Source organism: Pelecanus crispus, chromosome 2 (genome assembly GCF_030463565.1).
Source record: "Pelecanus crispus isolate bPelCri1 chromosome 2, bPelCri1.pri, whole genome shotgun sequence".
Classification (NCBI taxonomy): Eukaryota; Metazoa; Chordata; class Aves; order Pelecaniformes; family Pelecanidae; genus Pelecanus; species Pelecanus crispus.
The window spans coordinates 137,039,829-137,292,529 of NC_134644.1; the positions used below are offsets into that span (position 1 = coordinate 137,039,829).

At 39.3% G+C, this 252,701-nt stretch overlaps 1 protein-coding gene across 1 annotated transcript; it reads left to right on the forward strand.

Annotated features, from left to right (window-relative positions):
• The first annotated feature begins 17,425 nt into the window (after positions 1–17,425).
• On the forward strand, positions 17,426–218,668 carry PREX2 (phosphatidylinositol-3,4,5-trisphosphate dependent Rac exchange factor 2). Its single transcript, XM_075704766.1, has 40 exons — positions 17,426–17,566; positions 71,597–71,668; positions 71,743–71,865; positions 74,065–74,169; positions 76,998–77,099; positions 78,843–79,004; positions 87,129–87,262; positions 90,848–90,951; positions 105,209–105,358; positions 108,904–109,048; positions 111,475–111,575; positions 115,583–115,686; positions 117,017–117,066; positions 117,627–117,702; positions 118,424–118,496; positions 119,655–119,797; positions 119,951–120,043; positions 121,382–121,530; positions 123,957–124,042; positions 126,284–126,420; positions 129,616–129,733; positions 130,605–130,789; positions 133,633–133,794; positions 137,654–137,876; positions 138,228–138,435; positions 144,220–144,399; positions 147,237–147,331; positions 149,318–149,400; positions 149,739–149,829; positions 151,211–151,339; positions 160,581–160,622; positions 163,306–163,523; positions 166,269–166,371; positions 168,578–168,721; positions 173,415–173,529; positions 192,141–192,207; positions 194,251–194,441; positions 207,030–207,132; positions 214,451–214,518; positions 218,623–218,668. The coding sequence occupies exons 1-40, from the start codon at positions 17,426–17,428 to the stop codon at positions 218,666–218,668; spliced, it is 4,821 nt and encodes a 1,606-aa protein (XP_075560881.1).
• Positions 218,669–252,701: the final 34,033 nt, after the last annotated feature.

Genomic DNA, 252,701 nt, shown 5'->3' on the forward strand with positions numbered 1-252,701 from the left:
TAATGACCAGAGAGAGGCACCATCACCACTGCACTTGTTTTTAGTACTTAAGATGCTATTAAATGTTATTCTGTCCTAATTACAGTTGCTACGACAATATTACAATATTGGCAGTGGATCGACTACATTTAAGACATATTTTCCAGTGGCATATCAATGAGCTCTTGTTCCTTCAGCTGTGTTCCACAAAATGACTCAACTTGTTCTGTGATTTACTCAACTGTTCCTCATGAACATTTTTCATAGTTCTTGTATATTTTTAGGTTTGTGAACTGTGCTGGTGATCATGACAACTGTTTCTGCTTCAGAGCTACTCTTTTCTCACTCTCCAGTGCCACATTAGAATCTCTGAGCTTCCGCTTTTTTCCAGACATTTTTTGTACACAAGGGAGTCATATTTAAATCTTTCAATAAGCACAAAAATAATTGTATTATCAGAAATGCTGTTTGCCAGTTAGCTGATAAATGACCGGAATATGGGGTGGGGGGGCGTGGGGAAAGGCTGTATAGTGATGGAATGGTACTCAGAGAAAATAATTCTTCTGCTGTCCACCATATGAAAACTTCTTTACCATTCCTAGTTTTTACTTTCATTGTAAATGATCCAGCCACCAATCTAGGAGGCATGCGGTTGCTACTCTACCCATAATTGGTTTAGTGGTGGACTTGGTAGTGTTAGGTTAATGGTTGGACTGGATGATCTTAAAGGTCTTTTCCAACCTAACTGATTCTAGGATTCTATGATTCTATGAGGGTGACTGAGCACTGGCACAGGTTGCCCAGAGAGGTTATGGAGTCTCCATCCTTGGAGACATTAAAAAATGGTCTGGACATGGCCCTGGGCAACTGGCTCTAGGTGGTCTTGCTTGAGCAGGGGGGTTGGACCAGATGACCTCCAAAGGTCCCTTCCAACCTCAGCCATTCTGTGATTCTATGAAAGAAAGTATATTCCCCCTCCACACGCACCCCAAATCCAAACCAAACAAAAAACTCCATCAAAATCCAAGTGAGTGTATTCAGCATAACTCTGTGATAATATAGACCACACTTTTATAACATTACAATATAGACCAATTTATATAGCTTTAAATTACATAACACTGTTCAATGTTTGAATTGAATTTTGCTTTTCCCCTAGAAATAGCCTCAGGATATGTAAATGTGGGTTACATAGGTAAAATGCATGGTCAAATGTCTGGAACCCTAAGATGACTGCAAAAATTCATTGTGATAATGCCTTAAACAACCCCAATTATTGATCTTAATAAATACAGTTATGCTCTAACAGGGTATATATTGTTATTTCTTCTGTCCTGAAGGCAGTGATTCTAAACACTTAGAGAAATGCTCAAAATTTAACTCCAGCGATGCTAACTAAACATGCGAGGATATATTTAATACTTCATGTATTTAGGAAAGTACTTACATGTATGGTGATGGGTGGATGAACGACTAACTTAAAGCACTCTTGTTGACTTCACTCTGCTTGGAAGAAGGGTTGTGTGACTGGGTCCCTATTGACTTCAGAGAATCATGTTTGGGTAGATTACACAAGTATGATTTAGAAGTTGTATGTTGCTTTCTTTAATATTATTTGAGTTATTTTTATCTTTTTTGATTAAGTATTTTAAATAAAAATTGAGATCTGGAGGATGAGCTGAGCAGTACACAGGGTAGCTGTAGTGTAGTGCATAAGGGAAAAAATCTTCATTTGACAAGTAACACATTGTTTATAAATACAAGGTACAATTACATTTTTAGAGTGGGAAATTGCTGCGATTTTTAGCAGATGTATGAGTAACAGGGGAAGCAATGATTATGAAAAAAAAGTATTTTCTAGAAGATGAAATATGGTTAAGAGCAAAGTAGAGTCTTCAGGTGAAATTGGGCTGGGAGAAAGGTGATAAAGAAATTCTCACTTCCAAAGCAAAAAAGCTCTGGGAGATGAGCAATCATGTAATGAACCTTTCAACTCAGGCAGTCTTTCCCATGTTGTTCATTACTTCAAGCTTCTACACAGTTTCTACGTTAATTGCTGTGATCTGGACTAGCGCTGTTAAGCACACACAGATTACTTAGGGCAGAATAAAAAGACAGAAGCAATTGCTTTTCAAGAAGATGTGGACCCACACATGAAAAACACATTGCAGTGGCAGCATCACTAATGTTTTGATAGTACAGGAACAAAAATACAGGTGATGACGGAGGGAGAGTCTGCAGTTGGGTCCAGTGGCCACCAGGCAGGGCCATGGTGACGGGGCCAGGCTGGGGCCAGGCCGGGACATCGGCCAGCAGCTGGGAGTCAGGATCAGGCCTGGAGAGGAGAACAAGGGTCAGACATGGCTGGGCAGTGCCATGGGGACGGGGCCAGCCTGGGACGTCAGTGCATGGGTGGGCCTGGCTCAGCGGGGCCCATGGCTGGACAGGGCTGTGGGGAGCTGGAGACCAGCCCTGCTGCTGCATCGCTGGGGCAGGGGCTGGTGGCCCCAGGGAGCTGACATGGGGTCCTGAGCTGTGGGCAGGGTGGAGGCACCCCCAGGGAGCTGACATGGGGTCCTGAGCTGTGGGCAACATGGAGGGACCCCCAGGGAGCTGACATGGGGTCCTGAGCTGTGGGCAACACGGAGGGACCCCCAGGGAGCTGACATGGGGTCCCGGGCCATGGGCAGGGTGGAGGGACCCCCAAGGAGCTGACATGGGGTCCCGGACCATGGGCAGGGTGGAGGGACCCCCAGGGAGCTGACATGGGGTCCCGGGCTGTGGGCAGGGTGGAGGGACCCCCAGGGAGCTGACATGGGTTCCTGGGCCGTGGGCAGGGTGGAGGGACCCCCAGGGAGCTGACATGGGGTCCTGAGCTGTGGGCAACATGGAGGGACCCTCAGGGAGCTGACATGGGGTCCCAGGCCATGGGCAACGTGGAGGGACCCCCAGGGAGCTGACATGGGGTCCTGAGCTGTGGGCAACATGGAGGGACCCCCAGGGAGCTGACATGGGGTCCTGAGCTGTGGGCAACACGGAGGGACCCCCAGGGAGCTGACATGGGGTCCTGAGCTGTGGGCAACACGGAGGGACCCCCAGGGAGCTGACATGGGGTCCCGGGCCATGGGCAGGGTGGAGGGACCCCCAAGGAGCTGACATGGGGTCCTGGACCATGGGCAGGGTGGAGGGACCCCCAGGGAGCTGACATGGGGTTCCTGGGCCGTGGGCAGGGTGGAGGGACCCCCAGGGAGCTGACATGGGGTCCTGAGCTGTGGGCAACATGGAGGGACCCCCAGGGAGCTGACATGGGGTCCTGAGCTGTGGGCAACACGGAGGGACCCCCAGGGAGCTGACATGGGGACCTGAGCTGTGGGCAGGGTGGGGGGAGCCCCGGGGAGGCAGGGCAAGGCTGTTATGGCTCGTAAGTGCCCTCAGGGCCCTGACAAAGTACATATGTCTCTGTGTTCATACTTGACAGAAAATGTATCTGTTTTAATACTCTTAGCCTGAAGTTGCTGCCTGTGAATTTGTTAAGATTTAAATTGCAAAGTATGGTCATCATTGTGAGTTTGTACAAAGGCAATCACACAGAATCACAGAACAGCTGAGGTGGGAGGGGACCTCTGCAGGTCCTCGGTTCCCATCCCCCTGCCTGGACAGGGCCACCCAGAGCCAGCTGCCCAGGACCGTGTCCAGACGTCAGATTCCTGGCAGAGGATTCTACACCTCTTTTCTTACCTCCAAATAAGAAAGAAAATTTGGACCGGGTTTTGTCATGCCTCAGGTATCCTGAGCCCACTAAAGTAACTAACTGGGCTGTTTTCAAGCAGTGGGACAGCCCTTTGACTGCATTTCAGACACTTCCTTATTTCAGTCACTGTCTCCTATGCACTCTCTAATTTATATAGATCAGATTATTGATTTCCTGCTGTATACATAATGTTGGGGTTTTTTTTCATAGACTAGATTATGTCCCACGTATATTTTTGTTCTTTAAATCCTCCACACAGCTGTTCTCATTATGCACATGCAATTTTAGGGGAAGACACCAGACTTTATTCTAAAGGCCGATGATTGCTTTCAGAGTAAAGTTGCTTCAGAAAAAGTTTTTTCTCTAGTTGCTTTAGATTGGGGAATTGTTCAATTAAGTGACATACTGGTAAATCACACAGCAGCTGTGTTGTATTTAGTTTTTGAGATACTCTGCCAAAACCTGAGCAGAAGCTGTAGTATTTGGGTTGCAGAAGTGTTGCAGTTAACACGGTTAAATTCTAGGTGAAAATCAAAGCAAGTATATTTAGGTTTTGGTAGTTTGCTGATGTTGTCTTATTGATTCTGCTTTCTCTTGTGAGTGATTGAGAAAACAGGGAGGATCAGGACAGTGAAGCAGTTATAATCTGGAGCAATAGCCCTGCTCCAGCTCTGCAGACCTAAATGCAGGATGGGCCACACCAGCTGACACGGCAGCACAGGGGTGAAACAAGACTGAGATAAGAAAGCAACTTTTACATACTTGAGTAACAACCTGAGACTAAATTCCACACAATGACTTAACATGAAGAAAATGTTTTCTAGAGAGACTGGTGTACTTGGTTAGCGTTTGGATTCAGAGACACTGCTGGTGGCATAGACTTGTGGTGGGTTTGTTAGTTGTTGGGATGCTGATGCTGTTTGGGTGCAGGTCGAGGGAAGTTTTGAGGGTTTGTGGGGAACATCAGGGTGAGACTCCTAAGGCTGTGAGGGTAGACGCTGCATGTGTGCCTGTGGGGAGAAGTGTCAAGGGGGGGGCTTGAGAGGTCGTAGGGTACAGCTGTGCAGGAGTCAAAGGGCAAGACAGGCTCCAGTTGGAGAATTTATTGCCAATCAACATAAACATTTAATTACTGATTTGGGTATTGAGAAAGAAGACAAACATTGAAAGACTTGGGGAGAACACCTTTCCTTCCCTTTTCCGAGGCTTACCTTCACTCCAGACACCTCTCCTTCCATCTTCCTTGTCCTCACTCCCCTTGTTATCACTGCAGGTTACTCCCAGTCCCTTTTGTGAGGTGATGGGTGGCACAGGCAGTTGTAGCAGTTTCCTTCTACTGCTCTTTACTTCTTTTCTTTTGCTGCTTCTTTCTTCTTACATTTTTCCTCTGCTCCATGCTGGTCTTATCCATGGGGCTGCAGCACATTGTTGGCTCCTGTTAATCTTGTCCATCAGAACCCCCAGATCCTTCTCTGCAAAGGTGCTTTCTAGCTGGTCGGCTGCCAGTGCATACTGATGGATGGAGTTATTCTTCCCCAGTGCAGGACTTCACATTCCTTTTCGTTGAACTTCATGGATTCTTCTTTGCCTTTTTTCTCTAGCCTGTTGAGGTCCCTCTGTGTGGCAGTACAATGATCTTGTGTATCAGCCATTCCTCCTGGTTTCATGTCATATGTGAACTCACTGAGGATGCACTCTGTCCCATCATCCAGATCATTAATGAAGTGGTTGAACAGTATTAGCCCCAGTATTAGCCCCTGGGTATACCCCTAGTAACTTGCCTCCACCCAGACTTTCTGCCAGTGATTAAAACCACCTGAGCCTGGCAGTTCAGAGAATCACAGAATGGCTGAGGTGGGAAGAGACCTCTGGAGGTCAGCTGGTCCAACCCCTCTGCTCAAGGAGGGCCATCTAGAGCTGGTTGCCCAGGACCATGTCCAGACCATTTTTCAATATCTCCAAGGATGGTGACTCCACAACCTCTCCAGGCAGCCTGTGTCAGTGCTCGGTCACCCTCACAGCAAAAAAGTGCTTCCTGATGTTCAGAGGGAACATTCTGTGTTTCAGGTTGTGCCCTTTGCCTCTGGTCCTGTCACTGGGCACCACTGAAAAGAGCGTGGGTCCCTCTTCTTTACAGCCTCCCTTCAGGTATGTGTATACATTGATGAGATCTGCCACTGCCCATAACCAGCCTTCTCTTCTCGAGGCTACAGAGTCCCAGTCTAGCCTAAACAGTCCCAGGTGTATATAGTAATATACAGTTCCTGTCATGGTTTATCAAAGAATGACACAATAAAAAGTATATTTTCTACCAAAAGGAGTGCAAGCCTTGGGTTTCGAAAATGTACATTGGAAGCGGCTGAACTTCTTTGCCCTACAAGCAACGTGACCATCCTGGGCTTATTACTCTGAATCTTATAAACATTTTCCAATATAACGATACTGCCCAGCTCCTCAAATCAAACTCTGCAATCATTCTTGTAATTTGCTGGATGAACCTCAGTTCACCAGTCCTTGCTGAAAGTCCAAATCCTGCATCAAGCATTATTAAGCGTTCATGGAGTCAAGTACCAGGGCTGTATGCCACTGTCTCACAGGGAAGCCACCTGCACTAGCAAGTGGTATGCAAATCTGTGATAGCTTGCTGGGACAGCAGATCTTACAGCTGTGCTACTGTTGTATATAAACTCCTTTGTAAAGTAAAAATAAAATCTTATGTATTGCAGTCATTTGAAAAATAATGGAGAAGATAAATATTGAGGCAACATTATTACTCTAACAGAACAAATTCTGTTGTCTGAGAAGGGAAAACCTACCAGACACTACAATTTACACTGATTTGCATAGGTGTTACTGTTTAGTCTCATATGGTGAAATTCCTGCTAGTGTAAGAGAGCTGCCCTTCACTGATACTTCTGGTTTACAACAGCAACAAATTTGTGTCTCTTTTCAGTGGGAGGTACTTTATGGAAATACCACCAGGTATTTTGACAAGATGTAAGCAAGGAAGTGTGAGTAATGAAGGCCTATGAAAACATAACAGCTTCTAAAAAAAGACTCTATTGATTTGAGGTTAGTGGTACTCAAGTGTCTAAATGGAGCTAATAGCTGCTAGGAACCCAGAGGTGCATGTAGTGGAATGACTTAATGGTGCTTACATGACAAATTAGTGATAAACTCCAGATTCAGTTCTTAGTTTACTGTTTTCTGGCCAGTGATCCATGTATCTTCATCAGTGTACTGAAACATTTTTTTAATTGTGATTTCATGTTTTCGACAGAATGTGTTTGTGTGCTGCTTAGCCGCACAAACATTTCTGCAGTTCCTTCCAACATTCATGAAACACCTGTACAGGAAACTTTCTAGATTCCAAACAATGTCACAGTGGCTGAGTGGGAATTCTTACTGTGGAAAAAAAAATGCTACTTCCACAGGAAATTCCCAATCATCCATTCCCATGGCTGCCTGACTGCGCTTATTGCTACACAGCCTGTATGGATGGTCATAAACGGTTGCTGTTCCAAACCTAACTTTTATTCAAATTACTGATTTTTCAGCACTCATAAATCAGTGTGCTGTCACTGGCAGGCACGTTTATTTCCTGCATCTAGTAAGCTTTTGTCTCAGAGCGGCCTTATACTGCTGCTGACCTTTAACACTTTTGTTAGCCATAGAATGATGCTAAACTTAGCTAATAACCAAGAGGAGATTCATATCGAGACACCACTTGGCTCTGTTTCAGGTTGCATTGCTTCTTGGCAGAACAAAAGTGTTTTAAAATCAGCATAGTCAGCAAGTCCTGCATTTCCTTCATAAGGAGACGTTATTCAGTGACAGATGCCATATTGGGCTGAATATAAGAACAACAGGGTAGCCAGCAGGTTGAGGGAAGTGATTCTTCCCCTGTGTCTGGCACTTCAGAGACTGCTGCTGGAGCACTGTACCCAGTTTTGGGCTCCCCAGTACCAGAGAGACATTGACATATTAGAATGAGACCAGCAGGGAGCCAACAGGAAACTTACAGGGCTGGACAACATGACGTATGAGGAGGGGCTGAGAGAACCAGCTGGGTTTGTTCAACCTTTAGAAGAGTAGGATAAGGGGGAACCAACTGGGTTTGTTCAACCATTAGAAGAGCAGACGGTGGTGGTGCTGCTAAATGGCAAGGTGTAGAGAGACGGAGCCAGAATCTTCTCAGAGGTGTACAGTTGAAGGATAAGGGGAACAGACACAAGTTAGAACATGGAAAATGCTGACTCCACAAGGGGAAAAAAACCTATAGAAGCAGTGAAACACTGGAGCAGGTTGCCCAGAGCAGTTCCTGAACTGCTGTATTTTGGAGATATTAAAACCTCAGCTGTGTTGCCTGCTCTAACTGTACGTGCTTTGAGCAGGATGTTTCATCTAGAAGTGCTCCAGAGGTCCCTTCCACCTATATGATTTTTTAGTTATATGTTACTGTAACAGTTCTTGTATTTCTTTCCAGACCCCTAGTACACGGACCAGACAAAAGGGTTTTAAGAGCTACAGATAAAACCATGCAGATTAGAGGAATCCTGTCTGATTTACTTGGCTGGATCCAGAACTGGTTATTATCTGGTCCCATGGTGCAGGAAAAAGAGACATAGCCTCAAAGTCTAGATTCACCTGGCCAAAGTATTTCCTAAACACTTGTATTATTAGTTGTATGTGTGAAAAAAAGAAACTTTCTCATAGTCTCAATGGGCTGCAATTAACTTGCCTGAAAATTGGGGACTATTGTTGTTTTAACCAGTTTCTGCTGAAGTGCAAGGATTGTTGCTTTGACTGTCCTTCCTCCATTAAAAAAAGCAATATTTGTGTGTTGGTACATGATTTTTTAATCCCAACCTTAACACTTAACAGCATAGGCCTTTTCCCTTAAAGGCGGGGTAAGAATAAACATGTACCAGATCCCAGTCATGTTGCTTAATGCCTGCATGGTGGTCACTTGGATCATATCACAAAGATCAGGTAAAAACCTACGTAGAAGAGGCTTCTAAAAAATAAACACAATAGTCTCAGAAGTGTGTAGTCAGTGTAGAAAACTGTGGAAAAGTAGAAAAACTTATGGTCAAAAGATACTAGTTTTGTGCATCAGTGGCTTCTGAAGGAACATCAGCCAAGGAGGAAAGCTGTGGTTATTGATAGGCTGAGGTCCTTCTACTCCCAATGTAACCTAGATTTGTAGTGTCACATATGAGCAAAATGGCAAAAAAAATCTGAAGAAACTTTGGTGTTTAGTCAGTATGACTTGACTGCAAGTTCTAGATGTGTCTGTTAAACTCAAGTAGAAGTAAGCATAATACCGAATCTTTTCACTTTCTACTATATAAAATTAGTTTTGTATCTCTAGCCTAAATCTTCACTTTTGCAAGTAAATTTTCAGTTTTTACAGTAATATATCAAAATGATTTGTGTTATGGAAACAAAATCCTGGAAGATAAGGGAGCTGAATGAAGAAGTTTGTCTTTTTTAAAAAAAAGTTGTACATCCTTGTTCAATCAGCCTGAAAGAAGTTTGTACTGGTATAGTTGACATTTTATAGCTCACTGGGGGCAAATGATGTGAATATATTGATAGTCATATATGTTATTAAGATAGGTAGAAGTGAAAGGGAAGGTTAAAAAGAAAGTGAGTGACTCAGCAAATCATCATATTTTATTTAAAGTATTCTACAAACTAATATTAACTTGTAAACCTTTTATGGTTGAAGAGCTAAGTATATTTATGAAGGAATCTGTGTGTTGTTGTTTAGTTCATAAGATTTTTTGGTAGTGATTTTCTATTTTGTTTTTAATGTTTTCTGTCCTTCCTTTACCTTCCCAGAGAAGAAAAGTATATTAGGAACACACTGTAAAAAAGCAACATTTCTGCCTCCAAATAACTACTGCAATGCCATGGTAATATGTTTGTTCTTTTCATGTACATAGTTAAAATAAATGGGTGATAGTTCAAGTAGGGCTAGACTGCTAGTCCATATTTCATTTGAGTCTTTAATGGTCAGTGAAATTATGGTGATTTATGTCAGTTGATGATCTAACCTTGTGTCATGTTGTTTCACAGTTAAAGCACATGGCTTGGACTGCGGAGTCTTGGCTTGTTCCCTGTTTGGACAAATGAACAGAGAACATCAGAACATACAAATCATAGTTTGTCTGTAAAATAACTTGCTATAAAACAGTAAGTTGCCACCGTGGTAAACATACCATTGAGATTTTTTAAAAATCCTACTTTTACAAACGGAATGGTTTCAGTTCTTCACACAAAAACCTTCTACCAAATGAATACTGTAATACTCTGCTGTACTTGGTTATGCTTTCTGGGCACGTCCAGTCTTACTCTGCTTTTCTGGTAATAATCCCTAATAGAAGAAGATTTTTAAAGGATTCATTTTGGCAGAAGCTTCATCTTCTGACAGTAATGATCCTACCTAAGGAAGAACATATTTAGACTTCTCTGTAGTAGTTATCATTCTTTCAGCTCCATAATAAAGAAAATGCATCAACCATAATAAAATTCAAATTAATTTTTCAGTTTCGTTTAAAGTTTATCTTTTCTTGATTGATAGGTCTTGCTAGAACCCCTAATTCGGAACGGTTTCAAAATATTCCTCTCTCCACTGTTGTACTCTCTGAAGGGTTGGAAATACAAAATATCTGCTTTGGGTATCATCAACATTAAATCTCTGGAGTATAATGGCAGTTTGTTCTGTACTTTCAACTTTAACCAGTGAACTCAGTATCTCAGCTGTTTTTTATTATCTATGCAAGCTGTTGCATGGCAAAAGAAACTAAGCTTAGCTGCCACGTACCTTATAGCACATCATAACTTGAATAGTCTGTATTTACTCTTGCTTTGGCAGAGGCAAAGAGATACAGTGCAAGTATCAGTTACTTAAAGCAAAATGGAAATCCTGAGACCAGTCAAATGCTGTTTGTTTTGTGCTGGTATTACCAATGTGACTTGTGTTCTGCTTACATGTATGTATAGCTTGCTTCTGGACATCTGCTTTATGTTACCCCTCCTTGCCTGCTCCCCATCCTCTCTCTCAAACACACATTTGCGAGCATAAGAATAATTTCTGGCAAAGTAGGAATTGAGGGGTTTTTTTGTTTGGGGTTGGTTTTTTTTTTTGTCTTGGGATTTCAGTTGGTTGATATTTGAGGCTCCTGTATCACTTCGGCAATTAAAGCAAGATAGAGAAATTTTTAACGTAATTAGTAGCCTTGCTTAATTTGAGTTTAAGATTTTCAGCAAATATTGACAGTACCTTACACTGCACATGCAATGACTAGAGAGATTACTGATCAATTTTACACATCGAAAAAATATGAAAAAATATCTTCTAAGTCATTGTACAAGAGTAAGAATATTAAAATATTTGAGAAAAACTCAGATTTTTTAGCAGCAAAACAAAGATTTCGTTAAAGTATTTAACGTATTAGCCTCTGAATAGCAGTAGTGAGTCTTTGCACTTCCAACGACAAAAGTTCCTTACTTAGATATCATAAAATTACCTCTTGTATCAAACGTATTTCAAGCTAAGTGAAAGAGTGCCTTTAAGTGAGTCTACATGTCATGTACTTACCAAGGTATAAAGGATGCCTGTGAAAGTCAGACAGAGATGTGTCTGTCCTATAGCTTGTACCAGCTGATGAATCTAATGTTCTTTCCACCTGCTAAATACTACAGAATAGTTGGGCGTGTTTATATAATAGTTCAACCATACTTGCTGGAAACTTATTGATTAGTTACTGTCCTCTGGTTAACTGTAAACAAACAAACGTGTTATTGTCTTTGGAGAACTCACTGTACATCAGCTAGCATTTCTCCTGAAAGCTCATAATTAGTTTCTTATTATTAGAAGATTGTTTTTCTTTTTACCCTGAAGTAAACCAAATGGAAATTCATTACGCTTTCCTTTGTATCATGTTTTGTTTTACTGTCTGTTATCCAAAAGTCAAAGAAGTGGTTGAGTTATTTTTCTGTCACTGTTTCCACATAAAGCCTTGTTCCTCAATCTCTGTTTGGCTGTTCTGCAGAGCTCCCATGACACAGAGCAGATCAAAAAAGGTGTTTTAATCAATCAGTTATGGTTTCTTTCCCATGGAGAATCCAGAGTGATATAAATCTGACTAGCAACATGAAAGACCTTCTATACTCTGAAGTTAATTTCTTTCATTTCTCACTAAGATGTGGGAGATTTTTTGAGATTACTTGGGTAAATTGTATTCAGTTTATTTCATCTTGCATGGTTTATAATATTTTTTTTCCTCAGTTTCCTCTCAGCTTTAAAAAAGGTTGTTAAATGTCTAGCGTGAAGAAGCTGTAATCAGATGTCCTCTTGAAATCGAGGTGGAGTAGTTGTCTACAGCCATCCATTCTGTCCTTCTGCTCAGATACTACGTAAGGTGAGGTTTCAGTTTAAATCACTTTCATCAAGGTACACTAAGCTGGTGTTGAACCAAGTGGAGACCATTTTTATTTTATCACACTGGCTCCATGTAAGGTCAGTTTCTTCCTGAACTAATTAGAGTTTCCTAGGAGATCTTGCCATGCATTTGTGTTAGTTCATGTTCTTTTAATACCAATTTAAATTCACAAGGTATGTGAGCTAACTGTGCTCCTGTCTTGAGGTTCTGGAGATGTGCTGGCTCATGCTTGGTATCCTTCTGAAGAAAAAGCATCTGTAGTTATCACCTGCCATTATAAGACTTATGTTAGCTCCTTGCTGCAGGATTTCTTAAAGGGACAATTGATTCTTACAGTGAAAGTCAAAATACAGTCCTTCAGGTGAATTGCTAATCACCCCGTTTCTTAAGAGTTACAATCTAAATATATCCTTTTAGGTTTATTTTTTGATAAATCAGATTTGGATTACGCAGTAGTTCTTTACATGCTAAGGAAAGCTGAATGTTAAATTTGTGTTTGCTACAGACATTTTCTGTGTTCCTTTGGCTGGTGGGAATAAAATGGTTGAAAGCCTTGCAGATAGGTATGCACCACTATTAGAGGCTTGTGGAAAAACTGTGTGGTGAAGTCCAGTGTATTAATACTTGCAAAGTAATATTGTAGCAGTTTGGGGTAAAAAAGTCTGTTGTTTTGAGGAGACCAGCTGGTATTCAGAATACTTGAAGAAATCTTTTGATTATATGAGCTCACTCTAAGCATTATGTTTATGATGATTTTACATTGCCTCCACAAACACGCGGTGCTTGGCGCCATTTAAATGTCTTTGTGGTTAAAGTACCTCTATCTTCCTTCAGAAATGCCATAAAGGAAGATTACGAAACTGATTATTTTGGTCCATTCTGTACAAATAATAACTTCTCTTTAAAACCTGTGGCTGAAAAAATGGTTTAGTGTAAACTCTGTGGTGAATGAAAAGACAGCAGCGTGTCAAAAGTGAACTCCTCCATTTGCTCACCCCGCAACAATTCATAACAGTTTACAGCTAGTGCCTTAGATATTAACCTTTTTAATGCTCAGTACAGAACCACTTCTAAGCAAACTGGTTTTATTCAGGTGAGCTTTTTTAGTGTTGCTTGTTAATCACATTTCTTGGATGGATCTCTTAAGAATTCTTGTGGGTTTTTTTTTAAATTCTGCTAGTGAAGGTTGTTAGGGGGAAATGGCTAGTTTCAGCTTTGATAGCAATTTCTGCATGAACCATTTGGGCAGGTTAGAATGGGAGAAATTGCTGCATTATCAAGATTACCTAGAGAAAGGGGAATAAAAATGGCTGGCTTGTCTCTCTCAGAAAGAGAAAAGTCTTCAGTATTGGTGAGCAGCATGCAAAGTAAACTGTCCCATCTATTGACACAGTTTCTCTGAAAAGAAGACAATTTGAAATTCCCATCTGGACTGAAGAGTCCTTTACAGTGCTGTGATACAAGATAATAAGCCCTGCAGAATGTTTGATTTCATTCACATGTGATACTGGAACTGTCTTGCACTGATAGCCATCGTTCAGTAGCAATACGGAAACAAATTCATGTGGTTTTCCCATAGAGGACACAAGTGTCATAGCAGATCTTGAAGTTTAATTACTACCATCTGTCATGCATAAGGGTTTTAGTATCTGGAGACTTGTTCCAGGTCATCAGATAGAACCACGAAGATGATTAAGGGAATGGAGGATCTTACATACGAGAAGAAGCTAAGAGAGCTGGCACTGTTCAGCCTAGAGAGGAGAAGTTTCATGGGCAATCTTATCCGTGTTTCTCAATGCTTGATGAGAGGGAATGAAGAAGAGGGAGCCAGACTCTTTTCAGGAAGAGGACAAGACAAGAGGCAATGGGCACACATTAAAAAACATGAAGTTCTGTTTGACCACAAGAGAAGACTTTTTTTTTTACTGTAGAACACTGGTCGAACACTGGCACAAGTTTCCCACAGAGGCTGTGGAGTCTCCATCTGTGGAGATACTCAGAACCTGCTAGACAACTTGTCCTGTTGTCCTGGGCAGCCTGCTATAGGTGACCGTTCTTGAGCAGGGGGGTTGGACTAGATGATCTTGAGACGTCCCATCCATCCTCAATGATTATGTGGTTTTGTGAAGAGGCCAAAAGTTGTGCAGTGGCCATATTTTTTTCAGCAGGACTCTTTAAATAGAATTCAAACTTGGGCCTCAAGTACCCTTGGACCGAAACAGTTCTTGTTGCATTCCAAAGGTGTAGTATTATCCCACAGGAACAATCTGATTTTTCAGTTTCTCCAAACCTATGGCTTTCCCCATGGAAAGCAAGAATTGCTGTCTCTGACATGCTAGCATAATCGATATACTTACATAACTTGTTTCTGTGTTTAAGACAGTGCTATCTATTAGTGAGGTTCCCTGATAAGCCTAAATCTGCTCTCTAGTTGCTTAGAACATTTTGTTTGGGCTGAAATTTTTCATCTCATGTATGTGCTATCTTTCTTTCATTTTATTATTTCTTTCCAATTTTGGTGTAGTCAAAACTACAACTGGAGCAATTCAACTTTTTCCTGAAACTAGGGGGAGAAGAATAATTTGCCCTTTAGTACTTCAAGCAGGTTGTCAGGAAAATTGGCTAAGCTTGTATGCACGTATGTTTTCTATAGATTGTGTCTGGTACTTAGAACTACGTTCCCTATCATTGCACATCTGCTGTGGGCTTTGCTGGGTTCAGTGGCCTCAAGTGAGTCATAAAAATCTCTTCAGTGTTGTCAGTTATGCTTTTGCTGCCCCAAATAGCTGGAGCTGCCTACCTGAATGAAGGAGCAAGAATCAGTTGTGTGAGGACAGTCGGAATGTAAACTGGGACAAGGATGACTTAGGCTTTAAGGTCTCCTGGCAATGAGATGACAAACCTTTGAAGGGCAGGGATTCTTACTGCTGTAGATGATGGGGAAGAAAAAGACAGTAAGCTGCTGCTCCTACCTCTTTTAGCCTTCACCTTGGTCTGTGAGTGTGCATGTGGGTTGGGAAAACTAACAGCACATGGCTGAAGCCAAGAGCAAAGGGGAATGTCCGGAATCAGAAACTGTAGCCATCTCTTACATCTGTTCTCCTAAAAGAAAGAGAGGGGACTCGCTGACAGGAAATTTAACTAGTTTGAGGCAGTTGGCTATGACTGCCTGAGAAAGGGCACCCACATGTATTTAGGAGTGGGAAAGCAGTAGCTTGGTGTTCTACCTCAGTGGTTTCGGATCCGTTTGCTGATTATCACTTGGGAAAACTTCTGCTATCATGGGGTTCAGTAGATCGCTTTTTTTTTGTCTTTCCACCATAGCATCAGCTTTCTTGGTGCTACTGCAAGCAAGTGTGAAGCACTTCATCGCCTCCGTAGGATCAGGGCAGATGCCACAGAGCTTTGGGACTTCGGTTCTGTGCCTCACTGGTGAAGCCCACCCCAGAGGGTGAAAAAGTTTCTAGCTAATCATCAGACACGTCTATTTTAGACAGGTTTCCTAAGGAAACAAGCTTCAGTGATTGAACTGTGTTGGCTTTTCTGCCCCAATCTGTTTTCAACCCATCAGTCCATTTGAACCAGATTTGGCAGGGGAGTGAGGTCCTTAAAAACATGAAGTTCTGATTTTCATGAAAATCAGTGTCTAATTTTGGAATGGACCAGTGTCCCACTGAGGAAAGAGCTACACTGAGGTCAATAGGCAAGTTTGCAGGCTAGTCTGCACACGCAGAAATGGCTGAGCAGGATACATGTAACGGAGCCAGTCCCAGCAACTGCTGCTTCTTGCCTAAGTTTTATGCGAGGGAGCTGTGTTTGGGAAGGGGGGGATGCAGGGAAGTAGGACACATTCAAAGAAACAGGCTTTTTTATTTCTGCTCTTTGAGAAACATCTTGTGAGCACTGTATTCTTTATTTCCCAGTAGACGTCTGAGGCAGACAGCTAGAGGATGTCTAGTTATCAGAACACGAATGTCTTCGCTTATTCTCTCCCAGTAAGGACTGTTCTTGCTGCCTCCGCTTGTACTGTGGCTGTAGAAGATTTTTACACCCCGGTTTCCATTTTATTCTTTCCTTTTAGGATGTTGCAGGTTGAAAAAGACACTTCGATATGGAATCTTGAAATCAAATACCTGTCTTTTCTTTCCAGTCACAAATCAAAGAGCTAGCCAGAGAACCCTTCAGCTTTCAAAAGTGGTCTCAAAATTCACATGATAGTGTCCTGACATATTTCAGTTTTCAAGACATCCGTTCCTCTTGTATAAAGTAGCTATACCCTTTTTGCTAACTGTTTGAAAAGGTTACTGAATTCTTTTTTACTCTTTTAATGTATCATGCATATCTGAACTTCCAATGCAGACAGGAAAACTGTATAACCTGGGGATTTTATAGCACCTTGTTTCATTAAACAATAAAACCTAACACTCCCCCCCCCCCCCCCCGCCCATCTTGGAGGAACTTTTCTGTACCTATTGTAGAATACACAGTTTGTACCTGCTTAGCACATCCACATGCTTAGCTGCGTGTGTTTGTTCAGAAGAGTATCAAAGCACGTATTTGTAATACATAGCAGTTGCGATATACTTTGTGATATACGTCTCGTGGGAAGGTGTGGAAGGGGAAGCTGAAACGGCTCTTTCGCTGATGATTTAGCCCAAACAAAAACAACTGCTGATTCCCTGGCCAGCCAGCTTGCTGGGACATTTTTATAGTTCTTGTGCTCTGTTGCTGGAGATCTCCAATTAGCCTCAAACTGGAGCTCGCAGCTTGTGTGTGAAACAGGCAGCTGCTGGCACGCAATCTTCCCTGAAGTTGTTTCCTTTCCTTTTTCCTGAGATTTAAAGAAGCGGGGGGGGGGGAAGGGGTTGGAGTCACATGGATACAAAGCTTTGATTAATGTCCAAGTCTGTGCCGCTGCGGAGGCTTTCCAACCTCTCAGCTAACAGGGCGAGCTGGGAACCAGTGACCGCTCGTTTCCTCCGGGCTGTGTCCCCTTCCTGACGGGAAAGGAGCGCGCACCGGGGTGGCTCCTCGCCTCCGACCTCGGGCCGCCGCTGGAACCGGGTGAGAAGGGGCCGAGGCTGCTGCGCGGCTGGCGAGCGGCCGGCGCCCGGCCCCGCGATGTAACTTGGCGGGGTCTTTTGTTGTCCTTGTCCGCAGCGCAGTGCCGGGGCGCTCAGGCAGCGCTGCCTGCAGCCGGGAAAGGCGCCGGGCTGGGAGCACCGCTCCTCCTCGCTGCACCATGACAGAGGAAAGCAAAGGGGAAGGCAAGGGGGAAAGCGGGAAGGACTTGGAGAAGCAGCTTCGCCTGCGCGTCTGCGTCCTCAACGAGCTGCTCAAGACCGAGCGGGACTACGTGGGCACGCTGGAGTTCCTAGTGTCGGTGAGCGGAGGGCGCGGAGCGAAGCGGGGGGGCCCTCGCCTCGCCCGCCGGGGCCGCGCTCGCCCCGCTCCCGGCTCCCGGGAAGGCGGCGCCGGGCGCGGGCAGCGGGGCGGGCTGCAGCCGGCCGGGGGGACTCGCAGCCGGGAGAGGGTCTCCCGCCCCGGGCTCTGCCTTTCAACGCGCTTTTGCTTGAAAGGGAGGGAGAGTAACAGGTTTTGAAACGCCCGGGGAGGGGTCGGGTGCTGCCCCCCCCGGCCGCCCTCCTCGGAGAGCCTGCGCCGGTGATCTTCGGCGCGGGTGATCGCGCCGCTCCGGGCATGGAGGCTGAGGGGGTAGCGTGTTTGGGTTCAGGTCTGCCTCGGGCGTGGGGGCTTGTCTTCGTTACAGGGCGCCGCAGTCCCAGCCCGTGAAGCGCAGGGGGGCAGGGAGGAGGGCGGAGGGGGTGCTGGTGTGCAGCAGCTGCTTGGCATTAAAGCCACATGTGGCGTTCGCTCCTGCCTTGTGATCCGGGGGTCAGCTGGGAAGGTAGCGTGTGCTGCCGAGAGCTGTGCTGCAGCCCTTCCGCCTTCCTTCTACCTCTGACTAGCACCGTTGATAGGATTATGTGTGCCAGGTAATACCCGACTCAGAAAGGCAGGAGTTTTCACCCTCTCAAAAAGGCGAAGCGGCAGATTAGCACGGACCAGATGCGGGCGGTGTTTCGTTTGCGCGTGGTCTCGGTAGCATCACTTTAGGACCCTGTCGAGATAAGTTATGTCCAAATCAGCCGCTTAAGTTTGCAAAAAGATTTCACAGTAGCCCCCTCATACTTTTCTCTCCTCCCCTGTCCCATTGAAGAGGGGAAATCCTTCAAACTGCAAACTTCCTGCTTTGCTGCCTTGAGATCTGTGAACTTTCTGCTTATTATCATGGAAGAGGAAATTCTCAACTTGGCTGTGACAGGGAGAATAAAAGCACAGACGCTGGAGTGAAATAAGATCTACAGAGTAGCTTATTTTCTCCATATGTTTATCCTCAGCAGAACCATGAAAAATGGTAAATGATCCAATGTGTTTTCTATTTAAAAAAAAAAAAAATTAACGTGTATTTGAGAAAGTGGCTGTGCGATTGCATTTTACATGTTTCCATTTAACAACCAGATTTTACCTGTTGTAAAAAATATCTATCCTAAGGGAATGAACTTCAACATTTTATCTAAAGCCCCAAATTTGGTGTATGTCAGAGTCTTGCGTCATTTCAGCAAATTTAAAGAATTTGTAATATCTTTAATTTTGGCCTCTACAGTTTAAGACATGACAGATACTGGTGTTCAAGCAGTAAGTGCTCAGCTCCTTCTAAAGAGCAGACTCTGTACATATTTCAAGTTGCATCCAAACATTGAATTCAGTAATAAGTCTTTTTGCAGTATGGATCAAGATGATCCAAATAAATCATACGGAGAAAGGGAGGAGGGCTGGAATTAAATACATGGTTCTATGTCAAGTTTTTCGTATTCATTAGTGGTTGTGAACAGGGTTCAGGTGACAGTTCAGACATGTAAATCCTCCACAGGGAAATGTCATGTGTTTTAACTGTACCTTGGTTTGAGGAAACAACTTCTGAGCTTTCCTTGGCCTACCTGCTATGACTGCTGTTGAGAGCAGCTGTGCTTATTTTGCAGCTTATTTTACATGAGCCATCAAAACCATCATTGTACTTGTTCCTGTGGTTACTTCTTGATCTCGAGGCTAGATTCTCTGGTTTAGGTATCCTAGGCTTATGGTTCCCTTATTTTAAACCATTTTCCTAGGACCAGCTCTTCTGAGATACAAACACTATCCCAGCTTGCTTTGTTTCACACCATGAGGTGGTCTTGGGGCACACGGCCTGGGTTCCTTTTGGATGGAAGCGTGCTGGAAGGTTTTCTGTAGGAGCTCGTCTGGCTGCTAATGGGTGCGCAGTTCCTGGGACTAGATAGAGCTAGTCGGAAGTGACCCTCCTGCCAGCACTGTGGGGTCCCAGCACCGACTATTTCTCTGTCCAAACCCTATCCCTTTTTGCAGGATTTCTTGTTAAAGTAGGGGCAGCCCGAGGGGTTGAAGTTCCAATCAGAGTTAAGAGTTAGGCTTCCAGGTCTCCTCAATGTCATCAGTAGAGCTCATTGTGGTGGAAACCATGTTTCATTTATGATTGAAAAGCTGTAGCCATTTATAGTCTTTCTGACAGTTTGCATGGAGTACCTGCAGTTTTCACTGAAGTTAATAGGAACAGAGTATTCACTTAGATAAATGAAAAAAACCCTGTGGTTTCAGGGTTAGAGCCTATTTCTTCTGTGGGATTACAGAATGTAATCTTTTATGATGTGTACAGTTCATACGGAAAAGTACATTAGCACTTGCGTAGTAGTGGTGGACAAGAGAGCTAACTTTTCACTCATTTGGACTGAAATTTTTATTTTGTGTACGTGCCCTGTTGAGGAGGCAGTTAAATTAAGGAACAGAAAAATTCAATCAATTTTCTTCAATCGATTGTTATTGCGTAGGAAAGGGACCGTACGTAAGTGGGATTTGTGTGGAAGCGTAACGTGCATCATACCTCACCTAACTCATTTTCCTGAGTACTTCATGAGAGCTCGTGAAGTGAATTGATAACGTCTACGACCCCTTCGGCTGAGGCAAAGTTAGGCTGTTGCAATGGGCAGTGTATAACATAAGCAGACGTGGAAGTGAAGCGTAAGCCTGATCTGTCTGAGTGGTGGGAGGAGGAGACCCCTGTTGCTGATGCAGTCATGCTGGGGAAATGGCCCTTTGCCTGGTACAGCCTGTGGCTGGCTGGAGAATGGAGAGATTATAAGGAGGAAGTGACTTTGCTGTTGTCTGTCACCATGGGAAATGCTTTGCTGGTTGCCCTACACTGGAAACATGTCTATTTTATGCTAGATTTATTTAGGTTCTCCAGTTTATATTGGAATTAAAGAGTGTCTCACTGAGGACAAATTTCTGGTTGGTTATTTGAAGCATTTTTGTTCCCCTACTCCTCTGTGATTCTTCATCCTCCAGTTATCATCAGTATAGGGAGAAGCAGCTTGGTTTGTGTATTCTGTCAAAAGTCTACAAGGCTATGAAGTGCAAAGCAGAAGATTTAATGTATTAATTATTTTATTAGATGGATGTAGCTGAGTAGTCATTCCCACATGACTTCGTTCACCTCTTTTTTGGCTGTACGCTGTGTAAAGAGAGTATATTGTTTTTAATCTGCACTCATCACAGATCAAATCTGAGTGGAAAGGTCTGGTTGTATTAATACTATTCTTTTGGATCTCCTGAATCTTCCAGTAACAAACTACAGTAGCTCAGTGTGTTGAGACATCAGTAATACTCAACAATAACAATTTTGGGCCCATCTGAGTGAGGTATGTAAACATACGTGAGGTGGATAAACTTAAGTCCCCCAGTAGTCGCAGCAGTGTTGGAGGGAGCAGGCATGCACAGGAAACTGTGAAGAAAGGCTTACACTTTTCCTTCAAACATTTCATTATAACATTTGGAGTGTCATTGCAATACCAGTGTTTTTGTTCTTGTTAGCATTTAGCATTTCTTAAAAGAAATTAGTGTAGTGATGGAAGAATTTACCTAAGGCACTAAAATGCTTTTGACAACTATCTACAGATGGAGTTTATTATGAGGTTTTGGTTACAAACTATTGATACTTTACTGCCTAAATTAGCAATTGGGATTTTTCTGCTGCTAGGTGATCTTTCTGGAGATCATATCATCTTCCTATGGTGAAATCTTTGTTTTCCAAGGAAAGAGAAGCGTCCTTGCAAGGATCTTTTTTTCACCACAATGCACTTTCTGGAGGGGAGACAAAGCAACACTTGGTGAATATTTACCCTGTCTAAAATTATGTGTCATCCAACTGTCTAACTGTCAAATTAATATTACCTTTAGTGTTCATGGTAAAGATGCTTTTTTAAAAAAAAATTGTGACTTTATCAATATGTACCTTATCTATTTCATTCTTTACAGCAAACAACAAAGTGTCTGTTTAATGTGCTCTGTGTAAATAAAATGAAAATTTCCTGTTTTGCTCTAGAAGCACAGTTAGCCAACTAGAGTAAAACTGAAGAAACTTTTCCAAGATTCTCCTTGGTCCATGACTTTATGCTGGGGACTATACTTGACATTTTAATGAATGTTTTAAAAAAGTTTTTTTTTAATGTTTTCATTTACTGTATAAATCAGGGTACTCAGTAGAACCCTCAACGTACTAGTAGTAAAGAGACCAGTAAAACTGTGGGTAGAAGTTGCTGAGAAATTAAAAAGTATTTAATAGTAAAGAGTTGCCAAAAAGTGGCTGGCTTTATTTGTCACCTTGTAATTTGTTATAAGGCTTAGTTTTTATGATTGTGCTTTACGCTGACTGTTTGGCCAGGAAAGGCCAGCCAAGCCATGAAGAACTTCAGGATACAGATGTACTGCAGGGAAATAGGCTAGATACAATAGTAGATAAATATATATATATATATATAAAAACGAAAGTATATATAACTGTACATATATATATTTGGGAAAGAAATTTTATTTTGGAAATGTAATAGATCTGCTACACTTGGTACTTCAGGGGATAGCCATGGAAGCAGAGTTTATTTTTTCTATGACAGGGATTGTTTTTCTGGTGCAGTTCCGTGTTCTGACAAATTTGACATTGATGGGAATAGAAGCAGATGTTGGCACTTGTGTAAGCCTTCCAAAACCCCACGGCCTCAGCTGGGGTGACTAGTTAGATCATGAAGCAGCTGGGGGGAAAAAAAAAAAGCTAGTTTATTTTACTAGACTATAGTATGGTTTACAGAATCCCTTCTGTGAATATACATTTCTGCCAGTTAACTCTCAAATCTCAGTTTAATGCCATCAAATCCTACTGTAGTATCTTCTCTCTTCTGCTTGCGCTAAAGTGGAAAAAGGGTTTGTTTTCTTTAAATGTGTGCCCTGTTAAGGGAAGCTGAGTCCTTGCTTTTCAACAGGCATAAAGAGATTTCGTGCATAAGGTTTATTGCCCAGCTTCCTGGGTGGCTGTGTGATTCCTCAGGATCTGTATTTCCCTGCCACAGTGAGCCTTTCCTTTCTCTTGGCTCAATAGGCATTTCTCTGATTGTGGAGCAGACTAATTAGTTGGACAAGTGATTAATAGTAACTGAGACTCCAGGTAGACTTTAGTCAAATTCAGTGTTACTAACCCTGACCAGCAATAGAGAGGATTTGTGTCCTGGATTGAAACTTCTCAAATGGTTATGCTAGATGATCAAATGAGGTGTTGGGCCTTTCACAAAAGAACCACTTTCAAATGATGTTTTATGGCTGTAGTTTGATACAGTAACAACGTGTGTGTGGTGGTGGTGTTGTGTGTATGTGTGTATATCATAGAATATCTGAAGTTGGAAGGGACCCATAAGCATCATCGAGTCCAACTCCCTAAATATGTTATATGTATATCTCAATTACAGTAATGACTAGTGACTTCTTAATGGTTTGCATCATTGCATTTATATCTTATAAAAGGGATTTAAATGAATGGAAGGGAAGGGTTTTAGCTGGCTGCATTTTTTGATAAGGTTATGCGATTTCCTTTCTCTTCAGGAAAAGAACAACAACATTCTATGGCTACTTCATCATGAAAAGTCAAAAGGAAGTGCAAACACAATTACCATAGAAAGTCAATATCTTTTCCATTCACTTCCAATTTCTGCTCTTTTTAACTTGCTTGAGCATTACAAAAAATCTGAATGTGGTATTCTATTCTTATTTGACTTTGCTTGGCTATATCAATAGCACCACCTGTGGTCTTTATCAGAGTGAGGGTAACTGCTTAAAAGCTGTTTATTTCTTTGTAACCCCCGCCCCCAAGATTGAATGCTTGCTTTATGGAGTGGCTTAGCAAGAAAGATTATTTGCATCTCTACTAGCTGAGCACAGAGTTCATGCAAGGTATGACAATGGCAAAAAGCAGAGGTTTTTCAGGAGAATTTTCAAGCACATATCTTGTTTGGAAGTGGCAGATGATTTCCTCTTACTGCTCTCAGATGTACTTAGACTATATTTTGAAAAGCTGCTCTTTAAGAAAAAACGATGGTTTGTTTAGCTGTTCAGTGAAAAGTCTAAAATACTGAAAGGAGAAATCTTTGTTTCATAGCATTTAAGAAACTTTTCTGTTCATAAGACTCACTGTAGACTAAGATGTATCATGCTGAAGACTGTGATATGCTTCGGGGTGTTGTACAACTTCTTGATTTATCTGTATTTCTAAATATCATTATGTTTGCGGTGTTCCAGTTATTCCGTTGCTCTGCCTTTTAGCTCAGTCCTAACTCTCCTGCCGCATATATTTCACAAGTTTGTAATGTGAGCTGCTCGTTTAGAAGAGACTATTTGGAGGGGACTGTCAATCAATATGTCCAGACTTAAGTTACTCTGTGCAGCCTAACCCTGTTGAATAGTATGCTGTTTGCAGTGATTTCAAATATTTATGGAGACATATTTTTCAACTCTCTTCAGTAGTAATTTTTGTCACCATTTTAAAACACCCAGTGCTTTGCAACTATGCATTCCAAGGTTGGTTTGTATTTTTTTGGTAGGGTTAGCATGAAGAACAATTTTGTCAAAGCAGAGGAATTCAAAGTTAGTAACAGTATTACACCATAGGAGGAACTGAGAAGTTCTTCACGTTGGAAACCAAAAGGAACTGTATTTTGGCCAAAATAAACAAATCCAAACTGGCTATAGTTGACCTAAGATACTGGTGGGGGCAACTTGCTAGTCTGTAGAAGGCTATAACCATGTGTCTGTATGTTAAGTATATGTCCCTGTTTGGAAGGGAATTGGGCTACCCATGAATCAAGCATAGGCTTGAATAAGATAATAATTTTTATTAATAATTAAAATAATTTAGGCTCTACCTTTTTATACAAGTATTTTGAATAATTTTGTATACTTATGTACTAATGCATATTCTTTTTCAGGAATTTTGTTTAACTATTTTTGCTTTATTCTAAACTAGATGCGTATTGGTTCAATTTTCTGTTCTGGACTGAGAAGGATTGTCTCTGTCTTTGGTGGATAGATTGTGTGCATTGGTATAGGACTCAAGAGAGAGCTTAGGGACAGACTACTTGAGGAATATAAAGACATGCGAGACTGGAGATAACAAAGCCAAAGCTCAGCTGGCATTGAAATTAGGGATGTGAAGGGCAACAGAAAGGAATTCTCTTAAGTACATTGGTAGCAAAAGGAAGGCTAAGGAAAATGTGTGCCTACAGCTCAGTGGGACAGCGAGCCTTGTGAAAAGGGGGCGTTGAATAGGCTGAGGTACTCCATGCTTTTTCTCCTGGAGTCTTCACTGATAAGGGTTTCACTTAGGCCTCTCGAAGCTTATTTGCAGATTTTGTGACAATGTGTCATTGCCTAGAGTAGAAGAAGGCAGCGTTACAAAATGCTTAAGGCAACTGGATATACATAAGTCTGAAATCACATGGGACGCATCTGAGGAAGCTGGCTGGTGTCAATGTGAGGCCTATCTGTCATCTTTGAATGGTCATGGTGATTGTGGGAGGTTCCTAATGACTGGGAAAACACAAATGTCAGACATAGCTTCAGGAAGGTCAAGGAAGAAGATCTGGGGAAGTGCGAGCTTGTCAGCCTCACCTCAGTCCTTGGGGAGGTGATGTAGTGAATAATTTTCAAAACCATTTCCATGCAGCTGATGGAAAAGAAAGTGATTGGAAGCTGCGTCTGGGGATTTGCCAAGGATGAATCACTCCTGATCAACCTGATTGCCTTCTGTGAGGAGATGACTGGCTTAGGGAACTTGGTGAGAGCTATGGGTATTGTTTACCTTGATTTAACCAAAGTCTTTGGCATGGACTGACATAGTATCCTTATATCCAGATCTCATCAATTTGGACTGGATAAATAGACAATAAGGTGGGTGGGGAACTGGTGGATCTGTTAGACTCAAGGGACAGTTGTCAATGGCACAAACTAGAAGTGGTAGCTAGTTATGAGCGGTGTCCCTCAAGAACCAATACTGTATCATGTCTTCAGTAATGTCCTGAGTGGTGGGATAGGAAGGTGCACTTCCAGCAGAGGCCAGGAAACAGCTTTACAGAAAGGGCTCCGGCAGTGCTTGTGGCCAAGAACTGGATCATGAGTCAGTATTGCACCCTTGCAGTGCAGAAAACAAGCAGCATCCTGGGCTATTTTAGCACCCGTATCACCAGTAGGTCAATGGAAGTGATTCTTTACCCTTTACTCTAGAGCTGTGAGACCTTTGTGGCCCAGCTTTGGGCTCCCTAGTTCAAGAAATAAATTTATGTACTGGAGCAAGTCCAGTGGGGGGGCAGCAAGGTGATGAGGGACTTGGAGCATATTACTTGCAAAAAGAGGCTGAGAGAACAAAGTTTCTTTGACCTTAAGAAGAGAAGTCTCAGTGAAATTTTTATTGTTGTCTGCATCTCCCTGATGAGTGGATGTGGAGAAGATGAACCAGGTGCACAGTGGAAGAAGGAGAGGCAATGGAAAATGGGAAATTCCAACTTAATGTGAGAGGAAAAAGTATTGTTTACCTTGAGGATGGTCAAAAAATGGAACAGGTTGCCCAGAGGCTGTGGAATATCTATATTTTGTTCAAAGCTCAACTGGGCAAGACTGGGCAACCTGTTCTAGTTGACACTGCTTTGCTCAAGTGGTTGGGCTAGATGACCTCTAAAGGTCCCTTCCAACCCACACGACTCATCAATTTTGCAATTTATTGATATGATGGGGAAAAAGGCAGATGGTCTTGCAGTTTCAGCTGTTCAGGAGAGCAAATTTTTCAGGGTTGCACCTCTGCTTTGTCCCTTCTGTCCTCTGAAATTGCAATGCGAATGGCCAGGCTATGCTGTTCAGCAAACAAATATTCAAAATCCAAGAGGAAACTCGGATACACAGATATTTTTTCCACTGTATTAGATTTCCTCAGGAAACAGATAACCTGGCGCTTCTGCAATATTTTCTATTCAGAGATCTCTCAGTGCATTGCTGTCATTAATAAATCAAATCTGAGTAGTTCTACAAATGGGAAACTTAGAGACAGATCTTGATTTTTGCGTCCCAGTGGAAGTTTGTGGCAGAGCCAGAAATATAATTTGATGTCTTGATTCCCAGTTCAGTACTCTGACAGCAAAGGAGTCCTTTCCCTTTATATATAATTGATGCTAGAAGAATGGTTGTCTACTTAAAATGTCTGGGAAACTGCAAGGATAATGAAGCTGGCTTTGAAGCATTTTGTACAAGCTTTGCTGCTCCTGTGATTCTCTCATAGATTGTTCACACCTGAAGTTGTCCTGTTGTAGGGACAGAACTGAGATATTAGGGGTTGACACTTTAAGTCCCATGAGACCTCCTGATTTTCCTTTCTGCTTTTGGCAGCCTGGCTGCCAAGTCATCTGGCATGCCTCATGAGCTTTCAAGTTCAAGGCTGAAGAGCGTGAATTTAGTGTAAGGGGATGGGTAGGAGAAACAGCTAGAACTGAAGAGCAGTGGAGAGAACAGTAATAAGATGTGGGAGGGTGGCTTGCTTGCTTTCAATGTCGTTTGTGTGATGCAGGCCCCCTGACAAATTGGTAATACCTTGCCAAATGGAGTAGAGTATATAATCCACTCCTTGACCTTCCTAGGGAAGTTTTGTATACAAGTTTTGTATATGTTCTTACTTCAAAATGCAGTTTGGCTGTAGCTCCTGATATTTATACCTGAAGTTTAAATACATTATATGTATCCATATGTTTGTTTTCTAAATACAGTTTTACCTGTTATAACAGCTAGAGCAAGTGACCAGTATCAATTGATAAGTGAATTTATATTAAAAAAGTTTTTTTATATTTTGCCCTGTGAAATACACTGTTAATTTCTCAGGCTGTTTAAATGTAGTCATTCCTAGAGAGACTGATGGATGTGTTTCTACATGTTGACTCAACAATCCCAGCCTCATTTTGCCAAAATCAAACATGATGTGACAGAGGAGCATCAGTGGAGACAGAATGTTCTTAGACAAGTCTGGAAAATAACTTGTTGCCCTACCGGGTATCCATGTTAGTAATGTGTATAGGTGATCTCAACAGGAATGTGGTAATGTATTGGAGAGCTGAGTTGCTTGAGGTATGTGCATGGTGTCTTCTGTAATATTTAAAGATGAGATGTTAAGAATTCCATCAGGGATATAAATCAATTTTGAATAGCATGGATTAGGCAAGAACAATCAGCTGGCAGGCAGAACAGAAAAGGAGAAACAAGCTGCAAACATGGAGAGTATCTAGGCCAGGAAGAGCTATCCATGAGATTTACACAGTTAATCCTCATTGTAGCTGGTTATGTATGAGCTGGGCCATGGGAAATTATCTGTACTTGGGACTTCAGCCTTTTGGTAGATAAGAAAGATGTTTTTATTTGCATCATAAAAAAGCAATTGGGAAAATATAATTGGGTAGTAGTTGGTCAGAGCTTAAAGGCTGGCCAGGGCTGGCTGGCTGAGTGCCAGTGATTAGTGTCATGTACTCGGCAGTCTGAGAAACAAATCTGAAGGTGACACTTGGATTATATGTGTGGCTGTGACCTCTGAGTCCCCAGCTGAAATGGCTGGGACATATTTCAGGAACTGTAGGTCAGAAAGGCTAAACTACAAGAGAGTTTTCTGACTTGGGCTAGAATTGTGTTTATACTTGTTGTATTTGTTGTAAATGTCCAGTTTTTTGAAAAGCCTAATTTCTTTGCCTTACAAACATCATGAAGTTGTGCTTACAGAAAGCCTTCAGAGACCTGTATCTTGGGGCTTGTTTAGGAATTTTGCTGGCAAGCAGTGAAAGGCGAGTTTGGTAGCCAACTATCTGTATTGGAAAGACTACCTTGTAATAGGCACAAACTGCTGAAGTAGATGAGACACTTTGAGACGTGTCCAGTGGAAAACCCTGAATCATCTGTATTTGCGTTCTCACTGCCCCCCACCCCTGAAAGCATGATAGTTCAAAACATGATGAATGTGTATCTAAAACAAAGCTGGGTTTATGTTATTACTCAGCTAGAAATTCGAGATTGGGAATTAAATTAAATACTGATTATTAGGTAAGGACACGAAAGCAGAGCAACCCCTGAAATAATTCATTAGTTTGTATTTTCTTTAACAAAAGATACCGTAAGAGTCATCAACTTCCCATTTTATGTTATTGAAATAAGCTAGAAAGTACAAAATGGAAGAATGGTACACAACATTTCTCTTCCCTGGCCTTTAATACACTTTCAGGATGTTCTTAGGTTCTTCTGTAAACTTAATTGGCCATGTTTTTACTTCTTAATCCCTACTGTGACATTTTGAAAAAAACTGGACACTAAAAGCACAAAGCTATAAAGTTGAAATGAGGTACTGCATAACAAAGTGATTGATCTCTGGGATGCTATGAATTTGTGTAGCAAGACTGGAAAATCACTTCATTTTATTGCTTAGTATGTGCTAAGTTACCTTACCCAAGGAATTTAAACATATGATATATCCAGATGCCTAGAAGAAATAGCATACGACAGGATGCTTTGAGACAATATCCTTGGATTCTGTAGTGTGAGCATGGTAAAGAGACTTTAAGAGTTACAGAGGCATTTGAGACTTAAACAGACGTGGAAGCGACTGAAGCTCTGCAATGTATAAGCAGTGCTTTCATTAAAAAGATACCAAAGCCTTACTATGTAGAAGGGAGGGAAAGAGTGGGACATACCTGTAGAGTTTGTGTTTTGTCACTTGTAAAAGTGTTCTTCGCTGATTAGTTCCTATTTATCCTTTTATTGTCTGTGGGGGAGAGTTATTTTGCAGAAGCCATATAAAGCAGGAAGACAGTAAATACATCCTGATTCATAGAATGCCTTTGTAAACATGGTCACGCTGAATTTGTAATGATAGCTGCTTCCTTCCAGTGCCTGCTGATTTTTGTTCCTGAAAGCTTATAAAATACCGCTTAAAAATGAACTTGCAGTATAAGATAAAGACCTAAAATGAGAGGTGTTGGAAGGAACCTGTCAATTGCTGTGATAGATTTAATAATAGGTCCATCACAGTAATTTTTTTTTTGTAATGGTGCTTAGTAGCATTACTTAGGGAGGGTGTGTCCTTCCCAACTTCAGGCACCGGTGGTTTGGGGGCTGTCTGCACTGGAGATTGTGGATGTAGGGCCTGGATGCAAACTAAGTAATCTCTGAGTTTGCCTACTTTATTTTTGTACAGTTTGTATTTTTTTGGCACCAGTAACTTTTGAATGTGTTTCCCACAAGATAATTCCTTTTGCTCATTTCAAATGTCCTGCCTGAAAAATTCACTAAGTACTTGCATTGCTATTTTTCTTGTTAGAAATCCAAGTCTAATTATTCCTGTTATGAAAGCCCTTTCATACTTCTGATCATCTTTCAAACTCCTTTGGGATGAATTCTTCTGCTGTTAGTGCCATTGATCTTCACCCTGGTTTTGTTCTTAATCTTTTGTGGTTTTCAGAGGGTAAAAATTAAACTTCCCAAATGTGTGTAATAGATGTTTGAGGTACTAAATTATGATTTTTCTTGTACCAAAAGATGTTAAAGAATTCTTCTTATCCTTCTTTTGCGAAGTGTAGTTAGCACTTTACTTAGACCCTGCTTTCCTCTCTTCATTTACCTTTAAATATTGAAAGTGATATTTTTAGAGGTTGGGGAAGATGCTTGAAGTATGAGTTGTAACTGCTGTTTGCTGTCCTTCTCACCATTCTATTTTGCAGTGTGAAACAGTGTGTGGGGAAAAGGTGTGGAAAAAGGGCTCAGTGAAGGACAAAAGTAGTCAACAACAGTAATAAATATGAAGAACGAGAGATGTGAGATTACAGCAGAAACTGCTCTGGAAGGAGGAGGGGGGAATACTGAAAATAAAGAAAAAATGCATGAACAAGGTAGAAAAGGAGGAAGGAATGGTTACTGGTTCTTCTAAAAATGAAAAAGCACACAAAAAATCGCTTTGAAACATGTCAAGTATATGATGAGATTTCTTCATATTGTAGTATTTGTGTTAACAGGACAGGCATCGCTGGTTTTTGCAGTGTTAAATTAGGTGCCACTCGTGGTCCCAGAAGTTAGCTGCGTTGAGTGGTTGTTGAAGTGAGTGTAGCCAGCAATAAGGTAGAAATGCAGTTTCTTAGTTATCTTCAAATACAGTCAGCTGGAGGTGTGAAAATACCATTACATTTGCATTTGGTTATTGTCTGCTTATTTTCATTTATTTTATGATAAAACATGAAGTTTCAATAATTATCAAGAGATAATTGAGAGTTTTGTAATTAAAGAGAGCAAAACGTGAGCTATCTTAAGCTGATCTCAAGCTTACTAGTAAAAGAGATCCTCAGGTTTTCAAGATAATTTGACTGATTTAACATTTTGAAAGTGACAAGTTGTAGATTGCTTCATAATGTTGGAAGTATTTCTGGCAGAGTTGAGATCTTTCTCTGGGTTAGAATTACAGATGAGACCTCTTAAATAGAAGGATCGTATCTTCTGTTTTCTCTAAGTAGAAAGGTTAATTTTCTAATAAGATGTTGATTCTGTACTTCAGTTACACAAAACAACACATAACTACCGTTAACACTGGAATTAATGAATGTGTCGTGGTTTAACCCCAGCCAGCAACTAAGCACCACACAGCTGCTCGCTCACTCCCCCCGCAGCAGGATGGGGGAGAGAATCGGAAAAGTAAAAGCGAGAGAACTCATGGCTTGAGATAAGGACAGTTTAATAAGTAAAGGAAAAGCTGCAAATGCAGGCAAAGCAAAACAAGGAATTAATTCACTGCTTCCCATCGGCAGGCAGGTGTTCAGCCATCTCCAGGAAAGAAGGGCTCCGTCACGCATAACAGTTACTTGGGAAGACAAACGCCATCACTCCAAATGTCCCCCCCTTCCTCCTTCTCCCCCCAGCCTTATATACTGAGCATGATGTCATATGGTATGGAATATCCCTTTGGTCAGTTGGGGTCAGCTGTCCTGGCTGTGTCCCCTCCCAACTTCTTGTGCACCCCCAGCCTGCTCGCTGTTGGCGTGGGGTGAGAGGCAGAAAAGGACTTGACTCTGTGCAAGCACTGCTCAGCAATAACGAAAACAGCCCTGTGTTACCAACACTGTGCTCAGCACAAATCCAAAGCATAGCCCCATACTAGCTACTGTGAAGAAAATTAACTCTATCCCAGCCAAAACCAGCATAGAATGGAAATTACAAAATTAATTGGATGTGGTTACCACATTTAAATACATTGTAATATACCTGGAAGCATTCTTTATGTGGGCAGGGGCAGGAGTGTGAAGACCTGATAGCAATAACTTTTATTTTAATTTACTTTAAGGTTACTCCTCATTCATTTATCTTTTTGACACCGTGTAAGATCCTGTTTATTAAGAATAATGCCTGGAAGTTGGCAGTTATATTCTGTATGAGTGTGTTAATTTGTCCCCATATGCTACGAGGTTGTCCTCACAGGAAATAAAGGGACTTTTTCCCTTGTTTAGTTACACTGAACTGTTACAATAGCCAGACCGGACAGAAACAATGGGAAGGAAAGTTTCCTGTTTTCTGCAGATATTGAAGAGGTCTTTGGCCCCAAGGAAGGCAAAGCTTTCTTCAGTCTGAGTGAGTGCACAAAGAACTGGTTTTCATTAGTGTCTGAAGTTGCTGTGATCTGTTGAAAAGCAGTGGTTCACTCTCTTAAATGTTCTACATGTCTTGATTCCATTTCAGTATTTGCATCTAGAAATAGTAAATTACAGCAGGGAAAGCTTGAAGTTCCCTCTTTATAAATGCTCGAATATATTGTGGTGTGGTTACAATGCTTTTGGATAGGCGATGAAATAAAATTATATTAAATAATCCTCACATTTGTATGGCTGCTATGGGCCTTCTCTGACATCCTCAGAAGGGAAGCAGAGGAGAATATGAATATAGTAGACTCAGAAGCTTTTCGGAATAATAAATATTTGAACTGCCAAAAAGAATTGTGCTTTGTTTTTGTGTTTTTAGTCTACTGTGCCAGGACAAAATTGGGGTAAGCTGGTAAATTAGTGTCTCAGCAAATACAGTGATGAAATTTTCATGTGAAGCTGAGGATAAATTATGCTGATACTGCTACAGTATAAGCTGTGGTTTTCCATAGGTAGGGAAGGATGAAGGATCTGACCCCCCAAAAAAAACCACTGTAAAACCCCTTTAAAGTCAAGATTCAGCTTGATGAGTTCGTAAGAGATTGTTGTCTTTAAATTTCATATACATATATTACAGAACACTCCTGTGAGTTGGTGATGACCTTCAGCCATGATTAAAGGTTATTGTAATTGGAATGCATGAAGATAAAAGTTTAACAGGAGTTGTAGTACTGGTACAATTAATTAATCATTTCATTCTGTAGACCAAGTGAAGAAACTTTTGCTAAGTTAAAACCTGTTTTTTAAAAAAGTAAATTCTGTTTTATAGTTATAGTAGTTTATCATCTGCTATACTATCAATTTTTTAAGTCATTAAGTTAACTAGTTACTACTCAATCGCAGTAAATTCTTAACTTAGATTTTGTAATGCAGTTTTCAACATGTACAATCCAGTAAAACATAGGTTTTCCAAATTCATTTGCAGGACACTTCTTCACTGAGAAATGTTTTTGATAATGGTATCCTTTCAGACACTTTCTTGGGTCTGAGTCAAAATTTTCAGGTGAATTGGTAGAAAGGAATTGCCTTTTTATCTTCTGGAGCTTCTCCTATTTCTTTGTTAAACCTATTTTGTATTCAAATGCCACTTTACAAAGGTTATCAATGGCAGTCGTACATAAAATACTGAGTTCTTCTGACATTTAAACTGATTTTATGTACTGTATGGGATGTGTGAGCAAGTGTTGCTTTCTGCTGGCAATTGCTGTATCATGAAAAATGAAGTTAATTTGGGCGTCTTGTGAGAAATGTGTGCTGGAAACATACTGGATTAATTAGTTTTCATCTGTATTACAGCAGCTTCCAGCACAGAAAGTAACGATTAATTTTTGCACTTGTAGCTTTTACTAATAAAAAAATTTAATAGCTAGATTTGGACCAAATGGTAGTACAATATAAAAAATAAATTAAAATATGACCACTACCGCTACTATTACGCATTTGCATATTATGCATCTTTGTATTGAAAAATTCCCCATACTTACTTGCCAAGTACAATTTGGCTTTTGACTGCAAGAACTGTTACATGTAAAACAGGATTTTGGCAAAATGGTATTTTGTGTCTAAACGGTTTGTTCTTTGTAGGCTGTCATCTGTCTTAATGTGCCATGGCAATAAAGGCTGTAATGGCTATTCCATTCCATTTCCTGTTGTTTTGCAGCCACCAAACAGCTCTGGGCTAATACAGTGCATCAGACTGACTTTCCCATTTATTTCTAAACCTTTTAATTTCACAGAGTAAACATTTCTCATATGCCGGCTAGTGGTAATGGAAGAAGCATTCACTATAGTTATCCCACTGAATTCCAAAGGGAATTTACTGGTATATCACAGCAATTCTGGTTATTGACCCTTTATTTCTCCCATTTATTCACATTTTGGTTACTTATTTTTGTCTTGCAGGAGACAGTGGTGTTCTTGATAGATAATTGGACTTAAGAAATTGGTGCAACATTCAGTGGCAGTAGGGCAGCTATAGCCTTACTGTGCACTGTGGATGGGAAGCAAATATTTGCATAGTGAATATTTCTGTTGCGATATGAAGTCTTGTACAGTGAAAGATTTTTTTTTTCTGATTAATGAAAAATGTAAATGAACTGCAGACTTGCCACATGCAACCAATTCTAATTTACACATATCCCAAAATATTATGTGGATTGTAAAGCCATGATAAGTCATGACCAGACCTCACATCAGTATAGTTGTTTATCACATTTTAATTGTTATAGAAACATATCACTAAAACAAATTTTAAACCTTTCATCTTCTCCTTTTATTTTATGTCTGTTGTATATTATATAAATATTTTCTTCTCTGGAAGTTTGTCTTTTTTTTTCTTTTTTTTCTGTATTTGTGCGGGTTTTTTCCCTGTGTGTGTGGGTTTTTTTTTTTTTTAAGAAAAAAAAGCTTGGTCTGCAGAGTTTAATAACATCTCATTGATATTTGTATTCAGGTCCCCTATTTTGTATCCGTGGGAAAAGTGTGTTACATTATAATTTTTCTCTTTTTGATTAAAAGTGTACGAAAAAATTGTTCAGAAAGCACCAAGGTAACTCATCGATTTGAGCTTGAGAGATAGTGCTTCAAAATATTTAAGGGCTATAGCCAGTCCTGGAAGAATATTCTCTGACAAATGGTGTAAAGAGTTTTCAAATCCTTGTGAAATCCCTAACTGGTGGCTCCCTGTAAAGGGGCGCGTCCACAGCAGGCATCAGCCTGTTGCTGCTGGTTCTTAGCCTCTGACTTTCTGTAGCTGCGTGTGCATAGGCGGTGTCCGGGGTACAGAGAAAGAAAAGTTAGCTGTCCATGTGAATCTGCTATTTCTAGGGGATGATTCATATCCTGGTAAAAATGGATAATTAACATCAGTTATGATGTAGCCTGATGCTGTGCCCAGGCTGAGACAAAGACCTAAGGAACCAGGCTGCTGGTTAAATTTCAGATTCTCTTCGGATCGGCAGTGCTTCTGCTGCAGAGTGAAAGCGGTTTGTCTGCCAGTGCTCATGCTACTCCCAGCTGTCACACAGGGACAGGACTTAGGCAAGGCACTGCATCTCAACCTCTGTGTATAGTTACACTTGATAATTTTTTTTTTTTTTTTTGACGCTCTTTCAATGACTACTGTTCAGGACTTTGCCACCTGGCCTTGGGGAATTAGATACTGCTGCTCTTGCCCCACAGAGGCTCTGATGTTTTTAACTAAAAAGTCTACGTCCAGTTTTTCCCTTAATGAGAGAGAATGGTTTCAATGATAAGTACTTTGATAATGCAAGAATGAGCATATGTTTACATTGCCCCTAATTTTCTGTAACAAACTTTTGCACAATGAACTTCTAAATTTGTATGCTCACACTTACGAATGTCCTGTTAATTGGAAATTACAGGAAAACAGATAGAGGCAGGCAAAGCAATGCTATGTCAGGATAATAAAAGAACTATGGTTGTGTAATATGTATATGCAGATATGAACGGGGGTCTGTCCTAACCTGAGACATCTACTTAGAGGTGCCTATTTTAGGAGTTGTTTATCTAGGTAGTTAATGATGGAGAAGAAATTACCTCAAGGACTAATTCAGAGCACCTTGGTTAGGAGGCTCTTTTTTTTTCACTCAGTTACCATATGAAGTTAAATACCCTTCCTAAATGCCAACTGATAGAGTTTTCCTTCGTGTGATCAATTTTTCTTTATTGGTGTTACTTCAGCAGCCAAGATTTCCATCAGATTTGTCTATAATTTTTCAGCTTTAGATTTCCCTTGAAAAGTGTTCTTATGCTGTAAAGAATTCCTTTATTCATATTCCATTTTTTACTTTCAGTCTTTCCTGTCTGTCCCTAGGATGGATAAAAGATGAGATTTTATCACCTCTCTTTGGTAACCTCAAGAATGAATTCATTAAGTGACCATGAATAAAATATTTACGTTTCCAGAAGCATGCTTGGTGTCCGTGTTTCTAAAGGCTTTTACAGGAACTACTGTACATAGTTCTAGCTCAAAAAGCACTAAGAAGTTAACATTATCCTGGAGCTCTAGTGTTGTAATGGAAGTGCTTTGTCTTAGTTTAAATAAATATTTACTTTAAAAGTCCAAATTTACATTAGCTGAAAAGACTTAATGTGTATTGTAGATTGTGTATTCTGATAATAGTGCTGCATAACACATAATGGATAAGCATTCTCAAGATGCCACAGTTATTCTGAGATTTGCATGTTATTTACGGTACATTCAGGCTTTTATTATTTGGAACAACTGGAACTCAAACCGTGCTGTTCCTGTCAGTGGTGCCACTTCTTGCTGCGGGTGGGGATTCTGATGACTGGCATCTGGAGTGGCTGAATGAAATACGGGGAGGACCAGAGGCAGAGACTGATGAATGCTATGGCAACTACTAGCCCTGCCAGTAACAAATTGCAAAAGAAGAGACTTGAGTGTCTGGAATTTTATTTTCTTAGCTCAAGCATTTTGATAATTATGGGTAACTTTAAGTTTGAATGTGTACCTATGGAGCTGGAAGCTTTCTACGGGTCTCTTGAATTTGACTGGGGAAATAGCATGAAGGGTAGATTTAGCTGTCTCCTAGTGATGTGTCTGAAATACTGAACCTCTAGCTACTTCTGTCTAAGGTAGGTTGGCCTGCCATAGTGCAAGAAAACATGATGTGAAAAGCTGATCCGCTGTCCTGTTGAACAGGATCACTGGTATGAGGGAGTAGCCATCGATACTGCTGGGGGAAAGAGCAGCAGGCTTTGGGAACCTGGCCGAGGTAACTGTTTTGGAAACAGATAAAGGAGAGGGCTGGTTAATTTGAAGGTACTGCAGGGAAAACAGAGCAATGGGGTAAAAGAAAACACAGTGCTTCAGGTGTTAACAATAGTTTAAATATAAACTGGTTCCTTTCAGTGATATTTATGTGCTCTATGTTAGCAAAAGGTAGCTAGATAGTGCTTTATACATTTTAATTAAAAAAAAAAACACTCATTTGATCTCATGATGTAGTATTTAAATTTTTTAAGGTGAAAAGAGGTATTTAAAGTTTTTATATTTTAATAATTTTACAGTATAGAGAAAATATGGTGATGCTGACTTTGTACAGCACACTGAGCGGTAACTTCGTTCTCCATGTATTTAAGCACGCAGCACAAATTAAAAGCTTATCTTTATTGTTTTATGGCCAAGTCAGTAAAGCACACTACGTTTGCTCCTCATAAACAGATAAGATGGAAGAATAGAGTTCTCTGTGTGTTTGGTCAGGACACTGGCACCTTCATATTTTGTAGAACTTTATTAAACTTGAGGGAGAGGGAGGCAAAGTGGAGGATGTGGTGGGGTTGTTTTCCTAATGTCGGAGAATTGGCTTTTACTCTTGTGTGCAGACCCAGTCAGTTCAACCAAGTGAAAAGCTCGGAAGCGCTCGGCAGAGGCTAATTAGAAGCCTCCACCGTCGTTGCCCACAGGAGCTGTTTGCACTTGGTGTTCTTGGCACACCGCTGCACTGATTTCACTCTTCAGCTGCCATCTCTCTACGGCCGCTCAGCCTGTTCCAGTCCAGAGCCACTGGCCTGAGTGGGATTTTCCAAGCAGTTACGTCTCTGATAGCCTGGGCCCTTTTGGTGCCAAACCTTAAAGCTGCTTGGGAAGTTGGGAATTACTTTGTGCCTCTTCTCGCACTTGGTAAATGCAGGATAAATGTGTGGATAAATGCAGGATCAGGGAGAAGGAGCGTAAAAGCAAAAATTAACAGATTTGTGACCTGGGAGTGGATGACAGGAGTAGAAATGGCGAGCAAGGGCAGGAGGACAGACAGGAAAAGCCAATAAATTGTAAGCAGAAATCAATACATAAGAACACTTGAGTGCACTCTACATAAAAAACTTGGACTGAAATTCTGGGTTCTTGGGTCTTCCTGTTTGTTCCTTGACTATTTGGAAATAGCTGTGAAACACAAGGAAAGTGCTTTTTGCTCTGGTAAACTCTGAGGATTAGTTAATCTATTATTATTACCAGGTAGTCTACTGAAGCAGTAGAGATTTCTGCTCTGAGTGTAAAGGCTAATGACTTACGCAGAAGTGAGTATCAGTTTACATGGCAGAATGTATGTTTTTCAGCTTAAAAAGAAAAAAAAAAAACCCCACACACGTGATTACTAGAGGTTAGCATACTTCACTGCTCATGTTAAATGGGTTGGACAGAGAGGGGCAGGGCAAGGGCGGTCTTTGTTGCAGCGCCAGTGGCTGGTGTCTGTTGAAGTTCTGCTAACTCTGTTACTCCTCCTCTTGGTTGTTTTTACTGTTGTCACATGAACAGCTTTTTTCCCCTATAGGATCTACTTTGTGTTGTGGATAAAGTTGTAATTTGTGCAACAGTGTTACTACACTGGGGACAACTAGGCCAGTCGCTGCTCTTTCAGTTAGCCAAAATATTAATCCTGACTCTGCTTCCTGCCATGATCAGCTCTTTGCTTGGCCAACCTCTTTTTTTTTTTTTGCAACAGCCAGGGAATATCTGTTTTATTGAGGATCTGTCACGTGACACAGAATGGGAGTGATCGTGGTAGAAGTCCATTGCTTTTACAGTGTATCCTCTGGTATGAACTGTTCTTCTGGAGACAGCTTTGAGTCCTGTCTCAACTTTTGACAAAGCACCTCGCAAACCATCTGCAGTTTCGCTGTCTGATTTATATTTGACTGTGTGACAAAGAGATGTCATGTGTGTTGGATGGAGAGAGGTGATGAGGGAAGCTGCTTCGGGAGTCATACTGGTCCTGTGCCTGGGAAAGGTTCCTCACATGCGGTGGAGATCAGTAACCTTCCTCGCACTGGAAGCTAGAAGCTTCCTTAGCAATTTGGAATTGATCTGTTGTGGTCTTCGCGTATTACTGTAGGTTAGTTGAGATGCATTAGAGTATACTTTTTTTTTTTTTAGTAAAATGGGATGCTTTTTTAAGTAGTTTAGCAAAGTAGAAGTGTTATTTAATGAAAAATGCAAAAGCCCAAGGGTTTAGTAATATTTACTGTTTGAATGCAAACAAATCTGCATAAATTCTTTGGGTAGATATATAAAAAGAACTTTTCTCCTGGAACGGGAAAACTTGGATATTATATCAAGAAGTTTCTGCAAACTTAAGTGATAAACTTGAATTATGTGCCAGGAAGTTTAGTAAATTCATGTTTTAAATGAGAGAAAACCATTAATATAGTATTCTATGGAAAATGGTGGTATTTTCTAGTTTTACTGTTTATCTGTATATATTTAAAATTGTTTTGAGAAGTGCATTATTGAAGTTGTTCTAAGTAGTATTTGAGCATAGTTAAAGACTACAGGAGAGCGCTAAACAAATACACATCTGAAACAGACATTGTGTTTGTTCTTTGAAATTTTTAATAGCCTGTTCTCCAAGTGTGAGTCAGCTGTTAGGTTAATTAAATGAATTACTCCACAGCAGCTGGTTCTTTATCCAGATTCAGCAATATTTTATATTTAAAATTTAGCTTGTTATGAACTTATTTGGTTAAGTAGGACATCTATCACTAAATTTTGAAAGAAACGTGAAATTCCTTAAGTCTGAATAGATTTTGTATTATTTTCTATCTTCTGAAAACTCACTGGATGTAGTACTTTAATCAAAAACATATGGTAGTTCTTACGAGTGAATAGAAGAATAGGGACTTTGCTGCTAGAGTAAATGTACGGTAATAAAGTTTTTTTGGTTTGTTTCTGTTTTCTTCTTGACCAGTACATCCCGATAAAAAAAACAAAGTCAAACCTGTATGGGCAGTGGGGTGCAGAGTCTCTGGGGTCAGCAGTTACTTAGGAAAAGTATGCAGAGAGGTCAGAGATCAGTTTGGGGGCCTATTTATCAAGGGGACGAGTCGGGAGGGCTGCCTCGCCATTGGTTCACAAGTTGATGTAGAAACCAGGAGTGAAAGCCGCAGGATGGAAAGCGCAGCTGAGATCTCTCAAGCGAGCGCATTGATGGCACTGAATGCCTTTCTGGGTCATGGTCGTCTCACCAGCAAAGGGATGGTTCCCCGGTCCCCCCAGCAAAGGGAAGGGTGAAGGCCCCAGCTGGGGCCGGGGGGAGGAGGGCATGAAGCTCACGCCGTTTCATTCACAAGCACAAGGATGGCAGAGGGCCCAGACTCTTCACAGAAGTCCTGCACAGCAGCTTTCAGTCTAAATTCATGCCACTGATTAGATGCAAAAGTTTCTTTTCATTCATAGCAGCCAATTCGTTCCAGCGAGCAGAGAAACATAACATAAAATATAGAAAACACAGCGAGCGGTTGCCAATTTCTAGGCAGATTAAAACCTTTTTTCTGTAGCTGAAGTATGCTTACCATGTAGATTTCCCTCATCATGACTTGTTTTCAAAGTTAAACACAATAGCAGAGTGAGCTCTAGTAAGCATTTGGTATGCTTTGAAACTTTTCTGCCTAGCTAATTAATGTGATTTCGGTTTGGAGGATGGGCAGTGATGCTGCTGCTGTTGTTGTTTTTGTAAAGAAAAAAAACTATCGAGAATTTAGAATAAAGCTGTAATGATCACTGTGACTGCAATCAGCTTTTGTCATTTTTAACCTTGAAAACTATCCACACCTATTTTCACATGGAACGTTTTTGTGTACATCTCTAATTAGAACTGTATAATTTTTAATTTGTGGGTCTATTGGTGTCTTCCCCCCCCCCCCCCCCCCCAGGTTATGTTAATGAATGAAAACTGTTAATTGGAAGACAAAACTGTTTCCAGTAAGGAGGAAGAATTCTGTGGGTAGCTGAAAAAATTGCAAAAAGCGTTCCCACTTATTAGCTATTAGTGCTCTAAAGATGAAAGTAGTCCGTATGACTTAGAAAATGAATTTGCTTACCAGCTTTTCAAATATGCGGAGTAAATGATCTTCTACTGTACTGTCATAGCTTTGCTGAGTTCGAATGGGCCTGCAGAGCTAGAAATGTAAGCAGAATTTTTCCTTATTGTTACTCAGATGCCCGAGTAACAGGCACTCTTTCAAAATGCTGTCTTTTTCTACTTTTGTGGCTTATTCTGCATGATCATTGTGACATATACGGTCAGGTTTTGGGTTAGTTTAGGTCTCAGTTGTTTTGTAAAATGAAATTAAAGCCACAATAGACTCATTTTTGTATATGGAATGAGCCTGGACCATCCTACTGGCTGGTAGGTGAAGGGTCCTAAAACTTCTTCCAAACCGCACAGTCAGAAACATTCAAGTAGTGATGCAGTTATGGGTTCAGTGCATGAGAAAATATTAAATATTTCAAGGAATTAAAGATGATGATGAACCAGAATAAAAGATCTTAGTGATCTAAATTCATAGGATGAGCTAAGTAGTGTCGTGCCCAATCGTTACTAGGTCTGACCAGAATAAAAGGGTGTTTGTTTATTGTTGCCATCTGAGGACATTCTTCTTCCCCTCTATTGCACTAAGCTGTCTGCAGTTTCTTATGATGGTTAAAAATGGAAATAAGTCTTCGTAATTGAAATACTTGTGTAGCTGTTTTGTTTAGTCCTTAAACATACTCAGCTGTGCTAAAGCACAAGTGAGAGTTGGTATTTAAATTATTTGTACCCAATAGAAAAGTTTTTCAGGAAAAAGGACCCCAAAAAGTGTATGGAAACAAAATAGTGCTTATGACAGTGGCCTGGATGATGATGATTAGCTAATATTTCTGCCTTATTTTTCGAGTGGTAAGAAGTGTTCTCATTGTTAGTGGGACCCAATTAAAAATAATTATGCTCTGGCATTTTCTTTTCTGATACAATTTGGGCTGCAATGATTCTCCAATCTCTCCCTTGAAGTTTAGGATATAAATTGAATAGGAGTTTTTGGTTTTTTTTTTCAGATGTGATGCGTTGAAGATGTCTCCAACATGGTAATATATTTGAAATGCAATGTCTTATACTTTGCATGCCATGAGTCTTGAGGTCAGAGATTTCAGCAACCATATACATTGACTTATGAAGCTCTGCGTGTTAGTAAAATTACTTGAATCCTTTATCCCTCCAAAATCCAACAGGCAGTTGCAGAATTTCACCGTTTTTTGCATTTTCAAAAAATTAAGCTCCATAAACCCAGAATTGTTTGAGAATTTTTTCCATTGCTTCATTACACTTGGAGAATTATTTCCTTTGTTTCATTTCTGTATAGTTTGACAAGTATAAATGTAAAAGAAAACAGATTCTGATGCAACATTTATTTTTCTAGTGATGCTTCAAAAAGATATAACTTATTCTTCCAGTGCTGCACAGATTACCTGGCTTCTTACCTATAGATTGGGGAACAAAATTGTCTGTTTTCAACATTTGTAAAAATTTTCAACCCCTGAAATATTTATTCAATGGAGCACCCAAGGATTTGAGAAAGAGAATATATTGATTGTTCTTGATGATGACACTGTATTTCTTACTTTATAAAAGGAATCCTGTAATTCCCTAAACTTACTTTCATTGCTTCTGAACGAAGCCTAGGGTTTTTTGAAGATGGTCAAGAGAGTCTGAAGACTGTATCCCATTGAAGTTCAATGTGAATTAGAGATAAGATACAGTTAGGGGTCTGACATTCGTAACAGAAAGACTTTCAGGCATATTTGTCTTATCAAAACAAAGTTGTTAACAGCTGACTCTGGTACAGAGGTCCCATGCTCTTACAATTGGTCTAAGTAGGAGCACAGTCTGTTCCTGATCTTCATGCTCTTTGCAAGCACCAAACCTCAGTGGCCTGAGATACAGGCTTCGTTGTAATGTTATTTGTAGGCAAACCAAAAACCCTCAACTGTTTCTCTTTCATCCTACTCCACAGTACTGTAAATACCTATGAAAATGGAGGAAAGGCTAAGAACACTGTAATGCTTGAACATGCTGAATTTTATTTTGCTTCTACAAGGATTTATAAAAAAAAATCAAATGGGAAATTATTCTTCAAATATTATACTTAGGTTATACTAAAAAGTAATTAAATTGTAGAAATCTGTGGTAAGATGCGGTCATGGTATGTAGATGCCCTTAAGTTTATTGTGTACCGTCCAGTACAAGGATAGGATGATCACAACTAAGTATTCCATTCTTCTCTGTGCTTTAAGTTGATTTTAAACAACAAACAACTCTGATACTTGTCATAATATTGTTACCAAACAAAGTTTGGCAGTGATAGGGGTGCATTCATTGGGTTTATGTTGTTCTACGTCACTGTTTTTTGCATCAGATGACAGTCCAGTCAGAGAGGTAAAAACTGGGAAAAATTTTGAATCTTCAGATTCTGAGGATTTAAAGCAATGCACACAAGCAAAAGTATTTCCGTAATGAAATACTCTAATCAATTCAGTTAATTGAAAAAGAACTCAAAGGAAGGAATTTATATTTTTATTTCAAGGATCAGGTCATGCTACAGTAAATGAAGGAAGTCCACATTTATGCTTAAACTTAATAATCTTTGGAATTTGGTCCGTAGGCAGAATATTAACATTTGTAAGTATTTATTTCCTGTCCTAATCTTTCTGTAACTTCTGTTGCAGGTTCTTTTGACTAAAAGTGCTCTTAAATACATTGCTTAGTGGGTAAATTCCTCTACATAGTTCCTTAAATTGAGTGATTCGCTTACTGTTGTAGTCTGTTCCAGGCATGTGCGGTGCGTTTCTGACTCAGAACTTTCTGGCTCGTATGTGCTTACTAATTAACAATTAACTGTAGATACTGCAAATGATAGTGATTTTAGGAAACAAGATGTTTACGTAGTAGATGTTGATAAAAATACTCTTTAAACAAAACTGCTGTTAGAATTCCCTCAGTTCTGAGGCTATAATAATTTATAATTTTTTTTTTTTTTTAGCTTGCAAGGTGGTATGAAAACGATAGTTTAATAAGAAAAGAAGTAATTAAAACTTCTCTTGCTGTAATTATAAGCAAGTAACAGTAATATACCTTCATCTTTTATTATACCGACCTCCCCACTTGCTACCAAAAGATGTGGCAGGCAGCCCCTTCACAAAGGTGTCTTGGCAGCACTGTCTTCCTGTGTCAGCCAGTGGGCTCTCCTGTAGAGGAGTATATTGTGAGATAATACTAGATAGCAAAAGATCACATTATTATCAGAAGGCAGTGGGAACTATTAGTACTTGAGAATATGTTAATAAATGGTATAAAAACTCAAAGATGGGTGCTGGCTGTGCTGCTCTTGAGAAAACCCAAAGCAGCTGCTGCTAGCTTCAGACTTTAAAGATCATCTCTGGTAAACTAACCACCATTTTAGCTAGTTCTTTAATCCCCGTTGAAGGAATCGGTTTATGTGTGTCAGAAATCCTACTTTTGTGAAGCGGATTGACAGTAGTCTGAAATATTGACCCTTGATAGGGCAGATGATGATACTAGTCGTCGTTTGGCATTGCTCTTCGAAGTCCAGCTTTGCACGTTAAGGCGGCCCTGAAAGCAAGTCCTTACTTTTGAAGAAATCCCATTTCATTCATACTGACATTTTGGGAGTGAAAGAAGAAAATGAAATACAATAATCCACTGGTTTTTATATCCCTGATCTTTATATAAAGGATGGACTGACCTGATACCCAGCTCCCCGTCTCCGATCGCACAGTTCCTGTGAGTGGTTGGTGTTGGAGTTCAACCCTAAACTACCCGCACTTTTCTCTCAGGGCACTGAATTTCTGCATTGTTTGGAGAAGGCAAATGGCGAATCTTTCTGCTGTGAAGGCAGCTGCTTCCCACACGTTCATACCTGGGGTGTCATCTGTAAGGTGGATAGATGTACTTCATTTTTCTTTCAATTTTTAACTTGCTTAAAGGAAGGAAACCTCTGCACATCTAAGCTTCATTTGCTATTGCAGTAGATTATGTTTTTCTGGAGACTTTGGGTGAATCATTGGTAGCGAGAGGATAAGCTTAAGTGAGTCTCAGAAATGCTTCACACACATACTATTTCCAAACAGGTGTGTTTCACAACCTTACAATCTTGAGATGAGGAACGGATGGAGAGAAAAAAGAAAGGTAGTAAATATATTTTGTTACATCAAATATGTTATACATATGGAAAAAAATTGTGACTCAGGTAATTTCTGTTTAGAGTTACAGAGCATCTCTCTCTGCTATGTCCATGCATTAAAGGTAATCCACAGTGGTCTGATAAATTCAGGAAGGGCCCACCATTCTGCCCGCAGCTTCCACAGTTCCATGAAAGCAGTTAACTGGTAGTGTGGCTAAGGTTCATGACTCTGTGAGCTTTTTCTTTTTTAACTGTGGATTTTTTTTATTGTAACCGCTTAGTGATTATTTATTAAAAAAAAAGGAATGGAAGACAATGATCTCTCCAAGCTAGTGATGTAAGAATTGCCAAAGCTGAAAACCTTGCTTAAAACTTTCTTCATTTCAAAAGCAAAAAACTTGATGTAAAAATTCACTTTAAAACTTTGCAGAATTATCTATTTGAAATCTGGGATATTCCATTTTTGTGTCTTCTGTGCACTTTAAAGGAAAAAGTTAGCAATCAGTAGGAAGTAGACTGCCAAGTTTCGCATTTCAGACTTGCTGTGAATTTTGTAATAAACATGTACATAGAAAAAAGACACAAACAACTTCTGATGCAAGAATTAAGGGATTTCCAAAATGGGCTTCTTCCAGCAATTAATGCATCTACACTTAAACACAAGTTTTAAAAGAAGGTTTCAAAGCTGTACACTTCTGAAAAACTTGTGCACCAGTGGAAGTTCAATGCGTGCATCTGTTGTGAAACTGTATTTGTTGAAAAATATCCATCTACGATAGTTAAGAGTGCTCTCAAGCTTTTAATCCTATGCGAATTCTTGTATTATGGACACTATGATGGGTGTCTTCCATTTATGTACGAAGTGATGTGACTAACATTTGTCATATGGTCTTTGCATTTTCATCTTTTTTGTGGGGGGGAAAAAAAAAAAACCATGTGCAGTTGAGTGTTTTGTTTCAGAAGGGTGGTTTTTTGTGTGTGGTTTTTTTTTTTTTTTTTTTTAAATAGTCTTGTTGCTATGTTTTTCTTAAGGGAAGACAAAATCAAAGGGGAATGTGTTCTGCACTTGAAGCAGAAGGTGACCGAGACAGCGATGTGCCTTATTTCCTGTAAGAACATCAGGAAATGCTTCTTGTACAACCATTGACTGTGGTCTAAGATTTCTTTTTATATGAATTAATTAGACTATTACTTGCTGAGAGCTGCTTGGTGCCTAGGGAGCAGAAATGTCCATCATAACTATTATGCTGAAGTTTGATAATCCTGTACGTTTTCAAGGCCCTGTCTGTGTGTTTTCTTGAAGCCATATTAAAATTCTGTAGTGAAGGTGAATAGGTGTGATGTTTCCAGTTTATTTTGCTGCAGAGTTGTGTCTGTGTTCTGCACTAGTTGGAGTTAGTAGGCACTGAAGGCTTCCTGACAGGGTACATTTACAGTTACGTAGATCTGTTATGGGAATATGGGCCTTAATAAGTATTCCAGCTGAACATAAGTGGATTGAATGAATTATGTGGCTTTAATCCCCTCAGTTTTGATTGTCCTTCATGGAAATTAAGCCTTGTAATTGCATCTTTTCAGAACTCACTTTTCTTTGCAAAGAATGCCAGTTGCTATATATACACATATATATATAAAAAAGCCTTGCGCTTTGTTGCGTAGCATCCCTTTTTCACTTTTAGCTTCTACAGCTATAATGTGCAGAAGAAGTTATTTAATGTGGCAAGCATGTTGTGGAAGCTCAGTGTGTTGTTTGTGAAGTGCTTCCATATGCCTGGATGACTGTGCCTCAGTACAGAGGCATAATCATTGTTCTCCAAATATTGAGAAGCTGATGTTTTTTGTGTTCCTTGTGCCAATAATCTTAAAAAAAAAAAGGGGGGGGGGGGGGGGAGAAAAAATCCTGCTGTAAACACCAAGTAAGTACAATGTGTGGAAATATATATAGTACTGACTGAACACTTCCTGGGGTCCATTCAGAATAGAAACCACAGACCTCTTTTCTGTCTTTGACGGACATCTTGGAAGAGGTCCCCGAGACAGCTGTGCCCTGTTCACGGTGCCTGGACAGCAGTGCTGGACTGGCTGGTGTAGCAGAACCCAGGAGAAGCATCTTGCAGCAAGCACAGCCTCAGGCTCAGTCCTTTGTGGGCATGTTTCTGAAAGCACTGCTTGTAAGTCTTATGCAATTTAAGGATTCTTTTTTTCACAGGAGTTGGTATTTTCCTTTTAAGATGTAACCTGGATATTTTATAAGACTTAATCCAGAACTCTACGTTTCTGCAGACTGCAAGCATAATTGACTAATGCATGAAAGGAGATAGGAGCACTAATTCTCTGATGCTGCATCGCTAGCATTGGGTGTGCTCTAGTAAGGAGAGACTGTCCTTGACGTAGTCTCAGCCAGGAGTTAGCTACCAGCCCCTTACCTTTGAGGTCTCTGACTTAATGCCTCTTTGAAAGGGGTGTTCCTCTAACATGAAAAAAAGGGTTGAGTTCCTGCTTGCATCAGCGCGTCCTTACTGTTCTGGCTGCTTTCTCCAGCTTTTTCGTGTGAAGGAGGTTGAGTGAAATGATCTTTGGGGCTTTGTTTTCACAGAGCTTAGAAGAAAGTGTTGGACCTTGAAAGTTCCTACAAACTGACCATGTTGTGATGGGGAAAAAAAGATGCAGGAACTCTGCAAGTCAAGTTAATACAGTCTGTGAAGGATTACTCTTTTTTGAAAATACTACATTATATTATGTGGAAAAGCAGTTCTTTTTGCATCCCAAATATCTAATTAACCAGCACTTTCATGAGCTTTTGAGACTTGAATCTGATATGTTCAGCATGCAGACCTATGGATAAGCAAAAAAAGAGTAAAAGGCTGATGCTGGATTTTGCCTTTCATAGGCTTTGAGTGAAAGTTCATGTTTGAAGAATAAGTTTCAGTAAGAGTGTCTATCTTTTCGGAAAATGAATGGCAGTATATCCAATTAGCAAAATAGCTTGATCCTGAAGTTCTAACCCAGTATAAACCCAGCCAGATACTTCGAATCATGTAAGAAGACTTTAAAACATGTTATAAAATTACTGTAGCCATTAAATCAAATTCTAAAAAAAGTTACCGTTCTGTCCATGTGTGAGGGAGTACTACAAGTGAAAATATCCTGAAAAAATCCAGCGCTGACATTTGACTTTATTTTTTGCTTAGAATAGCCAAGTTTAACATCATACAGATAGCACAGTTTAAATGGGTAACATGACATATTTATGGAAAATCGTGGCTAAATTCAGTTATTTTCCCCTGAGGCTCATCTCAAGCATAAGAACTACAGGAATAGGAGTGGACGATACAGGTACAAAATCAACACCCAGTAACCCTGAGCAGAATAGCGTCTCAGTTATGCATAATTTTAATCATATCCTGACTGGTTTCACCTGTAGGGCCTCCTCATGTGAGACAGTGTATTTGTAAATCTGTATAATGCGGCAATTTAGCTTCTGTGTAGGGTGCTTTGCCAGCGGGAAGTTACTCCACTTTGCAACAAATTTGGTATTTCAGACTAGGGAATGCTTTTTAAGATCCTAATGTCCCGTGTATCAGCCTTTGCTCTGCCCCCTCTGTATTACTTACTTCTTTAGAAAGCTCATTCAAACTGATTGATGAGGAAATGTTTATACTTTACATAGAGATAAAGGAATTCTAAAGAAAGTGCTTATTGTTTCTTGGATTTAAATAACTGACGAGACAGGAAATCTGCTGTGAGCTTCTGAAACCTTAGTAATTGTTACCCAGATAGTTGTCTTTCTGACATGTCCCAGGTCACTTTTAAATTGTCACAATAGAAGAACCATTGTTACTTTGTACTTAGAATGTGTTGATTTTATTTACTGTGGTAGTGGATCTGCTAACAGTCGACATATTTGACATTGTACCAGCTTCTGTGAGTGTGAAGACTGTTAGGAAAGCACTTTGGAGTGATAGTCCTGTATGCATACTCTGAGGCACAGCGAAAAGTCAGCTTTTAGCAAAATCTGATTCAAGTTATTCATAAAATGGTCAATAAACAAAATTTGTCAACTCAGGATAAACATTGCAAACAGATGACAAAGTGCTCATCTTTTCAAAGTCATTTTTTCACTGAAATCGGTGACTAGGCATGTAGTACTTTTCTGAGAGCAAGACTTGGCTCATGGAAGTAAGGAAAAAGCGGATGAGTGTAGGTCCTCCTTCCCATCAAAGTTGTTGCAGTTTTGCACTTGCTCCAACCAGAGGCAAACAGTAAAGCTGGAGATGTTTTCCCGTGGTTGAAAATTAATCCATTGGCATTTGTGGGGATTGCAAAGCACATACATAGCCTAAACATAGTAGCTGGGAGGATTGTGTCTACTTGGCTTGTCACTAGTGGCTAGGAATCTCAGAAACAAGACACATCAGACCTTTGTGCAGAGTTTCACAGCACTGGAAATTGTGAGACCAAATAGCCCGAAGGAGCTGCTGATAGTTTTCTTCTGCTGGTCATGGGAGCTTTCACATGAATATTGCACCCACTGGTCCAGTACTGTGGGCCACGCTCATTCAGACTCCATTACTTTATCTGAATTGTACAAATTCTACTACCTAATCTAAAAAAGTTTTAAATAGTCCATGGCTCAGCAACCTGTCTGTCTATGAATTGCCAGGAGCACCTCTCTGAAAAACAGCATGATGTACTGACTTCTCGCTGGATACAGAGGAGGTTTTGGACTTTAAGAAGCCTTCATCTGCCTGTCCTACACTATATTGTGTGATCCAGTGGAAAACCAGTAGTCCAGTTGGATGCTTGGACGAAGGTTTCAGGACATAAGATGTGAACTTTAAGAGTTTGATCTAGATCATGGAATTCATGGAGAAAACTGGAAAAAGTGCTCTTTCCAGAAGTAAGAGCAGAACTTCACCTCAGTTCCTCTGTTATCTAGGACGTGAACAAAACAGGGCAAATACAATAAGCAAGCAGATCCTTTTTTCTCCCTTGTGGTGAGTGGAAACATGCATTCAGTTCCAATAAATGCTGGAACACTTCAGGAAGAAGAAAGATTTGTTTTGCTTTGTTGTGTTTTCTCAGAGGATTCCCTGATATGGTAGTCTGGGAGGACCATGTAAGAATCTGATTATGTAGGAGTGAGAGGCCCATGTCTGTTGACAACTTTGCTTGTTCTTTAGTTTGGGAAATTTCTAGACCTTGCACGCTGCTCAAATGAAGAATGGTGAGTGGCTGCTGGGATGGATGCCAGACTGACAGCATTGCACAGAGACTTGTGCAAGGTGCATTCAGAAACATCAGCAATACATCAGCAATAAAAGGAGAGCCAAGGAGGATCTCCATTCTTTGCTGGATGTGGGGGGGAACATTGTCACCGAGGACAAGGAAAAGGCTGAAGTACTTAACGCCTTCTTTGCCTCTGTGTTCAACAGCTAGACCGGTCATCCCCAGGGTACTCAGGCCCCTGAGCTAGAGGATAGGGATGGGGACCAGAATGGAGCCCACATAGTCCAGGAGGAAGCAGTTAATGACCTGCTACGCCACCTGGACACTCACAAGTCTATGGGGCCGGATGGGATCCACCCGAGAGTACTGAGGGAGCTGGCGGAGGAGCTCGCCAAGCCACTCTCCATCATCTGTCAGCAGTCCTGGTTAACAGGGGAGGTCCCTGATGACTGGAGGCTTGCCAATGTGACGCCCATCTACAAGAAGGGCCGGAAGGAGGACCCGGGGAACTACAGGCCTGTCAGCCTGACCTCGGTGCCGGGGAAGATTATGGAGAGGTTCATCTTGAGCGAACTCCACAGGCAAGTACAGGTCAACCAGGGGATCAGACCCAGCCAGCATGGGTTCACGAAAGGCAGGTCCTGCTTGACAAACCTGATCTCCTTCTATGACCTGGTGACCCGCCTGGTAGATGATGGAAAGGCTGTGGATGTCATCTACCTGGACTTTAGCAAAGCTTTTGACACCGTCCCGCATAATATCCTCCTCGGGAAGCTGGCAGCTCACGGCTTGGACAGGCATACTCTTCGCTGGGTAAAGAACTGGTTGGGTGGCCGAGCCCAGAGAGTTGTGGTAAATGGTGTTAAGTCCAGTTGGCAGCTGGTCACGAGTGGTGTTCCCCAGGGCTCTGTTTTAGGGCCAGCCTTGTTCAATATCTTTATCGATGATCTGGATGAGGGGATCAAGTGTGCCCTCAGTAAGTTTGCAGACGACACCAAATTGGGTGGGAGTGTCGATCTGCTGGAGGGTAGGATGGCCCTGCAGAGGGACCTGGACAGGCTGGATCGATGGGCCGTGGCCAACTGTATGAGGTTCAACAAGGCCAAGTGCCAGGTCCTGCACTTCGGTCACAACAACCCCATGCAACACTTACAGGCTTGGGGAGGAGTGGCTGGAAAGCTGCCTGGCCGAAAAGGATCTGGGGGTGTTGGTAGATAGCCGGCTGAACATGAGCCAGCAGTGTGCCCAGGTGGCCAAGAAGGCCAACAGCATCCTGGCTTATATCAGGAATGCTGTGGCCAGCAGGAGCAGGGAGGTGATTGTCCCCCTGTACTCGGCGCTGGTGAGGCTGCACCTGGAATACTGTGTCCAGTTTTGGGCCCCTCAATACAAGAAAGACATTGAGGTGCTGGAGCGTGTTCAGAGACGGGCAACAAGGCTGGTGAAGAGTCTGGAGAACAAGTCTTATGAGGAGCGGCTGAGGGAACTGGGGTTGTTTAGTCTGGAGAAGAGGAGGCTGAGGGGAGACCTTATCGCTCTCTACAAGTACCTGAAAGGAGGTTGTAGCCAGGTGGGTGTCGGTCTCTTCTCCCATGTAGTTAGCGATAGGACGAGAGGAAATGGGCTCAAGCTGTGCCAGGGGAGGTTTAGACTGGAAATTAGGAAAAATTTCTTTACGGAAAGGGTGGTCAAGCATTGGAAGAGGCTGCCCAGAGAGGTGGTGGAGTCCCCATCCCTGGAAGTGTTCAAAAAATGGGTAGATGTGGCACTTGGGGACATGGTTTAGTCTAGTCTACCCTTGATTGGTTTAGTGTGGGCTTGGTAGTGTAGGTTAATGGTTGGACTGGATGATCTTAAAGGTCTTTTCCAACCTAGACGATTCTATTCGATTCTAAACCCTCGTGGTTTCACAGTGTGCTGTAATCCAGAACTTTGCTTCTGCAATTTTTCACGTGCAGAAGAAATTTGACAAAAATGGGTATTGCGGCTGGGCAATTATGATATTATAGAATCATAGAATCATAGAATCATCTAGGTTGGAAAACCTAGGTTGGAGCCCTGGTAGGCTCGCTTACCAGCTGCATTAGAAAGTTATCCCCCACATGCTCTAGGAACTTCCAAGACTGCTGCCTCTCTGCTGTGTGGTATTTCCAGCAGATGTCTGGCAAGTTGAAGTCCCCCATGAGAACAAGGGCTAGCGATTGCGACACTTCTGCCAGCCGCTTATAGAATGCCTCATCTACCTCTACCTCCTGGTTGGGTGGTCTATAGCAGACTCCCAACAGGACATCCGCCTTTCCAGCCTTCCCCCTCATCCTTACCCATAAGCATTCCACCTTGTCATCACCACTGTCAAGCTCTATGCAGTCGAAACACTCCCTAACATACAGAGCCACCCCACCGCCTTTCCTACCCTGCCTATCCCTTCTGAAGAGCTTATAGCCCTCCAGTGCAGCACTCCAGTCATGAGAGTCGTCCCACCACGTTTCCGTGATGGCGACTATGTCATAGCCATCCTGCTGCACAAGGGCCTCCAGCTCCTCCTGTTTGTTGCCCATGCTACGTGCATTGCTGTACATGCACTTAAGCTGGGCTGTCGATTTTGCCCCCAATGTTGCCATGCCGCCCCTGGGCTCCTTACTAGCGGGCCTGTTTATATCCCCTTCCCCCTTCAAACCTAGTTTAAAGCCCTCTCAATGAGTCCCGCCAACTCTTGGGCGAGAATCCTTTTCCCCCTTGGAGACAGCCGATCTCCATCAGCCGCCAGCAGGCCCGGTGCCGTGTAGACCTCCCTGTGATCGAAGAACCCAAAATTCCAGCGATGGCACCAGCCTCTGAGCCACCTGTTAATCAGGTGAGTTTTCCCATTCCTTTCAGTGTTCCTTGCTGCCACTGACGGGATAGAGGAAAACACAACCTGTGCTCCCGATCCTGCGAGCAATTGCCCCAGTGCCCTGAAGTCCCTCTTCATTGGCCTAGGACTTCTCTCTGCAATCTCGTCACTGCCCACCTGTATAACCAGCAGTGGGTAATAATGGGAGGGCCTCACGAGGTCGGGCAGTTTCCTCGTAATGTCCCTAACCCGGGCCCCAGGGAGGCAGCAGACTTCCCTGTGGGATGGGTCCGGGCGGCAGATCGGGCCCTCAGTTCCCCGCAGGAGGGAATCCCCCACCACAATCACCCTCCTTTTTTTCTTAACAGGGGCAGTTGTAATCCGTGGGGGTGACTGACTGACCCTCGGCAACCCCCTGGCTGGACCTTCCCCTTCACCTCCCTCCCCGCTTGCCTGGCCCTCAACCTCCAGAGCCCTGTATCTGTTGTGTAGGGGCAGCTGGGGAGGTGAGGGAGGCCGGGAGGGGATTCGCCTGCCTCCCTGGGCAGGGACCTGTTTCCATTCCCCCCCGTCTCCTGGATCCCCTCCTTCTGCTTGCCGGCAAGAGGGCAGGGGATCCTCTGCTCCTTGTGGGGCCTCCGCCTGCTGCCCTGGCCCCAGGGAGGGCAGGGTGCGGCTCCACCAGTCTATCTCCTGCTCGCACTCCCTGATGCTCCTCAGCCTTTCCACCTCCTCCTTCAGCTCTGCCACCAGGCTGAGCAGATCATCCACCTGCTCACACCGAAGACATTTGCCGTCCCCGCTGCCGTCTGGCACAAGCGACAGGCCCAGGCACTCCCTGCAGCCAGTGACCTGGACGGCCGCGTGTCTGTGCGGGAGCTCCGTCTGGGTCGCCGCATTCCTTTTGGCGGCGGCTTTCGGGCGGGTGGTGACCATGGCTGCCAGGTGTTCTCCTGGGAGGACGGTGACCACTGCCTGGGTTCCCCTTTGGAACTTGGAGGGGGGGGACACTCAGCCTTCCCCGCGCGCCCTGACCGCGCGAACTGACGCGCAAACTGACGCGCCACGCCCTGTTTGCCCGTCCTGATCGCTCGCGCTCCCTGGGGGCTGCTTTTATAGGTTGGGGGGGGGGGGTTTGCCCGCCGTCACTCCTGGCCCCGCCCACGCCGCGTCAGAGCTGCCGCACGTCAGCAGCTCGCCCTTTCCCGCTCTTTCCCGCTCTGGGAGGGGGGCTGGGCTGCCCGCTCCTGCCCTTCGCGCTTTGTTTTTGCCGCCTCAGCAAGGGTGCCCCGGCACGAGCGTCCGCTCCGGAGCCCTTTGCCTCGGTGACTGCCCATTTGCTAAATGGGCACATGTTATAAAACCTTTTCAAATAGATGTTCGGTTTTGGAAGAGAAAATAAAAATACACAGTATTGTGGGGTATTTACAGAATGACTTAGTCCTGCTTTCTTGAACATAATTAGTCACGTAGGTAGGTATTTGTGTAAAGCGATGCTAATCACTGTTACCTGTTCATATACCAGCTGTTTGACAGACAGCGTATATACTTGTGATTGACTTCTCAGTCTGATCTAGCTGCTAATCTGATCCTTTTCCTCCCTTAGCCCCTGAAAAAAGGCCCATGGCCAAGGACTCTTTCTCTCTTAAAATGCACAGTCCAATGCTAGGTAACATCACATGACCTGGAAAACGACGTTGGCCCTTAAATCCTCCGTGCATTTGCTTTGCGTGCTGATGTATTGAGCTACTTGGGGGTAGCTCAGCCAGGAGCAGCTCTGTCTTCACTGGGGATTTGGCTTCAGTTTGGCCCACCTTTTCTGCACATGGAGACTTCTTTTTTTTTTTTTTTTTAATGTCTGTCAGGCTTATTTATTTGAGCATGATCTGGTTGATCTAAGTCAGTGTGCTATGAGCGGTGCCTATTTCTGAGCACTTACTCTGGTCCAGAAGGACTTTGTAGTGTGGGGGCCTCCACCCTCCTTTGTTCCTTAGGTGAACTCTGATTTTTCAAAATAGGCAGGAAATTGTGCTCTTTTCCTTTGGTCCATTTCTTTGGATGACAATGAAAAAGAAGTATCCTTGCTGCCTAAAAGGATAGTTGAAAAACAATATCTGGATGTCACCCATCCCTTCGGAAAATGAGGCAAGCCTTCTGGTGCTTCCAGAAGGGATGCTGTGTCTATGAGCTCCCTGTAGCTTTCTGGATCTGGAAATTTCCACCCTCATGTATGAGTGCTCTGTGCACTGAAGCCTTGCCAGATTGTCCTTAACACTAAATGGAGGCATCTCTAGAAGGGTTTTCTGTTACATTGGATGTTGTATTTCTCTATTACATATGACCAGGATGCCTGTCCACTCAGGGTTTGGAAGGAAAGCGTGCAGTATTTGCCATGTTAACAGACTTCCTTGAAATTTTATTTCTGTTCAGTGTTCTTACTCCTGGATGCTGAGTTTCTTTACACAGAGAGTAAAATGTGATGTGCGCTTACTGTGCTTCATAGATAATGGCAGAGACTACAAAGGAGAGAAGGAAGTATGCCCTAATACCAAATCAGTTTTACTCTCATGCTAACATTTGAACTTATGTTGTTCAGCTGATTTATCTTCTTAATAAGGGAGTTTAGTTTTCTGTGATGACTGTTGTATTTCAAAAGTTGCTGCTTTTGAGTTGGTCATTGAGAGAGGGCTTACAGAATCACTGATAAGGATTTAAATTTTCCTTAGCTCTTGTGTGGTAGAGTTAATACCATTATCCCAGACTTAGAACAGAAATTGCAGAAAACCATTTAAATGATAGGAAAATATCAGTTATGTAGTGAGTAGTATCCCATGTTGATCATCAAAGAGTTATCCATGCTCTTGTGGCAGAAATGATAGTGGCAATATTAGGGCTGAGTCTGTATTGTGGATTTTCTTCTGCACGCTCGTTGATGGTAATTCTGGTGAACTATTGTATTAATGGAAAGGAAATTCCATAAAAATAATGTCAAAAATAGGATTTAAATTTAACATGACATCCAAAAAAGAGGCCCAATTGTAAACTTTATTTTTTTTTTTTTTTATTTGTTGGACCTGCAGTGCTTTTCTCTTTAAATGACAATGGATCAGGTTAACATCCTGTTACCTAAATATTTGCCCTGTGTTTGGTCAGTAAATGTCCAGTATATTTAGGATGCTTTTCACATAGGTGTGTTTTTGTTACCCTTCTGTAGCCAAATGAGCCACAGGTCCGCTCTTTCCCTCACATTTGAGGGAAGATGTGAAGCTGTTTCTGCCCTACAACACTCTGCAGCATCTTTGGGATGAGAAAGTATATGGGCTGGGTAAGCGTTTGGAGTACAGGCGGTGAGACTCCAGTGCTTGTCTGGGTTGGAGGATGTGAGCTGAAGGAAGAGGAACATGGTATCAAAACACAACAAGCCAAATTATAGTCAGCAAACAGGATGATAAACTTCCTGCGAGCTTGTAGTTTACTGTTCAAGTTGATGTAACAATGATAAGTTGGTTTGTGCATTTTTTTTAGCTCCTCTTTTTAACTAGTACAACATACTACTGCATCACCATTTAGTTGCTGAAATTTATTTTCTAACAAACATAACTGTTTGGTTTAGTTGTATATTTTATTCTTCTTGTTAGTTTCAGTCCCTCGCAAACTTGAGAAGTCAAGACTAGCATTTAGCTCCATAATTCAATCAAACATATTTTAAGGATGTGGGCTGCTGCTGCTATGTAATTGGTCATACTATTTTGGGATGGAAGGTGAAGGTCAAATCTCTTGGGAATTATGGTTTTGTTTGTCTATAGAGATAGCATCCATTCTGTAAATCATTGCACTGCAGTCTTCACAGTAGAACAGGCTAGAAAAATATTTTGAAATGAAACCCTGTCTCTTCTAAAAAAAATGCTTGTGGAAAGTTTCTAACTCCGTGGATTTAGCAGCTTTTCCTCTGTACTTGTCCCGGTTTCTTTCACATGCCACTGGAAATAATCGTAGTCCAGCAATTAGTAACTTTTTAACAGGCAGTTTGGGGAAAGTAAGATTAAGCCTCAGAGACCAAGGAATCTACTTTTCTTTTTGTTTCTTTCTGCCAGGATTTCAGCTTGTTAATGTAGTGTCCGCTTCATTTGTGTGTATGAAGTATTAATTATTCTCTGGGCTTGTGCTTCCTAATTTAAAGTGAACCTGTCTTCCCACAAGTTTTGCCTCTTTTTTTTCTTCATTTTTGGTATAATTGTAAATACTGCACATCTGGAATGATGTTAGTAGAGAACAGCTTGCCCTGGCCTCACTGTCTCACTTGCCTCCCTGTTGCTGGTCCTTCCTACGGGCAGGATGTAAGGGAGTAAGGAAGATGAAGAGGTTTCTACCAGGATCCTGTTTAGACCTGAAGACTGTCAGACTTGATCTTGGTGTCAGCTGACCTCCTAAAGCTGCTCCCTAGCCATGGTATTGCTCCTGAAGCTATTCTACCTGTCTTTTCAAGCTATCTCTACCGGTACATTCATGCAGTGCCATAGCTCAGATGGCTTGATCATCTCCGAGACAGCCGTACCCTGTTCCTTAAAAGGGAGAAATCAGGTTTTGTAGTGGAGGAGCAACATGTTGTAGTCAAGAAATGAATCTGTTGTTACAGTGGCTTTTATTGACCAGCAGATGGGCCTGTGCGTGGCCCACTGGCTGCAAGTTCAATGACTTCAGTTTGCCCAGGTATGGCAAACTATAGTGGTCTATTATGGACATGAGAAAAACTTGCAGAGGTGTCATTTCCTCACCCAGAGGAAGGGCTGCAGGATCCAGAACTATTGAAGATGCTGGAAAACACTACTTCATATTTATTTATGGTTTCTTGATTTCCTGGTCCCACTAACACCATTGTTCCCTTGGTGGTGTTCTTAGAAGTCTGATATCTGGCATTTTGAATGGTTTAGACAATAATTTTTTTTTTCTTTGGAGATTAGGAACTGAAATTACGTTCTCACAGCAAATTCATGAATGAAAAAAAAAAAAAGTTCCATATCCTTACATAACCTTGTGTGGAAAGGCTCTGTGAGAGTTCAGTTTGCTTGTGGAGTTCAGTTTGTTTGTGTAATCAATGTGAGTGTCTTGGTAAGCAGCAGTATGTCCTGGTATGAGCAGTATTCAGCGCCGTCAAACTCCGGTTGAGTGTTAGCAGCTGGCAGTTGCCACCAATGTGCTCTGCTGGTACTTGTCTGCAGTTACGGTGTAGGTAGTTTGGTGAGGAGGATGGTTTGCATGATGCAGTGACAGCTGAATATTTTCCTTTTTTAACTTAAGTAAGGCTCTTACAAGCTGTCCTTGTGGACTGATTGGGAGTGGCAGTTTTTCTTGTACTATTTTTTTTTTACAGATTTAGTAACTTAAAAAATCCCCAAATCCTCCCTGCTTCAGGTGGAGGATGGTTTAAAGCTTTTGATTATAACCTAAAAAAATGAGTCTCTTATTTCAGGAAAAGGTAATAATAATCTCTCTCGTCTTAAGGTCCCAGCGTTCAAACAAAAAATTTAATTAAGAAGGCAACTAAAATTGTACTGTAATCAGGTTTTGTCTTGTGTTCCCTTATAAAAATTAATGAAAGGAACAAGAACAGCCATGCAGTCTTTGTGTTCCTGAAGAACACGTGCTTCACAGATGGTTCAGTGAAATCATGCAGTTATGCTGGGAACTCATCAAAGCCAAAGACAGGCTATAGACCTACATAAGATCTACAAAAAAAAGTCTGTGCTTGAATAGGGAAAGGAGAAAAGAAAGGACCAGTGAGAGAAGGAAAGCCTGTGAGTATGTGTGGGGCATTATTTCTCCCCAGCATGCATGTAGAGTCCAGCTCCATATTTCTTGAAATTACAAATTTATTTGACAATAAGGCAATCCAGCTAATGTGGATAAATTCAAATGGCATGGCTTTACTCCTGCAGCTCTATTCTGGATGTGAATATGCTCCATTTATTTTTCTAAAATCATGTCCTTGGTGATCATTGTATCCTTCAAGAAATGAAACCTCTTTGATGGATGTAGACTGAGATTAGCATGTAAATATCCTGTGATATAATTAATGTTCAGCAGATGTTTAGATGGTAGCATAAAGAAAAAAAAGTCAGAGCTAAAATTTTTTTATCATCTACTCTTTCTGATAGTTATCAAGCCAACAAAGAAATAAAAGATGAACTATTCTTTGCATTTGCACAGTTGAAGCATCTCATGAATCAAATATAAGCCAGAAAAAATATTATTAATGATTGCATTTCCATGGAAATTGGCTCAAAACCATATAGGCAGATGAAAATTCACGAGACCAATTCATGGCAGGCAATAGGGGCATGTAACAATCTTTTATATGGAGCTGTGTGTAAAATAAAATAAATTTTGTTATGGTTGTATTCTTGTTGGAATCGAGTTAAGACAACTAACATTGGCATCTAATCTTCAGAAGCCAGTAGTTTCCTCATTTACTGATTTTATTCTTTGTATTTAAGTTCTGGTTCAAAGTAAAAAATTAGTTTTTGAAGCCAGGCTGCAAAACTTGCATAGCTATAATCGTCCTTTTTTGCATGGATGATAGAAGAAGTTTTTTTTTTTCCCAACACGTTAAAATATTTGTTCAGAAATGGGAGTTTAAAGTCACAAATCATGTAAGTATACATGTGCCACTGCAGTGTTTATTAAATACTTTTCAAAAAATAAATGTATTTTTAAGTAAAATACTTTTAGTTTTTCAAGGTGAATTTTAAGTGCATTTCTTGTCATCAGAATATCTTTGACATAGAATCAGTCCTGGTTGTCGTTTAATCCTTTAACACTGCAGTAAGATCTAGTTGAATGGGGTCCTGTTCTTGCACTGAATGTCACTGATTCCTGTGGGATCCTGAATCAGAAGTGCTGGCCCTGCAAATCTGAGAGCTGGATCTGTGCCAGTACGCAGAAATTGTAAACCTTGGTTTACTGCTGCAGCCAGTCTGTGTTTCTTAGAGTAGGCTAGTGGTTTAGTTTGTTCAATCTATCTACTCTTGGTCATTTCCCAAGAAAAAGAAGTTAAAATTTAGGCAAAATATTCCATGAAGAGACACAGTTTGTCAGCTTCTTATAATAAAGTTGTGTGTTTCTTCTTTGAAACAAATTCCCCCCCCCCCCCCCCCCCCACCCCAGACCTTCGTGCCTTGGGTAATTACCATGGCTTTGGTCAGCCTTGCTGGAAAGAATTGCTTTGGTCAGCTTTGCTTACCAGATACGAGTGAATTCAGTGTTGTGTGCTGCCCTGGGAAGAGTTCATTGGCTAGCTGACAAGAAGATCCTGTTACTGTTGAGAAATCCTTTAATTTGGTTTCATTTCCAACATCTAACAAATATGGTATAAGGTGCAGGTGCTATATAAGCACCTGTTAACTGTTGGTAGCAGTTAATGCAGCCTGGGTTTTGTAGGCTGGTTATGTCCTACTTTGGGATGGCAAGGGGCATTCATATCAAAGTGTTGTATTTCGTTTAAAATTTTGAAGTGTGAAAACTAGGAGTGATAGTAGGAGCTTGGAGTTTAAACAAATATTAAAGGTTTAAAGTTGGTTTATACAAGTGCAATAAGACTGTATTTGCGGATGACATTTTGTACTACATGACGGTATAGCAACAGGTACAATTCTCTCTGTAAATTTTTCTTTTACATATAAGTAAGCATGTGTGTTTCTCTGTTTTCTTAAATGCCCACCACTATCACTAATACAATCTTCAAAAGTAGTCTGTCACTAAATTTATTGCTGGATAGAGAAACACATTACAGCTGAAACTGCTTTCTGACCTATTTACAGAGAGATCCTGCTCTCTGTGTTTGAATTCTCTTGTGAGGAAGATCCAGTTTTCCAATGAAATTTTGTGAACTTCACAGTCTTACAAAAGTGGGTGGGGAGGGGGCAGGAAGAAGAAATTTAAAACTGCAAACCCACGTAATTTTACCCAGGCAGGCATATAGGACTTCTGCTTGGTTTATCTACCTGAATTCAAATATGCCCTTGCACATTTGCATCAAAAATTAACTGCTCTGCATGTCTGCATAGGAGGAGAATTGCTGTTAAGACAGTCTGCTGTCAGAATAGTTCTGCTAATCGTATGTGAGGTATATCATCTTGGATTTCAAGTTAAGGATCAAATTCATGGAGATGCTTCAGGCACTTTGTTCATGGGGACTATCATTTTAATGCTAGCCCACTTTAATGACCGTTCTGGCTGCTTTGGCTGTTCCGGCACATTATTTCTTCGAAGTTGTAATTGAATTGATTTATAGTTAATGCTACACATCTAAGGCCAGTGGAAAGGTTGCAGGTTAGCATTCTCTTGGAGTTTGAATAAACTCTGGTTTATTGTACATGAAAATGTAAGGGTTTTTTTCCCCCATGATTTGCAGAACATGAAACCACGTGAGTGCAGCCAAGATACCTGAACATGTGAAAACTGCTCTAGTGAAATTATTTCAAATTAATCTGGAAATGCAAATGTTAGTATTCTTAAATAGTGACATCATTATGTGTATATGTTGTCATTACTGGGCAGAGTTAAGCGTGCTTGGGATAACTTTAAAAGTGTGGATTGACTTTAATTTTTGTTGTATTTCTTGAGAGCTCGCTCTCCATGATGCTTTTTTTGTATACCCTAGCTTTTGGTGACAATAGTAAAGCCTTTCTTTTTGTCTGGGATTATTTGCTATGTTTTCAAGGCCTTTCTATGACTTACAGTTTGTATTTATTTAATAATTCTGCAGTACTGTCTGTGTTGCTAAACCAGTGGCTAAAATGAGTTTAGAAGCCAAAAGCATCTTAATTCTCTGTGAAATAAGTAATTTAAAATAATAAGGTTTTCTTAAAACCTTATTTTGCCTTGAAGATAAAAATTGTTCCACAATGTATTTAAATAACAACATTATCATAGTGTAGACCTGGATTCTTTTTATTATGCAGATTCTCAGTTTGGTGGATTTTTAGGATAAGCCAGAGTATGTATCATTGCCTGGGAGTTTTTCCAAAATAAGACTATTGTCTTATTAAGGCTCAGAAATGTGGCACATGATTATTGCATGAAACGAGACATCGTTGCATATGAGCCTGTTGACTTTGTACCATTTGATCATCCCAGGACCTATCTAAATGACAAGTGATAGGTATACATATCTCAGACATAAGAGAGTTTTCCTTATGTAGGGAACCATTCTGATTTCTACTGATTGGTAAAGAACTTAAATGGAATGTTTCTGCTTTTTTTTCTGTGATCAGGAGGGCGCTTTTTAGAAGTACTGTACTCACTACAGCTTCCCTGTAGGCTTTGTGAAGAACTGAAACTGGGATAGAAAACTGCTGTTTCATACTCTTCCCTGCTTCGTGTTTTTCTTGGCATAAGTGTGCAAATACAAATGGCAGCCAGAATTGGCACGGAAAAGTATTTGAGAAGTACACTTTATTTATACAACTCTGGCAATAAAAATTGTAGAACTCTCAAACACTCTAATTCCTAATTAGCATCTAACCACATTAAACATTAAATAAACTCACAATTAAGGACTGTGCAATCCAATATTAGAAAAAAATGTGTTATGTGTTGAAGACTGAGCATGTAAAAAAGGTTCAGCGGGCTTCCATTGTGATCACCTGTTGTAGTTTCAAGTTTTCTCAGTTCATAGGTAAAACAGTTGGTTTTTTTAATTAGCTGCCTTAATCATTAAGGACTTAATATTGCATTTTCATTGGTGCTAAGTCAGGCTTCCTCCTTTATTCATACGCAGTCAGAATTAAGCTTTAACTTTTAATTCTGAAAGTGAAGATGTGATGTGTTAATTCAGGTTTCTCATAATTTGTGATAAAGATTATGGCTCTCAATTCTGGTGGATATTTTTGAGTCAGAAAAGACTCAAACTTGTTTTTAAACATGTTAATGAACTTTGGAAAGATAAAGAAGGGAGATTAGCAGAAAATTACTTTCTTGTAATATTTTCAAGAATTCTAATTATTATATCTCAAATTGAATCAGAAAATCTAAAAGATTCTTTCAGAGGGGTAATTTGTGACAAACGTATTTCTGACAAACGTAAATCTTGACTATTATACACTTTCTGAAGCTCATGAGATCCTTTAAGCTAAAAAGAAATATAATTTGATGTGTAGAATTTTAAAGTTGTCTCCAAAACATTTTGGAAATGTTGAATTCTTTGAAACCAGTGTTCTTCTACAAAAAAAACCCCAAACACCCGTTTAGAAAAATCATCATTTTTGGAGTAATGATTAAATGCAAATTCAAGAAAAAATTGGGTTTATTGATTAGAATAAGTAAACATGTCTTCGTAAAAGGAGCAGAAAATATACTATGGAGTATAAAGCTTTCAAATGTGTGAATTCTTTTCCAATTATGATCACAATTTAATTAGGAACATACTGTTACTTCCAGATCTACAATTGCTGTGAGGTTTCCTAGTTTTTTGTTTTGATTTGCTGGTGGTGAACACAGCTGAATTCACTGAGATTTCCCAGTCAGAACCTAGTGTTCTGTAAATTCAGGAAACTGCTGACTTTTATGAGCGGTAAACTTTGTTTGTAGACGTCATTTGTTTTCCATTCCCACTAGAGTGACACAAGATCAGTTGTATGACTAGCAGTATATTATTCACTTTGTAAAATGCACCAACAGGACCATATGATGTATTACCAGAGGGAATCCCACATACATTTGAACATTTTTCAGTCCAGGGTATCTTTTTCTTCATCAGGTAATCTTCAAAATACAGTAAAGATTAATCTTGTATTTCTTCACAAGCATGCTGGAAACATTTTATTTTTTATCGATATGGACACCCCTTGGTTGGTTGGTTTATCTCTTGCAATCCCAGCAGTCTGTTCAGAAATTCACATGAGACAGGCAAATCCCTCTTTTGCCCTTACTGTTCCAGAAACCCTCCGTTGGTGATGCTGAGACCAGAATCTAAGCAGTTTGCATTTTTAGTGGGGTAGAGGCCCAGTTACCAGCAACCCATGTTGCATAAAATATTTGCCAAAAATATGCCGCCTTCTCAGCTTGCGGATGAGCGTTCATCCCTTATGCGAATATATGGCCTTTCTCTAAAGCTCTCGTTAAGCTATATTTAATCAAGAAAAAATTTAGATGATCTTCTAGCAGCTTTCTGCTTCGGATTGCAGCAACATGTGTGAGCCGGCCTGACATCCAGCCTCTGATTTGGCAATTCACTTCGGCATGATCTTAACTGCAGTTGTGCCAGTAACTCCATCACTATTCATCAACCCAACTTGTATTGACCAGCAAGAGCATAGCTAGTACTCAGAAAACCAGTTTGCCAAAATGAAGATATTAGATATGGGTGACAGGATTCTTGACATCTGGGAAGAAAAGGCAACAGCTATCTTCTGATTTGGGCCAGGAAAAGGTTGTACTAAATCTTTTTGAGAATGGCTTCAGTACAAGGAAGAGGGTGGAGGCATCTGACTTCCCGCCTGGCTGAGGGGAACTGGACTTTGACTATAAATCTCTTGCTTTCATCTGCTATGGAGCTGAAAGGAAGGAGGGGATCAAAAGTGAAAGCACAGTCATAACTCAGGTGATTTTAGAGGTGGGGGAGATCAGTTTGGGGGGGCACTTCCTTGTCAAAGGAGGAAACTGAGTTAGGAGTCTCAGTGGGCATGAAAGGATGAAAAAGATGTGCAGTAAAAAGTTGAAAAATATTGTCAGTGACTAGGGAAAACCAGAAAAGATCAAGATGCAGGAGAAGGTGAGAAAAGGCTTTCTTGTTCTTCTCTTGGAAAACGTTTTCTGATACGATAGAGAACAACTTTAGCAGAAAATAAATATTATGCATGACAGACAAAGGGTTACAATTATCCCAAGGTCTGGCAGTATATTCATCATGTATGAGTGGGTTATGAAGATCCATGTTTCGTCAACGCAATCACCTTTTTTTGTGTGTGTACTTCTAAGAGTTCATGTTTACTTTAAGGAAATAAGTCTTTCAGGCAGGCTGATGCCCCTTTGGGTCAGATAAATGGAGAAGGGAATAGTTTGGTCAGTTGTGGAAAGAAAATTAGTGCTAGAATGGAAAGTGGTGCAGATGTGGTCCATCTATTCCCCCATCCTTATGGGCAGCAGAATCTGAAGCCAGCTTTGAAAGTGGCTCTAGGTACAGTAGGGAGAAAGAATATATCTGACCTTGGCTGATGCTCTCTCAACTGCTTGTGATTCATCCAGTCCTGCAGGCAAGATGGGAGAAACAGGTGGTGCCTCAGCTGGTGAATTACTGGAGAGAGAAGAAGAGTCTTTTGTTCAGTAGCAGAAGCCAGCCTGAGCAGCTACTGCTTCTGGCACAGGTTAATGGGAAGAGGAGGGTGAGCACACAGTGCTTACCACAGCTGCTATTGCTGCTGGAGTCTTGTCTATTGATTTTTTTTTTTTTTTTTTTTTTTTTTTGGGTGGTAAAAATCAAGCAAAAGTGCTTCAACAAAACCAGCATGGTGTTATTCTGGGACCTGGAATAGGATGTGCATTAATTATAGTGTGCAAAAACTCAGACTGATGTGCAAAATACTACTTGATGTTTGTGAGCTGAATTAGCCATGATAAGAAAACAGATTTGGCTAGTCACCTATAGTCTTGGGTCTCAGGCTTCTAAGACCATTTTGAATGTGAAAAGAGCAGCATATTTTCCACCATCCAGATGCCTATAGATGCACTAAGAAAGTAAAGAGAAAACATAAAACCCACAAGTATTTCAGCTTTGTGTTTCCAAATTTGTGAAGATAAGCCTATTATCACAGACACTTAAAAAATTGTAATATATGAACATCTTACTTGTTGTGGGTTTCTGTTAAGATTTTGTCTTTTGACAGTGTGCGAAGTAAAATTTTATTCAGTTTTAATGTACAAAACATCTTGGTACCTTTATTCAACAGGCTTCAATATGTTAGATTGGGCTCTTCAGTTGAACTGGTTTTCCTAAAGTGAAAATATACAGGAAGTGACCTTATTAAAAATATATATGCTTTTGCAGTCCACCTTGGTTTTGTTTATGACAGTATAGATTTAAGGGTAGAAACAATCTTAAAAGAAGTCTGAGGGGGAAGAAGAAGTCAGTTTTTCTTTAATTCTTTTTTCAAACAAAAAAGAATATTTCTTTCTAGGCTCACAAAAGTAGGATGATTGCTTTCAGAAAAATAGGTACATTTATTTCGTGATCCAGGTACTCTGCCATAATTTCAGGACTAAATTTCTTATCTGTCAAGAAGGCGAAAACTCTTCATGCCTTGGGAATCTTCTGCAGGCAGACTTCCTTGTCTTCCCTGATTTCATTCCAGATGTCAGAGAAGTCATTTGTGCTGTTGGCAGCTTCTTGTGCTATCTGTAGCGGTGGTGTTTTTATTTTTTTTTTTTTTTTTCAACAACACACAGACCAACTATAGAGCAAAAAAACTCCACCAAACAACCCAACAACGCTACTCTTATTTTCGTAAGACCAGAAGTAAAATCCCCGTAACAGAAACTCAGTGTGCGTTTCTCTGTGAAATACGCTGCCTCGCAAAATGGCAGCAGATCAACAGACAGGCAAACACATTAGTGTTTATCTGGCATAGTGAACAGATTCTTTTATAATTCTTTGAATTTGGATTTTCAGCCTTTATGTTTGAATTTTCAGTCCTGGTGTTTCCTACAGTGTGTTATAGCAGTGTCAGACAAAGGGTAAAACAGTTAGAACACGGACTAGTACAGAAAGTATGTCAAAATATTTTGGAAGTGATATACACAACCATGAAAAAAGGATTTAGTTATCTTCATTGATATTATTAGTATGGAATCCTCTCCAAATGTTCGGTGTAATTCTTTGCCACATTTCTCTAAGGTGGAGGTGAATTACCCCCCTCCTTACCAGTGTGGCACAGAGACCCTGAGTCATCACCGGAAATAGAGTTTTTATGTCCCCAGTGGCATTAGGGAACCTTAGCTCTAAACTGTTATCTCACATATTTTATGTGTAGTTGCTCCCCTATTCCAAAAGGCTCAGTTGGTACCCCACATTTTGGTCTGCAACTTCATCAAACTCCTAAAGATTGTCAAACTCCTAAAGATGTGCCTCTTCACGTTTAGAATTTTCTCAGCATTTTTTGGCATTTCTTCTCCTCCTCCAAAGCAGCTATACACTGATCATTTAGATGCCCTTTTGTGCTAACGAAGTTTCCAGAAGGATGCTTGAGGAAGTTTAAGTTTGGAATTTGAATTTCAGACTTTGCGGGGGCAAGGGTTGTAGCAATCTGAGTGACTCAAGGGTATTCCTAGAACCACAGAGTTTTCCATAGACAGTTCTAAAAGTTGGCAAACGAAACTGGATTAAGTTTTTTTTTTTTAATGTAAATAACAAACATCCTCTCTTTTATCTTTCCTCTTTATCTGATCTTTTAAATTTAGACTGCTCTTTATGGTATCCAGCCAACTTGCTTCTCTGGAATGTTTCATGGAGGTCTCAACTCTGAATTCAGGAAATCAGCAAGAGTCTGGCTGGCAGAGAGTGCCAGGGGCAGCGGATCTCTATTTGCAGTGCTGCAAGGGTGAATCTCTGTACTGTAGCAGTGTAGCTAGAATGCCGGTAGCGCAAGATGAAAATCAAAATTATGTTATGTTTAAACCATGTGGCTTTACTGTTCCTTGAGAAATCTAGGAATTGAAGGTAAGTTAAGGGAAACTCTGGAATCTACTTGAAAAGCTTTACAAGAGTTGAGGATCACTGTCTAGGTGACAAACGTCTGGAAAAATCCTGGTGTGCACAGAGATACGTGTTATTCTCTGTGCTTGATGTTGTGCTAAGAAACATCTACATTAATGTTGATGAATCTTGAAGTAAGCTCAGCGAGATGTGCAGTATACTCCAGGAGACAAAGATGAGTCATGTTTTACTGACGTGTGCGTGATAAATGAAACTGCATTAAGTTTGAGCTGATTATTTGCTTTGGTGTGGTGTGGTTTGGTTTTTTTTTTTTTTTTTTTGATGAGCATGGGAATCATGTATGCCAGTTGATTGCTACAGTTTGCTCAGTCCAGGAGCAGGGACTATTTAGCTGTGTCCTTGCAATTTGTAATGCTTTGCTCCTTTGTGTAATATGGTTGCTCAGTAATGTGTCTGGACTGTCAGCAGCAGACTTGAAGTTATGGTAGAATTTTTAGAAACCACTCAGTGCTATTTCAGAGGAGTTTCTGACTTTTCTTGTGTGTCCGGTTCTTTAGTGACTCATAAATTGGCTGAGATGTCCATTTTACTTTTCTTTCATTTTTTTACAGGTGTGTTTTTTCTATGGTTAGTAATAGTTTATGTGGTTTATCTTCAAAAGCTTCCCTAAACTTTTTTTCTCTTAGCTCAGCAGCTGTCAACTCCTGAGTAGTTTCTGGGCATCCTTATATATTTGTCTTTTAAGGTCTGGTATTTCTATGTTGGGTTCCTCCTTAAAGCTGTGTCTACAAAGGACCTGCTTTTTCTTTGTTTACTGATTTTTGAAGAACTGTTCTTGGTTGGCCTCAGTTGATGTTCAAATAATTCCGGAGTCTTTTGAGTAGTCGTCTCTCCCTCAGACCTACCGTGTGTTCATACTATTTCAGAGATACCTATCTTTCCACAGCCATAGTGCTGGATTAAGGTTATTTTACAAAAGCAGTTACTTCTCTGTCCTCCTGCCTGATGACATCTGTCTGTTCTCCCTAGCAAAGTCCCAGAGCAGAGGCGGTGTGTGTATGGAGTCGGCAGTGTCTCTCTGTTCCAGGAAGGGAGTTGGTAGGGGCATTTGGCATCATGGAAACCTGGGCGTCATCATTGCTTTGCATTGCTCACTCCACAGCAGGTGAAGACCACCAAGGATGGGTCTTGGTGGCAGGTGGATGGAGGTAGACACCTCTATCCCTGCGTGCACTCCCCTGAATTCTCTTACCCCACTCTTCTAGAAATCATGAGATTTTCCCAATTACTTTGAGGTATGTGTGGCTTTGTAGTGCTTGCATGTAAGTGCCCTGAAAGATTCAAATGGTCACATCCATAGGTTTGCGGGACATAGTGCTGTGATTTTTTTCAGGAAGCAAATCTGCATTGGTGGGAACAACAGGTGGCAAATCTCTAGGAAAAACTGGCACCGTGATTACACTACCCCTGCAGTGCGAGTACAGCAACATAACATATGGGCTTGCGCCAAGTTACTGGAAGGGGCTGAAGTCATCCGAGGCCTCCCTACCTTCATTAGTGGCTTGTGTCTAGGCTCTGCAAGAGTTTAGATTTTCCTGGATTCAGTTTGTGATAACCTCTGCAGATGTGAGGTCTGGGACGGTGCTGCTTGGACGACTGTTTATTGCAGCTGATGTATATTCTTCTTGACCTCATGGCTCTCAGCTAGTGTCTTGAATCACTGGAGAATAACTTATGCCCCAGCTCCCAGATCATTTTCTGTTTCGCCTTCAGCGAACTGAATGTTCACCTTCTTTCACAGTTACAGGAAATGAAGATCTTCTGGGATAACATAAGTGTGGGTGAGCAGTATGTTTGGTCTATGGGGAAATAATGTGAACAGAGAGAGATTACAGACAGTAAAAATAGAAATGAGTTTCAGAGGTAGTTCTCGTCAATTTTTTTTCCCTCTCAATTCTACATTAATTTTTTTCCCTCTCAATTCTAAAGGATATTTAATACTGTTGGCTGGTGTAGTGAAAACTTTCAAAAATGAATTTAGAGTCATACAGTTAAACAGGCTTTCTCACTCTATGTGGCATTGGTTCTGCACTGTACAGGCGATGTGCACAGTAAATTTGCCATAACCCCTGTGGATATTCATAGCAAGGAAGGATATAAAGGGCTGTCGTCCACCAACAGTTAACTGCTGCAAATGAATTAATGGCATTTTTTACCACATTAGAAACATTAGAAAGTAAGCATGAATAATCAGGAAAAAGAGGGGTTTAAAGAAGTAGAAAATCTACATCGCTGTAGAGAGTGATATGAAACATAAAATGTGCTGGCAATATTCCAAACTTAATTCTGTTTATCTCCTGGATAACTCGATTTGTCTCTTCAGTAATAAAAATGTGTAATGCCAGTTACATAGTCCTCTTCAGCAGAGAAAGGATCACTGCTTGGGAATGAAAATGTTTTAAGTCCCAGCAGAGAGAAAAAACGGGATGCTGTGACTGCTATCCTTCCACACAGGGGTTATTTATTGCCTCTTTTATGGAATTTGCACCACACCAGAATTCAGATGAGTTCGTATACAGTGTACAATGCACAGTGACTTGGAGCTAAATGGTTATGAAAGACATGACATTTGTGCACTTGTGGTGCCAGTTTGTAATGACTAAAGAATATTCATGTCTGTGTGAATTGTCAATGTAAGATTTTAGTCTACAGTGTGTAGATATTTTCAGAACATACCCAAATCTTTGTAATCTACTGAATTAATAAAAATTAATTATATCCTTTGTACCTGAAATGTGATTTATTTCTGTTGGAATGTCTTATTGTACATCTCTTCTTGTTGTTTCCAGTTCTTGAATATGGAATATAAGAAAGCTTATTCTTTTGGTATTTTATTAGTGGTATTACTCACTTATTTGATGCCCAAGGATGAGGTCTTGGGGAGGGAAGAGTGAACATTTTCATTAAGCAAAACCAGGTGCAGCTGACTGTTAGTTAAGTGAATTTACTTTACAATAGGTTTGATTATTAATACATCAGAAATCTTACTTGTGGTTACTATAACAAGAGTTATGTTTCATAGTAGTATTTCCTGACTAGTTTTAATTTAGAAATTAGTGGCTTATTTCACCTTTGTCTGGTAGTCAGTTTGTGAAGTGCTAGAGCGAGATTTTGAAAATTACTCGTTTTGCTCTTGCTTGATTGTAACATGAATGCAGGGTGGAAGTGGTACTTCAGAGCTTCAGTTTCTCAACGTCATTAATATTTCACTGTTTAACTCTTTTTAACACTGTGTGGATAGGGTTTTATATCATGTTAGGATAACAGGACTGCTAAATGCTTTATAAATAAAATAGTTCTTTTATATTCTGAATAATATTTTGATGTGACTTTGTATCCAAGGCATAAGAAATTTGGGAAACAAATTATGAGCATAAAATGCCAAAAGTTGTTCAAGTCTTCCTGAAATAACTTTTTCCTTATTTGTCTTGTTTCATGCAGGCTTTCCTTCACCGAATGATCCAGTGTGCTACAGCCAAAGTGGATAAAAACGTCACAGAAGAGACAGTTAAGGTTAGTCTCCTAATTGTGTATTTCTTCTGTTTTGTATCTGATGTTTTATTTATGTATGTTTTATTCTTTTGCAGATGTTGTTTTCAAATATTGAAGATATTCTTGCAGTTCACAAAAACTTCTTGTCCCTGGTGGAGGAGTGCTTACAGCCAGAACCTAATGCACAGCATGAAGTTGGAACCTGCTTTCTTCATTATGTACGCTATCTTTTAGCCTTATTTCACTTTTTTCCTTTATTAATTGTCTTTATTAATTACTGTCATGATGATGAGTATACATAGTCATGAGGACGAAATACAATTTGATTGCATAATGTAGAGTACTTTGAGGTCATCTCTTGGTTACTGTCATTTCCAAAAAAAAGAGGGGGGAGGAGAATGAAGAAAGAACGTATCAAATGGGCAGACTTCTGTTGTTTCATCATTTTTATATTCACCAAATTAGCCCAGGCTGACAAACTGAGCCCTGCAGCATGGGCGAGGCTGGTGCCTATATGTGAGATAGAGGTACAAGGACCAGGGTTGCATGAAACAGCAAAAGCAATAATATGCTTTGTTTCTATTCCCCTTTGATGGTAGGCAAAAATGTGAATATTTAACAAAGAATTGCATATGCTGGGTAAAGTATCTCCGTGGTTCTGGACTGTGAAGATATTTTACTTCTCACAACTGCAGTACCTCCACAAGTATGTTTGCGTGTCCTGTAGTAATTGTTTTCTAGGAGTATTATTCTTCCTGTTGGAACAAAACAAGGATGTCAGTGTTACAGAGTTCTGCAAAATCAGGACCAGTTAGTTTGCTTTCAGTTGTAGGCCTAACAAAACATCTAGGTTTCATTGTTATCTCTGGTTAGAGTCCCATTTGTCTGCTAAGTCTTTGTTGATTCATTGTGGGATGAAAAAATCATTAATGGTTCGTGGAAACATTTTACAGAAGTTGAGTAACATCAGTTTTTGACTCTGCAGAAGTATGGATTGTATTTGCAGACAAGTGTTTGCGGACAAAATAGGTAATGATGTCAGCAAATAAGGCACTCATTGTGCATTTTCTTCCTGGTTTTTTTTTTTTTTTTTTTTTTTTATCCTGTGTTTTTGTGATAGTCCAGCCTCTGAAATTTTTCAGCAAAACCTTATGAAGTTCAACAAAGACAAATGTAAGGTCTTGCACCTGGGAAAACATAATCCAGGAGTGCAGCACACAGGCTGGGATCTACCCAGCTGGGGAGCAGCTCTGTGGAAAGGGACCTGGGGGTCCTGGTGGACCACAAGCTCAATGTGAGTGAACAGTGTGCTGCTGCGGCAAAGAAAGCCAACATGATAGAATCATAGAATCGTTTAGGTTGGAAAACACCTTTAAGATCATCCAGTCCAACCATTAACCTACACTACCAAGTCCACACTAAACCAATCAAAGGTAGACTAGACTAAACCATGTCCCCAAGTGCCACATCTACCCGTTTTTTGAACGCTTCTAGGGATGGTGACTCCACCACCTCTCTGGGCAGCATCTTCCAATGCTTGACTACCCTTTCCGTGAAGAAATTTTTCCTAATATCCAATCTAAACCTCCCCTGGCACAGCTTGAGGCCATTTCCTCTCGTCCTATCGCTAACTACAGGGGAGAAGAGATGAACACCCACCTCACTATGCTGGGTTGCATCCACAAGGGCATCACCAGCAGAGATAAAGAAGTCATTATCCCAGTCTACTCAGTGCTTGTCAGGCCACACCTGGAATATTGTGTTCAGTTTTGGTCCCTGCTGTGCAAAAAAGTTGTGGACAGGCTGAAGAGGGTCCAGAGAAAGGCCACAAAGATGATCAAAAGACTGGGAAGCCTGCCATATGAGGAAAGGCTGAGAGAACTGGGTTTGTTGAGCCTTGAGAAAAGAAGGCTTAGGGGAGACATCGCTGTGTTCCAGTATTTAAAGGGTGGCTACAAAGAAGATGGAGACACCCTTTTTACATTCCTGGGGACATTCTGATTGGACACAAGAGGAAAATTTTTCACAATGAGAACAATTAGCCATTGGAATAATTTCCCCAGGGAGGTGCTGGATTCCCCAACACTGGACACTTAAGATTTGGCCAGACAGGGTGCTGGGCCATCTTGTCTAGACCATGCTTTTGCTGAGAAAGTTTGGACCAGGTGATCCTTGAGGTCCCTTCCAACCTGATATCCTATGATTCTATGATTGAAATTCCCACGTGGTGCTTCCAGACTGTTCATAATTCTAATTTGAGGCTGGACCTCAAATAATAAATGTAGGAGGAAGAGCTGACCTTCCAAAATGAAGACTATATTAGCTATTCAGCTTTGAACAGTGTTCATTCCATGTTTTATTAATTAAAAAAAATCAAAATGGCAAGTGAAGAACAGTGTATTTCTTTGTTTCTGCAGAAAGAGAAATTCCGTATCTATGATGAATACTGCAGTAACCACGAGAAGGCACAGAAAGTTCTGCTTGACCTTAACAAAATAAGAACAGTGCGGACGTTTCTTTTGGTAAATAAACTTTGAACCAGTGTTCTAACTTAATATTTTCTGACCAGGCAGTGAATTGTTAGCTGTCACCTCCACCATGTAACAACTACAAGCACACCTGCAAGCAGTTAGCAGGCAGTTTCAGCTGGGGGTGGTGTTTCCAGAGGAAGGGGTTGCGTACATCATATTTTCACTGCTGCACTTGGATCCGTGCGTAATGCAGCATTAGGCAGTGTGCCTTGAACTTAGTGGCCAAGAGGCAAGAGTGTAAATCCAGCCGTGCCTGTAGAAAGAAAAAAAGAATAAGATAAGGTATATTGAGGAGGGGTGGGAAAGAAATTAGAGAAAGGAAGCTGAAGGACTCGTCAGAACTTCTGAAGAGAAGGTCCATGTTCTGGTACTGTAACCACGGCTGTGCCAGACAGAAAAATGTTTTGTTATGGATCATAGAGTAACCATCCTGATCTTAGGTGCTGACTTAGTCTGAGGTCAAAAGACACAGCTACGCAATTAGTCTTTCACTTTACAAGACAAATAAGGAGAGATTTTAAAATGTTAAGTATGACAGTCCTCATGATCTTCCCACAGCAAAGCCAATTTCCATGTAAATACTGAGTTTCCTAATAGTTGACATTAGTTGTTAAAAGGAAGATTCAGTATGGAATGATTTTTGTGTTTTCCTTCATGGTGTCCTGCGATAAGAAGGTCAGCTTTGAAATGTGGGGCGTACTGTATTGGAGCTTAAATGTCTGAGAAGGTGCTGTCAGATATGATATCAAATTTCACAGTGATCAGATCAGATTATTGCATTTTAGGACTGGAGAGCAAATGATGCTATTAGCAAAGCATCACAGATGTGGTTAAAAAAAAAGATGATGCCAATGCTGGCAGTAGCACATGTTTTATTTAATTTTATTAATTATTTTTAGCATGCAGTAGGCTTTCACTACTGCTGTTGACAGAGTTCTTGGTGAAGTTGTCCTGTTGCAGCTCACTACCTTTTTGAAAGATACTGGGTCTGACTCCTTTCCTAGCTACATTTACTTACAGCCAAGTCAATGAGCAGTATGGGAATTTCCTTATTGTAGGGGGTACTGGGTGACATGAAGCTCCATCTGCCTGTTTGCTAAGAGTCTCTTATTCAGCAGTGTTCCATTCATAGTTAAAAACAGCTTTAAAGTTGTCCTGTTTCTCCTCAGTGGTTGACACAGTATCCCTCACCTTGCCCCGTGCTTGAAGAGCTGCACACACATGGTTCTTGTATTGGGAGCAGCATGGCTGGACTCAGGAAGAAGGGGTGAATGCTGACTACAGAGATGAAAAGCAAAATATTCCAGTAAAAGATTGCAAAGAGCTTGTTTTGTGAGAAGGGAAGCCAAGTGTGCAGTTGTGGCAGTTCGTGATGTGTCAGTGTCATGTACTCCTGGGCGCATGCACGGGGCTTGCACATCTGCTTTGGGTTCCTCATTGATTCAGGACATGTCTGTAGAGTAAGTGGCAGCGGTCTAACCTAGAGAACAGGAGGTCTGACTGTTTGATTTGAAAGTACAGTTGAAGCCTTCTAGCCAGACAGAACAGCTCAGGTCATTAGAGATGTAATTATCTATAAATAATCAGGAGCTGAAACCAAAGTTTTGAGCATTTAAGTATAGAGACTGTCATTATATAAATCTATAGTCTGCATTACCATTGTCTTGCTCAGTCTTTATCCGTAAAGATTTTTCGTTGGCAGGTTAAGTGAGATCCTTTAGGATAAAGGATCCTTTAGGATAAGACAGAAGCTGGTTAATCATGAGTATGAAGCAGAGATTTAAGGGTGGGTGTAGAGATCCCCCTAGCAGCAGTGGTTATGGGGTGTGTGCGTTGTGAGTTACGTGCTGAGCAGAGCAGCCACCCAGTTCTGTAGCCTCTGTTCCATCAACAATGTGTCTGCATCCAGATTTGTGGCCTGTGTCAACATACCATCTGGCTGTGTTAAACTACTTTAGTTTCGTGTTCTCAGTTTAGACGTCTTGCTCTTTGAAGCTGTAGATTATCTCATACCATTGCATCACAATTCCTTCTGATCTCTCCATAAAATAATGTCCATCATTACTTTAGGTCTTTATGTACTTACACTTTAATTCCAGCAATTCCAAATATTTGCTGTGATGTCCCTTGCATACTTCATTATCTCAAATTGCCTTTATTCTTTTCTCTCTCAGCTGCTTTTTCATGGATGCTTCCACTCAGTATCTCATGTGTTCTCTGCTTCCATAGTTGGATGTCTTGTCAAAACTCACGCATTCTTTAGCCCATGACTAAGGATATTTTTATTCATTGCACATTACGTTTGAATGTAGAAGCATGTAAACAGAAGACTTCTCTGTGTGTGTGTATTAGGATGGCCATATTCAAACTTTTCAAAGCCTCTTTGAAGTTATTTACTGTCGTGAACACACCTTTTGGAACCAACAGCACCTATAGTGGTTACCCTGAATTAATTCTATTTTTGTTTGTTGAAGTGTGAAAGCATATTTTTAGCATTTTATTTACTGTATTTTATTTTTAAACTTTAAAAATAAAGGCCACTCTTAATCAAACTGGATGAAGAGGATATCTAGGGGAGATGCCCGCACAACACCATTGCAGCTTCCTTGTCATGTATGATGGTCAATGTACCTGCTTATGCATGTGTTCAAGCCTGGTCTTTTGACACTCTTGCAAACCCCCCTCATCACATATTCAACATACACATATATAATTTTTATACAGCTCAGCTAATATTGTGGTGTGCATGTGCCCTTGTCTTTATTTCTGATAATTTCCTCAGGATTTTTTAATAATTTCTGAAACTGTTCACACTCCAGAATTGCATGCTTCTTGGAGGACGCAAGAACACAGATGTACCGTTGGAGGGATATCTAGTAACGCCGATACAGAGAATATGCAAGTATCCCCTTCTTTTGAAGGTACTTACAAGATTTTTATCTAGGACTTTATACTTCTATATAAAACTGGTTGCTAAGCGTACTTCCAAACTGCAGGAACAATCTCTCTACACAGTGAATAATCTCTTTATTAGGTACTGGACCCAGACTTGGTCTCATTAAAGCCAGTGGCAAGTCTTCTGACATCAGTATTAAAAGGACTGAGGAGTTTGGCTGGGTCAAGATGATTAGCTCCCTTCTGCATCTAGTATAAGGTTGCCTCTCCATTGTTGAACGGAAGTGAGCCAATTAAGGGAGTTTAATGAGACTGATTTCAGCTGGGCTTGACCATGTCCTTGCTTAAAATGCTTGGGATAGCAGTTTGTTAGTGACATGCTTTGATGATTCTAATTTACCTTCACCAAACTGTAAATGAAAAATATTTATGAAAATGATTTGTAAGAAAAACTGTAGAGTAACAGTAGGATGCTGCAGGTGGTTCTATGCAAGTTTATATGTTTATTCTTATCTTACTGTTACAACTTAAAACTCAATGAAAAATGTTAAATGTGCTGATAGACATCAGATATTCAAACCTCTGAGTTACTGAAATTTTTCCCATGTTAGGAAATAAAATAATACAATCATCAGGAAAGTAAATATTTAGAACAAATTTATGCTTAACAAAGTAAGGTTTAATATTGTTTATTGTTTCAATATTGTTCTCTGAGCCAGAGCAGATTCTGCTCTAGAGACTATTTGAAACCTGATTATTGGACAGTATTTTTCACAATGCACGTAAGAGTTTAGATCTGAAACATTGCCAATTATGAGGCGTATGCATTTCATTGCACTGACATAAAAACTTAAAAATAAATGTGTTAAAATAAAGGTTTTTAAAATAAGTTCAAGAATATAATAATTGCAATGAGGTTTGAGTCATCCCAGATATCTGTGGTTTTACAGTTCCCTTGGCCTATTTTAATATTATTTTTGTATTCTATTTTTTGAATGAAGGATCTACAGACAAAAAAAGGGAAAATGACTAATGAATTACTTCAGGGATACATTGAAATGAAGATATTTATGTTACATTTAAATACAGGGTGTGGTGTTGGCAGGGTTAGAGCTCCAGGAGGAATGTACCCATGTCTCAGTCAGGGTATGCACTGAAGGCTATCCATAGACGGTCCAGGTGTAAATGCGTAGTTGGTAGTTTGAGATGGGAAATCTCAAATAAATACTGGCAAGCCCACTTTTGTTTTTTAGTATGGCTGCCATTACGAGTAACCATCTGAAATCAGTGAGTCACCTAAGCTATTGTTCTGTGCTTTGGTGTATTGCACTAGATTAAACAATACTGTGGAGCTAAGGAACCTGTTTTTTGCCCCAAGCTGCAGGAAAGGCAGGTGCTAATTTTGATGTCAGTAAACTAACGCTTTTTAAGCAGAGTTGTTATCCTTGCTATTGAACAGTTCCATCCTGTGGAATATAACGTGCCCTCCCCCGCCCTGAAAAACCAAAGCTCAACTTGAAGAAACATTGTTGAGGGGAGAAAGTAGCTGAAATGCAAACCTAGGGATTATTTTTACTGTTAGTAATTTATTTCTCTGAGTTTTAGTGTCCTACTAGGACACAATGCTAGAGGGCTTATTACTTTTCCACCTAGTAAAACAGAAGTCTGGCTACTTTTTGATTTTGTATCCTAGTCAATTTAAGCCTCCTGTAAGAGATCAAAGACAGGTTTCTTTTTTTTCTTTTTTTTTTTTTTTAATGTTTAAATAGGAGTTACTGAAGCGGACTCCAAAGAAGCACAGTGACTATGCGGCACTAATGGAAGCCCTCCAGGCGATGAAAGCCGTCTGTTCCAACATAAATGAGGCCAAGAGACAAATGGAAAAATTAGAGTTTTTGGAAGAATGGCAGTCTCATGTTGAAGGATGGGAGGTACTGTCATAAGATTTGTCGCTTTGTATGTTGAGGAGGGAGTTGAGTTTTCAACAAGCATGTATTGCACTGTTTTTGTGATGCTGAGGTACTGTCAGCTCCTCAGTTCTGTGAAATCACAGCTTTTATTTGGGATCTACTCTGTAAATTAAGTGTTGTCCATGACTGAGCACCACTGTATAAAATAGCAGACTTCCAGGAAAGAGAGCAAATGTTTATAGTGTTTGACTTAGAATATTGATTGTTTACATCACCAACATGTATGTGTGTACACATACACATCTATAAATCCTAATTTAACTGCTGCTCTGATTTTGCTGCTGTCGATGCCTGCCTAACAGCATTTTGTCTGGTTGAAAAAAAATTTTGATTATTTTATTATTGATTAAGCACTGACTCCATTAGTTTTTGTCAGCTTGTAGGTAGTCCCTTACTGTTGGCTGAGCTAAACTAACATAAATATGTTCAACAGAATCTGTGTAAGACCTGTGGTGGTGGTTGTTTTTTTTTTTTTTTTTTAATAGTTTGCAAATGGAAGAACTTCAATGTTTTAGTTTTCTGAAGAAACCATAGGTCTGTTCCTGAATTAGAGTTTTCAATAGTAACCAGAAGAGCCACCGTTTCCCCTAGATAACAACAAGATCAAGTAGTTGTAGCACCAAAATCTTCCTTTTGTATTATTTTGAGCACTAGAATTATTTTATACAGAAAGACAGATGTAGATACAGATGTATCTTTAAATTGCCTTGCGTGTTGTGTACTGAAACATCTGAGCTGCCCACACTGAGGTGGGAGGGAAACACAAGTGAAGTCCCAGTAAAAGAAATATAAAGCGAGTAATATAAACATTTTTTAAAAAAATGAGTTCTGAATATATTACACAGGATTTTTTAAGACACAAATTTCAACGTGGAAGTAGTTGCTTTTTTTGAATACTTTACTCGGATATGCTACCTCTCTTCCTGAGAGAGCTGCTTAAGAACTACAGAGAGAGATTTTATCCATTTAAGCATTGTGGAAGGCTTGCTTCCTGGAAAAGGTAGCAAGAAGAATGTATTTTTTGCACTTTAGTCTGACAGACTGAGACCTGGTCATGTTCAGAGAAGGGCAACGAAGCTCGTGAAGGGTCTGGAGCACAGGCCTTATGAGGAGCGGCTGAGGGAACTGGGGTTGTTTAGTCTGGAGAAGAGGAGGCTGAGGGGAGACCTTATCGCTCTCTGCAACTACCTGAAAGGAGGTTGTAGCCAGGTGGGTGTCGGTCTCTTCTCCCATGTAGTTAGCGATAGGACGAGAGGAAATGGCCTCAAGCTGCGCCAGGGGAGGTTTAGGTTGGATATTAGGAAAAATTTCTTTACGGAAAGGGTGGTCAAGCATTGGAAGAGGCTGCCCAGAGAGGTGGTGGAGTCCCCATCCCTGGAAGTGTTGAAAAAATGGGTAGATGTGGCACTTGGGGACATGGTTTAGTCTAGTCTACCCTTGATTGGTTTAGTGTGGACTTGGTAGTGTAGGTTAATGGTTGGACTGGATGATCTTAAAGGTGTTTTCCAACCTAAACGATTCTATGATTCTATGATTCTGATCTTTTAGCTATGTAGTGGGAAAGGGCCTTCGTACAGTGCAGAGAAAAGAAAAGGCTAGGGATGCTGATGGGACACTGAATCCGAAAAAGCTTTGAGAGACACCTGCCTGAACTTTAACTGACGGAGTTCCCTAGGAAATCTGACAACTAAAAATTAGAATATTGGCTAGAAGAGACAACTTTTAAGTAGATATTCATAGTAGTAGATAAAGCAGCAGAAACAAAAAATAGTTTCTGCACAGCTCTGTTCCCTCCCTACATCTCCTGCTGTTACCACACCTGCTCTTTGTTGAACTTGCTCTGCCTAAGGATGCACTCTACTTCTGCAGCAGTGGATTCAGTCTCCCCCTGCCTTCCAGAAGGGTTCAGCAGAACAAGCCACTGTCTGAAAGGAGCATAAAAATTACATGGAACAAAGAATCCCCTAAATACTGCCCATGACACTGCAAAATTATTTCCTGTCTGCTCCACGTGAAATCTCCTGATCTGTGGACTTACGCAAACCTTTGGTTTGTTGTTAATTGAGTAGTGTGGGAAGATTTGATTCATTCTAAAGGTGGATTAAGCAACTAATTTCACTTTAAGCAAAATTCGTCGTGTTTCTTCAGTGCATTGTGGGATTTGAAATGTATCATTTAAGGTATTTTTCCTTTCCCTGTGTAGCAGCATTTTCAAGAACTGCTCTTCCATTTCTGTAATTGGGGTAGGTATAATTTAGAGCAGAGAAACCCTCTTATGCCAGAGTTCAGGGCACTGTAGTCTTTCAGTACAGGACTGTCACTGTAACACATTCCACAAAAATTCACTGTGCCTCAGGAGAAGGAATTTCAGCAAGCATAAAGGCTATGTAATTGCTGGTCTGTATTCAGACAAACCTTTCTGCATTTAGTTGTAATCTTCAATCTCAAATTTAAAAAAAAAAAAAAAGCCATTAAAGACAAATGACAGAGAATGTATACTCATGCCATGATATTGTTTGTGGGATTTTGAAGAAGGAAAGACTACTTAGATAAAGTAAACCTCTAAATGTTGTAATTAAGAGGAGGTCTAGTTCACCTAACACTTTCCAAAAGAAGCAATGTTGCTTAGACTTGGTGAAAATAAGTTTCTTCTTGTAATTAGCTTGAACTCACTGTCATCAGCAATAACTTGGAAAAATTAGTGTATGTGAATATTAAAATACGTTAGACATGCTTGTGCAATAACTTCATGATAGAAGCAATAGCAAGTTAAGTGCTTACGTTGCTGAATATTTTATAGCAAGGAAATTTGTTAAATAATCCTTATTGCCTATCACTGACTTTACTCCTATTATTTTCAACTTTTCAATTAAGTTTTCTACTGCATTGTAGTGATTAAAATTCTTCCATTTGCTTTCAGTGCCCGAGTCTTACAGATATTTATCAAATCCATCTTAATGAACACACTCAAGTATAAAGTTACAGAATTATTAACTCAGTGCATTATTAGTCATATAAGTTGGTTAAGAACTGACTGTTCTCAAACCTGTAACTCTGAAAAGGGAATCCACTTTCCTGCACTACCTTCCTTCTGAATCCTTAGTAAGGCATACAGTAGTAAACAGGTTTGCTGTTTGAACTATATTAGTGAGCAAAGGTAACAATAAGGAAAGGTAACAATATGGACAGAAGCATGCAAAACATGGACTTATTCTCTCTGTGCTCAGAATGTATTCTGTGAACTGTAAGATAGTAATTTCCTTCCAACATTGGACTTCTTTTTTGGTTGGTTCCCTCCCCCACCCCCCTAGAATTAATTTTAGGATTTCACTTGTGCTTGAACTCTGGAATAGTGCCATTGTCTTAAAATAGTATGTTTTCAGTAGAGTTATGTGGCGTTTATTGTAGTTTAGCTGATCAGGTTTGATGTTATCGTATGGCAACCACAAGGTGCCCAATCTGGCAAAATTGCCCTGATCTTAATATGCACATCCTTTTCAAACATAATATACGGTTAGCCCTTGAAACGGTAAGAATTCCAGAACATGTATAAGAGCTAACAGTATTCTGAATGATTCTGAACAACAACTACAAAAAATCCCTGAATGCAATGTATGAGAGTGGATTTAATTAAATAAACATCTGGTTTTCTGCATTGCCTAAAAATAAAGAGGCAAACTTGTTGGAGATTTCCTTCCAGAAGGAAATGCTTAGCACATTGCTTGGCCCCAACTAGAAGGAAAGGGAAAAAAATAAAGACTATTTTTAGAATCTGATCAAAGCATGATTTGAATTCCTATACATAAATGTCATAAAATGAAGCTTGTGTTTATTATGATAAAAATACAGATTCATGGAAAAATGGAACATCTGTTTCAAGAAAGAAAATTTTGAGTATAATGACTTTCTCACTTAATTTCCTAAGTGGTTAAATTTATTGGCCTGAATTCAGAACTTGTGTAGGTGGCTGTCTCAGCTGGAGAATGGCTCAGCAGCTGAAGGAGTCTGTCAGTAAAATTTGCGTGGATGTTACAGTGAGAGAAGAAAAAATAAAATTGTTGCATTTGTTGTAAGCTGGAAACTGAACAACCCAGTCTGAGTCACAGGCCAACTTAGTGACAATAGCATGGGGTATTCTGTTCCTCTGCATTCTGCCATATCAAGTATCCTCTCCATTCTGCCATATCAAGTAGTTTTTTAAGAGAGATTTCTGTTTTAAACTCGAGCATTTTTAGCCCTTTCTCCTGTTTTATTTCTGTTTCCTATGCCCATATGCACGTACTGAAGAGTAAGTTAGTATCTGCTATTTCTGACCTTTATCACTGCTAGCGTGGTGGCCACTGAATCAGTATGGTCAGACCTCCATGTCTGACTGAAATTTGCCCAGAATATGTGGATAAGTAGCTTTTGTAACAAATAAAACCAAATAATGCTGCTTTTCATCTCAGGGTAAGGAAGGACATTTTTTAATGTCAAAGATGGGTATTTAATGACTTAAGGATGAGAGGAATATTGTTTTACATATCTTGCATATAGTCTCTCTCCTTCCAGTGCATTTTAAATGTATGTATTTTGTGATACGGTCATGGTACATTTCAGGGCTCTTGTGTGACTGGCAGCCTGGGGTTGTTAGGAGCCAGTATTGTCTAAATAGCCTGCAAGCTCTGAGATCTTATGGGCTTTTAATTTCCACACCAGCTACCCTGGAAGACCACACAGTCCTCAGCCCCAGTGTGACCCACGGGGGAGAAGACTGCTCTACAGTTAGATGTTTGGAGTCTTCAATGGCTCAGTAGGAAAGATGGAGGAAAAACTAGTCTAGATTCATACTATAAGCCTGCTTTGGAAAGCAAAAACTTGCTTTGTGTTTTTTTTTCCAATTGAATCCTTTATATGTAGTGTTGGAAAATGATTAGAACAGGTTTGTTTCTACAGTACATGGCATTTTCAAATTGACATATTACAAAAATGCTGGTTTCATTGAAAATACCCCGTCAGCTCTAATTACAGGTGCTTTAAAAGTATAGAAACATGAACTGTAGCGTAGTACTGGTGATATTACATTTAGGTTGAGCAACTATATGATCTTCCCTTGCAAGCACTGAGTATAAACTCATGAAAATTTTAAAATAGCAAATTCCTTTTCAGATTCAAATTGCTCATATTTGAGATTTCCCTGGTAGTTTCAATTCAAACATTTAATAAAAACATGTTTCTATTAGAAGGTTTTGGTAATATTTGTTCCAAAAGTATTGCTTGTAGGTACTGTAGTTCAGTTTTAGCTGTGCAGTAGATAGTCTCCCTGCTTCTGGGACAAGGGCAACCTCTCATCCATTACTGCAGCCTTGAACCTTCCCCCCTGAGAGGGACAGCTTGGAGTTGGATAAATAAATTATCCTACTGGTCTGGATATCAACTGTAGTTTGGTGTTCCTGCTGCAAACCCATGCGGAGGTTCAAGGTGTAGCTACACCCTTCATGAAAACGTTCTTATGGTTGTCAGTCCTCTTTTGAATTGCATGGTGGATATGGTAGTGCTTGTGTTTTCTGTGCTTTATCCTTCTTTGGGCATGTTTTTCAACCCTGAGGGATGCGGTGGAGAGAAGTGCTCGCTCCAGGTGTAGAGACAGCAGTGCTTTCACATAATATGCCCTTCCTCTTTTCTTTTCTTCCTCTTTTTTCTCCCAAACAGGCTGACCCTAACAGTGTTACGTAGGCAAGAGGGTGGCGGGGGATTTTTCTGCACTGGCAGTGCTATGTAGGACAGCCAGATGTGACTTCTGATCCTGTTATCTTATTCCCTTGGACTTCAGCAAATAAAACAGCAATAACAAAATTCACTGACCTGCGGCCATGCCAGCATGGGTTGTGATCTTGTCAAAAGGTATCCGATAAATGAAGTTAACACTGTTTGGTATTTGGACGGGAGGTCTCCAAGGGAAAAAAATATCTCTAGAATGTTTTTTTCATCATCTAGCAGTTTATGTTAGAAAAGCAGGAAAATGAAGAGGAAAACAATAGCAAAGGGTAGTAGTGTGATATAGATAATACTCACTGTCATATTGCAACTTTGAACTTGAATCATGAATGAGGCAAATCCTGATAATTCAGGTAGCCTGAATTATATACATTTAAAATATGTGTAAAATATGGTATTTTATGAGATGATGCTGGCACAGAAGCAGATCTTGCTAGGACTGTTGGGAAAAGGTTGTACTTTTTCTACAGTGAAAATGAAATTTTTCAATAAAAAGAGACAAAATGTTTTCATAAAACCCTTCCTATGAAAAAATACACCCTTTTGTAGAAAGCTGAAACTGCTGAAACAGTTTTGAAGACTTAAGCTGAAATTTTTTTGGCTTCCCTACAAAAAATTACAGTTTTCCAGGAAAGCTGAAGTTTGCTGTAAAAACAAACCAAAACCCTTTAAAAAATATCCAGCCTTTTACAATGCAAATTGTTAGTAAGTACTGTTCCAGCAAATTTTAAAAGCAACATAAGCTATTGGTTACTCTTTTTAATACACAAAAGCAATGAAATAGAATGGAAAGAAATGACCTGCTTTTCTGTAGTTGTGGTCAGCAAACATTAAGTGCAGCCCTAATTTATGTTTTATTTGTATTACTGAGTGTGCTTTTAAGGTGTTTCAGTGTTTGGTTTCAAATAAAACTGTAAAATTAGTATGCCGGCTTCTGGTGTTTCTTCCGTCTTAGGAGGGGAAGTATGGTGTAGTGGCTATAGATGACATTCATTTTTGGCTCATTTGATCCTAAATGGAAACAAGAGTCGTTAGTTAATACTGATACCAAAGCTGCTTTATTTAGAGACCTGAATTGTGTTCCAGTGCGATGGTTGTGCAATCTCTCTTATCATCTCTGTAAACAGTCTGTGTTCTCCTTGGAACAGCGTCTGAGCTATTGTTCAATATTCAGTGCTGTGACATACAAAGGATGAACGGTAAGATGAAGAGCTGAGAGCAGAACCCATGATTGCTTCTTGGCTCTTAATTGAAGGCATTTTTCTTTGGGCTACTGTGGTTAGATCAAGAAGAGGAAGTAACTACAGCTATTGCAGGCATAAGTCATTCAGAACATGTGCAGATGAAAGAAAAGTCCTGGCTTTTGCAGGTTTTCCAAGTTGACTGTTGAGTGCCTCAAGTTAGGAACTCCTGAAGCCATGGGTGTATGCTCAGTGCAGCCAGCACACATAATTGTCACTAGGATCACATGGCTGGATGCATATAGCACATGGACAGGAGATCTGTCCCACAGAAGCATGGAATTTTCAGAATAGTAAAATACACCTCAATTCAGGAGAGGCTTCCTTGTTATAATGCGTAGAAATGACATGACTTATTCCTAGAAATATTTTGGGGAAAATGTTATTCTTTGTTAAAGTTGCTTCTTTTTCATTAACGTTTATGAAAATGACTGCCTTCTTTTCACATGAAAGAATGATCTGCCTTGAAGCAAAAATGAGGCATGGGAAATTTCATCCCAAACATTTTAAGCCTAGCAAAATTCTGATGTCTTCAGAGTATGTTAAGAGGAAGTATACTAGACAGCCTTGTTGTATGTGCCACTATTAGCTTTGCCTGAATTTTAAATCTCGCTGTTTTTTGATTTTGGTTTTGTGTTTAGCTTAATTTAGTGTGGAAGTATATACCCTTCATGATGTTCGAGTTCCATGTTGCTTCAGCTTCTAAGTTCATCTTGGCATGGATAACGTCTTGTAAAGCCCCATTTTCAGACATTTCTGACTAAATAGTAAAGTTACTGAGGATAAGAGTTATTGTCTAAAGTTGGCCTGTTTTTTCAGGAGAGATCTCATGCACAGATGTAATATAATTTGGAAACTTTAGTGATTAAACTTTATCCATTCAAAAAAAGCCACAAACCCTCCCCCCCAGTTAATGGCAATGCTAAATGAATACAAAGCTGGTGTTAAGCGTCATTAAGTCAACATTAAAAATTATTATTTAAGTACAATGTAATAAATTATCATGAGTTTTATTCTTTTCCTTAATTGGTGCAGAATCCTTCAATTCTCACAGAATAAAAAATAATCTCTTTCCAATTGATTTTAGGGGTCCAACATCACAGACACGTGCACTGAAATGCTGCGAAGTGGACTACTACTGAAAATTTCAGCGGGAAATATCCAAGAGAGGATTTTTTTTCTTTTTGATAACCTTTTGGTCTACTGCAAAAAAAAGCACAGGTAAATTATTAATTTATACTTTGAAAAATATTTTATATTTTTCTCACAGTAGAGCTAATCCTCTGTATGCTGTTTCATAATAGTATTTGAACACCACCAAATTGTTTACTGGAGTTAATTGCAATATAGAAGTCAGCATTTTTAGAGGAAGTGTATTTCTCACACTCCAAAGAGAAGCGTATTTAATTGAAACGTTGGAAAATTTTTGTAGGAACGCAGAATCCAAGTGATGAAGTGCAGGGAGAAGGAATCTGTTTTGTTAGTCTTCCACAACAGGTTATATGTGATGGCCTCACTCTCTTCTAGGAAGGGTAAACAGACTGAATTTTTAGTTCAAACAAATCAGTATCGTAGCTTATGCTATAAAATTAGTCTCCACAGATTCAAGAGTTTCAAGCCTTGTATTTCTAATCAGGGAAAACAGCCTGAAAGCTGCTGCATGCTGCATTGCAAGGAGCAATTCCTTAGTTCAGCAACAAGCTTCTGCAGTTAATGTTCATCCAGTGCTCTTAGGCTTCTGAGAAATACGGGTTCTCCTACGTACAGGCATCCCTTTTGAAACTGCTTGAGTTTGTCTCTCTGATCCAGAAACTGTTTTTGAGTAGCCACTGAATACATATTACTGGATAGATCCTTGATAGATTCCTAGCTACATGATAGACCTTGAGTATGCTCTCTAATACACTGCAGATACCATTGTCTTTGCCTCTGCCTCTGCACACTTGTGGATGGTTTCAGAGGAAAGTTCACCATTGACCTCAATGTCCAGTCAAGGAAACTGTCTGCAGCTGCTGAAACTGTTACTTCATAAATCCAGGTTCTACTGTCATCACCACAGCCATGTCCATCAGATCAGTGCGAGTGCTGTAAGATTTTCAAGGGTAGTTCCAGATTTGATAGCCAACTTTCATGCTGTTTTTCTAACTTTTACCAGTGCCCTGGATTGTCTGTAGCATCCAAGTGAAAGATGTCTTTCTCTGCACCTGTAATATCCATTTGTTTTGATCAGTGCTCTGGCTTGGCAGTGGTCATGTGTCTGTTAATGGATGGATCCTGGCCCAGCTGCTTTTGAAGGCTGTGCCTGAGAGGATGGTCAAGTGCAATGCTAACAGCAAAATGTACGCTTGGTGCATCTGGGTGAAGGTTGTTGGCCATGTAGTTCAGCGTGTGGGAGCACTCAGCAGCACCATCAGCTTGAGGTTGAAAAGGCTGATCAGGCAGCCTGATGCCATAATGATTTTCACCGCCCCCATTGTTTTAGCTGGGAAATAGTGGGTGCTTATCATCCTCTTCTTGCTACCTGTTCTTGGTAGGGGCGGATGAAAGGGAAGGAGACATGAGTGTTGGATAATAGAGACCAGAACTCCTATATATATGTACCACAATATCCATGTGTTGCGTAGTGTAGTTAACCGCAAATGTGTATATACAACTACAATCAGCAAACTAAATGGAAATTTATGCATAAAATGCATGAATCTGAAAGCAATTTTTAATGGATGCTTTAAAATTTTATTAGCAACCCTTGTCTGCTATTGTACGTAGTTTATATATGGTATTTTTCACAGGACCTTTTGCATGGGACTCATAATTCCAAACTATTTTAAATATTTTAACAATTATTTTTCCAAATAAGTTTATACTCATATTCATAATGTCATACATAAGAGCGGGTGGCTAGGGGATGGATATCCCTTTTCTCTCCTCCTGTGCTAATTAGAGACTTGTGGTGAGACTCGCTGTAGCACCTGTAGAGCTTCTTGCTGAACCAATATGTGGGGAAGATTGGACTCATCAGTATGTAGTATGGAAGGTAGAAAGTGATAGTAGTGGAAAGTAGGCATGGACCCTATTCATCAAGAATGTCTTATAAGAATCTCTCTAAATTGTAAAGCTTCTGAGCTAGTTCTGCAAGGATCTTTTCCAGACTGGACTGGAAATGCTGTTTTTTCCAGTGGGTTACTACTGAAGAAGCTGCTGGCTAACCCTGAGGGAGGTTTAAAAATCTTCTTCCCCAGTGAATATTGTTTCCTCCTATAGATTATTCTGTTAACAGGGAAGCATTTACATATGAGAAGATAGGTAATTTATACTTCACTAGCTATAGTGAAACAGTTCTTTGTTTTTAAGTTTCAACTCTTGTTTAGGTTGCAGAACTTTTGGAACAGTTGAGTATGAACCATTTAAGAACCTCGTGATTATATCTAGTGTTGAATACTGAATTTATTTCAAAGACATCATTCTGCAACTGCTCAGTTTCATTTTTATGTAGACTGGTTCAATATAAACTCATGCTCTTTTCAAAATTTCTAATTTTTGCTATATTTTGTTTGGCAATTACAGTTGAATTACTGATTACATAGTGTCTTTTCACTTGTCCACCACTACATTAGGTATTTTTGTAGCCATATTCTAGCTAAAATACACTATTTGATAAAAACCTCAAAACATATGAAAGGTCAGTGGTTTCTTTAGTTTTGAGCAGTCATGTCCTGCATGTCATTGGCTGGTACCATGGTGACACCTCTGCAGACATGAGAATAACTCAATTTAGAACATAGTTCCAGGGTTTATGGTGGAAAATTAATTGATTATATGCCAGCAAGATACTTTGGGTATTGATTGGCAAGTAGGTAAAGAAAGGGTTGCTCACAGGAGGTTTGTATTTTGGAAATTTTACAGAAAATTTCCTATTTTTATGGTATGTACGAGATATTTTATGTAACTTTTAAGCACCCTTTTGCTGTGGAGTTGTATAAATGTGGACTGATAAATTTGGGTTCATAGGTACAAAGGTCACTAGGATTATTGGATTTACCTCACTTTGGAGAGAAAAAATATGTGATACTGAACTTTTATGCTTGCTGCTGTTTTGTTTTTTTTTTTTTTTAAATATATTACTCAGTTTTTGAATAAGAAACTTACAGCAGAGTTACTCATTCAACAGTAATGATTGAGAGTCAGGTCATTTTCTGAAGATTAGTACCTCTCTGGAGTGAGTGAAGGTCAGAATTCAGAGGATCATTAATTCTCAGGAACTGACCTTTGTTTGATATACAGTATTAATTATCATTATAGGCCAAAATGGACAGAAAATCATCCCTGGCTTATCTGAGGTGGGAAAAGCTGCCTAGAACTGGGATTCTCAAAAAGCCTTAACTGGGAAGAGGAAGGTGTTCATATTTCATTCTTTCAGTCATGCTACCCTTGTGTTGAAATGCTTGACTGGCATAGGGAGGCTTAAACCAGTTTGCAGGAAAGATCCTCCCAACGCAGTGTTTTGTCTTTGATGGCAGGCAGTAGCACGTAAGTACCAAAGTGTTGGAAGAGGGCATTGACAGAATGAGACTTCCTGATAAACTCTCATATCGACTAGCAATTTGCAACTTACTCTTACCAGAGGTAGCATCTTTGCTTTGGCATCAGCAGTGTCCCATTCCGCAATGGTCTCCACAGTTCAATTGCACATGTATGAATGGGTTTTGATTCTTACAGTAGTCTTTAAATGCTACATGTACAGGTAGCATTGCAGAAACATAGCAAAAGGTGGTGGATGACATGCTGCTCTGTTCTTTCTGTTATCAGGCGGTTGAAGAACAGCAAAGCATCTGCAGAGGGCCATCGTTACCTTTTTCGGGGCAGAATAAACACAGAAGTGATGGAAGTAGAAAATGTAGATGATGGAACAGGTGAGTATATTTGTGTTGCTCATTTACAGAGCAGTCTTTCAAGGTGCTGGAATCAAATGCAGCTTCATGATTTCTTTGAGAATGGAGAGTGATCCTTGTACTTAGAAAGAAAGAGTCAGATGCCACTTTAAAAGGAATATCTGCTCATATCAAAACTCTGCTTCTGTGACACATCATTGCTTTCATACGTTATTAGCTGGGCAGTCATAGATGGCTGTTTTACACTAACATGATGTCGTGGTTTAGCCCCAGCCAGCAACTAAGCACCACGCAGCCGCTCGCTCACTCCCCCTACCCCGATGGGATGGGGGAGAGAATTGGAGGAGTAAGAGTGAGAAACACTCCTGGGCTGAGATAAGAACAGTTTAATAATTGAAATAAAGTAAAATAGTAATGCTAATAGTAACAGTATAATAATGATAATAATAATAATGATACACGAAGCAAGTGATGCACAATGCAATTGCTCACCACCCGCCGACCGATACCCAGACAGTTCCCGAGCAGCGATCGCTGCTCCCTGGCCACCCCCCCCCCCCAGTTTATATACTGAGCATGACGTCATATGGTATGGAATAGCCCTTTGGTCAGTTTGGATCAACTATTCTGGCTGTGCCCCCTCCCAGTTTCTTGTGCGCCTGGCAGAGCATGGGAAGCTGAAAAAGTCCTTGACTAGCATAAGCAGTACTCAGCAACAACTAAAAACATCAGCATGTTATCAACATTCTTCTCCTACTAAATCCAAAACACAGCACTATGCCTGCTGCTAGGAAGAAAATTAACTCTATCCCAGCCGAAACCAGGACAGTATCCACCCCTTATTCTATACCATCTACGTCATGCACAGGCCCTCCCCTTTCCAATGTGTTCTAATTCATCACCACCGCTTTCCCTATCTTGATATACACACAGATATCATTCCCTTCGTCTATGGCCCATCCCTCTAAAATGTCCATTGAGTTCATTTAGCCCATGACTTTGGGTTCCACCTGTCATCACAGTCTGTCAGAGCAGGAGAGGTGGTGTGCAGTGTTGGACTGTTGCATGCTGAAGTCAGTTCTCATTCCAACATGGTTTCATCAAAGTTCATTTTCATTAAGCTGGGCAATTCTTACTGCAATACCATTGATGCGGCATATAGCAATCATAATATATAGTATTACATACTTAATATTAACCTACTATATTATTATATTAACATGCAGTTAAGAGATAACATACAGTATTATAAAGCAATTAATATTATACAATTCAGTTCATTGGTTATTTTCACCCAAAATCAAATTCCCTTGAGGTACACATTGGGCTTCCCCATCCTTTCGCATCACCCACCAAGTGCACCCAGGTCCTTGAGCAAAAGCAATCCCACGAATGGGTTTGCCTTTGCCAGAGGGGGAAGTAACCCAGACTGTCTTCCCCAGCATATTTTTCATGTGCACTACAGGAACTTTATCTCCTTCTACAGTACGTAAAAGTTTTGATTGGGCAGGGCCAGCTCGATTGGCAGATCCCCTGGTGTTCACTAACCAGGTGGCTTTTGCTAAATGCGTATCCCAATGTTTAAACGTCCCACCACCCATTGCTCTCAGGGTAGTCTTTAACAAACCATTGTATCGCTCAATTTTCCCGGAGGCTGGTGCATGGTAAGGGATGTGATACACCCACTCAATGCCGTGCTCTTTGGCCCAGGTGTCTATGAGGTTGTTTCGGAAATGAGTCCCGTTGTCTGACTCAATTCTTTCTGGGGTGCCATGTCGCCACAGGACTTGCTTTTCAAGGCCCAGGATGGTGTTCCGGGCGGTGGCATGGGGCACGGGATATGTTTCCAACCATCCAGTGGTTGCTTCCACCATGGTGAGCACGTAGCGCTTGCCTTGGCGGGTCTGTGGGAGCGTGATGTAATCAATCTGCCAGGCCTCCCCGTATTTATATTTCAGCCATCGTTCACTATACCCAAGGGGCTTGAACTGCTTGGCTTGCTTGATTGCAGCGCATGTTTCACACTCATGAATAACCTGTGCAATACTGTCCATAGTTAAGTCCACCCCTCGATCACGAGCCCATTTATACGTTGCATCCCTTCCTTGATGGCCTGAGGCGTCATGGGCCCACCGAGCTATAAATAATTCACCCTTATGTTGCCAGTCCAAATCCACTTGAGCCACTTCAATCTTAGCAGCCTGATCTACTTGCTGGTTGTTTTGATGTTCTTCAGTGGCCCGACTCTTAGGTACATGAGCATCTACATGACGAACTTTTACAACCAGGTTCTCTACCCGGGCAGCAATATCTTGCCACAATGCGGCAGCCCAGATTGGTTTGCCTCTGCGCTGCCAGTTGCTCTGCTTCCATTGCTGCAGCCACCCCCACAGGGCATTTGCCACCATCCATGAGTCAGTATAGAGATAAAGGACTGGCCACTTTTCTCTTTCAGCAATATCTAAAGCCAGCTGGATGGCTTTCACCTCTGCAAACTGACTCGACTCCCCTTCTCCTTCAGCAGTTTCTGCGACTTGTCGTATAGGACTCCATACAGCAGCTTTCCACCTCCGATGCTTTCCCACAAGACGACAGGACCCATCAGTGAACAGGGCATATTGCTTTTCATTTTCTGGCAATTTATTATACAGTGGGGCCTCTTCAGCACGTGTCACCTCCTCCTCTGGTGATATTCTAAGGTTTTTTCCTTCTGGCCAGTCCATGATCACTTCCAAGATTCCTGGGCGACTGGGGTTTCCTATTCGAGCCCGTTGTGTGATCAATGCAACCCACTTACTCCATGTAGCATCAGTTGCATGATGTGTAGAGGGGACCCTCCCTTTGAACATCCAGCCCAACACCGGCAGTTGGGGTGCCAGCAGGAGCTGTGCTTCAGTACCAACCACTTCTGAAGCAGCTCGAACCCCTTCATATGCTGCCAGTATCTCCTTCTCAGTTGGAGTATAGCGGGCTTCGGATCCTCTGTATCCCCGACTCCAAAACCCTAGGGGTCGACCTCGGGTCTCCCCTGGTGCTTTCTGCCAGAGGCTCCAGGTAGGGCCATTCTCCCCGGCTGCAGTGTAGAGCACATTTTTAATATCCTGCCCTGCCCGGACTGGCCCAAGGGCTACTGCATGAACTATCTCACGTTTAATTTGTTCAAAGGCTTGTTGTTGCTCAGGGCCCCATTTGAATTCATTCTTCTTCGGGGTCACTTGATAGAGAGGGCTTACGATCTGGCTGTAATTTGGAATATGCATTCTCCAAAAACCCACAACGCCTAAGAAAGCTTGTGTTTCCTTTTTGCTAGTTGGTGGGGACATAGCTGTTATTTTGTTGATCACATCCATTGGGATCTGACGACGTCCATCTTGCCATTTTATTCCTAAAAACTGGATCTCCTGTGCAGGTCCCTTGACCTTACTCTGTTTTATGGCAAAACCAGCCTTCAGAAGGATTTGGACTATTTTCTTTCCCTTCTCAAAAACGTCTTCTGCTGTGTTGCCCCACACAATGATGTCATCAATGTACTGCAGATGTTCTGGAGCTTCACCCTGTTCCAGTGCTGTCTGGATCAGCCCATGGCAAATGGTGGGGCTGTGCTTCCACCCCTGGGGCAGTCGGTTCCAGGTGTACTGAACACCCCTCCAGGTAAAAGCAAACTGGGGCCTGCACTCTGCTGCCAAAGGGATGGAGAAAAATGCATTAGCAATATCAATTGTGGCATACCACTTGGCTGCCTTTGACTCCAGTTCATATTGAAGTTCTAGCATGTCTGGCACGGCAGCACTCAGCGGCGGTGTAACTTCGTTCAGGCCACGATAGTCCACTGTTAGTCTCCACTCCCCATTAGACTTTCGCACTGGCCATATGGGACTGTTAAAGGGTGAGCGAGTCTTGCTGATCACTCCCTGGCTCTCCAGTCGACGAATCAGGTTATGGATGGGAATCAGGGAGTCTCGGTTGGTGCGATATTGCCGCCTGTGCACAGTTGTGGTAGCAATCGGCACCTGTTGTTCCTCAACCTTCAGCAACCCTACAATCGAAGGGTCCTCTGAGAGACCGGGCAAGGTGGACAACTGTTTAATTTCCTCTGTCTCCAAAGCAGCTATACCAAAAGCCCACCGGTACCCTTTTGGGTCCTTGAAATACCCTCTCCTGAGGTAGTAGTCTATGCCAAGGATGCACGGAGCGTCTGGGCCAGTCACAATGGGGTGCTTTTGCCACTCATTCCCAGTTAGGCTCACTTCAGCTTCCAGTACAGTTAGCTGTTGGGATCCCCCTGTCACTCCAGAAATACAAATGGGTTCTGCCCCTCTATAGTTTGATGGCATTAGCGTGCACTGTGCACCAGTGTCCACTAGAGCCTTATACTCCTGTGGGTCTGACGTTCCAGGCCATCGAATCCACACAGTCCAGTAAACCCGGTTGTCCCTTTCCTCCACCTGGCTGGAGGCAGGGCCCCTCTAACACTGGTCACAGTATTCGCTGTTCACTTCCTGTAAATGTGAATCAAAAGTCCCCTGATCAAGGTCGGAAGTAAAATTAGCCCTCTTACTCTGTCTCGGGAACTGCTCACTGGAAACTGGAGCTGCAATTTTCCTGGGAGAACCGCCTTTTCTAATAGTTTTTCCTTGCAACTCACGCACCCGTGCCTCTAAGGTTGAGGTGGGTTTTCCATCCCACTTTCTCATGTCCTCTCCATAATCACGCAGGTAAAACCACAGGGTGCCCCGTGGTGTGTATCCTCTATATCCTCTCTCTTGAGCATAGGGACGTTGACTCCTAATGGCTGAGACACTGGTCCGTGCAGGTGGGGAGTAGGACAGATCCTCTCTGAGTTGTTGGAACTCTTGGCATATTTTTTCAGACAGTTTTTCCACAGCCGAGACACAGGCCCGTAGGGAGGAAGAGAGCTTTTCTTCGTAGTCCCGGAGTTGTCTAGCCACTTCATCCACCGTTGGTGCCTCGTCGTCTTTCCAGGCTAGTATTGCCAACGAGTTGGAATACGATGCTGGTGCGCTCCGTACCACCTTCCGCCACATGGATTGTGTGCACCTGACTTCATCTGGGTCTTTGGTTAACTGCTCATCATTCAGGTCACTGTAAATCACCTCCAGCACGCCTAATTCCCTCAGGTACTGGATACCTTTCTCTACGGTGGTCCATTTGCTTGGGCGGTATAAAACATCCTCCTTGAAGGGATACCTTTCCTTCACGCTTGACAGAAGTCGCCTCCAGAGGCTGAGCGGTTTTGCCCCTTTTCCAATTGCTTTGTCAATGCCCCCTTCCCTGGAAAGGGATCCCAGCTGCTTGGCTTCCCTACCCTCTAAATCCAGGCTACTGGCCCCGTTATCCCAGCATCGGAGCAGCCAGGTGATGATGTGCTCGCCTGGATGACGACCAAAATCTTTTCGCATATCTCGCAGCTCACTCAGGGATAGGGATCGGGTGGTCACCATCTCATTTATGGGTTCTTCCTCCTCTGGTTCTCGTGATGGCCCTGGTTCATCTTCATCCCTTACTAAACGAACTGATTTCCTCGTGTATTTCTTCTTCTGTATAGGGGCAACTGATACCGGCGCAGGTTGGTTCTCTGGTTTAGCCGCAGTGCCTGCCACTGGGGTTGGAGTGGCTGCAGTACCTGTGGTGGGTGTTGGAGTAGCCACAGTGCCTGTGGTGGGTGTTGGAGTAGCTGCAGTGCTTGTGGCTGTGGTTGGAGTAGCCACAGTGCCTGTTGTTTTGTCATCAGATCCAGAGACCCTCTCTTTCCCTTGAGGGTACTGAATAGTGTTGAACAGGGCTCTATAAGCATGGGCCAGTCCCCAGCATGTTGCAATGAGTTGTGTCTCTTTGGAGTTGCCAGGGTGAGAACATACTTCTTCCAAATACTTTACTAGTTCTTCAGGATTCTGCACTTGTTCAGGGGTGAAGTTCCAAAACACTGGAGGTCCCCACTGCCCTAGGTACTTGCGCATACGATCCCACACACCCTGCCACTCATAACTATCCAGCCTTGGGGTAGATCTCTGGATGGTATTTTTAAACTGCTTACCGACCTTTATCAAAACGGAAACAACATTCCCAAGAATTATCAATAGAAGTATCTTAACTGCCCAGGGGTGTTCAAGATACAGGAAAGTTGTTGTAATGAAGGAGGAAACATCATAGAAGAAAGCAGCAAAGGTGCCATTCTGTATTTCCTCCACAACAAGCCTCTCAGAGTAAGAAGTATAAATGCTAACTCTCTCTATGAGGTAGTACCCGAAGTACAGTAGTGACTTCTGTATGAAACCCAAATACCAAAGAATGCTCAAGGTCAGGGTTTTGATAAGGAGCCTCCCAAGCAAAAGATCATGAATCACTGCAGAGCATAGCACACTACACAAACTGACAGCAAGCTTTAACGCGTGCTGCAAAAAAAAGAACATGGTGCAGATCAGAAGAACTAATATCGTGACCGGCAACTGTTAACAGACTCCTTAATACACTCTGATTAATCTGTTGTTATCTCAAGCCCCACGTTGGGCGCCAAAAAGGACTGTCGTGGTTTAGCCCCAGCCAGCAACTAAGCACCACGCAGCCGCTCGCTCACTCCCCCTACCCCGATGGGATGGGGGAGAGAATCGGAGGAGTAAGAGTGAGAAACACTCCTGGGCTGAGATAAGAACAGTTTAATAATTGAAATAAAGTAAAATAGTAATGCTAATAGTAACAGTATAATAATGATAATAATAATAATGATACACGAAGCAAGTGATGCACAATGCAATTGCTCACCACCCGCCGACCGATACCCAGACAGTTCCCGAGCAGCGATCGCTGCTCCCCGGCCAACCCCCCCCCAGTTTATATACTGAGCATGACGTCATATGGTATGGAATAGCCCTTTGGTCAGTTTGGATCAACTATTCTGGCTGTGCCCCCTCCCAGTTTCTTGTGCGCCTGGCAGAGCATGGGAAGCTGAAAAAGTCCTTGACTAGCATAAGCAGTACTCAGCAACAACTAAAAACATCAGCATGTTATCAACATTCTTCTCCTACTAAATCCAAAACACAGCACTATGCCTGCTGCTAGGAAGAAAATTAACTCTATCCCAGCCGAAACCAGGACACATGAACAGAGTAATAAAATAAGGTGACATTTATTGCTCAACTGAAATCGTATATTTAACTTCACTTTACAGCATTCCAGCACTCCTAAATAGGTTATCCGTAGGTATGTGGTATATTTGTAAAAGCAAATGGAAAAGTTACCTTCGTTGGAATGAAACCTCAAATACTATAAATGCTGAAATTGTAACGTAAGTGTTTAAGAAAAAAAGAAGGGGTTTTTTTAATACCTTTAGGGATATAATCCATATGATTGCTTGAAATTTTTCTGACATACATTAGAAAAGTGAAACCCCAAAGTACTTCTACAAATGTCATTTTTTCTTTTAGAAACTTGAGTTTAACCTTTGAGCTTAACAATTATTATTTCCTTACAATTAATAAAGAAAACCTGAAACATTTTGGGATTTTTCATGTAGAACTAAAAAAAAAAAATGATGGGAAACTTGCAGTGGCATTGCAAATATATAGGTCTGGAGGAAATTTCTGCGAGTTATGTATTACTTCTCCTGCTTTTGAAATAGAATTAGGTTTGCCCTACATCTGCTATGGATTCCAAGCATTCCTTAATGTTACTTCTTTCTAAAATTGAGCATTAATGATAAGGATTGTACAACTTAAGTAAGCTTCATAGAAGTCCTTCATAGAAGTTAAATATTTCTTAAAAATCAAGATTTTTTTTTTTTTTTTCTTTTCCTTCTAATCTTGAGTTCCTTGTTTTCAAAATCATTCGCTCACTTCTTGTTCTACTGGGTATACTTGGAGAACAGTTTGACTATTGTTCTTACTGCAACAAACCAGTTTATTGGAAGGCTGTTGTGTCTCTCTTCCATCTCTTCTTTTTAAGTCTTTCAACTTTTTGTCATGGGTTGTGTTTTCTAAGTTTTTATTACTTTTTTGTGTCCTTTGGAGTTTGGGGTTTTTTTTCAGTTTGTTTGCATGTTTTGTATTATGAGGTGTCCAGAGCTGAAATGTCACTGGTGCCAAGTAGAACAGAATGATTACTTTAGTGCTGCATGTGGGATATCTATTTCGAATCCCAGGATTGTTTGGCTTTTCTGGGAGCATTATTCTTCAGTTTTTTAGTTTGTGTTACAGAATACCACACTAGATCCTTTTGTGTACTACTGGTTTCTATCCCATTATATCTTATGCTGTTTTAATGTCTGAGGGTATATCCTAAGAATTACTTTCTTTTCTGTTCTGAATTTTATCTTAGTATTTCCACAGTTTATTAAGCATTCAGAATTCGTATCTTGTTCCCCAAAGCTCTTGCAATGCTTCTTGCCTTGGTTTCATGAACAAACAGTGCTATTACTGAACCATTTAAGCTCTTGGTAAAACTACTGGAAAATGCTGAACATAAGGTAGAGCACTGTGGCGTCACACTTGACTGATTCTCTTTGTTTACTAGACATTTTTTGTAAGAACTCCTTGACATCAGTTTCAGGCTATGTCCTTCAGGCCCACAGATTTAGTTAGTGCTTTAGAGATATCTATGGGTACACTATAGTGAATTTCATCAAGCCTCATTGACTTGAATATAATTTATCCAATATTCTATATCCTGCTATTTCCCTCTTCTGGTCTGTATTCCTACCCAACTGTTAGCTTTATTTGTATAAAATCTCAGTTAGCGCTTTGTTTATGCAAAAAAGACAGCTGAGTGTTTGAGTCTTTTTTTTGTCATGTATAATTTGACTAACTTTCACTTATTTTCCTTCATCTTCCTTATATATGCTTTAGAAATAACAGACAGTTTTCCTGTTTCCATTATGTCATTTTCTAGATGGCATCTCTTTACTTATAACTCTTGGCATTACTGTGGCTACAGAGACTTATACCCACCCTCTTCTTCCTGATGAATATTCCAAGAATTCTGTAACATTTTTCTTTCACTGGTTCCAGTCCCACATATTGCCACTCCTTTAGTGTTTGCTTTAGCAAATATTTCTTTCTTCCTCCTTCCATGACTCTCCTGTATTTCTCAAATCTGTCCTACCTTTCTTCATTTGCTAGCTATCCAGTCCTTGATCTCTTTCACACAGTCCATTTTCCCTCCTGTCTGTTTGTTTTCTTCCTCAATGAATCTTCAAGTATAATTTGGCTAAGCACAAATCATCTTCCTCTCTACTCCAGACACCAGTAGTCTAATTTCCGCCAGCCACAGGAAATTTTGCTACCATCCCCATTTCCTATAGTACACAGTACCGGAGGCTATCGTGCTTCCTTCCCACTTGCTCTCCTGAGTCATATCAAATCTTGTCACCTTTGTATATGCAACATTTCTAAAATCTGTCCTCCTTTCCCCACTTCTGAGACATCAGTTAATGGTTTGGTTGTTCTGATTTCTAGACTATTCTTACCTGCTTTTTTCCCCATATCCCCACATTTCCCACGTTCTCCATTTCAGTTTGTCCAATATCCTAAAATATTTTTTTCTTGTAATTACTGCTATTTCATCCCTCTGTGGTTCTCTTTGAAATATGGAAATGTCTGTATTACTTCCCTGGCCTGTGTTATCTTTCTGCCCCTTTCTTGCCACCCCCTCCCTTTTTTTAAAAAAAAAAACCCAAACCTGTTTTCCTTCCTTGTAGTCAGAAGTGTATTACTTCTCCTCACACTGATACTTTTTCTTTCACTCAGATCATGATGCCCTTCTTTAACCTTACTCTGTCTTGGTTTCTGTACTGTTCTCATTTGTTGCACCCAGATGTCTTGTTTCTCATCCCCTGTAGTCATCCCCATTTGAACTGTAACCCAGTACTATTCTCCTGAGTTCTTTTTGTCTCATCTCTTTTCCCAAGTGCAATAATATCGTTGTCTGAGCCTCATTCGCATTAGCTTTGCTGGTTTTTTTTTTTTTTTTGTATTGTACTATTTTATTCTCCTTAATCATCTATTACCTATCACTTTCTATGATTCTTAATTCAGAGTGCAGGCTCTGAGTGCGGAGTGCGTATATTTTCATATCTATGCATCATTCTTTCTCATGTACTCTTCATGGGTCTCTTTATAGACATTAAAGACTTGAGTCTAGATGGTACTTCCATGTTTTTTTACTGTAGATTTTGGGATCCTCTGCTCATTTGGTATGAGGAACCATAGGGCTCCAGGGAACAGGGTAACTGAGAGTGTTTGCTCCCAGTGTTGGTAGATGTAGGAATGTAGTCTTCGTTGTTTGTAAGTAGAAGCATAGAAATAGGAAAACAGATTCCCAGTGTGGTTTATTGTCATGCTAATGACATGCCTACAGAAATTAACAAAGCTTTTTCTGAAAAGCAATTTTTCTTTGATGAAATTAGGCCTTGGCTGAACAGTACAGTTGGTGTAAGGTTTCTTTTTTTGTTTCAGCATCATGAAGCACTGTGCCTTTTTTGATTGCACTGATTAAAGTGGAATGCATATTACTTATCAGGGCAGACTATTTGTGTTCTTAAAACAATGTGGCTACACAACCACTTGAAAATATTAGAAGAGTGGATATATTGTGACAGTATTGTTTTTTCTGTATTCGGTTTTTAAAATTCAATTTTGAGAGAAAAGTGTATTTCTAAAGGCATTCACCAGCCATTAAATGAATGTTACTTAGCATATGAAGACAAGACTTGAGACTTAGGAAATACCAGATTTATGGTTCTTTATACTATCTTAGTTCTGCCTCCTGTGGTCTTAAAATGAGGCATGAAATACCTGCTAATAGTAACAAGTGACTGCATGAAAAAGTATACAGAGGAGGAAGGGACTTGATATTATGCAGCAATTATTTCCTTGGTATTTCTGAGCATCAGTGCTCCTAAGAACCTGATGTCTGAGAAACTTTAGAAGTACTTCAGTACAGAGATTTCTGTTTCTTTTATTAAGGGAAGAAACAAATTCTATTGTATATGGCTGTAACAAATTGCTTGTTATGCATCTCTCAAAGGTTTGAGTCTTGGATTTTGAACAATATATATATATATATTACAGTTCATATTACAAGCTTTAATGTATTATTACCAAGTATCATTAGAAGATGATGTCGTCTTTCATCACCTTTTCTTGGGAAGTTGGAAGCTTAATGCTTTGTTAAGCATGCTTGTTCAGACTTTGCTTGGAGCAACGTGAAGTCTCATGCTCTTCTTCCTTCTGTAACTATTATGTCAGGTTTGCAAATCATTTGTTTAGACTGACTGGCAGTTGTGATTGCCTTGATGTGAAGAGTGTGCATATATCCTGTGCAGCTGGCTAGTCAGAACATGCGTACCTCCTGGCTGGCCAGCCAGCACCTCTGCAGCTCTTGACCAGATTTTGTCCAATAGCCAGTCCAAAAAAGGTGTGAGTTTATATGTGATGATAGCAGAAAGCTGAAATGCTCTTCAGGAGGCTGTGGGCATGGGTATATCGGGGAGAACAAATTGCTCACAGGAGCCTTGGAGGATTGTAGTCATGGGGAATATGAGGAGCAAAAGAAAAAGCAGGGTGTTGCAGGTAAAGGCAGCGGTTGGAGTCAAGGTGGGCATCACAGGAGTGGGTTAGTATTGCAAAATTGGGCGAGAGCTATCCATTTTGCTCCACCTGAACTCATTGCCATCTGTATACATTAGGCAGTCTTAGTACCTGGCTAGGTGATTGGGCTTTTCACAGAATTCATTGAGTTTGTAGTGGCATGTTATAAATGTGGTCAAACTGCCAGCGTTCTTGGCCCTGCAGTTACAGACCTTCAGATGCCAAGGAAGCTGCATGTTTAAAATGTCATCTCTACATCGAGATATTCAAGTGGCTGGATGAGCCATTTTTTCTGCAAATTCCTGTCCAGAGTGAAATGGGAGGATCTAAATCCATTTGTGAGTCTGAGCCATCATTTTTTAATTTTTTTGCTACAATTTAAACTGCCATGGTTCACTGTATTAGAGATTATAATATTTCCCTACGTAACATGGGTGTTGTGATGATAGATACACGGTAACAAAGACCACAGGAAAAAAAGGACCCTGTAGTTTTATATGTATTAACCTCTGACTTAATAAATAAACAAAAAGGCGCAGCTAGTGCCATATTGCAAGGTTGATAAGTATATGCTTGTCGTGGTTTAGCCCCAGACAGCAACTAAGCACCACGCAGCCGCTCGCTCACTCCTCCTGCCCCGATGGGATGGGGGAGAGAATCGGAGGAGTAAGAGTGAGAAACACTCCTGGGCTGAGATAAGAACAGTTTAAAAATTGAAAGAAAGTAAAATAGTAATGACAATAGTAACAATAAAATAATAATAATAATATACAAAGCAAGTGATGCACAATGCAATTGCTCACCACCCGCCGACCGATACCCAGACAGTGCACCTGGCAGAGCATGGGAAGCTGAAAAGTCCTTGACTAGCATGAGCAGTACTTAGCAACAACTAAAACATCAGTGTGTTATCAACATTCTTCTCCTACTAAATCCAAAACACAGCACTATGCCTGCTACTAGGAAGAAAATTAACTCTATCCCAGCCGAAACCAGGACAATGCTTAAATAATACAAAGGGCCTTTAACCTTCCTTCCTCCAGTAGTGTTTCTGCCACTGATCTCCAAAGAGCTGCAGTCTGTCAGCTGAGAGCTGCTGTCTGAGGCTTCTTTCTTTTCCCTGACTTTTGACTCTGATTTTCTGACAGTGCATGTATGATATGATGGCTAGTTTTCAAGAAACAGTGTTTTTAAAGGGACAAAGGATATTATGCATAGATATGTGAATAAAAATATGATAAATAGGTAAGTGGTATAAACATGATGTTGCAAAAATAACTTTATTTTTTTCCCCGTCATAGACTTGCTTGCACTTTCTTATACACTTTGAGTACTAGAAAGTTTTGTTGGTTTAGAAATTAGCCATCAGTCTCATGATTTTCTAGTAGTTCCTGACATTTCCCAGCCCAGTATACAAATCTTGGCTGCTTTCCATCTAATTAAAATGCAGAGTTATTGAAAGGATACTAGCATGTCTGCTGAGATTTGTGATAAATCTTAGCAAGCATTTCAGCAAGGGCTTCAGTTCCGGAAAATCCCATCTCATTATACAAAACAGGGCTGAATTATGAAAAAGTATTTACAAAGTAAAAAGCTCTGTAGTTATTATAGTAGTTCAGGGCTGGCCCCAGGACTTTCTTGCCGCTTAATGAAGGTTCATGGTGAGAGAATGCTGACCTTTGATTTTTTTAGTGTTTTGTACAATAGTTGCAAGTTCTAGTTTTAATCTGTATTTTATGCAAAAAATTATATTTGTTATCATGGGACACTTCTGCCTCACTAATTTTCCCCCAGGAAATGCATGTAATCCTAGTGAAGGATATTCAAGGGTGTTAGTTTTGAGAGAGGAAGTCTGTTTGCTAATTTCTGAATAAGATTTATGGACTAGCATGTTAAAATCAAATGTTATGTGAGTAAAGAAAGAGTAATAAGTAGTAAACTGCTTTTTATAGCACTGCAGTTTACATGTTAAGAGTCAGAAGTTCTAGTATCTAAGTACATCAGCAATTGTTACCTCCCTCCCACAATGTGCACACTGAACATAGGGTTGTTAGAAACGTATTTCAAAAATTATGCATTTGGTTAATGCATTTTTTGAAATCATAGTAAATCTTACATTATAATTCAGTTTGTGTAAATAACTAAGTGTATATATATTTCTTATTCAGGTAACCAGTAAAGGTACATCAAATATAACAACTTGCTTACTTGTCAAACGGAAGTTGTATTTTCCTCCTGTATATTTAGTCCTTTTTTTAAGTTTGATAGTAAATCATTCAGTCAGCACAGCGGCTCTGAGTAATTTAAAGGGCAAAACCACAGTCCTGCTTTTTAAGGAATTATTTATTACAGTTTAACACAAACAAAAGTACTCGAACTACTGTCATCTGTCCTAACTTTAATAGGACTCCGCCTGTTTTAGTGTCGAGTTTGTACCTTCTTCCATATGCTAAGCAATTCTCTGTTACATTTTAAAAAGGACATTATTTACTAAAAGTTGAAAGTACAGCTTATTAAGTTATAACATAGTTCACAAGCGGCACAGATAACTTCAAATTCATTTCTATTCTTCTGTATTTCCTAAGCTTTATGCATAATGATAAGAGTTCTTAATAATTGTAACAACTATTGTTTTTTTTAAGAGTTGGTGCTTTTTAAGCCATTTTGTCTATTCCCAGCTGACTATCACAGCAGTGGCCACACTGTTATTAATGGCTGGAAGATCCACAACACAGCAAAGAACAAATGGTTTGTATGCATGGCGAAAACCCCTGAAGAGAAGCAAGAATGGCTGGAAGCTATTTTGAAAGAGCGAGAGAGAAGAAAAGGTAGGTTAATAAACTTCCTTGTGTTGCTTTGCCAGAAAGCCATACTGTATTTTATGTTGAGATATAAAGCAAAACCAGCTGCTAGGCAAACTTGTGGTGTCAGGTTCAGCTGAAGGTTCATGAATATGAGCTTGGAAAAAAATAAATCAAACTTGTACTGGGAAGAACATAATGGCTGGAATCGCTTATGCTGGTAGTGAATGCTGTTTTAGAAATAGGGAGATGATTTCATCTATGATTTTACAACTTATCCTCAACCAGTATAAATGGTCATAATTTCACTGAGGCCTGTGAACTATTATGGTTTGTGGTGTATGAGGGTCTATCCTAAATGTCTTTTGGGTTTTGCATGCATTGATTCTCTTTTGTGACTCGACATTTGAATCACTGAAATGAGCAGGTCTTCTGTGTTGGATCTTCAAGCAGATGATCTCAACATGAAATGGTACAGAGTATACCTACAACCCCATCTTTGATGTATTCTTCCCTACCCAAGAAAGTAAGAAATCACTATTGGCAAACAAGTATCTTTTTTGAATAATTGAATTAAGGTGGAAGAATACTTGGATGAAGTATAATCCTGATCTCAAATGTGACCATGAATAACCTCATGTATTCAAGGTGAAGCCAGCACAAAGTAGAACCTGGGAAAGATGACGCATCACCATCTTCTGGAGCTAATTTCATTTGCAAGCTGAAATATCCTAATCAGTGACGGTGTTTGGAGCCTTGAAGTATTGAAGCCTTGGAGTATTGAAAGAAAATATGACCTTGTAGTTAGGTCTGGGATTCTTTTCCTGGTCTGCATAGGTTTTCTGCTGCCTGTTGCAGGAGCTGTTATTTTTTGCCTCCGTTGTAAATGGAGACTAGCAATACTTTCTTTGGTCTTTTAAAGTTGAATACTGGATGTTTGTAGAACATCTGCTGTAGTACCAGAGTTTCAATTCGGGTGTCTGAGCACTGGCTAATTAATAGTGCCATCAGGAATTAATAGTAGAAAAGGTAAAAAGATGCCTTAGAGGTCTAAAAACTCAACATTTTTAAATTAGCAAATGAAAAACCAATGCGGTAGAGATGGTGTCAAATACAACAAAACCCAGGTTTGTCTGTTTCTGTATAGGGCCCTGTCTGGAACTGGCTAAAAAGGGTTTTTAACAAATCCCACTTCACTGCTAAATTTCTTGGCTCCCTTAGACTCTTGATACCTTTAGGTAAGAAATAGAAAGAGTAAGTAGGAGTATTTTATGTTGATGTATTTTTACTATGTTACACTACACTGTTGAGCAGCTGGTGGTAGAGGTGAGTTTGAGCTAAACCTTGCCAAGCATGAGGTCTGAGGTAGCCATCCCAAAGTCAAGCCATGTCTTAGGATTTTAACATCCTACAATTCAGGGGAATTCAGCTCCTGGTATTCCTAGTGGGTTTGCCACCAAGGAGACAACAATCAAAGTAAGAGGAGAGGACTTGGTACACACTTAGACTCAGTTTGCAACACAGAATCTTCAAAAATATTTCTTGAATATCTCTGCTACTCTATCAACTTATAAATTTATTCATCTCCTCCAGCACAGTGATTTTTTTCAAAGTATCTGTATAAACACCTCTTGCAAAGCAGGATGCATCAACTTAATTGCAGTGAAATTGCCAAATGCCTCAGGAACCAAACAGCTATCTTCTTAGAATTCAAATACTTTATCTAAATGTAGCTATAACACTTCCCATTCACTGTGAACATAAAGATGCTTTAGTTGTATGTTTACTTAATAAGACATGGAGCCTGTTCATGTGTGTGTATATACATATAGGCAATTCCACTGAAGTCTAAGTGACTGCACATGTGAGAACAGTGCAGTTTTACCTCCTTTGCAAGTCTGAGATGAACTAAATCAAATGAACACACTTCCCAGATCCCTTGGGCTAGGAGTGAGGCTCATGTGAGTGACTCCCTCCTGGTTGTGCTGCGGGTGCCCATGCACTTCGTAGTAGTGCTGTAGATCCCACACCTCGTACAGAATGGCAGATTGCAGTGATCTCTGGACTAGGTAAATACAGCATGTGGAGCAGGAGTGAGGCACGGAAATACAGCTTGAGTGTGCCACGTAGCTGGGGCTTGCTGGGCTGTTCATGTTGGGAGACTCAGAGATTCAGTGTGCTTAGGGAAACTCAACCTATACTTCTATTTGAAATCCATATAGCAGAAGCTGAGCAAAAGGGAGAGCATGCCCTGAATGAAGTACTTTAGCAGAGATTTCAGAGGTTGTAATTGAATTGTCAGCTAGGATCACTTTATAGATTGTATTTTCTTGCTAGGAGAAATCAAGCTGAATTGGAAACGTTTTGCTAGGAAGTCTTTCTGTCAGTTCTGGGGCTTTCCTGTAACTGCCTGAGGCATTCAACAAGTTAGAAATTTGTTTAAAAGGTAGTTATCTTCAAGGCTGATGATGCTATGATGGCCTGATTCAAACAGTCAATACAAATAAAACGTTAACATCCTATAAACTCCAAAAGTAGTATATTGGTTAAGTTTTCTTTTCCCGGGAATACATGAGGTTTTTTTCTGTTTGTGTGGCATCACCACTACCTGGTTCATGGATAATGAGAGACTCCTGTATTTGTGTCCAGTACCATTGTTAGCTTTTTCTCATGACAGGTACCTTTTTTTTGGCTATATTTTCGGAATTAAAGATGTGGCAGACTATTACTCAGATAGAATATGTACAGTTATAGTTTTAAAAATGTGAAAATCTGAACAGAAACTGAGAACAGATACATAAGAGATTCCAGAAATGTGTGGTTTTGTCCATAATTAATAATTGTTTATTGAGAAAGCACATGGGATATGAACGTCTGGAAGCACAAGCTTCTGTGAGTGGCCAGTAGGATGCATAATTCAACAAAAACAGGTTTTAATCATCTGTTACTCAGAAAACATAATTATTTTCTCAAGAAGAGAAACAGGAAAAAATAAACCAGTAAGAAATATTGAAATAAAACCCTTGATAGCTTTCTGTTGTTGAAAAAATTCTGAAGCAAATAAAAAGGTGAATTTGTATATATGCTTTTGTGGAAAAGGGGTGAATTAATCTTATGTGAAACTAACAAGTGTATAACAGATAACTAGTTACTATTAATTGGAAATTTGAAAAAAAATCCTTTAAGTGAAAATATTTTTATTATCACATGGTAAGAACAAAACCAAGGCCCTTTTCTTTTTGAACTTGTGAAGATATGACTACTGTCTTGCAAATGTTCATATACTGAAGTCTGAAAATCACAGCATTAGTATTTATTACTACAATATCAATAGTGATGCCAATATAGTAACAGTTTAACTTCACTATGAGGACCTTAAAAATATCATTTGATTATGCTTTATGAAGATCAGATGTTCATGGTTTCATCTTATTTGTGAGAAAAATAATGGAAAACATTTCCTTTACTTTTTTTTTTGTATGTAAAATATTGGTATTGCTTCTCCATTTTGGGGAAGATACTGAAATATAATGGTAGTAACACTTCATAAAATTTTAATGCATTTTTGGCAGGTTTAAAATTGGGCATGGAACAGGACACTTGGGTGATGATCTCTGAGCAAGGAGAAAGACTGTACAAAATGATGTGCAAACAAGGGAATCTCATCAAAGACAGGAAGAGGAAATTAACCACTTTCCCCAAATGCTTTCTTGGAAGGTATTACATGCATTTTATAGCATGAATTTTAACCAGCTAAAACCACATTTTAAATCTTCTTTGGGATTCTGTGGAAACCATGCTTTATTTGTAATGTCTGTTAGACCTATTTGCCTCCCAGAATTTAGCCAAAATGTAAATTGGTCTGCCTGAAATTTATGGATGTGTACTCGTATTCCAAAGTAGCTTTATTAAAGGGACAAGGCTGCAAAGGCATATTGAAAATATGAAAATGCATCCAATAAAATAGTTTGTTTAAAGAAATAATTCCCAACTTGTTCAATGCATTTTGTCTCTGAAATGCTTAGTTTAGACTATCAAATTTGCTTTAGTCCACTTAAAAAAATCTCTGTTTCTAAAACTGTTTCTGTCCTCCTCTTGCCTGAATGTCAGGGACAGAGTTACTAAATAAAGTTTACATGTTTAAAAATTTACCCCTATTATCAGGAGGATCTGTATAATGCTATATAATATCTATGGCTTAAGAAGCCTGAACGCAAGAGGAAGAGAAAGCAATAGGTACCCTAAAAATCTGTATATGACAAAAACATTAGTTTCAGGGCCAGAGGGGTTATCACTTACTTCATTTCACTGTAAGACTGTAAGTATGGAAAGTATTTTTATAAAGTACAGTGACTGTTTTGCACAAACACATAGTGATGAAGACACTCACCACTGGGTTCAAAAGTGGAAATGAAACTTGGGAGATTTTTATCTGCTGTCAGAAGTCCACATAGCTGATGAGAATTGAAATCAGCATGAAGATTAACAATTGAGTTGTGGTTGAATCATGTTACCTCAGTGAAGTTGTTGCAAGCAGGTAAAGAATACACTCATGGTGAGGAGCCATGTGTGAAACATTTAAACCTACTGTCAAATGGCTGCTTTTCTATGCTGTCTTTGAAGTGAACCCTTTTGAAGTATGCTTTTGCTGGTCCATGGGTCACCGGTTAAAACCCATGAATGTGAGTGTTGCACTACCTCACTACACTGTTCTTTTGATTTGTAACACACATGCAAATATCTGATGTGCTATAAATTGGATGTCTCTGAACTGCATCAGGTTCATTGTGAAATAAGCCAGGCATTTCCTGCATGCACACTATATACTTTGTGTATATGCTGAGGATGTCCATGTGTCTGACACAACTCAGAAGTAACAGGCCTACTGTTCTATGATTATGTTCTGTCTTCACGGCACATCTGCCCTGGGCAGGTGCAGTAGGTATACCCAGGATTGCCTTATATTTGACAGTCTGGTCACATGTGGCTATTCTACTTTAGGAAATCCCAGAAAACATGGAAATAGCATATTTTCAGTTGGAAGGGCCCTACAACTATCATCTAGTCCAACTGCCTCACCACTCCAGGGCTGACCAAGTTAAAGCATGTTATTGAGGGCATTGTCCAAATGCCTCTTAAACGCTGACAGGCTTGGGGCATCGACCACCTCTCTAGGAAGCCTGTTCCAGAGTTTGACCACCCTCTTGGTAAAGAAAAGCTTCCTAATGTCCAGTCTAAACCTCCCCCAGTGCAGCTTTGGACCATTCCCATGTGTCCCATCACTGGATACCAGGGAGAAGAGCGCAGCACCTCCCCCTCCACTTCTCCTCCTCAGGAAGCTGTAGAGAGCAATGAGGTTGCCCCTCAGCCTCCTTTTCTCCAAACTAGACAAGCTCAAAGTCCTTAGCCACTCCTCATAGGACATTCCTTCCAGCCCTTTCACCAGCTTTGTTGCCCTCCTCTGGACACATTCAAGGAGCTTCACATCCTTCTTAAATTGTGGGGCCCAGAACTGCACACAGTACTCAAGGTGAGGCTGCACCAACGCTGAATACAGTGGGACAATCACCTCTTTTGACCAGCTGGTTATACTGTGTTTGATGCACCCCAGGACGTGGTTTGCCCTCTTGGCTGCTGACTCCTACTGAGCCTGCTGTTGACCAGCACCCCCAGATCCCTTTCTGCAGGGCTGCTCTCCAGCCACTCCTCTCCCAATTTATACTTGTTCCTGGTGTTAGTGCATCCCAGGCGCAGAATCTGGCATTTGGACTTGTTAAATTTCATGCCGTTAATGATTACCCAATGCTCCAATCTATCTAGATCCCTCTACAAGGCCTCTTGTCCCTCAAGAGAGTCATCAGCGCCTCCCAGTTTGGTATCATTATCAAGCTTGCTTATGGTGCACCATGTGCAAAGGTACAGCTTCTGAACAGAAAAGACATCTCAAGGGAAACCATATGTATTTATGTTAAAATAATGAAGATGAAATGAATGGTTTTTTTGAAGGTGGTATGGCATTCTGAAGATCATTAGGCTTAAGAATCATTTACTAGGCTAGTAAGAAACCCTAGCAACTGAGAGGGAAATGTAGATGTGGTGGTATGACATTTAAAGTTTGGTTTTTGTATCTGTTTTTTATTCAGTGAATTTGTGTCCTGGTTGTTGGAAATTGGAGAGATACACAAATCTGAAGAAGGTGTTCATCTTGGCCAAGCTTTATTAGAGAATGGCATTATCCATCATGGTAAATATAATTAGTTTTAACTTACTTGTTTTCAAGGTAATTGTTGTAATTAGAGTGGACTTAATTTTGTTTGGCAAAAAGATGGTCTTGTTAACGCAAGTCAGTGTGTTGAATCTGTATTATATCCTTGCAGGGACCTCATGGGGCCATTGTCCATGCCTAACAGATTTACTGGGAGAGGCTCCATTGATTTAATCAGATTACATCTATGCTGTTGGATCACAACATTGCAAACAGGGACCTAGAGAAACATTGCTATTCTCTTGTAAGCAAAAATAAATTCTGGGGGAACAGAGAATGGTAGACTGCTTTTAAAGATTTAAAGCATTTATTAAGGCCGGCTTTTTAGGGATACATGTTCAACTAAGAATTGTCGAAGAGAGTGAGTCACAGTTGGCTGTTGATAAATGTGCCTTCTCATCTGTTAGGTATCACAAGTGGAGCTGGTGGAATCCAACCTAGAACACAACAGTTTAATCTTTTGAATTTTAAGACCTTAATTTCACTACATTGTAAAGTTACTAAAATTGAAATTTTTATGCTGAAACTTTTAGTCACCTATCTGTATTGAGCTCATTCTGGAGAGAAGTAGCACGGAAATGGTTCAGTTTTTGAGCCAATAAGAAGGTTTTATTTCTCAATGTAATTCGCATTGGCAACATTTTTCTCTTACCAGAGCAGGTCCTCATCTCAGTCCCTTTTACAAGGTATAGTCCAACAGGACCATGTAAGTGAACTGGAGAAACATCTGGTTTTGAAGGCATGTTTGGCTTACAATAGGTACAGTCACTTACAAAACCAAACAAATAAACAAACAAATGGTGAGACAGTTGTGAAGTTAGCTACTGTTCCACCATAGATCCAGGGTGTAAATTTAGATTGAATCATTGATAATATACATTTTAATACTTCTATACTTCAGCCAGTGATTAATTTAATACTTACTTTTTAAGTTCTTTGCCACGATGTTTTCAGTGTCCTTGACTGGAAAGAAAGCGGGAGTAACGGTGCCACTTAGCTGTGTGCATTTTAAACATACGCACATTAGGAGGAAAAACATTAAGTTTATTCATCACTAGTCATGTAATCTTTAATTCTTTAATGTCGGTCTACATCATTTTCCTCCACCATCATTCAAATGTCAGATGCTATTATGTTTACTACACACACAGAATTGTTTTCAATGGAATGATTTTGTTGCCAAAGATTCTTCTCATGATCTTGTAATTTATATCACAAATACACTCATAGACTTTCTCAATACAGAGTTAAATGAATATTGTGTAATTTCATGAGATAAAAGGGTAATTATATTAGGGCATAGAAATGTGAGCCAGACGTGCTACTTTGAATAGTGGATCCAGCTGTGCTTCAGTGAAAATAGAATTCTTAAAATAAAGTTGAATGAACCATCTGTTTTCACAGAGGGAGCAGGGGAGAAAGACAGTTTGGCATTGCAAATGTTATAGAGGGCTTTGTTAGGCTTTGGATATTCACTATGCTGGCCATTGTTTTCACTGTGCTGGGCTTCATTCTAGCAATGCCAGACCCATGTTGTGATGGGCATTGTTTTACTTCCTAGTGTGTGAACTCTTGCAAGTAGAAAAGTTATGGTTTTTCCTTGATTATTTTTTTTTCCCCCTTTCCCCCCAGTTTTGCAAAAGAAAACAAGCTGTTTGTATGTTGCAATTCTAAATCCTCCTGGTGGCATTCTCTAATACCTGAAATGACTTATATCAGCCAATGGGCTGAGATACTTTGTCCGGTCACTTGCTATTGCTGATTAGAGATGGAAGCTTCCTCTCAAGGCAGTAAGGAGCTTTGTAGTTACAAAAATAATCTGAATATCAGATAGTTTTAAAATTAATAGGTATTCATGGGCTGTGCAGTTTCTGGGATTGGTGTACTGATCAGAGTCAAAATTACCCTGGCAAAAAAGTAAAAGTAAAGACTAGTTTAAACCTGATCAGTTCCCTTTTCTTAGTGTATGCCATATAAATATCTATCCCAACACAAAGTATAGGTTTGTTGTTTGGAGGGAGTGACATACAGAACAACTTGGGGTTCCTTATTTTAGTGGTAATGATGTCTTTTATCAGCTTTGAGTGTAAGTATGGTCTTGCAAATGTACAGCTGATACTAGTCAAAAGGAAAGCTGTACAGTAAGTTAAATGTTTTCATAATTTTTTGTTAAGGTTTCCATGTTAGTACAGTAGCTTATAGATCATCCATCCTTCCTCTTGAGTTGGAAACATCCTTGTGTGGTTTCCTTGCTTTCTAGAACTCAGCATGTGCCAGCTCTGTGGACCTCCTCCCCTAGTTTCTGGTGCACTGTGTGTAAGTAGGGGCTCCAAAGACAGAGTGGTGCTTGTCTTCCTCAGAGCCCGCTCTGTTTGTCATAGGCATGCAAGAAAGGAAAGGTGCTTTGTAGTCCTGGTTCCCTCTCTGCACATCTCTGTAACAGTGAGGAACAATTTGGCCTTAAGCAATACTGTCCTGGTGGTGGTTTTTCTATTTTCCATAGCTGATGGTTTTAAAAACTGTTAATGTATGCTGATCTAGTGTAATATATTTTTTCTCCAACAGTAGGAAATTATTTTTAATTACAGAACTAGAAGGTATCTTTTTTTCTGAGTTAAACGGTCACAATCTATTAAAATTCATTTCAATAGTTACACTAGGCATTGTATGTGAAAATTTTGTAGTCTCTCTGTGATGTATTGAGAAGCAATGATACATAAAAGAGCTTAGAGGTTATCTTGGATAATCACCTTAGTGTGAACCATCAGTTCAAGGCAATTGGAATAGTGTCCTGGGCTTTACTATTAGTAGATATATCAAATACAGGTAGAGAAGTCATTTTGCTCTTGCATATGACACTGGTGAAACCACTTAATGTATGAAGTCCAGTTTTTATGTCCATGTATCAGATGATGTGTGGAGATACTGAAGAGCTTGAAGGAGCATGAAAAATGATGCAGACAGAAGGCACCTTTATGGTGCCCGACTACATTTTTGAAGAGAATAAGGGATGATGGTTTAATCACTCGGTGTAGGAAGGCATGCACAGAAGAATTACCTAACACTGTCAGGCCTGTTACTCTGATTAATGAAGACATTACAGTAGCCTCCTTTATCAGTTGATGACATGCAAATTTAGTTTCAAAATTAAAGCTTACATCTGCAAGCAAAACAGTAATTAATATCAGCCAGTTATCCTAAGGTGGTGCTAGTGCCTAGTGCTGTCGTCAGCCATCAAATGAATTGGCTGTTTTTCAGAAAGATTTGCTGTAGTACCATTTCCAGGAGAATTTTTGTATTGTATGATATGGCTGTTTTGATAAAACATGTAAAGTTGTGAGGTTTGTTGCTGGAATCACGTGAAGATCACCTGTTAAGATCCTTTTTCATGGGTCTTTGGGGAAATGGATTATCAAGACCTTCATAATGATTGCAAGTCTCTTGCACTTAAGCCCTTCATCTGGCTACGTATAAAGGATAACGTTCCCTCTCCATTTCCTCCCCAGTGCAGGAATGGTCAGATATGTTGTAGAGGGTTTGTATCTTTATTGACTCATCTGACGTTGGCCTCAGCAAGAGTTAGAACAGAGAATAATGTGGAACAATAATATGAATAGTTGCAAAAGAAGCTTTATTTGGCTGTTTGGTCAAGAAGCTTTGCAAAAGCTCTGAAGACTAGAGCAGATATGGGTGCCTAATTTTTCAAGCTGTTCCCTGCCTGTTTGCCTGTCTTATTCTTTGCCCTGTGACTTAAAATTGTTTGGTTTCTTATGGACTAAAACATTGTGAGAAGTATTGTCACCAGTGACATAAAAGAGCTTAGGGCAGATGATCTAATTGGGCTTCCTGCCCTCCCTGTCTGATATCTACCTATTGCTCTGTAATGGGCTGTTATTGGAAGAAATTACGTTAGCCCTCTTCTCTCTTGTTGATTTCTTCAGAAAGTCACCTAACAAGACATGATTTTTTTTTTTTTTTTAATTTAGTTACAGATAAGCACCAATTCAAACCTGAACACATGCTGTACAGATTCCGATATGATGATGGAACATACTACCCAAGAAATGAGATGCAGGATGTGATCTCTAAGGTACAGAATAGAGTACTTGCTATTATTAGGAAGAACACATCAGAAATGGAGATTCTGCTTGAAAAATAATGTAGAATATTATGCCAGGATATGCCATCCCCTCATGCTTGCCCATCTCTATATTTATGTGAATCAAATTGAGTTTTCCATTTGTAAGGGAAGATTTTGGCTTGTTGTTACACATTTTAAATACAAAATTACAGTTTGTTATGTTATTTTTGTTATTTAATGATTTCATATGCAGGATGTATTGCCTGTGTTTCTGGGTGATTCTGAAGCTGGCGTTTCAGTCTATTGTATTTTTCAGTCCATTTTAATAGATATGAAGCTATATGTAGAAAACTGCTTTTAATTTTCTCTTAAGTCTGAATGTCTTTTTTTAGTGCCTTAACAAGGCAGTAAATCTGTGGTCACCCAGATGTTTAAACACAGCTAGGTAGTGCTATCCATCTACACTACTAAGCATAACAAAATGATTGAACAAAGTTGCCTTTAAACTCATGAATATTCAGACTTTTCATGATTTTGAGGTGGTAGAAAATGTCAGCATTTTGGGTATTACATTACAGTGTCATTCACTTTCCTGCTGGCATCTGTTATTGTTAAGGTATATCTAGAAAACTCTTTAATACTCAACTACCAGGCACAGCAAAGTAGGATGGAATTTAATTTGACACAACTTTTAATTGTTACACATGGTTCTTCTTGCATGTTATAAACATAATTGGTTTTTGATAGTCTGCTAAGGAATTCTAGTGTGATTTCTTTTTTTAAATAACAGTTTCTGATGGTAGTTTCTTAAACTTCTCCAAATGTTTTATTTTTTGTTTTGAATTGAAAACATTTCCAATCTTTGAATCTTCCTGCATTTTTTTTAAAGTTGATTGGTTAGTTATAATTTCAGTTTGTAAGTAAAGTATTGATGCATATAATCAAATGCAATGTTTTTTACTTTAATTACTCACTTTGTGGGAAAACCTTAATGCATGGAAACATGGCTTTATCTTTCCGGTTTTGTGTACTTTTCTTTCAAAGTACTATACCTTCAGAATTTTTTAGTACTACCTTAAAGCTAATCCTTTTTGTATGTGTCTCAGTGAAGCTGAGATTAGATTGGAAATATTTTATTTCTCATAATTTATTCATCAGTACTGTTGTCTGGAAATACTAAGTTTTGGCACATGAATATATATAGAAATTTGAACAGAGTTTTTTTACTATCTAAATGAAGTGCATTTAGAACATATAGGCTTCCTTACTGTGTCCCTTCCTCTTATGTTCTCTGTGGTGTGAATGTGTGGTTAACTAACCTCCGCTTTCTCTTTAACAGGGTGTACGACTGTACTGTCGCCTTCACAGTCTGTTTACCCCAGTAATTAGGTGAGTCCAATTGGGAAATCCTTAGAGAGACATTCGGAAGAAGTATATAATCTGGAGATACTGTGTTTGAGTGTAGGAACCTAAACCATCCTGTCAAGATTGGTCTCTTGGGAGTAATCAAACAAGATTGAAGGGCTATCAAGACAAAAAGTGTAACTGAATCATTAAATGACTGCAAACTCCATTCAATATGACCTTTTCTTACAGACTTTTAGAGCCTTCTAGGTCCTGATGGATATGCTTCGGTGCTTACTGTATATATTAATACACTCCTTTACTAACACTCCATTACCTTATTTGGAGAGTCCCAGCTGTAACAAGACAACTGCCTTTATGCTCCAGTGACATTATCGCCCAAGCAGGATATGGTCAGCCTCTTCCTTTCTATCTACACTGAAAGGTTTGACCTGCTTTTTTATTCCAGAGGCAACTTCTGAACCATTACAAAACACTCAATTCATGCTTGTACTAACTCTTTTATAAAATACAAGTTTTTTTTTTCCATTAGGCTCTTTTTGAGTTTTTGTTTGATTTTTTTAACATTGTTTTGTTTTGAACAGGGATAAAGATTATCACTTGAGAACCTACAAATCTGTGGTCATGGCTAACAAACTTATAGACTGGTTAATTGCACAGGCAAGTATACACCTTTGGATTTATGTACATTTTGTATTTAAATTCTAATTTGAAAGGTAGTGATGTATTAAGCAGAATAATATGCAAAGACTTGGTGTAAGGATTATTAAAACAGCATGTGTAAGTGTAATCCTCTTAAACTAGTAAAGTAACAAATCAGCTGTCAGCAGCCATGCTGTTCATCCCTTTTGTGCTTATCTTCCTTATTTGCAATTGAACTTTAAATGTTTTAATGAGACTTAGCTTTGTGATTCAGCATGTAACGTTGTTCATGGCTTAAAATGAAATGGATAGGCTCTGAAAACTCTAAATTACTAACGAGGTGGATAAAAGTCAGTACCAATTTGCTGTCATCAGTTCTGTTTTACTTTAAGCGAACTAGGAACAAGAACAGGGTATCCTGTTCATTCAATCAACATGGACCAAGTTTTATTTTATAAAAGTTAAAACCTTTGATGCTTTTAGATTCTATTATGTTCAATTTTTATAGAGAATGCAGTGTTACTAAAATGTTTACATATTTATTTGTAACTATAAAAAGGTATAGTGTATACACATGTATATACTGTTTTATATGTATGCTATAAATGTATATATAAAGGTGGCGGTGGTAAATATAATCTACAACCATTGTTGGCCTTGTGAGGTTACGCCATTGTGCATAGAATCCATTTTGCTGCTATATTAAAATATATTAAAAAAACCTGCTATGGTTTAACAGGGGGATTGCCGGACGAGGGAAGAAGCTATGATATTCGGTGTAGCTCTTTGTGATAACGGGTTTATGCACCATGGTAAGTAAATACATTCTGTACAAGCTATGCTTACCTTTTGTTTAATGCAATCTACATAGTAGGAAGAAATGCGGGGCTGGTAAAGATATTCCAGAAGGGACAGGAAGTTGTTTCACTGTATCACTGAAGAGACCTATGCTACAGTCTTCAAGGAAATAAAAAGCTATTGTATACTCTGAAAATTATTTTCAGTGAATTTTATAGCATGCACTGAGGGCTTCATCCTCTGAAGGATTTAGGGGCGGAAGTTTTATTAGTCACTTTGAAGAAATTTCTTAAGCAGGTAATACATGTTTGCACAGATGAGATGATAAAAATTGAGGAAATATGTAGGAAGAAGGGAGGCATTTTTGGAGGAAGGAATAAAGTATGGAGAAGCGTGACTTTAAAAAGGTGAAGTGGTGACAGTAGAAGAAAGTGGACTGTAGAAAAATTAGAAAATCGTAAGGACAGCAGAGAACAAAGAAGGCGGCAGAGGACAGCAGAGATGTGTGCTGTACCAAAAATGAGGTGAACAAGGTCACATTTAATACCATCAGAGGGAAGATTTCAGTGAAAGGATTGAAGCAGTAGGTCATTTACTGAAATGAAAAGAGGGAAGAAATTATTTTCTCATCAGCTTGTTTAGGGGAGGGAGAATTAAATTCCTCTGTGGCTCTGTTCGTTCTTTTTTGTTTGATTTTTAAACATACAAACTGCATCCGTCTGCTGTTCTAGTTGCTTCCACATCCCCACCAAACCCACTTCTAATAGTGAACCTGGCATGCTTCACTACCTGGAGAGTGCCAGATCTTGGTGGTGAGCATCTCCAGGAGCTGCCCAGCAGAACTTTTTAAAATCACAGTTTTAAATCTATTTCAGGAAAAAACTTTGTGCTTGATGTTTTCACTAGAACCATGTCAGGCTAATGCATCTTCCTCAGCTTGGTGAAATCCAGATGTTGTAATTGAAAATGAGCTTAGTGATACCTGTCTTTAATGGATCCAAATAAAAATTGTTTATGTTAAAAATTAAGATTTCCCTCTATTCACGCACAAAAATAGTTTGCTGGCATTTAATCAGTGTACACATGTTCAGTATTATGGCTTATGAAAGACCTGATATTCAAAAGTTCAAAAGAAAAAAAATGATTAATATGTGTGATTTTGTATCATACAGTGTTAGAGAAAAGTGAATTTAAAGATGAACCATTGCTGTTCCGTTTTTATGCGGATGAAGAAATGGAAGGGTCAAATATGAAGCACAGACTCATGAAACATGATCTGAAAGTAGTGGAAAATGTCATAGCCAAGTCATTATTGGTGAGTGAAACCAAATGATTGTGTGTTTTGATGACTAAAATAATTGGTTGTAGTGATGATAAATTAGCACTGTGTATTGTTATTTAATGGCGATATACTTTACTTCTTCTTTATGCCTTTCTGAACCATATTTTGAACAATTTTATTTTGCAGATTAAATCTAATGAAGGCACCTATGGTTTTGGTTTAGAAGATAAAAATAAGGTGCCAATTATTAAAGTGGTGGAGAAAGGATCAAATGCTGAGGTATCAAGTATTATAAATTATCTTCCCTATTTTACTGACTTGATCACAGGTGTATGTTTTGCATATCAGTTGGGAAAATTTATAGTAGTAAATGGTAACAATGACAACTTCCTAAGAAAGCTGTGGTTATGGATCTTTTTCTCCCTTTTTTTTTTTTTTTCTTTTGTTTTGTTTTGTTTAAAATAGAGCTCTGATCATTATCAACACTCACTTCCTGCTCAGGAGAATGGTTGTATTGAGTGGTGATGTAAGAGTTAACATTTTATTTTTATATGTTTTATAATATTCCACTGATTATATTAATCATGATTGGAATAAACAGTTTTGGTAGAATATGAAATGAGTGTAAAACTAGTATGCTAGGCTGTGAGTTGCACTTGACATATTTCATAATAAAGGATGTATCAAGCTTTGGATAAAGTCTAGAATTTGAGAATCTGAATAAATTACAGCCTTTCTGTTTAGTATTACTTTAGATGCTCTTTGGGTAAATTCATATTGTTCTACTGAACTGCATAGGAGTCTCTGTACATGGAAAGAGAAAGAACAAGTCTCGTCCATGAGAGAAAGATTTTATACATGGATTTCAAGCCTTTCTGAATTTCATGGTGGGATAGGAATTCAAAATAAAAATAGGTACAGCAAATCAATAATATAATACAGCCACAGAGCTATGGCCAGGGTGATTTCGCTCTGTTAGCTTTGCATAATTCTGTATTGTCTTTTCCAGCAGTCAGGTTCTGCCACCATCTCAGATGGTGCTAAGGCTAACCTCTGTCCTGAGCTGCTCTGACCTAGTTAACGCTTTCTTTCTTGTTTAGAGGTTTAAAAACTGTATGCAATTTGGCTTGCCATGCCTGTGGCTCCAGGGCCATGAAACTTTTAAGGATATTGTTTTGTTCCGGAACTTAATAAGTATTCACTTACTAAAGTATTCATCAGGTGTTTCCTTATGAAAAGAAGCTTTAGTTCCTTTGGAGAATGATGTATGGGCAAATTAGGTAACATCGTAAAAAAAGTAAACTGGGTCAATGAAAGCTGTTGTGTTAATTATTACAAATATTAACTGATACCGTAATACTGTCATAAAATCTTGATTAAGACTAGGTCTTGTATTTAGGTCTCTTCAGAATGAGTTTACGGTACCCTTCACGTCAATTTAACCAGTTCTAGAAGTGGTTTGTGGTGTCTTTTGTGCGTGGTATGTGAAGGAGGCATAAAGAATGTAAAGAAAATGTGTGTGCCATTATTCCTAATGAGGTTGCATGCAAGCAGAAGAAAATACAATGTTAATGGTTATAAAAGGCAAACATATACAGAACTGTTATTGTTTTCTAGATGGCAGGCTTGGAAGTTGGGAAGAAAATCTTTGCCATTAACGGTGACCTGGTTTTTCTGCGACCCTTCAGTGAAGTGGATTGCTTCCTGAAAGCATGTTTAAACAGCAGAAAGCCCCTGCGGGTTCTTGTGAGCACTAAACCACGGGAGTAAGTTGTCATTCCTTTGGGGGAATTTTTACAAACTACAATTGAAGTAAATTTTAGAAGACCAGTGGAACTTCAGACAGCACTGCTGTAAAGTTATTTTAAATGCTGTATCTAATCTGACTTTGTAAAGTCAAGCAATTTGATCTGCTTTGATTTTATTACTTTTGTCAGTCAGCAAAAGCAAAACACGAGTGCTTTAGATCATCAGCTCTGCCACTTTAAATACATGCAGGAACCGCAAGTGTAAATGAAGTTTCCTTGACTATATGGACAGTTTTGATCACTTATCTCTCACTGTGTTTATTAAACAAGTTCCTCTGTCTGGGGATTAGTTGCTGGTTTGGCAGAAGTCGGACTCTCTGATCTAATGGGCCCCTTAAGTATGTGTGCTGGTTGTATAAACAGCAGGAGCAAGTAAACAGCTCCCGATCTTTATGAGATGCATTTCTGTACACAGTTTTGACCATTCCTACCTGAATGCCATTTTTGTTACGTAAAAGAAATACAAAGTGAGGCCTGATGGCTGGCTTCAGTAAGTATGTAAACGAGCATACGTCTATTAATCAAGTTAATGCAGTTGTTACTGGTTTGTACATACCAGAGAAGGAGGAGAGTAAGAAACAGTGGTCAGGAGTGATTTTGATCAAATTTTGCAGGGTAAGGAGGACCCATCCTCTGTCATCAGACAGCACACACACAGTGCCTTGGAAATGGTTCTGGTTCAGTGGTAGAGTGGAGCCATGTTTCTCCTGTTAATAAGCAAAGGTGCCTCACAAAATACAATGCCACCCAGAAAGGGGAAAAGAGCAAAGAAGGAAATATGGCATAAAGATGATCATCTGGAATGATACTCCAAAAAACCCCCAAACAAACAAACAAAAACAACAACAAAAAAATCCCCCAAACCAGTAGATGATAGTGTTGTGGCAAGCATAAAGGGCATATCTTAGCCTTTCTTTAATATAGATTCTGGTTCAACTTGCCAGTGAAAATGTGGGTGAATTTCAAGGTTGACAGAGATGATCTAGAGAGTGAGGAGTTCAGAGGAGTTGAAGAATTTGTTTCTCAGTGCTGCCTGCTTTTTATTTGGAGCTGCTGCTAGCATAACTGTGTTGGCAGAAGAGACAGTTCTAAATTCTTAGCCTAAGCTGCCAGTGATGGCCTTTCATAGCTCATTAGCACGTTCACAAAGCATTTTCAGAATGAAACCATATAGATTGTGTCAAATGTAGTTAATATCTAAGGATACTAAATGATGCTGTACTTACGAAAATATTTCAAATTAAATTTATTAATCTTGAGAATAATATTTTTAAAAATTTTATAGACTTCAGTGGGTTTTGGATCTCACCTCTGCTGATAATCATCTCCAAATACTAAACTTTATGAATACCAGAAAAAAATGAAAGTACAAGAAATAATGCAGTGATATTATTCAAAACTACCTGTAAATTAAGTTTATTACAGTCCAAATGTATTTTAAAAATCACTTTTCAGCATCGATTTGAATTTGTCTGCTTCTGCACTGACAAATGGAGCTCAGGGCAAAGATCCCTTAAGTAATAACGGAGCTGGCTGTGGAAGCAAAGGCTGCAAAGTTAAATCAGTGCACTGTTATGCGTGACCTAACTAGCTCTGATAAGGGCTAATGCAGCTGTGTTGCTTTTTCTGGAACCTCAGCTGATATCATGTGGATATGCTAGCTTACTTTGGGTGAGCTCAGGCCTTCATTTTAAGGAGTAGATGTGAATTTTGATTCTCAGAACTGTGTTTGCATTGGTTATCAGTACGTTTATTACTGTTGCACTTAGTCCAAGCAGGAGTGTAGCACAATGCACTTACAAGTTACACAAACAGCAGTAGGCGATTCTTGCTTTGCAAAACTCAGTACTTTGCATAGCTACTCAGAAAAACTGCAACAAAATATTTTTTCAATAAAACTCACCAAGCAGACACTTGGCTGTTAACAAATTGTAATACGGATCTAGTCTCCACAGTCTTCTGCAGCTCATCTGACAAGGCCTGCCATGATCTGTGGTCCCCTGGCTCTGTCCTCTTGGCTGACAGACTGCCTGCCTTCCCAGGGCTTTCAGTGTCGCTGTGCTGTGACACCCTACTCAAATCACAGTCCCTTCGGGAGGAATTTTAAAGCTATGGTGGTGCTTTGGTTGTAATTGGCATATTGAATTTCCCTGGGAAACAGTATTGCCTTCCTCTGATTGGTTTTGGTATCTCAGCTTGCTCTTATTTCTGATGTCAGTGGTGCAAAGTGTCTGGAATATGAATGGTGCTGAATCTGAAACTGTGAATCGAATGAAAGTGTGAAGTCTTACACCCTTGTAACCTACTTATTGCTGTCCACTTTTATCTCGAATAACAAAATGCTACCTTTTGCTACATTCATATTGAATCTTTGCTTGTATCAGGACAGTGAAGATTCCTGACTCTGCAGATGGACTTGGATTCCAAATCCGGGGCTTTGGCCCATCAGTTGTCCATGCTGTTGGGAGAGGTAAGGCATAAGATCTGTCAACAGTAGTGGTAAATATATATTTAATATCTAAATGGCGTGGCTGAGATAAATAAAAATGAGGTCCAGTGATTCAGCTTAGATTTTTTTTTTCTCCCCAAAGTAACAAACAATATTAAATAAAACCAAATAAGATAATTTTGTGTTTTTATACTTTGTAAGCTTTGGATAGATTTTCTGGCTTTTTTTTTTTTTGTATGTGTTTATACAAATGTAGGAAAGTTAAGTTAAGGCCATGCATTCTTTACAGACTAAGGGATAGCTGACGGATTCAAAATCACCTTCTCCAGTGAATGGGTGTTGGGAACCGCTCACTTCCTGAGTGTTAATTTGTTAGGTGGCCATGTGGTTCTGCAATGTTCTGAAAACATTTTACAGAAAATGCACTTTTTGCAAATTGTTTCAAGGGTGCTAGTGACCTAGTCTGTCTTAGGACATGCAGATGTTTCCTGTAAATACTGTTTTGTCCATTTTGTGATGTGATTGTCAAATGCTTGCCATCCTTGACTCAATATATTCTTGACTGGTATACTGGCAATAAAAGCAGTTGAAGCATTCTTTGTTGCATTCTTTGTTGCTGTTGCATGTTGTTAATGGTAGAGCCAACTAACACTGTACTTTCAGCTACTGCGGGGCAGTTGTGTCCTTTTCCCCCCTTCCTCCCTTTGTAATTGAGGAATTTAAAGTGCACTGATCTGCAAAGCAGCCAGATTTGAACTTTTTGCTATGCTGTGGTGCCAGAAATTAGATTTTCAGAGAGTCTAATAAACTACAGACTGTTGTGCTGAAGTGATAATTATTTCTGCACCTGGATCTCAATTCAACTGCTTATCCTTATTCATTAAGCACATACTTTATTCCAGTTAGCCTCAACAGCATATAAGTGCTTGCTTGTGTGGTTTGCTAAACCTGAAAGATTTTAAGCATATGCTTAAATACTTGGCTGAATTGAGACCTTGGATTTTTTGGAGAGAGACTTTTTTTTTTTTTTTTTTTTGAGAGAGAGATTTAATATGGCCTATTTAAATGTTTATTTTTAAATGCCTTTTTCGGGGGGGGATTGCAATAGCTGGTAATAGTGTAATTTCCAAAGACTTCCTTTGATACTAGATTTAAAATGCAGCTATCATCTAACCTGATAGTACCTGAAATGAGGGGAATCCAGGTATGTTCTTTAAGTTATTTCCTTGTCAAATATGCTTAGCTGACAAGTCATGACATAGCTTTTCTATTTGTCAGCCCTGCAGATTCAGTCTAGCCTTTTCTTTCATAGCAGCTAGCTTCTGCAGCTCAGCCTTGCAGTCTCTAGGCAGTGGATTTTGACTGCCCTGACACCTTTGTGGCAGTATCAAGAGACACATAAGGAGGTGAACGTTCAGGTGGCTGGAACTAAGGTCATACTCCAGCAGGCTGTCTTTCAGGAGTGGGCTTGAGTCACACTGAAAAGACCTGGAGACAGCTGCTATTTTTGTAGCACCTATTCAATGGATAGAAGATTTTCCCAACGTGGTTATTCCATTGTGAAAATAAATCGCCGAACCATGTATTTTATGCTGCTCAACGAGAAGGTTTTGGTTTTTTCCTCCCCCCAAAAAATTAAATTTGAGATCTCCTACTTAATTATCTTTGGGTATTTTGATTAAAGCTGTAAGGCACTGTGTTATAATTGAGTTGGTGAAAAGATTAAAATAAGAACAAAATCCTTGGAAATGTATTTGGATTTGGATATTTCACTTCATGTTTAACAAGAAACTCTAGTATGCTCTGATATATATGCTCTGACTTCTTTACGAATTGTCAGAAAGCTTCTGTTTTGTATGTAAAATAGAGACACCTGAAGTAGTCAAGAAGTTCATAAGCTTGGGGCATATAAAAGAATTTGGAATAAAAGCGGTCTAAATTACAATTAGTGGGTTTTAAGCTAGAGCCTTTTTATTCTTTTAAAATCCTTTTCTATAAGACAATTTTTCCACGTTTTCATATTACTGATCAACATTTGTTTTATAAAATAGCCTTTAGAAAATAGTCTGGTCTCTTTTTATGGAATCATCTGCTGGGGAACTCCATTTTCTAGGAGTCCAGCTGACTGCAGAAGCAGCCAGTGGTCAGGGGAAGTATGTAAGAATTGGTGAGAGCAGATTCTGATTAAAAAATGAGGCTTTTGGACTGTAAAGGAGATGTTTAGGAAAAGAAGTCAGTTAACTATGTTGGTTTTTTTTATAGGAACAGTGGCAGCTGCGGCAGGTCTCCACCCTGGCCAATGCATAATCAAAGTGAATGGAATTAATGTCAGCAAAGAGACTCATGCAAGTGTTATTGCTCATGTCACGGCGTGCAGAAAGTACAGACGGCCAATGCAGGTACATCTCACTTGGTACCATTGCAGATTTAATTCTAAATTTTTTTTTGGTCAAAGTGAACAGTGTGGTGTGTATGTCTGTCCACATATCTCTTGTGTTTGAGTGTGATGAAGGGAAAGGAGCGGTGAATAAAAGTGAAAGGAAGCCAGTTGAATTACAGAAGCTGAAGATTGCTCAATACCTTGCTGATGTTCAAGGTCTATTTAATTTCTACATTGAAATAAATCTAAGCTTATAGCTAATTTTTTTCATATGGTATTTTTAAAGGATTATTTCAAGTGTTTCTGCAGTTCTAGGCAGAAGGCATTACGAGGTATATTCTCATCATGATGGAGAGGGATTTACACAGCTCGCTGCCTGCTCAGCAGCATGAGAAGGCAATGCAAAAAGTTGATCTTCCAGAATTTTGTAGCACTTCAGCACATAGAGAGCAGAGTGCATGTATTCCATCTATAAAAGTCTCTGTGTTCCGATTGTGTTCCAATCTTGGGAATAAACATACATTCAAGGATTCAAAATCTCACTTTTTAAAATACAAATATGCAATTTTTGTTATCTTTTTCACATTAGTATAGGAGAAAATCTAAGGCTTCCAAGACACAAATTTAAGGAAGAAAACCAAACCTAGCTGGATTCTATAACATAATTTTTCCAAGTCCCTGCAATTTTTTCATAAACTGTGAACCAATATCATTAACGAACTTCACAAACTCTTCCAGTGCATGTTAATTGAGAAGAAAAATCCAATTAAAATCATCAGTGAAATCCTTCTCCCACACCTACTGCATAGATATGAGATAAGAATTATAAGTAAGAGTTAGTTAGAACTGTCATGCAAATACAGTCTTTATGAAAATGTTTGGTTTGTTGTGTTCAAACTCTAATACAGAACTGAAGTTGTTACATAGCGTATCAAGATCAAGCTCACCTGTTCTTTAAAGGAAGATGTACTCTAGTAAAGAGAGGGTGCTTCATGCACTAGTAGCAAAACTGGTTAGAATAAAAGATAAATTAAATTCTTTATAGCAGGTGTGGAGTTCCTATAGAGATTAGTGACATCCAAAGAGGATTGGTTAATGTAGGCTGGCATGAATGCCTTGACATGCAAAATTACTCTGGTTTTTTAATCCACTTGTGTAATATGTTGGAGTACATCACTGTTTTTCCTGTACAGAGTATTTATTTCAATCTAAAGAAGTAGCTGATCGTAATTCAGCAAATCATAAATAACTAAAATCCCCCAGACTGACAAGAAAAACTACATTTAGGATGTAGTGCTATCAAATACTATGGGTGAACTGTCTAGACTGAAATAAATGACAGTATTCCCACTGGTGTCAAGACAGCTAAAATTTCATTTGCTATTCAGAAATTTGGGGGTTTAATTATTTGGAAGATGACTATGGATTTCTCCTATTTTCTAAGTACAGTGCATTAGCCTGTCATTTAATTAACACGACTATTGCAGTCTCTCCTGTGTTTGGCAATTGCATAATTGGAAGGGGATCTTTTTCTGTTTCCTGTATATTCTAATTCTCAGGGCGAGGAGTCTTCCTGCTTGCCTGGAGTGAGAAGTTTCGTTTCAGATTCTTGCAGTGTGAATAACTGTAACTTCTGTTGGACAATGTTTATATTCTTTCTGTCCTGTCTGGATAAAGAAAATTGAAAGCAGATTTTACTTCTTGTAATTATGTACAATTTCTTTGCAGTGATACTAATCATGATGTGACGAATTTATGCTTAGTTTGTGCCCCTGTAAAGCTTTTGGAGAACATGCTCCAAATCATACTGCATTATATCTTGTGTTAACTTCTAAAACAGGGACTTCTAGTTTAAGTAGTTAGTCCTTCCATTAGGCCATATTAAGTTCAAATAATGAAGGAACCCTTTGACATAATGAAAATCTCCTGTTAGAGATTGGCATGGCAGCCTTAATGCTCCCAGCAAACCTGTAAGACTCCATAAATAAGCAGCAAGCTTTCAGGTGTAGCTGCAAAGAAGCATGGGTTTCAGAAGTGTTTCTGTCGATCAGCTTGGGCACAGTTGTCTTCCAACAATCAACAGAGAGCTTTGAAAGTTAAGCTTCCTTGTTCAAATATTTCAGTGCCATTGAATGAAAAATAAGGCATGAAGTAAGATGAATCTAGGAAACCTAGAGAGAACTAGTACCTTAATCATACAAAAAAATAGTTATCTGTGATTAATGGGACAAAGATAGCGGCTGAATATTGTATATTAGCAAAGCATAATTAGATGTACTTGGCATTTTATGTGAAAATTTTAACATTCAGCTTAAACTTTTGCTATCCTTGCTTAACTTTGAGTTCTTGCACAAACTTCTTTTTAAAGCCTATGAATTCAGATTAGTCATAATTGTGTCATTTATTCTGCTGTAGCTGTTGGAGAGGGAGTGATTAACTGACTGTCAAGCTTCTTTTGAAGCGTAAGGGGAAGAGAAGAGTAGTCTGGAGATGCTATACTTCATAGGCCCTTCCACAAGGATGTGATGGGCATGTGGCTGAGTAAGTGAGGGGGAGAACAAGACGTAACCCATACATGTGGCTTCTTCATAGATTGTATGACCAAGCCACCATTCCTGTGCCCACGTGTCACTCAGTCACAGAAGATGCTGGACTTTTGGGGCCTGTGATTCTGTCCTTTTTGGGGGTTTTGCTAATCTGGGGGACCAATAAAGAACATCTAGTAAAATAACTGTAGTAAAGGCAAATGTAAGTAATGAAGGCTGTAGTGTGTATTCATCTTGCCAGTGACACATGGGTGATAGATTAACTGGACATACTATATCTTTGATTGGTATTCCGTAATATTTGCCAGTAGATTTGTGGACGCACAGCAGATTTAGCAAGGCAAAAATTGTTTTGAAATGTCTTAAATTATTTTTGGCAGAGACGTGAAACTGATGGATGTCATGCTGTCACAGATTTCATACTGTCTCATGACCGTATACTCTGAAATAAAAAATAAGTTGACAAAATGCTTCAGATGGTTTTAGACAAAGCCAAAATTCTCTGTAATTTTCAAAATATTATTTTTAACTTGGAGCTCAGAAGGCAATAAAGCTGATAATAATCAGGGAATTAAAGCAACTATTTCATGTGTGGGAGCAGTGAAATAAGTTGCTATCAATTGCATTTGCAAAGCTTTTCCTAGCTGTCTTTTTTTGTTGTTTTTTAGCAAGATTCTATACAGTGGGTTTACAACAGCATTGAAAGTGCACAGGAAGACCTTCAGAAAACGAACACCAAGCCCTCTGGAGATGATGGAGGAGATGCCTTTGACTGCAAAGTGGAAGGTATGTAATGCTTATTTTGATTTTGCTGTTACTCAGGACATTGGTGTAGTAGCAAGGAAAATAGAGACAGTGGTTTTGTTTTCAGAGAGGAAATTGCAAACAGACTGTAAGATGTGTTTTACATAAGGATTTGCTTTTTAATGTATTCTAAATACATAAATGTAACATGCTGTTCTCTGAAAATTATTATATTTCTCCTTTTGAGAAAAAGCTTCTGTGAACACTTTAGGGAAAATCTGTTCAATTTTCATTCATAGGATACATAATCCTAGGAATTACCTGATTTATTTTCACCACTAGTGAAGATTTAAGGCTGAATTAGATGCATTAGTCACTACTGCATGAGAAATAACAAATCAGCTATCCTTCAGATTATTTTCAGGCAATTAACATTTAGATAAAGCTGCATATTCATATGCATCATGGTAATTAAAGACACAGTTAACGTGAGCTGTATTTATGTTCACTGGGTAAATGCTGATATTGTGGTTTAATTTCTGAATGTTGACACTTGTCATGGTCATTTTCTTGTAGTTTATTTAGAAGTTCTCAGTCTTCCCTTTTTGTGTTGCTTTTTTATGTCTCTGGATTATAAATGAAATTGAATTAGTCCTCTTCAATAACTGTTTGTAAAGAGAGACTACTGTGACTTCTCTGTTCATGCCTCTTTAGCAATCTAGTATTTTAGCATCCGTAAACCTACTGGTGTTCTGATTTTTAAATCATTCAGCTGGTAGCTGGCTTTTGTGATGAAAGTTTTTAAATAGAATGATCAGAGCATACCTGTTTCTAAGATGTTTGCCTATGTCCTTTTTAGGTTGTCTGATGGCCAACCCTCCTCAACTGATATGTGTTATTTTCTTTATTCTAGAGGTAATTGACAAATTTAACACTATGGCAATAATTGATGGGAAGAAAGATCATGTGAGTCTGACTGTTGACAATGTTCATCTGGAGTATGGAGTGGTTTATGAGTATGACAGCACAGCTGGAATAAAGTGCCACGTGTTAGAAAAAATGATTGAACCAAAGGGATTTTTCAGCCTGACTGCAAAGGTATGAAGCACGTTTTGTATGTATTAATTCTTGCTATGTTTAATACCAATGGAGCAACATCTGTCTTTTGCTTATTCTTAGGATTATATGTATTTCATTCAATATCTTATAATTGGTCACCTTTATCTCTCTCACATTTTGGAGGGTGGTTGTGTGCTCAGGAAGCAAACTAAGATATGGTGTGGTTATAAATTGAGCCTCTAAACGGAGAAAAAAAAGTTAAAGAACTTTGAAGTGTTCCATTCCTCCTGTCCCTGTCCCTTTTGTCTTAATTATCAAATAAAACTTGAAAAAAAGTCAGAGTCACGGAAATGTCAGAACTTGGTGAAGGTAAGCTGTAGTTCCCAAAAGTAATTTAATCTCATCAGAATTGCATGTGCAACTTTTAAAATTTGTTTTGCTAAAAAGAGTAGCACAACATCTGTCTTTTCTGCATCCGAAAGTAAAATAAAGCTGTGCATATACAGGTGCACACATTGGCAAAATCACAGAGGAAGAAAAAAACCACAAGTGCAACTTAAGAGTTTACTTTGGAGATTTTATTTTGTGAATATTTCCAAATGGTAAAATCTGTGATTACTATGAATGGAATGCGACGTTTTTTATATATTTTTATATGTATCTGGTATTGTCTGGGTCACATTGACAAATAATGTAGTAATACAGCTCTTTTACTAAGTTTGTTTTTACCTTTTCACACACACATGCATGCTAACAAAGTACACTTACGAAAACCCAAACTTTTGTGGAGTGTATTGATATCTGCAAGTTTCTTTTTCTGTTGATCTTTCCATCTAAAGCGTAAATTAAGGTACTGATCTTTTACTGAAATGACTGAAGCATGGGCACATGTTTCTTTTCCCTGACTTTACTTTGGAGCAGGTCAGGTTGACAGACAGGGGAGTAAATTCTTGCACCAACATCATGAGGTTTGCAAGAGCTGGTCTAGTCAATGCTTTGAGTCATTGGCCTGAAAGATGTTAATTCTTGCTGTAATTACAATTTCATGTAAAATGTTTAAGGTATTATTTCCTAACTGCTCAAGAAATATTTTTCCATTGTTGTATATGGAGTAGTTAAGTAAAGAAGTACTTCCAGCACACTGATACTGGCCTTAAAAAATGCAGTGTCATCACCCTTAGTATTTAGGCTGGCTAATTAAATACTTAGAAATTATTAAAAACAATAAGGAGTTGTAATGTGACTATGTTAGAATAATATAAAGTTTATATCAAGTGATAGTGATCTAAATGACTACAAAAGGTCCACCGATAGAAAAATCAGGTCCCATAACTCAAAGGCAATAATAAAAATTGTAGTGGCACTTCATCAAATATAACTGTCAGCAAATGGTTTTAAATACTCTAAACATAAAATTCTCTCTGCATTCAGTGGGGTCTTATGCTTCTCTCCGTATGCTTCTTTCTCTCTTTGCTACGTGTTTATTGTTGCTTCATATTTTTAAACATCTCTATTATGCATCATATATAGTAGGGAAGTGAAGTAATCCTGGACTGCTTTCCTTTATTGTGCAAATCTTTGTGTTAATTATGATGATGAGAAAGTATCCAGAGTTGTGCTGCAAAAGTTACTGGTTTTGAATGCACTTATTTTAATGTACAGCTGCAAAAAAACCCCACTTGAATTATTTAAATTTGTATTATTAATTAAACCTGACACAAGGGAAGCTCAAAAGTGTGACCAAAGTGACTGGGGTGTTTTAATACAGTAATTAAACATTGTAGCAGAAGAGTTAAAGGCTTTCCTTGATTCATCCTGCTGGGGACCTGAGAAAAAAATTCTCTCAGGATTTAGTGATTTATAATCTGTGACTTCTTAAAAACTCAAGATTTTGCACTCCAAAATTTCTGTGTGTTTTCGCTTTTGTCTAAACTCCTTGGTCAAGCTTATAAACCCTATATTATGTCTGTGATGGTGGATAGTATAATAATGAACTGTAGCAGAAGTGAATTACAGACTTAAGTCCCATGATGGATTAATACTGTATGTGTTGTTTGTCCAGACTTTTTTAAGTATCTCTAAAATGCAAGCCTTTTCTTATTTAGATGCCTTAATCTGGATTTTGGGTGCCTTTGTTAGAAAGTTATTTTTGGTGTGTTTTTCAAACACATCTTCAGAGTTGGACCCAACCAGCAATAGCCATCTCCCAAGTTCCACAACACAGTGAATTTCAATGCCTGAAATGTGACTCTTCACTCTAAAAAAAGGGTGATATACTACCTTCATCTCTTCAACATGCCTTTTTTTCCAGTTTTCTATCACCATCATTTGCTGGTGCTATTTCCATCATAGCAAGACTTCAGTCTTTGCTGGGCAGTATAGCTTATTCTGTTCCCTATTTCCTGTTTATATACGCAGAAGATACAAGAGGATAGCACTCAGTTTCCTTGTATGCTTTTTCAATGTGTTAGTATCACTTATGCTGCCAGACCAAATTTTTGCTACAAGTAATGAATTAATTCATCAGCTTTGCATAATACGTGTTGTTCAAGTAAATACAGCAGATAATGTATTTCAGAGGAGCCATAGTGGTTACATTAGTAGGAAATTAGTAGTAAATCCATTGTCAGACAATGTCATGAGAAGCCAAATAAAAGTACTTATTATGGGTATAACTTATGCAGGGGATAGATTTAAAGAAACCTCTTTGCTTTCCAAGTTTCATTAATTGTTGTTATGCAGCATTGCCTGTAATGTTAAAAGGCAACTGATTATCAGGCTTTTCAGCTTTAATTATAAGGGATGATAAGTAAGGGGTTAAGTAAGGGGTTATCTTAGTCATCTTATTTCATAATGTACTGCTCTTGTTTTTATTATCTTAGATTCTTGAAGCACTGGCAAAAAGCGATGAACATTTTGTGCAGAATTGCAACAGCCTCAATTCCTTAAATGAAGTGATCCCCACTGAGCTTCAGAGTAAATTCAGTGTCATTTGCAGTGAGAAAGTTGAGCATATTTGCCGAAGAATCTCTAGTTATAAAAAGGTACGACCGGCATGTCCTAAGCTTGGTGATATTTGTCTTTTACGGGAAAATCAGGGGAATGTGGTACAGTTTGAATAACTCTTCAAAATGTCTATTGCAATGACAAAAATACGGCTGAAAGTTTAGCTATTTTGAGGTGTGAATGCCTAAACTGAGTAATTACATAAATGGTTTTCAAACCGTGCTCTTTATTATCTCTTTTTTAGACACTGGGTAGATCGTATCCTTTCTTGTTGCTGTGTTCAGTTGTAGATACAATCAACTGCATATTTCCCACAAAAGGCCCAGCATTCTTGTAAATGCCTTAAACCAATTCTCTAGTGAATTTGCAGATGTTAACCAAAAATGAAGCAATAACAGCAGAATTGTTCTTTTCCTTCTAATGCATCTTAATTTTAAATACCAAATTGTTACCCTTTTATTCATCTTTTATGCCCTTCAAATTGGTATGACTTTTTCTAGCATAATAGTAATAGCTCTGTAAATTGTTAGATTAACTTGGGTTAATAAAACATTATAGCATGGAAAAAAGGAGAAGGTGCTGACTTTCATACACTTGAGATCTAAATTAATGAGATGTGAATGAATAAATAACCTGAGGTATGACCTCTTGTTGCTGTCAGTGTATTTCTCTATAGTTGTTTAGCTAAGCAGGGCATAAATGAATCAACCATTTGTCAATTTGTTAATGCAAACTTATTTTCTCATCCTGGCTTCTTGTTCCTCTCCCATACAACCTGATTCTTGGGAGTTTGGAACTAGTTTGAAGTAGGCCCAAAACAGCTACATAGAACTGGCACTGCTCTGTCTTATCGGACTTGGGGATCTGAGTTGTGACATTCAGATACTGGTCTGTTCTGAGAGATAATATGCAAAAAATTGAAAAGAAAAAAAAAAAAGAAAAGGAAAAAGAGGTTCAATGCAGAAGCTTCACACAGTTCTAAAAGTTGCATGGAGAAGAGCAGATAATGTTTTCTTGTTTTTTCAAAGGAAAAGGAAGGAAAACTGTAAGGAAAACCTGTAGCTTCAGTGGGATGAAGGCCAAAGAGCAGCTTTCCAAAGATTTTTCAGGGTGCTTTCTGACAAGAAATGGAATAAACTGAGGAGTTGAGTCACAGAAGGAGACATCAAAAGGATTCTGGTACTGCATTACCAAACATCCGGTCTCCCTGTTGTTTGCCTGAATTATAAACCTCTGTGTTTTCAGACTGGTTAAAAATCAAAATATTTTTTTAAAGAACAAATTCATTGGTTTTAACATTAATAATAGTGTATTTACAGTTTGAGTAACGTGTGGGTGGTTTATACCTTTCCTGTAGCCAAAAAATTTGAGCATGATATACAGTCTTTTTACAGGAGGCCAAGACAATAAATGAAATTTTATTGTGTTATGCTGGATATGAAACAAACAGCCTCAGGGAAGTTTTCATAGTGCTTATACTGTCTAGAAGCAGTATATTGCTGATACAAACTGCACTTTCAAGCTCATCTGCTCAAAAATCAGTAGTTTCACAGTTACAGTTTTTAATGACAATTAGTAATGCAATGAATTTCAGGAATAGATCTGTCGTTTTCTTGGCAAGGTAAAGGTAACCATAGTTACAGGAGACTTTCAGAGCGCCTGAGCCCGGCTTGGCTTCTGGTTTCACTGTGAAAGTTTGAATTCTATAAATAGAAACCCTGTAGATTTCTGCAGTTCCTACTATTATTATTATCAGAACATTTTGCTCATAATAGACCTCGAGTCCAGTGCCATGAGTCCCAGATGTTTCTCAACACATATATGAAAAGAATTTTGGGCCTGACTTATGACCTGATTAAATCATAGCCAGGCATTTGGTCTCTCTGGAGCAGGATGTGTGGGAGATTGAGATGTGAAATATGTACTGCTTGCAGGAACATTTTCATCATTGAATGTCCTTAGTGCCCTTCTTAACTATTTGTACATTCTTCAGCCTTCGAACAATTCCATAATTGGATTTCTTTTAACCTTCCAGATCTTGTTCTGATATAACGATGTAAAGGTAAATTAATCAGTCAAATGTTCATCAGGCTCAAGTAATATGACACCAAAATAAACAGAAATTTAAATCCCAGCACAAAAACCTTTTATTACTCAGAAGGGACATACCTTTGTTCAACTGAAGTGTTAGTCAAAACTTGACTGATTGAATTTGTACTGACATTTATTAGGGAAGGAACTTTGCAAGTTAACTTTGAAAATACTGTTATGCATGAGCTATGGTCCATAGCTGAGGTAGGTCTGTGCAATATTTTGTCTGCAGAGATATGGTGATTAAAATACCAGGGACTTGGGACTGATTACATCTTTTCCAAAAAAAGTTCTCCCCTAACAACAAACTGCACTGGAAAGAACACATTTTGACAAAAATCCTACTTGTGACTGACAAGTCTCTTTTCCAGTGGGAGAGCTAGATCTCATGACTTTTATGATTCTGTATTTTCTAAGTGTCCAAATTTAGTACAGTTCAGTCTTAGCCATTTTGGGTTGACATCATCTCATCTTAAAACACAAATAACTCTAAGCCTGTTCAAGAGTGTGCACAAAATTTCAGGTGTTACAGTGAAGGAGATGTGGCTAAGCACTGTGTTAGAATTAGACCATAAAACAGAGGGGAAAAAAAATGTTCATCATTGCTGAGCTGATACATGGGGGAGAGAAGAGGTGGTGGACTAGCAAAGTCTGTAAAACATGCTGTTTGCAATTTTTGTGCTCTAATATTTATCAACTTCACAGAATCATTCAAAATCACAGAATGGTTGAGGTTGGAAGGGACCACTGGAGGTCTTGTCCAATCCCCCTGCTCAAGCAGGACCACCTAGATATGGTTGCCCAGGACCATGTCCAGATGGCTTTTGAGTATCTGCAAGGAGGGACATCTGACAGCCTCTCTGGGCAAGCTGTGCAAGTGCTCAGTCACTGTCACGGTGAAAGTGTTTCCTGATGTTCAGAGGGAACCTCCTGTGTTTTGGTTTGTGCCCATTGCCTCTGGTTCTGTCACTGGGCACCACTGAAAAGAGCCTGGCTCTGTCCTCTTTGTACCTGCCCTTCAGGTATTTATCTACATCGATGAGATCCCCTGTGAGCCTTCTCTTCTCCAGGCTGAACAGTCCCAGCTCTCTCAGCCTTTCATCATAGGGGAGATATTCCAGTCCCTTAACCATCTTAGTGGTCCTTAGCTGGACTCTCTGCAGTATGCCCATGTCTCTCTATTTCTGGGGAGCCCAGAACTGGACACAGCACTCCAGGTGTGGCCTCACCAGTACTGAGTAGAGGTGCAGGATCACCTCCCTCCACCTGCTGGCAATGCCTCTCCTAATGCAGCTCAGGGAAACCATTAAGGAGGACTTCATCCTTCCTGAATATGAAATTCATAGTTCATAGCTTCCAATTCTGTCTTTATTATAGCTTCAGGCAAAAATTTCAGAAATCTTTGCAAGACATTGACTTGAAAACATCTATGTCAGCAGGTGTTTATAAAAGTCATGTGCAGCACAGCACTGGATCATAAAGCATTTCCATACTTTCTCCCCAGGAAGACACTTAATATTTTATTGTGTTGCAAGGAAAATAAATTCTATCTCCTTGTTACAAGACTATTTAAATTTGTAAATATAATTTACTTCAAAAACCAACCCCTCAAAAATATAAAATGAAAAATATTTTTTCTTCCCCTTGTAGAGAAAGATGGAAATTCTGAAGTCAAGGCATCTGAAGTCAAGGATGCCTGAAATATTTTAAGCTTTTGTTTTCTGGTCAGGTACACAAGTTTTGTCAGCCAAGTGCTGACGCATCAAAAGCTCTTAATCAAAATTTTGTTTTCTTTCTCACTTCTAGTTTTCAAGAGTATTAAAAAACAGAGCTTGGCCTACCTTCAAACAAGCTAAGTCAAAGATTTCACCACTTCACAGCAGTGATTTCTGTCCAACCAATTGCCATATCAATGTGATGGAAGTGTCTTACCCTAAAACCTCAACTTCCCTTGGTAGTGCCTTTGGTGTACAGTTAGACAGCAGAAAACATTCTTCCCATGAAAAGGAAAATAAAAACAGTGATCAAGGTAAGTCAGTTGAACTTGAAAGAACTAGTTCCAGTGCTTCTGATACACAGTCTTAAAAGGCAACTGGTTTAGGTTTATGTCCAAAATATTAAAATTCAGGACAAGCCTTTATGAAATCCCCCAATTTTCAATATTTAGGTTTATTTTAAAGCATAATAAAGGCTAGTCATAATTGCACAATAACTTTTTCCTTAAATAGCTTGACTTTGATATGCAAGATAAAATACAAAATTAAATAATTACGTGAAGTTTAAAGCAGGAAAATACTTCAATGTCTGTTAGGTATTTTACTAACGTCAAAATGTATGCTGAAAAAAAGATAATGATGTAACCTCTTTGGATTATTCCCAGGTAAACTGAATCCCATGATTTATGTCCAACATACCATTACTACTATGGCTGCCCCTTCAGGGCAGTCTCTTGGCCAGCAAGAGGGCCATGGTCTGAGGTACCTCTTAAAAGAAGAAGATTTAGAAACACAAGATGTCTATCAAAAATTGCTGTTCAAATTACAAGCTGCACTGAAAGAGGTGGAAACATGTGTCTGTCAAATAGATGAGTAAGTAAATGTTGCCATCTGGACTTGCCTTTAATATTTCCATTGAAGATACTGATAAAGTGGGGTATCCTTTTTGTGTAGTATAGGATCAATGGTGACTTGGGATAGAATTGAAATAAGGCAAAGAATTTAAGTGTAGGTAATACTATATTTTGTTCTTTTTCCCAATGTCCCTGATTTTTTCCCACTTTAGTTTGTAGCTTTTCTTTAGAGTGTGGAAATGCTAATTATTTTGAGGTGAGAGAAATATGAGGCACGCATGTCATCTAAAATTTCACTAGGAATGGAAACAAAGGGCGGAGGTATAAAAATAGCTTTTATTTTATTTTTATCTTCAGGTATTGCTGAATAGTCCCAAAGATGAATTTTTAGGTAAAGCATTTTTCACCCATAGGAAGATTATTAATTTCTTAGACATTTTTCAAAACCAAATTGGCCTTAGTGAAAAACTATGGATCTGGAGAGAGCCACTCTTGAGTGATTAGGACACTTGGCTTAAATGTGGGAGACCCAGAGTCTCATCACAGTTTGTCCTAATTCAGGACAAGGATTTAAAACTTGATTTTCCATTTGTGAGGTAAGTGGGTTGACTGCTAGGCTATTTGCTGTCTTGGGATGAGGATGAAGAAGGATGATAGGTCTTTCAGTTTTGAAGGATCCCATATGTAATGCAAATGTCAGAAATTACTCTTTTTGAAAGTATAAATAACATAATTTTTTGAGTTTAAAAGCCAGTCTTTCATGATGTCCAGTTTGGAAAAGTGGTGTATCATTGCTTCTCCTGTTATTTTGAAGACTGTACAATGATTTGTCCTTTCATGGTTATTTCAGAATGGGAATCTTTTTGTACTGCTCTAATAATAATGTAATGTAATAGTTACACAGTAACAAGTAATTGTAATGTATGACATACTGCAATAACAATGAAAGTAAGAGTGGCCTCAAATTTCTTAGAGAAAATGTTGTTTTCTGTGCCTTTAAGTAGTTCTGCTAATTATCATGCTGAAGATGAAGTCAGTTAATTAAATTTAAGATAACTTCAGTGCTTGGGTGCATTTAAAAATGACTGCCTGTAAAGCCTGTGTTGTCACTCTTCCTCAAGGAAGTCAGAGAATTATACATGGAAGTTCAGTCAGTATGTCAGGAAGTTCTAGTTACCAGTCTGCCACGCCTTTCCTTTCCACTCCCTTGAGCCCATGATGCAAAAGCACAGGAACTTCTGAGCCTTTCTTTCATATGCATGTATATAACATGTACATAAATACACACACACATATATTGTGTGTAGAGGTATATACATGTATATATACACGTATTCATTTTGAGAGTCACACAGTTGTGACAGTAAACAAAAGGGTTCACTTTTTTTTTTCTTTCATAGATATTCTGTACACCGATGTCCTGGCAGGTCTTGTATAAGGTGCACCTATTTATGGAGCAAATTTTACCTTTTGCTGTTTGTAAGACTGAGACTTTTCATACTTTATTCCTCACGGACTTTGAGTGGACTGCCAGTGTGTAATTACTGTGGAGGAAAGCGGTTCTGTACAGGAAACAGGATAGCCAAGGGACCTACTTAAGAGTGCTCAACAGGGAAGAGGGAAGCTGGTGCTATCTGGGTGTGAGCAGTTCAGCAGTGCATGGTGTATTATATTAGAACATAGTTACAGCTACTAATTAACTCTTGAGAGAAAAGTTGGGACTACTAAGAAACAGAAGATAGAATAATAAGATAGGATAATGAAACAGCTGTGCTTTAATTAGAAATATTCATACTTCAGCAGGTAGTAGGAAATGCTTGAACATGGTGATCCTTGAACTTTATAAAGACTGTAGAACTTCTGTTTTCTGTTACAACATAGCAACAATAAAATTGATGTCTTCATTTATTGAATTGCTTATTATTATAAACAATGCTCATTATAATTTTCTCAGGATGGAAGATATGAATGCCGTATCACAATTCTGACTTTATATGATACTGAATGATAGAAAAATTGGGCTACTAAATGACTCGTTGGTACCCTTTATAACAGTACTGTTGAAAAACTGTTGCTCTTTCATGTTACGAGATGTCTCTGGTCTGTGTTGAGGTCAGTAATCGTCTGTCTCTCAACTCCCAAAATCTTGGGGCAGTGTTATCTGCCCAGCCTCTCCTATCTGTTAGTGAATGAAAGCAAACTGAAAAACAAGTGTTCCACTTGAAGAGTAGGTCTGTGAGAGCTTGTGGATTATGGGAAGGAAATGTCTAAGAGAAGGTTGTGTACTCCTAGCATTATCTGCAAAATAATTTTTGTCCAGGCTCGTTGATGAAATCGGGTTGCATAAGACGTACAGTACTGATGGAGAGAGAGGTATACACAGAAAAAAGACACATACCCCCTTTCCGCAGCCTCTTGAAGTTCCACTGACTCCTTGTTCAAATAGTTTAATAGTATCCCAGTACTTCTTTAGCACCATTGCCAGATACCCACCATTGATGCTAGGTGTTATACAAAAATAAGTCCTTCTTCAGGTTGTTTTCTGTATGGTAACTGTTGTGTTGGCTCACATGCACTCAATGTGCTCCCATGATCCCAGCTGTTTTTTGGAAAGATGTCTGTTGGGAGCATACAAGAGGTTTGAACATTTTTCGAGCCTCCGTGGAGCAAGGAAAAGGCAAAGCAGCTCACAGGTTGCATAGGTTTTTTGTTACTGCCTGTGGCTATCCATTTTTAATGCTTTGACTGACCATAGTAGGTTTTGTTTGTTTCTGACAGAGTTTTAGGATTGTGTTGACTTGGGTTGCATATAGGATTAATTTCACATGTGAGGATTTTTTTGGTTGAGATTTAAATTTCTCTGTTTCATGGAAATTATAGTTACAGAGCCTGTCTAGCTGTTAGTTACTACTCATTTACATATTTCTCTTATGAGAGATAGACTTCTAAGATAGTTTTGTTTGGAGTAGACCCATCTCCAAAGAAAATATAATGTGCATGTGCTGTGTTTAAGAATTTAAAAAAAAAAAAATTAAAAAAAAAACCCAAACCCCTCTATTTAAGTGTGATTATTGGGGTTTTTCTGTGTCCAGGTTTGGGTTTGTGTGATTTAGACTCCCTGAATTGGGTTTCTAAGAGCACTCCAGTGACCTCAGGAACTACCAGCTCCAGAACTCTGTTATCCAAAGTTCCAGCTTTCGTTCATGGTATTTCAGTAAAAAACACTTTCCTTAGAAAAAGTGCCTGCCTGCTGAGAGAAAGTGAAAAGCTCCCTTAGGAAAAGCTCCAGCTACCTTCATCAGTCTTTCACTGAGATCTTGGCAGCAGTGACTAAACAGTCACATAAAAGAAGAGGATATAATAGTCTGTCCATGTCTTGACAAATAATTACTCAGGGGAAGATGAAGGGGAGCTGAAATTGCAGTTCATTATGCTTGTTTCTTACTCTTGATTATTTTCTTGCAACAACAAAATTCTCAAGAAGTTACCAGAATGGATCTGCCTAAAGCCCATTTTTGTTTTGCTAGAAGTAGATGATAACAGGAACACAAGAAAAAGCAAAAGTGTAGATTAATCCTTGTCCTTATCTTCCAGGAGGCAGTGCTACAAGGTCTTCTTGGAATGGACCTTTTGTTTTAAGTGCACTGTTAGAATGATCTGCCATGAATTTTTCTAATACCTTTTTGAACCCCTTTTGTATTTTCATATTCAAAAAGTAAGTTATACAAGTACAAAGAACTGATTTTCTAATGTCTTCATTTTCATAACACATTTATTTTAGGACATGTTCAAGAACGTGTATGTTCTAACAGGTAGATCGAAACTGAACACTGCTGTAAAATATGGGCCCCATCTTTCTGCCCGTTCTCATGGAATCTTGCTAACCGGTGACTTAAATGATAGGGAAAAAATGAGTTGTGATTTCACACTGATTTGAAGTGTTAAAGCATCATGTAGCCCAAAAGATGTCTATTTAGTGGATGGGTGGGTTTAAATTCCAGTAAAATTACACCTTTTGTATAGTTGTTCTATATTTCAGTTACAGTTCAGATCAGTACCTTTTCCTATATATAGCATAAATACCTATCTGTCTATCTCTTGTTAGCTCTTAGCCAGAGAAAGTTATGCAGAAATGATGAAAGGCGTTGCTAAAAAGCTTTATTTGTCATCCTTGTTTCCCTAAAGTTAATGTCAAACCCTATGTTAACATCTGTCAGGTCATGATTTCAATGAGACCAAGCTTGATATACCATTTGGGGTATGTATTCATTGCTATGCAGTCAACAGACAGCATTAAAGAGATAATCTACCTATTGCATTTCCAGAGTATATGGTTTCTTAATTTCTTTCTTAAAGCTCTGTCCATTCCTGAGAGTCAGGAAATTATTTGTGCATACTCAAAAACGTTATAGTTGAACACCTTGTCTGCATTTTGTATGCAAAAAGTCACTGCTCTGAGTCCAGAAACTTCAACTTTCAAGACCATCTTAGGATCAGGTTGTTTTCTGGTAGAACATCTTTGTCAAAAGAGTAGAGAAATTGATAGCTCAGTACTGATGTAACTGTAGCTGAACAAACTTAACTTTATTAGGATTAAGAATGAATTACTTCAACTGGCAGAGCCCCACAAAATTAAGATGGAGCTCTAAACCACTTGAAATCAGAATTCCTCCCCTGAGTAATGTAACAAAGCTGATATGCATGGCGAGCAATAACAGTAAAGGAAGGAATTCTGAATGCTACACTTTAATAACAATTAGGGCAGCATTTTTGTTCACAAAAGATATGCATCTCCTGTAGTTCCCTTCAGAAGTAAGACTTATGTGTAACAAAAAGATCTAACATATATTTGAATCCTGCCATGTATTTGGTACAAAGTTTGCCAGTTGATCATTGTGACAGCTCCTACAATAAAACCCTGCTACTGTATCTAAGTAATTTATAGGAATAAAAGCTACCTGATTTCGGGTAGTTAGAAGGTAGTTTTTGCAAGAAAAACACTGCCTTTCAAATCCAAATATTAATTTGAAATTGTCGTTCTAATGGAGTGTTTGAGTAACAAGAATTAAGGGACAATTGCCCATTATAGTTGTTGTGATCTTGAAAGTAAATTAGAACATCTCAATATGAGTTAATCACTCAAGAATATGAATCTTTTGCTTCCAGTATTTGTGCATGTTCTAAATGTAGCAGTCTGCACAGTTCCCTCTTCTTGACTGGATGTCACTTTTGTGCTTATTGCAGAAGCTTGTAGATTAATCATCAATTTTACTAGTGATAGTGGCTTAGACACTTTGAATGTCAGGAAATACAGAGATATGTTAATCAAGATTCTTCAAATGCCTTAGTAAAATAGCTTGTGATGCAGTCTGGCATGTCTGGTACAGTAGTAATTGGGAAAATACATGCTTTTCACAGAGATATAGTTTCTTTGGTTTGTTTTCTTGATTTGTGCTGAGAAGTACAGGTTCGTGTTTAAAAATAGTTATGTTAATATAAAATTTGACCCAGAATGTTCAAGAATGTGCTTTATTTCTTCCCCAGCAGGAATCATTGCCTTCATACAAGACTAAGTATTAGTAATGCTAATGGGTTTCACTGTTACACTTTTTAACAGCAGAATATGCCACTTTCTTCCCTTGTTTCAAATAGATATGGACTGAATTAAGATGTTCCCTTCACATATTATAGAATAGTTGGAGGACATTGACAAGAAATGTTATCCTGTTGTTAGCTCACTTTGGAAAAACATGAATTTATCTTTTCTTCTTCTTCTTTTTTTTTTGTTTTCCTGGTCTCACAGCCTTCTTTCTTCAATAACATATTCTCCCAAATCAGAACGTAAAACGCCTGAGCCTTTAATACCAGCAGACAGTGATAATGAAAAGGGGGAAAGGAATGGGAAGAAAGTCTGTTTCAGCGTGACAGGTGATGAACAAGAAGATTCTGGTCATGATACCATCAGCAACAGGGATTCTTACAGGTAACTTTACTAATAATGCTTTATTTGTCAACTGAATCAAACCTGTGGGTTTGTAGACTGTCAAGTGGCTATGAAGACTATCAGAATATAATGATTCTGACATTTCTAACAGAGGAATAACGAGCATCAAGGTGTGTTACAAGATGTGTAAAATAAACTCTTTTATGAGTACAGATTAGTTGTTAGATCTCAGTATCCCTAACCTTTATAGGATATCACAGCCCGAGCTGTAAAGCTTTACTTTAGATTACCTGTCTTATAAAAAACAGAAATAATTTCTGTTACTATGTTCCCCAACAACAAACCAAATATCTGCCATGGAAAGCAAGATGCCAGAGCCACCACTCTTGCTGATCTAAAGAAAAAAAAAAAAACAACTGTTTCTCAACATACATTCCTCACCTTCTTCCATTCTAAATATTGTGGCATCATCTCACCTCTAGAATTCATAATGCGTCATGTTTACTGTGAATGAAAATAATGAAAATACAAAGAATTTTGAAAAGGAAAGAGTAATTATAGCAAGCATAGGTCTTATAAAGATTGTCTTCTGTTGCTTAGAGAGAATTGGTTAACTACACGATATAAAATCTAAATTAAAATTTTAGCTGCAAGTAAAATAAGGGTTCATTATTTGTTCATTATCATGGTTCATTATTATGCTCAGAAAGTAGAATCTCAGTAGGGTCATTGTTTTTCTACAGAACCCTGTGTTGCTGAGATCTCTTTCATAAGCTAATATTTGATTACTGCAGCATGGTAGATAGGAACTCTGTCAGAGTAGAAACAGAAATATACATATGGATTTGAACAGAAATAAATGTAAAGATAATATGCACAGATCAAGTCCATCTTGTTCTAACCATGGTGAAGACACAAGCAATATGCTGTTCCAGCTGAAGCGTGTTTAGGGGTTTCTGCATGTCCATGATGTGTCAAACTGACTATGCAGGAGCTGCTCCACTGGTCTGTGCTTGCTCCAGTTGGGAAGTTCCCCAGTTGGCACAAGATTTGTATGTGGAGAAAGAAGGTGTGTCTTAGGACACGAGTGTCTCTTCATTTGAAATATATTCTTTATTCTGATTCCAGTCATTTATAGTCCATTCTGGCTGTTTAGGAATGATAAAATCTAGGGTTCCATATGCAGAATAATCATAAGATCTGTGAATTTAGAACAATTGTTGGAGTGAGATTGGAATTTTTTGTTTCTTTACTTAAATAATTACATTAGGCAATACTTAAAATCTCCAGATTCCATAATGCCACCGTGGTTATTATTAGAACTAGTAGGCTAATTTCAGCCATTAGAACGCTCTCATTTTGTGTTGTAGGGTCTCATTCTAAACCTCACAGTACAAGATGATAAGAATGCAGAATGATATAGCTAATACATCTAATCTTGTTTCTCATTTTCCTGTGTTTTATTTTCTCATGCTTTGCACAATCCAGTTTTAAATAAGCTTCATCTTCCCTTTGGAGACTTCAATAAGTGAATAGAGTTGGAAAACATTTCTTAATATCCAGCCAGAAATTCTTAATACTCCTTGGGACTGTTCAGCTTCTGCTTCTGTTAGGAACATGTTTTTACTGATATCTTTTCATCTACTTAATGGATATGATTGTAATTATATCATATCGCTTCATTTAACAGTTTTCCCCATTCACTCACCTGGTTGGCTATAGGTCCAAAACATATACCTTAGCCAGGAAATGTAAGTCAGTATGCTGAAACTAGTAAAAGATCACTTCTGTATTTACAAAAGTAAAGAAAACAAGTAGGGAACACATGGGTACGTGTATAACTGCAGCATTATATATAAAATACAGATATGTGTATCTTGGTGAATGGGTACACGCAATTCATAAAACCAAAATCAGATCATCATATATAAATATCCCTTAGGTACACTTCTATATTATCTTATATTCACTTGGGTTTTTAAGACTCCCTCTGCTGGATAATCACTTAAGCATTTCCTGCATTAAAACTAAATGATCTTCATGTGGCTAAATAACTCTGAAGACTTTGAATTCAAACTTATCTTCATAGGATTTTTAGTACAAGAGGCTATGTTTTACTCTGTTTATGCTGCAGAAGTAGGTATGTTCTCTATCTATTTTCTGTACAGAACAATTTATTTTTGAGAGAATAGCGCAGAAAAAAATACACATTTTAATCCCCATATCTCCTTACTAGACCAGTGTGGGTGACATTTTGTATGCACAGAAGTTTTCACTGAAGTCACAGATGTAAATGTCTATATACCTCTAACAAAATGAACAGCTGGAAGAGATGGGATCATAAACTATATTTTACTTGGCAGGGAAAAATAGTTTGTAATTTGAGTTTTGGTGCTACTTGGATGGATCAAATCTCTTCTAAACCCATTATGGACTCTAGTTTGCAAGTCATAAACCAGAGTATTTCGTCATTTGTATTATCTATAGACTAGGAGTACAGAATTTGAATGTAGAGTTACTAAAACATTTGAGGCCACAGTTTCCAAAACTGTCACTTGTGTAAGAAAAATTGGTTGTTTTGCATTGAAAGTGTATATTATCATTCTGCAAGTACTTGTTCGCATGCAAGGTGAAGGGAGACAATTGAATCATCTGTTTTGGGAATCTGGTCCTCTGAGTCCTACCAGGATTGCAAATTAAATGATAGCCTAAGTATAGGGATCTTTATTGTTGATAAAGAATTGTACAGACCATCTCATCATTAAATTTAAAAGGGGGAAAGGGAAAAAATTTCTATAACTTTGAAACAGAGCCTGTATTAAAGGATATGACTTCATTTATTTTTTTGTTTTGTGTTTTCTTTTTTTCTTTTCAAGTGATTGCAACAGCAATAGGAACTCCATTGCCTCATTCACCAGCATTTGTAGCAGTCAGTGCAGTTCTTATTTTCACAGTGATGAAATGGATTCAGGTATGTTTAGAAAAGTCAGCTATGAATCTGTCATCTGTTCCTTTTATTCACTTTTATTCTTTTCATTTGCCTGGCAGTTTTGTTGTTTCTGTTTTAAAAATTGCATCCTCCTTGGTAATAGAAGTGTATCATTTTGCCTCTGCCTAGCTAGTGCTGCACTTGAGTCCTTCTGTGAAAGAGCCAACATTCCAGCATCTCTGTGAATAGACTGAATTAGTTAGAGATCTTAGAGTCACTGCTTTTAACCACTTTCATGCCTTGACCTTGACAGTGTGTTACGTTGCACAGACTAAGGAGCATTTTAGGTGAGTGTGGAATGCTCTTGAGCCTGTGTCAGCACCCGGACGGCAGGATATGGCTGTGTATGTTTGCAGGAAGGAATGCGAGACCACATAGAAGCACATTCTTGTTTATGCCATGACAAATTGAATTTAAATAAATGCAGCTGCTAATAGGAACGAGATGGGATTTAGCTGCATGGAGTACAAGGTCATATACACAGGGACTAATAATAAAAAATATTTGCTCTAAGCTGGGAGTTTATCATTTGGGAATGATTTAGGAAAAGAAAGAACTGGGCATATTAGTTGAATATGAGCCACCAGTGAGACTTGGCCATAGAGAAGGCAAAATTTATTGCTGGTTGTACCAGGAGAGGTATTTGCAAGTTGGGACAGGAAACTATTAATGTCATTATGCAAGGTATCTGAGATACCTTGTGAATAATGCAGTTCTAGGCAGCTGCTTTCCAGAAATAATACATGCTTACAGAGCTGAGCAGATACAGAGGAAAGGATGAAGGACATAAAGAGCTGTTAATAAAAGAGGAGACCCAGGGTCTGTGCCTTCAACTTAAGATATAAATGAGCTGATATGCACTTGTGCAGCATCAAGTTGAAGTACCGACTGAGGTGCCTAACAGAATATGTCTGTGCTAGGCAAGGACAGATACAGTGTTCAAGTTGATAAATACTGCTGCTCAGTGAAACTCACACTCTCCTGATGACTTAATTTTCTCCTAGTTCCAAAGCTAACCTGGTTAACTCCAGATCAGGGCTCTTTGGCACCATGCTCCATCTGTTGCAATTAAAATCTTGCGAAGGGTTATAACTACTGGCTGTAAGGACATCTTAAGAAGCTAAAATAAAAATCAAGGACAGAAAAGTGCTATTTAAGTGTTTCGCTGACATAAGAAAAATGAGTCTAGATTGACCATTAATAAATTTGGATTATAAATTATCAAGTGCCTACTTCTTATCTGTCACTGCAACAAGAAGGAGGAAAATCAGTTTTAAGGTCAATTTTTCACAGTTTTTGAAAGAGTTCAGGTTGCATCACCCGTTGTCTGAGAGAGCAAGTGACTGAGCGCAGTGGCCTAGGAGAGTCCTTCTCCTTTCTACTCTCTTAGGAAATGATGTGGTACGTACTACTAAAAACTTCATATCAAATACAGGATTTGGATGCTATATTTTTGTTGAATTATTAAAATCTCAGAACCATTTAATTAGTAAGAACATCAAGATTGTTAATTGTCTGTAGAGTCCCTATAAAAATTTTTATAAAAAAAAAATGAATGTATTTCAGTGACTTTGTGGTCTGCTATATTAGGTTCACACTACTTAGCCATTTAGTCTGGTGTTTAGGATGTTCTCCAGCACAGAAGAATTGTATGTTCTGGTCACAGAATGGTTCAGGTTTGAAGGGACCTCTCGAGATCATCCAGTCCAATCCCCTGCTCAAGCAGGGTCACCTAGAGCAGGTTGTCCAGGATCATGTCCAGTTGGGTTTTGAATATGGTCCATTCTCTAAGAGCTATTTCTGTATTATTGAGTGACTACTAAATGCAAAATACGTAGGGAGAACAGTTACTATAATCCTGAAAGCCTAAGCATTGGTCTGTGTGCAAAGCAGATTATCTAAGCTACAGAGATTTTGGAAAACATGCTGAAACTTCTAAACAGTTTTTCATTTTAAAATATTTTTCAGGTGATGAGCTTCCCATAAGTGTTCGAATCTCCCATGATAAACAGGACAAGCTCCATAGCTGTTTGGAGCATCTTTTTGGTCAAGTATGAGATTATTTTTCTTGGCTTTGATACTAATGTCCATGTTTGAGCTAAGATGTCTTTAGCAAATACTTCTTTTTCTTTTTACTTTTGCTTTCCACTGTTTACTGGGATGGTATGTATTTACTCATTCTCCTTCAGTGTTCTGTAAATAGTGCAAAACTGCAAATTAAACAGGTCCTTAGATTTAGTCTAACCTTCCCTAACTTGTTACTTTAACTAGAGCCATTAAGTAAGAAAGAATGCAAAGCTGCTCTTCTGTAGTCCATAATTCTTGAAGAAAGAATTTCTAATTGTTGTTGTAAAAAACCATCTTTCTCACAGAACCTTGATCCCAACAGGTTGATTCAATTGTCAATCTTCTAAAAGGACCAGCTGTGATGAGGGCCTTTGAGCAGACAAAATACTTCACACCAGGTCGAGGCCTCCAAGGTAACACTTAATTCTGTGAGAATCAAAAGGCATGGTTACATGGAAGCGTACATGGATATGGCTATCTACTCATTGAGCTGGGTGTTAAAGAACTGATTGTGCTTAATCTTGGCATATTCTGCAATATTTGGTTGTTGAAATTCTTGTTAAGTAGTTTTTATTCTTAGTTGAAAACTGGCTGCTTATACTTTTATTGCACAACGTATGAAAGAATTTCAGGTTTGTTGGAAAGTCAGCTTTAAATTGTAGACTCTGAACTGGCTATAGAATTGCTGAGGTTTTTGAAGCAAGAAACAGGTTTTGTATATTGCAGGTGTGTTTATTACATTTTTGTCTCAACTACTGAAGCCATTTCTGATCTATTTTATTGCTAATGCCAGATTTTTATTATTTTTTGTACATATATCATTTGTGAAGTTGATTTATAAATATTGCAAATGCAGTTTTATAGTCACAGTAATATTTATGCCAAATATAAGCTTATATAATTATTATTGATTGTTTAAAAAAAATCCTGTATGTAATTTCAGATACTGTGCTAACATGCACATAGTTGCTTAAGTCTAAGTGTGATTTTATTGATCCTGCATATGTCTTTTGGCAAAGAAAACTAATTTTAGATGGCCGGAGGGTGGATCTTTTTCTTTTATAAATCACCAAATTCCCACTGAAGTCAACAGAGCATAATTACTGTATGCCAATTATCTGGTTTCACAAAGCCTGAAGTACTTTCCCCCTCACTGAATTTACATGGAAGACCGCATAACCTCCTCTTTTTCTTTTTCTTTTTTTCTTTTTTTTTTTTTTTTTTTTCTGTTTCCTGTTTTGGGACCAAGGTAATGGGGATGAACTTAACTTAGAGCATTTCTGCTCTCGTGTTTCTCGGTGTTTCAGACTGAGTATCTGGTAGGCTCACACAACAAAATGTTATCCTTTCAGTGGTATAATAAATGTTCAGTGAGACACAAGATATGAACACATCAGTTATTTTGTTCTTGATCTGCACCATCTTCATGAACTGTACGAGGAACACATCAATGATTTGAAAGATAGACTAGGTTAAGCAATAAGTAATTTTGTTTTAAGTTTAATTTTCAGATTCAATTAATTTTGCCTTTAAACATTCCAGCATCCCACTTACTCCATGGAGACAGGCACCTTCTGTCTTATGTACCAGTTCAGAAAGAATCATGTTTGGGAATGCTGCTTGCTGACTAAGTAGGGAGCTTAGATTACTGTTAGACATGTCACCCTAGCTTTAACTTGAGTTAAATGAGTTGACAACTCCTTGAGCTGTGAAAACATTTAGGAAGAAGTAATGTCTTACTGTGGCTTTCTCAGGAGGTTTAAGCAGAAAAATATTATTTTTGTCCTTGCTTAGAGTTTCAGCAGGAAATGGAACCGAAGCTTAACTGTCCAAAGAGGCTACGACTCCACATCAAGCAAGATCCTTGGAATCTCCCCAGCAGCGTCCGGAGTCTTGCCCAGAATATCAGAAAATTTGTTGAAGGTTAGTAAGAACAACATGACCATGGGGAAAGGGATAAAAACAGCCTCGCTAGAGATAAGCCTGGGGGCAGCATGCCAATGTTTGAGGGATGGTGTGCTAGCAAGGTCCTCCGGTCTGCCGTCTCAGCGGAAGAGGGGATGGAGATGCATGTGGCAGCAAAGACGCAAGGATTATGGATGTGTTAGAAACCACGGGAGCACCTGAGAAAGAATGGTCACATAGGAATTAGGGCTTCTGCGCCCAAAAAGGTGGTGGGATCAGTAGCCCAACTGAAGTGCATCTACTCCATGCATGCAGGGCATGCAGCATGGGCAACAAACAGGAGGAGCTGGAAGCCATTGTGCAGCAGGAAAACTATGATATAGTTGCCATCATGGAAACATGGTGGGATGACTCGCACAACTGGAGTGCTGCAATGGATGGCTATAAACTCTTCAGAAGGGATAGGCAAGGAAGGAGAAGCGGTGAGGTAGCCTTGTATGTTAGGGAGTGTTTTGATTGTCTAGAGCTTAATGATGGTGACGACAGAGTTGAGTGTTTATGGGTAAGAATCGGGGGGAAGGCCAACAAGGCAGATATCATGGTGGGAGTCTGTTATAGACCACCCAACCAGGGTGAAGAGGCAGACAAAATATTCTATAAGCATCTGGGAGAAGTCCCACAATCGCTAGCCCTTGTTCTTGTGGGAGACTTCAACTTACCGGGTGTCTGCTGGAAATATAATACAGCAGAGAGGAAACAGTCTAGGAGGTTCCTGGAGTGTGTGGAAGAGAACGTCCTGACACAGCTGGTGAGTGAGCCAACTAGGGAAGGTGCCGCGCTGGACCTGTTGTTTGTGAACAGAGAAGGACTTGTGGGTGATGTGGTGGCTGGAGGCCACCTTGGGCATAGCGATCACAAAATGATAGAATTTATGATTTCTGGAGAAGTAAGGAGGGGGGGGTCAGCAGAACTGCTGCTTCAGACTTCTGGAGGGCAGACTTTGGCCTATTTAGGAGCCTGGTTGACAGAGTGCCTTGGGAGGCAGTCCTGAAGGGCAAAGGAGTCCAGGAAGGCTGGGCATTGTTCAAGAAGGAAATCTTCAAGGCGCAGGAGCAGGCTGTCCCCACATGCCAAAAGATGAGCTGGCAAGGAAGACCAGGCTGGCTGAACAGAGAGCTTTGGCTGGAACTCAGGAAAAAAAAGAGAGTTTATGATCTTTGGAAGAGGGGGCAGGCCACTTAGGAGGACTACAAGGATGTTGTGAGGTTATACAGGGAGAAAATTAGGCGGGCCAAAGCCCAACTAAAACTTAATCTGGCTACTGCCATAGAAGACAATAAAAAATGTTTGTATAAATACATTAGCAACAAAAGGAGGGCTAAGGAGAATCTCCATCCTTTATTGGGTGCAGGGGGGAAACATAGTGACAAAGAATGGGAACAGGCTGAGGTACTTAATGCCTTCTTTGCCTCAGTCTTTAATAGTCAGACCAGTTGTTCTCCAGGTACCCAACCCCCTGTGCTGGAAGACAGGAATGGGGAGCAGAATGAAGCCCCCATAATCCAAGGGGAAATGGTTAGTGACCTGCTACACCACTTAGACACACACAAGTCTATGGGGCCAGTTGGGATCCACCCAAGTGTACAGAGGGAACTGGCAGAAGTGCTCACCAAGCCACTTTCAATCCTTTATCAGCAGTTCTGGCTAACCAGGGAGGTCCCAGCTGACTGGGGGATAGCAAATGTGACAGCCCATCTACAAGAAGGGCCAGAAGGTGGATCCAGGGAACTACAGGCCTGCCAGTCTGCCCTCGGTGCCAGGGAAGGTTATGGAGCAGATCATCTTGAGTGCCACCATGTGTCATGTACAGGACAAGCAGGTGATTGGGCCCAGTCAGCATGGGTTTATGAAAGGCAGGTCCTGCTTGACCAACCTGATCTCCTTGTGTGACAAGGTGACCCGTCTAGTGGATGAGGGAAAGGCTGTGGATGTAGTCTAGCTGGACTTTAGTAAAGCCTTTGACACCATTTCCCACAGCATTCTCCTGGAGAAACTGGCTGCTCATGGCTTGGACGGGTGTACTCTTTGCTGGGTAAAAAACTGGCTGGATGGCCAGGCCCAAAGAGTTGTGGTAAATGGAGTTGAATCCAGCCAGCGGCCGATCATAAGTGGTGTTCCCCAGGGCTCAGTGCTGGGATCAGTTCTGTTTAATATCTTTATCAGTGATGTGGATGAGAGGATTGAGTGCACCCTTAGTAAGTTTGCAGATGACACCAAGGTGGGCGGGAGTGTTGATCTGCTTGAGGGTAGGAAGCCTCTTACAGAGGGATCTGGACAGGCTGGACCGATGGGCCGAGGCCAGCTGTATGAGGTTCAACAAGGCCAAGTGCTGGGTCCTGCACTTGGGTCACAACAACCCCATGCAACACTTACAGGCTTGGGGAAGAGTGGCTGGAAAGCTGCCTGGCCAAAAAGGACCTGGGGGTGTTGGTCGACAGCCGGCTGAACATGAGCCAGCAGTGTGCCCAGGTGGCCAAGAAGGCCAGCAGCATCCTGGCTTGTATCAGGAATAGTGTGGCCAGCAGGAGCAGGGAGGTGATTGTTCCCCTGTACTCGGCGCTGGTGAGGCCGCACCTGGAATACTGTGTCCAGTTTTGGGCCCCTCAGTACAAGACAGACATTGAGGTGCTGGAGCATGTCCAGAGAAGGGCAACAAAGCTGGTGAAGGGTCTGGAGCACAGGCCTTATGAGGAGCGGCTGAGGGAACTGGGGTTGTTTAGTCTGGAGAAGAGGAGGCTGAGGGGAGACCTTATCGCTCTCTACAAGTACCTGAAAGGAGGTTACAGTGAGGTGGGCGTTGGTCTCTTCTCCCAGGTAACAAGCGATGGGAACCATCCTCAAGTTGCACCAGGGGAGGTTTAGATTGGATATTAGTAAAAATGTCTTCACTGCAAGGGTTGTCAAGCATTGGAACAGGCTGCCCAGGGAAGTGGTTGAGTCCCCATCCCTGGAGGTATTTAAAAGACATGGTGATGTGTTGCTTAGGGACATGGTTTAGTGGTGGACTTGGCAGTGTTATGTTAATGGTTGGACTTGATGATCTCAAAGGTCTTTTCCAACCTAAATGATTCTATGATTCTATTCTATAAATAAATACTTCCTTAATGGTAGACAGCCTGGGGAAGGGAAGGGGAAAGATAAAAGTGTTTCATGTTGCTGCTAGGCAAGGTGTGCTGAACACAGTGTAGTCTATGGGAAATGCCTGAATTTCAGGACTTTTTTGTGTTCTTATTAACGAGGTTAGTGCAGTATATCTCAGCTGTCTTGTGCTCACCCTATTGGCTTCAGATACTGAAGAGAAAATTGTCTCTTCTGACAATTGAAAACAAATGAACCATATATTCCATGTGCTACGTTATTTCAGTTGCTGCTGAAGTCCAGTGGGCTTGACTGATTTGTCACAGAACTTCATGGGACTGATACGCCAAAATGGGGCTTTCCTTGAAATCAAACTCCATTTTTTCTACAATCTTAAATGGAAAGATGAAGACTTTGCAGGACAACTTTTGTCCTATGTCTTGCTTTTTTTTATCTGTCATTGATCGGGAATCGTCATCCCTCTAAAATCATGCTGCCTCTTCTGCCATGAAGCCAAACTTCTTCCACTGGTTTTCACTTACTCCATCACAACAGGTCCTATTGCTTCTCCTCCTCCACCTCCCTCCCACCACTGTCTAAAAGTTACCTAGTACTCTGCTCCTCTTTACCACCAAGTGACAATGTGAGCTGGGGTTTTCTGCTCTCTCCCCTGGCCTCATAAGAAAGTAACTGGGATTTCCTCTTCAGAAAAGCTTGCCTGTAGCTTCTGCTTTATTTCCCATGCTTTTTGATAGAGAAACAGAAATAATGAGCAAAATGATTTTTATAAAACTACTTGCACTAGGAGTCTACATGGGAACAAAAACTTGTGTCAGGTCTAGCGTTAAATGATTTGTGTGTATGTTTAGCTTCTTTTGTTGGCTAATTTCCATGGTGTCCCATAAAGAAACTGCTAAATTTCAGATCACTGGAAAAGAACTTTGTAATAAGTTTTATTAAGATAAACCTCCAAAAACTGACTGGCCAAACCAAACAAACTCCTCCTCTGCTGACTTTTGGTATTTCTCATTTCAGATGCAATGATATTTTCAGACCCTGGGTTAGAAAATTGTAAAAACAACCAGAAAAATATCTCCTATTTTTGGAGTCAATCACAGTGGGTTGACTGTCCAATACTAAGAATACTTAATATTTTAATGGTGGCTGTCACTGAGTGAAAAATTAGTAAGTATTTTCAGATCCTTTTTTCTACAGGTCTGTCTTCAGCCTAAACGAAATTATATTCAAGTATTAATTATGGTTTCTTTCACAGTTCAGGAGGATCGGAAATGTGTCTTTAACAGTCTTTCATTGCCCCCCTTCTGATGCTAAGCCTAATGGACCATTTTCACATTACTTGTTTGCCCATAAATAGAATTAATAGACTTAACCCATTTCAACATTGGTCATATACCCTCAATATTTAGCTGAGGTTACTCAGATAATTTTGGTTTTAAATCTGCCACGACATTTTGTAAGAGAGTTCAGCAAGGTCTGAATGACTTGCTGCCTCTCTATAATACAAAACTTCTCTTTTTACAGTACTACTATAATGTAATGGTGATATTTATCAGAAGGAGTCTTGATGTTTACACAACAATAAAACTGTTGGCATTTTCTAGTGTTTTAGAAATTAGCATTAAAAAAGGTTTTCTCTGTTAATAAATTATAGTAACTAACTTTATTGCAACTGTCATGCTTGTATTCACAAGCATGGTTCAGAGAGCTGAATAGTAAAAGGCATTATTCTTGTGCTGTTCAAGGAGAGCACACACTCTGCCTTACATTGTCTCATCACTGTGTCTCGGAAGTTGTCTGCCAATTTTAAATATTCTTGGCTCTCCCTTTCCATCCATGGCATCTGAGCTTTTGTCAGAGATTACCAACTACTGGCTTCCGTGCCATCTTCTTAACATGGGTTTAAATGTCAAATTATCATCTTAGGTTGTTTATTTACAATCAGTCTTTACATCTTTCTATTCTCTTGTAGGTTTTTTTTCTTCAATTTGATTCCTATTCCACCCCTGCCCCCCCTGCCCCCCCAACTGGTATCACTAATACTTGTTCCTGAGAAGTACTCTGGAGAATCATGATCATCTTCATCATAATTTTGAATTGCCTGTGGGACCAAGGAGTTGGTGTGATGTAATGGATACCTGAAAGCCTAGCTTCTTTTGACTTCCCTGGCTCAAATAGCACGAAGGAGAAATAGGAGAATGGAAGTGAATAATTGCTTCTGAAGCCTTAGTTTCCAGGGCATGTCTGGACAGGTATATGTAATTCAGTACTGAAGAGACTCAGGGTAGAAATGTGCCCCTCAGGCAGTTTTGGGAGACTGCTGTGTTTTAGGCAGGCTTAGGCCTGTATAAATTAAACTTGAGAGACAACCAGCAGCTGGATCTAACTGAAATCAGATGAGCATGAAGCAGGGTTAAAGATGCTCAAGCAGCTGAATTTTCCCTTCATATCTTCATTTTTTGTTTTCTGCTTCCCAATCTTGCCATTATGCACTGTGTTCACAAATGGTCAGGATACGTAGAGGAACCACTAGTACTGCCCTGAGCTATTTCTGGCTGAAAACCTAGCACATGGTACAGAGATTTACCTCCCTGTTTTCCCTCTTATTCACCTGATTCAAAAAACCCAAAAGATGTCCCCTAATTTGACTGCTTAGTTAGGCTTACGAGAACAAGTTGAACAAAGTCTTGGGATTTTAGAAGAATCTTCGTGTTTGTTTATAAGTAAAAGGCGGTATTTTAATAATTGAGGAAAGCAGACATGTCTCTTCCAGCAGGTTCTAGAGGAAGTAGTCAAAGGAGACCACAGATACAACTTTGTTCACCATGGGGGAAAAAGTTGTAATTAAAACCTCCAGTTGTTATAAACATACTTAACCATTATTGATAAATGCTAAAGTAAGGATGAATGCTTTCAGTAAATGCATTTCCTTATCGAAAACTGACTCACTTTTATTTTCATTAAAATATCACAGGCTATTGTAATTTTTTACTCGTTATTCTGTTGCATTGTAGAATGTGTTGTATTAGATTAGACTGATTAGTGCTTTAAAGCAGAAGGAGACACGGGAGCCCCACAAAAATGAGACGTTTTAAGTCCTAGATCTTAGGATTCTTTTTATTTACTTTGTTTAATAAGGTTGAAAAATGGGAAAGCTCAGAATGCCTTGAGGATGATTGTTCTGGTCTGTGAGTTTTCTTTTGATTAGTATTGGAATTGGGAGAACAATTATTAAAAAAATCTGTGAAGGTTTGCATAGATTAAAAAAAGGAAAAAACATCCAAACCTTCCTTGACAGTAAATTTAAAACAGATGTGGAGATAACTTTGTCTCATTTCATTTGCCCTACCATAGCATTAGAGAAAGAAAAGTTGTCTATGGTTACAGTAAAAGGCAGCCCTAGAAGGCTAATCAAGTTGATAGAATTGAAGAGTTCTCTGAAATAGCATACAGATTCCAGGAGGATTTATCTGGAGCTAAGTAAAGAAAAGATGAAAGTTATTTCTTAGAGTGACGGGGCCTACTAAATTGTTAAACCAATGAAGATAAAGACAAGTTGTTGGCACAGGCAGAACTTTGAAGATGGAGTGCTTGATTTTGGTGCAGGAGAGAGCGGTAGTCAGGGCAGGAATTCAACAGTCTCTGAACAGAGAAAGAATAGTGTGGGTACAGGATTCTGGATCTACATGAGATACGTAACATGAGAATTGGAAAGCACAAGAGGAGAAGCTGAGGGATGACTTGAGTAGGGACCAGGAAAATCAACAAGATGGATAGAAAGAAAAGGACCCTTCAGAAGGAAAGTAAGACCAAAACTGGCCAGCATTACAGCAGAAAGGTATAGAGAGAACAAAGAGGAGGAAAAATTTCTGTAGTTGCTTTTTCCCAAAGGAAAAAAAGGTAAGATTTTTGGTCAGAAGAAGAGATGTTTTAGAGCAAGTCAGATTTCTAGTCAGCTAGTCACATAACTGCATGAGGAAGTGCAGTTGTTTTGCTAGTACAATAATTTTAAGTTTAAACAGGAAATACTATACAATTGAGGAAGTTCACATCTATTTTAATTTAAATTAGGAGTGGGGAGTGAAGGAGCCTTTCAGCCATTAAAGGTATAAAAAAATGTATTTCAACTTACCTCATAAAACATGCAGTGCAAATCTCAGTCTTATTTAAAAAAATATTTTCAGATGTGAGAAACAAAATAAAACTAAAATCTAGCTTTTACTGACAAAGATCAGAATAGCAGAATAGCATGATAATAAAAAAAAGGGCAAAAGAATGTTTAAGAATAAAAGAAGTTGAAGGCATCTTGCATTACAAATCATATAATCTAAAGAGAAATTGCTAGGGAGTTATTCCTTTCCCTACACCACGTAGTAAGAAGGGGTGAAAACTTCCATAGCATTTGGAATTTGTTGAAAACCAAACTGTTGACATCCAGGGCTCACTTCTAACCCCACGTAAGTCTCTACTTATACAAATAACCTAAAAGTACTCTCTTGCCTGTGGGTGTATTTTGAAACAGAGAAGACTTATAGCAATGATGAAGGAGACTTGCAGTGTCCTGTAATTTTCCCATAAGCAGGAAATCATTATTTGTAGATACCTCAAATGCTTTTGAATTCAGAGATCCAACAAATCTCATACAAAACAAGCTGCAAGTAATAGCCTATCTAAATTCTTCAGATAAAAGCTATATTTCCCTATATTGTATTTTCAGTTACTAAGCTATGTTCAGACACCAAGATGCCAAGTTATTAATCTCTCTGAGTTTTTTTTCAAAAGACAGAAGGCTAAGGCAAAGACCTGTCACCAGGCAATTTTCAAGAACAACCAGGAATTTTGAGTGTTCTGATGCTTGTAGTTGAGATACTGTGGGTATGCATTTCAGAAGCGTAGGCACTGTCACTTCTTTTCACAATGTGTGTACAGCACGGAGGAAGATAAGGTTTGAAAGGTTTTCTTCTTTTTTAAGCATAGTCACCTTTGGGGAAGATTCTGGCTTTTCATAGATATGTTCAAGTACACATGGAATCCAGACTGAGCTGTTGATACAGTCAGCTCCAATGTCAGTTCCGTCATCTGAGTTGTATGCAAATTTCAAATTATTCAAATTTCAAACCTATTAAGTTAGTTTTAGTAGGGGGCAACATATTTCCAAATTGTCCTATTGTCCATATACCCTATAGCAGCTCTGCTGGTCCACTGACCAGGGCTTGGAATAGGACTGCACAGAAAATTGGGTGTGTGAAAGAGTTTGGAAAGATGTGAAAGCATGTGAATTAGCAGTGTGTTCCTACAGGCAGTTACTGTAGGGCAACTAATGTGCTGGAAGTTTGACACTTCCTAAGGTTATGGCAGCTTTTTAATCTGCCTGTTCTTCCAGCGGGGGTTAACACATTTAAATTTGTGCTCTGGTACATGGTAGAGGGGAAGAATCACGTCCTTCAGTGTGCAAACTTTGAGAAACCGCCCTCCTCCTCCAAAAAGAAAAAAACAAAACCAAAAAAACAATGTAAAGAGATACAAAACCAAATTTTTGTCAGTGTAAATTAAGACTGTTTTTTAATCTGTACTTTTTTACTTCATTGATTGGTAAGTGAAAAGATATGTTTGAAGCAAAATAAAATCCTGAAGGCTGAGAATAAAGTGAAAATGCTGTTGTATTTTTCCTGGATGCTTTGGTATACATTAAAATGAGGATAATGTGAGATTTTAAAGTGTGGAACGAGAGAGGGAGAAGAAAAAAGAAAGAATTGGTGTAGTGTGGGAATCAGTGAAATCTGGTCTTGTTTTTCAAAGTTTTAAGATTGGAATTCTTCATATGTGGACTTGCACTGGCCAGGTGGTAACACAGTCTGAGACAGCAGCTGCCTCTTCATGTGTCGGTCTTGGTGTTGGTGCTTTTGATTATTATCAATTTTATCAATTCATATGTACAATTAAGTGAAGTTGAGACTCATTACTGTTTTGTAGGTATAAATCAGGATTGCCTTCACAAGAAGTAGGAGTTAAGCTGGTATAAAATGAGAAACTGCAAATGCATTGTTATGTTGGTGAAAATACTTTTAACCACGACCTCAATATATTTTCTTTTTTCTTTAAGAGGTGAAGGCACGAATACTCTTGGCACTTCTTGAGTATACAGGTAATTTTGCTTGTTTTGGGAGTCGGGGAAGTGAATGTGGATGGTTTGAGATTTTTTTTGCTTTTGGACAGAATACTGTGTTTAGAGAAAGGGGAAAAAATCTCAGATACGATAACCTGATAATTAACAACTTTACACCTATATTTACAGTGAGGATTCCTGAAGAACACAACAATTCCGAAGACATTTCTAGCGAACATTGCATGTTCTTTTTTTTTAATGCAAAATACCTTCTCTGGTCATTTACTTTAGACTTTGGATCTTGGCAGATGAAGTAACTATTAAATCACTGAGCTTGTGCACAGTACTTCTGCTGTCTTTCTTCTTCTGGGCTTTTTCCTATTTGCTATCTTTTTTCTTTTCTCTTCATTCCCATCTATTTCCACACTTACCTTACTGTTCTAACCCATACCTTTCCTTTTATCTTTTTTTTTTTTTTTTTTTTAGAGAATACCTTTTTTTAAGTCCCTCCTTTTTGGAATGGGTCTGATTATTCTGTGTATTATTCTACCATCACCGCATACAGCTTCAAATACACAAAATAAGCACGTGTGTTTGCAAAATAAATGTCAGTAAATCAGTATGTAGAAAATAATACTTATGGCAGAAGATTCTCTACAGTTTGTAGGTGCATAAGTGTTCCAAGTAAGCAGCCACATTTGACTGTAAAAGCTGATTATTTTAGCCATCTTGCAGTACTATATGAATGCATTATTATTTTATGATTTTGTTGTGACACATAACAGCAGTTCTTTAAAGGGGAATATAACATTTCTTTGTTGTCAGATTTCTTCCAAATATTATAAAAATTTTTAGTAATTCCTCGGGTGGTTTAAAATAAGAAGTGACCTGAGAAAATCCCCCAGTTTATTTTTTTAAAGCTGTTTTCCCTATTTAGATGGTTTCATAAGTTCATAAATTCTATAGTTTATTTTGGATAAAAATCTTTTTGTAAAAAGAGCCTAAAGTGCTCTTATATGCAGTATCTGATGTTCAAGTAGTATTAAATGAGATTTGGAGATGAGGTGTTGGAGACACAAGAGGGCTGCTTCAGGAGCAGGCAGTACAGAGGAGGGCACTGGAAGTCAGCTGCTGTTAGACAAACAGGGATAAAATTGAGCAAAGCAAGGAGAGAGAATGTGTGTTGGGCTCAAATCCCTGAGCGCTGCTGTGACATTGGAAAGTTTTTGACCATGGAGAAGCCAGTGGGATTTTTGAAGCTGGAGATGGGTGGAGTTTTTAAAGATGAAAATTCTGTCTGTACTCTGGATTCTGCACAACTTGAGAGAGTGGAGGGAGGGGGGGAGAGAGAGGTTAATTTTAATAATCAAAACAAAAAACAGTGAGTCACAGTGCAGAAGCCATAGTGATTAGGCCATTTATGGAAAACATTCCTGAGGTCCTGAGAGGCTGGCAAGTGGAATCAAGATGATAGCAAAAGAGTGGTCACTATTATCAATAGTTGAGGAAAAGATTGAAGACTATCTCAGAAGGAAAACAGAGAATGGAGTTACTTTGAGAAATACTTGGAGTCCAAGAAAAGAGGATTTTTAAAGTCAGTATTAATTTTGTGAGGACAGAATTATTTCTGCTGACTTATCCAGTCATCTAAAATCTTGCCAGCTCCCTAGAGAAGGTGGAAAAGGAGCTAAGCCTCTTAGAGGCAGAGGAATCTGAAAGTGAGGACAAAGATCTTAGGCTTTGGAAAGACCTCGATATCACCTAATCTTCTTCTCTTGCTCTGAGAAAGATTAAGTCTACCTGTACCATTTGTGATTGATGTTTGCCTAACAGCTCATAATGATAAAAATACTTGAAGACCTTCAGAAAAGAGGAGAAGGAGGAAACCCTAAATATTTATAACCACAATTTTGTGCTTTATTGAGAACATGTTTCCCTTTCTAACTCTTTTGACCTTTAGCTAATCTAATGCCTGTGCCCTCCAGATTAAATTCGTAGGTTAGCTCGTCCCTAATTTAAATCAGCTGCTAATGGTTCCATAGACTTCTACCTAGGGACCTGTCCTGGACTTTCCTGACATCATAAATCTCTACTCCTTCCTGAATATGTGATGCTGCTCTGTGCTTATTTTATTGATTTCATATTCATTTATGTATTGTATTTGGATAGATTTTATTCTGGTGGCAACACTCCTATATGCCCTGTCTGCGCTTTACAGCAGGCAGTCTTCATCTGCCCTACCCAGCTGGTAGCTGTGGAGTTAACCAGATGATACAGTCATATTAAGAGCTTCTGACTATCCTTGCTTTCCTGCGGAAAGTAAATGTTTTTGTGCCCAGCTGGTTCTCACATTGCAGCAAAGAGACCCAGCTCACATCCGTCACCCTGTAATGTCAAAAGTACATAGAACTGATGGCATGTACATTAAAATCTACAAGACAAGGATACATTGTTTATGAAGAACTACTTTAAATTCCAGGTTTTAAATACATTTCTATATAATTTTCGAATTACAAAATAATGTTTTAATATGGAAAATGGCAGTTTTGGTTGTGGAGTGCTATTTACTTGGAATAACACTAGGCTGTAAACACGTAAGTTACTTTACATTAAAATGACTTGTTTTTTAGACAAAGAAAAAAAATCCAGTCCAGTTCCTTTGCTGTTAATTAATCTCCTGCTCCATTTTTGCTTTTCCTCTTTTGGCTTTTACCCATCACAGATAGTGAGATACAACTGAGGCGAGACATGGTCTTCTGTCAGAGCCTAGTGGCCACAGTCTGTGCTTTTTCAGAGCAACTAATAGTGGCGTTAAATCAGATGTTTGACAACAACAAAGAATATGAAATGGAGACGCTGGAGGCCAGCAGAAGGTGGTTGGAACAGATAGCCAGTGCAGGTCTTCTCCTTCATTTCCAGTCCCTGCTCTCGCCTAACCTGGTAAGACTCCCCATGTGGCATGCTTGGTCACAGCCCGTGTTTGTTCCCTGAACCAGGGGCATGGTTAAACAGTCATTACATCTCATTTAGTTATAAATGTGATTTTCTGTGTGCTTTGTGCTTAGCTTGTTACTTAATTAGCTACTATTTGGAAAATTTGTGATTTAGATAATTACAGATACGGGAAGTGTTTGCTTGTGATATGGGACATGTTTTCCACAAAGACCATATTACATCTGTTTTGAGTTAGCAGATAGTGAGTTTACCCTTGACTCCCCACTGTAGCTGTTCCCTAGGAGTGAATGTAGTGTTAGGTGATAACCAGAACTTCAAGTTTGCAATAAGCAGCAAAGCAAGATAAATAAAATACCTGGTTTGGATAATTTTATCACCCTCTCCCCAAAAACCCAATTGGTCTGTAGTAGTTAAAGGACTAGACATTGTAGTCTGTTTTGCTCCTGTAATAGGGCAAATCCTTGTAGCCTGTCAGGGTAACTGGAAATCTGCTATTTTTTCACAAGATATAGCAAAGAGCCATGGCTTAAGAAACAATTAAAAAGGGACATGGCTTTGTAGTCCTCTAATCCCCTGTTATCCAAAGTGTTTCTTCAGCTGTTTAAGCTGCTTCTCACACTAGACTGGTTCCTGCTAACCTGAAGAACTGTGAAGCAGTCTGTGTGGTCTGCTCTGTGGCAGTCTTCCCAAACTCTGGAGTTGCTCACTGAAAATAACTGATTTGGTACATCCTACTGTATAAAAGTCCACACAAATAACAGATGATGTTCCTAGTACACAAGGCAAGGAAAGAAGACCTTTGATATCTCAGTAGCAAATTGCTGACAATTTGACCTGATAAGAAGCAGAAGGAATCAATAAAAATAAAGGTATTTCTAAATCACAATCATAAAGCATTAGTCTGTGGTATTGTTGGAGAGCATTGACTTGAGCTAGTGTGAGCAACTCACAGGTAGTTGAGGTACCTACGTGGGCTTGCATGGGACAGGGTATGTCAGGATGAGGTGTGCAGCCTAAAAAAGGATAAGGTCAGTGCCTGAGAGAAACAGGAGGGATCTTTATCTGCATGAGGAGTATGTGAAGAGAGCATGGTCAGGGGAGCTCAGGCTCATGTCTTGAGTCTTGGATGCTTTTTAGCACCATGCAGCACCAACGTGTCCTGGTGCTGGAGTCTTCAGAGTTCAAGAGTAAATTCAGTTGGTGCCTGCCTTATGTTTTTCCATGTGCTTAGTTGTCATGTTATCACCGAATAACTGTTGTCTTTACAGCACTGAATACTTCCGTTTTTTCTTTCAAGATTGTAGAGGTTTCCTTTGTAGTGAAAATGCATGCTACTTAGCTATTTTCATGTAATCAGATACCAGCAGTATGCATTGACAAATTGAAAATAAAATTAATTTAGTCTGTTCTATCTAACTGTTCTTAACCAGGGGAAAAGTATTTAAAGGCAACTTTTTCAATACCTTCTCAGCACTATTTTGCTTACAAATGAACCGTGTTATTTTAAACAAGGGTATTTGAAGGAAATTACACTTGTTATGGCCAGAGTTCAGTGAAGAATGGGCAGTTGTGCAAAGATTTCCCATGTCACTGAAAGGTTTTCAGACTACTCTGCTGATAAAACTGCTCTGTCCATAGAGACGTCATAAACTGAACCAGGAGACAAAATATTTCTAGCAGCTTTGCTTTTTTCTTAAATACAAGGTGGAATTGTATTTCACTATATAGATCAGGGTAAATCATGGGGATTTTTTTTTCCTTTCTATAATTCAGTAAGCTATAGTTTATACTGATTTTATAGGCAGCTAGTTTATTATTCTTCGCCTTCCTACTATTTCAGTTCTTAGACAAGGAAAAGTGCATGCTTCAGACTTCCATTTGGGTCTTTCTAAATTAAGGTGTTAGGGGAGGGTTGTATAAAGAACAGAATTACTTGAAGTGATTATTGATTTCTGCTATAACTGTTCTGCATATTTAACTCAAGATAAACATACTTGTAGATCACTGTTTTCCTTTTTAAAGGTTCAGTAAAGTGTCCTGAGAAGTTAGTAATTTACTTCCTGAAGCTTTTTTGGTAAATTAGTCTGGATCTCTTTAGCTATCTCTTTAGCTCAGGAGTACACAGAGTGAACCATAGGTGCAAATCAGAATATTGGCATATCTACATACTTGATTTGCATCTAGAGTTTTGTAGGGGAAGGTGCAAATCACCCTGAGCTGTACTTGTTCTGAGCTACTGGTTCAATTATTGGTGCTTAGAGTGGACATGATGAACTCTCATCCATTGTTTATACATGAAATGCTAAAGTTACAGCATTTTTTAAAGAAAATTGCTAAAAAGAAGAAACTTTTTTTCACATTTCCCCTCTGTTAATTTACAAGCTAGACCTGGTGTCAAGACAAGCTGTTGAAGTCTGGTATCTTACATAAAGAATAATTACAGTATTGTTTGGTTAAAAGCCATGAGAAGTAATGGGAGCTATAAATTACCTATTAATTTACTATGTGAAATGATAACATTCATTTTAATAATCTTGGACTAGTAATAAAAAGGAAAGTGCCAATAGAAACAAAGATATTTACATTATCTAGAAGTTAATTAGGTTATACACTGCACCAGTGAAATGTTGCGCAACATTCTGTAGTTACTTTTATGTCCTGCTCTCTATTTCTGGTAGGGAAAACGTCGGGCTGAAATGACCATTTCACTTTTTCCTTTGCCTTTTTTAGGCTGATGAGCAAGCCATGCTAGAAGATACATTGGTTGCACTGTTTGACTTGGAAAAAGTTACTTTTTACTTCAGACAATCAGAGCCAGAACCCCTAGTTGCGAGTGAGTACTTATAATTAATATCTGGGCTTTACTGTTCAGAAGCATTTTCTGTATTTGTAACATTTTCCTCTCCCAGAACATTACCTCCCACAGGGAATATTATATAACTTGGGATTATGGAGAATTAGTAGATCTGTAACTGTCCTAATATTCCTAGATATCCTGAAATACAGCTGACGTCAGTGACAATGCAGAATCATTATCTGGCAATCAGTAACCTTGGGGGCAGAACTCTTTGCTTAACCGAATTTTCCATTGGGAGCATGTGACTGCATCAGGAAAGTCCCTGGAAGATCTAGTTGTTATTGAAGAGTCATGTGTAAAATAAGCTTGAAGGTTTTAATAGAGAAATGCAACTGAGATGAGATGGAGGAGCATAAAAACCATTTAATTTTATCATCTGAAAGACAAAGTAGATCTTGGAAGAGTTCCTTGAAAGGAGATGGCAGACACTATTAGGATAGCTTTAAATTGTGCAAGAAACTTCCTTTGAGACCTGCTGGTGCAGACGATCAGGCTCCTGAACCCTTCCTCCCAATACTCGCCCAACTCGCAGGAAGGGACTGTCTTTGCAGTCTGCTGTTTATACCCTTCACTCATTTTCAGCCACTCCTTTATTAATATGTTTTCAGCCAGTAGAGATTTTCCTGCAGTGAACTTTGTTTAGTGAGCAAAAAGCCCTCATTTTTTCCTAAGTCTCGTAACTCCCCTGGGAAGGGAGGAAAGCATGTCTGCTTCACATCAAGCTTTTCTAGAACAATTCCCTTGCTGGATCGAGACCACACATGAGAGAACTTCTGCAATAACCAAAACCAGAAGACACAAAACTCCTCCACAAAGCTGCCAGTGCTCCGAAGAATTCCGTAGTGCAGGGGTGGTAGTCAGGTAGGAATTAGCCTATATAAGACCGTATTTATTTCTGTATAATTCAAGTAAGGCCCCTGTTCAGAGTGTTTGTTTTAAAAAGAAACCCTGCCAAGCCAGGTAACAACATGGAACTGGAGTTACAGGAGGGCCTCCTGATGGGGAGTTAACCTTATATCATGAACTGTTCATATTGCTGTATGTTCCAACTGAGGTGTCTGTGCTAAAACAGAGATAAATGGAAAGTCGATGTGTTCTAGAATTGTAGTAAACTCTGCATTTTCTTTTGGTTTAAATGCTGCCACCACAATCATCCTGACTGTGGTTACAAAAGACAAGGAACTAGCAAATCTGTTTTTTCCATTTATGATTCTGCATAATCAATAAAAGAAAAAAGAGTCTTTTTCTTAATGTTGCTTTGGAATCTTTTCCATTTAGGTACAAAATAGTTTATGCACATGGTGTAAAAACTACATAATAATATTATTAATGCAAATCACTAAATTTTATGGTTACTGCTTTCATTTTGGAGACTTATGTATGGAAACGATACTTAAACACGAAATACATACAAAGCTTAAACTGAATTAAACTGACTTCCTCTGAGAGATTTAGCTAAATGGAAAATATTCATCAAGTTTTGCTAACGATCATTACATGTTAATCATCTGGCATAATACATACAGTGGATGTTGGGGAATCACTGTAACTGCAGAATGATACTGCTAGTTGCCCTGAACTCTACAGCAGTTGATGTATTATGACATTTAGCTTGTCAAAGTGTAATGAAATGTGCTCTTACAGTTTTATATATTCTACCATAATACATTTGTTGTCTCAGTTGAGTCCTGATTTTTAATAATAATTGAACGAATATGCTGGTAGCTACTGTATATTTACTTGTGTTCTATCCTACACAAATCTGAGGTGAATCTGACTGTATCACACTGACCTTATACATTGTGCACCTGAGGAAGACATGTGAAATATGGCTAAAGGTATCCTGCCAGTGATTTCAAACTGTGTGCTGTACGTAGATGTTTCTTCAGATTTATAAGGAATACAAGTAGGACGTTGCCAGCTGCATTATTTGCTTAGTATTTTTGCTGTCATTGACAGGCTGGCAAAGATGACAGTCACTGCTTTTCTGTTTATCTACTTCCTGATAATGGATAGGCCAAAAGTGACCACAGCAACACCAAGTACAATGTAAAATACTGCATGTATTAGTTTTGTGTCTGCAGTGATTTTTGTCTAACCATGTGAATTTGGGGTGCAACCGTTTCTGGAAAAGGACGTGTCATTGCTTTTAATGAAATAGTAACACTGACTGTATTTTTAGATGTACCAATCACATACCAAGCAGAAGGAAGCCGGCAAACCCTGAAGGTTTACTTCTACCTTGATAGTTACCATTTTGAACAGCTTCCTCAAAGGCTGAAGAATGGAGGGGGATTTAAAATCCACCCAGTACTTTTTTCACAAGGTAACTTGAGTTTTAATTTCAACCCCCCCAGTTCTTTCACATAATATTTAGCTCTCTTTAAAATGCTACTTACTCACTCTGATTTAAATCCTTTGTAACTATAAGGGCACAATGCTTACATTTAAATACGTTGTTTAATGTGGGCATTTATTGAGAACTTTGAATTAAAATGTGAATTTAAGAAATGCTGCGATTTCTGATTAAAAAAAATAGAGGCCTGGGTATACATTTCTAAGTTTATACCTGTTATATGGTTCCAACACCAAAGAATGAATCCTCTTTTGTCAATATTGTTTTGTTCTTTGTAGAACAGTCAGAAGACTTTGTAGAATAGTCAGACCATGAAACTTGCTTTTAAAAGTATTTTGCATTCCAAATGCTTTCCTAATCTTTTCCTGTTACTACAGATTTAAGGTCTAAATTGTTATCCCCTGAGAATTCTGTCTCTTTAAAATGTTATGAAGACTTAAATAACATTTTCAGGCTTTTGTAGTTATGACACTGCAAATGTTACTGAAGTGATGAATGGTGGCGCTGATGCTCAGACTGTTCATAAATTGCAGGCAGCCTGCATTAGCTGCAGTGTCATTACAGTCATCAGGAGCGTGGAGTTTGATTCACTGAAATGGTGAATGCGAGGTGCTGATTGCCTTGAGCCGCCTTTGATTTCAGAGGGAGCTGAAAGTACTCCGTACCTTGCGACAGGCTTCCAGAGTCTATGTGGAATAGGCAGAAGTCAGGCATACAAATGAAGGTTTTGAGGAGGGTTTGGTCTCTGATAGATAAGGAGGATGTAAAAGGAAATAGCAAACAGTAAGATACATGAAAAAATAGCCAAACACTGTAAACTTAAAACACGTAATTTTTTAAAAATAAGATCCCTGAAGTCTGATTGTTAAACAAACTAATAAAGACATACTTCAGTGGATTTCTTTTGAACAGATTGATTTCAGTCATAGGGGAAAATGAGAACACTGAGCAGGAGACACATTTCAGTACAGCAGACAAAAAGGCACATGAAAGAGAACAGAAAATGCCTTGGTTCAGATGAAATCCTGGAAATACTATTTTTTGTAGATTCGGGAGGGGATTCAGTGTGCTACAGAATTTCTTTTGCAGAATTTTTTCCCTTTCTGTTTCCAGAAGCTCAAAATATTTTAGTCTTAGGATAAGCATCTTTGTAGTTAGCTAAAGGAAAAGGGGAAAGATTCATTCAAGTGTTACATTTGCTTAATAATAATAGTAATATAGATTTCTTCTTTCTTTATCATACTGAATTTCTTTAATTTTCAAGGATCACCCTCCAAAATAGTCCATTAGACTCCAAGAATAAGAAGTCCTGGATAAGAAGTTAAATCCTAGTGTTTCAATCATTATTTTGGGGGCTTTTCCTCATTAATGAATGATCCCCATTTTTAACTGAAATTTATTAGCTACAAATGTAGAAATCTTCTGTAAGTTCCTCTGTGAGGTGAATTCTTGCTTCCTAAGCTTAACAGACCTAAGCTGTTTTCTGCCTAAAATACAACGGTTTGTGATATTTCCAAATGGAACATTTAGGAAATGGTTTTGGAATACTTTATCAAAGGCACAAGTCAGTGCACATCAGTCTATTTATCTGTGTTGCTCTATTCTGTGCTGCATAGCTCCATGCCTAAAATTACAAGTCTATATATTTGCAGGATTGGGACCCGCAGACATTTTAAAAAGTTTTAAAATGTTTACCCAGGCTGTGTTATGTATCCCTCCCTTGTAAAAACAGTTTTGTGCAACCATATCCTTACGTGTATACATTTGAAAGGATCCTGATTTGCAGGATTGGGGTCTGAGAATGTTGAGACATTTCTCTTGGCATTCAGATTTCTCTATTTCCTATGTTAGAATAGAGATCTCACCAATAAATAAGCTTAATTAAGACACTTAATTTAAAATTAAAATTCAATTTCTTTAAAATTGCTACTTAGTCTCTTAATTATGTAGGGGTTTTAAATTTTTTAGTTTTTTGTAGAATCCTAGAATAATTCAGATTGCATGGGACCTCAAGAGGTGTCTAGTCCAACCTCCCGCTCATAGCAGCATTAGCTGTGACATCAGACCAGGTTGCTTGGGTGTTTATTGAGTAGGATCTTGAAAACACCTAAGGACAGAAACTGCACAACCTCTTGGGTAACGTATTCCTCTACTTGACTGCCCTAATGGTGGGAAAGTGTTTTCTTTCTGTTGAGTTGAAACATCTCAATTTATGTCCATTGCCTCTTGTCCTGTTAGCATGCACCGTTGTGAAGAGCCTGCCTCTGTCTTCTCGTTGACCTCCTGGTAGCTAACGGCACCTGGCTAGTAGGTCCCCTCCAAAGCTATCACTTGTACAGGCTGAACAAGCTCAGCTCCCGCAGCCTCTCGTCCCAGAGCGTGTGCTCTACCCCATGACCATCTTGGTGGCCCTCTATTCAACTCTTTCCAGTTGATCAACAGCTTTTGTGTACTGTGGGCCCAAAACTAGACACAGTATTCAAGATGCTGTCTAATGAGTGTTGAGTAAGCTGAGGACAAGCACTTCTTTCAGTCTACTGGCGTGCTTATGTTAATGCAGTTGAGGACGGTCTTGGCCTTCTTGGTTGCCAGAGAACACTGCAGGCTAATGTTTGGCTTGCTGTCTAACATGACCCCAAGATCCTTCTCAGCAGAGCTGCTCTTTAGGCTCTGCCTTCCCAGGTGTAGGACTTGACATTTGTCCTTGTTCAGTTTCACAAGGTTCCTGCTGCCCCATTCCTCCAGCTTGTCTAGGTCCCTCTCTAGGTGACCCTGCACTTGAGTATATCCACTGCTTCTCCCAATTTGGTATTAGCTGCAAACATGACTTACCTCCTCCAGGTCAGCGATAAAGATGTTGAACAATATAGATCCCTGTGGTATTCTGCATGTAATGGGCCCCTAGGTAGACCATATCCCAATAGCTACTACCCTTTGAGCCTACCCGTCCTTCCAGGTTTTTTTCCTATTCAGTTGGCTATGCGTGCAGACCATAATATCCTAATTTGGATTCAAGAATACCATAGAAGACATGTTTGTAAGGAAAGCTTCCTTACAAAAGAACTTTCTAATATATTAGGTAGAAAAATGTTAAACCCTTCAAAAAGGGGAGAGCCAAAGCACTCACTGTGGGATTCCCTGCCCGCACCTGTGAGCATGGGCCCTGCAGTGCCTGTAGAGGCACAACTGTGTGCTCCAGCCAGTCCTGACAGATGACTGAGCTTCCCGGTTGGGTAATCTAATTGGATAAAAGCAACTTTATGCCAGTAAAATAAGCAGTACAGATTATCAACTCTGTTTGCACTAACACGCTATTATAAATGGAGTTCAGCGGATATTTTTGTGTGGGCTTTCTGGTGTGACTTAGCACCAAGGAAGTTAAGAAGCAAGTCTAACTGTTGAAATTTAATATTTTTCACACAGAAGTAGAATTACAAACTCTGAAAGCACAGAAGGGGAGTGCAATTTGCATGTTCTTCCACAATGAATGAATTATTTATTAACTGGTCATATTAAGCAGTACAAGCAGAATTAATATTCTGTGTGCAGCTGAAGCTGTAAGACAGCAGCATGTTTCCATCAGAACCCTGCTTATTGCTTGCATTTTCTGATAGGGTGATGAATTCTTACAATGTGTATGGATTATTAAAGTGGCAATATTCCTAATTGTAAAATCCTAATGCTTCTCCCCAAAAAAAACATTTTACCAAGAGCCTGTGTTTTATGTTATGATGAGGTTAACCTCATAATGTGAAGATCTTCATTTTTCCAGTCCAAATTTTCTTAAGAACCTTTCAGACACTTGATTTGACTTGGCTAAAGAAAAGGTTAAACTTCCCTGAGTATCTAAATTATAGGGGCAGGGGGAATGTTCTCTTTTCTTTCTTTCTTTTTCTGAAAACTATTGCTAGGAAGAGCATCCCAAAATGGAATGGCAGTTTGTTCATTTTTGCCACCTTTAAATTTCTGTGCAGTGATCATATGAGAAGGACATATGATCCTTCCTTTAATGGAAGTCTTTGTTTAGTTCCTGAGTTCTTGTAGCAATGTTCATCCTTGCTTTGGTGAACTGAATACAACGAAAGTGGACATAGTCAAGTATTTGACCTTAGAAACTGACCTGATCCCCGAAAAGGAGCTTATAGGGCATTTTCAAAGATCCAGAGAAGTTTGCTTTACTTGATCCAGAAGAAGGCATTTGCACTATCAGTGGGAATAACTAGATGTTCGAGTATTCCACATCTCCCAAAATTTGGCTTTGTAAGAAGTTGTTAGGTCTTCCTCTATGAAAGTAGCTGGTACATTCATCCTTTCTTTCCTGTACCCCACCTCATTCTACTGTTTTCTTCCAGGATATATCCGAACTAAAACCCACGTTTACATTCACAAGGCAGGAGTACTTTAATTAGAGCAACGGAACTCAAACTATTGCCCTCCTTTATATTTTCCACAGGGCAAGAAATGTAATTTTCTTGTAAATGAAATCTTAAAGAGAGATTTGTATGAATTTGACATATAGAAACAGCTCAGCAATCCACAGTGGGGTCACAGCCTCAAGGTTAAAAAGTAATTCACTAGGGTGTGAACAAAGCTACAAAGAAGGCGAATACTAAATATTTAATACTGATTTTTCTCTTCTCCATTCTCCTTTCTCTTTTCACAGCATTGGAGAGCATGGAAGGATATTATTACAGAGACAGTGTCTCAGTAGAAGAATTTCAAGCTCAGATTAATGCAGCCTCACTAGAAAAAGTCAAGCAGTATAACCAGAAACTGCGGTGGGTAATAAACCAACATTCCTGAGATTATCAAGTTCTGCTTTTCAACTCAGTTTCTATGGCACATCTTTAAACTGAAGTGTGTTGCATGGTGGTTGTTTTTTGGTGCATGATTGAATAAGATCCAAGATTCATTGTTCTGACTTTTCTGATTTCTGCACTAAGTTACTTTTTAAAAAATTGTTTTCCCATGAAAGCTATAGCTGCAATTGCCTCCAGGTTGTTGTACTAATGCATATAGAAAAGGAAATAGCTACTTGGTCACAAATGGAGTAACAGAATTGCTAAACATTATGATCTGATTTTGCAGACCATATCTACCTAATTTCTACAGCATAGGACTTAAAAACTGACTTGCTTCAGCTTCAGGTATGGGTTAGAGAGTGCATCCTTGCCAGTATATGTAAAGATTATGCAGCTCTGTATTTCAGTGAATATTTCATTAAGAAGTTGCACATAAAGACAGAATTTCTGGTATACAAAATAATCTATTAGTTATGAAGTAAAATAATGGAATGTGTACATAGACCACTCTTGCATCTCACTGTATCTGTCAAAAACACCTATTTGAGTACACCTATTTGCACGTGAGTTGAAGAAAAAGAGCGCAAAGGACTGCAGTAAAATCACATCTATTAACTTTTAAAATTCTTGAATCAGATGGAAACACTATCATTTCACTAGAACTGTTAGGCAGGTTTTCAAAGCAGCAGAGAACAGGAGTTAGAAAAAGAGGTTAAGGACAGTGGACAAGGGGAAAGAGGATAAATGAGGGTCTCTTTCCAGTTCCTTCATCTGTTGGCCCACTTCCGTATTTGGAAGGTTTTCTTCATGGATCTTGCAAAGTATTTCTCTAATGTGTTATCAAAGCAGTGGACTTTCTAGATTCTGTTTTAATCTAAGCAGTACTGTAGCAAAAGTGATTTTAAAGCCAGTTGTATGCAGTGAGTACTGTATATTCCATTTTTTGTGACATCTGTGTCAGTGCACTTCTATGTTAATGACAAATGTAGTATTTATTTAGTCTGTATTCCACCTTCTTGTATTAGTACTTACTATTTGGGAAAAAAAAAAAAAGCTCCTCCTGAGTATTTATTCGACAAGGCTTATGTTATAAATCAGTTTTACAGAAAGTTTTGGTCATGCCAGTATTTGGCCTAGATGAAGCCAGGTAGTGGTGGAAAGAGATTTCTAGCAGTTGGACAAGGCAAGACTTTTTGTGCTGTTTTTCTATGAATAGGCCCAATTTAGCCCCCATGAAAATCCTTGAAAAAAATTCTTCCTGACTTTATGCTCTAGTGTTCCCTGACCTTGCTTACCTCATGTGTTAGCACCTCCATCCATGCTGTGGCTCTAATGAGGTAGATTCCTCTTACAGTGTTGTGACTCACAGCTCTGATCAGTTGCTAACCTCCAAGGCTTTTTTTTTTTTTTTCAGTTTTGCAAGAAGTTACTATGAAAAAATTAGCATTCAACAAAAACTACCATGGGTAGCTCTGTCCAGTCACAAGAATAGGAAAATTTTGAATATTTTTCCAGCCTTCTAATGTCTGATGAGAATATTCAGTAATTGATTTTTTTGTTTGCTTTCTGGTGAACTCTACCCATTTCTTAAATGAAGCACAAAACACCTTCAGGAATTCACTGACATAATGTGAAGAGGAAAAACAGAAAAGCAGATGCTTCGTTCTTGTTCTGCCATTTGCTAGCCTGTGTAGGTGTTTGGCCAGGAGAATCTAATAAAGTAACTACAGCAGCAAAAGATATTAACATTTGGATAATTGCTTTAAAGAAGAACAAAAAAGTGAAATTGAATATTCCCTGGAAACATACTCAAGAGCAGTAATACTATCTTAAACTCTTCATGTGGAAGAAATCCTCTGTGCAGAACCACCTAATCGGTAATAAAATAAGTAATTCTAGACGCAATCCATAAACCATTCTTTCTCCATAGAAAAGGAGTGCACTGCTTGCTTGTGAAATGACCATCTTATACCCTCTCCATCGCGGAAAGCAAATGGGAGCAACAGCAAAGGAAAAAGTAGTGGGAGAAGAGAATGGGGACTAGCAGGAATGAAACCACTGGTTGGCAGTGACGCTGCAGCCAAGCCATCCATTGATGAGAACTCTTGATACAAGTTCAGCTTCTCTTATTCCTGATGCATTTAGATAATAATGCTCTAATAATGTGAAACAGGTGAGACCACTTTGTTGTCTGTGGTCCCCCTTACAGAGATGTTGGCCTAACTTGGGATGTGCCCAAGCAGGACAGTAAAATTAAAAGTGAGTAGTACCTTTGCTCAGCTACCTCTTAATTTCTTGTGGTAAAGTATTGAAAGTTTGAGTATATAGAATGTTTTTGAGGAATGTGGTGTATTTTGGGTGACAGATCTGATACTGATGTGTACCTTAAAAGAATTAATTTACAAATTATTTATTTGAATGAATCAAAAGATATATTAGTAAATTTTTAGTGGATTTCAGGAAGGATAACCTTTATGCATCATATAAAGTCAAGAAGCTGAATACTTGCTTTTATTGCAAAATTCATTCGTGACTATGGAACTGTGACCAGCTTTTCCACAATATCAGAAGTGATACAATAAATCCAGGTGCAAAATTGTCCTCCTTGACACTGATTTGAGCATCATAAGAGCGTCTGTCTTTCATGGTTCTTGCTTTGGGGCTTTTGCAAATACTACCTCAACTATGAAATAGTAATGATAAGATTATCATTTTTATGAGAATGCATGAAAGACACTTGAAAATCGGTTATAAAATTTTATGCTTATGTGGAACAGAGAGACTGTGCATCCCTCTTCTGTAATAGACTTAACCCTAGCTATTTGAATCTAATTAATAATATACGGGAACTTTTATTCTAAGGCCAGCTGAAGTTGAGTTTTTCTACAATTCCTAAGGCAACATCCCGTGCCCCAGCAATATGTAGGTAGTCCTTTATTGGAATAAAGGTGTTATTTAAAAAAAAAAAAAACAAAGCACCAATACCTAGTTTATGAAATATCTGAAACTGCTGGGAAATCTTCAGCATCTGTCCCACAATTATTCTTCATCTTGCTGGATTTCTTTTTCACAGTCAGCCAGATTGCACTTATTTTTATAGTTCACCAGTTCTGTTTCTCTGACACTGATAAGGAAAAGAAAGTTACGCTCAAATTCTGTTTGCCAGTTGAGCTGGTGCTAGTAGTTGCCAGCAGTGTAAATGTAACCTCATCAAATTGTTTGCTAATGAGAAACATGCAGTACAACCAAGTGAAAGTATTTAGGTCAGCAAAGATTTTGAAGATCTTTATTACTATGTGTTTGATAGCTCAGCAGTTGTGTTCTGATTTAGAAGAGGACCAGAAAGAACCTGTGTATCTGACCTGTACAGAGGCTGAGGTACAGTGAGCCCATTCTGTACTCTCCTGCCTCCTTCCACTTTTCCCCATGTTCCTCCTTTGGTACTCCTTGCCATTCGAATAGGCTTTTTCCATCCTGAATCAGTCCTTTTCCTTTTACAAATACCAGAGACTGTTTTGCTTGAGCAGTGCAGGGCACAATGGTGTTTGAATCCATAACTACTGCAAGTGCGGACAGGAATAATGAAAACTCACAAATGCACTTTATTCACTTGGACTGCTTGGTTTAAGTATTCTCTTGCAAATCGTGAGTCATGTAATTGTAAAAGCATGAGGGTAAACTTAAATTGTAATTTTTAAGGCATTACTGCTTTGAAAATTACTTAGTTAAAATACATTCTGTCCTTTGAATATGATTTTTATACTTGGTAAGGATCTCTTTCCTGCAGAGTGAGATTTAGTATTTGTACTGATAACAACTGGTAGTTGTTATTATGTTGCATAGAAACAAATCTTATGGTCATCACTGCAATCAAAAGATTGGTTGCAATGCAGGCCTGTTGGAAGCTGGGACAGACCCTGACAGACAGGTTAGCTGAATGGCCATAACTCAGCCAATCTTCGGACTGAATAGTGACTTTAAGATAAAACATTTAGTTGGATATGAGAACAGTGTTTATCCTCAGAGAAATGAGATTTTGGATTAGCTTCCTGCAAAAAGCCAACCATTTTTTTAAAATGGACCTTGATGAGTGTAGGAATGACAACTTCTGTAATGTTTGTCCCAGTTATCAGAGGTTTGGACTTGATGGCCCAGGATGGGACTTTGTCATGGTTTAACCCCAGCCAGCAACTAAGCACCACACAGCTGCTCGCTTACTCCCCCCACCCCAGTGGGATGGGGGAGAGAATCAGAAGAGTAAGAGTGAGAAAACTCCTGGGTTGAGATAAGAACAGTTTAATAATTGAAATAAAATAAAGTAAAACAGTAGTAGTAGTAATAACAATATAATGATAATAACAATAATAATATACAAAGCAAGTGATGCACAATGCAATTGCTCACCACCCACTGACCGATACCCAGACAGTTCCCGAGCAGCGATCGCTGCTCCCCGGCCAACTCCCCCCAGTTTATATACTGAGCATGATGTCACATGGTATGGAATAGCCCTTTGGTCAGTTTGGATCAACTATCCTGGCTGTGCCCCCTCCCAGTTTCTTGTGCACCTGGCAGAGCATGGGAAGCTGAAAAGTCCTTGACTAGCACAAGCAGTACTTAGCAACAATTAAAACATCAGTGTGTTATCAGCATTCTTCTCCTACTAAATCCAAAACACAGCACTATGCCAGCTACTAGGAAGAAAATTAACTCTATCCCAGCCAAAACCAGGACAGACTTTCAATCTGCAGTAGTAAGGAAGCTTGCTCTTCCAGTCTTCCTTTCTCTGTGAGTATTTGACATTTTATCAGATTAGTCTTTTTTTTTTTTTTTTTTTTGTCTGTGAATTCTCTTTTTGGGAAAAAATTGGGTCCCTCCTATGACATTCTATTAAAATGCAATTTTCTACAGGTGCTCCTGGTTAGCTTCTTAATCAGTAAAGTCCAGGCTCTTTAAGCTCTGCTCTTTAAGAGTTTTTTTCCTGGGTGTGTCTGTGCACACGAGGGATCTATCTCAAAGGCAGAGAGGATATTCAGGGCACACATCATTCAGCGGGGTGCAGGGGTGTGGCTGTACCAAGTATGCTTCCAGCTTCTGGGTCTCTGCAGTACGCTTCGCTGCACATTGTTGACTGCAAGAGCAAACTATGGTGGAATGTAGGTGCCTAAAACTGAACCTCAGTATTTGGATTCCAAAACTGTCTATGCGTGTAATGTTTAGCTGATGAGAAATTAGTGAAATCACTGGCTTATAGATTCATAAGCATTTTTAATGCCTCTTCAGCACCTATGCTTGCATTTAGACATCTAAACACCTTTAAAATTTGGTTCCTGATGTTATGGTAGGTTGGATTGGGCATATTCAAAGGGAAATAAGCAAAATAATAGATGAAGGTGAGGTTAGGAGAGCTCTGCTTTCCCATAACTTTTCTCCCCAGCATGGCACTTTCTTGTGACACCCCTGCCTATAAGATGACCCAGTTCTTCACTCCAAAGATAGGATCATGCTGTGGGAAAGACAGCTGAGGATTGCTATCCATCCCCGCCACTGGTGTGGGTGCTAATTACCACTGTGTAATAATTAACTTGCCTGTGCATCAATAGACAAAGAAGGTCTGGAAAAATGCTCCTTCCTTCCTGCCTACCATTCTGTGTGATTTGGAACTATTCTTTGAAGTCAGCTGTGTCCAGGGTTATTGGCAGCTACTTTTGTAGCCTGTTGTACAGCTGTAATAGAAGAAAAATTAAAGCAAGCAGTAAAGGGAAAAGGCCATTTTTTGTGGGGTTTTTTCCTATGTTGCTGCTTTCTTGGATATGGTTTTAGGAGGTAAATGCAAGTCTGTTATGCTAAGGAAGCAATTATAATCAGTGAATCTAATGACAAATGATTTAGCTAACTACCCTCATTACATTGAACATCTGATTACACTGAATGTAATATTTGTCATTTTAAAGTGTTTCATTTACAATGTAACTTCAAACAGTTTCTCTGTCTGAAGCCTCCTGTATTTATTTTATGGCACAAGTAGCCTTCCACAGAACGATGGCAAATTTAATTTAATTCTTTATTCAGGGGTGTTATAATCCTTGAGGTTTTCATGTTGTTGGGTTTTCTTGTTTCTTTTAATTTTTAAAAAGACAAGAAAAGGAAACTATTTCTGCCCCTAGAATTTATACAAGCATGGAACAAAATCTCTCTGAGGAATATAACGTCTTTTTTATTTATACACGCACGTACACACGCACAGCAGCCTCTCAAGCTGCAGGCTTCTTGGCAGGCTGATGTTTTCCGTATCCTGTATAATTTAGTCAAGGCAGAAAATAGATGTGATGGCACTCATGGCTTCAGGCTGAACTAAAATTCTCTAATAGTTGCTTTGGTATAAATGAGATACAATGACATAAAGGACGTATCCACTTAGAGACAGTTAATTACTACGAAAGAAAGAGCTTGTCTGTCTCTGGAACAAACTGATGGGTCCTCAAGACAATACTTGTGTTATCACAAAGACCAGATCATATATCAATTCCTGTAATAAATGCATTAAAATCCACCTTAAAACTGGCAGATTCTTTCCCCCACTGTTTCCAGTGGAAAGCTTTTCCAAACCAAATTGCTCATGTGGTTAAGAGGCTTATGCTGTTTGTCCTTGTGCCACTGTTGTCTTATAATCTTAGTCTTACTCTCCTTTCTCTCATGTCTGTCCACTTCAGTGAGCGATGTGGTAATTAGCAACATTAACAGTTTTTGTCATTGCCATCGAATTCAGCAAAGAGTAACCTGAGGAGAGTTACAGGATTCAGAGAGTGATTCTGTGAAAATATTTTCTTTTCGGTGCAGTGGGATATTTGTAAAGTAGGTGAAAAATGTTTTTCCTTTTCAATACTAGGTATTGATACATTGCTTTGTGTTTAAAAAAGCAACAGTAAAACTGGACTGCAATGCTACATACACAAATTTATCGTGTAGTTTATATGACTATAAAAATTGGAAATCTAATGCCTTTTAGATTTTTAAGATGTGTTTCCAAATGAACTAGATACTTGTGCTGAACTCTCTCTAAATGCAAAATCTTCATGAAGGAGAGGTTGGAAATTAAGCATTCACTCTGAAGGACATAACAAGGAAATAATAGCTAAATTTGTCTCCTGATGAACTTAATGAGAAGCATTTTAGGTAGAACAGAAATTAAGATTCATTGCATCTAAGTGAAGCAAGACCAGAGAAAGAATAGAGAGATCCTGGACAAAGTAAATTAAATTTGTCTAGCTGGTCTAAAAGATATTGCCAGCTGGCTTGAATTTAGCTTTGGGTTTTTTTCCTCTTCCAGTGCGGGGCCCTTTCTGTGAGTGTAAATTCATTGTTTCTTTAGACCCTTGACAAAGTATGGTCAGTATTTGTTATAGGTAGTGTTCTGAAATTGAAAATTATGTGTCCTGATAGGTTATATATACTGAGTCTCTGCTCACTGAGGTGGACATCCAGTTCATTCTGCTTTCTTTATCCTCTGCAAACACAGAGAACATGTATCCATAGTCATCAGAGGTGGAGCCTTCTCTTTCACTCCTGGTCACTGATAGGAATCTAGCCCAAGTCTGCAGCTTGTACAGCTCGTAGCTGTAGTAGAAACACTGACCACCCAATGACTATTTGGCATGTTGTCTTTTTTAACAGTGTATTCCATGTCTGGAATATCAGGAGCCAAAAAGGAGACATCTACTGTCTGAAAGGCAAATGTGGAAGCAATTAGTTGGTACTAATGGGTTCAGTGTGGATTTGGCTGTTTGGATAATGATGGGAAAAGCAGGAAGGCAGCTGTAACTGGTCTGTGGCCCAAGACCTTCCCTCTCAAATCACACATAGGATGGTTTCAAGTGATCTTGGAAATAGGTAGACATGCTGGAGACTAGATTCCTGAAAAAACAGGGGTTAAAACGTAGCATGTGAAAAGTGGGCAGTGTCACACAGAGCAAATGATACTTTTTTCCATTTTTTGTCTTCACACTTCTGTGCTCACATTTCTGTGATCCACTGCTTGTGTGTTTATAAAAGTTTGAGAGTAGGGCTGTGATGTGCCTGCTGGGGTAGTAGGGCTGTTCCTTTGCAAGCATCCGCATGTAGGTATTTCTGTGCATAACTAAATCTAATTATGCTCCTCTTTTCTCTGTGTATTTTGCTTGTCTCACTTTACAGTCACATCCTCCTGTTTCCCACAGTTCCGTTTGCTTATGCTTACAGTAGAGACTGACAAAAGCTGGTTTGTCACTTTGTGAGTGGAGTAAGCCAGGAATCATAGAATCATTTAGGTTGGAAAAGACCCTTGAGATCATTGAGTCCAACCATTAACCTAACACTGCCAAGTCCACCACTAAACCATGTCCCTAAGCACCACATCAGCATGTCTTTTAACTACCTCCAGGGATGGGGATCAACCACTTCCCTGGGCAGCCTGTTCCAATGCTTGACAACCCTTGCGGTGAAGACATTTTTCCTATTATCCAATCTAAACCTCCCCTGGCGCAACTTGAGGACGTTTCCTCTTGTCCTATTGCTTGTTACTTGGGAGAAGAGACCGACACCCACCTGGCTACAACCTCCTTCCAGGTAGTTGTAGAGAGCGATAAGGTCTCCCCTCAGCCTCCTCTTCTCCAGGCTAAACAACCCCAGTTCCCTCAGCCGCTCCTCATAAGGCCTGTGCTCCAGACCCTTCACCAGATTTGTTGCCCTTCTCTGAACACGCTCCAGCACCTCCATGTCTTCCTTGCAGTGAGGGGCCCAAAACTGATCACAGTATTCAAAGTGCGGTGTACTCAGCAGTGCTGAGTACAAAGGAAGGGCTTACTGAGTTGCTTACACATGAAATATGAATTACCCATGGTAAGTTCAGAGCCACATGGTGTTCAAATTTTCTGTTCTGTACTTCAGTTTGCACACTAGTTGTGAAAGGCCAGAATATTACTATGTATGCTCTTTGAGAATTTAAAATCATGATACTGTCATGAAGGTTTTCTCTTGTTATAATTAAACCTCTAACTACTATTTACACTGTACATAGGATTGTATCACTGACGTAGATGTTAGGACACATCATTTAAGATCACTAGGTCTTAGTACGTGCTGCGAGGGTAATTATACTTGGTAATCTATCATTTATTGAGACTTGCCATTTAGTGGAAAGAAGGCATGAAACACTTTTAGATTTGTTTGCTGTGAAAGCATGTAGTTCTCTGCAATGGATACTTTGTACTGCAGAAGCCATTGAATTTTTATATGTATTTTTTTATATATATATAAAAAATGTATTTCCAAATGTGTGTGTATGCATATATATAATATACACGCTATACACTTGCTCATCTATATAGTTAACAACCACATGGCAGAACACACTTTTGTATTTCTTTAATAACAATTCTGTGTGTGCCTATATATGCAAATACACAGAGATATTACTTATCTATGTCATAAATACATACTTTGTAGTTTCAGCTGAAGAAAAGAGTAAGGGACACTAATCCTAACACTTCCTGACTCTGCACCTCTGTACTGATGTATCCTTTGCCATGTTGTTGACCCTGCTTATCTACATGATCTTGAATATCTTGTGACCGAGAGATTGAAAAGCAAGTAGAATTAAAATACGTTTCCATCCTTCTGTTGAAGACAGCATGTATTTATTTATATGTATGCCACAGTGATGAATAAAACGTAAAAGACTAAATTCTTCTCTAACATCAAAGCAAAACCTTTCTAGAGCAGAACCCCCAACATGCCTTTATTTAATGCCATAACCTAATTACCTGCTCTCCCCGCTCTCCCCCACTCCAGTCGCTTCTTTACTATCCTTGTATTTCGAAGAAAAGAGATGATCAACATCTAGGATAACCCTATGGGCTTCCTGGAAAAACAAACTGAGAGTAAGACTAGAGACTTGGCTTTGCTTGAATTGTTTGCCTGTACAAAGTTACTCAGGAATGCATGTCTATACAGGTTTCGAGCCTTCTTAGGGTTTGGTTTTCAGTATTTCAGATTTTCAGGATTTTACATGTCTGGGTCAATTTTGGAGGGTACCCTGTAAAATGCTTCACTAAGAAAACATCAACACTTCTGCATCTCCTTTGTACTCAAGTTCTGGGAAAACATCTTGAGAAAGCATTCGTCTTGTGATATATTTTTCTTTTTGAACCCTAAGGTGTTTCTTACCTCATTCCAGTGTAAGTTTTCCCTGAGATACTTGTCCCATTATTTTACATTGTTACATAGGGGATATTTTACAAAAGTGGAACACAGCAATAATCCCCTGTAGTTTTAATGCCTATTGGATTTTCTATTTTTTTTTAAAGAAGGGCTTTTCTGCTACAGCTTAGAGAAATTGTAAGGCTTTTAGAAGCAAAACCAGCATCGCATTTGCAGACAAAGAGCTATGATTTCATTCTTGCTCATTTCAAATGGATTAGAAAATATTGTCCAAATTGGGCACCATGCCAAGATTGCCATTAACTTTTCCCATAAAATATGATTAAGGACCTTAACAAGCATTTAGTAATTAAGTGAAGTGCTTTGGAAATTTATGTGCTGTCCGCAGTTTGTCATGTTCTGTAAAACACTGAAGACAGTTTTTATGAAAAGCAATAAAAATAAAGCACTTGAGAAACATCTGGGAGTGTTATCTGATTGGGGGCGGGGGGAATAGTTTCATTTGTAACAGGATATTTTGATATTTAAAATTAATGTTGTGTATAGTTGATTTTTGTTTGTTCTTTAGGTTAATGAATAATTGACTGAATTAATGGAGTAATTCCTATAATTGTATATCCCATTCTAGTGTCCGTGTTGCTTCATTTTGTACCCTGAGTTGATTATTTTCCATGTACTCCATTAATGTGTGTACTGTTCTATATTTGGTTTCTGGTTTCATTTAATGCAGCTGAATTTGCTGAAGTAACAGTTCTGTCCTGGTTTCGGCTGGGATAGAGTTAATTTTCTTCCTAGCAGCAGGCATAGTGCTGTGTTTTGGATTTAGTAGGAGAAGAATGTTGATAACATGCTGATGTTTTTAGTTGTTGCTGAGTACTGCTTATGCTAGTCAAGGACTTTTCAGCTTCCCATGCTCTGCCAGGCGCACAAGAAACTGGGAGGGGGCACAGCCAGGATAGTTGATCCAAACTGACCAAAGGGCTATTCCATACCATATGACGTCATGCTCAGTATATAAACTGGGGGGGGGGTTGGCCGGGGAGCAGCGATCGCTGCTCGGGAACTGTCTGGGTATCGGTCGGCGGGTGATGAGCAATTGCATTGTGCATCACTTGCTTCGTGTATCATTATTATTATTATCATTATTATACTGTTACTATTAGCATTACTATTTTACTTTATTTCAATTATTAAACTGTTCTTATCTCAACCCAGGAGTGTTTCTCACTCTTACTCCTCCAATTCTCTCCCCCATCCCATCGGGGTAGGAGGAGTGAGCGAGCGGGTGCGTGGTGCTTAGTTGCTGGCTGGGGCTAAACCACGACAGTCCTTTTTGGCGCCCAACGTGGGGCTTGAGATAACAACAGATTAATCAGAGTGTATTAAGGAGTCTGTTAACAGTTGCCGGTCACGATATTAGTTCTTCTGATCTGCACCATGTTCTTTTTTTTGCAGCACGCGTTAAAGCTTGCTGTCAGTTTGTGTAGTGTGCTATGCTCTGCAGTGATTCATGATCTTTTGCTTGGGAGGCTCCTTATCAAAACCCTGACCTTGAGCATTCTTTGGTATTTGGGTTTCATACAGAAGTCACTACTGTACTTCGGGTACTACCTCATAGAGAGAGTTAGCAATTATACTTCTTACTCTGAGAGGCTTGTTGTGGAGGAAATACAGAATGGCACCTTTGCTGCTTTCTTCTATGATGTTTCCTCCTTCATTACAACAACTTTCCTGTATCTTGAACACCCCTGGGCAGTTAAGATACTTCTATTGATAATTCTTGGGAATGTTGTTTCCGTTTTGATAAAGGTCGGTAAGCAGTTTAAAAATACCATCCAGAGATCTACCCCAAGGCTGGATAATTATGAGTGGCAAAAGCACCCCATTGTGACTGGCCCAGACGCTCCGTGCGTCCTTGGCATAGACTACTACCTCAGGAGAGGGTATTTCAAGGACCCAAAAGGGTACCGGTGGGCTTTTGGTATAGCTGCTTTGGAGACAGAGGAAATTAAACAGTTGTCCACCTTGCCCGGTCTCTCAGAGGACCCTTCGATTGTAGGGTTGCTGAAGGTTGAGGAACAACAGGTGCCGATTGCTACCACAACTGTGCACAGGCGGCAATATCGCACCAACCGAGACTCCCTGATTCCCATCCATAACCTGATTCGTCGACTGGAGAGCCAGGGAGTGATCAGCAAGACTCGCTCACCCTTTAACAGTCCCATATGGCCAGTGTGAAAGTCTAATGGGGAGTGGAGACTAACAGTGGACTATCGTGGCCTGAACGAAGTTACACTGCCGCTGAGTGCTGCCGTGCCAGACATGCTAGAACTTCAATATGAACTGGAGTCAAAGGCAGCCAAGTGGTATGCCACAATTGATATTGCTAATGCATTTTTCTCCATCCCTTTGGCAGCAGAGTGCAGGCCCCAGTTTGCTCTTACCTGGAGGGGTGTTCAGTACACCTGGAACCGACTGCCCCAGGGGTGGAAGCACAGCCCCACCATTTGCCATGGGCTGATCCAGACAGCACTGGAACAGGGTGAAGCTCCAGAACATCTGCAGTACATTGACGACATCATTGTGTGGGGCAACACAGCAGAAGACGTTTTTGAGAAGGGAAAGAAAATAGTCCAAATCCTTCTGAAGGCTGGTTTTGCCATAAAACAGAGTAAGGTCAAGGGGCCTGCACAGGAGATCCAGTTTTTAGGAATAAAATGGCAAGATGGACGTCGTCAGATCCCAATGGATGTGATCAACAAAATAACAGCTATGTCCCCACCAACTAGCAAAAAGGAAACACAAGCTTTCTTAGGCGTTGTGGGTTTTTGGAGAATGCATATTCCAAATTACAGCCAGATCGTAAGCCCTCTCTATCAAGTGACCCGGAAGAAGAATGAATTCAAATGGGGCCCTGAGCAACAACAAGCCTTTGAACAAATTAAACGTGAGATAGTTCATGCAGTAGCCCTTGGGCCAGTCCGGGCCGGGCAGGATATTAAAAATGTGCTCTACACTGCAGCCGGGGAGAATGGCCCTACCTGGAGCGTCTGGCAGAAAGCACCAGGGGAGACTCGAGGTCGACCCCTAGGGTTTTGGAGTCGGGGATACAGAGGATCCGAAGCCCGCTATACTCCAACTGAGAAGGAGATACTGGCAGCATATGAAGGGGTTCGAGCTGCTTCAGAAGTGGTTGGTACTGAAGCACAGCTCCTGCTGGCACCCCGACTGCCGGTGTTGGGCTGGATGTTCAAAGGGAGGGTCCCCTCTACACATCATGCAACTGATGCTACATGGAGTAAGTGGGTTGCATTGATCACACAACGGGCTCGAATAGGAAACCCCAGTCGCCCAGGAATCTTGGAAGTGATCATGGACTGGCCAGAAGGAAAAAACCTTAGAATATCACCAGAGGAGGAGGTGACACGTGCTGAAGAGGCCCCACTGTATAATAAATTGCCAGAAAATGAAAAGCAATATGCCCTGTTCACTGATGGGTCCTGTCGTCTTGTGGGAAAGCATCGGAGGTGGAAAGCTGCTGTATGGAGTCCTATACGACAAGTCGCAGAAACTGCTGAAGGAGAAGGGGAGTCGAGTCAGTTTGCAGAGGTGAAAGCCATCCAGCTGGCTTTAGATATTGCTGAAAGAGAAAAGTGGCCAGTCCTTTATCTCTATACTGACTCATGGATGGTGGCAAATGCCCTGTGGGGGTGGTTGCAGCAATGGAAGCAGAGCAACTGGCAGCGCAGAGGCAAACCAATCTGGGCTGCCGCATTGTGGCAAGATATTGCTGCCCGGGTAGAGAACCTGGTTGTAAAAGTTCGTCATGTAGATGCTCATGTACCTAAGAGTCGGGCCACTGAAGAACATCCAAACAACCAGCAAGTAGATCAGGCTGCTAAGATTGAAGTGGCTCAGGTGGATTTGGACTGGCAACATAAGGGTGAATTATTTATAGCTCGGTGGGCCCATGACGCCTCAGGCCATCAAGGAAGGGATGCAACGTATAAATGGGCTCGTGATCGAGGGGTGGACTTAACTATGGACAGTATTGCACAGGTTATTCATGAGTGTGAAACATGCGCTGCAATCAAGCAAGCCAAGCAGTTCAAGCCCCTTGGGTATAGTGAACGATGGCTGAAATATAAATATGGGGAGGCCTGGCAGATTGATTACATCACGCTCCCACAGACCCGCCAAGGCAAGCGCTACGTGCTCACCATGGTGGAAGCAACCACTGGATGGTTGGAAACATATCCCGTGCCCCATGCCACCGCCCGGAACACCATCCTGGGCCTTGAAAAGCAAGTCCTGTGGCGACATGGCACCCCAGAAAGAATTGAGTCAGACAACGGGACTCATTTCCGAAACAACCTCATAGACACCTGGGCCAAAGAGCACGGCATTGAGTGGGTGTATCACATCCCTTACCATGCACCAGCCTCCGGGAAAATTGAGCGATACAATGGATTGTTAAAGACTACCCTGAGAGCAATGGGTGGTGGGACGTTTAAACATTGGGATACGCATTTAGCAAAAGCCACCTGGTTAGTGAACACCAGGGGATCTGCCAATCGAGCTGGCCCTGCCCAATCAAAACTTTTACGTACTGTAGAAGGAGATAAAGTTCCTGTAGTGCACATGAAAAATATGCTGGGGAAGACAGTCTGGGTTACTTCCCCCTCTGGCAAAGGCAAACCCATTCGTGGGATTGCTTTTGCTCAAGGACCTGGGTGCACTTGGTGGGTGATGCGAAAGGATGGGGAAGCCCAATGTGTACCTCAAGGGAATTTGATTTTGGGTGAAAATAACCAATGAACTGAATTGTATAATATTAATTGCTTTATAATACTGTATGTTATCTCTTAACTGCATGTTAATATAATAATATAGTAGGTTAATATTAAGTATATAATACTATATATTATGATTGCTATATGCCACATCAATGGTATTGCAGTAAGAATTGCCCAGCTTAATGAAAATGAACTTTGATGAAACCATGTTGGAATGAGAACTGACTTCAGCATGCAACAGTCCAACACTGCACACCACCTCTCCTGCTCTGACAGACTGTGATGACAGATGGAACCCAAAGTCATGGGCTAAATGAACTCAATGGACATTTTAGAGGGATGGGCCATAGACGAAGGGAATGATATCTGTGTGTATATCAAGATAGGGAAAGCGGTGGTGATGAATTAGAACACATTGGAAAGGGGAGGGCCTGTGCATGACGTAGATGGTATAGAATAAGGGGTGGATACTGTCCTGGTTTCGGCTGGGATAGAGTTAATTTTCTTCCTAGCAGCAGGCATAGTGCTGTGTTTTGGATTTAGTAGGAGAAGAATGTTGATAACAGGCTGATGTTTGTAGTTGTTGCTGAGTACTGCTTATGCTAGTCAAGGACTTTTTCAGCTTCCCATGCTCTGCCAGGCGCACAAGAAACTGGGAGGGGGCACAGCCAGAATAGTTGATCCAAACTGACCAAAGGGCTATTCCATACCATATGACGTCATGCTCAGTATATAAACTGGGGGGGGGGTTGGCCGGGGGGCAGCGATCGCTGCTCGGGAACTGTCTGGGTATCGGTCGGCGGGTGATGAGCAATTGCATTGTGCATCACTTGCTTCGTGTATCATTATTATTATTATCATTATTATACTGTTACTATTAGCATTACTATTTTACTTTATTTCAATTATTAAACTGTTCTTATCTCAGCCCAGGAGTGTTTCTCACTCTTACTCCTCCAATTCTCTCCCCCATCCCATCGGGGTAGGGGGAGTGAGCGAGCGGCTGCGTGGTGCTTAGTTGCTGGCTGGGGCTAAACCACGACAAGTAACAGTTCAAAGAGAATGGGAGTGCTGAACAGACTCTGAATGAAGCAGATTTTCCTGTGGCATGGCAGGAAAAAACAGTATAGGCTTTCAGTCTGATAATGTTCAGTGGATGGCAAGGTGATGCTTTGTTTTTTAGCTTTGCTAACAAAGAAGAAGATTGGTCTGTTGCGGTTGAGGCAGCTTTTATGTGCTGTGGCCGCTCAAAGTGATTAATGAGTAATTTTCTCTGCAAACCTTTTTTCCTTCCAATAGTCTCCAGCTTCCTTTGACACAGAGTATATTCTGGATTGTGCAACAGGCTTAATGGAATAACAGAACTAGATTAGCTTTGCTGTGCCTTCTGAGGGGATTAATTCAAACCTTAAATTTGGGAGAAGATGCTTTTCAAAACTGCAAAGCTGTGGGAATCAAAATCTACTAGAATTAAAGGTGGCTAGATTTTTTTTTTATCAGCTCAGTTAGTCCAGCTTATTGAAGAATAAAAGGCTATTCAAATCTGCAGTCTGCACCCCTGCCCTGCAAGTGTGTAACCATGTGAATAACTTCACTCATGGATAACACCATAAAAAGCGGGGAGAGGGGTTGTTATCCATATATGTTATATGAACTGATGTTTTCGTGACTGGAGGATCCAGGTGACCCTGTCATTTGAGAGCTGGGATGTGAGGATGCATTCTTTTCACTGTTTGTTTTCATATTTATTGCAATTGAAACTGGGCTACCACACTTAATAGTTCCAGCCTGAGTCGTGGCTCAGCTGTGAGCTTTAGTCAAGTGTGCTCCTTGTGCACAGGCATCAGAGCTGGATCGTAGTGATACCTTGAGGTGTCCACTGGAGAATTTAGTTTTGTCCTATATGTTCCACAGTCCAGTGGTGTTTTTCTTGTTTTGTTTTATTTTAACCTTGGTCAGAGCTGCTGCAGTGGTAGCCATTGCCTGGTTCTCACTGGATGCCTCATCCAGCCAGGGAAGCCTACTAGGTGTTCCTATTTCCAGCCGCCCCAGCAGGTTTTAGGAGCTTTTCAACCAGCACAATGAGATTTGTGATCATAGAATCACAGGATGGTTTGGGTTGGAAGGGATCTTTAAAGAGAGAGAGTGGTCAAGCATTGGAACAGGCTGCCCAGAGAGGTGGTGGAGTCACCATCCCTGGAAGTGTTCAAAAAACGGGTAGATGTGGCACTTGGGGACATGGTTTAGTCTAGTCTACCCTTGATTGGTTTAGTGTGGACTTGGTAATGTTAGGTTAATGGTTGGACTGGATGATCTTAAAGGTCTTTTCCAACCTAAACGATTCTATGATTCTATAAGATCATCTAATCCAACCCCCCTGCCATGTGCAGGGACAATGTTGTTTTTTTTTTTTTCTTAAGTGATGCTGCAGAGGCAGAGAAACTGTGATCTTATCACAGATATGTGAAAGGATGTTTTGTCTGCCTATGAGATGTTTAATGATAGTTCATTTGTGGTGAGCAGTTAATTTGCTTATAAGGTAGTAAGAAAAAAAAATTCCTCTAGGGTTCCTGAGTTGAAGGAGACAGGAGAAGAGCTCTGTGCTTCCCGTGTGCTCTTTGCTAACACCTTTCTAGTGTTGAATAAGAGAAGTTTTCCTCTTTTAGGAGAGAAGGGTAGCATGGAAGTCCTCTGTACAAAATACTGGCCTCCTTTGTGCCAGACAGAAATTAGTAAACCTTTATCTTTTAAGCCAGCGTGTGTTGCATTTGTATATATTATATAAACTTTTTATGGTGCTATTCATTGATAAGTGAAAGGATATAGAAGGAGCTGGGAGAATGCGGGTTGATGAGCTTTGGTACATGAGAGAGAAACCTCGTACAGTAAGCATGCTTTCTCTATCACATTTGTGTTCTGCAGGTAAATGACAGTTTTCTTTGGCTTTTCCTTTCATGCACTAATACATTTTCAAAGAAGTGTGCAGAAATTGTAAAGAAAGGCAGTTTGTTTTTATTTACACACACATGCATGAATGCACACATTGCAAATGTCATTTTGCTTATATGATGTCTATTTGCCCCTTTTAGGTTTTTGCTTTTTTGTTTCTTTGTATATTGTGAGCTTGTGTATGTTTTCCTCTGTCAGTACTGTGTTTCATGTTTGGGATTCTGTTCTGATATTGTTGCAGTTACATACAGCTAATATAAAAAACCCTTGTAGCACATGAGGCTCAGGCACTGTTTACATGCCGAGTTTCCCAAAGTCACTATTAAAATCTAGACAGTTGCCACAAACCTTTGGTGAAATCATTTTGCGATCCAGTTTTTCTACTAATTAGAGATTAAATTTTGCACTGTATTTTCACAGGGCAGAGAGAGTTTGTCTCCAGAACAAGAAAAACATTTCTTATTGCTTTAAAAGAAAGAGTGGTAGTGCCTGTTTACCCATGTATTACTCCTATGATCCTCTCTTATTGTGAAATTAAAAAAAAAAAATCCAACCTTAGGACACCGTCTGATAGTCACCTACATACATTTTGTTCAGGAGTTTAAACAATTAACAGGTTTTGCCTTATTCTGTTTGTTCTCCCAGGGCATTCTACCTGGACAAGTCGAACTTGCCTCCAAATTCAACATCTAAAGCGGCTTATATAGATAAGGTAAATAAAAATGCTAAGTGCGTAATTAACTTTGCATGTTGCACACTGTTATTGTAATCCTTTCCTGAGGTTTTCTTAATTCCATGGAAAAACTGAATTATTTAAAGCTGGGAGGGGGGAGCAGGGAAAGAAGGAGCTCTCTTGCAGCATTTTGTCCCACCTGTGGTTTTAGGGGTATGTGGTGCCATGTGGTTCTGTATCAAAAGGTGTGGCTGCAGGGCATCAGTGGGTCTGAGAAGGGGAACCATGGCTTTCCTTTTTCACTGTGCTTTCAGAGCAATGCAATTGCTCCAGGAGCATGTGGAGGGAGAGCAGGTGCAGGCAGAAATTCTTTGTTCTGAAAATTAGAAGGGCTGTTCCAAAGTAAATACTCCTTCAGTGTCCTGCTCAGAAAGCTTCCTTCTGAACCTCCTCATTTAGGCTTTCTTCAAATGCCTTCATTTGTCTTTAAACCTCTGTGACTGAGAGATCCCAGGGGCTATGACAATTAATTTAACGCTCTCTCCTGTTGTTGGAGAGTTAATGCCCATATTGCAGCCAAGTAAGGGAAAAAAGAAGTTCCTAGGGTCTTGCCTACACTGACTTCAAAAGTGATTGAGCTACTGTGGCTTGAGAAGTACAGTGATCATCAGCTGAGCCCTATGACAGATGGAAACTTTATGTTGATATCATCCACCATGGGTGTTAACAGACTGATAGGTCCTGTTTCTTGGATCTGTGCTGGACCGCATGGGAGGGGAGGAGGACATGTGCCTGTGCCTCTCCTTCCCTGGTGAGTCAGCAACTTAACTTTTAAGCAGTCATAGGTGCGGCAGGAGACATTTAGCTGTATGTGGAGTGCTTGTTACCCCTAAACCTGTTCCCTGTCTATTTCAGTGGAACGTTCAAGGGCAAGATAAAAGCATCTTGTAATCCAGATCTGACCAAGGGATGCTAGGTTAAGCTAATGCCTTTATTTTGCAATTGGAGCAAGCTAAGAGTGAGTGCATGATCCCAGTTTGTGGCTGTGACTTTTGATCTGTTCCCCAGAGCTCTGCATTAGTAAATGGCACCAGTTAAAATTAATTGAAATGGATGCAAGTAAAGTAATAGGACCTAAACCAAGTTAAATCTATTTGTGCCCAAGTTCAAATATGCTGATTTACTTGACGTCTTTCCAATGAAGTAACCTTCATATAAGAGCAAGTGATGCTGCCGTTTCCCTAATTAGTTAAAACTGTCTTTAGGGAATTAATCTGTCTTTCAAAATACTCATTTTTTGAGTAACAGGGGGGTTTGTTGTAATCTTTAAGTGTTTCTGGAATAAAGAGAATGGGGAATTTGGAATTATGAGGTCTACAAAACTGTCTTGTGAACTTCTCCTTTGCACAAAGCACCATGAGATAGTGCTTTTCATTGCTAGACAGCTCTTGAAGGTTCCTCTTCTGAGAGCAGCCTTCCACTTGAAGCTGCCTTCTTTACTAGGTGGATTATTTTTTTCCGTATGGTAATACTGAGGTTATTTTAAGTCCTGCTACAAAGTTAACTGTTCTTGTTTCGTAGTATGTTTTTGTCACTTCTGTTCATTTTTATTTTTACATGTTGTTAGTCAGAATTAGGAACTAGACATTTATATAAATAAAGGGCGGTGTTGCCTTAATTATAAGATGATTTTCTCAGCGAGTCAATTAACCAGTCTTGGCATCCCTCCTGTATGTGCATACAGTTGTAGGTTGCCTCTTCGTGGCTTCCCTTCTTCGGCAATACCATTAATGGAAAGGGCACTGATGGGTCTATTTGGTTTATTGAAGTGAGAAACACTTCTGTAGGCAGGACTGGGAATGAAAGAGCCAGTAACGGTAGGAATTTAAAAGTTTGAAAAAGTTGTCATAGGTCATGTAACAGAAGGCTGTGTGCTCTGTATGTATGTTATGGAATTTGGCTTCGGCTTTCTCAGCCAGCCCTGCCGTTCCATTTGCATCTGTGATGACCTACTCTAAAAGAGCATTTTGTGTGCGCTCCATAGCAGATATTTAAATCTATCTCTCTCTTCCTCTCTTGCAGCTGATGAGGCCTCTCAATTGCTTGGATGAGCTTTACCGACTGATAGGGTCCTTTATCCGATCCAAGCGCACCGCTGCCTGTGCGTACACTGCGTGCAGCGCTTCTGGAGTTGGATTGCTTTCAGTGTCTTCCGAACTCTGTAGCAGGCTTGGAGCTTGTCACATCATTATGTGCAACAGTGGAGTTCACCGGTATGACAATTTCTTTTCCTTCCTTTGTTTCCGTTGGTCATTCAGTCATTGCAGGTTGGAGACTGCTGCTTTTTATTTATAGAGAGGTCTTACTCTAAATATCTAATATCCTAGACTAAATATCTAACACACTTGAAAGGTTTGTGGTGAAATTCTAGAATTGTATTTGCAGTGATTGACAGAAATGAGCAGTACAATTTTGTTTTGTGCAGTTCTAATGGGTTGCTCCTTATTCAAGTCAGTAAAAGGCAGAAATCTTAATTGCTAAAGCAGAAAAAGGAAGGTTTCCTAGGTGAATAACACATACTATATTAAACTCTTAATACAGGCAAAAAATGCTGACCTTACAAAGTATTTACTTTGTATGCTAGGGGGAATCTTAGTAGAGCTTGTTTCAAGGAAAAAAATGAAACGGAAGAGATGCATTTTTGCAGGCGTACCTTATGATAACTAGAAGTTCTGCCTGTAGAACAGTTGGTGTGATAAGTACAATATCAAAAAATGAACTGAGCTATAATCAACTGATCTTTGTCATCAATGCTAAGAGATTTTAATAGACAAATATATATATGATAATAATGTCATTATAGAGCTCTCTAGTACTTAATGATACTCATCAAAGGCAGCAATATGTTCATGTTCCAGCTGGGCAGATTACAATTTTTTTGTACATTGTACCAAAAAAGCAAAGACTACAATTGGAGAGAGGAAACTAAAACCCAACAAACAAAAACCCAAACATAACCAAGAATCAGATGCTAAACATCTTCTCTTTTTATAAGAATTCCTAACTGTAGATTACAGGTAGCAATATGTTAAAAATACACTCCTTTGTTTCTGATCTGTGCAAAGCCTTATTTTAGCAGACTTCGTTGCCAGTACATTGTGTTAGAATGAGCATTACTTTCTCCTCATTTCAAGTAATCTTCGTTGTTTCAAAGAGCTTTGAGGAGAGGGAAAAAAAAAAGCAACATAGCTGCAGTGCAAACTATCAGGCATGAAAAGCAGGAAAAGCTCCATATATAGCCAACACAATTAAGTTGTATAAAAACAGTGCTTGCCATTTCTTTTAACAGAGTTTGCAACAGACTGTTTGTATTACTCTCTATCACTGATACAAGTGTATATAGCATGCTGTATACTGTACTTGATTTTAGGCAATAACAGAAAAAGGCTGTATTATTTAACACTAGTCACTATATCAGATGAAGATGGAAATACTATATAGCATGGACTGACATGAAGTTGTCATTTCAGAAGACCATGAAGCTGTACAGCTTTTCTCTGGCTCTTTATCTTGGTTTCAGTTTCATGTCTTATGTGATCAGAAAAGACTTTGGGCTTAATTCTGCCCAAATTTTTTTATAAAGCTGAAAAAGACTACCACTGGGTTTCATTATGATTTCATGGATTAAGTTCTGAATTTGTCAGTATATTTGTGCCAAAAAATTCTTATAGTTTAAGAATAAACTATTACCCCACAGTGTGTGGGTCACAAATTATTCAGAATAATTTGGTGACTGAATAAGAGGTGATATGCTTGATTCGGAACGTGAGCTGTTCTTAGATGAAAATAAATTATTCATCAAATTTCTGTTCAGAAGTAGGGCTAATTCAAAGGTGTAAACTATTAAATGTCTATTTAATTATATTAAAAAACCAGAAAACATTAGAAAACCAACATAGTGGATTTCAAGGCTATACTATGAGCAACAGGAATGGGCTATAAATGTGTTATGTATGGGTTTCCATCAGATGTTAAAGGAGTCAAGATCACCTGTTTACATAAAGTAAAGGTGGAAAACACTTTTCTCTAAAGCATGACTAGTTCTGATTTACAGTGAGTCCATTTGAGCTTTTCTACAAGATACTGTTATTTCACTTGTGCATTAATACTGCCTTTGTGGCTACCATCTGTTCTGAGAAAGAAACATCAACTCTTGGCATTATCAGAGACATTTTAAGATAGGCCCTCCAGGAAAAAGGAATCCATTACTTGAGATTTTATAGGTACTCATAGAGTTTTTGCCCTGAATTTCCAAAAGTTCAGAAGGATACTCATGTATTTAGAGACTAGAAGGGATTCTTGTGCTATTATTTTTTGAAGTGGTAAAAGTTGAGGAAGTTTTTTAACAACAGTTTCCTGAAGTTACTGCTGTGCATACAAACTAGATGGATGAAGAAGTTTTTCCTTAAAATTTGAAGTCATATAAAGTCACTTCATGTGCTGTTTTCTCTTTCTGGCCTCCCTAGGCCACATTTCTGCAGTCCAGCACTAAGTAGGCTCTGCTTTTTGACATTCTGAAATTGCCTTTGCCCAGACAGAAAGCTTGTTTTGCCTCCAGCTAGTAGGCTTCCTGGGTGAATTTTGTTCCCAACATTTCTACTACTAAATTCTGCTGTGTTTTTGTGAACCTGCTCCCATTGCTGCTCTGCAGAATAAAGCTGTCTTGCAGCACCATGAAATCCTGCGAGGAGGACAGAAGAGCAAAGAATAAAATGCTGGATGTGATCAAGTCCCATAGACATAGATGATGTCGCTTGTTGCCTGCAATCTTCAAGACTTAATTCTTCTGTTTATTGGAATATTGTTTAATCAGGGCAGATAATCTTGAAAAACAATGCTCTTTAAGTTGTAAGTTAGTTCTTTAGAGTTCAAGCTACTGATTTTCAATGAGAGAGGATATTTAACTCTGGTTGTACTCAGCAGAGTATCTGGCCTTCTGTGTTCTTAGAAACTAAATGCTGTGAAGTGCTTGATGGTGATCAGTTGCAGAAATCCACATTTTGTAGGCCCAGACCAAGGACTCACAACTGTTTTTTAACACGATGCTACAGATATTAAATGAGTTGAAAAGTGGTATTACCTACAGATGCTGCTAGGCAAGAAAAAAGGGGAAAGATGTGAATTGTCCTTGAAAGTTAAACTTTGAAAGTATATTCTTCACTTATCAGTCTTGCCATCTTAAAAATGAAGAATAATCAACTCAAAGCAAGGTTCCTGTATGCTTTCATTTAAAGCCACCTCATTTTAGCCTAATTTCTATGATTGGTCTTTAATGGAAGAGAATGTCTGAGAGTCTGTGGAAGAGTGCAGGGTGCTCTGCTGGTCAGCATCTTTGTTTTGTTCATGGGGAGTGGGAATGGGGCCAGCCATTATCTGTCATAATTTAGATATATTTAATAGACTTTAAACAAAGTATATATGAACCTTCCCCCACTCAATTTATCTGTCTCTTGCTGAACTGACTGGAGAGCCCTTTCTGTGTTTTCTCAACTTAGGTGTCATGGATTGACAGAGGGCCGGGGTCGGGGGGGGTCTGCCAACCCTCCTTCTTACCAGAAGCAAATTCAGATAGCTTGGGAGGGAGGTGCTGGGTGGCAGTCCAATGCAGAAGAGGCCAAGAACTATGAAACAGCAGCTTTGTCTGCTTTGACAGTGATTGCTGATCTCTGGATCAGCAGTGTCTTGGTTTCTGACTTCTCTGTGATCCATATTAAATTGCTTTTTACACTGCGCTAGGCTAAAACAGCTTGACAGAGTTCATATTTTCATCCCTATATCCAAGATAATGCTGGGGATTTTGAATTGCTGGTGATTGCTTTGCTTTGATTTTTATTATGACAATATGTTTACCAATTTACATTAGAGCCTGAAATCCTATATCTATTTCAGACAGCAGTTCTTTTCAAATATATTTTGATCATAAGAAAAACAAGGATGGGGAAAAATAAGTCCCTTTAACCTTCACTGTCCTAAGTGACATGTGAATACTACAAACTCCCCTTGGATTATCATAAGTGAGCATGCCTTGTTGGTCAATGTCAGGAACAGAGCTCTAAATTAGTCCAAGAAATCAATAGTTTGCATTTCTATTTTTCTCTGTTTATCATCCATAATTATATTTCTGCCTGCCAATCAGCTGTCACCCAGTAAACAATGCTCTGCTTTCTTTACGTGTATTCATTCTGTTTGAAGTAGTAATTACTCTGTACAAATGTAGGTGATGAAAGGCACTTACAAATTTTATTGAATCATGATGCGAGCTCCTGCTTGAGGAAGAAGAGCGAGACTGCACTGCACAGACATGCCCTAGCCTCTTTCCATGCCAAAATGAAATTAGGTGCAGCAGCTGCAGAAGTCTATTCAGGGACCATAGGCCTTATAGGCTCAAAGGAATCATTTGAAGCATCCAAATGAAACAAATCCCAAGTTTATTTAAAATTTTGCATTCCTGGAGGACTGAGAGAAAAGAAATCTTTTATCATCTTGATGAACCCCAGAAAAATCACTGTCTTATTTTCTTTTCTGAATTTTAATTTCCCCTCCAGAAAGTCTCTCCTTAGTGTTACCATCCTTCAAGCAGTGGGATTCTGGCTGGCAGACACTCGGCTGACTGATGAGGCAGGTTTTGCCAGGGGTTGATTATGCTGTCTCCTCTAGCTGGCACAGCTCCTGCAATCCAGCTAAACCTGCTTCATCTTCCACATGGTGAAGCAGAGTAACACCATAAGCTGTCCATCATGGCCAGCTGCCTTTCTGTGAATCAAATGAACAAGGTGAAAAATAGGTACTCTGAATTTATATTTTAGACATTCTATCATAAGAATTCCTCCTTTTGGATTATTTTAGGAATTTTTCTGTAGGAATTTAGTTCTGAGCTCAGTGACTGTGTGCTACAAAAAAAAAAAAAAAAAAAAAGGTCTCCTTGAAGTTTTGCAGCTGTATTTAGGCTCACTATTAGCTCCACAGTAAGAAGGCTTTCTGGGATCGATGGGACTGCTTTCAGGATGCAGGTCAGCACAGGCTGAAAACCTAATCCTTGCTCCTCTCCAGCCTTCTGGTCTAAACTGTGCTTTTAGTCCTGCTACCTTCCCATTTAGTCAAGATTTCCTTACTTTTTTTAAATGACAGTTTTGTTATGTCTGTCTACCATTAGTGTATTTTTGTGATACTTTACCTACTGAGGCATAAACAAACTTTTGTTTCCATAAAATAATTTAGGATAGTAGAGTGTTTCATTCTGCATTGGTTACTATTTGAAAACAGTTACATAATTGTTAATTATGTGAAAACTTGTCTTAAGATGATGTAAACAAGACATTTAGCACAAATAGGCTGTTTTACAGTAATGACCATTTTATTTTGATCTATATTTGCCTTTCATAGGCAATCTGATCCATTTTTGCTTTGTTATCTCTAATATGTATGTGAAGGACTATAGTCTTAGAGTTCTCTTGCATGTTTTAAATTCTGAGACACTATTTTGTTTACAATGCAATCTGAAAATGCCGAGAAGAGTATAAAATGCAGAGACAGATAAGATGGATCTAAGTTGTTACTAGTATGGATTTCAAGGTGTTTTTTTTTCTATTTGGATTGCTTTTAACATTATGGACATTTAGTAGCGGGGTTGACACGCAACTCAATCACCTTGCTCTGTAGAATCATCCTCTCACGCTTCATTTCCTGCAGTATTGCCTTATCTACAGTCCAGGTCTTTGGGAGAATCTGATTCTTCCTTACAAAAACTGCTACGTTACAACAAAAATAGAACAGATCATCTTGAACAATCTAAAATTAAAAACTTACTGAAATCTTCTTTAATTTTTGAGTTGGAAGAGAGTTAACTGAATAACCTGAACTATTACAAGACAGGAAGTAAAATTCCAATTTTCCAGCAGATTTACTTGCCTGCTTACATGGGAAGAAGCCTTTAATGTGTGCCTTTCTGCACAGAACAAGTCATAATGGCCAAAGCTGGGTTTTCAGTTGACTTTAGATTTTTTTCTTTGTTTTTGTGAGTATGACTGAGAATGAGCAAACAAAAGGCATGGGATACTTTGAATCTTTTGGAAATGCTGTTCTTTCATCAAACAGAGAATATTTTATGGTTGAAGTGCCTCCTTGCGACATTTCCAGCTGATTAAAGGTGGCAAGATCTTACAGGAAGAATATTTGTGAAAAGATGCTCTGTGCAGTTTTTTAACAATGACAGAAGCTGTACGGTGAAGAGAAGTGCTTTTTTTTTTTTTCATTATTCTTTGAAAAGCTCTCTGTTTTATAAAAGATAGAATAGTCACATTTTATTTCTGGAAGTAGATTGGATGATAGTAATCTTCCAGATAAGCTACAGGAAAATATCATCATTACCTACTGCATGTTTCATGCCTCAGGATTAAAAATTACTAATATTGAATCTAATAAACCTGATTAAAACTATGTTTATAAAAAAAGAAGTCATTAATCAAGGTTAGGTCTGAAATATGACTGATTATACTTACCTCCCAAGACTGATTCTCTAGCTTGGTAAGTTCATGCCATCTACTTCAACAAGCCAGAAATCTGTTGGTAGCTTGTGATTAAAAATACCTGGTAGAGCTGGGTTTGATTATCCTGTTGTGGGATGGTGGATGTATGCCTGATATAGGAGTTGGGATTATTTATTTGGAGGTTTGCGCAACTACGTAATCCCAGTGATGCCTCTTGCGAAGGAAACCTGTGCATGCTGATGCTTAATGGGTAAAAGGCAGAAGTCCCTTTAACCATGGACTATCCATTTCTGTGTGGTGTTGTAATATCTTCCACAGATAGTCACTTTTCAAAGCATTGTTTACGATTACTGAACCATCATAATGGAACAAATATATTTTACATGCAGAGTAACAGCTTGCTATATGTTGGCAAAAATAACAGAAGTTTTGGACTAACCTTCAGTGGATGGATTCAGGCCAGAGCTGATTCTAAAGTAGTGGTCTTTCCACACCGGGAACATCTCAGCTTCACAAAGGTTCATAAAGGGACTGAACCTAAGTCCTGAACTCCAGTAGAGTTTTACTGTAATTGTAAAATACAATATTATAGTTTAACGTACCAACTTCTTGCTCATTTTCTCTCTAATACCCGTTGGCTGGTTCCACTTCCCTCTCCCTGCGAGATGAAATTCTGTTTAGCAACATTTCCGTATGCGGGCACAGAGAACGCAAACTTCAATTTTACTTGGATGGAGGCTTTCCCACAATGAGAACAGCTTAGAAATTATGGGAGGGTCTTGAGTGAGGCCTGTCTATGCTTTTTATGCTTATTTCTTAGAGTCCTGAACAATGTTTTCCCTCCTTTTTAAGTTTATCATGGCCTATTTTCTTCTTTGGGTTACTCATCAGAATCAATACATATTTACCCAGCCATCACTAGTAATTATAGAGAAATACCCCAAAAATTTTTATCCCAAAGCGACTTACTTTAGTACTAGGTTTTTAATTGCTGCATACGCTGGCACAAATAATAGCTGTTCTATAAGCATTAATTTAAATGACAGCAGAAACAAATGAATACTTAATAGTGTAATTGGTTTAAAAGGTGGTCAAATGTAGGTATGATTAGCTTATGATATATGAAAAAAAGGAATTAAAATAATAACAATGGCATTAAATTACATGTTGAGTAGAAGCTTTAGATTTCAATTAGACTAAGCATACGTGCATCCTTTTCATATTTTTTTTCCTATTCACATAGCCATAATTCATTTTGACATCTCTGACTGCGGTAACTACTAAACCAATTTGTTTCACCTCATCTTTTCTGTTCAGGGCATTTTTTTTAGGGATATTGTGATGCATCTTTGGATGTAGGATGGCTGGAATCCTAATTGAAACCTGAGAATGAATTGAATGATTTAGATTCTTTTTACTCTGGTAACATAGCTATACAGTTTGCTGAGTGGCAGCTCTGTAGGTAGTGTATATGAACGCAAATTATTTTTCCTTTCAGGTGACATTAAACAAGCTGTCATGAAATAATCCATTTTTTAGAAATTTTGAATCTGTTTTCCTCTCCATTTCCAACTCAATTTTTCAGTGTAAATGTATGTCTATCCAGTCGATTTGCTGCCCTTTAGTAAAAACCACCTCCAGTCAGAAACAAATGGACTATTGGTGATAGAAAATTATTTAACCTCTTTTGTTCAGGATGTTCTGATCCAGAAGATGTTTGAAAGCTTGTGTTTAATCTTCACATCAATACTGCCATGACTGATAGGAGACTGGGGATAGCAGGCAGGGGCTGGGAGCAGCTGCAGCCCCTTCTGTTTCTTGGAAACCAAATGGGTGAAATGAGGAATTCTCAGCCCAGTTGCGGTGGGAAAGCCAAATGTCTGTGCTGCCTTGCTGCTGTAATCTGTCAAGGCAGGGAATTTGTGATTCTAACCGACATAAATTCTGAGATGATGAATGTGGGTCTTTTGTTTTTCTGGCATAAAAGAAGGGACGAGAGGAAAAGAGAAGGAGTGAGAACAGATTTTGATTTGTTTACACTGTAAAATATATGGATTTGGGAATTATGCTTCCCATAACAGAATGTTATGAGAGCATTGAAGGAGTTTTTCCCCCTAATATTTTCCTTGTTTGGTTTGTCTGGGCTGATTGCATCCAAATGACCAGATACTTCCAGTGGTCAGAACTGCTTCCAAATTGCTTTGTAAACTTTAATACCATCTGCTTATCAGCTCTCAAAATGCAGAAGAAGGGTGGATTATTACATATTGCACATATTTACTGACAATCCTTGATACTGAACCTTGCTCAGACCACCAGAACAGTCTTACCATATGAGGAATTCCCAGCTTTCATATTGTTTCATAAAATTGTACAAGTTGTATTGCTTTAAATTTGCATTCGGTTGATCTCTCTGTGCTTCGCAGTCCTATTGCTGAGGTACTTGCAGTTACAACTTTTCCATGTTGCCATCTGATGTTTTATGTGTGCACTTGTTTCTTTCACAGCTGATTTCCAGGGTAGTTTGATTTGTGATAACGAGCATGTAGTAATTCAAAAACTGTATTTGAAGAGCTGGAAGAAAGCACCAGCATGTAAATACAGGTTTACTAGTGAGTCAGTTCAGCATAGCACTGTGGAAGGTTTATACGATCAGTTTTATTAGACGAAGCCATCTTATTGATTTGGTATTCAAAATGAAGCTATGTGAGTGTTGGGGTTTTTTTTATATTTAGAAAATAGTAACCTTATTTGATAATTACGTGACAAATGTAAACACAAGAAAATAGAATAGAATAAAATATTTCAGTTGGAAGGGCCCTACAACAATAATGTAGTCCAACTGCCTGACCACTTCAGGGCTGACCAAAAGTTAAAGCATGTTACTAAGGGCATTGTCCAAATGCCTCAAACGCTGACAGGCTTGGGGCATCGACCACCTCTCTAGGAAGCCTGTTCCAGTGTTTGACCCCCCTCTTGGCAAAGAAATGTTTACTAATGTCAAATCTAAAAAAAATTTAGCAATATTAAATTGCATTTCTAATGGTATATTATATTGAAATGAAACCATGCCACTGATCCTGTTTTAACATTTTTTAACATACTTGAATGAGTAAGAACGTTTTTTAAAAGAAACAGTAGATGTATCTAACCAGCATTACTGTAGGGCAACCTCAAATGTAAAATGTTTTGTTAAAGAGATGTGATAATAGTTAACATTATCACTGCTGTCATCTTAGAATCATAGAATCGTTTAGGTTGGAAAAGACCTTTAAGATCATCCAGTCCAACCATTAAATGAATCCATAAATGAAACCATAAATCTTGAATGTCTTCACTACTGATTTCCTAGGATATGTTAAAAATATTATCTTTAGAATTACTATATTTTTGCTTTGAGGTGAGATCTGTTTATATGTTTAGTCTGTTTATATTTTTCAGGACTGTACCGTAGTTGTTGCCTACTTCCATAGTAGCCTCTTAAAAAATTGTTCATTATGCTATTTTACTCTTTGTGTTTCCCACTCTGGTTATGTCTTTATCTACACACTTGGCAATATTATTTCTGAATCACGGTTGGCATTGTCAAAATGTGGATGGCTCATAATGTCCATTGTCACCAGCCATTTCATCAGGTTTTGGATAGGGAGCAATTTGGCAGTCTTTTCCAATCACAAGGTAGTGTTTGCACCTAATTCTTCAAGCTGACCTTCATGTAGGAGGTTCTTTTGTTAGTTTTGATTCACGCATGCAAAATAAGATTTTTCTGTTCTTTCAGTATTTTGGGTTCCAGGAAGATGGGATTTACGGGAAAGTTGGCTCAGTAACTGGTTGGTTGAAAGCTGTACTTTGAGCCCATTAACCTCTATTACACCTACAGAGAGACTTTTTGCCCTTTTTCTCTGGCTTACATTACACCTGTCAAATTAGATTTCAGATACTTTTGCTTTTTCCTGTTGTCAATGGGACAAAGCTTCCTTTGCAGTCTGTTCTTGAAGGTTAGTTGTTTAGATTTTGGTGCTGGCAAATATTATGAGCATGTACTTTATTTGTGCAGTATTTCACCTTTCAAAGACAAGATGAAAACACAGTGTTTAGAATTTCTAGTCTAATATTTAACTATTCTGCACCTTAATCAAACATGAAACATAAAAGATCAATAGATTTTTGCTTCAAGTTAACTCTGAGGTCAGTGTATACAAGAAACTGGGGAATAAAAATTATTCCATTACCAAGGAAAATCACTTAGCTTATAAATTTTTAATGAAAGGCCATTAATAAAGCTACAGATCAAATTTAATATCTTCTACACTCAGTACTGTGAAACTTTTTACAGTCCATAAATTTACTTAAGCTGTATTTAAAACATGTCAGGGTTTTTTTTCAGTGAGAAAATAAGCGCAGACACATTTTTCCACCTACAGATCTTCTGCTCAACAAGATGAGTGAGTGAAACATATTGTCTGTTCTGTGTGCATAATATAAGCTATGCAGAATCTTTTGGTCAGGACTTTGCCAAAAGTCTACTCAAAAGTATGTTTTAACTATGTGTCTTAGTTTTATTATTTGAATTTGAAATATGCAGCTTTTGTCAGGTTCTGCTGAGGTAGGATCATTTTCTGTACACCTCATCTTTCTGGTTGAAGAGATTTGATTATTGCAGTACTTTGGTTGTGAACAGAAAAATCGTCAAGCAGCTTAGTGGTGCAGAATGCAGCCACTGTCACCTCTTGGATGATAGCAGCCCTCAGACGTGTTGGGCTTTTCAAAAAGTACCCGTTTCTACTCAGTTTTGTTGCCTTTATCTGTGAGTCTTCTACAGCTTTGGCCTTGATTGTATGAGAAACCATCTATCTGTCTTGGTCCTCACCATGACAACTGAAATAGGATGGCATGTCCAGAATGACTTTCCCTACTACTTCTTGTCTGGTGTGATGACAGGTTGTCCTACAGAAAGATCTTTAGCTCTGAAACTTTCCTGGTTGCTCTGACAAAGCAATTATCATAGAATCATAGAATGGTTTGGGTTGGAAGGGACCTTTAGAGGTCATCCAGCCCAACCCCCCTGCAGTGAGCAGGGACAGCTTTAACCAGAAGAGGTTGCTCAGAGCCCCATCCAACCTGACCTTGAAGGTTTCTAGGGATGGGGCACCTACCACCTCTCTGGGCAACCTGTTCCAGTACTTCACCACCCTCATTGTAAAAAATTTCTTCCTTATATCCAGCCTAAATCTACCCTGCTTTAGTTTAAAACCATTACTCCTTGTTCTGTCACAACAGGCCTTGCTAAAAGATTCTCCCCATCCTTCCTATAGGCCCCTTTTAAGTAGAATCATAGAATCACAGAATCACAGAATCACAGAATGCTTTGGGTTGAAAAGGACCTTTAGAGACCCAAAGCATTCTATGATTCTATGATTCTATGATCTAGCCCAACCCCCCTGCAGTGAGCAGGGACAGCTTTAACCAGATCAGGTTGCTCAGAGCCCCATCCAACCTGACCTTGAATGTTGCCAGGGATGGGGCCTCTACCACCTCTCTGGGCAACCTGTTCCAGTGCTTGACCACCCTCATTGTAAAAAACTTCTTTCTAATGTCTAGTCTAAATCTATTCTTCTTTAGTTTAAATCCGTTTAGTTTAAGGCCGTTACGGCCTTTTCATTAGGATGTGGTACCATGATCAGTTTTTGTCCTCAAGTATTTACTTGAAAAAAGATTGGCAAAGTAGGAGAGGACAGTTTATTTGAAGGAATGCCCTATTTATTTATTTTATTTTTGAAAGGGGGAAATGTCTCTTTATTTGGAGTGAACTGCACTAATGTGCCATGAGAATAACCAAGCTAAATTAAGGCCAAGGGGTCAGGATCCTGTTACCAAAGCTAGGGTCTGCATTAACAGTGGAGGGTGAGAGATAACATGTGGAGAAACCACCTGGAAAGGGATTTGTATAATTATAAAAAATTCTCCTCCTTGGGTTGTCACTCTCATACACTTGCTAAGCCATAGTTGGGTTGTGGTTTTTGCTGTGTTTTGGTTTTTTGGTTTTTTTTTTTTTTTTTTTTTAAACAGCAGCAAAAAAGGCAAATGCCTATGGTTGTAAGTCAGCAGGAACACTTGTTAGGCTCAAATTCTTTCTACTTAAGAAACATTTTAGTGTCCAGACTAATGCCTGTGTGTGTGAGGGGAGAGATAGGGGGCAGGTCTACTATGTAATCTTTTTATTTATAACTTTTTTTAAAAAGGTAATTGATCTAAAAGCAATTATTTCAAGGAAATCACTGCTAGCAGATAGCTGACTTCTGTCTTCCATTGCAGCTGCACTCTGAGTGTTACCCTGGAGCAGGCAATCATTCTGGCTCGGAGCCACGGGCTACCTCCTCGCTACATCATGCAGGCTACAGATGTCATGCGCAAACAGGTAAGATGCTCGCTATGGGTAAGATCTTGCTGTTTCCTAACAAGACGTGTTATCATCAAACAAGAATGACTTGACCAAGCATTTTTACCCTCCATCTTAATGTTGTGTAATGCTGTGTGAGTTTTCCTAGTTTGGGTATGTGTTGTTTTTTTTTAATTCTTTTCCTTTATTGTTGACTGAAAGATGTTTTTTTTTAAATAATGGAACGGGTTGTTTTTAACCAGATGCTTGCTTTCTCTGTATGTGTAAATGGATCATAATTTTTAAAGGGTTATGATTTTTGTATAGTAACTGCTGTTGCATTGCCTTACATCAGAATAGATCTTTATTTTAATAGATATTATCCATAAAAAATAACTTAAGATTATTAACTATTGTTAATAAAAAATGACTTGTACTGAATGAAGGGGAAGTGTAGGAAGGAGGGGGAGAAATAAATACCATGGTTCTTAACTTTCCAGGCAAGATTCCTGAGGACAATGTGCTTATTTTGAAATAGTGTTTTTTACTCTTTGGTCTTAATAGAATATTAGGATTTAGAGGCTGTTATGGATAGATAACCACCTCAACATGAACTCTTAGTGCTAATGTATGACAAAAAATGCTGGATTAAGAGGCAATATCAACTGAAAATGGGAGATATACTCTACTGTATTGGCACAACTTTTCCTGGAGTATCTTGTTATCAGATAAATGCTTTCAAAAGGATGTTTGGAATCTTGGAAGGAGTTCAAAGGAGGAGCACGAATGATCCAGAGGTTGTTAGACAAGGCTTATGAAGTGAAGATTAAAGAGCTCAACCTATTCAGTTGATCAAAGAGAGGCTGAGTGGGGGCTTAATCACTCTCTGTGCATATGGAACATATATCCCAGCCTGTGGTAGCTTTCAACCTTATGACAAAAGCATAAACAAGATACAGGATGCACTTAGTCATGAAGTGAAATAAAGATAATTAAATATTGGAACAATTAATCACAGATAAGACAAGATTCATAATTTCTGGGGTTTAATTTGCATCTAATTTTATTATTTTCATTAATTTGGCTACGTATTTTGTGCAGCAGTTGCAGTTTAGTTATGAAAATGATTAAACACCCGTACTTTACTTCTAAATTGCCGTAGATAAAAATACACACATGCTAGATCAAACCTTTAGTCCATTAAAGCAATTGTGTAGATATTCTCAAGCCATAGATTCTGCTCAATTATGTGTAAGTGCTGCTGCCTAACATGGATATATCAGAGTAATTAGTCTCATTCCTTTTGATATTGGACTTTCGCTTTATTTGGTGCATAAATTAAGTTTCTGTAGTGAATAAATACCCTCAAGGTTCTTGGGTCAGATCATGTAGGTCTGCTCAGGAATTACAGCTTTAAGTTGACTTGAAAAGAAAGCTACTGCTGTATAAGAATAAACTTGCACATATAGGTTGATATGTCTGCTCCTGAAGTTCTAGACAAAAGGCAGATCTGGGTATTTTGCAATTAAAAAAACGTGGACGTAGAGTTTTGCATACGTCTGCTCGCAGGATGTATTCTGTCAAAGGGCACATTTTCAATGTACAGTTCTAGACTGTTTTCAAAAAATCTGATTCATTTGTGGATCTTCTGCAGTTTATTAAATGAAAATGAAAGACAAAATGAAAGGAGCTTGCATGGTTTTGAGCAGCTGTAACTGTGCTTGCTCAAATAGAGATGTAGAAAGAAGCCTGCAGTGGGGCTACATTCTCTGAAGTAAAACAGCAGGTGATCAATAGCTGTTAAAGATACCAATATCTCAATACCACCCACAGACACTCGAACAAAGTCTGCTAGTATATCAAGCCAGACTTTTTTCACACATTTGTCCTCTTACAGGAAACCACTATGGCATTTAATAGAGTAATAATCTTTTGTTGTAATTTTAAATCAGTCTCAGAGTTCTGTAGTGGAAATACAACCTTCCATTATATTCTAAATGGATTAATTTCAGCAATGCATTATGGCATTTTCTAGAAACCTGTTCTGGATTTAGTGTTTAAATTATCTGTAGGATTTAACTGTCAGGAGCATAATGCAGGCCATGAAACTTGGAGGCGGGGGGGAACCTTGGGGTTTGATGGAGAACATGTAGTTAAGGGCAATACATGTGTCTTTTTCCTGGTTTAATATAAACCCACCCCAAAAAAACCCAAACAACAATTTTGTTAGCCCATTTATACCCTGAATCTTTTGTGGAATAAAGAGATTAGCCACAGAGAGGTGCAAATGAACGGACATCTATTCCATCTGTTATTCTGGAGAAGCTAGCAACATCAGCTCCTGGCAGCATCAGCTTTCCACACAGGGGAAGTGTCTCTACTTGAAGCTGGTATCTCTTCCAGCTTGGGGCACCAGTACTGAATAACTGGAGACACCTGACTGAATGGATGACCTCAGGAAGTGGGTTTTTTTCTTTTAAATTGAATGAAGTCGTGATCATGTTTAAAAAGACACATAATAATAGCCCTGACTGTGGTGTTGTAACAATTGTCAAAGTAATTGCCCTGTCAGTTATAATTAGGTATTCACAAGCACCTGTTCTGCGAGAACTAAAGAAAAGAGACCAACTTGTGAGAGTTGGTGTCATGGTTTAACCCCAGCTGGCAACTAAGCCCCACACAGCCACTCACTCACTCCCTCCTGGTGGGATGGGGGAGAGAATTGGAAGAGTAAAAGTGAGAAGACTCGTGGGTTGAGATAAAGACAGTTTAATTAAGTAAAGCAAAAGCCGTGCACGCAAGCAAAGCAAACCAAGGAATTCATTCACTACTTCCCATGGCAGGCAGGTGTTCAGCCATCTCCAGGAAAGCAGGGCTCCAGCACGGGTAGTGGTTACTTGGGAAGACAAACGCCATCACTCCAAACGTCCCCCCCTTCCTTCTTCCTTCCCCAGCTTTATATGCTGAGCATGATGTCATGTGGTATGAGGTATCCCTTTGGTCAGTTGGGGTCAGCCGTCCCAGCTGCGTCCCCTCCCAACTTCTTGTGCACCTCCTTGCTGGCAGAGTATGGGAAGCAGAAAAGGCCTCGACTCTGTTTAAACACTGCTCAGCAGTAACAAAAATGCCTCTGCATTCTCAACAATGTTTTGAGCACAAATCCAAAGCATAGCCCCATACTAGCTACTATGAAGAAAATTAACTCTATACCAGCAAAAAACAGCTGGTATGAACTTGGGTCTGTGGAATGGTTTTAGTTAAGTGGTTTCTGTTTTTCGTTTGCTAATCCAGTCTAGATTGATTTTTAAAATAGAAATTTTGACAAAATGTGCCAAGTATCTTTTAGTAACTTATTTAGTCATGTATGTATATTCATGTAAACATCTGTACCCACAAAATACTATTAAAGCATCCTGACAGGAGTGTGTCTTCAGGATGCAGCAAAGTGTGGAGAGAGCAGAGGCATAGGAAAGGAGCTGCAGGAGGTCACAGGGCTCTGAGGAAGAAAGGTAAATAAAAAGCTGAGAAACAGAAAAGGCTAGGAGAGAATTTGTGTTGTCTTTGAAGTGACTAATCATTTTTCCATGCCTTTTCATGAGTATAACAACAGCACTGCGTTTTGAATAATCCTCATAAGAATTGTACTGATTTAGAGCCCTTTGAGCAGGTCATAAAGAGAATCTGTTTTCTTTATGTGACTGGTTCTTGCTATCCTTAAATTAGTGTGTAGCCTGAAAATAAACCTACCATTTTTTCTCATGGCAATGAGAATACTAGTTCATATATAAAAGTCCAGATGGATGGTGGTATCCCCTCCGAGCTGTCAGCATCTTTCACCAATGCTCTGGCAGTACTGGTACGTGGAGGGAAGCATTCTGGAGCCACGTAGCACATCTATCCCTTATGCCTATGTCAGACTAACGGTGTCAATATTTACATTGCTGTAGTTTTAAGCATAATATTGGAGAAGTATAAATTAACAGTATATTGAAATAGAAATGGTATAATGGTGGAGACAAAGAGATGTCATGTAGCAAGTTGCTAGTAATTCTTGGGGCTTTTCCTCAAAAGAAGTCAGAATCTGGTGGCTGTAAGTAAATTCTAATTTGTTCTTCTGCTAAACAAATTACATGGTTGTATAAAGCTACACTCCTTTTTAAATGAATGCATTTGATTTGTTATGTGAGCAAGATACTAAAATTACTTTGTCTAGTGAGTGATGCAAGTAAAAATAGGCTGGTTGTGTTCTCAGAGGTAGTCACAGCACTGATGTTCAGGATCTACATGTGATTAATTTATATAGTTTTCCCATGCATATGTATATTCTGGCTCTCAGTTATGTTAATCTCAGCAGTCTGTCATGGTGGGCTTTCTTTATTATGATAAAATTTTAGAGAATGGCACTGAGGAAAGGATGCTAAAGGTGATGAAGGTCTGGACTCAACATGTCTAACTTTGTAACCAACCCTGGATCAGCTATCCTTATGTAATTCAGGACAGACGCTTGTCGTATCTGTTCTTAAAACTCCAGTAGTGGAGACTCCTGCACAGTTCTTCCTAAGTGGTCTGTTCCACAGTTTTCTTAACCTTTTCATTAGGGTGTTTTACTTAGTGCCTCATTTGAGGTTTTTTTTTTTTTTTTGTCTTTTTTTTTTTCCCTTCAGTTTAAGTCTCCTGTTTTCTGTCCAGTACACCATAGACCTAGAGACCAGATTTTACTCCCTTTTTAGCAGTAGATTTTAGTATTTTGAATGTTGCCAGAGATGGGACATCTACAACCTCTCTGGGAAACTTGTTCCAATATTTCACCACCCTCAGCGTAAAAAATTTCTTCCATATATATAGTCTGACTCTACCTTCTTTTAGTTTAAAACTATTACCCCTTGTCCTATTGCTACAGGCCCTACTAAAAAGTCTGTCCCCAATTTGATATCATTTCCCTGATAAGCCATCACTTTTGTAGGTAGAATAACATCAGTTCATCTGATCTTTCTTTTTTCGGTTGTGTTTTTTTACCTAATCGTTATCCCCATTCTCTGAACTCTCTTCAAGTTTTTATTAAAGATGAGAAGTAACTATGAAGAATTACAAAAGGATCTTACAGGACTTCGTGATTAAGCAATAAAATGGCAGATGAAAATCAGTGTAGATAACTCTTAAGTGATGCACACGAGGGAAAAACAAACCCTGAGTTCACGTTCAAAATAATTGACTGTGAGCTTGCCATTGCATCTCATGCTCAAGACTTCAGGATATGATAGAAAACATCAGCTCAATTCTCAGTAGCTATCAATAAAGCAAATCAGAAGTTATAATGGTTTAGGCAAGGATAGATGACAAAGTAGAAATCATGCTGTCATGACCCTTCATTTTGAACTATCTGATGTTCTAATCCCTTCCATAAGGATGTAGCATAATGGGAAAGGTTCAGAGAAGCTCAGAAAAAAATGATCAACAGTAGGGAATGGTTTATAGACAGGACAGACAGACAGACAAAATAATCCAGGGTTGTTCAGCTTCACGAGTGAAGGAGGATATGGCAGAGGTCTAAAGAACATGTGGCATGGATAGAACTGACCATTGTCCTCACCAGTGCAGAACTGAAGGCATCAAATTAAACTGGCAGACTCAAACCAAATGAAAACAGTGGCTCTTGACACAACAAGGCTAAGATTGTACTCAAAATGTGGATCTCCTTCCACCAGGAGGTTAGTGATATGAAGATTCATGGGTTCAAGATGAGATGGGAAAGAAGAGAATCACTGCAATTGATTAAATACATACTCAGTGCTGAACAGAGGAAGTATTGAGTGACTAATGATTGCATTCTGGAGGAGTTCCTGGGGAAAGACGTATGTTTGTCGTGGTCTGTAGTCATGTGTCTTTTGCAACTGTTGAAGACAAGCTTACTGAGCTAGATTAGATGTAAAGCTAGTAAAATCACTTCTGTATTCTGCCTTCAGTTTTGTAGGTACTCCAGTTATTTTTCTCTAGCTTTACCACTTTTTTTTTTTTTTTCCCCCTAAAAGACATGTAAGGACACAGTATTTTTTGTGGCACATGTTGATTTACATAAAGTCTGAGAACCTGCCTGTGTGTAGCCAGTCAGCCTTTTTCATCTTTTGTTTGAGCCCATAACAGTGAACTAACACCTTCTCAATTACCTGGGTACCAGATTTCAGTGAAATGCAAGGTCTAGTCTTAACTCTACATCTTGAATCAATGATTATACCTCATTTTTACATCACGTGCAGCTGCCATTGCAGCTCTGTTTGGATGTAAATTATCTTTGATGTTTCACACCAATCTAAGATCTCACTGTAAAAATTCTGAGATTATATATTTTTGTTCTCAGTTATTTTGTCCTGAATTTAGGTAGTATAGAAAGAGAAATAAAGGGAGACTCAGTGTATGTATTATAGACAGAACAAGTAGTTTCCATCTCCTTTGAAATGCTAGAAAACATAAGAGACTGTAAATCTAACAGATACGTTTCTTTATGACTACTTTGCATTAATGAAACTGCACTTCAAAAGCTAGACCTCATCATTTAAAAACAAATTTTACTAAGTTCTTTTATATGTCTAAGTAACTTTGTTTGCAGAAGAGTCTGCATTTTTCACTCTCATGGTATAAGAACATTGTGCATGTTTTATCAACTTCCTCCTTACTGGATGAGCCAGTGACACAGAAGTACTTCCATTATTGCTTTTCAAAGGATCAATTGAGGTACAGAGAGACCAGCTTTTCTAGTTGACCCTGCTTTAAGCAGCGGTGTTGGACTAAACAATCTCAGGAGGTCCCTTCCAACCTGATTTTTTTTGTGATTCTGTGATTTTAAAGGAAGATCGGGACCTGCATTTTTTCTAATTCTAATTTAGTGCCTCAATTTATGCCATTTTTCTAGCTTTAACTAGAAAGCTATTCATAGGAAATATTCTGTAATATTTGTTTGTTCAGAAGTTTGTAGGAAATAAGTGACATTTCAGAAAAGAACTTTGTTATCCATGCCTTCTACAAAGAATGGTGACAAAAATCAAATTGAAACAAGATGCATTTTTATTGTTTTAAACCTTAAATGTTATTTTTTTAAGAAATCTTTTCTGTTAGTAAGATATATATGTACACATTTATTTAATGACAAGTGGAAAGATTTTGTCTCTTTTCTGCATATTTCTCTGAGAATTAATGTACTGCTCTAACTTGTTCCCCACCTTACAAGAGGAGAATTGTTTCGGGACATGGAGCCTATGTATTAATTAATTATAATCAAAAGTTATGTTCATCTAGAAAGCTCGGAAAACTTTCAAACTTGTGTTGAAATAAATGAAGCAAAACTGTTGTTTTTCTTTCAAAGGGTGCGAGAGTACAGAACACAGCCAAGAATTTAGGAGTGAGGGATCGAACGCCACAGTCTGTTCCAAGGTAACTGATTGTTTGTGTCCTAGACCATGATTTTGTCTAGTTTGTGCCAAATTCTGTCCTAGCTGCTCAAAAGCTAACAACAAACATTGACTGTATTGTACGCTAACTAGTAAGATTTGGCTTTTAATGTACATGGAATCAATTACGTTCTTAGCCATACAATTTTAATTAAAGTAATTCGTTGCAGAAGTTCAGGCTATGTAGCACTTCAAAACGTGCCCATTTTTGAAAAATGAAACCTACTTCATGTTAATTGTGAAAACGCTGGAGTACGTTCTTCATCTCTTGTGATGTTTAGTGGTTTGGGGGAAATATTCATAACTAAGTCCATAACTCCATTTTAATGAAATACTGTACTGCAATATCTCAGCAAAATCGTGTTCTAGTTGCTTTTAGAGATGATGTAGTCTTTCTTTGTCTCTTTCTGAAACATCCATTAGAATGAAAAATGCAACTGTTCTATATTTATCCAGCTTTTTAATGCTGTGATGGATTGCAGGTACCTGAAATGTTTCTTAACAAGCACAATACTTATAAATGAAAATAACCAAACAACAATGTTCTTAATTTTATCTTAAAGTGGTTTTATTAATCCAGCTCTAATTTAAACATTTTTTTAACCAATTTAAAGCATAATGTTTTTTGTTGACTAATGATAACACATTGAATGAGCTAAACAGGTATGTGGAATACATAACAGACGCACCGTGGTGTTTAAATTTCAGTGAAGAAACAATAAATTAGTAATACCTGATAGAGGTAACCATGTGACTGAACACATACAGTATCCATAGCCTCACAGAAAGACTGTCCTCTGGGTCCTGACCAGTAATACTCAGGAACTTTTTCTTATGCAGTTTGCTCCCTTTTTCTCAGGTGTCCCAGTTTCTCCCAGTAGGGAATCAGGCTACTGCTCATAATTAGTTTGTAACAAATCACTGCACATTGTTCCTTGCCTGTGCTGGATTTGATTCTAGAAAAGGAGTGTACCTTAAGTGTACAAGGTATGAGTAAATCTGAGTAGCAGCTGCTTTTCAGTTGCTGAGTAGCAGCATTTGTTGGAGCATATATGCATCTTGCATGCCCCATAAAGGAGATTAAATAAGATCCAAGAAATCACTGATTCTAGAGTAAACCCATCAGCAATAAAGTCATTGCCCTTACCAGCAGGTGAGGGCATCCCTTCTCACAGTAATGATTAGCTTAAAGGCAATCCAGGACCAAAACTGCCTGACCGCCTTGCACTGTAGGAACCTAAGGCAGTAAAATAACATTTTATTGCAGTAAAAGCTGCAGGAAGCCTTTTTATATTGTGAACAGTATGGTTTTGGCCTTAAATGGACTCTTTCTTCATAACATAATTCTGGAGACAGCCAAAGAGTTTTCGCAAAAGAAACTTTTCCCACCTCTAAATGACAGAACATGTATCTAGATTCAGAGCTTTTGTGATAAAGGAAAAATCTGTGTTCTTAAAAAGAAAAACTTAGCCATGAGCCGTTTTTTGGCTTTGCATCAGTTGAGAAAAGATTGCCTCTTTCCAGTTGACACTCCCACAACATAGCAATGAAAAGCTGAAGGAAAATTATGAGGTGGCTCCTAGAACATAGAATGGACAGATGCATCCAGCACACTTGCCAGTCAGCAGCAACAGCAATATCACAGCGATATCTCATTGACCTCAGTGTTTGGGGCGTTTGGTGTGCCATTAGGGAGATAAGTCACATAAGTCAGAATAGTCATCAGTAGGAGTGATACTTTTGATGTATAAGTAAATGATACTGTGGGTTCTCAATTCTTTGCCTTGAAAAGAATTTTACTGTTGCATTTGGCTCCATTTAATGTCACTTGACGGTGTTCTCAGTTCTCTGCAGTTGCCACTGTTTTCTGTCGTTTCTCAGCTGATCTGTTTGTACCATCTCAAGTGGTTGTTCCATATATATTGACCTAGAACAGGCTGTTTCTGCTCTATACTGTCTTCAGCAACTATAGCTCTTTAGGGATTTATGCAGCCTTGTTGTTAGTTTGCTTCAGAATTCCCCTATGTCACGTGCTCTGAAGACAAGTAATCTTAATGATTACCATTTTAACCTGAAGAATACACAGACCTTGGTACTTGGGGCTGAGCTTTTCTGCACATTGCTCCATAGAAATTAGATTTTGCTAAAACATCCATCAAGAACTAAGTCTATTGCAATTACTTAGATGAGATTCTAACAGTAATTTTATCTGTCTTTTGCCAGCTTTGAATATTACTGCTTTGTTACACCAGCAGAATCAAATAACTCAAATAACCCCTGTTTATTTTTTTCTGCATACTTGTCTGTATAAAGGTCAGGCCATCTTATTCTCTTGTTGGTATACAAATATGAGATATATGTGTATTGGCTTGTGTATGGCTCCTAACAAATACATTGGTGTCTGAACAACGTGACCTTAAATGATCACGTTTCTGAATCTGCCAGATGATGTGTGGAAGAGCCCAGTGATCTTCAGAACACATTATGGAGGAGGTTTGAAAGCAGGTTTGCGATTGCTGTTTGGCTGACAGAACTGATGCTCCTTATTTTTACCATCTGGAAACAATACTGCTTGATAATCACTTCCAGTGAGATTCAGAGAAAAGTTATTTAGCCCACAGCCATTGTGTGTTGTCAGCGTCCTATGGGTTTTAACTCCTAAGGGAACTGAAATAAGAGAAGAGCAGCTATCCTGCCCTGCTCTTGCATAGCCACAGGATGCTTTTTCTGACAGGATGTGCCTAGATGTTGAAGAGGCTTCACGGGAGATGTTGAAGAGGCTGCTCACAGGAGCAGCCATACAGACCGTGCCTCACATATTTCAGTAGCAGAGTATCATGCCAAGAAGACACCAGCCCATTGATCTTGAATTGTTTGGGAAGCCCAGCCACATGTACAGATTTTTTTTTTCTGTGTTGGTTTGTAGTATGATTTTGAAATTTATGATTAGTTAAAATGGAGTCATATAAATTAATGTGATGTTTAGCAAGCAAGTTTGCAAAATATACTTGGAAAACTCAGATACCCTGAGCACCTTAAATATCCCTAGCCCCCAAACCACTGGATGATTCACTACCCTGCCTGTAGCCAGACCTACCAAACCTGCTATTTCTATTGCTTTCGTATTTCAATATCAGAGATTCTTCATGTTAAGTATTAATGCACGTGCTGTGTCATTGTCTCTTCATTTTTGGCTTCTGATGCTTTTTCTCCTTGTGGTGCCATATTCGGTCTCTTCTCTTTGCTATTCCTTCAATGATATACTTTCCATGAGGAAAATATGTAATCCCCAAATGAGATCATGTCTATTGCTGGTTCTAATTGCTGTGGTTGCAGGGGAGGTACTGTATGCTGGGCATACATACAGAACAGAGAGCCCAAGGTCAGAATGCCATTTATTTTCAGTATTCCTAACATTAGGGTAAACTTGCAAACACTTGCTGATAGCCAAGTCCATGCAAAAGGGTTTAATAGAAATTCAAAAGCCTTTATAAAATAAAGGAGTGGCTATTTCAGTCTATACTGAGGTAGTCATTTGAACCAAATCTTACTCGTCTTGACTTCATACATGTAGAAACAGGAGGGAGAGAGTTTAAGATCTTCATGCTGGCATGTCTCATGTCTGACATCTGTCTTAGGTTCTTCAAACAGCATCAGTTTTATAGTGAACTGTGTTCGAGTGAGGTCTGACTGTGCCAAAATCAAACAAAAATGGAGGCAATTGCATTCACCAAGCAGCTTTTCCAATTTAGAAATTCAGAGCTACAACTGGTAATTGGATTAGTGGAGACTTAGGTTTCTCCAGAGCAGGGTCGTCAGTGCAGAAATATGAAAACTTGACTAAACTGGAATGTCTTTATAAGATTGCTGATAGATGTGTGTTTTAATGATACCACTTTCAATGTAAACATTCATGCTCATGAATAAGATTTTCCTGGTTTTATATCAACGTTATTAAACTGAATTCCATACCTCTTGTTTTGCAGTGCAGGAAGACTTAGATTTCATTTGTGTTCCTTAAATTGACCCATTTTAATGATGACCAAACTCTCAGAATAACAATTGCTTTGTTTTTTATCATTGTCAGATTATACAAGCTATGCCAGCCACCACCACCTGTTGGAGAAGAATGAGGAGAGCTGCTCCAGAAAATAATCCAATAATGGCCTTTAGGATACTGGGACTATATGACAAAATCTAACTGCCTATAGCAGTATGTGCCTGGGGCTTTGATAAATAAAAAAACCCCTTTTCTCAGGATAAAGAAAGAAATACCCTAAATATTCTCTATTGGCATAGAAAAATGACTTCCAAAAAGCATTTCTGGAATCTGTGCACTCCGGCCTTACACTAACAGAACAGGAATCTTCCTCGGGAATTTTACACTGGAATCAGGTTCATTTGATGTGTCTTGTTCAGCCACATGATAGGCATAGCCAGCAGCTTGAAAACAAATGTCTTGTTCAGAGAGAAGGACTTCACTTGTACACCATACAGAATGCGTTCTTGTGAAGGAATAAGAGCCGGGATAAACAAGGCTTGATAATGAGCATGCACTTCATATGGCGCCCTTTGCACTGATAATCCCTTTTTTCCTGTCGCCATCGTAATTTCTCAGAACTATGACATTACTGTTTCAAGGCTATAACGTAAGTGAGGTTTAAAGATGGAAAACTCATCTCAGAATTGTGTTTAATGGCTGCAGGCAGACTGCTGCTATGAACGTGTGCTTGTAATCAGTAAATTCAGCCATGTCTTAAGCAGTCCGTTGTCATACTCCTTTAGAAGGAATTCCCATATGGCAGATGAGGTGAAGTTTTGCCCTTTTTCAGTTGCCATTATAATGAAGGAGAAGAAGGGTAAGTCCGAGCTTCATCCATAGTTAGACTGAATTTCAGACTGTCTGATGGATGTTCTACATTATTGCGCCTCTGCATTTCAGAGTTCTCCAGAGTTGTGTATATTCTTGTATAGTACTATACTAGCAAATCTACGTAAGGCGAGGGTGAGGCAGTATTGTTATGTTTAACTGGAAATGTCTGTGGTTTAAGTTGAAGTTTGGGGCTTTGATGTTTTATGCTACTATTTCCCGTATTTTGTCAGAATTGTTTTGTATAGCGTTTCAGTTCTTTGGAGTGGTAATTGTTATAGATTTATTTTGAAATTGTACTGAATATTTCGAGGGCCCAGGGAAAATGTATCTGCATTTGGCTGTTCTTTTGGCCAAAGAATTTTCAGACAAAAAGCCCCCAAATGAGATTTCATATGTGAGCACATTAAAACAAAAACTATGTTCTTAAATAGTTCTACTTATAGCACTAGCTATGCATTCTATTAGAGCAGGACATAAACTGTCTGAATAAAATTTATTTTTTGTACAACAGCAGCCAATAGCTGTGCTGTAGCAATCAAACCTCACAATGTAATTGTTGCATATTATCTAACTATTTATGAAATCTTCAACAAATATATTAATCCACAATGAAATAAGTGAGAATTCAAAATGAGCTGTACTCTTGCAGAGTGTTTTTTATATAGGATATCTAGGGGACTTGTTACTTTTCTCCAAAGGAGGAATTAGAGCTCCTACCTTTTTCAGTATTCTTAATGTTTTTACACAGACTTTAACTTTGCTAAGAAAATAAATATTTTTATATATCCACAGATATATATGTCTGCGCATATATGTGAGTTTCAATATGTGTATATTTATGTGATCATATCAATTACTGGTCCAACCTTAAATATAGAATGTTTGCCTTAAACTGTGACAAAGACATGCAGTAATGAACACTTCAGTAACAATTTTTCCTTTGTGCTTTGAAGTTTACACTCTTTCATAGTTACTGGAAGCTGTGGGACTATAATCTTTTTGATTTTAAAAAAAAAAAAAACAAAAAACCAACAAACCCCCAAACCAGAAAACAAAGTTTTACTCTTTAGAAACTTACTGTGTTTGTCTAAGATGACCTAATACTTGTACATAAGAAAGAGTCACGATTTCTATAGTTGCTATTCTAGTCAGGATCTCATACTTTTGGATGTGTTTTGTTCAGAGAGGCAGTATTGGCTAGGGTAATACCCACTGCAGGCAAAAGCACCAAAAATGTGTCAGTTTCTGCTTGCTCAGACATCAGGAGTGCAGAGAAGCCGTAACCTCCGCATGCCAAGGATGGTGCCAGTGGCTGCAAGCTTGCATCTTCCTGTGAGATTTGCCCACATAAGTTTTGTTTTTTTACTACGAGGCAAGTCAGCTGTCAGCTGCATGGGGCTGCTAATCCTGTATAATATAAAATAGCCTTGAGGACAAAATCTGTTGCGTGCACACACATTGTTGGAACTCGTCATCACTTTTTTTATTACATTGAAAATGGTAGGAGTGCAAAGATGCCAAAATAGTCTCCCGTATAATATGGTCAGTGTCTAATTCATTTTGTTGTTGAAAGCACGGGCTAATAGACATTTGTAAACACTGAGGAGCAAATAGTTATGAGCCAGTCACTGGACCAAATTCTTTAGCTATTGTTTCATGAGTGTGCATCAGAAATCTTGACCTCTTGGTTTTGTATCTGATTTTTGGTTCTTTATTCTTTCCCACCCCACACTCTAGAGGCAGTTTTCAAAAACTTGTTCAGCACTATGAGCTTCATTGGTGACCCATACTGCAAAATAAATTATCTATTTAGCCTGGTATCAAAGGGGCTGAGAAACTTAAGCCCTGGTTTTCTGGGATTACAGGTAGCGTGTAAAGATAGGATTTCCAGAGGAAATTGGGCATAGATGTCCCACTGACTGTCTATGGAAAGCGGGTGCCTAATTTCTCAAAATTTCCTTCAAAAGCCAATGTTCTCTTGAAACATTGTGCAGCTTTTCAAACTGCTTTTCTTGTCCGTCTGTTTTCAGAGCACACTGCACATTCTAACTCATCTGGCTTCTAATAACGTTAGATGGACCTTTAAGAAGCCCATTCTTAAATTATAAATTTACACATGTTCATCATGAAAGCTATTTCTCTTGTTTGGTATATGTAGAGGATATCTTTGTTCCTTATGCAAGATGCACTTGCAGAGTAAAAAAAAAATCCATTCTCATCACAGTATGTTTATCCTCTCATAAATTTTTAGACTTACAGATGACAAGAAGAGATGACCAAGAGTGATGATTTACAAGAACAGTAACACCCATAGCTTGTTAAATCTTTGCTTCTACAGCAAGAGATTATGCAGCCTATTTTTACGACAATATGTTGTACTGGTTTAGGGAAAGCATTCTGTATGTGTTTTTTACTTTTTCATCCAAGACAAGTGTAATTCTTCTGGGAATAAAGTCAAGGATCTAGAGACATACATTACTAAATACTGACTACCATGATTCAGTGGTAGCCTATGGGGGATGTATAGGAGATTTAACAGCTGGGAAGGGAAGGTTAAAGGCCAAGGAACAGCTAAGCTGCCATAGGGTTCATGCTTGGAGGAAACTTAGATTCTGATTTTCAGGTAGAGCTGATGATGTTTGGCCTTTCTTTGTAACCATCATCTATGAATAACAGGATGCTAAACAGTCTTTCATCTATGAAATGAGCATTGATTCAGTCTAGTTCCCCAAATTAAGTATTTTGTAACACTTGTTTTCCGTGTAGATTTTAAATGTAAATGAATACAAAAATGTATATATTCTAGTTTCTCAATGCCAAACACTTTTGTGTTTAGGGATCCATTTTAAAGTAAAGCTTCCTGCTATCAGCTGAACCAACCAACCAATTTTATGTCCACTGAGAGCGCTGCAATCTTTCGTGCTTTTTAGATAGTTTTCATTGAGTTTTAGCAAATAAATCAGGTTTCCCGGTTGGTTTTTTTTGTTTGTTTGTTTTAATGCAGTCAATAGTGGTCAGAACTGCTCTTCCACTGTTTTAGAGCCAAAACAATTAAACTGAAGTTGACAAGGATTTATAGTAATCATACTTTATTTCATTTGTTAGAATCCCCTAATGGAAAAAAATGAACCAGTTTTATTGATCTGTTTTTACCCAGAGAAATTCACAAGCAAACAACAATGATTTTTTGTTTTATTAATTCATTGTCAGATGTAGTGTGTGTATATATATATTTAAGACAATTGACTGAATGCGAGCATATACACATCATGGTTAAGTATGATGCTCAAAAAAGGAAAGTATCTGTCATTTATTTTCATTTAAATTGTGAAATCAGTACCTGTAGTATATATACATTTTGTTCCATACTCTTCACTTTACAGCTACTTCACGGATATGTCTGCCAGCATTTTACGCATATTTTGCACCATTTTTGTTTAACATTATGATAAGAGGAGAGTTTCTCAAGCTAATGCATTGCCTTATGTATTTTATCTCTGTACTTGTTGATAAATGCAGGTAGTGCTTCTCTAATTGTACACCAGCAGTACACTGGCATTGGTAAATTAGATGCACAGTCCACACCCGTCTCAGGATACCTGGATTTTTCATCATTAGGTTTTGAAGTATAAAAAGATACTGAACTCCTATTTTTGTATGCTGACAATTGTGTAGAGTTCTTTATATACTGTATATATCAATCAAGTTTTCCTAAAGAAAATGTATTGTTAGGAATGTTTCCCTTTTCCTGCTAGAAGATGTGGGTTTATGTTTTCTGGTTTTGTATGTATAAATGAATATACAGCATGCAGAGTCATGCAGATGTTGACACCGGCGAGAAATTTCAGATTGTCCAGAGGCCTGTCAAGTAGTTATTTCTTACGTTCTTCTCCAGAAATAACATCTGCATGCTAGAAATCGTATATGGCTAAAGTGGAACTACTTTAGAGATAACTTCTGCTTCAGTTTGAAAGTCAAATAGAGTGTTCAAAGTAGCTGGGACATTTCTGCAAGTACTTAGATTTGGACTTCCATGGGAATATCCACAACACCTTTCATGGGGGTGTGTGTCCTATCTGTACCATGCGCCAGATTTGAAAGACTAAGCAGCCTTATTAACTTTTTAACACCCTGTATATAGTGTACGTATTTGATTATACTTGTGTTACACTTTAAAAATGAACTTAATTTCTGCATTGAGTATTGCACACATTTTTCAAATGAAGAATATATTGTTTGTAACGTCTCATTAAGCACAAGAGAGCATTACTGCTTTGAAATATTATGTATAAGTACAGCCATATACAGAATCTCTCAGTGAGCTTTTGTTTGCAAACAGTCAAACTAGCAGCTCTGTGGGTAGCTGAGTTTGTTAGAAGTAACCTTTGGAATTTAATGTTAAATATCCTTGAAAAAAGGAAAAAGTAATTGAAATCCATGTATGTAAAGTGCCTGTGTAGCGTACTTTGAATCAGTTGCTGTACTGATTATGGGTTAAACTAATACTGTGTCCTTTTAGATCTATGGTTTATTTTTTTAGTCTACATATTAAAGACTGGAATGGTAACAATGTATTACAAAATGTCAGACAGCAATAAAACCATTCATCTTATGGCCACTGCTATTCTCTTTATTTGTAAGCAAGAAATAAATTGGGGGGGGGCGGTTGAGGGTCTTTAACCCTTTCAGTATGGCTGCCCTAGGAATTCTGCTGTGGGAGAACAGAAATTAAACTTCTAGGAATAAATGTTTGTAATAAGAGTCTCTTCTGAGAACCCTGGCCCAGTCTAGGTTCATTGCTGACAATTAAAGTGTATCATTATAACCAGTGGAAAACTGAAGCCTGCATGAGCAGTAGTCCCTGGCTTTGGGCAGCTGTTATTTTGTGAAGACTGGAAGAGACCCAGGGATCAAAATCCCTTTGCGACCCCATGGTGCCATTACTGCCCCACAAAGGTCCAAAACATTTCCTTGTCTGAAGACTGAAGTGTGACCACCATCTGTTTACTGCTGTGCACGAGGATAATCTGACGAGCATGATGTGGTGTTGCACTCCCTGTGCTACACCTATATATATATATATATATATATAAAAACACCTATAAATGACTGATCCTGTAGAGGGATTGGGAACTAGCTCCTAGCTACTGTTAGGATGCTAGGGATTTGAGGAGTTGCACCAAGTGTTTCTTTCATAGGACTGAAAGCTGATGAAATATTAGACCTCGCTGAGCAGTTGTCTCTGTATGAAGGAAGTTCTGCTTTCTGCATGGTGGTTGTGATCAAGACCAAGAGGAACAGTGGAGTCAGGACCAAAAGCTGCTACAATGGTTTTGTAAAATCCCTTTTGTTTTCCATCTTCCGCTAGCAGGGAGGAAGGTGAGGATGAAAGTTATTTCTGGATAACTACACTTCAAAAGATAATTACCTTTTTTTTTTTTTTTTTTTTTTCCTTCTTCTTCTGTCCTAAGCATTCCTCTCTCCATAATTTTGTGAAGGAAGGCAGCATGGAATTTCAGAGGAGTATTGGGAAGCAGAAGTGACCAGATGATTTCAAATGTGGCCTGCTTTTCTACCATCATAAGTGAGGTTTCTTTTTTCAGTGCTCCCCATTTCTGTGGTCTTGACTTGCCGCCCGGAATACATCAGAAACACAGTCCAAAGAATTATTTTCTTGATCAGTGTGCACAATGGGAATAAGCAGTGCTTTGAAACAACTTCTGAGAAAGATAGCAGTTACACCATGGTGGTAGCACTTGAGTGTCCAGTAATTTCTCATCTTTCATGAGAAAGTATTGCTGTCACCATGATTTGAAAGTCAAAATGTCTGCAAAGGGACTTGCTACACTTACATGTCAGAGGTCATATGAGGCACAGCGTGAGTCCATGATTCAAAAAAGATAATGTATCTTTGCCTCACATCAAAGTATGTGTCAGCTAATCTTTGAAAGTTAAGACACTTCCTTTTAAATGTTACTCATAAACTTACTTTTACTATGTATTTGATTGCTTTTTTTTTTTTTTTATGGCTCATTACCTCATGCAGAAACAGGATAGATGATGCTCACACTTTGCTTGTACTAATGAAGTGGAAGTGCTAAAAATTACTTCATTCTTGCTTGTAGAAGTCTTAATTCTCTCCAACTGCCTTCCCAGATAGCACTTGATTTTTTTATACTTGATTTCTGTATACATTTTCCTCTGTGGAGCTGCCAGGGTCCTGAGGGGACGAAAAGGCCCTAATTGCCCCAACCAGCCTCACCCCTGCACCCCACTGGCCATGGAGCTGGGGCTCAGCTCAGGCCTGGGCAGCTCCTGTCTCCAGCCTCATCTCCTGGGTGCACCTTGCAACCTGTGTGACGGGTGGCTTTGTCTCTAGTCCCATCTTCTGCTGTTTCTGACTGGACTTTCTGGGTGGACCCTGAACCTGATTCAATATTTTGCCTTGCCTGATCATCCCGGGACTGTCAGCAGAGCCTGTTGTTGGCCTGGCCATGCCAGGGGGAGGCCACTGGGCTGTGTTCACCCAGAGGTCCCGGCTTGTCCTCCTTCAGGGAGTGGACCTGCTCCTGCTGCTCCCTGAGAGGAGCATCCAGCGCTGGTACAGGTTCTGCCATGTCTAACATACCACTGGCTCGTGTTGCATTAAAGCAGATTAATGGATTAGAGTGCTGCTGGGGGGGAAATGCCCATTTCCAGTCACAAGACGGATGGGAGGACTCTTCCACTGATTTTAAACTTAGGACTAAGGGTAGCATCCAAAAATGCTTTATAGCCCTAATTTGGTGAAGAGATTTGAAAATGCATCTCCAGAACATGACTGGACACGGGAAAAGAAAAAATATTGGTTACTGAGAAGGAGTGCAAGGTAAGACAAGTGCTGAGTGGTGTCAACACAGCAGTGAAATGTCCTGAAGATTTGACTTCAGTTTTTCCAAGTATTTAGCACAGCTGATGTGTTATTAAACAACTGCGTCCTTTGTAGAAGACTCAATGTAGATTCTTACTATTCTGACTTACATCCAGAACTCTTTTTCAAAGCTCTAGGCTTTAGCTAGTTGCATTTTGTTCTTGTTATTTAGATCAGGGCAGGAGGGATTTTAACATCTGGAATAAATAATTGGTGTCTTTCCTTATGAAGCATAACAGCCTCTAAAAGTAGGGGGAAATTGTACTGGATATATTTTAGGAGCATAATCAAATAAAAGGAACAACAATAGGTTTTGATTCTGCTTTCATTTAAATGAATAACCAAATTTTCATTGACTACAGAGAATGAATCCATAGTACTGGGACTGTTATGCCAGAACCGGACTAGCTTGAATGCTTGTCAACGTGTTTAGTTCACCTAATTAATGAAACTATTCATGTCTCAAGACAGAAAATCTTGACTGGAAATGAGAAGCAGACCACACGTAATCAATGGGGGTTTGTCATCAACCAGCCATACGGTAGGTCTAATCAAACCAATACAGGGCATGATTACAAGCAAATGAACATCAGTACTGCATTAACTAAAGTCGGTGCAGCATCACAAAAGTTAATGACAAAGTATCACCCAGGTTAAGACAGAAATAATGTCTGGTCCTGATCAGTGCTACTTGCTTATACTGTAATACATTTCAAAATATGTTGAGTGACAGTTGAATTCAAATTCAAGACAAAGTGAAGTTTGATTGAATGTTTAGCAATACATTAGATGCTGTTCTGAAATAGGAAACTACATAAAGCTTTTATATATTAAGAAGTCGGGTAGGTGTTTGGATTTTTGACAGTGCAACCTGGAAAATTGCTAGCTTGGGAAGCATAGGGAAATAGTTACAATCGTGCCAATTTTAAAGGACATTTGTGGGCCTGACACAGACGGAACAGACAGTAGGCTTTCATTTCTGGACTAGTTCCCATGACTTTGAGAGAAAACATTAATATTTGAAACTGTAGTGTGGGACTAAACTGTATTATCTGGATACTTATCGCACAACAGTCGTGAGGAGAAAGAGAATCTCTTTTAGTCTTAATCCTTGTCTTTAAAGAGACTGAAATTCCCTACCTGATCATAGCTCCTATTTTTATTTCTAATGTGAGAAATAATCAGTGTCTCTCTACTGTCCTCAGTAACAAAATACTGTGTTAAATGGGATTTTAAGACTTTTTCCTCTTTTTTTTTTCCTCTTTTATTTAATAAACTCATTTATTCATGCCAGGTGAGATGCCTTTCAGAGGAATGGTAGACATTAAGATTTCAGTCACATTGATGTTATGGGCCTGTTGTGCCTTCGACATCTCTCTTGAAGGCCACAGTCTGTTTGGAGCTTCCTGCAGGAGCACTTGTTCCGATGGTGAGCAGTCAGGCAAAGAGAGAGGACTCTGAAGTTGGAGGAGTGAAGGAAGTGCTTTCTGTTGAGATTGTGGTAAAAATGCACCCCATTTCCACTGGAGTTTAGCTATGACCTAAATGAGCTTATAACAAAAAATACAGTTCAGTGTAGTGAAAGTAGAATATGAGCCTTACTGATGGTTTTTCATATATCTGAATGCTAGAAAAACAGGAAACAGATACTCTGTACCAGTTAGAATAAAAGTGGGACAACTGCTTATGTCATGTTTTGGAATGGTAATAAAGTTTCAATGAGAAGGGCAGAAAAAACAGTGGAAATCCCTACTTTGTCCCTAGGTATCCTTAATATTTAAATTTGCTTTAGGCCACATTAGATCAAAAGAATGAGGATGTAGCCCTCATTATAATCAGGATTTCAATAAAATTCAAAGCAGTTCAAAATTTTCTCCACAGAAGTAGAAAATATGATATAAACTGAGGAACTCATTCTACTGTTCTTCCACTCTCCAAGTCCTATTTCCCTGTTTCCAAACACTAATAATCCCTGTGAACCTCCCTTAGAGCAGACTCAGCAGGGAGGCCAAAAAATAAACCAGCATGGAAAATGGACTCTGCTCATGTTCAAAGGAAAGAAAATCACAGGTGCCGAAGGCTTTTCAAATGCGCTGAGCCACAACCATTTTCTGTTTCATTCAGCATTGGTCTGATGTATGTCACTGAGCAGGGCTGTTGGTGCAGCGAACAAATACAAGCTCTGCCAGATTATTTCAAAGTTGTGATATGTGGAAGTAGGTCTGCTTTGAATAAGGTGAGGTGAAATGGAAGAAATGTGATTCCCCTTCTTGTGAAATTTGCTGTTTGGATCACATACTGACTGTTCAAATATGCTGCTATGGAAAATAAGACTTCTTGTCAACCTGGATGTTAACAGTCAGTCTACTGAAAAATAATCTGCTGCCTGCATCCTGAAGTGACAGTTGTGTAGCGTTTCAGCTGCTGGATAGTAGCATGAAGATTGGGATGACAGACCAGAGATGATGTCGAGGTTCCTCTGGCTTGCACACTTGTTAGTCCAGTGCATCTTGTGTAGCTTCAGCAGGAGAGAGGAAGAATTGCTCCTCTTCTAGAGCACAGCCAGGCTCTCTGTGTGCAGTGCAGGGATAAGCATGTCCAACTGTTTTCAGGCAGAGGGGAGAGTATGATGTATAGTTTGGACTAAAAACTTTCGATTGCCAGGCCAAAAACTCCATGAAGATTTTTATACCCTTTCAGCATATGGCCCAGTCTCACGTGTGTTACATGTTACAAACGTACGCGCTTTGGATCAGGCCTGCTTTGTTTCCAGATCCTGGAGGCACTTAGATGAGAGTTGGGCTCCAACCTATTTGCGTATCAATCAGCCCTAGGTGTACCCAGAGCAGAGCGACAGTCGCTCAAGGGATTTTTTAGCCAGAAGCTAAAAAGTGGATCTCCAGCATCTGGAGAGTTTAGGCAGAGTCACAAGCCATTTTGACTAACACCTTTGGACTTACTGATTGACATCCTGGTATAGGTACTGAAGTTGTAGTTACCTAAAAGTAAAATCAGAAATTATGTCATATTTTTCAGAAGTGACTCAGGGCTGGGTTATCAGAATATATATTTTTTTTTTTTTTTCCAACTGGCATTAAGATATAGATCAAAGGAATTAATCCAGCTTTGGACTTGGATTCTGATGTGTAACCTGGCTTCTATTCATTTAGTCACTGGTGTCAACAAACATTAAGCATCCAAGTATATCAATCACCCTGAGAACAGAACTAATGCTCCTGTTCCATTAGCCAGCTCTGATAATTTTACAGTGAACACCTAAGTTCTTCTGACTTACGGCAAGAAAAGTCTTAAATCCCTTTTATGAGACATTTGTATTTGGATACCTAATCATGAAGACAACCAATTGTTCAGATTTCTAAAGCCTAGTCCAAATTATTTCCATGGCAGTTAGGCATCAAAACGCTTTTGAAAATCCCACCAGGCTATCTGCACCATTTGTAAGGAGGTAGCTTTAAGAGTCTCATCTAGATGCATACAAAATGTAAAATGAAGGAGGTAATATTCATGGTGACATAAACTTCCTTCAGAATGAGAGTCAAATACCAATTTTTATAAACAATCTTTCATTTATCATTTTCCAGTCATAAGAACAGTGCACATTTTTTCATACTCACACGGAGTTCCAGTATTTAATATTGTCAAAGCAACAGCCTTTCACTTGTAGTTCAGTTCACTTTCACTATGTATTTGTCTAATTTGGCTTGAGTTATTGCTGTAGAGACCTCTCCCCGTAACTGCCAGTCCCAGTGTATGGCAAGTTATATTTAAATGCTTACTGGCAAAATGATCAGTTATTCAGAGATTCTGGCTTATATTCAGAGCTTTCTCTTCTCTCACCTCCTTTCCAAATGTCCTTGAATATATAAATGTCTCTGCTAACCACCTAATGACAGGCTCTCTGGCTGGCTCCCACCCACTGCGAACCTTATTACTCATGTTGTATTTGTATCACCGCAGCTTCCCAGATATCTCAACTAGCCAAAGATTTTTAAAAATTGTGCATAATCTGGAAGGTCAGAACTTGTGCAAGTCAGTGTTTCTGTTGAAACAGCAGGGACAGAACTAATCCCCAACAAGTATTCCCTGAGGATAATGAAAGGCACCGTAATAATCTTAAAGCCTTGTTATACAGTGATCATATTCATGCTGTTGTTCAGTCCTCTAGATATGACATAATTCTTAGATCCATGTGGAAATGTTATATATAGTCTCCCTGTCCTATTGCAGAACGGTAACTAAGTTAGGACAGGAGAATAGTTCATGACCATAGCAAGGAATTAAGAAGTCTCCGATCAGGTTCCAATCACTAACATGCACTTACGTATTTACTTAATGCATGGAATCTTTTCTGCTTCAACATCTGTAAAACATGAACAATACTATTCTTTCAACCTTTACGGTCTTTCTGTTTCTGTTCTCTCTTTCTCTATATAAAAGCATGCAAATGCTGCTTGCAAGCATCTGTATCCAAGTTTTTGATGCTCTTAATGCCAACCAACCTTTAAAGTCATGATATTTGCACCAGTAAAATTTCATAGTCAACGGCCTGCCTACCTGCCTGCCTGTTTTGGAGCATCCTCAAAACCATGCAAGTCTCTGTTGTTATCTAGTAAATGATTTAACCTCTTTGGAAACACAAAGTAGATACTCTCCTGCATATTTTGCTAGCAGGAGTTCTCTTAGAACACAAATGTCAGATCAGAGTTCACACACAACCTTGAGAGTGAGGTGGTAGAGCCAGGTCATCCTCCAGCAGATAGGCAGTCCACCCCACCTGTGTTTATTGATTTTACTAGTGGTAAAGCACTATATTCAGTTACATGAAAGTGGGAGAGGAAGATCTGCGTCCTCTGGACTTTCTGGAGAATTGATAACTTTTCAGAAACACCGAGAGAGAGGGTGCACTGCTGAATCATTCAGTTCTTCTGGCAGAGGCTTCCAAGAACAGCTCAACCCTAATTATTTCACCACATAACTACAGATTATTCCTACAATAAGGGCTTACATGGGCCCGACAAGCCAAGTCAGGCCCTTGTCAATACTGTTCAGGCTAACTAGTAGGATGGTATTTATTCTGAAGCTATCAAAAGAGAAGCTATGCAATTTGCTGTGTCTATAATTCTGCTGGTGATAATTAGCTCTGCTTTGTCCTAAATGTTCTAACAAATGGGTCGTTTGCAACAAAATATGTTCAGCAATATTTCTGTATTCTGTCTACATAGTGAGCGAGACAAGTAAAGTTTTACATCAGTTTATTAATTATTTAGCATGTTCTCATTCTCTAAGCATACAGAATCTTTTTTTTTCTCAAGTGGAAGAAGAGAGCAGCTGAGGAGCAGAGAGCAGCTGAGGAGCAGGTAAGTAAGCTGGTAAGATGAGTAAACTCTTCAGATAGAGGCCATGCTCAAAACCCAGTTACATTAGTGGTAAAATCTCTTTTGGCTTCAGGTGGCTTTGAAGGAGCCTTCATTGGAACAAGAAGATCAGAGAAAACTCTCTCACTCCTACACATGAAAGTAACAGAATGATCAGAATGGCAGTATAAAACTTTTCAAAGTTGAGTTCTCACATTACATGGGGGTTGGAAGCTGGGCAAGCACACAGAGCATTGTATATTCAGGAAAAATACAGACTCTATGATGTACATTACTGTTACATGGAGGAAAAACAACTATGGAAGAATTAGAGCAACAGACTCATCTTTTATATATCCGTAAATTGGAATAGGTTCTGGACTGCATTCAGGGTGATATTTTTCTTCATAAAATTTGCTCAGATAATGACATTGTAGTCTTATTACGACTTGGGCTGAGTAAGTTGTATAAATTGTAATTTTGCAATTTTGCAAAGAGGGATATGGAGGCTTTAGACATTGCTATTGCTCAGAAGCTAGATTAAACATACATAGGTTATTGCCATAGTGTTGTTAATGCTGAAGAGGTTTCTGGGAGCAGGATCACACCTACGCTCATAAGAGAAGATGTGTTTCAGAATTTCTGCCATTTTTTTGTTGGTGGCAAGTATTTTGAAGAGCCCTTGAGGATGCTTAATGTGCAGAAGCATCTTCCAGGCTCAGGTCGCCAAGCTGACAGTAGTTTAAATTTAGATTTGACTGAGCCTTAAAGTGCATGATCGCTTTAATTTGTTTGAAAAAAATGTCTCTAGGATGTTTACCTGGAACCAAACTTTATTTCTACTTTTTAGTTATTTAGGGTTCTTTAGATGCACACACAGTGTGTGTGTATAAAAGTTGTGAAACAGGAGAAAAAAATTTCATATTGCATTCCAAAGAAAGATTATTCAGGATAGGAATCAGTAAAAGGACTATATTGCCAATATGCATTTGCTTTTATGCCACTGCAGAATACCTACTGGGAAGCTAATGCATTAATGCATTAGTTACCTCTTAATTTCCAAAATGAATTTAAAAAAAAAAATCCAGAGACTATTAATGTGATGTTCTTAGGACTGTTTAACTTCTTTCTTCCTGAAATTTCCCTGATATGTCTGTTTGGTATCCAAAGAAAGAACAATTTGGCAATTAATTTTCAACAGTTCTTCAGAACTTGCAATGAGAAAAGTGAGGTAGGAGGACATGTGCCTGAGGAAACAATATATTTGTAAAACATAAACAAAAACAACCTGAGCCCTCCCCCCCAACACTTAGGTAGAAAATTGTGTGGTTGAATTACAGTAAGCAAAAGCAAATGAAGCACCATGGAAATGTGAAGAATAGGGAGCTTCTGTGTACTGAATGAAAATGTAATTCCAGGAGGAGGGAGGAAGCTGCTTTGCTGATACATTTTCTTTTCTTTTTTCCCACTGGAATTTATGCAACACCAAATAGCTTTATCTGCCATGGGGGGAAAAAAAAAAATTCTATGATAAAGAAGATATTAAGAATCTCCTTAGGAAAGAAGGGCTATTGACTACTGAAAAACTTAAATTACTAAGTACCTGGGACTGAAATAATGAAAATTATATGTAGAACTGGTACTGATCATTTAGAGTGAATCACTGTATTTTTAGTGAAGCATTTAAAATATCAGGGGTCACCCCTCCTAGGAAAAAAATTGAAGATGTTTTTCATTGTTACAGAGTATTTTCAAAATTCTCAGACACGTCTGCTCCTACAGATTCTACTCTCTGAAGGATGTTTCAGGGCTAAAACTTAAATTAAAACAAACACAGGGATAAAAATCTACTTCTTACCATTTTTCTTTTCAATGGTTGCAAAGGGAAGTCATTCCAATGGAAGCAGCTGAGCTGTCACAACTACTTATACCTAGAGGAGTTTGGAGGGAACCATCTTCAAGTAAGTGGCACTAGCTTAAATTTCTTGCTACCTATCTCAGAAACAACTCAAGGCTGGCATTTTATAAGCTGTGAAAAGACTGAAAAATCATTGTGACTTGTCAGTTGAGAAGACCTGCTAGTTACATAAAGCTGTAAGATGGAAACTGCACCAATTGTTCCAGACTCCATTTGGGAGCGTCTTCTAGAGCTGAACATTGGTTAATGAAAACTAGAGCTTTGTTCTTTGCCGTAGACACAGATATGCACATCTGAATTAGATTGGTGTTACTGCCTTTGGAAACGAAAAAGAGTGCATTTGGAGCCTCAATAGACTAGAAATTTGCTGGTCCGGTGGTTCCAGAAGCATAAACACCATCCTTATATGGATCTACCTCTTGTGCTGTTTGCAGTATAAGTGTTAGTAAAGATATTTCTACTTGGCTGTATTGAAACAGTGGAGAAAGGCGTAGTTAGTTTAAGACTAGGTGTGTTTGCCTCTGACTCACTAATGTCTCAAGTAACTCCAATTTTATTCCACCTTTATGAAATACCAGTGATGGTACTTATCCAGAATGTCAAGATGTTTCTTTTGGATGGAAGTTATGATACAGAACTGAATTTGGATTTCAGCATGGTCCATGGCCTCTTACTGGACACATGGTTTTGCATGTCTTAATCGAGCCCTGGATCAAATGCTACTTAAGCCTTGAGTGAAGAATAATAAGATTTAGGCAGCTGAATGCTGAAGTTATTTTTGAAAACGGGACATACCAGCTGAGTTGGTGAGTCTCTGCAGGGCTGTGTTTTAAGGAGTGCAGAGTATTTTACTATAAGCCTTCATGCTTAGGCCTGTAGCAAAAAAGCTTCTGAGGAAAGGCTTTATGTAGCATGATGGCTATGAATATAAAACCAAGCTACAACTACTTCTGCAAGATTTTTCTGGTAAAATGAGGCACTGTCAATATCATGTCTTGCATCTGTGTTGTGCTATGTACAACGTAAAAAAACATTTTGCACACTCTTACCGTAAAGGCTTTTTTGCCAGACAGGAGGTAAAATTTTCTTTGATACTCTAATATTTGGTTAGATTTGTGATATTGAGAAGACAGAGAAGATTTATGTTTTGTACATAAGTAAAACCTGCTGTAAGCAAAACCTGTTGGAAGTTTCCTTTTCTAAAAAATATACATAGTAGTAGAAAAAAACAATGCTTATGCAGTTTTATTATGGGTGATGTGATACTCTTTTCTGGAGCAACTCCATAGACTCCAGAGGTCTTACATGGCAGCTGCACACGCTCACTATGACCAGATTTTCAGTAGTACTGAAAACCAGAATTTCCACTGATTTCACCAAGATGCCCATGTGTTCACTGAAGCAGACAGTTCCATCTTGGCTAAACACTGAACATGAAAAAAATAAGCCTTATCAGCTCATTGAGAGACTTCAAATTTCAATTGGTACAGGATGAAATTTTTTTAAAGTAAGGTAATTAAATCATTTAAAAAATAAAGAAGTGCAATAGAAGACTAAATCCAAATAATAAAGCCCACTATTTGTGATGGGGAGCCTGGCTAGAATGGTGTCAAACAGTCCAGTGGTCAGAGACCTGAGCTGCTGATAGAAATGTCTCCTCTATGCAATACCAGTTTTCAAACACCAGTCCTTGCAGGTAGTTGACTATCTAGATAGCAGTGGCTCATACTATGCAATGGTGGAGGCTGGGGAAAGCCAGATACACTTCAGATGGCATAGGTTCTTGAGCAGGAGGAGCAAGAGTGACAACAGCAGGTAGCAGTTACTGCTGAAGTGAAGTTGGTAGCTGTGGATGCCTCTGTGTCTACTGCATCATGTTTCACCAGGTGTCACATGAGAGGCCTCTGAGCAGGTGTGAAGAGATGCAAGGTAAGTGGGATGCCGAGCTGCACTGCAGCTTCTAGGCAGTGTGGATGAAGTCACTGTGGTCAAGAAAGCACTAGTCTTGAATCATAGAATCATAGAATCATAGAATCATAGAATCATAGAATGCTGTGGGTTGGAAGGGACCTTTAGAGGTCATCTAGCCCAACCCCCCTGCAGTGAGCAGGGACAGCTTTAACCAGATCAGGTTGCTCAGAGCCCCGTCCAACCTGACCTTGAATGTTGCCAGGGATGGGGCCTCCACTACCTCTCTGGGCAACCTGTTCCAGTGCTTGACCACCCTCATTGTAAAACATTTCTTTCTAATGTCTAGTCTAAATCTATTCTTCTTTAGTTTAAATCCATTATTCCTTGTCCTGTCGCAACAGGCCTTATTAAAAAGATTCTACCCATCTTTCCTGTAGGCCCCCTTTAAGTACTGGAAGGTCGCAATAAGGTCTCCTCGCAGCCTTCTCTTCTCTAGGCTGAACAATCCCAACTCTCTCAGCCTGGCCTCGTAGGAGAGGTGTTCCAGCCCTCCGATCATTTTGGTGGCCCTCTTCTGGACCTGCTCCAACAGGTCCATGTCCTTCTTGTGCTGAGGGCCCCAGAGCTGGACGCAGTACTCCAGGTGAGGTCTCACCAGAGCAGAGTAGAGGGGCAGAATCACCTCCCTCGACCTGCTGGCCACGCTTCTTCTGATGCAGCCCAGGATACGGTTGGCTTTCTGGGCTGCAAGCGCACATTGCCGGCTCATCTACCAGTACCCCCAAGTCCTTCTCCGCAGGGCTGCTCTCAATCCCTTCATCCTCCAACCTGTACTGATATCGGGGGTTGCCCCATCCCAGGTGCAGGACCTTGCACTTGGCCTTGTTGAACCTCATGAGGTTCACACAGGCCCACCTCTCCAGCTTGTCCAGGTCCCTCTGGATGACATCTCGTCCTCCTGGTGTGTCGACCGCACACTCAGCTTGGTGTCATCTACAAACTTGACCTTACCATTAGTAGTTGGCCTCTTTGCCCTTTTATGGATCTCAGAGATAATGGAGACACATATTTACGGTTCTTTACATGCCAAGAGCATGATTACATACAGCTTACCCAGTTATTACTATTGACTGTGGTGGATGTGTCAGCAATTTCATTAGACTGTCAAATGAAAGGTAAAGAAAGATAAAGATTGAATGCCTCATCACTTCTGGATAAAACTATTTGATGGCAAAATACAGTAGAAAGGTGAATGCCATTTTGAAACTAATAACACATTTTCAGTCCTCAAATAGCCCTGGTCACTTGCATGGGAGTTAAGAGACTTCATTTTTTCTAGTAAAGGGACTTAGAAAAAACATAACAAAGAGCAAAAGTAGGAGGAACAGGAAGTCCCAGACTGCTAACCACAATCAAGTGCCATCAAATAGTTGCCTACAGTAGTTACTTGAACCATGAATATAACATTACTTTTTGACTAAGAAGTCAGAACTCCTTTACTGTAATAAAAAGTTTCAATCCAAGCACATATCAAGAAAAAAGGGTTGTAACTCATCTTCTAAGGTTTAGGGCCTGGATGTGAGATGGAGAAGAGACTCTTAAAATAGAGCTTTAAAAGAAGATAAGGTATGCATATAAATATAAAAAGGAGTAATATTTGAATACTTAGTTTTCTTTGCTGCCAATAAAAATAGTGAATGGGATTCCTCAGCGGAATGCAGAGATGGAAATCTGGCTAAAATATAGCCTCTCCATGAGGACTGGAAGACTCTGCTTCCTCCCTTTTTGGAATGGTCTTGGTAACCTATTGAAAAATTAATAACAGAACACAAGAGATAGTGATGATAAAGAATACATGCTTTCATCCCTACAGTGTAGCAACCAGTGACAGCACAATGATTCAATGAGATTTAGAGAGCCAAGAATCATTAGAGAGAGAAAAAGCAAAGAATAAATGTGCTTTCTGAGAATGAAACAGCATTGTTTTCTTAGCTGTCTGAATATTCTATAGAAAACTGTACTTTTTAAAAAATGTTGGTTTACTCTAAGTACACTTTTTCTGTTAAACCTCTTTTAAACAGCTTTTTTACTGACCAGAAAACAATCTATTTCTTTTTTTTTTTTTTTAACTAGAACTGAGTTTCATGTATATTGGATGCTGCTGCAAAGAGGGTGAGGGGTTTTTTTTTTCCCCTCCATGTCTTTTGTGTGAGAGATCTCAAATAGCAGAGGAAAAACAAGTGAAAATTAGGAAATGCTTTCTACCATAACTTGAAGAGCTGGAATAGGAAAGGTGTGCAGTCTCTCACACTGCAGGTCTTAAGGAATATATTTGACAAACATACATCACAACTGATACAGATGTAGCTGATTTTGCCTTTGGACCAAAGAATGACGTAAAGGACTTCTCAAAAACCTTTCTAGCCCTAATTTTCAATGTTTTTATGACATTCTAGTATGAACCTGAGCTTGGCCTGACCCACAGGCTGACAATGAAACACAGTCAATGTTCATTTTGTATCATTTGTGGTTTTGCACATCTGCTGGCATCAACAGAAAAAAGCTCTTTCCTTACTTTGAATGTTCAAAGTCACATTTTGGAACTGATAGTATCCAGTCATTTAGAACAAACATAAAACTACTTCAAAAGCAACCATTACCATAAAATTTCTATTTTAGACTTGAGCAAAGTTATTTTATTTTGTGTTAATGTAAAGTTATGCAAAATAGAAGTTAAGCATGAAGATACCCACTTTCAGCTGCTATAAATAAGAATGGCATTAGTGAAATAAATTAAACCATTTCTGCCTGCTCCAAAAAGTTACCTGATCATAAGCATTTTGCTACACAGCTGTGTGTTCATTACAGAAGTAAAAATTACTGTCTGCCACTGCTTTTGGGAAGATTCTTGCTCTCTTCCCCACCGGGATTTTGAATAAATTGGGTAGTACATAAGATCTAAATCCAGCAAAATGTAGATTGGAACAGAAGTATAGGAGGTCTACCTGTGCAAAAACTGGAATTGGGAGCAAAAGGAACTGGAAAGGGTATTCTGCACTCTACAGCAAACACTAATAATTGTTGGCCTAGCCTGTGGGCTATGGAGACTTTTCAAATGAACTGTGCTTTGGTGCTCTTTTTTCAAGGCACTTATAACCAGACATGTAATCTTGGACTTCTTTATTTCTTCTTCTTCATTCCTTGGGCATTATATATACATGCATATATATATACACACACACATACATATGTGTACATATATATACATGTGTGTGTATGTGCATATACATATATTTAAATCTGTTCTGTTCTTTTGCATTTGCCCTGGATTTTTTTCTTTTCCATTTGTCCTGTCTGCCTCTGTGGACTGGTCTCATGTTTCCTGAGACGCACACCACTCAGCTCCTGTTGACTCTGTGCTCATGAAGTTATTAAGATCTGTAAAGTTAAGCAAATGTATAAATACTTCCAGGAACAAGGTCTCAGCTATCTCTAGACACCTAAGTTTAAACATCTGGATATTGCTTCTATTTGATCTTATAGTTTCTATGACTTCTATTACAACAAGGCTAACCTAATTGCCTATGTGCTCCTACTGGCCCTGGCTCCCTTATTAGATATTGGGAATACTTACACAGTACATTTTCCAGTCTTTGTGGATTTTCACTGAACTGTCAAATATAAAACCCTTGTGAAGAAGGAAGTGGAATTTGGTCAGGAGCTGGAATCCACTCCTTACCTCACAAATAATTTCTGCAGCAATCCAGTGCCTTCTAGCTCATTTGGCTTTAAATCACACCAGATTAATTGTCAAGCTGTAAACCACTAATTCAATCTACTCAAGTCCCTTTATGTATTTTGGAAGAGCATCCACATCTGGTGCAGCCTGACCTAAATTAGTTTGTGTGAGCTGATAAGATCACAGAACAATGAGAACTACTGTTCATTTCTGCCATCACTTAAAAAAAAGAGTGACTACAATGACCATATTATACAAAGGAGAGCCATAAGGACTTGCTAATTACATAAAATAATTAAATAGTAACATACGCATAATAGCATCTAAATAGTTAAAGGTTGCAAAATAAAGTACTCATTTGGAGTAGAAAACTATGACAAATTGTTGGTATAGCTGTTTACTGTGACACTGAAAGTTCATGCTGGTTGCCAGCTGGAGGAGAGAGAAGAGGGAGATGTAAGGCAGAGGGTATTTTTTATCCAGTGATAATTACACCTGTGAAAGCCAAACACTTTCCTACCTACTGGCTCATTTCTGCCACACTCTGTGGAATGAGCATATAAATGTCCTAATGCATAGACAAAAAGGGTTATTGTTAAAGGTATTGCCTGCAAACTCTTGGATTTTTAGTCTTTCTCTAAAAAAAGGGTTTTTTTTTGCATATTTCTGTTGCAAGTAGTAATGTATGTCTCCATCACAGAACTGGGTAAGAGAAGGCTAATCCAAGCAAACTGAACATCTGTATCTTTGCCAAGCCTACATAGTTATATCCATGTTCATTCTATATTAACTTATAAGAAGATCTAAAACTTTGGGGTGTGTGGAAGGATCACAAACCTCATTGTAATGTATTAAGCTGTACCATTCTACATTTTTTTGTATAAGGAGAATAGTGTATACCAGAGATCTTTAGTACCCCCTCCCTCTCCCAGTGCATTATAGCTTATTGGAAGACTTCTAGTAAGCCTACCTGGTACAAATCCTGAACTGGAAAAGGTAATGCCTTTTTCATCTGCTGGTAGAAAGTAACACATTTATATGGAAGAGCTCTTCTTCCCCCAGTAAAGGCTTGACGCCTGGCAGTCTTGTGGCCTAGTCTAATATAGAACAGGAAAATTATTCTTTCTAGAATCCTGACCTAAGAAATTTGAAATTTCTTACAACTGAAAAGCATCCCTACATTATCCAGGAGTAGAATAAAATCATAGAATCATAGAATCATACAATCGTTTAGGTTGGAAAAGACCTTTAAGATCATCCAGTCCAACCATTAACCTACACTACCAAGTCCACACTAAACCAATCAAGGGTAGACTAGACTAAACCATGACCCGAAGTGCCACGTCTACCCGTTTTTTGAACGCTTCCAGGGATGGTGACTCCACCACCTCTCTGGGCAAAAAGTTCAGGTAAACATAAGAAAAGTTTTGATAGAAAATACAGCACCACAGAAATGTCTTTGTAACAAGTAACAATTGTTTTTTTTCACCTGGATTGCACTTTTGAAAGATTTTACAATTGTTTTAAATGTGATTCTGCTGTCGCTGTCACCTTGACAAAGCGTTGGGTAGCATTTTAAGAATCTTTTGGGTGGTATATTAATATCAGACTGCAAATTATAATCACAGACCAGTTGCTTTAGGAAAACTTAATTGAACAGAATGTACATGAAACCCATTTGATTCCTAGTCTGCCACTAGACTATTTTGTATCTACATGGCCCAATTTCTCATTCTTATTTTATCCAAAGTAACATTACCTTTGTCATTGGGATAGATCAACCACTGCAATTTACATCTTCCCAAACCCCAGTTCCAGTCCACTTCTTAAAAACACACTACCTCTTCTTGCAGCGTGCATTTTGCACACATCTTATATCTGATTTTATTGTAAACACTCATTTCCTAATGTTCCTTCAGCTCATATCTTTTTTGCTCTGCTTGGCATGCTCCTTGGACTATATCCAAAATGGTCTCTGATCTTATTGTTCAGTAGGCCGTATGAGAAAACACATCTGATCTTATCCCACAGCTCATCACTACCATTGTATTCCACATAAATTTTCTTAGTCATGCTAGAATTTTTATTTCACTTATTCTACAAATCTAATGGAAACTCTGGAGGACTTATGAACTAATCCTTTTACAGGTCAGTTTAATGCCCAAGCAAATCTACAAGCACTGCTTTTCTTGCTCTCAGGGATCAGTATTAGTTTTGGGTTAATACATGGGGGCAAATCTTATTCTAGTTGAGCACTAACAGCCTTAATTTGCATCTCCAAATCAGTTGGGAGATCATCACCTGCCCATTGATAACTTCATCTTCCAGTCCAGGCTGGACACTGAAAACTACGCTCATACATACTCGCATTCTGTGTAGGCATAGGGGTGGGCTGATCTGAAGCCTGTAAAAAGAAAGGGTAAGTTTTGGGAGCCAAGCAGTTCCTTTATCCCATGTTCTTGTGTTGCTTTATTTTGAAATGATACTCTGATTCCTTCCTTGCACCCCCTCTGAACTTTGCTGGCAGTACAGCTTTCTCTAGCGCTCTGTGGGGCTCTTAATGCTATTACCACACTCTCCGACACTTTATCCTTTGCCTTAGAGTCTAAGGGCAGAATTTCATATGAAGAACATAATGTCTTAATCCAGTAATTTTGATGTATATAAGCTTCTCTTTCAACAGCCTTGTAATTATATTAGATTCTCATAAAATAAATGACAATTACAGTCAATTTCCTGATTTAGCTACTACCCAGACCAATTGCATTATATTTGTCTTTAAACATATTGTATACATTTGCATTTCTGATATGTTGTTTTTCAAGCTTGTTGAATGTGAACTGAAACTGAATTACACTCTGTTCTGTACTTGTAAGGAAAATGTCTTCTTGTAGTATTTCCATTTCCTTCCTTTGCCCATGCAATGCTTTCTGTGAACATTTAAAATTACCTTAGAAAACACTTTAAGATACATCTACAATGTATTAAAAATAATTCTCAGGTGGCAGTTTCTCTCCTGCTCTCCTTAGATAATATCCTCATGGGAGGCAGGAGTGATTTCAAAGTCTTTCAGAAACCAGAACCAGATAATTTTATAATGTTATCTATTTTTTTAATTTATTGAATGAAAATTTGAAGAGGATGCCCCTATGCTAGCCAGCTTTTGGCTGGAATGCACTGGTTTAAGGTGCTGGTTATAGTGGAATGGGAATTCATATTTGAAACATCAGTTTATTCAGATTATGAGAAACACTAACAAACTAAAAGGTTAATATTTCTTATTGCTAACCTACTTTTAAACTAAGAAGAGAATTTTGTTTCTGTGAGAGTTAATTTTGTAACTCAGTAAGTTAATTTTGTTTCATGAAAAGACTTATAACTTGTTAACTCGTACTGGTGCATATCCTACTTGAATTTCTGTTAAAATGCAATGCAGTAGAAAACAGCTCATCAGTTTGGACCAGCCAGTCATAACTCTATAAAGGAAATACATTTTGTACATAACTTCACTACTGTCATGTATAATGACTCAAATGCGTATGCATTTTTAAACTAAAAAGAATATTAATATCCCAATAAATGACACAGAATATAAGCTTTTCATCACTGCAGACTATGGATAAGGTAAGAGAGGACACCAACAGTGCATAAGGGCAGTGACTGAGATTGAAAAATTCTTGTCAGCCCTGGTGGGTGGAAGGGGGATTGAAGAATTTTGAAAATCAATGCAGAGGTGAATGTAACTTGATGATGGAAGAGAACATCTGCAATGAAAAAATTCTTTCTACAGAGCTGGTGTTAGATAACTACGATTATTTTTCTGTCCTAAGGAGCTTGAGTAGAGGGCTAAAACGTTGATCTCTTGAAGCAAGACGTTACCATTGGTGGAGACAGAAGACTAAATCCTGAGATACAATTGCTTAATGTCATTGAAATAAAGTTGTCTTGAAGCTGGTTACCTTCTTTATAATTGAACTGAAACACCAGATTTACAATCTTAAACAGAAGTAGCTTTACTACAAATGTTTCAGCATAGGCAGATGAGAAGGGCAAAACAAAGCCTAAAGTAACAAAAACTGAGATTCCCATCTTGGAACCCATGTTAGCATCTGAGATGAGAGTAGTTAGGGTAGATCCTGGGATAAAGAAATTTTTCAGTGGCAGGAATGCTTCATCTATGCCAAAGAAAGGGGTAGAAGGGAAAGTGGTGTGTGTAAGAGGCCTTTACAGACTAGGCAGATAAAACTCAGTGTAAAGTAGCAAAAGAGAGAGATGTGGATTTTATGGTAGGAAAATGTATTGTCCGTGAACACCTGGATTGTTCTGTGTGATGTGCTTAGGTACCAGGGACCAAACCCCAGTCATCTTTGTTTTTTTCTCCCCCCACACTATTGAATTTGCAGAGCATCCTTACTAATAAACAATAAAGAAGTAGATAATGTGCTTATCTACTTTGATAGATAATATACTCATCTACTTTGAATACCTCGTCACAGCAATCGTAAATGACAAATAGGAAGTGAATAGGGGGAAAAGAAATGGGAAAAACATTTGAGGAAGAGGGGTACTGCATTCCTGAATGGGCTTGTAAATTAATTGTTTAGGAGAATGTTCACTAGCATCTTAATCTCCAATCACTATACAAACTGATTCTCCAAACTGTTTGAAATGTTCCAAATACCAGTGTACTTTATCTGAAGCTTAGTAATAGCAACGTGTGTACATGCTCACAATCTGTTGGCGATACTGACAATGTTGTTATCTTTTTTACATTTTCTCTGTTTTGAACAGACTGTTCATTCATGCTTTTTTTTTTTTTGTTTTCTCAAGTGCAGCATGTTGCTACTTAAGAAAAAGGCTGCACCAACAAATCTGGCAGATCAATGTATTTCTGTTTTGTGAAATATAACTTTTCAAAATTTGTGTCAAAGCTTCAGGCTTTCTGGGTTTTTTTTTTGGGTTTTGGGTTTTTTTGGTTTTTGTTTTTTTTTACCCTGTATCCTTACTGTGGATCTGATACTGAGCCCACTAAATTTAGAGGCATATGCTCTGTCTTGCAGGTGTGATTCCAAACCTCTTGGAACTTTTTCCTCTCTTCCTAGGTACAAGTAGACAAATGTGTTGTTTACTTTGTCATTTTGGCAAAACTGCTGGCATACCATAGTAGAGTGAGCTTGATAGATACCATTTTCTAATGAACCATCATACCTGGTCTATGATCCTTTCCACATTCTCCAGAGAATTAATGTTGTACACTGTGCTCCCACTATTTATGTTAGTTATGTAGATACTTGCAGTTTCCTCCCTTAATTGTTTTCCAATCAGTTAGTGCTTCTAAGCACTAAGTCCTTGTGCTTCTCTTCATGCTTTTTCAGCTTCCATGTTATTGTTTAGACATCATCAAAAAGTCCTTATGTAAATTCACAATTGTGAGTATCCCCATTTCTTTTTAAAAATCCCTACTCTACAGCATTTGCTAAAAAGCCTTAAAAGCCAGACAAATGTAAAAAAAGTAATATGCTTATCTTTGGTAATGTACTGAAGTCCATAAATTATAGTCTTTTAAGTCATGTTTTAATGCTTACCTAACGATTAGAAAATAGTTCTTGTTGTAAAGCCACTATCCTGAATTTCATGTAAACACACCAGTAAGATCTAAAGCAGGTCAGCCAATGATTACAAAAACATTAAAATCTTGACTCCTAGAACACTTAAAAATACAATTAATAGTTAATTGCAGTGTTGTTTATACACCCTGAATTAGTATCTCTCTAATATATGCGGCCTATATTTGCATGCTTTATTCTTTTGAGGGGAAGTTAGTACCAACCCGTACATTATTTTTTATACATAGAGTTTGGAATTTAAATTTCCTGATAAGAACATGACTGAACCTAAAATATTTCTGTAAAATAGACAATACATTCCTCTATTTGCATGAAAAAGGTTTCCAGTGAAATAACCGTCTACATCTTTTCATAAAAAAGCTCAGGCACATGGGTAACCTAGTCTCCAAATAAGCCTTTCAATTTTGCTACAGAAGATAATCCTTTATTTCAAAATTGTTTAGGACAATGAAGCTTATGAAATGTAAATTGCTTTATCAAGTGCTCGAAAATTAATCCTAGATTAAAAATACATTTTAAAATGTTATTATGGATGTCATGTTACTAATAACAAGCCAAGCTTTTCCCTCTATTTTGGGACAGGAGACAAATTCAATTACCTTTTTGCTAATTGTCTGATGTATGTTCTTATTGTAATGCATATTCTTTTAAATGCTCCAAGTTCATAATTGCTAGTGGGAGACAGCTGTATGGCTAAGATTTGGTGTATCAGGTGGAAAATGCAACTCATTATCAAGGCAGCAGCCTATGCAGACCTGCACACGTGCTGCTTTAGGAAAATCAGTAGAAACTTTATGAAAGCAGATAGATGCAGAAATGTTAAACTCCAGCTACTTTCGTAGCAGAAATATCAATCTCTCTTTCCAATTAAGTAAATCAGCCATGATGAAGTAACCTTGTGTCCAGCATTTTCCATGAGAAACAAACCCAAGGGGATGGATCCCAAGCCAAGAATTTTTCCCCTTTAGAAAGAATCAGATGTGTGTGTGATGGCTGCAACGCTGCCAAGGGTAAGCATTCAATGGCACATTCAGTCCAAGGTCCTTATCCTCCTCTTCAAGGACTGTAGTGGGCATTGGCATTAATATTTCAAGGACTTCTTCTAATTTCGCATCCCTCCAAATATAAGCAGTAATCACCTGAGGAGATACTATTACTGAATAGTTGTTAAACTTCCTACTACAGGAAATTAAATGGGATCATTGCTAGCCTCCCTCGCACTAAAAAGCAACACATGCCTCTTTGCCCGGATTTTTGTGTGAAGATAGCAATCTTTAGGTTAGTAAATTTTCAATTTTTAAGCTCTTGTCCCTGGGTATTGTCTTCAAATCCAGTTCCATAAAGCCTGGAAAGGAAGATACAGCAGCATTGCCAGCTCATATACTTTTTACCATTATTCCTTTTATGTTTAGTGTTGGGTTTTTTCCACCTCTAGTTCCTGCAATCAAATGGCTACAACAGAATCTTTGCTTTCACTAAAAAAAAAAAAAAGTTACTAGACATCACAGCTTTGTGTCAGGGGAGAGGGAAGGGGAGGAGGGGGGCCCAGAGGCCTTGAAACTGTGAAATTTAAGGGTTTAAAATCTGTTTTAAGGTCTCTCTTGATGATATTGGCTCAGACATATTTTTTTTTTCTTTTTTAAATGTTGGAAGTTGGCATTACTGGTATGCTTGCTGAGCATAATCCTGTTCATTCTTAGGTATGTTCTGTTAATAAAAAGCAACCTGGAAAACAGTCTCCTGTGCATTTGGGGGATTCCTGATGAGTAAGGAGAATCCCTGGCTATTGTTAACTTGCGTTGCTAAAAGCAGAGAAGCCGAAGTTGTAGACACAAAAGCTAACCTGACCATCTGAAACCCAGTTGTCCTAAACTTCCTCTAGATTGGCTTCTGCACTGGTTCACTCTTTAGCAGCTTTAGTAACGTTACCTGCTTTCAGTAGCTTCCCAGAGGAGTGTCTTACAGGCAGCTAAGGCTTAAAGCCCTCCTAGGCTAGAGAGCTGAGACTGATCTCCTCTGCTGTCCCCACCACCCCCCCCCTTGAAACGGTGATCATCTAGCAATGCACTTTAAATATGTTTACCTTTAAGCACCTGACAACCTAACTTATATGTATGGTCTTAGCTAAAAAACATGCTGAAATGCTTGGTGGTTCAGAGCCTACATGACTTTACCACTGCAAGTAGTTAGGACACAGTTAGCAGTACAAACATTTACAACAATTATGCAGCGAGTATACAAACATATTCCATGTTTATAGACCTTTAAGTAAACCTTGCTGTCTGACTGCAATATGCACGCACAAACGTAATCGGACTACAGCATAAACTGGAGCTGCCAGCTGAGTCAGGTACAGCACTTGTTCATGGCCATGTGTGAGATCTTCCTGCAAAGCATTTTGCAATGCAGTAACCCATGTTAGTAGAGTGTGACTCTTTATTCCCCTCTAGTGGCTGGTCTGCAAAATATTAGAGTTACTAGTCACGGGCTAGAGGAACGAGAGCAGACTCTTGGACATGCCAAAAGGTCTTGGTTCAGTCCCCGCTGCCACCCACGCTACTAGAATGCCAACAGTGCATAGACAAATGCTCCTGTGGTCTGGCAGTGCTAGAGAGGGAGGGGAAAGGAACAGTTTTCGAAGGCTTGTATTTTTATGCTCTTAGCCACTACCAAATAATCAAATTAATATTTGTATCCCTCAGAAAGGAAGAAGAATGTAACTATCAGTTGGTGTGGTAAGTCTTTTATCTAATTATTTGAGTCCCTGGGTGTTAGTGTAGCTGAATATGAATCTGGCCTATCCATCTTTAGGAGGGTACAAAGAGCTCTGCTTAGCAGGCTGCATTGTAGTCTTAGCTGGCTTCCTAATAATGCCTGTCTGTAGTCATCTGTCCTGCACTTAAACTGTGAAATCTCAGACCAGATTTGTCCTTGAAACATATTTAATATATACAGTCAGGTCCTGCTCTATCATCAGTGTGCTCATAAGTACTGCTACTTTTCTTTTTACTAATGTATTATGTTTATGTGTAGCCAAACAGAAAGAAAACAACTATAAAAATCAATATAAGCTGCAATAAAATCTTGAAAGAGTAGTGATTTCTATTAATGGTTGGATTGGCAATATGATATTAACTAAATTTTTCAAGCTTAGATGGATTTTTTACTGAATAGCATGAGAGAAGAGCATTCCTGAACAAACTATTGGAAGCAGGAAAGTGAACATGATGAATGAAAACAAATTACACAATACATCTGAGAATAAGAGGAGTCATAGAGGTAGTCACTCATACTCCTTAAGCACGGTGTGGTTTATGAATCTTGGATTTTCTAGTGATTTGTTCTTGTCCTTATTGAGAGCCTGAGGATAATGCAAGCTTTTGAGTTCCCAAGGGCTCCTGCCCTGCAGGGAATAGGAAATGTTTTACCACAGAGGCTGCGTGTTTGTGGCCATGATCACAATGTATAAAGGACAAAATATCCAAAACTTAGGTTGAATTCTCTAGGAAAATGATGATGCAAAGGGATCCTTGCTCTTTACAACAAGTCTGAGTCTAGCCCAGATTTTGAAGTTGTATGGCTCTTATTTCAGTGTGAACAGAAAGCAAGCTCAAGCTGATGCCTGTGGGGCTATTATCCTGTATTGAGTAGGTTTAAAAAAAACACCAAACAAAATTAAGTATACCAAATCATTGGCATGAGCCCTCCAGTGATGTTATTCCCACTGCTGTCTGCTAACTTGATATGGGATAAAAGGTAAATTGGGTATTTCAGTACAATGTACTAGGATGCTTCAATTTCTTTTGACAACATGCTATCGGAGCAGATCCATTTTTAGGGGAATACTAAATGAAAAGCTAGATGGCAGCTTTCTGGGTCAGGAACTGCTAGACCTCCATTATTCTAAACCGCTTGAAGCACTGCAATATTCAGCCAGTGTGTGTGTCCGCGCGCATGCCGTTTTAGAAAATTTTACAACAGGGTTTGTAAATTCCAAGGCTATGCTTTAGCAATAAAAAATAATGCCTTATGTATAAAGTGCAGGAACTCAGGGATTTTATTTTCCTGAAGGTAACCTCAGCTGCATTTTTTTAAATTACAAGCATACTGTAAGAACTACATTAGATAGTCAGCTGTTGACTAATGGCTCTCTCACATCTTCATGAAGTAGATAATGACTTTGCATAGAATATCAAACTCAATAGAAACAGACCACAGTAATGGAAGAAGAATTCTTTGTTATAAAGTTACTACATTAAAAGAAACATTGACAAAATTGAAAGCTTTATCAAGAAAGTATCACCAGATTTTGAGGAATACTACCTCTTTTAATGTGCCTGCTAGTTGTTCTTCTTTTCCCATATTGTTCTTTGAAATGTTCATCAAGGAATTTCTAGTGATGACTTTTGATAGCTGAAACATAAAGCACTTAATGGGAGCTACAAAGCCATGTAAAGGTCTGTAATAAATTCCTATATTGCCACTATAGATTTCTCTTAGATCTTAATCTCTCTTTTGCACTCCAGATGCCATCTCAAAAAATAAACTACCTACAGAGCATGTGGATCAGATTTTAGCCAGCAGGGAGAAAATTGTTGACTTGGCACCAGGTATTTGTGACCCACAGAGTACCTTTACAGCCAGCCAAGTCATCAGTTTCCTTTTCTGCTAGGCAGTAACAGCTCTGACCCCTGAAGAATACCTCCTTTGCATGTAAAGCTGGGGTATTTTAACTCCAGCAACGACGAATGGGTACTGCAAGTGCCCATAATTTTGAAAATTCTGTGCTCAGCATTGGAACTGCAGTAATCTTATTCCTGAAAAATGGATGACAGGACTGAAATTATGTAGAATACTATGGAATTACTTAATGGGGCCCTACTGCAGTGAAGTTCTGGAACTAAGTCAGTCAAACCAGAAAAAACCTACCAAAACATGCACACTGTCCTTCTATTGTTGAGAAAAGCGAAGCATGAGAAAACCACCAACATATGATGGTAATAAGCACGGAGCTCAGATATCACAGGTGCAAACACAGAATAGAGTGTGGTCACAAGCATCTTAAAATTAGCTCTGTTCTCTTGTCCCTCTCCCTGTTTTTTTGGAATCTTACGGTTTTTACTTTGTGTGGTGCATATAATCTGAAATCAGGACACCTTTCATTTATTGATGCCTGTGTGCAAATTCTTGCAGTCATTTCTCTTCTTGCAGTTTGGTCCTGAGAGGTACATAGATGTGCATGCTGTATACTGCTCTTTAAAGTATCTACAAAATGAAACAAGGATCATAGCAAAGCACAATACAGAGACTGTATTTTATTACTTGGGTTGCAAAATAATTTAGTGTTCAGTTGCTCACACAAAAAGATAGCTGAGAGTAATATCAATTTATAGGTCCCAATCAGTTATTTTAATCTAAGAGATTTTTTAAAAATCTGTGATGCTTCAGTATTAAAATGAAAGTTAATTTTAAAAGACCTGTATTGATACCAATTTTAAAAACTAATGTAAAGTGTCTTAATGAAATTAAAAAAAATATTTTTCCCGTAACAACCGAGAGGACAGGAGGGACATACCCAGCTTTCTGTGCTTATTTGCAAATCCCAGGTATTTATTGATAGGTATCTTAGTGTGGCTTGTCTTAAAGCTAGCAAAAGTTTTTGTGTTTTCTTGGGAGAAGAGAAAAAGAATGCTAACAGTGATGTGTGTCTGTTTAGAAAGCTAATTCTGCATTTGGCCTTGGAAGCTTTCCCAGCCGCAGTGGGATTGCTAGTGTGTCCCCAAGCCAACTGGGAAGTCTAGATTACATGTCTGTGTGAGAATTAAGAGAGGGAAATAGGAAGCAAAAATGACAAGATACCCAAAAGATCTAGCATCCTTGGAGATACTCAAAAGCCATCTGGAAATAGTGCTGGGCAACCAGTTCTAGGTGACCCTGCTGGAGCAGGGGCGTTAGACTGGTCCCTTCCAACCTCAACCATTCTGTGATTCTGTGGGAGAAAAAAAAAAAACAAACCCACAACCAAAACCCAAAACTCTAAGGTTTTAACAGTGGCATCTTAGGGTCTAGCTAACTGCACAATATGCAACCATAAACAGTTATGCTATCTTTAAAACCTCCTTTAGTAAGTTCTCTTTTCTATTTGTGTTGCAGCTAGTCTCGCTCCTTTTCTTCAGTCCTCTTACTGGTCTACATAGAGCAGTGATAGTTTGCAGGTCCTGGTGCGGTCAGGTCCCAGCAGGTCTGGAAGTACTGCTGCTTTGAAAAGTCAGGCTGCGTAGGGCCATAGAAACATATGTACTCATTTTTGGATCATGGGAGGGAAGCATCATTTTGCAAAGTGGGAGACTTTTATCTGTTGGAGCAGTCTGGGTTCTGGCGAGATTTGTGACATTTTACAAACATTCTCATCTGATGGGAATCATTAGAGCCACTATAGAGAACCTGCATCACTGGCAATTACCCTTATGATTGTATGATCCTCATTAGGCTGATTAAACTAGCTTAGCACCATATTATTTAAGTGGCACCAGGCAAAGCAGCTGTACTTTGCTGGAGATGATATGCTAAAACTCTGAGCTGATATGAACTTTAGAAGACTACCAACACACTAAAAATCTGAATTAAAAAAGGCCATTTTTTAGCAGCTACTACAGAAAATAAACACTCTGCCTCAGTGAGACTAGGATGAGCAGTGAAACTGAGTATGTTCCAGCAAAACCATTAAAGAATTCTACAAGCTATTGCTTATGTTACAGGGTACACTGCAAACTCTCTTTATAACACGCTTACATCTGACCTCCTTCTAGGTAGAGGCATGAGGTTTTAGGTCACTAAGGAGGACTTTGAAATCAAACAACAGTCAATGGCTGTCGGAGCAGAACTCACGATCTTTTGACTCCTACCACAATTCATCCTTTTCTTTAATGGTTTCTGAATCAGGAAAGGCTTGTACTCTTGCATTTGCAGAGCACTGCTTGATTGGGAGCAGGCAGCCTGATTCAGCAGATGTGCCGAATGTTCCCAATATTCTTCAAAGCTGTTTTGTGCTTTTAAAAAAAAATTCTTATGAAAAAATAAGGTATGTCCTTTTTTACTGTTTTTTTTTTTAACAGGTGAATGCTGGTACAGCAGAATCCGTTATTGCAGAAGAAGCGTCAAATCCCAAGAAGCACGGTTTTGTTTGTTCTTCTCTAAAGAGAGAGAGAAAAAAGCTAGTTATGACCCTGCTTCCAGAAAAGGTGGGGAACTAATTACTTGAAGTGGAGAAGAATAAATACTGCTTCTTTGATGTAGCCATTAACTCACTACTCCCTGAAGCCAATTGGAAATTTCTCATTTACTCCACCCGGGTTTGGACGAGAGCCCTTGGCTGCCACAGGAACTCGACACAACCTGTGACCAGGGTGCACCTACACAGCTACTCGAATTATTGCACTAAGATGCTCCATTGTCGCCCGTTGGGAACTTCATCGGTATGATAAGAAAGGTAGCATTTTAAGATTTAGAAATAATTTAAACAAAAATTACAGAAAAGCGCTGGCTGTAGTCCCTGCACCCCCATTCCCTGCTCGCTGAGCGACTCGTTTCACTCCCCCGCGACCCTCACCCACAGTTGAAGTTTTCGAGGGCCGGTCAGGCCCCTCACGCCGGGCGGCCCGCGGCGCTCACCCCCGACCCGGGGGGGGTCGAGCCCCAGCCCGGGGGAGCGGAGCCAGGTGAGGTCCCTGGCAAAACACCGGCGCGCAGGCAGCGCCCCCGGGGAGCGGAGAAGCCCGTCCCCGGGAGGGCACAGGGAGGAGCGGCGGCGGAG

Coding starts and splice junctions, on each gene's coding strand:
- PREX2 (XM_075704766.1), top strand. CDS start 17,426: ATGACAGAGGAAAGCAAAGGGGAAGGCAAGGGGGAAAGCGGGAAGGAC. Junction 79,005..87,128: donor CTCATGTTGAAGGATGGGAG/GTACTGTCATAA, acceptor AATTGATTTTAG/GGGTCCAACATCACAGACAC. Junction 194,442..207,029: donor TGCAACAGTGGAGTTCACCG/GTATGACAATTT, acceptor CTTCCATTGCAG/CTGCACTCTGAGTGTTACCC.